This window comes from Balaenoptera musculus, chromosome 2 (assembly GCF_009873245.2).
Source record: "Balaenoptera musculus isolate JJ_BM4_2016_0621 chromosome 2, mBalMus1.pri.v3, whole genome shotgun sequence".
Lineage (NCBI taxonomy): Eukaryota > Metazoa > Chordata > Mammalia > Artiodactyla > Balaenopteridae > Balaenoptera > Balaenoptera musculus.
Window position 1 is genome coordinate 19,930,854 of NC_045786.1, and position 249,713 is coordinate 20,180,566.

At 40.8% G+C, this 249,713-nt stretch overlaps 4 protein-coding genes, 1 non-coding gene and 1 pseudogene across 17 annotated transcripts; 1 reads left to right on the top strand and 5 right to left on the bottom strand.

Annotated features, from left to right (window-relative positions):
* Window positions 1-50,256: 50,256 nt before the first annotated feature.
* On the bottom strand, window positions 50,257-50,329 carry TRNAG-UCC. Its single transcript has one exon. It is a non-coding gene; the product is annotated as a tRNA-Gly (tRNA).
* Window positions 50,330-59,622: 9,293 nt separating this feature from the next.
* CDC123 (cell division cycle 123) lies at window positions 59,623-115,506 on the bottom strand. The gene is made up of 13 exons (XM_036845068.1): window positions 115,136-115,506; window positions 110,413-110,484; window positions 104,066-104,123; window positions 103,779-103,811; window positions 98,333-98,428; window positions 95,281-95,387; window positions 82,200-82,248; window positions 79,124-79,199; window positions 77,578-77,700; window positions 76,663-76,691; window positions 64,059-64,184; window positions 60,704-60,841; window positions 59,623-59,906 (listed from the first exon to the last, which is right to left on the bottom strand). Exons 1-13 carry the CDS (start codon window positions 115,207-115,209, stop codon window positions 59,880-59,882), a joined length of 1,008 nt encoding a protein of 335 aa, XP_036700963.1. The 5' UTR covers window positions 115,210-115,506; the 3' UTR covers window positions 59,623-59,879.
* Window positions 115,456-138,750, top strand: NUDT5 (nudix hydrolase 5). Of its 6 annotated transcripts, none has more exons than XM_036845073.1 (11): window positions 115,456-115,543; window positions 125,590-125,673; window positions 127,117-127,184; window positions 129,789-129,887; window positions 131,091-131,140; window positions 132,415-132,522; window positions 133,953-134,048; window positions 134,648-134,749; window positions 136,202-136,210; window positions 136,341-136,394; window positions 138,514-138,750. In XM_036845073.1, exons 2-11 carry the CDS (start codon window positions 125,611-125,613, stop codon window positions 138,621-138,623), a joined length of 759 nt encoding a protein of 252 aa, XP_036700968.1. In that variant the 5' UTR covers window positions 115,456-115,543; window positions 125,590-125,610; the 3' UTR covers window positions 138,624-138,750. The 6 variants fall into 6 exon arrangements, with proteins under 6 accessions (XP_036700968.1, XP_036700966.1, XP_036700965.1 ...); XM_036845071.1 differs by lacking the exon at window positions 115,456-115,543 and adding an exon at window positions 115,595-115,750; XM_036845070.1 differs by lacking the exon at window positions 115,456-115,543 and adding an exon at window positions 115,595-115,746.
* Window positions 138,751-141,063: 2,313 nt separating this feature from the next.
* On the bottom strand, window positions 141,064-168,151 carry SEC61A2 (SEC61 translocon subunit alpha 2). 7 transcript variants are annotated; one of them, XM_036845076.1, is made up of 13 exons: window positions 168,042-168,073; window positions 166,542-166,700; window positions 165,833-165,900; window positions 164,676-164,741; window positions 157,799-157,877; window positions 153,769-153,900; window positions 153,534-153,643; window positions 149,214-149,367; window positions 148,070-148,230; window positions 147,557-147,754; window positions 144,936-145,127; window positions 144,381-144,457; window positions 141,064-142,170 (listed from the first exon to the last, which is right to left on the bottom strand). In XM_036845076.1, exons 2-13 carry the CDS (start codon window positions 166,546-166,548, stop codon window positions 141,984-141,986), a joined length of 1,431 nt encoding a protein of 476 aa, XP_036700971.1. In that variant the 5' UTR covers window positions 166,549-166,700; window positions 168,042-168,073; the 3' UTR covers window positions 141,064-141,983. The 7 variants fall into 7 exon arrangements, with proteins under 7 accessions (XP_036700971.1, XP_036700972.1, XP_036700970.1 ...); XM_036845077.1 differs by having other exon boundaries at window positions 166,398-166,700; window positions 168,042-168,071; XM_036845075.1 differs by lacking the exon at window positions 166,542-166,700 and having other exon boundaries at window positions 168,042-168,151.
* A 2,057-nt stretch (window positions 168,152-170,208) lies between these two features.
* On the bottom strand, window positions 170,209-170,762 carry LOC118891287 (annotated as a pseudogene).
* Window positions 170,763-172,657: 1,895 nt separating this feature from the next.
* On the bottom strand, window positions 172,658-224,397 carry DHTKD1 (dehydrogenase E1 and transketolase domain containing 1). 2 transcript variants are annotated; one of them, XM_036843635.1, is made up of 17 exons: window positions 224,100-224,397; window positions 209,611-209,766; window positions 208,025-208,236; window positions 207,066-207,260; window positions 202,849-203,118; window positions 198,283-198,454; window positions 196,883-197,081; window positions 193,849-194,161; window positions 192,825-192,909; window positions 192,205-192,344; window positions 186,743-186,893; window positions 186,259-186,365; window positions 180,486-180,650; window positions 177,305-177,387; window positions 176,792-176,961; window positions 175,027-175,112; window positions 172,658-174,189 (listed from the first exon to the last, which is right to left on the bottom strand). In XM_036843635.1, exons 1-17 carry the CDS (start codon window positions 224,254-224,256, stop codon window positions 174,085-174,087), a joined length of 2,766 nt encoding a protein of 921 aa, XP_036699530.1. In that variant the 5' UTR covers window positions 224,257-224,397; the 3' UTR covers window positions 172,658-174,084. The 2 variants fall into 2 exon arrangements, with proteins under 2 accessions (XP_036699530.1, XP_036699531.1); XM_036843636.1 differs by lacking the exon at window positions 202,849-203,118 and having other exon boundaries at window positions 224,100-224,357.
* Between the last annotated feature and the right edge of the window lie 25,316 nt (window positions 224,398-249,713).

Below are 249,713 nucleotides of genomic sequence, written 5' to 3' on the forward strand. Positions count from 1 at the left end.
CATCACTTTAAATATGTCCTGCCACTCCCTTCTGGCTTGCAGAGTTTTTGCTGAAAGATCAGCTGTTTACCTTATGGGGATTTCCTTATGTGTTATTTGTTGTTTTTCCCTTGCTGCTTTTAATATTTGTTCTTTGTAGTTAATTTTTGATTGATTAATATGTGTCTTGGCATGTTTCTCCTTGGATTTATCCTGTATGGGACTCTCTGTGCTTCCTGGACTTGATTAACTCTTTCCTTTCCCATATTAGGGAAGTTTTCAACTATAATCTCTTCAAATATTTTCTCTGTCCTTCTTTTTCTCTTCTTCTTCTGGGACCCCTATAATTCGAATGTTGGTGCATTTAATGTTGTCCCAGAGGTCTCTGAGACTGTCCTCAATTCTTTTCATTCATTTTTCTTTATTCTGCTCTGCAGTAGTTATTTCCAGTATTTTATCTTCCAGGTCACTTATCCATTCTTCTGCCTCAGTTATTCTGCTATTGATCCCTTCTAGAGAATTTTTAATTTCATTTATTGTGTTGTTCATCATTGTTTGTTTGCTCTTTAGTTCTTCCAGGTCCTTGTTAAATGTTTCTTGTATTTTCTCCATTCTATTTCCAGGATTTTGGATCATCTTACTCTGAATTCTTTTTCAGGCAGACTACCTATTTCCTCTTCATTTGTTTGGTCTGGTGGGTTTTTACCTTGCTCCTTCATCTGCTGTGTATTTCTCTGTCTTCTCATTTTGCTTAACTTAGTGTGTTTGGGGTCTCCTTTTCTCAGGCTGCAGGTTTGTAGTTCCCATTGTTTTTGGTGTCTGCCCCCAGTGGGTAAGTTTGGTTCAGTGGGTTGTGTAGGCTTCCTGGTGGAGGGGACTGGTGCCTGTGTTCTGGTGGATGAGGCTGGATCTTGTCTTTCTGTTGGGCACATCCACGTCTGGTGGTGTGTTTTTGGAGTATCTGTGAACTTATCATGATTTTAGGCAGCCTCTCTGCTAATGGGTGGGGTTGTGCTCCTCTATTGCTAGTTGTTTGGCATAAGGTGTCCAGCACTGTAGCTTGCTGGTCGTTGAGTGGAGCTGGGTCTTAGCATTGAGATGGAGATCTCTGGGAGAGCTTTCGCCGTTTGATATTACATGGATCCAGGAGGTCTCTGGTGGACCAATGTCCTGAACTTGGCTCTCCCACCTCATAGGCTCAGGCCTGACACCCGGCCAGAGCACCAAGACCCTTTTGGGAAATCTGAGGTCTTCTGCCAGCGTTCAGGTGTTCTGTAGGAGTTGTTCCACATGTCAATGTATTTTTGATGTATTTGTGGGGAGGAAGGTGATATCCATGTCTTACTCTGCCGCCATCTTGAAGGTACCTCTATTTATTTATTTGTTTGTTTGTTTGTTTATTTTTGGCTGCATTGGGTGTTTGTTGCTGCGTGCAGGCTTCCTCTAGTGGCGGCAAGTGGGGGCCACTCTTCGTTGCTGTGCACGGGCTTCTCATTGCAGTGGTTTCTCTTGTTGTGGAGCACGGGCTCTAGGCACACGGGCTTCAGTAGTTGTGGCTCGCGGGCTCTAGAGCGCAGGCTCCGTAGTTGCAGCACATGGGCTTAGCTGCTCTGCAGCATGTGGGATCTTCCTGGACCAGGGCTTGAACCCATGTCCTTGTAGACAGCATATATACGGGTCTTGATGGTTCCCTAATGTCCCCAGTAGAAGTAAATGTCCTATGATTTCCCCCCATCCCCTCCATATCCTGCCTCTCCCCCAACTTCTGTTTCTTAGAATCAGGAGAAGCTCCGTTTATACAACAGATCCCTCTGGCTCTGGCCCCATGTTTCTCAAGTTTAGTCACCACAATAGATTAATTGAACACTGAGCTGCAGCCCCCAAAGCCATTCTGTAGCAAAGCAGATCCCACAACAAGCTAATTAGCAATCAAGATGCAACCACTGGGGGACTTCCCTGGTGGTGTAGTGGTTAAGAATTCCCCTGCCAGTGCAGGAAACACAGGTTCAAGCCTTGGTCCGGGAAGGTCCCACATGCCACAGAGCAACTAAGCCCATGTGCCACAACTACTGAGCCTGCACTCTAGAGCCCGCATGCCACAACAACTGAAGCCTGTGTGCCTAGAGCCCGTGTTCCGCAACAAGAGAAGCCACTGCAATGAGAAGCCTACACACCGCACCAGAGAGTAGCCCCTGCTCGCCACAACTAGAGAAAGCCCGCGTGCAGCAACAAAGACCCAATGCAGCCAAAAATAAATAAATAAATAAATAATAAAAAACATGCAACCACTGGAAGCAGCTTTATCACCCATCTGAGCTGACAGCAGAGGGATGCCCACAGGGCTGTCAACGGCTGTCCTTGTTCCCTTCAGCCTGGTCCTTGTCCTAAAGTCCTGACTGCCATGTTCTGCCTCTAGTTCCAGGCCACAGCCCCATCTGATGATGTGATGTCCCCAACACACCGGGAGGTTGTAAGAGCGCCCATGCACTGCACAGGAAATGGTCCCCAGAAGTAATTCCCTTCATTGGGGTCGGGGGGTGGGGGCGGCTCTATAGATTCTAAAGAGTGTTCACACTGAAGAAAGTCTGCAGTTCTGGAATGCTGGGCTGCCCAGTCTCAGGAGGATTGGGGGATACAAAGAAGTGACTTGCTTTCCATTTAAGCAGTTACATAAATCTTTCCTGAAATCATTGGTTGCCACCCTGCAGAGGAGCACAGAACTATTTCTTACCCGCCTATGAGACTAATTAGTGCCCAGGGAAGAATTACAGCCACCCCTCATTGTTTTTGGATGTTCACAAGTTGCCTTTGCTGCCACATCACTGTCCGTGGACCACATGCTTCAGTTGGCTTTGACAGTTGTAAGGATGAATTTATACCCATTCACCCACCTACACTCTTGGCCATCTCCCTGCCCTGTGACCAGTGGCAGACAATTAGGGAATGTCTGGCTGTGAGCTGCAGCCATGGAAAAGAGCAAAGCTCGCTGGTTTAGACCTGGTCCGACCTGTTCTTAATGGTCAGGGCACCGGGAGGGCAGGTATAACTGCCATAGAGCCATTCCCGGCATCTGGCAATTCTGTAATTCCTACCGACTCCAATAACCAGAAATCATAGTCTGGCAGCCCATGGGCTCAATCAAGCCTCTATATATGATTTGTTTTGGCCAGAGAAAGTTTGATTTTTGTTTTTTAAGTTGCCAACATCTAAAATGTAAGAGATTTCATATAAAAATCTGGATTCCTTGCTGCCCTTGAAAAATCAGAAGCTTTAGCAACACTTTTTTTTTTTTTTTTTGCAGCTGTCCTTTTCTTCTTTTTTTTAAACATCTTTCTTGGAGTATAATTGCTTTACAATGGTGTGTTAGTTTCTGCTGTATAGAAAAGTGAATCAGCTGTACATATACATACATTCCCATTTAGCAACACTATTGATTAGCTGTCATCACTTGGAGCTGAATAGTCCTGCTTATTTAGATAGAGACCTCCAGCCACCGGAGTTCTACTACACATGGAACCAGGTATTGTGGGGCCTGAAGCTTGTGTAATTTGGGGTGACCTCCCTAAGAAAAATAAATCAAAATTTTAACTAGGGGGATAAATTGGGAGATCAGGATTGACATATATACAAGTGTATACTACAGTATATAAAAGACATAACTAAGAACCTACTGTATAGCACAGGGAACTCTACTCAGTACTCTGTAATGACCTATATTGGAATAGAATCTAAAAAAAGAGTGGGGGCTTCCCTGGTGGTGCAGTAGTTAAGAATCCACCTGCCAATGCAGGGGACACGGGTTCGAGCCCTGGTCCGGGAAGATCCCACATGCCGCAGAGCAACTAAGCCTGTGCACCACAACTACTGAGCCTGCACTCTAGAGCCCGTGAGCCACAACTACTGAAGCCTGTGCGCCTGGAGCCCGTGCTCCTCAACAAGAGAAGCCACCGCAATGAGAAGCCCACAGGCACCACAACACACCCTGCTCACCAGAACTAGAGAAAGCCCACGCGCAGCAACGAAGACCCAACGCAACCAAAAATAAATAAATAAATTAATTTTTTAAAAAAGAATAGAGGGCTTCCCTGGTGGTGCAGTGGTTGAGAATCTGTCTGCCAAGGCAGGGGACACAGGTTCGAGCCCTGGTCCAGGAAGATCCCACATGCCGCGGAGCAACTAAGCCCGTGAGCCACAACTACTGAGCCTGTGCTCTAGAGCCTGTGAGCCACAACTACTGAAGCCCGCATGCCTAGAGCCCGTGCTCCGCAACAAGAGAAGCCACCGCAATGAGAAGCCCGTGCATCGTAATGAAGAGTAGCCCCCGCTCGCCGCAACTAGAGAAAGCCCGTGTGCAGCAAGGAAGACCCAACGCAGCCAAAAAATAAATAAATAAATAAATAAACAAATTTATAAATTAAAAAAAAAAAAAGAAAAGAAAAGGAAAGAAGGCAGGGAACCTATCAGGAAGGGATTGAATTCTAGATAAAGGTCTCTGGATTGTGCGACTCATTGATAGAGTACAATAAATAAAAATGCCTGTGGGCAGTGCTTTTCAGTTTACTGAAAATAAACATTGCAATTTATCCCACTTGACTCTCAGGTATACTCTGCATTACACAACACAGGTTTATTAGAAAATCCAGGCGAGAGCAAAACCAAAAAAACTCATTCTATCAACCATCAATAACCGCTGTTAAGATTTTGGCATGTTTGCTTCCTGTTTTATTTCTAAACGTAATTATTTTTCAGAAATGGGATGAATATTTTTCACTAAACACCATTTTATGAGACTTTCCCCATGTCACTGAATATTCTTTGAGGACCAGATGTTTACCAGCTGCGTGATATTCCTTTTTTGGTGTACCAAATGTGATTAATGATTGTTTTCTGTTAAACTTTTAAGTTGTCTCCTATTTTTCATTAGTATAAATAATGCCTCAGTGAGCACTCCAGTATATAAATATCAGTCTGCACTTCTCTGATTACTTCATGATATGAAATTACTAGAGCAAAAGGTATAAGTATTTTGAGAACTCTGAATATATACTGACAAATTGTTTTAAAAAAAGATTTTACCAATTTACACATTCATCAGGAGTACGTGAAAGGGCTTGTTTTCCTACAGATACACCCTAGAGTTAAGTACTATTTTTTAATTTGATAAATGAAAAATGGATTTTTTTCAGAATCGCATCTAAATAATTATTTTTGTTAATCATGAATTTGAATTTTTAATGCGTTTTTCATTAATATGTACATCTATTTTCTAATAAACCTGTATTGTGTTCATTTATCTTTTGGATTTTTTATGGTTTGATTTTTACATTTCACTCTTAATCCATCTGAAATTCACTGTGACATGCCTTTACCTCCAATGGTGAGAAGTATGCAAGCTGAGACTTCTCCCAGATAGTCTGTTTTTCTACCATCATTCATTAAATAATTCATTAAATAAATTCAATAAATAAATCCCTTTAGCAATGATTTGTAAAGCTCCTTTGTCATATACTCTTATGTGTCCTGGGACCATATTCTATTCATCTGTGTTTTACTATCTATGCCAATAACACACTACTTTAATTACTGTAATCTTATGATACACATATAGAACATTTTGCTGTTTCAGAGATCTTTCATCTGTGCACTTTTATAAATAATAATTCTATATGGAAACAAAGATAACCCATTTCTCTCACTTCTTTTCTACTAGTTATTATTCATTTAAAAGACAAATAGTTACATAAAAGACAAATGTTGTGAGAAACGGGTATCTGGACTAAACCTAAAAAAGGATCTTGGAATTCTGTGCCTTTTCTTTGAGGAAAAATAAAATAGAATAAAAAGCACAGTCTGGTTATTAAAATGGAACACTTACTAAATTAGAAAAATCAAAACAAAACTGTAGTGAAATCTGAACTTAAGGTTTTGATTTATTTTTCTAAATTGAGAACGGGTCTGTTCACCTCAAGGAAACCTGGATCTGTAAAGAAGCCAAGCCTCGGAGGTGGAAAGTTATGATGCCCTGAGCTTTGCTTTCCTAAACAGAAACCTTTGGGGATGAGAATCCTTAGAGATGGAATTGAATTCACTTACTCTCCTCTTTAGAAGTGACTCGTGAATCGTTGGCTTTATACTGAACTTGGTCTACTGGGGCTCAAATTCTTCTCTAAAGCAGGTCTATAATAATAGGCACCTACCACCTACACAGCACCCTCCGAGCCTTCGTTGAACCACCCCGGCCCAACTCAGCTAGCCTGGGAAATGAGTGCCCTGGTTCACAAGCAAACTCTGGGTGAGCTGTGATCAGTGCGACCCATCGCCATCACTAGAAAGCAGTCAAGGTGTTCACCCTCTTAGATAGAGGTAAGTCAATCTACCTCACCTTCTGGGCTGTGAGCTCCTGCAGGACAAGGTCTGTGCTTCATTTATTGCTCTACTGTCAATGGATGGCATCTGACAGTCAATCAGTGCATGCTTCTTGAATGAATGAATGAATGAATGAATTGTGACATTCAGAACACGGTCTGTTACCAGTGACTTGGGCTCAGTAGTAGTCAATACTGGTTAAACTCATGATCTTAGCAATTTGGAAATTTTTACATGCCTGAATATCTATGTGACTCCTCTATCCAGCTAGCTAAAAAAGAACATCAAAAAAAAAGGTATATGTGACGAGCAGCATCATGTCCTTGTCTTCTTGGATCTAGAGAGGGAACCTTGCTTTTTTTTTTTTTTTTTTTCTGTAGGTGGGTAAATAAGAATGGGATGACGAGGAGAGGCCTGAGCATGGAGGCAGGTACGCAGATGCAGTATTAAAAACAAACACCTCACGGGTCCAGGAAGACAGACCCATGCCACATCTGATTTTCTTCACATTTTCCTGGGCTGTGTTTTCAAGAAAATGGATGTTCCTAAGGAATGTCTGAAAATGAGCGAATCGGCCACATCTAAGCTCCATTCTTACCCTAAAATTATATGAATCTAGGACAGCTCGTCTCTTCCAGAAATGGCCATAAGAAAGAAGAGAGTCCTGAGTGGGGAAACCAACCCCTTTCTATTATAATTAATTGGTTTTCCTTCATGCACAGCGGTTTACTTACTGCTCTGTACACAGAATAAGTATGTACAAGGCAGCACTACACACCAGATATTGAATGTAACTAAAGTATTGTGGGTGCAGAAATGGACATCTTCAGAGACAAGTCAAACTTCATTAAATCCAAAGGAAGACTATTCACAATCTGAGCTCAGAATTTTCTAGAAAAGAATGACAACCCCATCTAAAAAAGGCTGCCTAATAGAGGGAATAATATTCCCTAATAGAGGTCTCTATGAGGGACCACTTTAATAAACTGGGAATAAGACATGTACTTGATATTTATTGTCGTCTAGAAAAAAATGCATCTAAGGCACTGAAAACTCACCCAAAGCAATTTACCTTGAACAGCCCAGGTCCTTGTTTCTCTTAGTCATGTGTATGATCTTTAAAGAAATTGTTTGGCTAAGTAAACACAGGAAAGCTTCAACTCAGCTGCAGCCTGGTCATTGTGAATCCCAAATTAGAAGTGTCTGAACTTAATGAAAATGCATTACAGATTGAAATTCATCATTTTATAATGTACCATAAAACTCAGTCACAGTGCCCACCAACCTTGGTTACCTACTTCTACAGCCACTGTTTGTTGGTACCAGGACGCTAATTTTTAACCTCAATCTGTTTTTTCTCACCTTGATTCTCAGGCTCCCAAGCTGCAGTCTCATCCCTCCACACCCTGAACTGCTATACCCTGGCAAAATGCAAATTAATTTTCCATGTTAGCCTGAAGAAGACGAGTAAATCCCACGAATAATGGATTCCATAGCAAACAGGAATTTTTTTAAGTTGCTTGTTGTTTGGATTAGCCCTACAGGCACTCCGTTTATCCCTGTAAAGGACTGCAAGGCAGCTATAGGTAAGAGAGCCTAGTGGTTAGGAAAATAGGCTTTGGTGCTAGATAGAACTGGGTTTCAACCTCAGCTCTGCCTATGGCTGAACTTCCCTGAGCCGTAGTTATCTCACCTGTGAAACTGGGGAAAATGTATATAAAGAGCTGGGCCCACTTCCCAGGACACAGAAGAGACTCATGAAATAAGAGCTATTATAATCATCAACAATAAAGAATTCCTTCTAAATAGGCACTAAACAAAAATAGGTAACTAGTAAGGACCTACTATATAGCACAGAGAACTCTACTCTGTAATGACCTACATGGGAACAGAATCTAAAAAAGAGTGGATATACGTATATGTATAACTGATTCACTTTGCTGTACACCTGAAACTAACACAACATGGTAAACAAGTAGATGCCGATAAAAAGTAAAAAAAACAGGAACTAAACAGAAAAGAGACAGAAAAGAGGAGATCGCTAGTCCATCTTCCTGCTGCTAACATGTGAAAAGAGCCTAGAAAATGTATTCCTGCAAGTGACAAGTAAGAGTTAAAATATTTGATAACCCAACGATCCATTCTGTAAATGAGACCTCCCCCATGGGAGCCAGCACTTGAAACAGCATGGCTGACTCTGGAGAGTTATGTGTAGGAAGCTACTGGAAACTAGGCCAGTCCATGTGGATTGTCCAAAAGCATAAAGTCATTGCTGGAAGACTGCCAGACCCACTGACTTAGAAGAATGACACCCCGGATGTGTGGAAAATGAGCATCTGAGTTAAAGCTCTGGGTGAGGGCGGGGATGACTACCTTTCAACACAGCTCACCCCAAACAGACAGCCAGGGGCCCCACTCCCCACCCCATTACCAGCAGCCTGGACTTGACAAAGGAATGTCATTCCAAAATTCATGGATAAGTTGGCTTTTGGAACTCAAAACACACATTTCTCAAAAAAAGGTAGTACAAATAATTGTTAGATTTTTTTTTCTGATCAGCTCCATGAAAGACTCCACAGTTAGAGGTGGCACTGGAGGGGTACCCCAAAGCCTGACCCCCGAGGCCAATGGCTTACTTTCTTAGCTGCGACAGCTAGACAGACAAATAAAGCATCCCCTGCCTCAGTTTCTCATATGTAAATTGGAAATAATAATACTTCTGTCTTGTTGCATAGTTGCAAGGATGAAGTAAGTGAATGCTTATAAAGCATTTAGATCATACCTGGTACATAACAGGTGTTCAATTAACATTAGCTGTCATTATTTTTACCATGAAGGCTATGAGGTCTCAAAGTAGAATACCCAGGCACAGTGGGGAATTTCAGCCTCCAAAAAGAGTGAGGAATTGCACAAGAGCCCCATGGCAAAGAGAAAGGACTTGGGGGAACCAGCTCCGAAGGCAGCTGTTCACTGAGCACCTAGTATGTTCCAGGCAGGGTGTGACAAGATTTACATGCACCATCTATTACTCCCCCCAACATGGCTTTAAGCAAATTATTAATGTGATCACTATCACCTCTAGTCCGTTCATGAGGAAACTGGGACAAAGGAACTCTTTGAACACCACTGGGCTCATTCTATTTTCCTACCATTACATCTCTTCCATTGCCTCCCTTCCAGTGCCCTGCCCAGAAAATGTGAGTAGCCTTTGTAAGAAGAATGTTTCTCAGTAATTTTCATGTTAAGAGAAAGGCCAACAACCTTCATGCACCTTAAGAGAAAAAGGCTGAAAATATGAGCTTCAATGATCATCCTCCTCTCACTCTCCGAGAAATGTTCATTCCCTAGAGCATATATGCAGCGTCTCTTGGGAAGGGGTCTATTTTGCCCTCTTCTTTACTAGAACATTCTCTGCACACTGCCACTCTGTCTCATTAGTTCCTAGGTCCATTTGCAGTACCAAAAGCAGTGGGAACTATGTTGAGGCCACAGGTGGGGGTAAAATGTGAAGTGGGAAGTGGACACTGAAATCTCTTGTGCTTGTGAAAACTGGATCTACTTCTACTTACGAAGACAATTCAGGAAGGAAGAAGCTTTCATATCACAGACTTTTCAAGGGAATAATCATCAATTATTGCTATATTAAGAGACAAGATATAAACCTGGTCAATGCTGAACCACTGCTGGGACAGAGGTAGAAAAGGACCCCTATGGGTGTTCACCACGATTTTTTTAGCAATCAGGGCTGGAAAGTTCAGCGAAGAAAAGCTGAATGGAGTTGGGGTGGAGAGATGGGCAAGAGCATCTGAGCATGGAGGAAAAGTCCCATCAACTGCAGCGGAAGCCGAAGAACCAGGCTCAGCCGACCCCTTGGGGTTTAGTGTCAGCAAGAATCTCACCGATCAAAGAAGAGAGAGAGGGTAATGACAAAGGAGCAGCAAATCCATTGAGACTAAAAAGGGTGAAATCCAAAAAGTTAAGAAAGTAAAAATCCTAGCTTTTTTTGGTGTCACACAGGACATCTGGTTTACCTAAGTTAGCAATTATTTATTGAACACCAACCAAGTGCCGAGCACTTGGAGTGTTAGGAAGAGTTTATTGGCTGTGAACACTGTGATTCATTGAAACATCATCACCCTGGAACAGAGACAGAATCTTCTTCACTGGCTAGAACAACTTATTTCAAAGTCAAGTTCTGCTTAGAAACAGAGAGGTGCCCTTTCCAGTCAAAGTTTCTCCAGAGTCAAAGACTTTGCTGTGGGGATTGCAGTCTCAAAACTACAGATTCTGAGGGGATTCAAATGTTGACAAATGGATATATTTTGCTCCTAATGAATATATTATTACTCTTTTCGAGGTTTAATTTGCCTCTTAATAGTTTCCAGTTTTGTCCATTGCCATGGTTGCAAAGCAAACATCTTTAAATCCTTGAGAATCAAATTAAACTCAGGTCAGGAAACTTTTTCCTACTTAACATCATAAGAACTTTTGTCAGGGAAGCACCCTGGCACTCAGTCAGAACACCCTGTCATAAATCGGAGAATTTTCTCGAGGCACATTATCATATGTTGGACAATAAAATCTCTACCTTTTGGAGGCTGTTTATTTTTCTTAAGAAGAATTCTCTGTTCTTAGATGGACTTTACAAAATCTACAACTGATTTTGCAGGCATAAGTGCACCAAAAGTCCTATGTATAATACTAACAAAAGGTTTTTTTTTCCCAGTAGAAAGAGCATATCAAATATGCACCAAGTTCATTTAGGATCATTTCTATTGGCAAAATACTGTATATTAAATGTAATATAATTAATAAATAAAAATCTTTTGTTAAAGAAAATTTGTATTTAAATATTCAACATCTCAAGATTACTCTATCAAATCACTTCATAGCGTCATCAGCTAGCATTTGGGTGAGGAAGGGGAAATAATAAGGTGTAATTCTTGCCCTCAAGGATCTAAATTCTGTACTTGGAACCCAAGCTATTTTAATGAATACGGTAAAATAATACACAGCTTAATTTTTAAAACTTCCTAGGATTAGTCTTATTAATAAAACAAACAGGAGGCTTACTTGCTTAAAATTGTATTTGTTCTGATCTTTCAAGAAGTTGTCCAAATGGATCCACTGGGCATGCTGTTTAGTTGGATTTTTTTTTTTAATTAATTAATTAATTTATTTATTTTTGGGTATGTTGGGTCTTTGTTTCTGCGCGAGGGCTTTCTCTAGTTGCGGCAAGTGGGGGCCACTCTTCATCGCGGTGCGCGGGCCTCTCACTATCGCGGCCTCTCCTGTTGCGGAGCACAGGCTCCAGACACGCAGGCTCAGTAGCTGTGGCTCACGGGCCCAGTTGCTCTGCGGCATGTGGGATCTTCCCAGACCAGGGCTCGAACCCGTGTGCCCTGCATTGGCAGGCAGACTCTCAACCACTGCGCCACCAGGGAAGCCCCTAGTTGGATTTTTGAGTAGATAATTCATCCATTTATCTACTCAACATTTATTGAGTCTTTATTATGGACAAGGGACCACACTGAATGCTGAAGATTTCACAGCAAACGAGTCATCCTATGGCTTGTTCCGATGAGGGGTTGTGCCAGCCTTCTTGGTAATGAGGGTGGGGGTAATAACATGAGAGCTAAAAATTGAACGTTAGGAGAATTTCCCTTCTCTTCACCTTAGAGTCAACCATGGGTATGCAAGATGCTCAGGTGCCTGAGATGGGACAGAAATGAGACCATTTCCTTTCATATCAGCTTCCCCAGCCTTCTTTGACAGAACCTCTGAACGCTGAAAGGAGCTGGTCCTGCCACTGCCTTTAAAAGTTCCACGTTTCCTCCTGGTGTCTCCACGCAGTGCAATCCCTCTCTGAAGACCAAACGCCCCTTGATGAAGTCTGATGCAGACCAAGTTTAAGGTTTGGAGCCTTCCAAAGAGAGTAGTGTCCCTTTGGGAGGGGCAGAAATATCCTGAAGGGGCTGCTCCTGGAGACGGCAGGCTGCCTTGGTTCAGCCCAGTGCTTTGTGCTGCCGGATGTCCGTCCTCTTCACCACCAAGCCCGATAGCGCTGGAACATTCTAGAGCACGTTGTACTTACGAGGACCCTCCTCTAAAAGTAAATTGGCTACTTACTCTCCTTCAAAGGCAGTGAAAGAGAGGTCCTGAAGGGAAGCTGCGGACGTAAATGACTGCCTGTCCTAGGACGCGTGTCTGTTACTACTCTCCCACTGGAGCTTTCAGCAGAAGCCCTAAGCTGCATATTATCAATTCCATGCAGCTGATGGTACTGAGTACCTACTGTGTGCAGGAAGTGTACTAGGGGGCTGACAGATACAGAGCCCTCGATTAGGGGTGGGGAAAATAATCAGGGGAAATTTGTATGGGTTCTGTAATATGAGTATATGCCAAGTTCTGTGGGAGCACAGAGGAGTGAGACCTTTCAAACAGGTCTTAAAAAGTAAGTGAGGGACTTCCTTAGTAGCACAGTGGTTAAGAATCCTCCTGCCAATGCAGGGGACACGGGTTCGATCCCTGGTCTGGGAAGATCCTACACGTCGCGGAGCAACTAAGCCCGTGTGCCACAACTACTGAGCCTGCACTCTAGAGCCCACGAGCCACAGCTACTGAGCCCGCGTGCCACAGCTAGTGAAGCCTGCGCACCTAGAGCCCTGCTCCGCAACAAGAGAAGCCACTGCAGTGAGAAGCCCGCGCACTGCAATGAAGAGTAGCCCCTGCTCGCCTCAATTAGAGAAAGCCCGTGCGCAGCAACGAAGACCCAATGCAGCCAAAAAAAAAAAAAAAAAGAATAAATAAAAGGTAAGTGAGAATCCCATAGGCGGGGGTTAAGGTGGCAACATTCCAGGCAGAGGGAACATCAAGAGCAAAGAACAAAGATGAGAATGAGCATGACACTGGGGGGAACCTCAAATGTCTACAGCCTTAGTCCATTCAGGCTGTTACAACAGAATAACATGGACTGGGCAGCTTAACAACAGAAATTTACTTCTCACAGTTCTGGAGGCTAGAAGTTCAAGACCAGGGATCCAGCAGATTCTGTGTCTGGTGAGGACCCACTTCCTGGTTCATAGATGGCCATCTTCTCACTCTGTCCCCACGTGGTAGAGGGGCAAGGGAGCTCTCTGGGGTCTCTTATAAGGGCACTAATCCCATTATGAGGGCTCCACCCTCATGACCTAATCACCTCACAAGGACCCAATCTTCTAACACCATCACATTGGGGGTTAGGTTTCAACATATGAATTTTTGGGGGACACAAACATCCCATCTGTAGCTTACTGTGACCATGTATAATGTGCCAGGGGGACATTGTACGAGATGAGAGTAAGAAAGAAGATGATGACTGATTACAAGGCTCTGTGTATGTCATGCTAAGGAAGGATTACAAATGGGGAAACTGAGGTTTGTAGTCATTACATTTATCACCTAAGGTCACTCTCACAAGAACAGGGTTTGGGGAAGAAATCTACCTTTCTCTTTCCTACTAGAGCAGGAAAGAGGAAAGAGGAAATACCCAGAGGCAGAAGAGATTGAAGTCTTCGGTGATGAGCTATGTGGTCACCCCTTGCCCCTGCAGGCTGCTCCTTGCCCCCCTAGACTGAGAGCAGAACTGTCTTTGGGAGGTTCTTGTTCACACACAGCCCAGCTCCACCACCAGAATGGCTGGAAATCCAGCTGCTTCTCACCATGGACCCCATGTAGCTAAGCTGGTTCACAGGTTAAAGCCCATCTGTATCACCTACATCACTGACCTTCCACCTTGGGATCTGGGAGGCCCTCTCAGTAGGGAGGTGGCAGCATGCGTTGCATGCCTTTGCAGGCTGGGACCAAAGAGAAGTACTCCCTCTGTGCTAGCCCTCATTCTGGGAAAATGAACTCTTATCAGAATTACAGAAATTGTTCTCCAGTCCTTAGGATCTCAACCACATTTACAACTGAGTTGTAGTTAGTAGCCCACATGGCCTGGTGAGACCCTCGAGAACAGTCGAGCGTGATGGATTAGTGAGGTCAAACAAGAAGTCAGAACTCAAGTAGGGTCTATATGTGGGTCCCTTCCATAAGCAAAATTCTTCTTGGTTTTACCAATACAGCTCTACAGGATCTGTGACCACCAAGCCACCTCCTGCCCCAGATTGTTGAAAACACAGTATTCAAATCTTAACTCCATCTCTGCTTCTGTAACTTTAGACAGATTACTAACTATGTGTTCTTGGGCAAGCACATACCCTTTCTGAACCCAACAGGAGGATGCTAGGACTCATCTTCAGTGGTTTTGTCAGGACCACATGAAATGATTTAGACAGAATAACTTTTAAAATGTCAAACATGCTGTAAAATGTTACTTATTATAATTAATAATAATTAATTATTATTGCCTTTGGCTCAAATCTCATCAGACACCTAATGTTTTCAGTTTTGTGTGAAGGAAAGGACCCATTTTCATGCTCAGTGGTGGAGTCTAGAAACAGTACAAAAAAGCTTGTTTCTGATTAATTGTCCCAATCTCACATTGGATGGCATTGTCACAGGTTTTTTTGGCAGAACTTCTGAATCCAAAGCGCAATTCAGCATAAACAAAGACCTGGCTCTGACCCAGTGTGCGAATTAATGAATTAACTTTTCCCCATCCATTAACCTTGGGCCTGAAGCAGTAACTTAGTGTTGGAGGAATCAAGAATTCTCAAGCTACTTTAGATGTTTTGAGGACCAGCAGAAAAAAAGCTGGTAGCCCTTGGTCTCCTGAAAATGGAGCGGCCAAAATGACCATGACCGCATTGCTATCTGGCCACCTTACTTTGTCTAGTCTTCCAGCAGGTTCTACAGATCAAAATGATGAGAGAAAAAAGGACACAGAGAAAAAAACACACAAATGAGAGAGAGAGAGATGCTATTGGTATCATTATATTCTGGATACAGGTAACTCTATAATAATACTTCATTTTAAGTATTCACTTTCCAGATAGGTGTTCCCCTCCTCCATCTTTCCTCCCTTACCTTTCTCAGACTTTTTTTTCTTTTGTAATATGGTTAAAAAAAAAAAAACTAGAAAAACACATAACATGAAATTGACCATCTTAACCATTTTTAAGTGCACAGTTCAGTAGCGTGAGATATATTCACATTGTAGTGCAACAAATCTCCAGAACGTTTTCATCTTGCAAGACTGAAACTCTATACCCATTAAACAACAACTCCCCATTTCCCATCCCCCTTTCACAGACTTTTAAATCTCTAACACTTCCTTTCAACCATTTTGTTTTTTAAGATATCTTCCACCAGTAGACCACTCTGGCCTTTTTTAAGATACCACAGCTGGCCTCGTGATAATTGCCTTATAGTTCTAAAATCATCTCTGTTTGACTCAAAAACAAAACAAGCATTTCTTTCAGTGGTGAAGCTTTCTCTTTCGGGGAAGACAGAGGTTCAGCTGATGTCGGCGTCGGCGTGTAAAACTGAGCCCCTCCAAGACAAGAGGGCCATTACCGGCGCTCAGGTGAGGCAGGTCTTGAGCACAGCCCTTTGCCGATTTCTAACAGACATTATTCAAAATGAAAATATTAAAAGGGAGGGGACCTCTGGTCAGATTGACTGAGAAAACTTGGATGACTCAAAGTTGAAAGGGACTCTTTACTGGGAAATAGCTCAGAGCCTTGGCCATGCCAATGAGGTGGGCAGCATTTCACAGGGCACTTCAGACTCATGGTGTCTTGCTAGGGGTCTACAGAGGAGTTTGCCCACCCCCATGAGACCGAGGTGATAGGCACAGAGTTCATGAGCTGGGCGGAATTTGGTGGCTCTTCTTTGTGTGAGGAAGGATCGCACTTTCTCCTGGGACATTTGCACACCTAGGAAACTGCATTTGTCAGAAAAAGCCACAGAGACCAGTCGCATTGTGAGTAGGGAGTGTAAAAGTTAGACTTACACAGTTTTAGAAATTTACCCTATCTTTCCCCTTGTCAGACAAAGAGCAGCCAAAACAGAGCACTGGGTCTACAGTAGGTGCCCATAGATCCTGTTTGTTTTAGCTCAGGCTGCCATCACAAAACACCATTGACTGGGTGGCTTAAACAACAGACATGTACTTCCCACAGTTCTAGAAGCTGGGAAGTGCAAGACCAAGGTGGGGGCCACTTAGGTTCTGTATGAGAGCTCTCCTCCTGGCTTGCAGATGACCACCTTCTCACTGTGTCCTCACATGACCTTTCCTGGGTGTGTGCAGGTGGAGATCTCTCTCTCTCTGTCTCTCCCCCACCCCCCATCCAGCCCCCAGTCCTTCCTCTTCTTGTAAGGCCACTAACTGCATCATGAGGGCCCCACCCTCATGACCTCATCTAACCCTCCTTCTAACTCAGTCTAACCCACCTACATGATTTCACCTCATTACCTCCCACAGGTTCCACCTCCAACTACCATCCTATTGGGAGTCAGGGCTTCCACCTGTGAATGTAGGGGGGCATGAGCATTCAGTCCATGACAGTGTTGATGGCTTTATTGGTGGTATGGTCAGCCCTATGCTGATGAAGGTAGGATAGAAGGGAACTTGAAGTTAAAAGACAAAAGAAAGGGTGGGAAAACTGTGTTATGAAGTCCTTTACTAGGCTACAGCTTTGGATATACCAAGAGATAAATTATGTCCCTTGTTAGTATAATGATATCTAACAGATCTCTCTCTGTTTCATCTATTTTTTGCTTTGTTACACATTATGTACTTCCAAAAAGGACTTAAGGCACCTTACAATAAAAGCTGAGACACCAGAAACTATGGAGAAAAAGGCAGTCGTAGTTATACCAGGAACCCAGGGTGGGCAAGTATTGTTATTAAACACTAAATTTAGTCCATTCTGACATCTTAGGGGCTAAAAAAATGTGATGGCTCCCTCTTCAGATATTGAAGAAAGAAGACGTTTTCCCCCACTAAAATTAAACTCTAAAAGGAATTTATTGTTAAACCTAAGTATGAGCAGAAACATACATTTACTTCATGTGACTGGTTCTTGTAATTGGCCTTTGATAAAAGGCAAGGGCATGGAATATTGATTTGCAGCTGAGTGAGGAGGAGTCTACAGGTCTGAACATACTTGTGTCTGACGACCAACCTTAGCACAAGGGTGAGAGTTAAAGGAGGCGAGACCAGGGCCTCCAAGTATGTCCCCCTCACCCCCACCCCACCCCTCCAGAACCTGCTTCACATTCAGCTGAAGTGCTGATAAAATGTAGATTCTGGGATGGACGCAGACCTACTGAATCAGACTATTGAGAGGAAAGGGTAGAAATCAACATTGTTGAAACTCCCTTGGTGGTTCTCATGCCACTAAACTTTGAGACACCGTGATCTAGAAAAGGATGTGTGTGTGTGACCTCACAAGCATTTTCTTTCATATTGTCTGCATTGCTAGATAGAAAGAGTTCCCTATTCTTTAGTTACCTGATGCCAGAATTGACACACCAGTGTGAAAATTAAGGGGTCTGACATATATTCTCTTTCTCAAAGAAAAGCCACTGCTCCCAAAGCAGCAGGACCCCCATTTTTCCGAACAAAGAACTGTGAGCCTGCCTAAAACCTCTCATGAGCATCTAGTTACAGCCGAGTGTCATGCATCATCAAATACAGAAGAGATGATGTAAACTTACATCTCAGACAGGTGTTAGTGGTCCACTGCCATGATCACAAAATGATTTCATGGGGTGTCCAACATATACCTAATATTGAGAGGCAATTCCTCCAGTGTGCCCATCATAATAAACAGGTGAGATGGGGTGAGGAATAGCAGCTTTAAAAGAAAATTTGATTGTAAAAGCAACCACTGAGACTTGCGTGATGAAAGAGCTGATGGCTAAATAGTCAGGAGCGTGGTGAGCCAGTCATTAAACTGTTAGTAACTTGAAATCTGCCGCGGAAACCAGCAAATGCTACAAATCAGGCTCATTTTGCCCTTTGGAGAGCTGGTTTACCAGTGGACCGCAAGTGCGGACTGGATCTGAAACACGCAGAGCAGTCATGTCACTTTCCTGAAACCCGTGACAAGGAGACTCACTTGTCCTTCCCGCAAGGTCACTCTCTCTTGTCCCTTGCCCAGCATTAACTCGGGCAACCATCTGTGTTGGAGGTGGCAATTCCCCAGGCAGTCAGGGGCAACATAATTCTACTTAGATAGGCTCAATGGAGTTGCTTTTTAAGAGTTGCTAACCACAAAGAAAGAACAAAGCAACCCTTCTGTTGATAAATTTCTTTCATTAAGAACAATGCTCTTTTTGCACCATTAGGGATAAATTTTAAAAGCAAACAACTAGAAAAATGAGCTTGTTGATTCCAATTTATACCAAGGTAGGACTGACTGATACCACATCTTTTCCTGAGTGCAGGTTTGTAGAGGAAAAGGATGTGAAATGCAGTCGAGTTTGGGGTGTGAAGAAAGTGAGGAGCAGAATGGACAGTTGGAAGCAAAATACTGCAGAGCAGGTGTGCTGGGATGTGGCTTAAATGTGTCTGGCTGCTTCGTTATGTCCAGAGCATGTCCTGTGGAGAAGCTTTTCTTCAGGGCACAGAAGCACAAATCAGACACTGATTCCCACAGCTCTGCACCCTTCTACACTGTCTCAAGAGGGTGATGCCTGTCACAGTTTTCTCTCTTGGGACTGAAAACCAATACTGGGCTATTCTGTAAACTTGGATCTAGTTGTTACTGCTATAAAAACATTAGTTTGTATCAAAGTAAGAATATGTCAGATACAGTAAGAATGTATCAGATTAAAGATGAATAGTTTATTGTTGGCAAGAATCTTAGGAATGGACACTTACAGAGAGCATTTTGGCAATCTGTAGGACAACTCTTTTTTTAAATGCTTATTTATTAATTTTTATTATTATTATTTTTATTGGGGTATAGTTGCTTTACACTGTTGTGTAAGTTTCTGCTGTACAGCAAAGTGAATCAGTTATATGTATAAATATATCCCCTCTTTTTTGGATTTCCTTCCCATTTAGGTCACCACAGAGCATTAAGTAGAGTTCCCTGTGCTATACAGCAGGTTCTCATTAGTTATCTGTTTGATACATATTAGTGTATATATGTCAATCCCAAAATCCCAATTCATCCCACCCCTCCTTTCGCCCCTTGGTGTCCATATGTTTGTTCTCTATGTCTGTGTCTATTTCTGCCTTGCAAACAGGTTCATCTGTACCATTTTTCTAGCTTCCACGTGTATGCATTAACAAACTATATTTGTTTTTCTCTTTCTGACTTACTTCACTCTTAATAGAATGCGTACTCTGACCTAGTAAGTCCGCTCATAAGGATTTAATCCTAAGAAGATCATCACACTAGTATCCAAAGATGTCTGTATGTAAAGCATGTTCACTGAAGCTTTATTTATAGAAAAAATGTATGATCCTAAAAAATATCAATTGACAAAAATGGTTAAAACATTATGGTACCTCCAAAGGAATTATTATTAGCCATTAAAAATGAAGATATAGGGACTTCCCTGGTGGTGCAGTGGTTAAGAATCCGTCTGCCAATGCAGGGGACACGAGTTCGATCCCTGGTCTGGAAAGATCCCACATGCCACGGAGCAACTAAGCCCATGAGCCGCAACTACTGAGCCTACGCTCTAGAACCCATGAGCCACAACTACTGAAGCCCGCGTGCCTAGAGCCCGTGCTCCGCAACAAGAGAAGCCACAGCAATGAGAAGCCTGTGCGCCACAACGAAGAGTAGCCCCCGCTCACCACAACTAGAGAAAGCCTGCGCGCAGCAACAAAGACCCAACACAGCCAAAAATAAATAAATAATAAATAATAAATTAATTTTTAAAAATGAAGATATAGATGATTATGTGAAAATAGGATTAAAATATATTGAAGAGTGAAAAATTTTATAACATATTTATTGTGATACCACTCATAAGTTTACATGTCTGTGTATATACATTCATGGAACAAAAAAACTGGAATGCATCTGGCAAAAGAGTAAGTGTGGTTATGTCTGGATAATGTGATTCCAAGTGAATTCTTTCTTTTTGTTATCTACGTGTTGAATATTTGTGAATTTATCATGTTATCTGCATAACAAAAGTAATATAGCTTTTAATGCATCTTCATCAATGCAAAAGAAAATGCGGGGCAAGAGCAATCTTTGTTTATGACTGATTGTGGTTTTCAATTTTGTCCTTGTCAAACAAAGGTGTGTGCAGATGTACACACACCAAAGTTGGTCGAGAAAGAGTACCAGTTTCTGGGGTGCCCAGATTTTTAACTTTCTGTTTGTGTCCTCATCCATTAGCCCACGCACCTTCTATATTGGCGAGAGCATTCCGCCTTCGTTCACGGGTAAGAGAGGCGATGTTATCTGAAGGGTCAGCTAAATACATAAGACAGTAATGGACCACAGGTGTGGTCCCAACGAATGGACTGGAAATGGCCAAGTGAAAAAAAGCCAGGCTCCCTAAGAAAGTCAAACTCTCTTTAACTCCCTTCTCTTTGTGCATCTTCTTTCCTCCCCTTTCAGCATGTTTTAATTAACTTATTCCTCTTGTTTCTTTACATACGCCCCCCAACGGACAAAGCACTGAAATTTAAGGAGCAAGAATAATAAAAACGCCCCCTCCCCACACTCCGCTTTCATTCTCCTGCCCTTTTTTTTTTAAAAAAAGTCTTTATTGAATTTGCTACAACATTGCCTCTGTTCTATGTTTTGGTTCTTTGGCCTTGAGGCATGTGGGATCCCAGCTCCCCAACCAGGAATCGAACCCGCACCCCCTGCAATGGTAGGCAAAGTCTTAAACCACTGGACCGCCAGAGAAGTCCCCTCTTACCCTATTTGAACAGTTGTCTTTAACTTAGAACAGCACTCGTAGCAGGATGGAGCTGCTGCCCCTGGGGTGAGTGCGCCATCTAAGATGGTAAGAGGCATATATATGGTGGTCAGAACGATGAACACCATACCCAGCTGGTGTTCCCTGGAACACAGCTGGGAACCCCTCGATTCAGTTCATCAGTACCTAACATACCAAATCTCTACTCAAGCAAACAACGATTCAGTATGTTCATTTTCCCTGCGACCAACCCTAAGCTGGCGGCTCTCATGGAGAATCCAAAGGAGGTTGACCTCAAGCTTCTTTCTTCCATGGAACGAGCCAGCTAGAGAGCCCATCAGTAAAAACCGCAAGACAGTGTATATTTAGCCACTAAATTAGCAGCGGAGCCTACAAATATTGGAGCTGGGGAAATAGAGTCTAGTGTGACGTGGTATAATCCGGGAGGGGGTTCCAGATCAGGAAAGATGGATGGTTTGACTTGGGGAAGAGAGAGGCACGATAGGGAGGTAAACAGGCTGAGTGGGGCATGGCAGTGAGCAAGAGGGTGGTGTGAGCTGGGAGACTGCCTGGAAGAGGCAGCGTTGGTGTTGGTAGGAATTCAGAGATGAGGCTGGAAAGGTGGGATTGGATCAAATTAAAGAAGGAGGTTAAAAGTCTGGGAAAGAGCCCAGGCCTGAGGGTGTGGCAAAAGGCAGACTTCACAGGGCAGGCAGGAGTGAGGGCTTGAGCAAGAGAGTAACGCAATGAAAGCGCTGCTCCACCACGTAGCAAGAATGTCTCCACAAGGCGCCAAGCACAGGAATCCCTAGGAAACCAGTAAACATACGAGAGCGTGTTCTCTCTCTCCCGCACAAGCCCACGTTCCTTGTTTTACCAAACCTACTGTGGTTTCAAACCATCTAAAACAAAGACTCTTTTTACCTTAACCATTCACCAGCGTTCCTTTTTTTCAATCCACATGTGTTTGCAATTGCTTGACAGAAGTTGGTTCCATTTCCCTCTGGCCAGAGAAATACCTCCGTTGTTTTCTCTTGTTAGGAAACGAAACGGTTGGGCTTTGTGTACTCCCAAGCTCACACATGCTGTGTGCTCCAAGCCAGGTCAGCCAAACCTTCCTGATTGCTCCTAGAACTACTCACCCAGCCCCTCCTAGAGGCTGGGTGACCACACTCAGGGCACCACTGAGGCAGTGGGCTCCACGAGAGGCTAATGGGATAAACCTGAACTCCTAATGGGACTAACCAATGCCAAACCTCTATCCATACCGAAGCCAGAGTGACTGCAGCACAGCCCTCTTGAGGCACTTTGGCCTTCAGAGAACCAAAGAAGCTGCTTGGTTTGGAGAGAAATGACCTGGAGAAAATCCTAGTCTGACTCCTAGGCCATATGGTTCTTGCCTCAATCCTCTACTTCTCAAAACAGCCCAAATATCATCCAAAGAAATGCCACCCACTCTTTTGAGCAACCACTTTCCAAAGACCAAAATAGACCCTAGTTTCTGTTTCTAAGAGTAAAAGCAAAACATTCCTCTATATGGCTTTACTGTTGTCTCCGGTCCCCCACCCCAGGCCCCGTTCCCTGTTCCTGCTCTGTTGTATCACACTCCTCCACACCAGTTCTCAGTCTTGAGCGTGCATTGTAATCACCTGGACCTGCCGAGCTTGTTAAACCTACAGTCCTAGGCCCCAGCCCCAGGCTTTCTGATTCAGCAGGTCTCAGGTGGAGCCAAAACTTTGCATTGGTGATGTATTTCTAGTGCTACCAATTTTCTCTGCTGTTTGACGTTCTCCATCCATGCTTCTATACACAGACACTCTTTCCAGTTCAAAGGTACCTTCCTCCTGAGATAGGGGAACAAAAAGGACTGCAAAGATGAAGTCCTTTTTGGGTGCATAAGTGGCAGTTGGCTGGTTGCATTAGCAAGGGAAATCACCCAGGCAAAACTGCTCAGAGGTAAAGGGGGTACTCAGTCAGCAGAACTTTGAGGTGAAAGAGTTAAAAATTTGGTCCCCAGCACCAGTGCTTGAGTCTGAGGACTAACACATTATAATCATAAAATCTCCAAATCTGAGAGTTGGAAGACACCTATTCTAATCCCTCATGTTAAATATGAGGAAAATTTTGAGGTTCAGAAAAGTTAAGTAACTTGTCCAAGACCCTGGAGCTAATGAGTAGCAGGAATGGGATTAAAACCCAGATTTTATGGCTTTTGTCTTTGTTTTTTGGGGGGTTTTTTTTGGCTGCACCACACGGGTTCTTAGTTCGGCAGTGGAAGTGTGGAGTCCTAACCACTGGACCACCAAGGAATTCCCCAGATTTTATGACTTTTGAAAATCACTTCAACTTGTTTAATGTTAAAAAAATGAGAGGAAAGAAGTTCTGCTACCAGTAAGTTGCATGGAACTCAGCCTTCTGCCAATAAACTCAGAGAAAAGAAAAGTTACCAGACAGGAACAGGTATAGGAAAAGGTGTACCCATTGGCAAAGGAAGAAAGACAACTAATAAAAGTTGACCTGCAGATGACCTATTTATTGGAATTTGCAAACAAATATGGTAAAAGTTGTGAAGGAAAAGATAGCTACAAAGAGGAAAGAAATGGTGAATTTTAAGAGCAATATACGGGCCTCCCTGGTGGTGCAGTGGTTAAGAATCTGACTGCCAATGCAGGCGACACGGGTTCGAGCCCTGGTCCAGGAAGATCCCATGTGCTGCGTAGCAACTAAGCCTGTGTGCCACAACTACTGAAGCCCATGCACCTAGAGCCCATGCTCCGTAACAGGAGAAGCCACCACAATGAGAAGCCCATGCACCGCAACGAAGAGTAGCCCCCACTCACCGCAACTAGAGAAAGCCCGTGCACAGCAACGAAGACCCAATGCAGCCAAAAATAATAAAATAAATAAATTAATTAAAAAAAAGCAATACAGACACTCTAAAAACAGAACCAAATGGAAACCCCAGAACAGAAAAATATATCTGAAATAAAATTTTATCACATGGGATTAATAGGAGAGTGTTCACTGTGGAAGAATCAGTGAACCTAGACAGATAAGCAGAAATATTCTAAACGAAACAACAAAGAAAAAAGATTGGGGGAGAAAGATGGCCTGTGGGACTGAAACAAATAGTCTGACATAAACCCTGTTAATTACCCTATGGCATTGCAAATTAAAAGTACAGACCAATATCCTTCAAGAACAAAGATGCAAATATTGACAAGATATTAGCAAAGTAAATATATATACATATACATATATATTGGCTTAGAGCAAATATATATACAATAATATATCATAACCTAATGGGGTTTATTCCAAGAATGCAAAGTTGATTTAATATTTGAAAATCAATTAAAGTATTTCACCACATTAACAGAATAAAATATGAAAACTCATACGGCTGTCTATGTGGATGCAGAAGAAGCATTTGACAAATTTCAACATCCATTCATGACAAAAACATCATACTTAAGGTCGAAATATTGTCTGTCTTCTCTCTAAGATTGAGAACAAGGCAAGAATGTCTGATTTCACTACTTCAACATTGTACTTGAGTTCTAGCCTGTGCAATAAGGCATTACTTAATGCCTTATTAATTAGCCAATTAAATGGAGAGATATGTCATATCCATGTTCGGAAGACTCAGTTTATTTAGATGTTAATCTTTCCCAAAGTGATCCAGAGATTCAACATGATCCCAATCCAAATCCCTCTAGGCTTTTCTGGTAGAAATTAGCAAGCTGATTCTAAAATATGAAGACATAGATCAGCCAAAATGATCTTGAAAAAAAGAAGTACTGGTTTAGAAGGGTTACACTACCTAACATCAAGACGTACTACTATAAAGCTACAAGACAGTGTGGTATTGGGGCAAAGATAGACAAATACATCAGTGGAACAGAATAGGGAGTCCAGAAATTGTGTGTGTGTGTGTGTGTGTGTGTGTGTGTGTGTGTGTAAAATGAGATCAATTGATTTTCGACAAAGGTGTCCAAGTAATTCAGTGGGGAAATTCATTTCAACACATCTTGCTGGAACTACTGAATATCCATATGGAAAAGAATATACCTTGACCCTGCTCACACCACATGCAAAAATTTTATTTGAGCTGGATCTTAGAACTAAAAGTAAAAGCTAAAACTATAAGGCTCCTAGAAGAAAACATAGGGGAATATATATGTTCATGACCTTGGAAGTAGGCAACAATTTTCTTAGGACACGAAAAGTATTAACCATGAAAGAAAAGACTGATAAACTGGAAATACTGAAAAGGCAAGCCATAGGCTGGGAGAAATACACAATACACACATCTGACAGGGGTCTTATGTCCAGAATATATAACGTGCTTCTATAACCCAAAAAGACAACCCAATTTTTATTTATTATTGTTATTATTATTTTTTTTTGCCACACCACGTGGCATGTGGGATCTTAGTTCCCCGACCAGGGATCAAACCCGTGCCCCCTGCAGTGTAAGCGCGGAGCCCTAACCATTGGACCGCCAAGGAATTCCCAATAACCCAATTTTTAAATGGACAAAAGATTTTAACAGATGTGTCACAAAATACGCTCTACAAATTGCCACTAAGCACATAGAAAAGTGCTCAAAATCATTAGTCAGTAGGAAAATGCTAATTAAAACCAGCATACATGCTACTTTATATCCATTAACAATTAAAATGAAAAAGACTGACCATATTAAATGTTAGCAAGAAGGTGAGGCAATTGGAATTTTCTTGCAGTGTTAGTGAGAGAGTTTAAAATGGTACAACCACTTTGGATAACAGCTTAGCAGTTATCCAAATCCAGTTTTTAATAAGGTTAAACATACACCTACCATATAATCCACCAATTCTACTCCTAGGAATTTACCCAACAAAAATGAAAGTGTAGGTCATTGGCAAGATGAGAGAGAGAGAGAGAGGTTTAGTTGGTATATCTGGGATGGATTCCAAACTGGAGGGGGTGGAGGTCTGAGTGGGAGGTGAAGAGATGGTGAAATGGCAATAGCTGGAGTGGGGGGGAGGGGATAAGGGTTTTTGTTTGTTTGTTTGTTTGTTTGTTATGAAACAGCCTGGAGCATGTTAAGCATCTAATCACACCAAAAATCAATATAAATTCCAAATAGTGCTGTTTAACCACACAGAAAGATTACAGGAAAATAAATTAAAATATTTTTGAAATATCTGGAGAAGAGTTTGGAAGAGAGAGCTTTGTCTAGAAGCAGTATATTACATTAAAAAGTTAGAAATGGCTATATCTGACTAGATAAACTTTTGAAAATATGTCAAAATGAATAAAACAAAGTGCAAACAGACCAGGAAAAATATTTGCACCAAATCTGACAAAGGGTTAATATCTTTCTTACTAGTATGAGAAAAGTCCTTATTAATTGATTTTTTAAAAAATGTCTCCAATGAATAAATGGAAAAAGTATATAAACCTATGACTCAAAGAACTATAGCAGCTGGACAAATACATGAAGTAATGTTTAATTGTTCAAATAATAAAACAAGTTAAAATACTAAATTTTGGGGAGGGGGAGATGGGGAGGAAAGGATTGGGAGTTTGGGATTAGCAGAGGCAAACTATTATATATAGAATGGATAAACAGCAAGGTCCTACTGTAGAGCACAGGGAACTATATTCAATATCCTGTAATAAACCATATTGGAAAAGAAAAAAAACTGAACTAAATTTCCATTTTACTACTAAATTAGTGAAACAACATTTTTAATTAATATAACTAATGCTGACAAGGATATAAGTTTATAGATAGATAGATAAAAAATATATATCTATAATTTATATATCATAAAGTGGCATAATTTTTTCAAAGTCATTTTGGCACAAGGCATCAACTGTCATCAAAATGTCCACACTCTTTGACTCTGTTGTTCAGTGTCAACAACATTATACTGTAGATGGTCTGGGGGTAAAGCTGTTCGGTTGTAGGGTGAGTTATAATAACAAAAGAAAATAAAAGGAAGCAATTTAAATGTCCAACTAGCAAGAGGAGTGCCCTGGAATCAGATCTGGACCAAACCCCAGCTCTGCCACTCACGGCTGTGCTACCAAACTCTCTCTAAAACTCCTCATCTGAAAAAAAAGGGTAAATAATATCACCCATCATTCTATAGCTGTGGGGAATAAATGAGATAAACATTAAAAGCTCAGGGCATTCAGCTTAGCATGTAATAAACATAACACGTTAGATATTATTTTTCCTTCCACGTGACAAAATACCATTTAGCTGCAAGAAGCCAAAAGTGTGAAATAAAAGTTGGGAGAAAATATTTAGCAAAATGCATATGATACACTCAGTTGGAAAAATAATCCAATTACACACATTATATTGGCACTGCAACTGTCATAAACCATCCATCTCTAATAAACTATATGTGCCTGCAGGGAGCCTAGAAGGTATTAAACAGGCTTGAAAAAGTCACTGATAAGATTATGGATAAATTATTTTCTTTTGTATCTTCCTATAAACCTGTAATACTATTTTCGTACATAAAAATAAACTCACAAAGGAGGAAATATCCTCTATCAGACTAATTTCTGAATCGGAAACCAAGACAGGCGAAGGCAGTCTGCCTGGGCGGCCAGGTCCCTTCCTTGCCTGTTGCCCTTGACTGTCATCTGGTCATGCGGGCCAGTCTCCTCTTGGTGTTGACTTTGTGGTGCTCATATGGGCGGCCTCTCTGAACCCTATCTGAAAGGCTCCATCCTTTCTAGCTTTCTCACTGAATAGATGGGCACCAACACCTGTGTCTCTACTGTCCCCACTCTTACAGATTACTTTCCTCATTGCACCTCACAAGCCAGTACACAAAAAAGTGGCAGATCTTCTTCAACCCTCGTGGACAAGAAAAGCTATATTTTCCAGGTCAAGTGCTGCCTGGAAGCCTCTTCCCTACTATTCAAAAGCCCTAATCCAAACAATTAAGTAGGGCTTTGCTGTTTAACTGCTTGGTGCCCTGTGCATTGCTTCTGTCTACACGATACCAAGTTTGTGGTAGGGCCATAAATACTGCAAGCAGTAGAGTGCTTGGGGCCAAAATTGAGTCCCCAGTTCAAACTCGGCCACTGTTTGTGGAAGAGGCTCTTCTATTAATGTTTCAATGTAGGTAGCTCATGGTAGTTGCAAACTACATCCTGTTTAGTGTAGACTCGAATTATAGCAAATGAAAACAGGGATGCTATTCACCTCGGCAGCTGAGGCATAATGCAGTCCACAAACATTTTATTTAGCATTTATTGAGCATCTACTGTGTGCCAGGCATTGCACTAAGCACTGCAGACAAATTTTCATGGTTGAAAAGAACTTAAAGGTCATGCATTCCAACTGTCCAGTAGGTTCTTGGATCTGATTTACACTATCTCCACTCAGAATAACTCTTAGGAAGAGCTCAGGGGTTTGCAAGGCTGCCCATCCCACTTTTGGTCAGCTCACTTTTTGGCAGGTTCTCCCTGGGGTTATTTCATAATTCATCAGTTATGCAGAGGGAACTATCACCATCTATCACCTCTTGCTAAGAACGTGAATTACTCCTGTCCCTTGTACCAGCATCTAAGTGTCCCAGCCATCTCTTACCCTGTGACTCAGCAAAATAGCAGATGGTTTGTTAGACCTGGAAGTTGACAATTCACCCAACAGGTGTTCTGTATCCTGACACTAATCAGAAATAGGTCGTTTCCAGGTGAGTTAACATGGTGTCTTGGTGCTAGATTTTAGACATCTAGCTGATGTTCAGCCCCTACAATTAGGGCCCAACAGGAACAAATTAATCTTTCAGGATCTCGGATGAGTCACAAATTCCATAAAAGGCCTGCTTCCAGGCCCTGGCACTAAAGATTAATAGCTTTTCACCCTGACTATAAGCATTTGATCCTCTTGAGACAGACGCATTCTCAGAGGGAGTTCTGACCAAGAGTTCTGACCCCACCCTGGTTATGAGGAAATGCTTTGCCTAAGAAGCAGAAGTTAATAGGGGTGGAAAGGCTTGATGGCTGAAGGAAATGGCCTGAGAGAAAAATCTTATTTGAATTTTTAAAACTTAAAATAATTATGCTAGAAGATGATAAAGCAATGTGTTCAAAACATTTATGGGAAATGGCTCTGAATTTAGAGTTCTCTGCTCGCTCAAATTATCAATCAGATGTGAGGAACAAAATGACACTCTTGGGCATGCATGCAGGAGCTCAGAAGGCTTACTGCGCATGTCTCCACCATGAAGAGATCACTCAGAAACTACTCTGGCAAAAGAAAAGAGGAATTTAAGAAAGGGAAAGAAATGGGATAGAAGAAACAGGGGCTGCTAAATATGGCCAAGAATATGTACCCTTAGGCTGGACAATTCAGAGAGCCTTCTCTCAAGCAGCGAAATTCTAGAACCAAAAGACTGAAATTCTGTTTCCATAGGTCCATTCACACTTTGAGAGGACCCTTCTTGAATAACTCAAAGCTCTCTAAAAATAGGTTTCTCCATTGAGACTGGCCTTTGATCCGTCTCATCTTCCTCCTCAGTGACTAACTCACTTAAGCATCCACAATAGTGTTCCACTGGAGTCGACACAAGCAATGTCCCACCCCTGGCCTGGCAGTTTTCCAAGTGATCCACCTCTGATCATCTTGTAGGGGATTTCCTACTGCAAGAAAGGAAGGACGGCTGAGTTCGAAGTTCTTGAGTCTGTCTGTGGTGGCTAAATTTCTGAGGCCAAAATCAGGACATAAGACTTGAGGGTCAAGTTAAAATATACTTACCTGAACAGAATGGACAGAATATTTAAAACCAGAAAATTCGGGATATACAGCTCTCATTATTGTCCCAAGATGCTTGTCTGAGGGACAAGGCAGGTGTGAAAAGCTGAGGCCCTGACCCAGCGGGCACTCGGATAATAATCCTGTAACTTGAACCTCTCCTTATGCTTCTCTTTGAGGAGTGCTCCCAGGGACCCTCTCTCACCTGGGCAGGGGGAAGACATTTGGTGCTTTAACAGGCTTATACCTGGGCACTCCTTTAAATCCACAGTCTTTAGGGATTTGTTTGATGATTATGAGAGCCTGTTGGTTGGGGGATAGGGGAGAGATAGAAGGAGAAAGTATCTGATAACTCAGTCTTTTCTCTTTTGTCCCTAAAAACAGGCCCCATGCTGTGTATCCCACTTAGCAAACAAGTTTTTCACTTGGAAGGCAGTTAGGCAGATTGCCGTTGTTACTCTAGCATGACCTCTGGAGTGGCTGGGCCAGGGCTGGGGGTCATAACTTCGCCTTACACCACTTATCAAAGTGTTTCTTCCTACTCCTTAGAACATCCTACCTCAGAACAGTTCTGAAAAATATGACTTTCCATCTCATTACTTTTCCATATGTCAGTGTTTCTTAGCAATGGATGCCCCTAAGAACCACATGAGCTAACTGGTCTACCCCTCAACGCCCTCCGAACACAAGCCCTGAGGAAATACTACAACTCTAGGAATGTGTATCAGAAGATGAACCTCTGGGCCTACCTCCTGTCTCCAGGGCTCCTGCAAAGGACCCACAGGTCTTGGCCACCAGAATGCTCCAGTGCCAGCTGAGAGAGAAGATAAGAACTAGGAGTCCTCCCTTTCCTCTGGAGGTTGTGTCATATTTGGTGAACTCTGCCGCAAGAGGGGAATAAAGGCTGGGAAGGCTCGCTTCCCCACAGAGATTGTTTCATACCCAGTAGACGCATGCCCCAAATCCAGAGAGGCAGTAGGCACTTTGCAAATATTTACCTAGCTACATGGCAACAGGGGAGTAGTAGTTAAAGTTCTATTTAACTTCAAGGACACACGCCCTGCACTCATTCTCTCCTCACACGTAAAAAAGGCTACATCCTTTCCCGTGACTATCTTTCCAAGTGTTACAAACCATGTGAAGGTTGGACCCCTTTAATTTCCAAATCATCCAGTTATCCAGGATTTGAACATCCAATGGAGATGTTTGCTTTCACATGTGAAGGGAATGGCTGCCACTCGGCCTTGGAGTTCAGACTCATCCTTGCATTATCGGAAAGGAGAATCACAAGCACTGCAAACTTTTCTAGATCTGCTGCTGATCTTCTACAGATACATTAAGGACACCAAGTGTTTGGTGCTTACGGAAATCCACGACAACAAAACATGATAGAGGAAGGAACCAGAACATAACCTTCCTGCATTTTCCATCAGGAGCTGAGGGGAAAACTTAAATGCCTTCAGAGACCCACCTAAGTCACCTTCCCCTCAAAATATGTAACTGTGGGCTTGCTGTCATGGCAATAGCATGTTACCAGAAAAGCTTGTTGAAAGGTAGAGCTCATATGAAGAACAAGGGGAAGACCTTAGTCACTAAAAACTCACATAGCAAGACAAGCATTTGCCTCTGTGTAAACAGCATTCTCAGATGTGCCATATGCCACAGCTCTTAAGTATAATATAAGGGCCTCGAGTAAGATGAACGGTACCCACAGGGGAAAACATTTTATTAAGTAGCACTTGCATGGTGCCATCTTGTGGTGAATCCCTTCAGCAACTTGAAAGAAACAGGAAGCCCATTTTTCTCACTTTATTAATTTTGTGAAGTGCAGTATTTAGACTATTTTTGACAAGTTTAAGAATACCTTGAGCTTCTACTTTCTAATAATAAAAAAGAGTTCAGGATACATTTTCCATTGGATCTAAGAGTGAATAAATATTGATTGAGATTTCCCCACCCCAAAGTCAGTGATTGTAAAATCCAGGAAACAGATACACACTACTATATACAAAATAGATAAACAACAAGGACCTACTGTATAGCACAGGGAACTAGATTCAGTATCTTGTAATAACCTATAATGGAAAAGAATCTGAAAAAGAATATATGTACATACATATATACAAAGAACTGAATCACATTGCTGTATGCTTCAAACTAACATAACATTGTAAATCAACTATACTCCAATAAAAAATAAATATATAAAAAGTAAAAAATAAAATCCAGGAAATTTTTTGAGGAAGAAATTTGACTGTTTCACAGAAAATTATTTTTTAACGACAGTTATTTATTTATTTATTTATTTATTTATTTTTGGCTGCATTGGGTCTTCGTTGTTGCACACGGTCTTGCTCTAGTTGCAGCGAGCAGGGGCTATTCTTTGTTGCGGTGCACGGGCTTCTCATTGCAGTGGCTTCTCTCGTTGCAGAGCACGGGCTCTAGGCACGTGGCTTCAGTAATTGTGGCACACGGGCTCAGTAGTTGTAGCGCATGGGCTTAGATGTTCCACGGCATGTGGGATCTTCCCAGACCAGGGCTCAAACCCGTGTCCCCTGCATTGGCAGGTGGATTCTTAACCACGGTGCCACCAGGGAAGCCTGACAGTTACTGTTTTATTTGAGAAAAAAACTTCATCCCGAGGTTCAGGCTCTAGATTAAGTTGTACTATCTCATTTCCAAGCAATTTCAAAGATGAGGGGATTTTTTTGGATATGGTCATTGATGGATTGGTTTTAAACAACCTGAAAGGAAATTAATGGCCTGAGCACATGGACTCTGTACTTTTCTATTTTCCTTTTTCGACTCGAGAAAGGGTTAACCAGTGGTGTCTCCCTAAAATTTACCTGTAAATGATGCAGGGCCTCCTGTTCACTTATGAAAACTTCACACAATTGAATGTGCACCTGCAGAACCAGAACTGAAACCAAGGTTCCCTAACTTCTAGGCTCATGGTCTTCACTGTAGATCTCAGGGCTCTGCTTAGATAGTGAACCCACACTGGTTAGGAGTGGTGTGAAGTTCTGCATTTTGTGTGGTGATGAAATCAGAGTTGCGGATCTGTGGCTAGGTAGTTGTGGGGAGACATCTGAGCAAGACGGCCAGACTGGTCAAGCTGGGGACTGGAAAAGCTCCAGGCCACATTCAGGATTCTTTATGTTGCCAGCCCAGCCTTACAGCAAACACCGTCCCCCCAAACCCACCAGCCTGTAAGACTCCCCACGCCACCAAAATCTTCTTCAGTCCTGCACTTCATGGTGATACCACAGTGCCAAGTTCACAGCAGGCACTCAGTGAATGCTCTTGATAGGTTATCTCATCATGATGAATATCAGAAGATCCCCCAATGCCTAAATACTTGGTTGACTGAATTTTTAAAAAAAAATTTAAATCAGAATTCTTTCTGAAGCCACTATGGAGAACACTATACAGGTTCCTTAAAAAACTAAAAATAGACTTACCATATGATCCAGCAATTCCACTCCTGGCCATAGAGTGGGAGAAAACCATAATTCGAAAAGATACATGCACCCCAATGTTTATAGCAGCACTATTTACAATAGCCAAGACATGGAAGCAACCTAAATGTCCATCGACAGATGAATGGATAAAGAAGATGTGGTGTGTATATACAATGGAATATTATTCAGTCATAAAAAAAATACTGAAATAATGCCATTTGCAGCAACATGGATGGACCTAGAGATTATCATACTAAGTGAAGTAAGTCAGACAGACATATAATATCACTTATATGTGTAGTCTAAAAAAGTGATATAAATAAACTTTATCTCGAGCAGAAATAGACTCACAGACATAGAAAGCAAACTTGCGGTTACCAAAGGGGAAAGAGCGGGGGAGGGATAAATTAGGAATATGGGATTAACAGATACACACTACTATATATAAAATAAACAACAAGGAACTACTGTATAGCACAGGAAACAACTATACTCAATATCTTATAATAATCTATAATGGAAAAGAATATGAAAAAGAATATATGTGTATGTGTGTGTGTATAACTGAATCACTTTGCTGTACACCTGAAACTAACACAACATTGTAAATCAACTATACTTCAATTTACAAAAAAAAGAGAATTCTCACTTGCCCAAACTCTGAGTTCTTTTGTTCAGATTAAGATTAAACACACATTTATTGACTGCCCATTGGTATGGTCCAGGCATGGTGATATATATGCTCATTGTGGCTAAATTTGTACAGCCAGCCTGGCTGACTGAGGCCATCCTTTGGTAAACATGGATCGTTGTGGTGGGAAGTCCCTCTACTGGAAGAAATAAGCAGTGATGGGTGAGAATTACCCCAATTAGCTTCCAGGGAATTGGGGGGTGAGGGTGCCTGAAAATGATGTTGGGGGTCAGGAGGGCATCTAACTCAGCTCTCTGGAAGCCCGGTGCTGGGCACAGCTTGAAAGGCAGGACAGAGAAAGCCACAGACAACGCCGTCGGCCAGGTGAGAGTTGGAAGGAGGATGTGGTTGGAGAAAACTGAGATCAAAAGCAATGTGGTTGGAAGTTGGCCATCAGATTCCAGGAAGGGAGGACCATCAAAGAAAGCTGCAGGGAGCCCAGGAGCAGAAGTCATTTTGATGAGAGTCTTAAAGTGGAATAAAGGACAAAACAGGAGATGGGAGATCGACTGGATCGATGAGTTTGAGGATTGTGTAGCTCCCCTTCCTGTCCTCCCTCCCCAGTTTCACTGCTCGCTCACGGAGGGGACAGATTAAGGGTCTAAAATGAGAAATGTTCATTTTTATTGGTCTTAACAGCCAACATAAAATGTTAAAAGGAAAATAAAATTAACGCACGTGACTAAGGGGAGTAGGGGTACGATGGTGACCAAGTATGGATTTCAGTGATCCATTTCCTTCTTTTCTGTTACCAAAATACTCCGGGGACATGGCTGTGACGCACTAACCTGGAAGGAAGGGAAGAGATCCGAGAAGATACAGATACAGATGAAAGGAGAGATGCCTAGGGCATAATTAGGCGGTGAGAGGCAAGCTGGGGAAGGGAAAACAGATTTGGGAGAAGTCGTAGAAATAGTTGCAAGGCCCTAGAGAGGAGTTGAAAGCAGCACTTATGAAGTCATTTTGGGGAAGGAGTGAGACAGCCATGCGGGAGGACAAGGGGGAAGGCAGGAGGTGTGGGGGGAGGATGGGCAGGCAGGGAAATTAGGGTGGGGAGGGCACCATCGCACCCCCGAGGGAATCCTGACCCTCTGAGGAGACCTGTTCCAACTGCCCCACCTCCAAATGCTCCTCCTTTAACTGCAGGCAGGGTCCTTGCTGCCACCCTCTTCATCAGGTCAAGGATTAAGTCAAAAACTCAGCTTCAGATGGAAGCTACTCAGCTGCAGCTAAAACAGATGACACCCCATAAGAGGAAAAATATAAGGACTCTGCTTCTTACTCTCCCACCTTCATTCCCCCCAGAGAGAACATCCATTATCCTGGGGGCATCTCGAATAACAAACTTGGAGGAAAGACAAAAGGGAAAACAGAAGCAATGCAGATGTTTTTCTAAGAGGTGAATTTCCCATGAGGTGACAGTTACTCCTTTCTCTGCTGCCCACAACCCACCATGTATAACATAATTCCTGCTGGTGTGATGGCAGGGAAGCCTCTTGAGATGGAGGGCTGGCTCTCCCTGGTCTGTTGAGGTCAAGGCCACTGGGTCTGAGCATCCTTTGGGAAGTTCCTTCTCTGTGGCCTCCCCACTTCCTCCGCCCAACCCTCTAATTCCACTCTGATGGAAACACACACCAAGGTATACAGAGAGAGCATAAGTAATAGAAGTGGTCTGTCTATAGATGCTTCTCGTGCAAATGTCCACAGATATGAAAGAATAATATTCAGGAAAAATTATGGAGAGGATGACAAAGTAAGGAGTCAATAAACTTCAGGATAAATATATCCAATCTGAAGAATAGAGAGAAAATGTGTTTTCTTAAAAATGAACAAGACCACACAAGCCATAGAAAAATAACAGAAGGTTTTAAATCTGTGTCATTGGAGTCCAGAGGAAGAGATTGGTACAGGAAATATTGAAAAAAATGACCCCGAATTCCCCAAATTTGGTGGAAGATATAAATTGGCAGATTCAAGAAGCTCAGTGAACCCCCAACAATAAGTTCAAAGAAAAGCACACGCAGACACTGAAACTCAAACTGCTGAAAGCCAGAAAAGGAAAACGAAAACAATTTCAAAAGCAGCTAGTGAGGGACTTCCCTGGCGGTCCAGTGGTTAAGACTCTGCACTTCCACTTCAGGGGGCCCGGGTTCAATCCCTACTTGGGAAACTAAGATCCTATATGTCATGTGGTGTGGCAAAAAAAAAAAAGGCAGCTAGTGAAAACCACCTTACCTATCAGAGAACAATGACTGGAATTACTGCAGAGTTCACCTCACGGACTATAGAGACCCAGAAGACAGTGGAAGGGCATCCTTAAACTTCTAAAAGGAGAGAACTCTCAATCCAAAATTTCTTATCCCATAACAATATTCCTCAGGAGTGAAGGCAAAATGAAGATGAAGAAAGACTAAAAGAACTGCTAAAGGAAGTTCTTCAGACTGAAGGGAAATTATACCAGAGGGAAACTTGAACCTTCAAGCACAAAAGAAGAGCTACAGATATGGCTGGTATCTGGGTCAACATGATTCAGGTTGGCTACTTCCATATGCGATCCACAGAAGCCTTCCCCTATCTCCCAGGTATAGTTGTATGTGCACATCTATCTCTTCATCGGGATGTATTTCTCCAAGGTCTGCAAATGCTTTTTGATTATTCTCGTATTCACCTACAGCGGCTCCCATTGTTCTGTGTGTGTGATGTAGGAAATTGGTTCAAAGGCTCAAGAACCATAATATCTGGATTCAAAGCCTACAACTTCTACTTACTAGTAGGGTGTTCTTCAGCCACTTAACCTCTTTGTGCCTCAGTGCTCTTATCTTTAAAATGGGAGGATAATATATTTCCCTTACATGTTATCATGAAGATTAAATTAGTTAATGCAAACAGAGTCATTAAATGTCCAGACATTCTCTATTATACAAATTTCACAATATAAATCCCAAAAGATAATGTTCTCTCCTGATAAATTAGTATGATCGCTTTCGTTTGATAATAAAAATTGTGTTCCGTGGTATGCCACCCAGGCTGCATACCAGAATCACCTGAGGCAGGTTTTAACCCCTTTCTGTCCTAGGGCCTTACTTTGTACCAATTAAGTCAGAATCCTGGGGAATGGGACTCAGGCTTGATGGTTTTTTGAAAGTTCTCCAGGAGATTTTAATGTACACCTAGGCCTGAGAATCCCTGCTATAGTTTATCATTTTACCCTTTTAAAAATATCTTGACTTCTGAGAAATTCAAAGCTAAATTCCTTATGACACTTAGCCAAGATTTTTTGTATTGATTATTCCTCATCCTCCGTGGTTTAGTATTTTCCATGTGACTTTTTAATTGTATCAAACATACCTTATGGAAAAAAAAAAGTGTCTTATAAGTCACCTCAAACCATTTTTGGAAACAGGTAGAGAATAAGCTCTAATTTTTAAAAAAGGTCATCCATGATTTCATGGACATCCTTCTAAAACTTACTTGTTTTTTAACTGTCAATTCTTTGGGCAACAGTTTCCATAAATTTATTCTTGGGTGTGTGAAGTTGTGCTCACTTTTAACTTTTAGGTTCAAAAAAGAATTTCCTTTGGGCTTGAAATGATGGACCCTAGTTCTAATGTTCCCGGATTTAGAAAATAACTGCTGTATTCGCTTTCTATTGCTATGTAAAACATTGCCAACAAATTTATGGCTCAAACCAACACACAGTTGTTTTGTCTGTTTCTGAAGGTCACAGGTACCGGCTGGCTTCTCTGCGCGGGGCCTCTGGAGGCTGAGATCCAGGTGCTGGCTGCACTGCTTCTCACCTGGAGGCTTGGGCTGGAGAAGGCTCAGCTTCCGAGTGGTGCCACGTCTCCAGAGTTCATGGCGGCTCCAACTTCAAGGCCAGCAACAGAGACAGAGATCCTGCTGCTTCGAGTCTCTCCCTTCAGGAAAGGCCCACACCTTCTTGTGAAGGGCTCCCCTGAACTGTGCACACAGCACCCCCCCAAGTGTAGTTGTGCGGGTGTGCATTTGTGTGTTTCTAATACCCTTTGGGACAACGTCCCAGCATTTATTAGTGAGTGCATCATGATGTCACCTATGGTGGTCTCTGACTCTGTTAACAAGTGGTGGGACTTCCCTGGTGGCACAGTGGTTAAGAATCCGCCTGCCAATGCAGGAGACACAGGTTCCAGCCCTGGTCCGAGAAGATCCCACATGCCGCGGAGCAACTAAGCCCGTGTGCCACAGCTACTGAGCCTGCGCTCTAGAGCCCACGAGCCACAACTACTGAGCCCGTTCGCCTAGAACCCGTGCTCTGCAACAAGAGAAGCCATTGCATGAGAAGCCGCACACCGCGACGAAGAGTAGCCCCCGCTCACTGCAACTAGAGAAAAGCCCGCGTGCAGCAACGAAGACCCAACGCAGCATAAATAAATGAATACATAAATAAATAAATAAATTTATTAAAAATAAATAAAGATTGTGCTACATTCCTTTAACCACAAAAAGTGGTATCTGACAGCTCAGAGCTTGTTAAGTATAATTTAGGTTATACTATCTAAGCTTGGGATTTTAATTTGCCCACACCTTTACTTCACAACCCTCTCCAGGTGATGAGAATGTGTAACCAGGGCTGAGAATGGCTGGTTTCAATGGATGAATGAACTAAAGGAGGACTTCCCAGGTGAGGAGGAGGAAGAGAGGCGAGGGGCATGAAGGCAAGAATAACCGGGTATATTTGAAGGACTGTGAGAAGACTGACCGGCCTGGAGCTGTGGATGTGTTTTAGAAGTAAAGGAAAATAAGGTCACAGAGGTCAGAGTGAAATCACTATAAGGCTTGTGGACGCTGTATACAGACAGGAAAGACAGGAGGGATGTAGGCACCAAGTCAGCAAGCTCAGCTAGTTGGTTATTACTGAAAAATAGGTGTAAGATAATGAGGACTTTGCCAAGTGGTAGCACTGAAACAGAAATGCAGAAATGGGCGTCAGGATTGGGAAGGAAGGATTGGGAGGACTTGCTAAATGGATAAGTTGAAAAGAGATATCCGTAAGGGAGATTAAGGAAAAGGTTGAGCTATAAATGATTCCAAGGTTTCAAAGCTGATGGTCTAGGAATACACTATTAACAAAAAATAAATGAAGACAAGAAATTGCTGGTGTGGAGTAAAGAGCATGAATTTGTCTAGGTCATGGGCTTCTCTATGAAATTCTAACCTTCTAAAGTCAGGGACAACACCTCATTTATTCACACTTAGCACGATGTCTTGTGTGTAACAGCTGCTCCATACACTTTGGTTGGCTAGAGTTAAATGAGGTGGAATTGGAACACCTAAGTAGACATCCAGGTATGAAACTGAACGTGACAGAGAAGAGAAATTAACAAGGAAGAGATGAGTAGGAATTGAGGCTTTGCGCACGGCAGAGCCCTCTGGGAGACGTCCTGGATATCTAATAAGGATTTTAAGCATCTCTGCAGAACAACCCCATCCTGCATCCTCTTTCTCTTCCCCGCGGCTCGCCCATTGTAAGAGACACCTGCTGGTTTCATCATCCAGCATTCACTCCCTTTGCTGGTTCCTCAATTTCCCTTTGGAGAACTTCCCCCTCCCAGGGCACGCAGTCTGGTTGGGACTGTCAATCTCCGTGCCCTGCCCACTCCAGCTAGGGTGTCAAACCACTCACTACATAAATATTGGGCCAGTGCATTATATTCAACCTCCTCTTCCTGGAGGCCTTCCTGGACCACTGCACCATCCGTCCCCCTCCTCCTTTCAATGTCTACTGAGCTATAGCTCACATTGTTCAAACTAGCAGCAGTTGCCCTTTGACCTAAGCTAGGCCAATCAGACTCTCTATTCTGGGATTCTGAGTCTCCAGCGGAGTAACCAGCTCAGGAGCCAGAACCTCCTTGGTGGCTGACTCCTGGTGACACTATCCATTGGGTCTCTGAAGTTGCTGGGGTCTCTGTCCTCTCTGTGGCCTGCCTACTCAGCTTTGCTGTGAATTATCCTTCCATTACATCCCCTTTCCTGTAGTTAACCAGAGTTAGTTTCTGTTGTTTGCTACTAAACCTTCTTAACTGATTGACCGCATTCCTTCCCATTATTCAAATTTTGCACAGCTTTGCTTTGTGTTCAAAATCCAGAAGTGAGCGTATCCTATCCTGTGGACTTTCTCCCTCCTTTTCTAAGGCTCATCCCAGGGATTCTCATTTTCATTTCAAAGAAGACAACTTCGTGACAACAAATGCTGATGGGAAACAGCCAGCTGACATCCTTGCACCTTCCAATTCTCATACCTACTAACTCATCGAGAGAGGTGCCTGTGAGCCTTCTGCCCTGGACTGGATCTTAAGGTGTCTGTTTAAAATTCTGTCTCTCTTCCTACTCTATTTCTCCAACTCTAAATCCCCTCCCAATCCATGTCAGATGCCCTTCAAGAGTATTTGAGAATATGCTTCTCCGTCCCTTCTTTCCTGTGTCTCTACCCAATGTCCTCTTTCTTTGAGTGACCACTTTTTAAAAAATAACTAAAAACTGCAGTGCTCTCAGTATAACCAATATGCATACAGGAGGCTCTGCTTCTTTCATATGTGAGAGAAACAGATATAGATTCTGGCTGTGGAAGTTTGGGCTTCCATTGGACCCAGAGATCAACGCGTTTTACTACACTCAAAACAAACAGCCCTCACAGCGATAATGTTACTTGGTATTTATGCAACACTTTTCATCTCCAAGCAATTCATAGACATGAATTAGCTGTCAGTTCTTCCCACAAGAATAAGTGTGTGATGCTGGACCCGGTTCTGTCCTGTTCCTCAGACCTAAACAAAGGGCCCTGCCTATAAACTGTGGCTGAGCGAGATGACTTCTCACGAGGAAAAGAGGGGAAAGGCGGGGAATGAAAAGAGTAAGAAAGAAAAAAAGACCGACCATTCATCTAGTGAATATTTTGAGTCTGGGATGACAGTTTGAAGAAAAACACTCCAGGGTTCTGGCCGGGCTCCATTTCCATTTATCACACTTTATGAATCCACAGAGGAGTTTCCACAGAGGCTAGGTCATCCCCAGCCATCCCTCAAGCTGTGGTCTTACATGTTGGATGATTCTTCCTTTGTGTTACCGGCCCACTTCCTGATACCAAATTCAAGTGTTGCCTCACTTATCAAAGCAAATCAATTTTAAACTAACACGTGTAACGTGTGTTTGTGTGTGCGTACATACACATACACACATAACATCTGTACTCTTTTCCCTCTGTTCTCCACACCCCCACTGCCCATTCTTACTCGAGGCCAAGGATTGGGGAGGGAGGTAAAGAACGAACCCTGCCTATTAGCCCGATGTTTTGCAATGATGTGACTGGAAAGAACTCAATGAGATTAGGGACCGGCTTACTCCTTTTCAAGAAACCCTGACGTCAAAAGGAAGACGAGCCTTCACCTGCTCAGAGAAATGGCTGGCTGAACTTCTTCACAGTGAGGCACCCTGTGAACTGCAAATAAATGCAGGGTGTGAAGGCAGAAGCCAAAGCCTTTCCACAGCTTTGCACACAGGTCTTCCTTAAAGATCACTCTATCTCAGAGTTTTGTCATGCACAAAGGATCCTCTTGTGCCCCGATTCTCCCATCTCAACCAATAATCACTCATGTCTGAGTCAGGGAAATCTGACACAGCAAGTACAATCCCTTCAACAAGCCCCCTTCTCTCACCTCTCAAATGTCACCCTGGTAATAGATGGAGCTGTGTGGCATTAAAGAAAACAGATATGCAACAAACCATGTTTAGGACTGGTCATCTGGTGGGTAGGTATTTGCGTAATGGGACAAAATGGGAGGATTTTTCTTTTTACTGTAGAGTCTTGTTCTCATAAACTCAATAAATTATATTAAAACAACTTTTAATTTATAAAATTTCTATAGAATTTAAAAACGTTTTACATGTTATAAAACCAACTATAAATCAAGGCATATCTTGATTGTCTGTCAACACATATGTATATCCACATATCTTAGACATTCTACTTGTGTGTGCGTGTGTGTGTCTATTTCACCACTGGATTGTAAATCTCCTCAAGGTCAGGGACTATTGCCTCCTACCCATCCAGGGCTTTCAGAAACCTAAACTAAAGGAATCAAAGAATCAAGAGACGAGGAAATCAGAGGAAAAAAAGAGAGCAACCTAAGACTCAAAAACAGGTGAAATTTCTAAAATACTGTGCTGGTCCTGGGGCTCCTTCCCAGCAGCCTCGGAGATGCATTGCGGTTATTATATTCCAGGGTGGAGAAGGACAAGAAGAGTGTACCCTCCCATCTACACATAAGCTTTCAGGGATTTTTTTTTTTCAGATGTGTAGTTATCTTCCTCAAAATGTAATGAAAGCTGAGTGATCTGTTCAGAGTCCTTGTCGAGCAAGACCACCAGGGCACAATGCCCAGCCATGCGGCTCCGCTCCTGCTTTAGCAGAAGAGACCCCATTAACCAAAAGCTTAATGAGGGCACAGGATAAAAACGCGCACGTGGAACCGTGAGCGTCATCACGGAACCGCAGAACCTGCAGCACAAAGCAGAGGGCGTGCGGGGGAGCCCGGAGCAGGGGCACATGCTCTCTGGCAGGCTCTCCCGGGCCACGGGGAAGAATTGTTGGCCTCTCAGAATTCCACTGCGGAACTAAAGCAAACCAACGTGACCGGCTTAAGCGGGTGGTGACTAGAATGGTGAGAGAATCATTAACTCTTGAAATGGGACAATGAAAGGAACCTGTTCTCGAAGTAGGAAGGAGGTTCCAAGTCTTATTTTCTATGCTTCCAAATTTGTTCCTGTACTTGGTCTCCAGTTCCCAAAAATAGGAACCACTTGGATCCATGGCCTCCAGCAGAATTTCTCGAGAAGGCTATATATAGTTTACTTGTAAGGAAAACTGAAAGGGCCACAGATTAATTGAATACAGTCCACATAAACCCTCATAGATTTCAGGTTATTCTTCTGTGGTTTTTGAAGTCTTCTGAGGTTTTTGATATATAGGGTGAAAAGCATAAGCTTTGAGCTTGGACGTATCTGGGTTTGAACCCCACCTCTGTAATTTACTGTTTGTTATCTAGAGCAAATTAACTGAGCTGCAAATTCATCTTCTATAAAATGGGGGAAATTATTGCTTAATTCATATAGCTATAGAATTAAGAGTCAGGTAACTTACATCAAGCAGTTGGCATTCCCTATCCTACAATTTTTTTATTACCAGGTTGGTCATTTCTTGTGTCTCCTGAATGGATGAATTCTTTTCAGTCCCCAATCTAATTCCTGATATACTGGATTTATTTTCAACTAAGCATTTACCTGCAGGCTGCTCCCTCCTGGTCCCAGGTCAAGTAGAGTGGCTCTGGAAAGGCACGCATTGTATCTCAGGCAGGAAGAGTGAGCCTTGGGGGGACTGTTGGTTCCACTACAGGCAATGCTGTGGCAGAGCAAAGGCCAGGTATGCAGGTAGGATGGGGAAAATAAACACAGAGGGATCTCCCCTTAAAACCCTCCCCACTAACACAGAGGAAAAGCAGAAGGCAGAAAACACTGTTGTATCACAGAGGTGGACAGCTCACTGAAATCAGAGCACGGTAATGATACAGGGTCGTAGGTAAGAGTTTATATTCACCAAGCATTCACTATGATGCCAGGAACTGTCCTACACTGACTTTTGGCAGCAGCCCTGTGACACAGGGACTATCGCCATCTCTGCTTTACAGATGAGGAAACACAGGGACAGAGGGATGCAATACCTTACCCAGGACAAAGCCACTCCTAATGCAGGCTGCCTGGCTCTGGGGTCCACGTGAGAAGGCTATGCTGAGACGCAACAGCAACAGAAGAGCCACCTTTTCCACTTAAAAGCGAAACCAAGGGCTTCCCTGGTGGCGCAGTGGTTGAGAGTCTGCCTGCCGGTGCGGGGGACACGGGTTCGAGCCCTGGTCTGGGAAGATCCCACGTGCCGCGGAGCGGCTGGGCCCGTGAGCCACAACTACTGAGCCTGCGCGTCTGGAGCCTGTGCTCCGCAACAAGAGGGGCAGCGATAGTGAGAGGCCCGCGCACCGCGATGAAGAGTGGCCCCCACTTGCCACAACTAGAGAAAGCTCTCGCACAGAAACGAAGACCCAACACAGCCATAAATAAATAAATAAACAAATACTTATAAAAAAAATAAAGTAAAAGTTTATAAAAAAATTAAAAAAAAAAAAAAGCGAAACCAAACCAAACCAGAACTACCTCCAAAGAGATTATCATTCGGAGTGTTTGGACACATAAGGAAGGCAGGGAATCCTAGGCAGTGATCCTGTCTGTGCCTGCCTGGGACGGAGACCCTGCTTGCTGCGCTGGGAAGGGGAGGGGGAGGGAGGTGTGTCTGAAAAGATGAAAGGCAGACAGGCAGAACAGACTGAGGTTCCATAGAATTGTTTTAGAACAAGCAGGCAGAAGTAATTAGTTGGGGTTTATTCCCAGTTGAAAGGGGAGTACATGTTCCATCATGAAGGCTGTGGGATAAGATATTAGCAACAGGCTTTGGATGGTTTGGTTCAGTTAAAGAAAGACAAGAGCTCTTTTCTTTTTCTTTTTTGGCCGTGTCTCGCGGCTTGTGGGATCCTAGTTCCCCGACCAGGGATCGAACCCTCGCCCTCGGTAGTGAGAGCTCAGAGTCCTAACCACTGGACTGCCAGGGAATTCCCGACAAGAGCTCTTTAATAACCTTTTCGAGTAGTGATTCCATAATGTGAATAGGAAGGACAGATTAACGTATGTAACTGAGTGCTGTGTTAGTCGAATTGTGGACTTTGAGAGCGATGCGTTAGTTTTGGTGACGCTGCTGTGCTGGAAAGCGTCTGGGGGACTCGTTTTGAATTGCTTCTATGTCACAACCCGTCCCTGATGTGAAATCACATTCATTCGGCCCCGAGAGGCGCCACACCAACTGCTGTGAGAGCAAAGCTAGGACACCAGTCTCGCCCGAAGTTCACTACTAGCAGACTGATGACGGCACCAACATCCTGTACCACTAAGTTCTAAGTGTAAAAGCGACAGTAACACCGAAGTGCTGCGAACATCCCAGCACAGAAAGGACTCTGTGCCACTGGAGCCGGGCCTTGAAGGCTGGCTTTTAACAACCAGAAGATGGGTTGGGGGGGAGCGGGAGTGAGGGGGCAAAGCACAGTCAGAGGAACAGGTGAGAAAGATAAAGATATCCTCGGCTCCCACAAGTGACCGAGCTCGGCTGCAGAACAGTATGTGCTGGCGGGAACGGAACTGGGCCGTAGAGACAGACTTGGGGCTACGCTGCTCTGGGCTTTGAACGCCTATCTGAGAAGTCGGCACATCAGCTTCTAAGAAATGGGAAACCTCTGAGAGGCTTTAAGCGTTAGAATGACCGGAAATGTGCTTCAGGAAGATTAAAGTCCCAGTGGCACATAAAATGGATTAAGACTTCTTGAAGCTGACATCTGAATTTTGGAAGAATTCTGAACCAAGTCTGATGAATAAGAAAGAAAAATGATATGGAAGTGTGTATCAGTCTCAATCAAAAAACAAGGTACTGAATAAAATAGGATAGATAGATTAGAAAACAATCTATAGATAGATTGTAAGATAGATTTTCTTCTGTGGCTTACAAATGGATCTGAAGGCACTTCCAAGAAGATTCAAGAAAAGATTTCGGAGTGGTGGCAACATCACAAAAATAAGTGTATGGTCATCCCTAAAGCACCTGCTTTCAAGGATAACACCCATTCCAGTGCATAATCAGTTTGCCCCTTTTAAAACAATCGGAATTAGTTAGTTACTCCTGAAATAATCCATCACCAGAACTAGCTTCTGTAAGTACAAGAGGACCTTCTTCTCTAGTACGTGGTGTCTTCTGATGTGTCAACATGGCAAGCCAGGGCCCATCCCCAGTTATTCAAATGCTAACCTAGGTCCTGCTGTGAAGGGAATTTTGTAGATGCAATAAAAGTCCCCATCTGTTAAATCTAAGGGAGAGCTCCCTGTTGGTTGTTTGGCCTGAGGCAACGCAACACTGGAGCCTACCTGGGCTCTTTGGTGGGGCTAATGGCAGATTCTGAGAAGGCTCATGCCAAGGAGTTCTTCCCAGAACTTCTGCAGCCAGTGTCCTTGTCCTCACGGTGAGACACAGCCACCTTCTGCCTCTGCAGGAGACCCTCCAACACTAGCAGGAACTTTTCTTTTTCTGAAACCTTTGGGCAAACGGAACCTATAAAGTAAAGAAAGGAGGGCCCTGCTCACTGGCTTTTGCCATACAACCCAACAAAATGAAATAATAGAGTCTGAAGTTCAGGATAAATATGGTCACGTCAAGATGGTGTTGTCTCCAAACTCCAAGCTGATGAAAAAAATGATACCCTATTGGAGCCCACTGTAATTAACTCTTGGACAGCATTTACATTATAAACCTAAGTTTTAAGAGGTTTGTTACTCAGCTGTAAAATTTTGCTCTAGGCTATGGCTTGGACATAGGCAATTTCAGCTTCAAAGAGGTTTTAAAAATAAAAGGACATTTTTTTTTCATTGAGCAAGTGAAGTGTGGTTTTAAGAGGAATGAAATATCTACTACGCTCAGGCATTCTTTGCAACTCTATTTTTTCTTCAAGTGGTCTTGATTTCTAAGAAATGAAACCTAGTCTGTTTGCGTATTTTTAAACCAAATGTTTAAATTATCGAATGTTTGGTGGACTCTTGGAATTAAGGAAAGACGTTTTGAGAGTCACAGCTCAATAAGAAGGAATCAAAGTGTCCTTCGCTATTCTTTATGTGCAGAACGAGGGTGGGACAGGATTCTGTTCTTTGAAGGTCCTCAGTCTGTTGCACATTGTTTAAAAGGTGGGTTACAAAAGAAGAAAGCTGAATTGAACAACAGAAAACCTATTCACTATTTGTAGGCTTTCACTGAACATTTCTTAAGGAGTTTCTAAAATGTCTCTGTCATAAGTACGTGTTAAAATAAATGCTGGTCAATTGCATGACAAAAATCAATCAATCAATCAATCAATCAATCAATCAATCTAAGGGAGAGTATCCTGGTGGGCCTGACTTCATCAGCTGGAGGGCTCTGACAGCAGGGCTGAGCCCTTCCCGAGAGAAAGACACTGAATTCCACCTGTGGACAAAGAGCTTCGTCCCGTGCCTGGAGTCCCAGGCTGCCCTAGCACTTCAGACTTGTGCAGCCAGCTCACCTCGACTGAGTAAGTCAATCCCATGTAATAAATCCCTTATTTACACACACACACAGGTGTGTATAACAAGTGTACATATATACATATATATGTCGTAGGGCGATTTTATATATGCACATATATGTACGTACATGACTCATCCTAGTTCTGCTTTTCTGGTGGAATTCTAACACTCAGTTTACTTTGTTTATGAGACCTGACAATCTGAGGGGAATGTACTATAAATTAATTAATTACAGAAACAACACTGTTGGAAACTACTTGAGTTAAAAGGGAAGCTGTGTGCGTTACTTCTCTGAGGCACACTACACACTATGAAATGGCTCCATTCTTACACGTGCAGAAGCTTTGGCTCCTAATCTGATCCCACACAGCTTTAGTGCGGGGGTCTTAATCTGAGGTCTAAGACCCCTTGAAACTGTGTGTAAAGATTTTCCTCAGGTGAGCCTATATCTTTTACCAGATTCTCAAAGAAATCCATTTCTCCTCATCCTTATTTGGAAGATTATTATGTTATTTACACTCAGTTCCCCAATGACTGCTTGTTCACACACTATGAATGGGCAGTTGACTCCCCAGCTGCTTGCCTTGTTCTGAAATTAGTGCTGACATTTTACAGACTTTTTTCAAGGTGGGGAGAACCACTTGCAACTAGTAGGGGAAATTCAGTTTAAGTCTTTCCTTGATTAAAAAATCTATTAAGTAGGGCTTCCCTGGTGGCGCAGTGGTTGAGAATCTGCCTGCCAATGCAGGGGACACGGGTTCGAGCCCTGGTTTGGGAAGATCCCACATGCTGGGATCTTCCAACTAGGCCCGTGAGCCACAACTACTGAGCCTGCGCGTCTGGAGCCTGTGCTCTGCAACAAGAGAGGCCGCGATAGTAAGAGGCCCGCGCACCACGATGAAGAGTGGCCCCCGCTTCCCGCAACTAGAGAAAGCCCTCGCACAGAAACGAAGACCCAACACAGCCAAAAAAAAAAAGTCTGTAAGTACACGTTGAGATAGTCCACCTAAGAACTCTACCCATTTAATGTGAGTGTCCACAGATGTAGAGAACAGACATATGGACACCAAGGGGGGAAAACTGCGGTGGGGTGGGTATGGTGGTGTGCTGAATTGGGCGATTGGGATTGACATGTATACACTGATGTGTATAAATTGATGACTAATAAGAACCTGCAGTATAAAAAAACAAACAAACAAAACAACTAATACTAACCTTTCATTGGGTTATTTGTATGGAAATATGTTAATATAAATGTTTCAGACATTACATGAAATTTCTAAAAATCTTATATGTTCTGGTATAATGTTATAAGTCATAATCCTAGTTATTACTTTAAAATGTATATCTCAGAAATAACTAATTTTCTTGTCAACTGCATTATTATGAACTTTCATCAAATCTTTAACCATGGTCATTTTTAAGTCTTTTGTCATTTACAGACAGTTCTGGGTGTACTCTGATGCTTTTGCAAATATGTTCCTATAAAAGGGTTTCATCTTCAAGAAATTCATGGAAAAGACTCTGACAAGTACAGGTTTCTGGTAACTGACTGTACTGCTGAACTGAATGAATAAGCATTTTCAGAACTCTAATGAAAAACTGATGAACTCATAAAAGTGCTAACAAACAATCAAGATGAAAAAAAAATTAATTACATGGGACTGAGTGAACTGATGAGGATGAGTATAATTTTTGTGACTTTCTGTTTGAATTAAAAAAAAAAAAATCCCACAAGGACTCAGAGGCAAAGAATATACAAATCAATTTTCACTGCAAAGTAAAGGAGCTGTTACAGTGGAGGATTACTGGACTGAATGTCAATATTATGACATAGTATGAGTGTGTTTCGTGTTTGGTAATTGCAGTCATTGTTGCTTTTGTTGTGGTCATCCATGTACAAAAAAAAAAAAAAAGGTATGGTTGATACCTACTCACTGTGTTTCGGCAAAAATTAGGGAAAATCATGGAAAACAGACTTTTATTTGGGGTCCAGAGTATTGACATGACTTAACAAATGCTAGCACATGTTATTTTGGTTTTAACCATCTCTTCAAATGCTTATATATTATCTATCTAACCAGATAATAATTTCCATGAAGGTATGGACTAGATCGTACAAAAAATCAAATAAAAAATGCTATTAGTTATTTTAAGAAAAAAAAAAATGTGTGTTCAACAGTCAAAAAAATCAGTGATGCAGAAAACACAATTTAAGTCATCTTAGTTCATACTGAGACTTTAACAAAATTAAATGATAAATTAAAGAATCTCAAAATAATTATATTGCTAAATAGTAACTTCTGTGGTGCGAAGAGAGATTTGTACTTTATACATAAAAATCAGTAAGAATAACCGGTCTAAATTCACATTAAACGCCCACATTAGGTCTTTCAACAAATTAAAAGATTTCAACCCGTAATATGTGAATTTTTGTTGCCTTATCTAATTTTTTTTTTGGCTGTGTTGGGTCTTCGTTGCTGTGCGTGGGCTTTCTCTAGCTGTGGCGAGCAGGGTCTACTCTTTGTTGTGGTGCACAGGCTTCTCATTGCAGTGGCTTCTCTTGCTGCAGAGCACGGGCTCTAGGTGCACTGGCTTCAGTAGTTGTGGCACGCAGGCTTCAGTAGTTGTGGCTCGTGGGCTCTAGAGTGCGGGCTCAGTAGCTGTGGCGCACGGCCTTAGTTGCTTTGCGGCATGTGGGATCTTCCAGGATCAGGGCTCGAACCTGTGTCCGTTGCACTGGCAGGCGGGTTCTTAACCACTGCGCCACCAGGGAAGCCCGCCTTACCTAACTTCTTAGCAGTGTCCCACGTAGCTGGACATAATGCCATCCCCTGGCTTTCTTTCCCAATTTGCCAGCCCTTTTGATCTGCTCCTACTGTTCCATAGAAGTTCTAATTGTTTTTGGGGTTTTTTTTGGCCGCACTGTGTGGCTTGTGGGATCTTAGTTCCCCGACCAGGGATTGAACCTGGGCCCACGGCAGTGGAAGTGCCGAGTCCTAACCACTGGACCACCAGGGAATTCCCCAAGTTCTAATTGTTAAATCCAACTGTCTCTCGACATCTTCACTTGGTAAGTCACTGGAATCTCAAATTCTTCATGTCCAAGACGGAAGTCTTGATTTCCTTCCCTAACCTGGTTCCCTTTTATTCCTTCTCATGCTTAGAAAACTGCCTCACCTCCACCCGGCAGCTCACACCCTCCTTCTCCTTCACACCCTACATCCCATCTGGGGTTCCCCTTGGCTGTATCCCCAATCTTTGCACCTCATGTCCTCACAATGCTTTCCCCCACAGTGGGGGCCACCCTGACCACCACGAGTCACTGTCTCCTAACTGATCGCTCTGCTTCCCACACAGAAACCAGAGTAATACCTCAAAGCCCTAAGTTAGATTACGTCTCTCCTTTGCATAAACCTCCCAATGGCCTCCCGCCTCACCTGAGAATGAAATCCCAACATCTCACCTGGACGAGGCCCTGACCGCTCTTCCTGCACCCACAGAGGTCTTCAAGTTGCTGTAACTCATCAAACCCTCCTTCTTTACGTACAAGTCTGTCATGGTGTCCTGTATCCTGTTAGGTCTCTGAAGGCAGGACGCTTAAGATGTACACACAGCATCTAACACTGTCCTGGACCCGAAAAATGTCTGCTGGACGAACAAGTCACTGCCTCAGCACCTTTACCTTAATGTTCCACCTCTGTTAATTTTTCTGTCTATATGTACTTAGAAGTGTCATTTTATTTTGGTTTCCCTGGTTAAAAAAAAAAAAAAGACACATTTGAATGCATTCTCTCTTCAGGTAATTAATGCCAGACTCACTGCCTAAGCTCATGACATGGGGCATTTAGCTGCTGCTTCAACCACTTTTTTGTTACTAGGTCTTATATTGCCATTCCTCAAGCCTCCTCTTAATGTGTATACATAACAGACCTGCAGTGCATGTGGAGGGTGAGCTTATCACGATTTTTTTCTTCGTACACTTACTGAAACTGTTTTCTATGAGCCAAGACAACACATGAATAAAACGTTTAGTTAAATAGGAATTCTGTCTTTAAAATGTTTAAAGATGGCTAAGTCTCCTCTCAAGATCAGCCTAGGTAATATAAACATGAAGAAAAACCACAGTTACAGAAAGATAGAGAAGATGAAAAGGCAGAGGGCTATGTACCAGATGAAGGAACAAGAAAAAACCCCAGAAAAACAACTAAATGAAGTGGAGATAGGCAACCTTCCAGAAAAAGAATTCAGAATAATGATAGTGAAGATGATCCAGGACCTCGGAATAAGAATGGAGGCAAAGATTGAGAAGATGCAAGAAATGATTAACAAAGACTTAGAAGAATTAAAGAACAAACAAACAGAGATGACCAATACAATAACTGAAATGAAAACTACACTAGAAGGAATCAATAGCAGAATAACTGAGGCAGAAGAACGGATAAGTGACCTGGAAGACAGAATGGTGGAATTCACTGCTGCGGAACAGACTAAAGAAAAAAGAATGAAAAGAAATGAAGACAGCCTAAGAGACCTCTGGGACAACATTAAACGCAACAACATTCGCATTATAGGGGTCCCAGAAGGAGAAGAGAGAGAGAAAGGACCAGAGAAAATATTTGAAGAGATTATAGTCGAAAACTTCCCTAACATGGGAAAGGAAATAGCCACCCTAGTCCAGGAAGCGCAGAGAGTCCCATACAGAATAAACCCAAGGAGAAACACGCCGAGACACATAGTAATCAAAGTGGCAAAAATTAAAGACAAAGAAAAATTATTGAAAGCAGCAAGGGAAAAACGACAAATAACATACAAGGGAACTCCCATAAGGTTAACAGCTGATTTCTCAGCAGAAACTCTGCAAGCCAGAAGGGAGTGGCATGATATACTTAAAGTGATGGAAGGGAAAAACCTACAACCAAGATTACTCTACCCGGCAAGGATCTCATTTAGATTTGATGGAGAAATCAAAAGCTTTACAGACAAGCAAAAGCTAAGAGAATTCAGCACCACCAAACCAGCTCTACAACAAATGCTAAAGGAACTTCTCTAAGTGGGAAACACAAGAGAAGAAAAGGACCTACAAAAACAAACCCAAAACAATTAAGAAAATGGTCATAGGAACATACATATCGATAATTACCTTAAACGTGAATGGATTAAATGCCCCAACCAAAAGACATAGACTGGCTGAATGGATACAAAAACAAGACCCATATATATGCTGTCTACAAGAGACCCACTTTAGACCTAGGGACACATACAGACTGAAAGTGAGGGGATGGAAAAAGATATTCCATGCGAATGGAAATCAAAAGAAAGCTGGAGTAGCTATACTCATATCAGATAAAATAGACTTTAAAATAAAGAATGTTACAAGAGACAAGGAAGGACACTACATAATGATCCAGGGATCAATCCAAGAAGAAGATATAACAATTATAAATATATATGCACCCAACATAGGAGCACCTCAATACATAAGGCAACTGCTAACAGCTATAAAAGAGGAAATCGACAGTAACACAATCATAGTGGGGGACTTTAACACCTCACTTACATCAATGGACAGATCATCCAAAATGAAAATAAATAAGGAAACAGAAGCTTTAAATGACACAATAGACCAGATAGATTTAATTGATATATATAGGACATTCCATCCAAAAACAGCAGATTACACGTTCTTCTCAAGTGCGCACGGAACATTCTCCAGGATAGATCACATCTTGGGTCACAAATCAAGCCTCAGTAAATTTAAGAAAATTGAAATCATATCAAGCATCTTTTCTGACCACAACGCTATGAGATTAGAAATGAATTACAGGGAAAAAAACGTAAAAAAGACAAACACATGGAGGCTAAACAATACGTTACTAAATAACCAAGAGAACACTGAAGAAATCAAAGAGGAAATAAAAAAATACCTAGAGACAAATGACAATGAAAACACGACGACCCAAAACCTATGGGATGCAGCAAAAGCGGTTCTAAGAGGGAAGTTTATAGCTATACAAGCCTACCTCAAGAAACAAGAAAAATCTCAAGTAAACAATCTAACCTTACACCTAAAGAAACTAGAGAAAGAAGAACAAACAAAACCCAAAGTTAGCAGAAGGAAAGAAATCATAAAGATCGGAGCAGAAATAAATGAAATAGAAACAAAGAAAACAATAGCAAAGATCAATAAAACTAAAAGTTGGTTCTTTGAGAAGATAAACAAAATTGATAAGCCATTAGCCAGACTCATCAAGAAAAAGAGGGAGAGGACTCAAATCAATAAAATCAGAAATGAAAAAGGAGAAGTTACAACAGACACTGCAGAAATACAAATCATCCTAAGAGACTACTACAAGCAACACTATGCCAATAAAATGGACAACCTGGAAGAAATGGACAAATTCTTAGAAAGGTATAACCTTCCAAGACTGAACCAGGAAGAAACAGAAAATATGAACAGACCAATCACAAGTAATGAAATTGAAACTGTGATTAAAAATCTTCCAACAAACAAAAGTCCAGGACCAGATGGCTTCACAGGTGAATTCTATCAAACATTTAGAGAAGAGCTAACACCCATCCTTCTCAAACTCTTCCAAAAAATTGCAGAGGAAGGAACACTCCCAAACTCATTCTATGAGGCCACCATCACCCTGATACCAAAACCAGACAAAGACACTACAAAAAAAGAAAATTACAGACCAATATCACTGATGAATACAGATGCAAAAATCCTCAAGAAAATACTAGCAAACAGAATCCAACAACACATTAAAAGGATCATACACCACGATCAAGTGGGATTTATCCCAGGGATGCAAAGATTCTTCAATGTACGCAAATCAATCAATGTGATACACCATATTAACAAATTGAAGAATAAAAACCATATGATCATCTCAATAGATGCAGAAAAAGCTTTTGACAAAATTCAACACCCATTTCTGGTAAAAACTCTCCAGAAAGTGGGCATAGAGGGAACCTACCTCAACATAATAAAGGCCATATATGACAAACCCACAGCAAACATCATTCTCAATGGTGAAAAACTGAAAACATTTCCTCTAAGATCAGGAACGAGACAAGGATGTCCACTCTCACCACTATTATTCAACATAGTTCTGGAAGTCCTAGCCACGGCAATCAGAGAAGAAAAAGAAATAAAAGGAATACAAATTGGAAAAGAAGAAGTAAAACTGTCACTGTTTGCGGATGACATGATACTATACATAGAGAATCCTAAAACTGCCACCAGAAAACTGCTAGAGCTAATTAATGAATATGGTAAAGTTGCAGGATACAAAATTAATGCACAGAAATCTCTTGCATTCCTATACACTAATGATGAAAAATCTGAAAGAGAAATTATGGAAACACTCCCATTTACCATTGCAACAAAAAGAATAATATACCTAGGAATAAACCTACCTAGGGAGACAAAAGACCTGTATGCAGAAAACTATAAGACACGGATGAAAGAAATTAAAGATGATACCAACAGATGGAGAGATATACCATGTTCTTGGATTGGAAGAATCAACATTGTGAAAATGAGTATACTACCCAAAGCAATCTACAGATTCAATGCAATCCCTATCAAATTACCAATGGCATTTTTTACGGAGCTAGAACAAATCATCTTAAAATTTGTATGGAGACACAAAAGACCCCGAATAGCCAAAGCAGTCTTGAGGGAAAAAAATGGAGCTGGAGGAATCAGACTCCCTGACTTCAGACTATACTACAAAGCTACAGTCATCAAGACAATATGGTACTGGCACAAAAACAGAAACATAGATCAATGGAACAAGATAGAAAGCCCAGAGATTAACCCACGCACCTATGGTCAACTAATCTATGACAAAGGAGGCAAAGATATACAATGGAGAAAAGACAGTCTCTTCAATAAGTGGTGCTGGGAAAACTGGACAGCTACATGTAAAAGAATGAAATTAGAACACTCCCTAACACCATACACAAAAATAAACTCAAAATGGAATCAAGACCTAAATGTAAGACCGGACACTATAAAACTCTTAGCGGAAAACATAGGAAGAACATTCTTTGACATAAATCACAGCAAGATCTTTTTTGATCCACCTCCTAGAGTAATGGAAAGAAAAACAAAAAGAAACAAATGGGACCTAATGAAACTTTTTAAAAGCTTTTGCACAGCAAAGGAAACTATAAACAAGACAAAAAGACAACCCTCAGAATGGGAGATAATATTTGCAAACGAATCAACGGACAAAGGATTAATCTCCAAAATATACAAGCAACTCATACAGCTCAATATCAAAAAAGCAAACAACCCAATCCAAAAATGGGCAGAAGACCTAAATAGACATTTCTCCAAAGAAGACATACAGATGGCCAAGAAGCACATGAAAAGCTGCTCAACATCACTAATTATTAGAGAAGTGCAAATCAAAGCTACAATGAGGTATCACCTCACACCAGTTCGAACGGGCATCATCAGAAAATCTACAAACAACAAATGCTGGAGAGGGTGTGGAGAAAAGGGAACCCTCTTGCACTGTTGGTGGGAATGTAAATTGATACAGCCACTATGGAGAACAATATGGAGGTTCCTCAAAAAACTAAAAATAGAATTACCATATGACCCAGCAATCCCACTACTGGGCATATACCCAGAGAAAACCGTAATTCAAAAAGACACATGCACCCGAATGTTCATTGCAGCACTATTTACAATAGCCAGGTCATGGAAGCAACCTAAATGCCCGTCGACAGACGAATGGATAAAGAAGTTGTGGTACATATATACAATGGAATATTACTCAGCCATAAAAAGGAACGAAATTGAGTCATTTGTTGAGACGTGGATGGATCTAGAGACTGTCATACAGAGTGAAGTAAGTCAGAAAGAGAAAAACAAATATCGTATATTAATGCATGTGTGTGGAACCTAGAAAAATGGTACAGATGAGCCAGTTTGCAGGGCAGAAGTTGAGACACAGATGTAGAGAATGGACATATGGACACCAAGGGGGGAAAACTGCGGTGAGGTGGGGATGGTGGTGTGCTGAATTGGGCGATTGGGATTGACATGTATACACTGATGTGTATAAAATTGATACCTAATAAGAACCTGCAGTATAAAAAAACAAACAAAACAACTAATACTAAACTTTCATTGGGTTATTTGTATGGAAATATGTTAATATAAATGTTTCAGACATTACATGAAATTTCTAAAAATCCTATATTTGTATTTGTATGGAAATATGTATGGAAATATGTTAATATAAATGTTTCAGACATTACATGAAATTTCTAAAAATCTTATATTTGTATTTGTATGGAAATATGTTAATATAAATGTTTCAGACATTACATGAAATTTCTAAAAATCTTGTATGTTCTGGTATAATGTTATAAGTAATAATCCTAGTTATTACTTTAAAATGTATATCTCAGAAATAACTAATTTTCTTGTCAACTGCATTATTATGAACTTTCATCAAATCTTTAACCGTGGTCATTTTTAAGTCTTTTGTCATTTACAGACAGTTCTGGGTGTACTCTGATGATTTTGCAAATAGGTTCCTATAAAAGGGTTTCATCTTCAAGAAATTCATGGAAAAGACTCTGACAAGTACAGGTTTCTAGTAACTGACTGTACTGCTGAACTGAATGAATAAGCATTTTCAGAACTCTAATGAAAAACTGATGAACTCATAAAAGTGCTAACAAAAGATCAAGATGAAAAAAAAATTAATTACATGGGACTGAGTGAACTGATGAGGATGAGTATAATTTTTGTGACTTTCTGTCTGAATTAAAAAAAAAAAAAATCCCACAAGGACTCAGAGGCAAAGAATATACAAATCAATTTTCACTGCAAAGTAAAGGAGCTGTTACAGTGGAGGATTACTGGACTGAATGTCAATATTATTTCATAGTATGAGTGTGTTTCATGTTTGGTAATTGCAATCATTGTTGCTTTTGTTGTGGTCATCCATGTACAATGCTTGGTGTCAGTCTATTTATCTCTTGTGTGTGTGTGAAAAAAAAAAAAAACATGAAATTGAATGAAATCTTTCAGTTATTTCTTCATTTAATTTCTCTATATTTAGTATCTTTTTATTTAATTCCTCTGCACAGAGATGTGTGAAATGAATCTGTACTTACTTTTATTTAAAAAACAATTCTTTTTGAAAATTTTATTATTAAAATAATAATTTGTCCTGGTTGAAACTTATCTACAAAACTATTAGGCTAAAAGTCCTTAGAGAGCAGCATTAGACTAGAGGTTCTTTTGTGGTTCTGATTCTGCTACAATTTTGGACAAGTCTTAACTTCTGTGAGCAGTTTTCTGTAAAAAAAAAAAAGGAAGGGAAAAAGAGGAAAGGGAAGGAGGGAAAAAGGAAAAGAAACTGGGCTGAATGATCTCTGAAGTCCCTTTCCACTCAAAATTTTCTTGGTTCTGTTAAGAAAGAATCTGCCTTTAATCTACAGAGGTCTGCAAAGCAGAATGGTAATAATAGCTGCCATTTCTTGGGGGCTTGCGTACGATGCACTACATGAAAAGCTTTACATCTCATTTAATAGAGGCATGAGTTTATGATTATTATTCTCCCAATTTATAGGTAAGAAAACAAATTTAAGCCGAAGAACTCAGTCATACAAGCTTTGTTTGCTTTTTAACAGACATGATCCTCAATTTCCAAAAAAAAAAAAAAAAAAGCTGAGTAGATGGGAAAGATCTATGAACACAGAAAATGCAAATCAAAATGACACTTCTTTAAACAGAACTTTTGGCAAAGTCTGCTGTTTGCGAGGCCTGTGCTACATGCCACTGCCTGCAGGACAAAGTAAACATGTTTATCCCAACCTGTCAGAATCAAGGTCTGTAATGTCTTCTCTTCCGAAGGCAGGATTTCAGAACCAGACTAAGGAATCACACGTGCATCCACTCTCTAAATTCAAGCGCAAACCTGAGGTACCTCAAAGAAAGAATAGATAAAACCAACATAATAAAAGGATAATTCGAAAACTAATCTTTAGGCAGGCATAAATGACATCTGAATTAGGAGAATATTTCCTGCATGTTATCCTATATTTAATATTAACACCAGGATAATCAACTAGAATTAAATATACTACAGAAACAATGTACCAAAATCACATTTTTAAAAGGGAAGTGCGAGTTCAACTCAATCATACCCTCAGGAAAATTAAAGTAAAAATTTAATGAGTTTTACACCAAGAATTGTCCTTTTTATAAACTGTTTGCTAAATTTTGCTTGAGTCTTTTTATTATACATAGTCTGAACTTTTTCAATTGGTATCAAATACGTTTCCTTTTTTTGACTGGTCAAGTGTCATCTTGGCGAACCAGCTTCGGAGCTAAGATGAAATCAACTCACAACGATAAATCCCTCCATTATGAGTTAACAGAAGCACATGAGCAGTTTAAAAAACAAAAATATTTTTGAAGCACTTATACCTCAAACAGTTGGCCTCAGAAATGGCATTTGATACACTTGATCTTTGTATTTTGTATTCTAAACGCTAATATCAAGTGACTGTAATGGAGAAACCACACAGCAAGCTAGAATTCGAAATAACCTAACGAGAAATGATATCTTTCATCACTACACGTAATCTGCCTTAACCTCACAGAAAGGGGAGATTTTGCCCCACTTCTCTCTGTTATCTTTCTATGGGAGCACATGCTCTCTGATTGTTGAGAAACATACCTCCGACTAGTAAAATATTCTTTGATACCACATTAGATAGATACCCTAGGAAACTGTAACGTCTGTTTCCTTAAATTGCTCCGTGATGTAAAATACCACATAAAGAGCACTTAGCAGAGTGTCTTAGCATTTAGAAAGTGCTGAGTAAATCAGGTATCACTGATATATCATCAGTCAGGACACTGAAGAATAATTACTAAAACGGTGGCCTAAAAAAAGTGAATCTACCTCCCACCAAATTCCAATAATCGTTTAAAAGGCTGAATTATATCTGTGATAGTTTTAGGGATACATATTAAGGTACTATACTGAAATTCATGGTTGACAGTTTGAGAAGTCTGTATTATTTTAACTATACCCAAACCAAAGCTCAACTGATAGAAAAATTACATGAAAATCCTCAAAGTAGGAAAAATATTTTCTATAGTAATATAAGGTTCTATTTTTTCAATGGGAAAAGTAATGATAAAGAAAGAACCCATTTCTGTATAACAAATATAAACTTGCCCAGCTACCTGCCAGGTATAAAAAAAAATAGCACAAGGAACAGAGATAAATATAAATAGACTGAGCCTAAAGAACAAGGTATTTCATAGAAAGTATTTTATCATCAGAACAGGGTGGTTTCCTATGTTTAAGATCTATTTATTGTGTTATTTTTACAAGTAGCAAAGTCGCTCCATTTCTCCCAGTTTTATACATGAATATAAAAAGCCACTGACTTCCACGCTGCCCCCCTACCCCTCCCCCGCTGACTGGGTTAATAGGAGGTTGTGGACTATGTACGGCCTCCAGAAGCAGCGGTGGTTTCCTGTGTGACTTGGCCTTGAACTCTAGCATGCTAATCAGTCATCCTCTTGCTGATTCCTCTTCTGTCAAAGGAAACCAAGATGCATTAAAACAGCACATTCTAATTGGGATATTTGTTCAGCCAAGATCGCTTTTTCTGTCAGCAAGTATAATTTTCTAGAGGCCCCTAGCAAAAGATGTGGTTGAAAATTATCATGGAAAAAAAACATGCCTTATGTAGTTCATTAAAGTAGTTTATCACTTTGGCTCCTGGGCACCTTATCCTCAAGATATTTGAACATTTTCTTCTCTTTCTTCTTTACGTACAAATATTCCCACCCAGAAACACACACAAATACAAATACTCACCTTCCCCCTGGAGTACCCATCGGAGAGAGCTAATCTGCTCTCAGCTCTATAACAGTATACAGTTGACCATTGAACAACATGGGTTTGAACTTCACAGGCCACTTACATGTGGATTTTCTTCAGTAGTAAATACTACGGTACTGAGGACCCACCGCCGGTTGAATCCGTGGATGCAGAACCGTGGATACGAAGGGCTCATTATAAATTATATGTGGATTTTCCCCTGGTTGTTTAAGGGTCAACTATACATACTTTCTTCAAGATTACAAGTATTATGAAAATTACTCAAAGGATACACATATAAAAACATTTTCTGTCATTTTAATCAATAAATTAATCTTTCAGCTTACTTGACATTATGTCATTATAAAATGACCTCACTCAGTAATCCTGGCCCATTAATTCCCAATCATCAAATAAAAGTCTACATGGTATATGACTAAAATGAAATGTTAAAAGAGTCAACCTGAAAGCAGAGCTGGCCAGCCTACTAAGTACACAGAAACTTTACCAGTTTAAGAAAATCGATGAGTTTGTGAGCGTCCTCCCCGGTGGAGAGGTCCACAAAGTCCTTCGGCAGCCGGTAGCTCAGGTAGGGACTCGGCTGAACTGTGACCTCGCTGTTGGTGCAACGGAAGGCCGGAGCATCCTTTACAGAGGAAAAGAAAAAGGAAAGTCGGTGAGAAAGTCCTGTTTTAAGTCTATTCTTCAAACTGAAAAAGATGCTGGCGTAGCAATTCCAACTCCATGTCCTCTTCTGTACTACGTAGGGAAGAAAATCAGATTCTGAAGTAAAAGAAATCACCAAGGTTTTTAAAATACCTCCCCATGTTCACAAGAAAATACGCATCTAAGGCGTGTGAAGACAGAGTCCCCGCGGGGGGCGAGGTGGCCCCTGAGTGCTGGGTGTGCAGCCAGCATGGCCACGAAGGGCTGCGGGTCTCTCCCGGCCTGAGGCTGCCTCGCGTGGTCCCACACGGGCCAGCACGCTTTACAAACACAGGCGCTTTCCATAGGTGCACTGCTGGAAATACCGCCTTAGAGAACAGAGTTAACAGTAAGGGCAAGCGAGTGCTCCGAACCCCTAACACTGCTGTGCTTTTCCCACGTCATTTTACATACTTATTTGTAGATTCCTCTCAGCACCTATGTAAAACTGCAAATTCAAGGATCATATTTAACAGGTCTTCACATTCTTTACTGTACATGCTTAGAGTCTTGCATAGAATATTCACATGTTGCCTGGTGCTGAAAAGGATTTCAGAGTCAGAGGCCTTGTGTTTGGGCTTCATGGGTGGCAGAGACCTAGGTGAGGGATGGATGGTGTCCAGCAGGTGGAGACAGGCCGGGAACTTGGATGGAACAGGACCGTGGAGCCCTAGAAAGCAGGCCATACCTTATGACAGACAGACCAGCCATCTGACAAGTACTCATGAAACACCAACTGCCTGCTGGACCTTGTTCTAGGGGTGGGAGGAAAACTGGAAAACAAGATGGCAGACAGCCACCAAGCAAGCAAATAACAAATTAACAAGCTTGTTCCAGAGACTAAAAAGTGTTATAAAAACAAAAGAGCAGGGCACTATGGTAAGAGGAGAACCATGTAGACTCCTCTTCAGAGGGGGGCCAGGTGGGACCTTGCTAAGGAGGGGACGTCTGGACTGAGAACTGAGAAGCAGGATGAAAGCAGCCTCGTGAGGCCTGGGAGTGAACACGGCTTTGGAGGCAGTGGAAACGACCAGTGCTAAGACCTGAAGGCCGGGCAGGGCTTTGTGGCTTCGAGGAACTTAAGGAAGGCAGGTCTCTGTGCGGCGGAGGACAGACGGGAGGTGATGCTGGGGAAAGGGGGGGCCGGCTCCTGTTGCCCTTCTGGCATCCCCAACCTCCGACATGAGGCTGTTTACATTAAGAAGAAAGAAAGGGAGGGAGGGAGGGAAGGAAGAATGAATGAATTCGGATCATACAGTGAATCTTGTGCAAACTGTTTCTATCCAATAACTCTGTCCCTCATATTTAAAAATAACCTTGTGCCAAATCTTCTTCCTTGACGCTCAGATTTAATGGCCTACGACTCTTAAGATGCCAGCAGGAATAAGATCCCTTCATTCACTAATTCGATCAGCCTTAGCTGTGCCTGGCACTGTGCACAGCCCCACAGACACATGGAAACAGAGATCCCATGAATGGGCTCGGAAACCTACAGCCTGAGGCAGGAGGCAGGCAAGTCTGCAGGCAAGGCCCACACAGCAGGGCAAGCGCCTTGATGTGGAAAACAGGGACCACAGTCAGATCTAGAAAAACAGGGCCCAGGACGGCCCGGGACAGAGTAAGGATGAAAAGGACTATTTCAGAGACAGACAGAAGGAAAGATGTTCACACGGAGGGCAAGGCAGCAGCCGGAGAAGCAGGAAGAAAGCCGGGAGGCAAGCAGGCGTCACGGAAACCAGGGGAAAGGGTGTGACAGGAACAAGAGGTGACAGCTCAGATGCGGCCCAGCGTTAAGGAAGAGCGGGGCCGTGCACTGCTCGCTGGAATTCCTGACACGTTGGTGGAGCCCTCACCACAAGCAGTTTCTTTGGAACCGGGGGCAGGGGGTGGAGGGGGGGATGAGCCGAGGAGGCCCGGGCGGCAAGGGGCGTGGGGAGCGGTGGCCACAGGACAAGCGAGTGGCCCGACAGCAGGAGAGGCACTTGCAGGACCCCACTTCCAAAATAATGTGTGCACGCGCATGTGTATACACACAAAAATTGCCCAGAAAACCTTAACAGAGCTGGTAAGAATGGCCATTTCTAGGTAGTAGGATTTCAAGTCTCACCTCTTTCCAATTCTGTGTGATTTTAAACAACCGTGTGAAAATAAAACTATTCTGTAAAAGACAGAAAACACTCAGGAGAGAGAACGAAATGAAGAGCTCCGTGGACAGAACTGTAGACGCAGAGCGCTCTCAGTGACTTTAGAAAGCCTCGTGTGTATGTGTGCAGGCAGGTTACACACCAGAATATTAACAGTGGTTCTCGAGGAGGTGGGATTATGGGTGACTTCAGAATTTCCTTTAAAAATGAGCAGGCATTACAGGGCTGAGGGAGGTCTTGCTTTCTAAGACAGGAGGCGTCGGAACACGGCTACCTGCTTACAGAGAAAGGAAGAGACTGGAAAAAGGAAAGAAGACAGATGGTAGCCCCAGGAACCTGGAGAGACGCAGGGGCAGAGACGAGACTCGGGAGGAAGGATGCAGGTTAAGTCTGTAGGTTTGACGACAGTTAAACGGAATGAGTTCTCACCGATGGATTCTCTTTTCCTAAGAGGGAAGACACGAAAGCAGCTGCTGAGGAGGACAGGAGTGATGGACGGAAGCACTGAGGAGCGTGCAGTGGGTGGAACGGCCACTGGGGACAGCAGGAGGAGACGTTGGCGAGGGCGACAGAGCCTGCGGTCAGAGCCACGGGAAGCCAGGGGTGGTGACCAGGACGAGCCCCCTCCCCACCCCGTCTGCCCATCTGGGCGACATCCCTCTAACCGTGCGCGGCAGCCCGGGGCCGGGACCAGAATAAACAGGTGCGTGACCTGACCCACGGTCCGGATTCTCAGATGGGCAGGACAGAGGAGCCAAGAAAAAGAAAAATAACCAGAAGAGAAACTATCAGATGATCATCTTCACTTTAGACAAAGGGAAGTGAAGAAATCAAAGCGCACACCCTTTCTCTAATACAACTATTTTGTGAAAGACAGAAAACATTCACGAGAGAGTACGAAACGAAGAACTCAGCAAAGTATCTATGAGTAAATCTGTGTCAGCGCCTGGAGAACCAGCGAGCAGTTCCTCAGTGGACTGACGGGTTTCCTGGGGATCTTTCTGATCATCTTACCTGCTCCAGGGCTTCTTCACTAAAATCACCCTTTAAGTTTCTTCCAGATAACAGTTCGTCCCAAGTAAACAGCAGCGCATCTGTGACTTCACCAAATGGATTAAAATCAATCAGCCACACCTTCCCCTGCAGTACAGAAAGAAAGATCAATAAGCATAAAATAAAACAAAGTCTGTAATCTGCCTTATCAGAAAGAACATCTTATTCTACCCAAAAGGTTATCGTAAAAATCATATCACTTCTATCAAAAGACAGTTTCCTCCAGGCCCCATCTGAGAAGGGGCCGCCTGTCTAAGTGGTGCAGGCACAGTGCCAAAGGGGAGGCCGCCCGTAAAGGCGGAGGAGAGACCCTGAAAGGAAAGCCCGACGAAGACATATATGTCGACTTCCGCCTCCAATCACATGAGAATTTTATGTCAAAAACCCAAGCAGGGAAAGGAAAATCTCACAAAATGGTTCCACCGAAGTAGCATGACTGGAATGTTCTCAAGGGTGACTTCAATGATCTTTCATGAAGAGGCCAGCAGTTCTCAGCACCATCCCTGAGCCCTGAGAGGCTTTTGCAAAGGCTTGTTTTTTATAAACACACGAAAGACATAAGAAAATGCTCAGCTGTCTTTCATTTCAGTGTAATAACTGTTTTCTCTGCATGATAGAGCTTGGAAGGCACATGAAAGGGAGATGAAAAAAAGAAATCAACCTTTAAAAGAAACAGCCATCTTCTACTCTGAGAGTAGCGATGGCCAAAGTGATAGGTTCCAGCCTCAGGGAAAGGACACCTCTGACCCAGTCAGACAGAGTCTGCACCTTGGTATAAAGTGGCAGAGCACTGACGTAAAGGAGCTGGAGAATCTGTGAAATCCTGCCAGGAGATTAAAGCCAACACATTTGATCACGGAGACGTTATGTGACATTTTACTATATAAATGTTTCGTTGAAACTTTTATCTTTGCTCCTTTTGATTTTTCTCACTGAGACATTTATTTAATTGTACCGTTTTGTTGTTGGTAGTTTTTTCTGTAAATATGTAGCAATCGTGTCTTGATCAGCCATGCATGTGTAAAATTAAAAAGGAACTGGACTGCTAAGCCAGCATTACTAATATCTAGCACTGTTTCTCATCTGTGTTAAAGGAAAAGTTTAAGAAAGATGAAACATCTTCCTAGGACTGGCTGCAAACTAGAAACCTCTAATAAGAGGCAAAGAACTACTACAGGAAGTTTCTACCATATACCATTGGCTAAGTTTCCTGGTTTCTACAATCCCCAGGAGAAATCCTGCAAATCCTTCTTGCCACTTGACTTGTATCCTCACTTCAATTTGGTGCCCACTCGTACCTTCTCTGACTACGCGAAATAATGTCAGCCATCAATCAACTCCTTGGTATGATTTCAGCTTTGCTTTTTCAGCGATTACTCAGATGTCTCTGATATACTGTATGTTATTTTAACAAAATGAGTACTTTCTAAAATTCAAACCCTTTTGACTTGAGATTTTATAACCAGTAAAACTATCTCCTTATTAAAAGAAAGAAAAAAAAAACTTTCACACCTGTTAGCATCAGAATATTTAGCTCTATAAACTAAAAATATGCCACATTGTAAAAAACAAATAAAATCACCACTGTTAGGGCTGATAGCTGGCAGAATTTGTTCTGTAGTTCAGAAGCCATCCTCTAGTTTAAAGAAAAATAAGCCAGCTGTAATCAGGCATAAAACTATCAAGATGAGGATTTCAAACCTATAACATGTTTTTCATGTAACACCTCAGGAACAAGACATCCTGAGAAATTCTGCTTTTAGGCAACCCATCAGACAAGAGTGGTCACACTGACCTTCCTAATATCAACCAACTGTCCACCCCCCCCATCCACCCAACTAAATCTCTATGCACCAAACACTGTGCCAGGCATGAGGGCATAAATCAGTAACACAGAGTCTACTCCTTGAAAGAGTTCAGTCCAGATCAGGACATGCACACATGTGCACACACCAGTATACGGATTGTTCACCATAGCACAGTGTGTAAAAGACTAGAAACAAGCTAAGCATTCATCCATAGGGAAGTGACTCATCAAACTAGATAGTAGATCCACATAATGAAATACTATGCCTTGTAAGAAAATGGAAAGCTCTCCAAGATACACTGTTTTTAAAAAGTATAAAAAGCAAGGTGCAAGTGTATATCATATGCTGACTCTTGTGTAAGAAAGATGGGAAAAAATAAGTATCTTGCTTGTTTTTGCATCAAGAAATACTGGAAGGATACATAAGAAACTAACACCATAGGAGTGCAGAGGAGCAAGGTTAAGAATCAGACCTTCTATGCATATTTTCACACTAATGACATTAACAAGCTTAATCTAACAAATATCTAAAGAATACTTAGCACATTAGAAATTGTACTTTCTTTCTCAATCACTCGTAAGACAGAAATAAAAAAGTGACGAGACTGCAGATCCATTCGCAACAATATCAAAGATACAAGATGATATTCATCCCCAAAAGCAATGAAATTAATAACAAGACAATAACCATAGCAAAAAAAATACAAAGGGGGACCCAAATCATTTTTCAAGTACCTAAAGTAGTTATTCTAAATTCTAGTCGTGCATTATCATCACTTAAGAAGCTTCTTAAAATACACATTCCAAGGCCTCGTCCCAGACCTACTGGATGGGGGCGCTGTAGCTCTGACACACCGGGCAGGTAGAAGCTCTCAGCACTGAGTCCACCTGCCCAGTCGCTGTAAGAACGTGGACACATCAGAGTGTCACCAAGCCTAGACACACTCTGGTTATACTTCAGATCAGATACCAACATAAAAGAAGAGTTAGGGCTTCCCTGGTGGCGCTGTGGTTAAGAATCCGCCTGTCAATGCAGGGGACACGGGTTCGATCCCTGGTCCGGGAAGATCCCACGTGCAGTGCCGCAGAACAACTAAGCCCGTGCCGCCACAACTACTGAGCCTGCAATCTAAAGCCTGCAATCCATAGCCTGCAATCCACAACTACTGAGCCCACGTGCCACAACTACTGAAGCCCACGTGCCTAGAGCCTGTGCTCTGCAACAAGAGAAGCCACCGCCATGAGAAGCCCGCGCACTGCAACGAAGAGTAGCCCCTGCTCGCCGCAACTAGAGAAAGCTCCTGTGCAGCAAAGAAGACCCAGCACAGCCAAAAATAATAAATAAATAAAAATTTTAAAAAACAAGAAGAGTTAGCTTTCTCACAAGAGTAGCCATAAAATTATATATTCAAGACAATGTCTAAGAAACGGTGATACAAGTGCCACTGAATGAATGCAAATGAGTTTTACATCATGGCTGACATCTCTTCTCAGAAACCGTCAGGATGTTTACACTGGCGTGTTTTCCACTTTAAAAGCACGCAAACTGCTTTCAGTTCTGTCAGATCACAGTCATAATTACTGACGTCCATGTCCAACTTCACTTAAGACATTTATATAGCTGTTTCACCAAGTCACACATGTGCACGGACCTGCCAGCCCTACTGAACCACAGCAGACCTGGACATGTGCCAGGGAAATACTGAGACACCCTGGCAAACCCCAAATTTTCAAATGCCATTAAATATAACTGCATTAGAACAGAACTACTTCAGAATGAATATCTGAACAATGGGAACAAATAACACACAACTCACAGGGTGGTATGGACTAAGGGAGATGCTGAATTAAATGAGAATAAAGCTCTTCTGAGCCGCACATTCAGGGCAATGGGCTAGGTTCCCTCCCTCCCTCACTGATTCCATCCTGCTCACTACCAGGCCAATCCTGGAACGCTTAAGTCTCGAAGATATGCTCCTTGACGGTCGAAAGATCATCTGGTTGGAAGCTGCTTGTTAGAAGCCCAGCATCTAACACAGGACAGGCTCTCGATAAACAGTGGTGCGTGACTGACTGGATGTGGCCGGGGTCCAGCTTTAGAACAGGGCCACGGGCGCCCACCAGCTCAGGTTCCTACCCATTCTACTGCACCAGCTCCCCGTCCTTTCTCTAAGATTTGTTTCCACTAAGCTGAAACTCTGCCAGGTGACATCCCTCCTTTGTACCACATCTCAGTTCATGGCTCCTCTTTCTAACTCTTAACAGATGCCATCACCCGTGAAGACAGACACGTGGGAGAGACCTTCAAGATGGCGGAAGAGTAAGATGCGGAGATCACCTTCCTCCCCACAAATACATCAGAAATACATCTACATGTGGAACAACTCCTACAGAACACCTACTGAACGCTGGCAGAAGACCTCAGACTTCCCAAAAGGCAAGAAACTCCCCATGTACCTGGGTAGGGCAAAAGAAAAAGAAAAAACACAGGCAAAAGAATAGGGATGGGACCTGCACCAGTGGGAGGGAGCTGTGAAGGAGGAAAGGTTTCCACACACTAGGAAGCCCCTTCATGGGCGGAGACTGCGGGTGGCAGAGGGGGGAAGCTTCGGAGCCACGGATGAGAGCGCAGCCACAGGGGTGCGGAGGGCAAAGCGGAGAGATTCCCGCACAGAGGATCAGTGCCGAGCAGCACTCACCAGCCCGAGAGGCTTGTCTGCTCACCCGCCAGGGCGGGCGGGGCTGGGAGCTGAGGCTCGGGCTTCGGTTGGATCGCAGGGAGAGGACTGGGGTTGGCGGCGTGAACACAGCCTGAATGGGGCTAGTGCGACACAGCTAGCTGGGAGGGAGTCCGGGAGAAAGTCTGCAGCTGCCGAAGACGCAAGAGACTTTTTCTTGCCTCTTTGTTTCCTGGTGCGCGAGGAGAGGGGATTCAGAGCGCCCCCTAAACGAGCTCCAGAGATGGGCGCGAGCCGCGGCTATCAGCGCGGACCCCAGAGACGGGCATGAGACGCTAAGGCTGCTGCTGCCGCCACCAAGAAGCCTGTGTGCGAGCACAGGTCACTATCCACACCTCCCCACCCGGGAGCCTGTGCAGCCCGCCACTGCCAGGGTCCCGTGATCCAGGGACAACTTCCCCGCACGGTGCGCCTCAGGCTGGGGCAACGTCACGCCGGTCTCTGCCGCTGCAGGCTCGCCCCGCCTCCTCCGTACCCCTCCCTCCCCCCTGCCTGAGTGAGCCAGAGCCCCCGAAGCAGCTGCTCCTTTAACCCTGTCCTGTGTGAGCGAAGAACAGACGCCCTCAGGCGACCTACACGCAGAGGCGGGGTCAGATCCAAAGCTGAACCCCGGGAGCTGCGCGAACAAAGAGAAAGGGAAATTTCTCCCAGCAGCCTCAGAAGCAGCGGATTAAATCCCCACAATCAACTTGATGTACCCTGCATCTGCGGAATACCTGAATAGACAATGAACCATCCCAAATTGAGGAGGTGGACTTTGGGAGCAACGATATATATGTATTTTTTCCCTTTTTCTCTTTTTGTGAGTGTGTATGTGTGTGCTTCTGTGTGTGATTTTGTCTGTATAGCTTTGCTTTTACCATTTGTCCTAGGGTTCTTTCTGTCCGTTTTTCTTTTTTTTGCTTTTTAAAATTTTTCTCTTAATAATTATTTTAATTATTTTATTTTATTTTACTTTATTTTATCTTCTTCTTTCTTTCTTTCTTTTTTTCCTCCCTTTTATTCTGATCTGTGTGGAGGACAGGCTCTTGGTGCTCCAGCCAGGCGTCAGGGCTGTGCCACTGAGGTGGGAGAGTCAAGTTCAGGACACTGAGACCTCCCAGCTCCACCTAATAGCAAACGGTGAAAATCTCCCAGAGATCTCCATCTCAATGCCAAGACCCAGCTCCACTCAACGACCAGCAAGCTACAGTGCTGGACACCCTATGGCAAACAACTAGCAAGACAGGAACACAGCCCCACCCATTAGCAGAGAGGCTGCCTAAAATCATAGTAAGGTCACAGACATCCCAAAACACACCACCAGACGTGGATGTGCCCAACAGAAAGACAAGATCCAGCCTCATCCACCAGAACACAGGCACTAGTCCCCTGCACCAGGAAGCTTACACAACCCACTGAGCCAACCTTAGCCACTGGGGACAGACACCAAAAACAACGGAAACTACGGACCTGCAGCCTGTGAAAAGTAGACCCCAAACACAGTAAGTTAAGCAAAATGAGAAGACAGAGAAATACAAAGCAGATGAAGAAGCAAGGCAAAAACCCACCAGACCTAACAAATGAAGAGGAAATAGGCAGTCTACCTGAAAAAGAATTCAGAATAATGAGAGTAAAGATGATCCAAAATCCTGGAAATAGAATGCAGAAAATACAAGAAACATTTAACTGGGACCTACAGGAACTAAAGAGCAAACAGTGATGAACAACACAATAAATGAAATTAAAAATTCTCTAGAAGGGATCAATAGCAGAATAACTGAGGCAGAAGAATGGATAAGTGACCTGGAAGATAAAATACTGGAAATAACTACTGCAGAGCAGAATAAAGAAAAATGAATGAAAAGAATTGAGGACAGTCTCAGAGACCTCTGGGACAACATTAAACGCACCAACATTCGAATTATAGGGGTCCCAGAAGAAGAAGAGAAAAAGAAGGACTGAGAAAATATTTGAAGAGATTATAGTTGAAAAATTCCCTAATATGGGAAAGGAAAGAGTTAATCAAGTCCAGGAAGCACAGAGAGTCCCATACAGGATAAATCCAAGGAGAAACATGCCAAGACACATATTAATCAAACTATCAAAAATTAAATACAAGTAACAAATATTAAAAGCAGCAAGGGAAAAACAACAAATAACACATAAGGAAATCCCCATAAGGTAAACAGCTGATCTTTCAGCAAAAACTCTGCAAGCCAGAAGGGAGTGGCAGGACATATTTAAAGTGATGAAGGAGAAAAACCTACAACCAAGATTACTCTACCCAGCAAGGATCTCATTCAGATTTGACAGAGAAATTAAAACCTTTACAGACAAGCAAAAGCTAAGAGAATTCAGCACCACCATACCAGCTTTACAACAAATGCTAAGGGAACTCCTCTAGGCAGGAAACACAAGAGAAGGAAAAGACCTACGAAAATAAACCCAAAACAATTAAGAAAATGGTAATAGGAACATACATATCGATAATTACCTTAAATGTAAATGGATTAAATGCTCCAACCAAAAGACACAGATTGGCTGCATAGATACAAAAACAAGACCCGTATATATGCTGTCTACAAGAGACCCACTTTAGACCTAGGGACACATACCGACTGAAAGTGAGGGGATGGGAAAAGATATTCCATGCAAATAGAAATCAAAAGAAAGCTGGAGTAGCAACTCTCGTATCAGTCAAAATAGACTTTAAAACAAAGACTATTATAAGAGACAAAGGAGGACACTACATAATGATCAAGGGATCAATCCAAGAAGAAGATATAACAATTGTAAATATTTATGCACCCAACATAGGAGCACCTCAATACATAAGGCAAATACTAACAGCCATAAAAGGGGAAATCGACAGTAACACAATCATAGTAGGGGACTTTAACACCCCACTTTCACCAATGGACAGATCATCCAAAATGGAAATAAATAAGGAAACACAAGCTTTAAATGATACATTAAACAAGATGAACTTAATTGATATTTATAGGACATTCCATCCAAAAACAACAGAATACACTTTCTTCTCAAGTGCTCATGGAACATTCTCCAGGATAGATCATATCTTGGGTCACAAATCAAGCCTTGGTAAATTTAAGAAAATTGAAATCATATCAAGTATCTTTACCGACCACAATGCTATGAGACTAGATATCAATTACAGGAAAAAATCTGTAAGAAATACAAACACATGGAGGCTAAACAACACACTACTTAATAACCAAGAGCTCACTGAAGAAATCAAAGAGGAAATCAAAAAATACCTAGAAACAAATGACAATGAAAACACGACGACCCAAAACCTAAGCAGTTCTAACAGGGAACTTTATAGCAATAAATCCTACCTTAAGAAACAAGAAACATCTCAAATAAACAACCTAAACTTACACCTAAAGCAATTAGAGAAAGAAGAACAAAAAAACCCCAAAGTTAGCAGAAGGAAAGAAATCATAAAGATCAGATCAGAAATAAATGAAAAAGAAATGAAGGAAACGATAGCAAAGATCAATAAAACTAAAAGCTGGTTCTTTGAGAAGATAAACAAAATTGATAAACCATTAGCCAGACTCATCAAGAAAAAGAGGGAGAAGACTCAAATCAATAGAATTAGAAATGAAAAAGGAGAAGTAACAACTGACACAGAAGAAATACAAAGGATCATGAGAGATTGCTACAAGCAACTGTATGCCAATAAAATGGACAAATTCTTAGAAATGCACAACCTTCCGAGACTGAACCAGGAAGAAATAGAAAATATGAACAGACCAATCACAAGCACTGAAATTGAAACTGTGATTAAAAATCTTCCAACAAACAAAAGCCCAGGACTGGATGGCTTCATAGGCGAATTCTATCAAACATTTAGAAAACAGCTAACACCTATCCTTCTCAAACTCTTCCAAAATATAGCAGAGGGAGGAACACTCCCAAACTCATTCTATGAGGTCACCATCACTCTGATACCAAAACCAGACAAAGATGTCACACAGAAAGAAAACTATAGGCCAATATCATTGAGGAACATAAATGCAAAAATCCTCAACAAAATACTAGCAAACAGAATCCAACAGCGCATTAAAAGGATCATACACTATGATCAAGTGGGGTTTATCCCAGGAATGCAAGGATTCTTCAATATACGCAAATCAATCAATGTGATACACCATATTAACAAATTGAAGGAGAAAAACCATATGATCATCTCAATAGATGCAGAGAAAGCTTTCGACAAAATTCAACACCCATTTATGATAAAAACCCTCCAGAAAGTCGGCATAGAGGGAACGTTCCTCAACATAATAAAGGCCATATATGACAAACCCACAGCCAACATTGTCCTCAATGGTGAAAAACTGAAACCATTTCCACTAAGATCAGGAACAAGACAAGGTTGCCCACTCTCACCACTATTATTCAACAAAGTTTTGGAAGTTTTAGCCACAGCAATCAGAGAAGAAAAAGAAATAAAAGGAATACAAATTGGAAAAGTAGAAGTAAAGCTGTCACTGTTTGCAGATGACATGATACTATACATAGAGAATCCTAAAGATGCTACCACAAAACTACTAGAGCTAATCAATGAATTTGGTAAAGTAGCAGGATACAAAATGAATGCACAGAAATCTCTTGCATTCCTATACACTAATGATGAAAAATCTGAAAGTGAAATTAAGAAAACACTCCCATTTACCATTGCAACAAAAGGAATAAAATATCTAGGAATAAACTTACCTAAGGAGACAAAAGACCTGTATGCAGAAAATTATAAGACACTGATGAAAGAAATTAAAGATGATACAAATAGATGGAGAGATATACCATGTTCTTGGATTGGAAGAATCAACATTGTGAAAATGACTCTACTACCCAAAGGAATCTACAGATTCAATGCAATCCCTACCAAACTACCACTGCATTTTTCACAGAACTAGAGCAAAAAATTTCACAATTTGTATGGAAACACAAAAGACCCCGAAGAGCCAAAGCAATCTTGAGAAAGAAAAACGGACCTGGAGGAATCAGGCTCCCTGACTTCAGACTGTACTACAAAGCTACAGTAATCAAGACAGTATGGTAGTGGCACAAAAACAGAGATATAGATCAATGGAACAGGATAGAAAGCCCAGAGATAAACCCACGCACATATGGTCACCTTATCTTTGATAAAGGAGGCAAGAACATACAGTGGAGAAAAGACAGCCTCTTCAATAAGTGGTGCTGGGAAAATTGGACAGATACATGTAAAAGAATGAAATTAGAACACTCCCTAACACAATACACAAAAATAAACTCAAAATGGATTAAAGACCTAAAAGTAAGGCCAGATACCATCAAACTCTTAGAGGAAAACATAGGCAGAACACTCTATGACATAAATCACAGCAAGATCCTTTTTGACCCACCTCCTAGAGAAATGGAAATAAAAACAAAAATAAATAAATGGAACCTAATCAAACTTAAAAGCTTTTGCACAGCAAAGGAAACCATAAACAAGACCAAAAGACAACCCTCAGAATGGGAGAAAATATTTGCAAATGAAGCAACTGACAAAGGATTAATCTCCAAAATTTATAAGGAGCTCATGCAGCTCAACATTAAAAAAACAAACAACCCAATCCAAAAATGGGCAGAAGACCTAAATAGACATTTCTCCAAAGAAGATATACAGATTGCCAACAAAAACATGAAAGAATGCTCAACATCATTAATCATTAGAGAAATGCAAATCAAAACTCCAATGAGATATCATCTCACACCACTCAGAATGGCCATCATCAAAAAATTTACAAACAATAAATGCTAGGGAGGGTGTGGAGAAAAGGGAACCCTCTTGCACTGTTGGTGGGAATGTAAATTGAAACAGCCACTAAGGAAAACAGTATGGACGTTCCTTAAAAAACTAAAACTAGAACTACCATACGACCCAGCAATCCCACTACTGGGCATATATGCTGAGAAAACCATAATCCAAAAAGAGTCATGTAGATGAGGATGATTATAATTTTTGTGACTTTCTGTTTGAATAAAAAAAAAAAAAAATCCCACAAGGACTCAGAGGCAAAAAATATACAAATCAATTTTCACTGCAAAGTAAAGGAGGTGTTACAGTGGAGGAATACTGGACTGAATGTCAGTAATATGACATAGTATGAGTGTGTTTCGTGTTTGGTAATTGCAATCATTGTTGCTTTTGTTGTGGTCATCCATTTACAATGCTTGGCGTCAGTTTATTTATCTCTTGTAAAAATAAAATACAGTGTGCGTGTGTGTGAGTTGTGAGTAAAAAAAAAAAAAGAAAGCAGATCCACATGAAAATGAAGTTTAAATGATGACCAAATGGTTTGTTTAAGGTATTGGCCAATTGTGCATTGTTACTCTTTGTGTGCATTAAAGTATTTGTGTCAAATTTAAAAAAGAAAAATAAAAAAACCTAATAGTAATACTACTATACTATATACTATATAAATACATGTTTTATATATTAAATATAATATATATTTAATATACATTAATAAATACAAATATGATATAAATATATAATACATATTTTATAGGAAAAAAAAAGAGTCATGTAGCAAAATGTTCATTGCAGCTCTATTTACAAGAACCAGGACATGGAAGCAACCTAAGTGTCCATCGACAGATGAATGGATAAAGAAGATGTGGCACATATATACAATGGAATACTACTCAGCCATAAAAAGAAACAAAATTGAGTTATTTGTAGTGAGGTGGATGGACCTAGAGACTGTCATACAGAGTGAAGTAAGTCAGAAAGAGAAAAACAAATACCGTATGCTAACACATATATATGGAATCTTAAAAAAAAAAAAAATGGTCGTGAAGAACCTAGGCGCAAGATGGGAATAAAGATGCAGACCTACTAGACAATGGACTTTAGGAATGGGGAGGGGAAAGGGTAAGCTGTGACAAAGTTAGAGAGTGGCATGGACATATATACACTACCAAACGTAAAATAGATAGCTAGTGGGAAGCAGCCGCATAGCACAGGGAGATCAGCTCAGTCCTTTGTGACCACCTAGAGGGGTGGGATAGGGAGGGTGGGTGGGAGGGAGGGAGATGCAAGAGGGAAGAGATATGGGGACATATGTATATGTATAACTGATTCACTTTGTTATAAAGCAGAAACTAACACACCATTGTAAAGCAATTATATTCCAATAAAGATGTTAAAAAAAAAAAAGACATACATGAAAACAGAGTAAGTGATGCCTTTGGCTTGACAGAGATGAGTAAACAGTTAACAGTTATTTTGGGATATGACCATATGGGCCTCTCCTTTTGTCCAAAAAATTGTTCAAAGGTATCACAAGCATCACTACAATGAGGCATTAGGAGCGTGGAGAGGGAAGAAGATAAATGTGAGAGACATTTAAGAAACACAGGGGTCTCATGTTTAGAAAACACAACTGCTGTCCTCTGAACAGCTAAGTCAGTGAGCACTGTCACAGGACACCTAGTGACCCAAATTTCTCTGAAAAGATTGCATGTCTTGATAGTGAAATCTCTGCTGCAGGATTTACTAGGTCAGGTTTTTGTTTTCTTTTTCACTACAGAAGTTTCCATCACTTCAAGATTACAGAATAAATACAAACTACTCGAATCCTCATCTTCAGTCTAAAGATGCAAGCGACTCAAATCATGCTAAGGGCCTTTCAGGTGACTGAAAATAATAACTGTCTAAATATCCAATGACAAATTCCTGGCCACACCGAAGAGTACAAACTCAACTATTTTAAGTAGACCCAGCCCCCCGACAAAAGGGGAAAGGAGGACACAGGGTGGCCTTAGCCATCTGTTAAATTAATAATCTTTGAATTTGTGATACATAATAACGGAAGATATCATGTCTCCTAGTGTTAAGGATATTTTAAGGGGAGATTCTCGGCCATGGTGAATTTCAAGCACCTTAGCTGATTTGAGAAAATATTTGTTGAGCGGTGGGCCCTTCCATAGAGAATGACTATGTATTTAAAGCATATCAAATGTCATTTTTACTTACCCTACTGTCTCTATATATATCGAATACAACTGCAAAGGAGAAAAAACCTGAAGTTAGTAACGAACTTCTATTTTCATGATCTACGCCTCCTTTTGAAACTTAAAATGCGTTTTATTATTAGTTACTCAAAAGACTTCCTGCTTCTACATCTCAAAACTTCAAACATAAAATGGTATCCTGCAATGTTTTACTTATATAATTTTGTTTTCCTTTTCTCTATCCTCAGGCGTAATCCCTTCTGTTTAAAAATTCAAACCAAACACCAACACTGTCTCAACTAGTTCACAATTAGAGACAGGTTATCTATATCAGAGAAAGGAACATCAATCACTAACTGCTTGATGGGGAATAAAATGGGTAAAATCTTCAATAGGAAAGCACACTATCTAGCCATGCTTAGGGCATGATTCACCTTTTTTAAAAGTCAAAACCTGCCACAGACCCCAGGCTTGGCAAGCAGAAAAACAGAAACCATAGCAGATATAACTTGACAATGCATGAAAACTGTCTCATACACAGCACTTTCAATTCTTACTTTCAACTCTTGGAAACAACTCACAAATGTTTACTTTGTAACTGGTGCTATCTGATCATTCAAATAAAAATCTAGAAAGGTAGATCAGTCAACTAGCTAATTTAGTCCTAATAACAGAAGCATGTGGTTCTCTGTTGATAGACCCTTTGAAATGTATAATAAAATATCTCAAATGACAAGAGAGAGAACCATCTCGGTACTAAAAAGGGACTCTGGTTAAATAAGGTAAAATTAACATGCAAACCCAACAGCAATACCATCATATAATAAAATGCTTAAAATACAGTATTTTGAATCCAGTTTTAAAATATGTACCACCGTGAAATAAGGTTCGGTAACATTACGCATTTCATTTCACTGGGTCAATAAAAAATACTCACAGTCTTCATCTAAGAATTTATACTGTATGTGTTTCTTGAAAAAGTCTTGTATGCATCTGCAAATCTCTTCCTTTTGTTTAGAAATATGATCATAATATTGTGTGTAGTCCCTTTGAGAAATACCTGACAAGAAAATATTTTATATTTCATTATTACACAATATTCTTTTCAAAAACACCAAAATGTGATTTAAACCTCTTTTTGAGGAAACCATTAAAGTAGATTGAATGACTATGGCATCACACATTAGTCAGCATTTTATATAGTTATAAAGCTTATCAGTTGTAAAGGTTCAAATGGCTAGGTGAACCCTAAAATTCCATATTGCCATGCATTCTTACTTTAGAAACAGTAGTTATTTTTACTTAGTACAATGGGAAGAATTCAAAGTCATAAAAATGTTTCTTATGTAAAAAATGAAAGAAGCAATTTAAAACCTACCCACATAGTCAACTGCTTCTTCTTTGATTTTTCCAATGAACTGTCTAAAAATTGGCATTCTTTTCCACTTTCTTTGGGAAAATGTAAAATACCCCTCACCATACGTCTTCCATAATCATACTGCACTTCACGGTCTATTTTCCTTGTTCATACGTGCTATCCTGCCTTCACAAGCCTGATGTTTCAAGCCATGGAAAAGTAAACATTCCTTTCTTCAGAGTGACTTGCTGACATTATTCCAAAAACACTAAAGGGAGTATTGTAAGAACTCCTTTAATCTGCTCTAGACCTAAGAAAAAGTTCTCTGCTCTGAAAGAAGGGCTTCCAACCAATTTCTTAATCACATGCCAATATGACTCCCTTCTTTAACTGTACTTAATACTGCAGTGTTTCTTTCAGGGATATATAACAATATTATACAATAAATTCAAACAACCCCGGTGTATTTCAGGTAAGTTAAACGTCGACAACACATTCAATAAATAAATAGTGTTGATCTGATTCTGTTCAAATCACACTTTTCTTGGTTGAAGATCAATTCTACCTCATGGAAAATGTGCTTAGACAAAATAAGAGCAAATTATCTACAATATTTAGCTTGAATAAATCATAGCAGACAAAATAATAACCTCAGAGGAAAGAAAATGGGTGGCTTTTAAAGCAATGTACTTCTTTGCATATTTTCTCTTGCTAGAATAATAAACAGTGCTTCAATAATAGAAATAAATGTTCAAAAACTGGGCTTTTTACGCTGCTTAAAATAAGCAGTGTATTGCTAGTAATACCTAGGAAAGCCCCAGAGAGAAAGCAGGTAGTATTACACATATCCTGAGAACAGTAAAGGCCACCACTTTCATCTCTGGAATCCAGATTGATGTGATTCATCAACAAGACTATTTTCTGTGGAAACAGAATCTGGCCTCAAGACCCTTGTCAATACAGCATTCCAGAGAGTCAGTGCCAATTGGTTAGAGGTAGCATCTGAGATAAAAACTGATTGTTACCCTTGTCTTAATTACTAAGTAATTTATTTCCATCAAAAGCTTGTCTTCTTTTAACAATTACTTTCAAAGGTTTAAAAAAACAAAAAAACCAAAAACCTCACCAATAAGCTTATTTTCCTTGACAAAACATCGGAACTCAGCACCAGGAATTAATTCACACCATTTTCGAAGAACAAGCTGTAGACAAAGGAAAAAAGGAACACAACTATGTAACAAGAGAATATTTACTAGTCTAATAAACAATTTTATGTTGAGACTATGTCTTAACAATTGCCATTATCAAGTGTTTTTTTTTAAAAAAGGCATCATAAAACATTCCTGACATGATATGTAGGGAACAGAGCTGTGATCTATTAGTCTAACAGAATAGGGGAAATTGTATTAAAACTCTTTATGACAAAACGCGCCTTTGTCATTTATTTACCATTTTGGGAGTTCTGACATAACATACAACTCAAAGGATGATATAGTCACATCTTATCATCGTTGGGCCATAAGTTTCCCTAGAATTCATATGTTCCTCACTCCTTTAAGAACATCAAAAAGTAAAATAATTTCCAAGTTATCTACCTTAAGCATCATTCTGTAATACTCTGATAAAATTATTACAGCTTATCACAAAGACTCACTAAAACCCTTTCATGATTTTCCCATTATTTTAAAGTAATACAATTCTACCAATGGCCCAATTCATAAATGGATCTTATTACTATAACTTATTATTTAATATGTGCAAATTCTCATATTGTTGTAATTTATAAATAGTACAGTTGACAAATGTATGCTTCTGAGTCTGGTTTTAAAATGTTCTTTGGAAAAAACTAGTCCTGTCCTTTTGAAGTATTAATTGTAATCAATGGCTAGAGCCCCCAGCCTCCCGAATCCTGGCATACACCTCTTTGCCCCTCAAGACCTAGGAGATGGGACTTGAATTACTCTAGGCCCAATTCCAGGAATCCCCCCAGTGGGCTCTGTACCTTCCCATGCCACCCAGTTTCTTGTACATAACATTCAAGAGTAAGCCCACACCCCATGTTGTACTAGGATAATCTGACACAAGTCTCTCTTCTAAGGGTGAGGAGCTGGGTCTTATTCATCTTTGCGTTCCCAGCACAGGTATGTAATACCTAGCAGGTGCCTAGGAAATGTTTGTCAAGTGAAACATGGAACGGCAAATATTTAAGATAAGCAGCCACTAAAAATCATGATATAAAAAAAATTTAATGAACTGTGAAAATGCTTATACTATGTCATAAGTGAAAAAAAAAGTGGCACATAAAGCATCTTATGGAGAGTGTATATGCGCACAGGTGCACACGCGCGCGCGCACACACACACACACACAAATATCTCAAGAAAGGGAAGTTAAAGGTCAAAAGGCTAATGATACTGAGGATATCTGGGTGGTAGGATCCTCATATTTTCTTGTATTTTTAAATTTTTGATAGTAGGTTGCTTTCCTTAAAAACAAAACAAAACTGTACTGCTAAAATATGTCTTAGAAATTTGAAGTGCGCTGATTCCAATTTTCATCATTGTGAGCTCTTGGTCAAGCTCTGTATGTGCCACCTTTTTAAAAAGAACCTAATTATTAGAAGAATCCCACACTAAAAAATTACACTGTTGTTACCTATTAAAAGCTGATACTGGCAAATATATTTTCTGCCAGCTACAGTAATTTTTATGTAAGCAACAAATAAATCCTCAATTATTACAAACTGTCATTAAGTTTTTGGAAAATTTGCATTATCTATTGAAATAACATTTTGGACAGGTAATACAAACACTGTACTTGATTTTTTTAAAAAGGTAAAAGGTGAGTCTTCCCCCCGAACAGTCTCTCTGTCCTCCTCCTCACAGGCAACCAGTGCTGACAATTTCTCATACATCTTTCCAGAAGTATTCTATGAATACATGAGCATATAGTAGGTACCGTTTTAAATACACACAGACGCAAGCACACAATACATAGGATTTTGCTTGCCACTTTTTTCATTTTAATTACTCTCACTTTCCTGGGCTTTTAAAACTGGGTTTTAAACCCTATGCACTAACATGATGATGGCATATTCCCCAAAAAGCAATAAAAGAGCAAACTGCCGGTGAAATCAATCTCGGGGATAGATGATGACATTACAACAAACATTACGCCGCAGGGCAAGACTAGGAAAACACTCTTTTTCATTTTTGTGTTTCTAGCACAAATAAGATATAGCAAGTGCTTGATAGATGTTTGTTCAGTGAAACAATAGATATGAATGTATTACATACACATGAATAATGTTATAAAAAATGTTTAATGACCTGGGAAAATGCTAATATATTACATACCCCTCACAAATGGTATGTAAAGATCTCAATTACAAGTGCTAAAAGATGGAGGAATTGTTTGGTGGCTTGGTGAAGAGTAAATTACCTGTTCACAGAAGATATGCCAATATATACACTCAACACACTAAGAATTACTTGGTACAGTGAGTCAGTGGACAACTTTTGAAAGCATGTGTATATACAAGTGACTATAAGCAAACAGATGACGAAGAAATTAAACTAACGACAACATCCAAGAACACTGCCCACTTCAGGGTGTGTGTGTGTGTGTGTGTGTGTGTGTGTGTGTGTGTGTGTGTGTGTGTGTGTGTGTGTGTGTGTGTGTGTTGTGTATACCTTCAAACCAGGAAAATATGGGTTTGCTATTGGGGGGCGGGGGAGGGAGTTGCTATGTTTAAACTCTTATTACTATTTCTAATAAAGTTTTCCGCTGTCCTTTTGTTCTTACTTCTATATGTAATCTGTAAAATGAGAGAACCATAGAAAAAATAAATAAAAATGGTAAAATGGTGGTGACTACTTTTCCTTGTAAATCAGGTTAAAAAGCTTAAACAGGTTAAGCTGGATGGTGAGTATGAAGGTGTTTGCTTCATTTCAAAATATGTACAATATTCCATAGTATGTACATACTGTGTATATACTGTATGTGTATGTATATGTACATAATACATGTATTTTATGTGTATATTTCATAAATTTAAAACTTCAATGGCTCTAGGTTCCCAGAGAAATTAGTCCAAAAATTTGATTCATTTCACTTAAGAATAAATAGAAATTCTCAATACATCTTCATCTAGAACTATCAATTTTATTCAAGATTTAAAAAAAAAAAAAAAAGATTCTTACCTCATATTCCATACACGGATCTGGGGAATCATCAGTACAATGAATAAATCTTTGAGGGAAAGAAAGGCAATTGAATCTTTATTTTATGGTGTCAGTTTATGCATACACATTACTTATATTTACTTATATTTAAAGTGGGAGTAAGGTTTTACTAAAAGCATCCAGAAACAGGAGACTAATTCAAATTCAATGAACATTTATAAAGCACTGTTCAGTGTCAGGCGTTAGCCTAGGCACCCTGAAATGTTATTTGTTATTTCATTTGTCCTCAAAACAACCATATGAGCTACTATAATCTCCATTTTTCTGTTAAAAAAAAAGGGCTAAAACTAAGAAAAGAGCACATTTAGTGACCAAGCAGGAGTATAACGCAAACCAACTCTAGATTCCAAATGAGGGTGAGATGGCACTGTTGTTTTATAATTCTCACTGTGCTCTTCATGGCTGAACCAGAAGTCTAGTTCTCTGCTGACATTAACTCTGCCACCTAAAGCTACAAAAAGTTCATCTAATCCTTCTCCCACATCCCATTTAAAAATAGCTGATAGAAGAATTATTCATTCCTCCATTAAGTATATTGCTTCCTCCTCTAAAAATCCTCAGTTTCATGGACAATTTTTCACATCCTTTTTTAAACACCCACCTACGCCAAGGGCTGGTGAGGCACTGGAACGCCAAAATGACTGAGAGTCCCTTGTCCTTTAGTCTGGTGAGGAAAGCCTAACAAGTACCCAAAGAATTTCGAAACACTGAAAATAAAAATACTGTGATGGCACAAAGGAAACACTGATCAGCTCTTCATGTTTGGGGGGAGGGGAGCTGATAGTCAAGAAGGCTTCATTTGACATGAAGAGAAGGGTCTGCGTTTGAGGCAAAGGGAGAGAAGTGACAACTACGCACAGGACTACTGGAGGTCAGTGCTGATGGGTGTGGAGGGAAGAACTGCCAAAAGATGTGGCTGGAGAGAAATTTTGCACAAGGAGGACTATCCAGATCATGAAGGGTCTTGCCTGCCTACGCAGAGAGGTTGTGATTTATTATACAGACAATGGGGGGCTAAAAACGTTTCTAAACATGTGAGGGAGATCATTGCACTTAGGCTTTAGAAATATCACGGGTGGCAATGGTGCTGGAGAGCCTGGGGGAACGGGTGGCAGGTTGGGAGGCTGAGAGCCCAGTTAGAAGGCTCATTGCAACAGCCCCAGGGGGAGATGAGGGGCCAACTAATGCGAAGGCAGAGGAGAGGGAGAGGAGAAGCTCTATATAAAGGTATGTAGGAGACAAAGTCAGGGCTACTTGGTGCCTGATTGAAAGCACAGGATGAGGGAGAAAGAGGCCAGATGACTGGGGTGGCTGCTTGATGACTCACTGGATAGTGATGCAAATACCATTCACTTAGAAGGAAGAGCAGGAGATGTGGGTGAGGAAAACATGGGAGATAACTATGTTTGGGTGTGTAGCGTTGGAGAAATCCTGGGAGAACCACAGAGCATGTCTAGTAAGCAACTGGAACAAGGAAACTCAAGAGTGGGTGGAGGTGAAAATAATTATCTGGAAGTAATCGTCCTATTGGTATAAGAGCTAACGTCAAGGATGGAGACAGAAGCGATCAGTCAGCTCATTCAGATAGAATCCTGGGGAATACCAACAATTCAAGAAGAAGCAAAACAGGTGGTGGAGACATTTTGATGAAAAAAATACATAAGCAAAACAAAAAATAGTTTTAAAGAGGTCTTAAGCAATTTACAAGTAGAATTAAATTTGAAAAGCTTTTAAATTTCCCTGAATGTTTAACTAGGTTGGAATTCTCTGCAATCATTTACGATTTATACTACAAACAATAACAACACAAATAAGGTGGCTGGCTAAAATCCTCAGAAAATAAGAACTTTTATTGCCACTAACAGTTGGGCACCAATGGATATAATCTGAATGACAAAGAAAGATACACACAGGGAGCTTTGTTAAAAGGCAGTGGGCTTTCTCCATATTAGTGAACAGGCACCAAGTGAAGCATGTAAATCTGCTATCTCATTTCATCCTTGCAATAATCCTATGAGAAAGTGCTATTATTATTATCCACATTCATCACACAAGGAAACCTAGGCTCCGAAAGGTGAGAAATGAAGTCAGTGGTGGGAGGGCACTAAACCACGTGTGGAACTGCTCCTCTCAGAGGTGGAGGTTCTAGAGCTGTTATCGCTCTCAGATTTCAGAGAAACCACAAATACCAAATGGATCCAGAGAAATACATATGTCCTGGATCATCTCCTTTAATAGTTCTACATAATATATTCTTTATTTTATTTTTTTTCAATTTTTTTACAATTTATTTATTTATTTATTTATTTTTGACTGCATTGGGTCTTCGTTGCTGCGCACGGGCTTTTCTCTAGTTGCGGTGAGCAGGGGCTACTCTTTGTTGTGGTGCGCGGGCTTCTCTTGTTGCGGAGCATGGGCTCTAGGCACACGAGCTTCAGTAGTTGTGGCACGCGGGCTCAGTAGTTGTGGCTCGTGGGCTCTAGAGCGCAGGCTCAGTAGTTGTAGCGCATGGGCTTAGTTGCTCCGCGGCATGTGGGATCTTCCCGGACCAGGGCTCTAACCCCTGTCCCCTGCATTGGCAGGTGGATTCTTAACCACTGCGCCACCAGGGAAGTCCTGTTCTTCTTTAGTGTAAAAGAGTCCCTCACCTTTTTTTTTCTGGTTTAACAGCCTAAATATTTTAAGTAGCAAAAAACACTAATTCATTTATGAATTCTATTATAAAAATTCATTTTATCCTTAAAACATTTTTCCTCAACTCCTTTCTAAATTCTAAATGAAAAGATGAAAAGTGTGTCAAAAATCCAGACAGTGTTATGAGGAATAAAAAATTGTGTGGTAAAAGAATTTTTCACAAGCGAGAAAAGTGTTCACAATACAGTATACTTTTAAATAATAAAAAAGGTCACAAAACTACACAGTACAAGCTCATATTTTAAACATACATGAGAAAACATAATACAATGTTAATTATTGGAATGTTAACAATGACTCTTTCCCAGCAGTGACTGTTCATTTCTTCTGCTGCTTTTCTGCAGTATTTCTAACATTATGTTTATCACATTAAATATATATTACTTTAACTTTTAATTTTGAGGAATTAAAAAACACATAAAAGTACAAAGTGGGGACTTCCCTGGTGGCGCAGTGGTTAAGAATCCACTTGCCAATGCAGGGGACACGGGTTCGAGCCCTGGTCCGGGAAGATCCCACATGCCGCGGAGCAACTAAGCCCGTGCGCCACAACTACTGAGCCTGCACTCTAGAGCCTGCATGCCACAACTACTGAAGCCCGCGCGCCTAGAGCCCGTGCTCTGCAACAAGAGAAGCCACCCAATGAGAAGCCCACGCACCGCAATGAAAAGTAGCCCCCACTCGCCACAACGAGAGAAAGCCTGCAACGAAGACCCAATGCAGCCAAAAAATAAATTAAAAACAAAAAAGTTAATATTTTAGCTTTCAACTAACCAGTAATTCTTATCATGATAAAACTGAACTGCCTATCTTTTTTTTTAATTTAAATGTATCTAAAATATACAAGGGAGGGCTTCCCTGGTGGCGCAGTGGTTAAGAATCCGCCTGCCAGTGCAGGGGACTCGGGTTCGAGCTCCGGTCCGGGAAGATCCCGCATGCCGTGGAGCAAGTAAGTCCGTGTGCCACAGCTACTGAGCTACTGAGCCTGTGCTCTAGAGCCCACGAGCCACAACTACTGAGCCCCTGTGCCACAACTACTGAAGCCCACACACCTAGAGCCCGTGCTCCGCAAGAAGAGAAGCCACCGCGATGAGAAGCCTGCACACCGCAACAAAGAGTAGCCCCAGCTCACCACAACCAGAGAAAAGCCCGCGCCCAGCAACAAAGACCCAACACAGCCAAAAATAAAATAAATCAAACAAATAAATTAAATTAAAAAAATATATATATATATACAAGGGAGATGGGAAGAGAGAAATGACAAAGGAATTCGAATAAACAAACACTTCCAAAACACAGGTCTTCATTATCTAAATTTTTTAATGCTTCTATATTCCTACAAATATTGATTTCAATCCTTGGTTAATACTCATTTGCTACTTTAAAATAGGTATACATTTTAATACACATTTGCATTCTACCATCCCATAACATTATTTTTTAAGTGGTGATTGGTTTAACATTTAACGTTAGTTAAAAACCTTGACTAGTTTCAGAAGGTAGATGTGAGAACATATGTGCTACATGAGATTACTGTACAAGGCTTTTTCTTATTAAGATGATTAATCAGATGGCCAAGTACAGCCTCTGAAAGGAGAGGAAAGTGCAGAGCCATCTAATTAAGACTGAATGTGAAGGTCAACAACATTTTTAGGAGCTCAGCTGAAATACCGCAAAAAACACTGTGTATGAATATTTAAATTCCATTTATATTCTGGAGGAAGGAGGTTTAAAAAGCAAAAATGTGTTAAGATATTTAGAGTATTAACAACACTTGAATGCTTACAAATCCTTATATAAATTAACGGTTCAAAAATTCCAGGTTACATCAAAAAAGGAAAAAGAAAGAAATCCTTAAATCAAGACTTCTTACCACATTGAAAATACTAGTAGAAACAATACTAGCAGAAAATATGAGTATCCTAACAGAAATTATAAAATATCTTCAGTCATAGCAAATATAAAAATGTTTGTATTATTCCCTTAACTGACTGAACCAAGAACACAGATGATCCAAACACTTGCATCTGCAAATGGCGAAAAAAAAGCTGATTCTCTCATTTCCAAAAATAACACTTTCTTAATTGCTAAAAGAAAGCAGGACCTCAGAGAGGTAACAGCAAGTCACTGATCAAGGAAAGCAATTTACAGAGAAAGAATACTGAATTGTTAAGTCTACTTTAGCTTTTGTTTCTATGAACACATAATTTAAAAGTCATGGTAGGGCTTCCCTGGTGGCGCAGTGGTTGAGAGTCTGCCTGCCAATGCAGGGGACACGGGTTCGAGCCCTGGTCTGGGAAGATCCCACATGCCACGGAGCAACTAGGCCCGTGAGCCACAATTACTGAGCCTGCGCGTCTGGAGCCTGTGCTCCGCAACAAGAGAGGCCCGCGCACCGCGATGAAGAGTGGTCCCCACTTGCCACAACTAGAGAAAGCCCTAGCACAGAAACGAAGACCCAACACAGTCATAAAATAAAATAAATAAATAAATAAAAAAGAACGTGAATTAAAAAAAGAAAATTCATTAGGTACGCTATACTGCACCTCACTTGTTTGTTTAAAAAAAAAAAAAAAGTCATGGTAAGAACTAGTATAAATTCTCAAATCCCAACGCAGCATATAATATAAAATTATAATACATGTTATAATTTATGAGCCAAAGCAAGAAATATGTCACAATACCTAACACTTCTCCTGTGTTAACGAACACATTTAAATAACACTTGGAAAATTTGCCTGAATTATGAAATAATATGAAATCATTTGTGATCACCTTGGAATGTGGGCAACTGTTAGAGAATTCCTCAAGTTATAACCCGAAATTAGTCTAGGTCCAGATTGATAAGTGTCCCATACAGGTGAGAAACAATACAGGCATCTGCACTGTTCTATATCCACCTCCACCCTCCAGGACCCAGGCCCTTCCCAGCAGAGGTAGGACTAGATGAAATAATATTCCTGTTGAGAAACCTGCTGACAGTTTTACTGCTGTTTCTTTCCACAAAATTTGCCTTTGCTCTCTGGTTGTTTTTAAGAACTCCTTTTGTCTCTGGTGTTCTGCAGTTATACTATGATATGTTTTCTATTGGGACACTCGTGTTTATTGAATATGAATTTGTGTTTTTTAATTCATTCTTGAATATTCCCAACTACTTTTTCTTTAAATATGCCTCTCCCTCCTCATTTTCTCTATTCTTCCCTCCTAGAGCTTCTATTCTACATGTTAAACATTCTCATTTTATCCAATATGTCTCTTAATTCCATAATTGCAATTCATTAATTCTCTATGCTGCATTTTGGGTAATTTTATCTCATTCAAATAACTATCTTCTTCAACTATGCCTTATTTACACAGGTAAATACATTTTTAATTTTAATAAGCACGTTTTCCATTTCTAGAACTTTTGTTTGCTTCTTTTTTCCTAGTAACTTGTTCTACAAGTTTCAATTCTTTTTCAAGAGTTTAATCAATTAAAAGTCTTCCATTTCATTATCTTTTAGACTTCTGTTATTTCAAATGCATACAGTTCTACTCCTCTTGCCCACTGTCTGATCTTCAAGCAAGATGTGCTGCTTCCTTGCGTGTTCTGTCAGTTTTCTTGTGAGTGCTTATTTGGTGGGGCCTATTTTTTCTATGGGGCTCCCATGAGGCCTGGGTTGTGGAATTCTTTCCAGAGTACTTTGTATATGCATCTTTCAGGTGCCTCAGGGTAAAACCAGTCCAGGAGTGATATTTATGTTAATTTCTTAGTTTGGGAGTTCTCAAACCATGCAAATGATTTGAATTTTGTACTCCAAGTTCATTGCACGATACAGCCTGAGGTTTTAACTTTTTAAAATTAAAAACCCAAAGCCCAAGCAGTTTCAAGTCCTGTTTCCTTATCTCTGTGCCAATGGATGGACTTTTTTCTTTTTTACTGAAGGTGCAAAAGTCTCTTTCCTAAAGCCTCACTTTATTTTGGCTTAAGGCGTGGGCTCCTAACCGTATAAAGGCATTAAAACTTATGTTCTTTATCAGTTCTGACAATCACCCCTAAAGGCTTATCTACCTAACCCTCTGGTTCTCAATTCTCTTTACATTTCTTGCATTGGGTTTGCCTTTTGTTTCTTGTGAATTCAACTACATATTTAAATTTCTGTGTTATAGTTCATATTTTACCTAGCGTGTCTAGATATCTGTAACAAAAGATTTTTCAAATTTTCTTAGTCTGCCACTTAGCTAAAGCCAAATATTAATGATCAGTTTCTTCTAGTTCTTTTATAATTACAAATAGGAACATTTTGAATTTCATTTGAAGATCTCTGACACCTTGAACAGTCTAGTTATAATTAGTACTTAAGAGCCATTTTCATGTACACATATAAGAATATCGGTTTTCTTTTAAATCCCACTTCTGAAATTTTCTCCTGGGTTAGTAAGTATTTTATACTAATTTGGAAGATTTCTTTGACTGAAATTTTCAACAAGGTACCAAGAGAAAGCAGTATTAAATCAAAGTCATTGACTGACAGTCTACGTAGAATATATTGGATTATAAACTCCTAATTCTTGGCAGATAATTACAGTTCCTCCAGCTAGCCATTAAAACTTCAAAATAGGGCTTCCCTGGTGGTGCAGTGGTTGAGAATCCGCCTGCCAATGCAGGCGAACCCGTTCGAGCCCTGGTCCGGGAAGATCCCACATGCCGTGGAGCAACTAAGTCCATGCGCCACAAGTACTGACCCTGCACTCTAGAGCCTGCGAGCCAGAACTACTGAGCCCGTGTGCCACAACTACTGAAGCCCACGCTCCTAGAGCCCATGCTCTGCAACAAGACAAGCCACCGCAATGAGAAGCCCACGCACCGCAACAAAGAGTAGCCCCTACTTGCCGCAACTAGAGAAAGCCCGCGTACAGCAAAGATTCAACGCAGCCAAAAATAAGAAGAAAAAAAAAAAACTTCAAAATAAACACAGGTATCATTGGGACTTCACTGGTGGTCCACTGGGTAAGACTCTGCACTTGGGGAACTAAGATCCCACATGCCAAGTGGTGTGGAAAAAAACAAAAACAAAAAAAACAAAAAACCCAAAGGTGTTATTAAATAATTAATGTCATATAATCTACAATGTGAATTACAAAATAAAAGTATTCTCAGGTACAATCACAGTAAAGACTGAAAAAAGCAAAAAACAAATAACCAAAGGCCTACTCTGTTGAAAGCTACTATGAAATTATGCCAGTACATTTTTAATATATTTTGCAGTGAACCAGTTAACAGGAATTTTGGAGACCGATGTGTTAGATACAAAGTTTTAGAAAGAAGAAGAAAAGAAAGAAAGGGGAAAAAAAGATCCTAACCTAAAACTGTAAGAACTGTGCTTAACTGCCACTGACGACTGACAGGAATGTCATCTTTCTTGTCTTTCTTTTATTTCTACCCAAGCTACTTTCCAAGTCATTCCTTCAACTTAAACTTCAGGTTGCATGTCCTACCAGCCAAATGGTCTTACTATAAATAGGCACATTCATGATGCCCTAAACATGTCTTAAGATGGACATACTCTTTTCTGTGAACTTCTTAACTGTGATCAACACATAGCTTTTATCATGATGTTCCAACTATTTCACACGTTGAAAGAGAACAAATGCGATACGTTCAATGGTAAGGATGCCCGTGTGTGGAACTAGGGGAATGCAGACAATGAGAAAACTATGGATGTAGTATATGCTTTGTTACAAGGAAAGAAGGATACGTGTATCTGATTCGCTGTGCTACAATTAAGAAATACACTGAACTAGAAAGAGCTCCATGGAAGTAGAATCAAGAGACTGCTCTAGTGGAGAACATTGAAGTTAAAGATGAATCTTATTTGTTACGGGTGAGGTGTTAGATTCTGGCACTGGAGGAACAGACTTACAATGCTACCAACTCAAATGGTGTGAGTTCTCTAGTGCGGGCCAGTCAATGTGGCAGGAATGGGGGAAAGAGAAATCACAGTATTAGTAAACTCGGAGAGTAATAACTACGTGAACTGACTCTAGACAACTTAGGTACTGCCTAAATCCACTGACTAAGATCACAATTTGATCATTCCTATAAGAAAAAACATCATCATTAAACCTTTATAAGGTGGCAGTACACAAAATCACAATGCTTTAAAGTGGCAGACTCTTTACTGCCTAGCTATTTACTAGGGCACATCCTCATTCGTAAGCTTTCCTAAAACGTTGGAAGGTTACGGTATTATACCTCACAGAAAACAACTCTTAAGTATATAAGGAAAAAAAATTATGTCAAGGGCAGAAATAAAAAAGAAAAACATGGCACCCAGGGAACATTAAGCATCAAAATTCTGGTTCTGAAGATTTTATTGCTCATTAGGATCCAAAATGAGAGTTCAGGTACACAGATTCCATTTCTTTAGATCTCACTGGTGGTGGAAAAGGAAAGATAAAAAATGATACTGAATTAAGGGTGATTGGGTGAGTTCATTCGAACTTTCATAGAATTCTTCAAAAAGAGAAAATATGCTATCTAAAATTATAACAATCTAACAAAACATTGTAAATCAGCTACACTTCAATTTAAAAAAATACAATAAAATTATAACAATCTAAAGTGGAAAAACTGTCACCTAAATAAATGGGCCTTAAAAATCACAAGGAATAGGTTCTGTTAGGTCCAACTTAGGTAGAACATTTTACTTCTGAAACTGTTTGCTGCTGAATTTTAGGATTAATAACCAGTTGTGTGATAATCTTAAGAACAAAATGTATAAAAATTGTGCTGATCGTAACTGTGGTTGAATTACTAAGACAAGTAAACTCTCCTGACCTCTAGTAACTCTAACTTCCTTAGTCATGAGCCTCTCAGAGAAACAATTAATGGATTAATTCTCTCACTCAGCCCTTTCTTCTAAATGCCAATCGAATACCAGATTTTTTTTTTTCTGGCCTTGGCCTACTGAAGTGACACCTAATCAATAAAATAATCAATGAAAGCAGCCTTCTGACTCAACAAGTCTAATTACATAGAAAGTTTATCTGGGCAAATAATTCACTCAGCAAGTATAATGCAGACAGATTATGCTAACGGTGTCAATATTTCAACTTCCACTTTTTGAAGCTTCTTGTGTACAGTAACCATTTGACAAACAAAGAATAAGAGTACTTACTAGCCTGTGTCAAATTACAACTGTGGCAGACAGTACTGGTGGTCTACCCTCTAGCTATTCCCAACCTTCATCCTTGCCAACAAAACTGTGACTGTTCGGAGGAGGACCGGTGGACCTGTGGAATCCCAGGGATGCACACGCACATCTAAGCGCACAGCCCTCAAGGCGTGGGCCTGCACCCGCAGCATCAGGGTCACCTGGGAACAGGTTGGAAATTATATTCTTGGGCCCCACTCCCCGCCTAGTGAATGAGAAACCCTGGGGGTGGGGACCAGCAAGCCGTGTTTTACCAAGTTCTCCAGGTGACTCTAATCCGAGCTAAAGTTGGAGAGCCTCTGCTCTAAACCAATCATGGCGTCTCTGTTCATTCTGCCAACTACTGGATGAGGCTGAGTAACTGTGTGACCGTGAGCCTATCAGGAAGTCTCCTGGGAAGCTTCCAGAACGCTTTACTTGCTCACAGACAGAGAAGAATGAGAGGAATTAGATGCACCCCCTCCTATTTTTGACTAAGATATAGTCATCTTCATGCCATACCTGCAAAATACCAGCCACCTTGTAACCATTAGGTGATAAACCCAAATACCAAGCCAGTAAGCCAAGGATGACAGAGAGAAAGACTGAAAGAACCTGGTCCCTGGTGACCCTGAGGAGCTGCCACTTAACCATGATAGATGGAAATAGCCCATCACAAGGCTCCTTGTTAAATAACGGATTTTTAAAAACCCTGTGTGTGAACTCCTTTCGGTTGGCCCTCTGTTAACCTGTAATCCTAACTATAACATCTTTGTTTGCAAGCTCTTCCAAGAGTATAACATAATTTTCATAATATTACATAATTTTACGTACATAATTATATGCTATAATATTCTATCTTTTATTATATTCTATAATATTTTACTTTGAAGCATTTAGAAAAGAAGGAATTTATAACTTTAAGTGAAAATACAGAGAACATTTAGAATGACGTTATTGAAATTATATTCTGGTTTTGGTTCTATTAACTAGTTGATGGGAACAAACTACTGAGCAGATTCAGGCCTCAATTTTCTAACTGACAGAAGAGTCAAATTAAATCACTGATAAGATCCTGTCCAATTTAAAGTATTGTATTCTTAATCTTTAAGGGGTACAGAAAGGCCTCTGTGACAAAAGTTCATTGTTCATTAAAGACCCAATCAATAGGGATTTTTCTGTAGTGACAAGACTTATTGTTACGCAACTGACTACCGACAAAGATTTCCACAAAAGGTGACTGTGAGTACCACCCGTCTGAAAGGCTGCAAGCTCAGGGCTTGGCGTTTGTCCTGCCAACTCCCAATTATTTACATGAGGAGAAGGATGGTATTCTGTGGATAAACACTCCTAATCCAAGGCCTCAAATGTACTTGCTGATTTAACTTCTTCCCCGTGCAAAAGTCAAAAAATACAAAACGCAAAATGACTGACTGGTATTTCTAACCTTCACTGGAATCGTGGCTAAATTCATGTAAGACAAAGAGGGATAGGTGGGCTAAGAGGAGCCAGCAGGTCGCTAGGCGGCAAAGATGATTTAAAAACCATCAACCACAGAGAATTAGAAGTGATTTATAATTTTTGGAGAGGAAATGTCCTTATATACTCACTGCAACTAATACCAAAGTTGCATAAAAACCCATATCCAATGAATTAACAGGTACAGAGTATTTTAATGTAATATATTCCAAGGCCTCTTTACAAAAGCATTCAATATCAAAAAGCTCTACAATGGCAAAAAAAAGACAGAACCACGACTTCCTCTAATCAGAGGGTATCTCCCAGAACGAAAATGCTGCTGCATTATTACTAAAGCAAACACCTCACGACCCCTGTGCCAACACAACCATAAAAGGCTGACACCTAAATGTCAGAACAACATAAAGCTTTTTCTGTAAGTGAACCAGAAAAACCAATACAGGTAAAGTCCTTTTATGATAAACTGGCAATACAATCACACTCATTTATTATTACTTAACTTCGTTTTCTTAAATTAATTTAATACTAAAACCATATGCCCAAGCTGCAGAACCAGATGCAAAAGCAATGATGCACAACTGACTTGTGGGGAATGTGTTTTCTCTATGCCAGGCTCCTCTCCAGAAAAGGATCTGAGGCTGCAAGGGGATGAATGAGCAGGGCAGACTGAACTAGATGGATGGGGAAGAAGGGGCACGCACACACGATGTATGTATGTATTCACCCGTGTACCTGCTTAGTTTCTAGATGTTTTGATATGCTTTATTTTAGAGATCAGATTAAAGGTTAGTTTAATTGAGATTCCGGATTTAAAATGGGGTAGGATAAGAAATCTAGAAGAATAACTGCTGTTTGATGACAGAACAAAAGAAGCATAAAGAGATCGCCTACAGCACAGCAGGGCAGGTGGGCTGTCTGCCTATGATGAAGGATTAGTTACAGAGTAACTAGCAGAGGGAAGAAAACAGCAAGTCCACGTCTAGGAATTTATCCTAAGGAAAAAAATCAGGAAAGCACGCAAAGATTTAGCTCAAGGATATTCACTGCAGGACTAAGAAGAAGAGAAAAGAGACGAATAAGAAGAGAGAACTGGTGAAATAAATGATGCTATAGCTGTCCAGTGGAATACTCTGAATGAAGCAAGTTTAAAATAATGATGTGTTTAATATTTAATGACACACAAAGATGTTTGATATATACTGATTAAGTGCAAAAGCAGCCTCATAAGCAATATGAACTATATGATCCCATTTTTGCTTTAAAAAACTGGAATACAGTTAGAGACAGGTGTATCTATACTATACCTATGCACAGACAGAATCCTGGAAGTATATAAAACCAACTGTGGCGAGATCATGAATGCTTTTACATTTCCTGTTTTTGTTTAGCTATAGTCCCCACTTTTATTTTTCTATGATAAGCATATATTAGCTTTATAATAAGAAAAAAATTACCACCATATTTACTGGGCAGATACACAGAAAGCCCTTGATATTTAGGGATATTCATTGTATAGCATTAGCTGTCAATGGAAAAGAAAGGTTTGCTTTAATAGGTCGTTTGAGAAAATGAAACAGCCTTGGTATGTGGATCTGTTGTTTACAATAGTACTAGAACTAATGGAATTTCATCTGTAGAAAAACTCACAAGTACTGAAACTACTGACATAAGAGAACAGGAGACATACTTACGGTTGGGTGAAGTCACGAGTGATGAAATCAGAACTCTTGAACAGTAGGAAGATGTCGCTGAGCGTTTTACATTTCAGAGAACTATTCATTGCTATCCAGTACGCATCCTAAATAATAGAGCACATGCTACTTAGTATATATTCCAAGTTAGTTGCTATGAATGAAGTTCGAGCCTATAGCCAAAATCAACAATGCATATAACCTGAAGGGGTTGAAGAAAAAAGTCAGGTAAGAAATTTTAGCTATACTGTCAAACGTCAAGTTACACTTCTAAACAAGGCACAGCGTCACCACTGCATGTCGGACACTCAGTTTTGAACCAAGATGTTCAGGTTCTCACCTTTCAGCTCAGGCCCAAGCTCTGCCCTAAGTCTTCCTCACTGATGATGAGAGAAGGGGATAAAGAGATATCAGAAATGCTGACACTTCAGCTAGAAGATTCAGGCATAAAAAAACAGCCTGACCAGCTACTAAGAAAATAGAGAACCTTCCTTTCTTCCTGTTTCTGGGGAGAGATGGCTGGAACCCTTAAGTTGGATGACTGCAACAGTTAAGACCCATGTCTATCAAATCTGGGAGGGAGGAGGTGACATATTCTGAACCATCACAATTTTAAATGGTGACAGCCTCAAATATATACACCCAAAAAAAGTAAGAAGAGCAGACACAGGAGGCACAAACCTCAGTGAAATATGCCTAAAAATGATAGAATAATTAAGTAGTTTAAAAAACGTACTTCTCCCATAGACAGATCAGACACAGGACAGTAATTGAGAAAACTAATGATTGCAAACAAAATGTCCAGTTATCCACACTGTATGAAAGAAAGCACTGGAACACAGTCGGCACTCAATAAATAAAAAATAAATGAACAAAGGAATAACTTAAAATCACAAATAATCTATCCATTTTAACTGGAAAGCCTCAAGCCAGATCAGTAGTCAAGAACAACTCAAATTACTGCTCATAGATAAACTAAAAATGAGTTTCAATAACTTCTTTATAATAACTTCTTTAAAATTTCTCCCAATGGAAAAGGATGATGAACTTCTGGTTAAAGATGGTATACTGAACACACAAATTTAACTTCACTAAAACAACAGTATATACATAGAAAACCATGCAACTGAATAAACAAGACAGTTATTAACTCCAGGGAAAACAAAATGTTGAATAAGAAAACACAAGCAATGTATGGTATATATCAGATGTGTACGTAGTGTTTGCATAAACATAGTATGAGAAACACTAAATACTGGTCTAATCAAAGTATGCCATTCTGATGATGAGGACAGTGGAACAGAAAGCAGTGGGGACAGGGCTTCCCTGGTGGCTCAGTGGTTAAGAATCTGCCTGCCAATGCAGGAGACATGGGTTCGAGCCCTGGTCCGGGAAGATCCCACATGCCGTGGAGCAACTAAGCCCATGCACCACAACTACTGAGCCTGTGCTCTAGAGCCCGCGAGCCACAACTACTGAGCCTGCGCACCTAGAGCCTGTGCTCCACAACGAGAAGCCACTGAAATAAGAAGCTCATGCACCACAACAAAGAGTAGCCCCTGCTCAATGCAACTAGAGAAAGCCCGAGCAGCAACGAAGACCCAACGCAGCCAAAAATAAATAAATAAATAAATAAGATAGATAGATAAGGCAGATAGATAGGTAGGTAAATAAATAAATAAATAAAGTAGTGGGGACAGGAGATGAAACAGAGCTGAACCTTTCTGTTCTAAAGCAGGAAGTCAGTAATAAACACCTAAGACAGAAGAACAGAGAAGTAGAGGAAAATAACAGAAGAAGGTACTAAAATATTTGGAAACAGCTGCCTCTGAGCAGTGGGAAATAGTGAAGCAAAACGGGTGTCAGAACTGGCTGATTTCTGTAGCAAGCTTCCAGATCTTCTGAAAATTTAAACTATGCATATGTAATACAATGGAATATTACTCAGCCATAAAAAGGAATGAAATAGGGTCATTTGTAGAGACGTGGATGGACCTGGAGAGTGTCATACAGAGTGAAGTAAGTCAGAAAGAGAAAAACAAATATCATATATTAATGCACATATGTGGAATCTAAAAAAATGGCATAGATGACCTTATTTGCAAAGCAGAAATAGAGACACAGATGTAGAGAAAGGGGGAAACGGGTGGGGTGGGATGAATTGGGAGATTGGGATTGACACATATACACTACTGATACTATGTATAAAATAGACAACTGATGGGAACATACTGTATAGCACAGGGAACTCTACTTAATGCACTGTGGTGATCTGAATGGGAGGGGAATCCAAAAGGGAGGGGATATACGTATATGTACGGCTGATTCATTTTGCTGTGCAGTAGAAGCTAACACAACATTGTAAAGCAACTATACTCCAATAAAAATTAATAAAAAAAGCTATGTATATGTGTCACTAATTTTAATAAGTAAAAACAAAAATTAGATTAAGTACAATTTATCATTCATGTTAGAATAAGAAAAGATAAGCACATGAGATGATTTTTTGAAAATGCAGATAAGTCTTGATTCCTTAAATGAGCCTTGCTGACATAAAATTGTCTTCTACTGGAGTAGAAAAAATAACGAATTTTCCTCCAGACCTTAACTTAAAAAAAAATCTTGTCAATGAAATGTTGAAATGATAAAACACAATTTAAGAAAACGTCAGGTGATCTGTCAAACCGCTCTGTTTCTAGATCCTACGACATTTTAATTTTTATTACCTTTCAATAGAGAAAAATTTCTCTGTCAGACTGAACAGGTGAAGTTTTGAAAAGGGTAGAGAAAGGCTTTTCTCAGATTTCTAGCGCAATCAGCAACACAAGAGGTTGAAACTGTCAATTGGCAAAATATACAGTATTTCACAGTCCCAGGGAAGTGTATTGCAAAATCAGGAAGATAAAATAACAGGGGGAAAATAAAAATAAATTCCACGGTATTTTCCCTAGAATTAGGAATATAATCAGACCCTTTGTGAGGATATAAAGCGAAATGGAATAGCAAAAGAAAGAATATTCACACAGTGAGAGATTTACTGATGTGTTCCTACCCTTGGGGCACTCCAGTTAAGCTTCGGAAATACACTGCCCCCCAGGGAATTGATAGCTTCTTGGACTTTAGTGGTGAACTCAGGAAATTCTGGTGCCTACAGAGAGAAAGAAGAAATCATTTGGGCAAGTCAGTATCATCACAACAAATACAGAAAACAAGATCAAAATCTCAAAGTTCAACACTTCAGAGCGTAAAAAATAATTTAGAATACAAATTACTATCAGAATTTCTGAACTCAGGTAAATAAAATCAATGATCAAATAGCATTTATCTGAAAAGGAAAAAAAAATAACAAGTGCCAATGGCACTTTCCAAAACAATCAAGACCTAGAAAGCTGAAGAGACAGATGTTACAAGGCACCTGGGGATGTGAGGAAGGAATGAATGGTTCTCTTAGCACCTACATAAAACCAGTATCTATTATATGAAAAGAGACGGATGGAATATCACCTGTGCATATACTCCGATTCTCAGAAGTAATACCTCACATTTAAGGGCCAGAAGCCTTTCCATTTGCAGGAAAAGATTCTTGGACGTTTCCCCAAAAGGCTTCATGAGAATAAGAAATAAATTATGTGGTTAACTGTATTTAAACGCTGCTATTTCCGGATAAGTTTTAATATAAACAAAATTTAAAAATAGGACCTTGGTGAAGTTAAACGTTCTTTCCTTTCTGGTTGATTTTAAAATGTGTATTTTTTTTATTTTTATTTTTTACACATTTATTTATTTATTTATTTATTTTTGGCTGCATTGGGTCTTCGTTACTGCACGCGGGCTTTCTCCAGTTGCAGCGAGTGGGGGCTACTCTTCGTTGCGGTGCGTGGGCTTCTCGTTGCAGTGGCTTCTCTTGTTGCAGAGCACAGGTTCTAGGCACGTGGGCTTCAGTAGTTGTGGCACATGGGCTCAGTAGTTGTGGCTCATGGGCTCTAGAGCGCAGGCTCAGTAGTTGTGGCGCACGGGCTTAGTTGCTCCGTGGCATGTGGGATCTTCCCAGACCAGGGCTCAAACCCGTGTCCCCTCATTGGCAGGTGGATTCTTAACCACTGTGCCAACAGGGAAGTCCCTAAAATGTGTATTTTATATTGGTGAGTAACCAAAACATTCTAAGTGTTGTTTCAACCAGGAAGCAGAAATACAGTGGTGACAGAATGTAAACGAAATTACAATTATGCTCTCCCTCGAGCCTTCTGTCACCATCAGGAGCACATGTACATAAAGTAGAGAAAACGGGAGTAAGAGAGATGGAAGTGGGGCCTGCAGGAGAGACAAGGATACAAAAACACTAACACTGATGCTCTGCAGTCACTTTTTCCCTTTATATTTGCTGCCCCCTACTGGGCAACTGCAAATACTGAAAAAGTCCAGTCATGACAAGTTCTTCCACAAGGGGAAAAAAAGTTACAATAGGTCTAGAATAAGCTAAGGGAGTGGGAGGTACAAACTACTGGGTGTAAGAGAGGCTACAAGGATATATTATTGTACAACACGAGGAATGATGCATTATTTTGTAAAACTGTAAATGGAGTATAACCTTTAAAAATTGTATAAAAATTTTTTAAATTAAAAAAAGAAATGATTATTATTGTTTCAAGTCACAAAGTTTTAGGATGACTTGTTATTCAGCAATAAATAATCAAATACTAAAAAAGAAAAATGGCTTATGCTGATCCCCAAGATCTAATCCAGTTATGACAGAGAAAAAACTATGACTCAAGTCACAGAGACACAGACCAAAAAATGAAAGTTAAAAAAAAAAGGTAACATATTCCCCAGACAAGATACCAGCTTTAAGCAACAGGCTAGTGAGTGCAGGGAGAGATCAAGGGCAGGTTGGACTTCCTTTCTTTCTGCTGCAGGTGTACGTGACCTCTGCACTGGTCAGCAGCATCTTTCCGTTAGTTATCTGACAGCCTGCCACCGTCTCCATCCTGTTATTCTTCCTCTGCTTAGATACGTGAAACTAAACTGCAGCCATTTAGAGAGGTTTACAAAACGAATAACAGCCTTGAGTCCTTTATCTTCCATTGTCTGAGAAAAGGTTCCTGTTTTAAGTCGGATAAAATCCACATTTTAAATCATATCCATGGACTTTCTATGATCCAAACTCACCTATCTTTCTAACTTTACCCACCACAGCCCCCCTGTATCACACCCATCAGAAAGGTTATTTCTTTAAAAAAATGTTTTAATCGTGAAATAAATGTTTTAAATATACAAAAAATATATACCTGGATCCATACATTCAACAATTTGGCATGTCTGATCCAGACCTTTAAGTTTCTTAAGGGAAAAACATCACAGATACTAATGAAGTTCCTAATCTCCTTGCTCTCCTCCCTAATGCTTCCCTCTCCCCACAGGCAACCAGCATTACAAGAGTGGGCACATTCTTCTGCAGTCCTGATGCTATACTACTTGTGCCTGTCCATAAAACATAACATTTAAAAAATTTAAAGTAACTGTTGTCACTTGATATGTATACTTTTGGCAACCTGCTCTTTGAAATTCACCATTCTGCCTTTGGAATTAACCCATCTTGATTACTTGGTTCCGTTTTTAATTCGGCATTTCTGTCACTACACTAATTACTAATTACTTGCAGTGGTAATTTTCCCACCTTGGGTCCTGGCTCACATTCCTCTTCTGAGAATGCTCTTCTGCCCTGAAAGCTCCCCTGCCCAACATCTAGCTCTCCCCAGTGAAACCCAATCACTGTTTAATTTTTTATTTTGAAATAATTTCAGACTTTCAGAAGCATTAAAAAAAGAGTAACAAGAATTTCCACACACTCTTCACTCAGGCACTTTACCACATTGCTTTATCATTCTCCCCCTCAACTCCCTTTCTATATATAGGTAGGCAGGGGTAGGGTGGGTGTGTGTGTGTGGGGTGTGTGTGTGTGTGTGTGTGTGTGTGTGTGTGTGTGTAAAGCAGTAACTTTTTTTTACATAACCCAGCCAAATTATCAAAATCAGGGAGGTAACGTGGATACAATACCATTATCTCATCTACGGATCTTATTCAAAATGTGCCCATTGTCCTGATAACGTCTTTTATAGCAAAAGAAAAATGGAACATTTTCTTCTGGCTCAGGACCCAGTCTAGAATCGAGCATTGCCTTTCCTTGTCATGTCTCCTTAATCTCCTTTCATCTGTAACACTTCCTCTCTCTGTTGCTATCTTTCATGACCCTGACGCTTTGGAGAGCACAGGGCAGCGACCCTATGTAATTTCCAAAACGCTGAGTTTTCTGGCTGTTTCCTCAAGACTGGGTTCAGGTTGTGCATCGCTGGCAGGTGATGTGTCCTTCTGTGCCTTGTACGAGGAGACAGGCGATGTAGGTCTGTCCCATCACTGAGAAGGTGAACTTTGGTCACACTGGTGCCAGCTCTTTCCACTGTGAAGGTACTATTTTTCTCTTTACAACTAGTAAGTAATTTTGGTGGACATAACTTTGAGAATACTCAAGTATCCTCATCAAATAGTCACCCATGAGTTTTAACATCTATTCCATCAATTATTACTATAATGGTTGCAAATGGTGATGTCCAATTCTATCATTCCTTCTACAATTATTAGTTGGTGTCTTTTCTACTATAAAGAAGGGCTTTCTCTTCTGCTCCATTTATTTAATTTAATCATTTGTTTATGTCAGTATGGGACCATGGATTCTAATTTTAGTCAATGGTTATACTCCATTACTATTCTGGTTTTGTTACGATGTTCACGTATGTGGCCAGTGGGAGCCCATTCAGGCTAACTTCTGGGTCCTTTGTGTCATGACCCATCACTCTTACTTTCTGACACAAGTTGCTGCAGGCTCATCTTTACCATGCCACCCCTATTCTTTAATTTCTCCAAGGAGTTTCAACTCCTTTTAGTGGAGAATGCTATTTAGACACCAAGATCAGGGCACTAGGTGTGCTCACTGCCACCATGATGTCATTATGTCACTTTTAGAGCTAAGCAGTTTGGTAAATACACACACACACATTATTAATTTCTGTATCTATCTATCTATATTAAAAAAACATGAGTTGATACTGATCATCCTTACACTTAGCGTCCAGGCCAAATATCACTTCTCCCTTGAATTATTTCTAGATGCCCTTGGTGGTAACCGTCCTCTCTTTTTGACAGCACTTTGTCATCACCCCCAAATTGGGGCATCTTTCCCCACTGGTTTATATACTCCCTAACGTCAGGAATCAAATCATAATCATCTTTGTTTACTTCATAGAACCCACTACAGGGCACTGAATATGGGCAAAAGCTAAGATGTATGCTGAACTGAACAGAATTTTCATAAAAGGAGAGGAACTGACCTGAGCGATATCCAGAGTAAAATAAAACATGTAAACTTGCCTTTTCTGCATGTGTGGGCACACTTTTTATACCTAAGGAAATGTTTAGGCACCTGCACTTTTTTTCCCTTGTACCCTGGACATCATATCTCTTCCATTAAAATAAACAGAAATATCTCCTTATTTAGAATTGCATTAGAATATACCCTCCTCTAAAACTAGTTTCCTTTATTGTGCCTTTACATTTATTTGTAAGCAATTTTACAGAAATCTTTCGCTTTTATCTCAAAGTATGAGAAGCTTCATTTGCCTCCCATATTTTTAGAAATACTCTCATTCCTTTAAAAAAATTTTTGTTAAAACATATTTTAAGTTGAATTTGACAACACTCTTAGCCTGAAAGACTAAAACATTCTCAGTCAACTTCTACAGGGACTTCCCTGGTGGCACAGTGGTTAAGAATCCGCCTGCCTATGCAGGGGACAGGGGTTAGAGCCCTGGTCCGGAAAGATCCCACATGCTGCGGAGCAACTAAGCCCGTGCACCACAGCTACTGAGCCTGCGCTCTAGAGCCCACGAGCCACAACTACTGAGCCCACGTGCCACAGTTACTGAAGCCCACGTGCCTAGAGCCCGTGCTCCGCAACAAGAGAAGCCACCGCAATGAGAAGCCCGCGCACCGCAACGAAGAGTAGCCCCCACTCGCCACAACTAGAGAAAGCCCACGTGCAGCAACGAAGACCCAATGCAGCCAAATATAAATAAATTAAATTTTAAAAACTAAAAATAAAAAAATCAAAGGGAGGGGCTTCCCTCGCAGTCCGGTGGTTAAGACTCCGTCCTTCCAATGCAGGGGGCACGGGTTCGATCCCTGGTCGGGGAACCAAGATCCCACATGCCATATGGCATGGCCAAAAAATAAAATAAAGGTGTATTTTTTAAAAAAATGAAAGTAAAAATAAAAGGGAAAAAAGGATAGGCCATGTTTGCCTGTAAACAGTGATTTAAGTTATTTTTCAAAATAATAAATAAAAGCTTGAAAAGGTGAGTAAATGGGGATTTAGAGTGATCTGTGTTGAAACCCGGAAGCACCCCAGGGGGCAGCACGAGGTGGTCCCCACACCGCAAGGCTCTTACCGTAAGCGTGGCCGTGTTCTCGTCATCCGACCACTGCATGGAGAGGAGGACAGAAACAGATGTTAAATGTGGATAGTGTACTGGGCTTCCAAAAAGCAGTGCTCCATCTAAAAATCACCCATACACAGGAGACGGCTTTTCCTGAACACAAAGTATGTGTCCAAGTGCAATTTTCATGTAATTTCTCACTTGATTGAATCTATGCTAAGATCTCAAAGCCAGAACCATTTCAGAGATCATTTCGATTAGAACACGCTACGGAATAGTTTATATTATTTTGAACCAACCTGTATTTCTTCTGCTTCATTATCACTGTCTGGCTGAGAACATGTTGGCGGATCTTCCCTGGAAGAGCATAAAACGAAAATTGAGCAAGAGAAAGCTTTGGTGCTGTGCAGTCATAATTGCAGGTGTGCTGAGTATATATATTAAAAAAACAGATAGCCTTAGAATTGGAGGATAATGTTAGGAAAAGTTCACTTTTTGAGACAGAAACTAATAAAAACCAACATGAAATTAACGAGAGTACACACCCTGTAAGAGACGGCGGAATAAAAACTTCCTGCCCTCTTCTCAGAAATCACTAGAAACGAGGAAAAGAAAAACTCAAACTCCACCTGTGAGGACACTAAGAATCCAGTCTCAATCCCGATATAAGAGAAAGTGCTGCCCAAGACAAGGAAGATCAGACGGGGTGAAGGAGCCACAGAAGGAATTGCTGGAGGAGCCGTCCGGGCAACTGCTGGACACCCTGCGGGCACAGCCCCAAATCTCTTGTCTACACAGCGAAAACAGCGCGTGTGGGCTGGTGGCAGGAGTCACCCTGGATCTGGACTGGCACCACTGGAGGCCATGGGGGAGGAAGAGAAAGAAAGACTCAGACACGCTGTCTTAGAAGGAGCCAGTGGGTAAAGTGGGTGTTGAAAAGGGCCATTAACAGCCAATCCTTACCGCCTGGGGCGAAGCAAGGGCTGAAAGACCGCAGAGGGAGCGACACTGCGTGGGCCCCTCCTCAACACTCAACGACAAAGAACTGGCCTATGAAGAACTCACTCACGTCACTGAAACCGAATACTAATCAGAATAAGAACCGGCAGAGGATCTATACCAGGAAACTACAAGAAAAAAGGAAAAGGGAGGTTTCTGGTTGACCATGGGCATTTATCCATCCCTATGCTCCCTCTTGAAATGCTACTAAAATGATTTAAAAGATCCCAAGGGAAAAAGCACCAGAGAGGAGACAACTGCAGAGAAGAGACAACAAAAGTCTGGAAAACAGAAAGCCAGTGGGGGGGGGGGGGGACCCAGTGGGCAACAGGCAGACCCTGGAGCCATCACACATGATGGGACCACAGCTCCGACTTCAAAAGGGGTGACCTGAGTAAAGTCCATGAAGGGGGCAGGGAGACACGCCAAGTTGTCCTCAGCTGGCACACCCCAGCAACTCACCCTCCTCCATGGACCAAACAGGGTAAGGGCCCCGGTCCTTAACGCCCCAGAGGAATATGGGGGTGAAATGCTAGAATACGACGAAGTCATAAGTGGAAGCCGTGTTAACAGTGAGGCCTCTAGTCCCCTTCCTCCCCCAATACAGACAGATTAGAGGATTCGTCTCTGTAGACACCGGAAAACCCCAGGGGAAAGACTCACAAATAACTGTCATCTGGGAATCTTCCACCAATACCTGCCGATTGCTGGCACTCTTAGTCAACAAGCCCCACCCGGGTACACAAAGTTTCTGCGTGTGTGTGTGTGTGTGTGTGTCCATCCCTCACTCTTAAATATGAATAAAGGCCTAGAATCATGAGAAAACTAAAGAAAGGCTCCAAGATGACAAAAGAGTTTTTAAAAAGAGAGAGAAAAGGTACATGGATGAAATAAACACAATACAGGAACCAGATGAAAAATAATTTTTTAAATCATAAATATCCTCAAAGATAAAAGATACTGCATTCATGAGAGGAGGCCAGAGGACAAGGTTGAACTTGTTGAAACTGAAAACATGGTAGCCGAAATTTAAAAATTCAACAGAATGAATGGCAAAATCAAGGAAATTTTCCAGAAAGTAAAACTAAGAAGACAAAGAGACAATAGGGAAGAAATGATAAAATTCAGAGAATTAATCCAGTAGACCCAGCCTCTAAATAATAGGAGTTCCAGAAAGAGAAGCAAGAAAATAAGAGGAAATTATCAAAGATATAATATTTTTAACTGTTCCAAAACTAAAAATCATAAGTCTCTAGAACGAAAGAGCCCACCAAGTACACATCACAATGAATGGGAAAAACAAAAACAAGAAACTCTGATGATGTATTTACAAAGATGGCCACAACAATTCTTCCCATCTTGACATGCCCCTTTGCAGGGTGACTTTGCCACTCTTCCCATCAAGAAATGGCATCTGTTTTCCCGCCCCTTTAATTCAAACTGGCTTCAAGACTCATCGTGACCAACAAAATGTAGCACAAGGGACACCATGTGATGCTGAGCCTAGGTGTCAAGTCTTTACAGCTTCCGTGCCCCCGTTTTTGGAATGTTGCCACCACCACGTAAAGGAGCTGAGTCTGAGGCTGAGAAATCACACGGAAAGAGAAGCCCAGGTGACAGTCAGCATCCGCTGCCAGACATGAGTGAGGCATCTTAAAACCATCCAGTTAGCTCGAGCCACCAGACAACTACAGCTGCAAGAGCGACCTCAGCAAGACCAACAGACTTGCCCAGTGTTGAGCATTACAGAGGCTCTGAGATTTTACCCCACCTGCAAGCTAACAAGTTAGCCTTCCAGAGTTCATGGACTCTGGCAGAAGACAGGGGACTCCTGGGTCAGAAACAAAGGACTCTCACTCACAGTACAAAGCATGAGCTCCATCTTCGAATCAGTTCCCTCTGGCCCCTCAAGCCCTGTGGGAGGTCAAGGAGTGACCCAGGTTTGTGTTACAATTGAGGAACCCTGAACTTAGAGAAACTCATCTTTTACAATGAGCTGCAGGTAAAACTGGCCGGTCTTTGACCCAAGGGGAGACACTGTCTTTATCTGTACTAGACAGTAACAAGCCTGCTCTCTGCTAGGGAGAGACACTATCTCTATCTTCCAAGGCCATCTGCTGCATAAACGTCTTTGAAAAGACAATCAGGAACAAAAGCTGTCAGTGCCTCTGCTCAAAAGACATGCAGAGACCCAAGGAGAAGTGTCTCTCAACACCCAGCTGAGCAAACATTGACACATAAAATGGTCACGTTTTAAGTCACTAACTTTAGGCAATACAGATGACTATCATGAAATAACAACACAAAAGGTACTCAATGAACTTGAATATGCATTTATCACTCTAAAACACCACTTTTGATTTTTGTTAGTATAACAAAATACATTTTAAAAAAACATATTTGTAATCGGTGTATTCATACAGTTCTTTAGAAAAACTTATTGCAATTCCTACCATGAGATGTGTCACTGAAATGGAAAAGATGATGGAGTGTATACACTGGCAAGTTCACCAGACTTGCTTTCCAAGGTAAACCTCTAAATACTGAGGACTGAGTTGATGTTAATATTTAGAAGTATTCTCTGTTTTCTATATCACAGCTAGCACTGAGATGGTACCTAAAGGCCGTGGGAAACACGAGAGCACTGGCTTTGGAGGCAGACACACATTGTCAGAATATGTCAGTTCTGCCACTGTTAGTCTCGAGCGTGGCACCAGAATCCCATCTATAAAACCAGGATGACAGTAGCTACTCTGCAGAGTTGTGAAGATTCGAAACATCAATGAATCTAACATGTGTTTTATAATTGGCATCTATTGTCATTCTCCTTAAGGGAGACCATCAGGAAAGAAAGAACTCTCGGGCCAAAAGGGGACAGTGAGGACTGGCACTTACTTGGGAGCACTGAGTCAAACCACCTGAATCCGACCCAACCTGTGAGCCCAGGTCAGGCACTACCTCTTCCGTACAAACTCCCTGCATCACCCCAGCTTACAGTGATTATTTCAACTCCAAAAACATGGCTTAACAGAACACTGGGTGCTTTTATTCCAAAAACGGACACCTATTTATTTACATCTTTGACTTGGCGACTAACTAAGCCTGGACCCCCAAGGCAGGATGTCCCACCCATCTTTGTTTGTTTGTTTGTTTTAAATGGAAAGTTTATTTGCTCAGTACACCAGACACCCATCTTGTTATCCCAGTAGCATGCTCAGCACCCAACTCACAGTAGGCACCCAATAACGTGCCATGAAAACGAATCACTGTCTACACCAGAAATGCGTGTTACCAGCCTCCTTTCCCACACCAACGGCCGGCAGTGATAACCAAACCAAGCACGTCAAGATCTTCCATGCCTCAGAGCCCTCCTTAATGCTGCTCCCTCAGCCTTGAAGATTCTTCCCTCTGCCCTTCAACTGACTGCTTTCCACCCAAACTTCCTATCTGAGAGGCTCGTAAGTTACCTCTTCGGGGTATTCCCTGACCCTCCCTGAAATCCTCAGCCCCAGCCCACTCCCAGTAATTTAATACGTCAGTGATCACCCCATTTCCTTCACAGCCCTTACCACAATTTTCACTTATGTATTTACTGGTGTGTTTGTTTAATGTTCGGACTGAGATTAATGATGATGGTGAGAACAGTTAGTATTTCTTAAGAGCATACAATGTACTAGGCATTATTATATTTATAAACATTAAATATTTATGGCTAAACATTTTATGCATTATCTCCTTTTATCCCTGCAAAAACCCTATTTACAGAAGAGGAAACTGAGGCACAGAGAGCTAGAAATGAGCAAAGATAGGATTTGGCCCTAGGCAATGTGACTAACAGACCAGCACTGTGCTATTTGACTCCCATAAAATACAAAGCTGAACTGTCAACTCCAAAAAGGCAGGGTCTCTACCTGATTCGTGCGTTACTGGAGAGCAGAGTGAAGTGCTGTGTGCTGTATCGCGCTGTTTAAGTGTTTAACAGGCTTGCCTCTGCCAGAAGCTCACGCACACATCTGGCCAACGAAAAATATCACAGGAGCTCTTCCACAAGCTCAGAGTCCTGAAATCTACGCAGGACTTTCTAACATCGGGAGGCATTTTCTTTACACTCCCATTTATGTAAGCTTATTAAGTGTTCTATATTTAAAAATAATAAAGTTGCGTCTGTAAATATCCCAAGGTTGAGACTCACCTACCTATTCTGTTTCCTTATCCTGCAATTATTCCAAGTCAATGAGGCTCTAAATTAATAATTTTCAGGCTATTAAGGGGTTGAGAATACCAAAAACAGAACTATAATCTAGAAATCTACACAGAAGATCCATCAGACAAAAAAATATATATGTATGTATGTGTGTATGTGTATATATATATATACACACACACATATACACACACACACATATATATACATATACATACACACACACACATACATATTTATGGTAAAATTAGTGTTACTGAAAACACACACAATTCTATTTCTGAGTTCATTTACTGAAGAAACGTTCATCAAGCACCTCTTGTGTATCAGGCACTGTTCCAAGAGCTGGGAACACAACTGTCCAAGTCCCTGTTCTCATGAAGACTGTATTCTAATAGAACCACTAAGGGAATGATGTCAGATGGAAAGAAGTATTATGCTGAAAAATAAAGTGAGGCTAGGAGATAAAAAGTGGTGCACCAAAATGTGGTAATCCATACAATGGAGCAGTATTTAGCCTTGAAAAGGAAGGTAATTCTCACACATACTGTAACATGGATGAACCTTAGGACATTATGCTGAGGGAAATAAGTCAGCCGCAGGAGGACAGGTGCTGTGTGATTCCTCTTATATGAGGTATTCAGAGAAGTCAAATTCACAGGCACGGGAAATAGAATGGTGGTTGCCAGGAGCTGGTGGAAGGGGGCGATGGGGAGTCAGTGTGTAATTGGTACAGAGTTTCAGTTTTACAAGATGGCAAGAGTTCTGCAGATGAATGGTGGTGATGGTTGCACAACATTATAACTGTACTTAATATCACTAAACTGTACACTTAAAAATAGTTAATATAGTAAATTTTATGTTCTGTGTATTTTATCTCAATAAAAAAAATATTTTTTAATAATTCTAAGGGAAAATTATTTCCAACCTAGAATTCTATAAAAAAAAAAGAGTGACGTATCAGCAAGGGTTACCATTAAGCTACTTCAGAAAGGAAAGAGAAGGATGAACACTTAGAAAACATGACTTCTGAGCAGAGACCTGAATGAAAAAATAGGAATGACATTAAAGTATATGATTCTTAAACTTTTTCCAGTTTGCCCTAAAAACATTGAAGCATGGTACTTTCCTTTATAAACAGAGGAACTACTTGAACAAAAGGAATAGTTATCATACACATTTTCTAAAAGTAGAGATGAAAGGAATTACTCAATTTCACAACTTGTAATTATTAGTAGAGGAAGTACTCAATTTTGAAAATCTTATCAATTGAGCATTACAAGGAATAGAGGACACAGATCAGTACATAATTTTAACTAGGGAAAAACGGGAGAGAATGGGGCCAAAGTTAATGTACTTATTTTACATGGTAATCGCTGAGATTTAATCATTACAAATTTCTTTACGCTAAAAGTTAAAGAACTTTTTTCTGATATGCCTTACCTTCCTGACACCACCAGAGTTCCATCATCAAGTAAATAATCCTTCACATTCTGAGGAAGTGGAAGAATTACACTAAAAAAAAAAAAATAATAAAATAAAATGCACATACCAAAAAAAAAGGGCATCAATTTAAAAGACCAACCATAAGTAAAGAAAAAAAGTTCAAAACTCAATTTCTGATTTACTTGTTCCCTTTATTTTAATATGAAGTGGGAAATGTTAATGATGGACATTTGGTAGCAGTAGACTGGAAGTTAGGATAATATGAATAAATACTGTGGTAAACTAAATTAGGTGCATATAATTACCCCCACTGTCTCGGTGATAAAGAGACAAAAATCAGCCAAATCCAAAGAACTGGACTGAAATCACAGCATGAAAGCAACAAGCTCAGAAGAATTCTGAGTACAAGGGTTATGTGCCTTTAAGAAATTAGAGCCCTGCAGGTATTTGCAGCAACACAGGAAATGAGCAAACAAATCAGAAGATGAACAGCATCTGACCACCTTCTAAGATACGGGGAGGAAGCAGGCTTAAGATGTGGAAACCGTTCTTTGGTTGGCAATGAGTGTGTAAGGCTAAGAATTCACGGTACGTTTGGATGTGCATTCTATTCACCTGATCACCAGAGTACACAGCTGCTTACCTGGGCATGCTTCAGTTGAATTGGTTTCAGACAATCATAATTAAGGAATGGCAAAGCCTATGTGAGAAAACTAGAAAGCTGCATGGGAAGGCATCAAATGCCTGAATAAACTTTACTCTTTATATTTGATATACAAGCCTCATTTACCATCATCTTGATGTCTATTTAATAATCACTGATCATGTTATAAACATTCACTTGTGTTACTGTTTATTAAATACTTTTTTTCCTTTGGGGAAAAAAAAAAGGGATGGCAAAGCCATACTTGATATCACTTGAAAAAACGTATGGGATAATTTGGTTTTTTATTCTGTAATAATCATCAAAAATCCTGCCACAGACACCTAAAATGCCATTACTTTGATCTGGAGGCATATATTTTTTAACAACTGAAAACGATTATGGCCTGCTTTCAGAGAGACCATCATTGACTTATAATAGTATGCTTCATTTATTTATTGAATAAGTTTTTTGGCACATTACAGATGGATTTTGTGCACAGGAAAGATTATTCATGAGCTACTTCAGTTTTAGAAATTAATATCTGATTTATCAAAATTACAATTTCACATTCAAAAGTCTACTTCTTCTTCAGGCTTTTAAGTTCAACTACCAAATCTTATTCTTCTATTTGGAAATCTGCTAAATTTTAATGAAATTTCAAGTGAGTCTTTGAAACTTAAAAGTTGCTTTAAATTTTTTAACTCTTGTAAAAATAATCTATTCAACTTTCTTTTTAAATATGTCAATTGTCTAATTACAGGTAAGCCTTTCCAAGTATTTAACTCTTACAAAACCAGTGAATTAAACTGTAAGTACAGTGAATCTAAGGTTCTTGCAAACATTCCAATTGAAATTGAAAAACTTAAAAATTTTTCATATATATTTTAACGTATCACAATTCTAAACCAATTGAAAAACTTAAAAATTTTTCTTATACCTTTTAACGTTATCAGAATTCTAAACCAATTACACAATTTAAATTGGAAACACAAGGCTAACCTGTTATACATACGCCAATTGTTCACAAAAAGGCAAATTCTTAAGGATATTAAATAAACTTAACAGGAGAAAAAAACCCTCAAGTTTGAATTATTTCATCACCTCTATATATATAATTCTAGCTCTTCCTGGGGTTAAAGATACTTACCCAACAATGTCATCCCAAGAGAATTAGACATGACCTTCCTAAGAGAATTTTAAGTTTACCTTCTCATGGGCCTGAGACTGAGAAATATCGGCAGGGATGCTGGTTCCTAGACGTCTAGGGTGATTTTCCTGACCACAATAAGAGCAGAGAGAGCCCTCTTCTAGGTCAGTAACATCTCTGAGTCCCCAAATCGATGATTTCCGAGTCCACATCCCTTGTTTCTGAGTTACACTAATTCTCAACTCTGATGTGAATCCTGACTTTCCCTCCAGGTTGCATCATCCCTTGACTGGATTTGAAACATCTATTTACTGTTTGATTCCATTGTGAATTCTCTGCATATTTTTCCTATTTGGAGGGTCTACAACTCTCACATGTATGAGCCTCACCGAATTAGATTCTGCATAATTCTCATGAGTCCCTGAGTCCTGCTGTCACAGTTCTAAAGTCGCCCTAATGATGTGACCTTGCATTGTTACCTAAGTCACGGAGGAATCCTAGATGACTCCATTAAGAACTGAACGCCTAAGAGTGGGAAAAAATACAAAAGAAAAAAAAAATCACAGTACAATATGATAAGTGCTGTACCAAGTGCAGATGTACCAAAGGCCACCAAAATTCTGAAGCAACGGGAACCATGCCTGAGAGACTGAGGCCATAAACAAGTCATGGCCACGCGTACTTGACCCAAAGCTACTGAGGCTGTCGGAAAAGAGCTTAAATCAGTCACTGAAATCCACGATGCAGGCAAGACTCCATGAGGCCCAAACGAAAGATGTAAAAGATTTAATGACAAAGTACCTATCCCATCAAGTCGATATAATTCTATACACAAAGACAAGCTAATCTAATGGAATGGAGGTTGAAGGGGCCTTTAAAAGATTATTTATAACTTTCATATTTGAAGAAAGAAACATTTAGAAAGGAGAGTGGATGGCCCAAAGTCATCTAGCTACTTATTCTTAAGCCTGAGTCAAAGTTCTAGAACATGTCAAAAAATGATTCTATATTCTTTCCTCCATAATCATCTCTGAACCTTGATTAATAAACACCAAATAATAAGGCTGAGTCAATAACCAGAATATGGTTTCTCAGCATTAAAGCTGACAATGACAATGACAAACCTAACACAACTCCACCAGAATGACCTGGGTCGTGGAGGGACATCCTGCCATATGTTGGGTTCCAGTGATGACACCACAGAACTAACTAGAGTTATAGTTCAAAGACAGAGGAAAGAATACTTTCAGGCAACACAGCTTAGTTGTAGACTGGTAAAAACAAAAATCCCACCCTTTGGTTTATTTTCCACTCCCAGCTTCACATGAATGGTACACATTTTAAGTGAACTAAAATTATTTTGCTTCAATGGAGCTTTGATTAAATCAAAAACATTAACAATGAGCAGCTTTTTGTGCTATATGCCAGAAACAGTGGTAAGCCTTTTTAATGCTTTATCTTATTTAATTCTCATGACAATCCTACTATTTTCTCAATTTTCCAGATGGGGCTTAGAGAGATTAAGCGATTTGCACAAGATGCTGGTGGAACCAAAATTCCAAGCTAGACAGATGGCCCTGACTCTGGAGTCCAGTTCTTAACCATTATACTTTACTGCTGAAGGCAAAGAAAAACTCCGCCAGAGGTGACGAAAGGTGCCTGCACACAAAGCACATGGCAGTTTCGAGTGAACTCCGTGTGAAAATGTCTGACAGGTTCACAAATACACCTTCTATCACACCAATACAAAATAAATAATTCTAGCATCATCTCAGACCCTAAGCCTCTTTCAATTATGCAAGATAATGAAGGACTGGCACATCATATAAGAAGATAAAGTCCACTGCTGCTGTTGAAGCTCTTCCTTCTGTTTTGGTGTGACTTCAACCATCTTCAAATGCAAAGCTCATCCTCCTTCGAGTTGCTCTAACCTCCATTACACCCTGGATAACTGGGAGCTGATTCTATGTATGAATAACAGGATGGAAAAGAACTGTCTTTTGAATAATCTCCTTGGGCTCGTCCAAACACTCAGGATCTCAAAAGTTTCCCTCTCTGTATTCACATTCTCTGCACCGAGAATGAAAAGGGAAGATGCATATCTAAAAAAGTGGCAATCTAGGCCTAAAGGGGGAGCGCCAAAAGACAGAAAATCCTACCCGTGGATACACAGCTCTTTGATCTATCCGCCTTAGTGTGGGAAAGCCTACCCTTGCATCATGCTCCAGATGTCACGACTGCTTTTGAACATTTGGGGATATTCTCCTAGCTGCCTTGCCTACATTACCTCGAATGACCCGGTGAAGGATGAAACAGTTAATCCTCGGCTTGCCCTGCAAACCGGTCATAGATTCCTTGTTGTGGGCCAGAAAACTAGAGAACAAATCCTGTTCCACTTCTCTTCCAGATGGCTTCCATCCCTAGCAACACATAAGTATACTTTACTAATGCTTTCCATCTACACTATCATGTTGGAACTTCACAATGGAATTTGAGGTTGGGTCTGTATCATTGTTCTCATTTGATAGTGACCAAAACCTATCAAGTCCCCCAGCGGGTTAGTCAGTGGCAAAGCCCAGACTACCCAGTTCTGCTGATCACCTCCCCCCACTGGCAATTCTAAAGGCAGTGAAGGTGAACTCCCAAGCCTAAACTAGCTTCATCTGCTCCTCAGCCCGCCTCTGACCTTCACTGAGCCACGACACTGCCCTTCTACATCCCCAGCGCCCTCCTTGACGCACAACAGGGGGCACAGCAAACATGGATCGACTTCATTCATCTCCCCACCCGAAATACCACTAGGAAGTCGAAATCTCGGCCCTGGCGCTCCCATCCAGGCCTGCAGTTTTTTTTATGGAGCTGGGAGTCGCCCCAAATGTCGCAATCCCCTTTTGCCCATTGCCCCGGCGTAACCCCTCTCGTCTCACCTCTTGATGGTGAGGCTTCTGAACAGTGGATACCACGCGGAGAACTGACAGTGCAGCACATGCTCCTTCTTCATCCTCCAGCCACCCCCGCCGCCGCCGCCGCCGCCGCCGCCGCCGCCTCTCCCTCTCCTCCCAGCACCCTCCCGGAACCCTGGTCTCCCGTCCCGGAAGTGCCCGCCGAGCTGGTTTGGTTAAAGGACACTTCCGGTCTATTAAGCAAGGAGGAAGGAGCGAAGAAGGAGCGGAGAGAAAAAATCTTGGGGCGTGCTTTTTTAGTGTACACTCACACACACACACACACACACACACACACAGTTCTGTCCACGGGAGAGGAATTCCAGAACTGTTGAGACGAGGATTGTAAATGCAGGGCTCCTTTTCTCGCCTAGCCGCGCACTGCCCCGGAAGGTAATCCTCTGCGGCTAGGTCACCAGCGGGGCTGCTACGGGTGCCGCGAGGGGGCGAGCGCGCACCCTCTCTCATCACCGCGAGGCGTGCCTGCGGCTCCCGCAGTAGCCCCGCATCTCCTGAGACTGCTACCTTGGACCCGTGCTTTCTCCTTTCCTCCCCCTTCCTAAAGGAGTACCCATCCCTTCGCCCCACGCCTGGGAGTAGGTAACTCGGCGCGGGCCAATCACGTGCAGGGTCTCTTTGGCGGGGGAGGGAGGGAGCACACCTGGAGCATGCCGGCAGCGGAGCGCGTCTCCCCGGCTGCGAACCCAGCTCGCGTCCCGCGAGGCGCGGAAAGGAGGGCAGGTTCAGGGGCAAACCAGGAACTGGGGTGGAAGAGCTGGGCTACTCGGAGTACTACAGAAAGTAGGGAACATCAGAGTGAAATGTTAGCGTGAGTGCAGTGGTGGAGGCATCTGCAAAGGGAGGCATGGCCCCGCTTCTCTGGTGGGGGAGGGTTGTGAGAGAGAGGGAACGAGCACGTCTGTACGGTCCTGGGGAGTTGGACTTTGGAGGTGGTAGAGGAGGTAGATTTGGGAGAACAGAGGAAAAGAGAGGTGTCGCCTTTGAGCGTCAAGTTCATTTATTCTAGCCTCTCAAAAGTAGCAGCTTGCAAAAACACAGCCAGATCGTGTCCGTACCCATGCCATGCTGGATTCACAAGACTGTTAAGGAATGCTAGTCTAATTTGTTATACCATTCTTTTTCCCTCTTCTTCGTCCGTCCCCTATCACCCTATAGTCTGTTTTCCCTACTCCTTTCGCGAGGGCGTTATCAGATGGCGGTCAGAAAGTAGAGTAACGAAGAAGTTCACTTTTATTTATTTCTTTAAATGAATGAAAAGAGAAATGACTAGGTGCTGAGAAACGCCTTTTAAACCTAGCCTTGCTTCTTACAGTTACGTGCCTTGGGCTTGTCCCAGGCACCTTTGCCTAAGGGCGCACATTTCGGATAGCTCCTTAAAATTGCACATTCTTACTGGCTCATCTTAAGTCGTTTTAAATTAGAAAGAGGTGAGAACCCCACCGATTACAAGCCTCTTTAGAAAGGTATTCATTCGTATAATTACAGGATTCTCTGCCCATTAGGCGTTTGAACCTCGCCCCCCCCCCCCACCGGGAATATGCGTTGTTTCCTGTTTTGTTTTGCTCAAAAGTGTTCCTAAGTGGTTTAATTGGGAGCAGTGCTTTTAAACATACATTTTCAAAGCGGAGGTAAATGGAGTGTGCCGTTGCAGAGTATGTTGGGGCAGGGGCGGCGGTAGTGGGTCGGTAGCACTTCTGAGATCCACGATTACGCAATCCTTTCTGTTTTGAGGGGGAAAAGAAGCAATATTCCATAGATGCTGGGAGAATGGTGCCAGGCTGCCAGATCTAAGAGAGACTTGATACCGGATGGAGTGGTCACTCAAATGTTTGTTTTTGATGTGACCTAGAAATAAACAAGTTGCAGCTGAAGGCAATGTTAGCACTGATGGGGTTAATTTGGGTAAGGTATTTTCTGTTGAAGATAGGAATTAATAGATGTATAGGAGAAAGTAGAAACTGGGAACGTAGTCAGTCTGGGAGGAAGCCCAGGAAACTTGCGTGTAGAGGTTGAGGTGAGAATTGCAGTTATTTGTAAAGAAGCAGGTAAGTTTGTAAACTTAAATATAGACACTACAGGGAAGGGATTTGATGCAGATGTCTTTTATTCAGGCTATATACTTTAGAAGTGCTGACATTTTAGTATTACTCACAGCTGATTTTAAGTAACTTGTTACACATTTAACCAGCATAGAATAAATTGACATTACAAACAGACACTCCAGTATTTTGAATGGGTACAGCTAAATTCGCTTTCATTATTAGCCACCATGTTTACCTTTTCTTCATTTAGCCATCAACTGTTTATATTCATCAAGTTTCTTCAATGAAACCTTTACAACAGTGGAAATAGTTGCTTTTTCTCGTGAGGGCCGAAAAAAATATCTGTAGCCAAAGTGATAGGGGGGTAATTGAGCAATTCCAAATTAAATAATGAAAAAACATTTCCTTCTCTGAATCCGTAATTAATATTGTAGATTAGTGTTTCCAACTGCCTGTTGGTTTTCTCCACTTGGGATATCTTACCAACATCTCAAACTCAGTGTTTCCAAGTTTGAACACTGCACTACCCCTTTCTCCCAGTTTCCTTTAAGATCATCTCCTTGGAATTAGCTTTGGAAACCCCTTCCCCAGAAACTGTTTTAGGAAAAGTAAAAAAGTCTCATCTGCAAGGAATTAAATCTGCTTGCTCCTGGTCCACCCTCGTCCAAACCTATGTTATCTCTTTCCTGGGCAATTACAAGAGGTTCTTTACTGGTCTTATTACTCTGTGGCTGTAACCAATTAACTTTTCCAAGGGGTAATTACAATCAGTTCACTCTTGCTCAACCAGAACTAAAGGTAATGATTTAATTAATGTAAATCACTTGGTTAATGATCATAAATCACCAAGTATAATTTCAGTAAAATGTCAGTCCCTCCCTGCCCATACAACCCCTACACCTACAAGAAAAGAAAAGAAAAAAGAAAGCTTTCAGTGGCTTTGCATCATTAACAAAGTAACTTCAGGAAGTTATGTGAGGATAATTGTCAGCAAAGAAAAGCTCACTTAAAGTGAATCCATTTGATGTGGATACCAAAATTTTACCATAGATGGTACAAAAGAAGACTGATCAAAATATTATCTTTAAAAAAACTAAAATTTTTGAAGCTTTATGATTTTAACCAAGATTATTAAATATAACAAAACTAATTGATACTTTGTTCATTATAAATCAAGTGGCTTTTCTGTGTAATTTTTCTGAAAGAATTTAGAATAGCATTTTAGACATGCCTATTAACACAATCGTTATTTTTTGCAAATATTGATCTCCCACTTAATTTCTTTCAAGTTGCCTTGTTGATTTCTCTATTCAGTTATTAAACTGTTCCAACTGCCTGACCTTCATTTGTCAATCAGAAGTTTTTGCTTACGATTTGAGCTCCTACATCTTTGGTTGAGTATAGATGGTGTTTACAATACTCAGCTATTAGCTGGGAGAGATTAACCAGTGTGTGATTTCTTGCTCTGATTTTTGCTTCACTTTGCAAGCTCAGCAAGCTGCAGGGACTCGGGTATGGTAATAAGTGAATGATGGGAGCCTGGGCGCAAACTCTGCAGCCTGACTTTTGCAATTCTCAGTTTAACTTCTTGAATCTTACTCCCACTTAACTTGAATCCAGCTGTTGTTCCTAATACTGAAATACACAAGTTTGTGAAAAGGTGATCGTTTATCTTCCTCCCTTCAGTGGAGAATTGTACGTGCTAAACCCAGAGGAACGTGCCTAGCAGCAGGAGTTTGTGGCCTGCCGGTTAAGGTTGTTGAGTGCTTTGTTTGCCAGCAAATTTGGGGGAAAGGGGCAGGCATCCAGCCGAATCCGTGTAAGCCTTTGGAAATGTGTTTGTTAATTGTTAACATCATCCGTTATTTGTGGGGTTTGTTTGGGGTTGGTTTTTTTTTTTTTTTTTTGGAGGGCGTAGGGAGGGAAAGGTTGAGAGCCCCAGGGCTTGCCAAACTCTCCTGTAATTTCTCAACCCTTCCCCCAGTTAGTATCTCTGCTTTTGTTCATGGGGTTCCTTCTACTCAGAATGCTTGCCCTGCCTTCTTGGTCTCTAAATCATATCTTAGTATCAAACTGCCTTTTAATAGCAGCTTTTTAAAAGTCTTTTCTATTTTCCCTGCCTCCCAAGTGGATGTGATTTGTGCCTCATTTAAAACACCTTGGTATTGCATTATCTTTCTAGCAGGCATTTGCCCTTCTGGTTATTTGCGTATAAGGTCCCCAGGGCAGGAATAGTGGTCACTTTGCACTTGCTGTATACTTGAACTTTTGAACTGCCCACGCTCACAAAGCTAGTTAGACACTGCTGCCTGCCACTGTACAGGACTTCAAAGAATCCTGTGACATTTTCCTTCACTGGAGTTTTTTGTGCCCTGGAAAAATCACACATCTGACACATCATAGACCTTCTCTGCTCAAACCAAAGTAGGTTAAAACAGATTATGTGAATTAGAACACTCAGCGTTATGTACATGGGGGTTTTTGTGGGTTTTTTTACGCATAACATACACCTATTAGCAAAATGTAGATGACCTTAAGTTCTAGCTAATGAAGTGGATAAAATTCAAATTAAACTTTACTTTTAAATCTCGAAATAGCATGGGGTCGGCTTAGGAAAGCTCTATCACGGTGGTGTTGGAGGCAAGCACGCAGCTGGGCGTGGAGAGCTCTGGCCTCTGAAGAGCTGTGCTGGTGACCAGCCCCGCACCTCACTATTTAGCTTCTGCTTCTGAAATGGCGCTAAGAATAATATTCTCTTTCTGTTTCAGTAATATCTTTGACCTGCTTTCACAATCCTGAACATTTTGGGAATCGCGTGGTAAAGAATAGACTTCTGAAATCACTCTTTAATCCCATTTTTGTTTTTAACACAGTCAATAGATTGCCAGAGAATACTGTTCCCCTTGGGGCTGATTGCATTCCAAGTAATTACCCTCGAGAGGCCCAGCCCTGTTAGCCACTTTTTTCTTTCTTTTTTTGTAACTTATGTCTGGAGCTTGTTTTTTGTTTTTCTAGACCTCTAACATTTTAGCTTAAACATTTTAAAATACAGTCTGTTTGAAACAACTGCTTATAAATAGTTTAGCATTTGCCAACTGAGGGTCAATTTTTGATTACTGGGACTGTTTTGTACTTGAGTTTAGCTAACTTAGTTAGATGAAGAGGGGTGGATGAGGAACCATCCTTCAGAATAGGGCTTTTTCACCTTTTTTAGCCCATCAACAATCCCTTTGAAAATCTGAGGGCAGCTGTAAAGAGAAACATTAGGGGACCCAGCAGATAACATAAATGCCTTGAAGTGTCATGTAAATCTGAAGGAACTAGATGCCCCTTTGCCCCTAAAGATACTCACGTGGGGGTCGGGGAAGGACCTCTTCTTCTAAATTAGGTGTTACTGACATTTTGTCTGCTGGGAATCCAGATTATGAATTTTTTCATAGAGGAAAATAAAGGTTATGTAGCTCCGCCTATCTGCTGTTCTGGTGGCACGTGTACTTTTAAGGACTGCAGTTCTCTGCTTTTAAGAAGTTTGGGTCAGACAGGGAGATCAGCTCGGTGCTTAGTGTCTACCTAGAGGGGTGGGATAGGGAGGGTGGGAGGGAGACGCAAGAGGGAGGGGATATGGGGATATATGTATATGTATAGCTGATTCACTTCGTTGTAGAGCAGAGGCTAACACACCATTGTAGAGCAATTATACTCCAGTAAAGATGTTTAAAAAAAAAAAAAGAAGTTTGGGTCAGAACGTCACATTAAAGGAGGTAGAAATTTTTACTTAATCCAAGTGTTTTGTACCATTCTAGAAAGATTCTATGTTGTGCACTAAATGGGGTTGCTTGGTTGCCTGAGAGTTACTTTCTCTGAAATGTCAGAACTAAAAGTGGAGGAAACTTTCCTCCTCTGACGTATATGTTGTTAATAGAAGGGAATGGAAATCTAGAAGATAAAAATCTAGGTGGATAAAGTTCTTTTCTCTGGGTGTGGAACACTCAGGTGGAGACGGGCAGCCAGCCGTTGATGTAACTAACCTATGGTTCGTTTTCATCTGGGGCAGCACGCTACTGTGATTGCTTGTAATAATGTAAACTGTTTGTCTGATGTAAACCAATGCCAGTTAAAAGTTTACCTAATAAATTACCATCTGGGGTACTTTCAGAGGAATAGCTGCCTGTTTTCTTATGCTGTATGCATATAATTCATATGCTGACTGTCTCTAAATATCTAAACATACATGTAGCTTACTACTTTATTACTTTCATGCCTCTGTTCAACTGTCACCAAATTAAAGAGGCCTTTCCTGATCACTCTGTATAGATTAGCACCCTTCCCCCCCCTTCACTCTTCTTCAATGAGTGTGAAGATGTATAGGCATTTCTTTCTCTCGTCCTCATTAAGTGGTTATTTTTATTTCTTTAGCATATAGTCATCCTTCCTTACCTAAGGCGTCAAATTTCGCTTCTTTGCCAGAGTAATTCCTAGGTTGGCCCACAAAATACTGTGCAAGCAACAATGTTCATAATGTTTTAATAATATAGCATAAATACGTACTGAGCATCAGACAAAATGTGCACCCAGCAGACAGTAAAATGGTTGCGTGGTATAGCAGTGCAGTGTTGTTGAGTCCAGAGCAGAACTCTGCAAACTAGTCTTCTGGGCTTTGTCAGCCTTTGGACCCAGGGTGCCAGTCAACATCCCAACTATCCTACACACTTACCCGTTGGGGATTTTAAGACTGCAAAGGTGGTGGTTGTTAATTGAGATGTAATTCACAGACCATAAAATTCACCTTCATGATTATAAAATTCAGAAGGTTTTGTATATTCACAAGATGTGCCACCATCACTATTTAGTTCCAGAACATTTTCATCAAAAGGAATCCCATACCCTAGTCCCTCCTTCCCCCAGTCACCTGGCAACCACTAATCTGCTTGCTGTGTTATGGATTTCTCTCTTCTGGATATTTCATATAAATGGAATCATACAATATTTGGCCTTTTGTGGCTGGCTTCTTTCATTTAGCATGTTTCCAAGGTTCATCCATGTTGTAGCATGTATCAGTACTTCATTCCTTTTTATGGCTGAATAATATTCTGTTGTATGGAAAGACTACATTTTATTTATTCATCAATTGATAGATATTTAGGTTGTTTCCACTTTGGAGCTATTATGAATAATACTGCTGTGAACATTTGTGTACAAGTTTTTGTGTGAGCCTATGTGTCACTTCTCTTGGTTATATACCTATGAGTGAAATTATTGGGTCATATGGGAACTCTGTGGTTAACCTTCTAAGGAGCTGTTTTCCAAAGCAGCTACACTGTTTTACATTCCTACCAGCAATTTATGAGGGTCCTAGTTTCTTCACATCCTCACCAACACTTGTTATTATCTCTTTTATTATAATCATCATAGCGGGAGTGAAGTGGTATCTCATTGTGGTGTTGATTTACATTTCCCTGATGGCTAATGATGTTGAGCATATTTTCACGTGCTTATTGGCCATTTGTATACACTTCTTTGGAGAAATGTGTGTTCAGATCCTTTGCCTATTTTTAATTAGGCTATTTGTCTTTTAATTATTGTAAGAGTTTTTTACATATTTCACATACAAGTCTTCTATCAGATTTGCAAACTTTTTTCCCATTCTGTGGGTTGTCTTTCTACTATCTTGATGGTATCCTTTGAAGCACAAAAGTTTTACACTTTGATGAAATACAGTTTATCTGTTTTTTCTTTGGTTACTTGAGCTTCAGGTGTCCTATCTAAGAGACAATTGACTAATCCAAGATCATGAAGATTTAAAGTTATGTTTTCTTCTCAGAATTTTATAGTTTTCTCTCTTACAATTAGGGCTTTGATCCATTTTGAGTTAATTTTTGTAGATGGTATTAGGTAGAGGTTCATTTTTATTCTTATCTATGTGTATATCTAGTCCCAGAACAATTTGTTAAAAAGACTGTTCTTTTCCTCCATTGAATTCTCTTGGCCCTCTTGTTGAAAATCAATTCACCGTATATCTATGGGTTTAATTCTGGACTCTCAATTCTATCCATCTATATATAGCCTATGCTTGTGCCAGTACCCACACCATCTTGATTATTGTGGCTTTTATAGTAAGTTTTGAAATCAGAAAGTGTGAATCTTTTAACTTTTTGCCAAGATAATTTTGAAATTGAGTTTAACTTAATTAGATAAAGACCAGTAGACGAGGAACTCTTCTTCAGAACAAGCCTAAGCAGGCCCCACACCGACCTGATTCTTAGGAACAGGTTGGCTCTCTAGACTTAGCCAGCCAGTTGCACTCTTTTCCTTCATTCATTTATTCATCAGTGATTTTAGGGAGTTTTTATAGTAACATAACTGTGAGCAATGTTGAAAGTTGGACAATGTAAAGAAAAATCTAGTGTCTGGGAGATAGTTTTGGAAATCATTTCATCCCAAGTGGGAGACATTAAGGTTTTTAACCAGAGCAGGGATAGTAGGGGTAGGACACTTTCAGGAAGTGTTAGAGGTAGAATTTCGAGGACTTGTGATCGATGAGTTATGGTTGGTAAAGGAGTTTAGGAATCGGAGATACTTGTATTTCCAGCTTGCAGATGATGTGTGGGAGTAGATAGTGATGGCCTGAATAAAGATACACAGTAGTGTCATCTGGTCTTTCAAGAAGTCCCGCAAGCTTGGAGCAGAGAACAGGATTATGAGAAGGTTTGTTTAAGTTTTGTTTTGTTGGTTGTGTTGTAGGGAAACCTGCTGTTTAATTATTACTTTAGGTCCCAGAAGAAACAGAGCAGACACTTTTCCTTCTAAGATGGTTGGTAAGAGAGTTGATGTTCGATGGTTTCTATTTTCCCTGGAGCTAAAGTTAGGAGGTGGGGTAGGTTAGGAACTGTGGAACTTCAGGGTAGTGAAGGGTTGGAATAGCCACTGAGAAATGTAGATAAAATAACAATGAAACAGAAAATAGGAATGAAAAAGACAAGACAGAGGATCGATTCAGGAAGTCCAACAGCTAAGTATTATTTCCTGAAAGAGAGAAGAGAGAAAACAGAGGGGAGGAAATTATCGGTGAAATAGTTGAGGAAGCACAGAATGAAGTTTCCAGATTGAAAGGACCCACTTGAATCCCCTAAAATAACACCAACATCACCGTGAAGACGTAAATAACTGCAGGTTTCCAGAGAAAGCACACCGGTCACTTGGAAAGGATCTAGACTCAGAGTGACTCCAAATCTCTTAGCAGCAGCCAGTTTGCTTCTTTTTTTATATATATTTATATAAATTCATTTATTTTATTTATTATTTATTTTTGGCTGCGTTGGGTCTTCGTTGCTGCGTGCGGGCTTTCTCTAGTTGCGGTGAACAGGGGCTACTCTTTGCTGCGGTGTGTGGGCCTCTCATTGAGGTGGCTTCTCTTGTTGCAGAGCATGGGCTCTAGGTGTGCGGGCTTCAGTAGTTGTGGCTCGCGGGCTCTAGAGCGCAGGCTCAGTAGTTGTGGCGCACGGGCTTAGTTGCTCCGCGGCATGTGGGGTCCTCCTGGACCAGGGCTCGAACCCGTGTCCCATGCACTGGCAGGCGGATTCTTAACCACTGCACCACCAGGGAAGCCCCAGTTTGCTTCTTAGAAGCAAGACACTGAACAGTGTCTCCAAACTGCTGCCAGAAAATGATTTTCAACTCATAATTGTATATACAGCCAGATTATCAATCAACTTCGAGGGTAGAAGAAAGATTTTCAGCCATTCAGGGTACAGAATTGAGGGAACATGCCAGGAGAAAGTAGTAGCCCATGGCCCCCGGGATGGGGCCTGCCCTTTCCTAACAGATCTTGCTTCTAGTTCACTCATTATGTGCAGCTGTGACGTTGACACACGTTAAAACTTTGGATGGGCCACTGAACTGTTCAGTTTTAAATTATTAGAATGGTATATCCATTTAACCCCCCCACACACACACACAAAGATAAATGGGAGGGAGAAACAGCCAGCCAACAACTCAAAGTTTCGCTGGAAAGGGTTGATAAGGGACAGCAGTTGAGAGGCGGGCGTTGGGAATGGTGTACAATCTTTGTACTGTTTCCCCTTGGAAAGCGTTTTAAAGATGGAGTCAGAGCATCTCAGGCTGTGTCTAAGGGCCAGGTCTGTGCGCGTCAGGACGTGGGTCGGTCTCACCGGGACGCTTCCCGTTCTTTCCTGGCTGTTCCCGAGGCCTTGCATTTCCTGTTCCACCTGAGGCAGCTCTCCCCAGTCTTCACGTGAGAAACTCAAGCTTTGATGATACAAGTTTTTCCGCCATTTAAGTACTTTGACCAGTGACCTATGGACAAATGTGTAATTCAGAAAAATTAATGTAGCCTAAACACATCTCATTCTCTTACAGCCTGGGGACTATAAAGTGAAAATGGCGCAACAAGAACCAGCAGAGTCTTCTCAAAATACCAAGCAGTCCATTATTTCAGAGGAGGTATACATTGTTTTTACTTCCCTTCTCCTTTGCCATATTAAGCTGAGTTTGAAAGAAATGTATAGACTATTTGCTGTTTCAAATGATTGTTTTTCATTCTTTAAGACAGGTTTTAAACACTGTTCCCGCTCCCTTTTTAGGACTCGGGCATTTTGCTCTTCTGTGAGAGCAGTGGTGTATCATTCTTAATTATATGTATTAGTGAAATTGAGGCTGTTTTTGAAGTGAGTTTTGACTGTTGATTTTAAAAATTCTCAATTTTTATTTATTTTTTTAATTTATTTTTTATTGAAGTAGAGTTGATTTACAGTGTCGTGTTAATTTCTGCTGTACAGCAAAGTGACTCAGTTATACACATATATACATTCTCTTTTATGTTCTCTTCCAGTATGGTTTATCCCAGGACATTGAATATAGTTCCCTGTGCTATACAGTAGGACCTTATTGTTTCAATTTTTATTAAAAGTTTCTCTGGTTAGAAGAAAATAAATCATATGTGAGTTTTAGGGCTTAGACATTTCATCCCTAGGTATCACATCTTGGTTAGCTATTTGTGGTCTCAATATGTGTGTTTAAGAAGAATGAAAACCTAAGTTGTTAGTTGGGGTCTAAATTCCAGAACTAATGTATGTCTTGTGTGTTATCCAGTTTACCTTTTAAAAAGTCTCTTCCTACAGAAACCATTGCAGTGGATAAACTTTAAATCCTTCATCTTTGGAACTCTGAGCTTGACACCTTTCTGGAATTCTTTTTGATTTAAAAATCTTTCTGTGTTATCTGTGAACAGATCTGCTGATAATTATTAGGTTGCTGCTGGCGACAAGTGACAGATAGAATAGTAAGAAAAAGGCTACTTACTGCTTTATGTACACAGTGCACCTTTGCGCTCAGTCAGTATAGTCTGTAGGTAAGTTAGTCCTGGTAACCTAACCTCGGCATCCAGGCAAAACGATGCTGGGTGCCCCTCAGACTGGGTGGTAAACCCATGTGTCATTATGGGAAATGTAGTCATTGGCCGTGGTATCCCTGTATTCAGCTTTGCTGTGTAGTCATTGACAGTCAGATGCCACTGAGTTTTCACATCCTAAACGCACGCACGTGACTGGCACCCAGATCAGAGGAGAGAAGGTTAGGAGCATCCCAATAAACCCCTCCCTCCCTCCCTCATGCTCCCTTCTAGGTGCCCCCGTCCTCCCCTCTCCCAAGAATTTGCCAACTCTCATTTCTTTTCACCTCTTCAGTCCTACCTCCAAAACTCCACAGAGCAGCAGGCCCACCATCAGAAAAACAACTTTCAATTCTTTAGACACAAAGAAAACTTGGACACAAATTTTGGGGAGGGAAGCATGATCATTGAGAGCCACAAAAAGTTTGAAAGGAAAAAGAACTAAATAAAAAACAGCTCAGCTTGAAAGTTTCCCGACTTACTATCTGATCTTTTAGTTAATTTCAGAAGGAAAATGGGTCAAGCTTGAAAAAACAACTTACAGAGATCCTACTGGTAAAACAAGGTAAAGTATTTTTTTCTTCTTTTTGTAAAATGCTGAGGATTTGGGTTCTCAGGGTCTCTATTTAGTGTTTGGCATAAACTTTGATATTTTCCTCACTGTAAACTCTGTCTTAAGTAAAGAATCTAGTTAAGCTGTTTTAACACCATTCTCCCAAGAAGATTAGGGTGAACCTAAAACTTTTGGGCCAAGCCTAATTTAAGCTGATAAAGCAGCAGAATAATTAACAGTACAGGTGACTTCCTTCTATTAAACCAGTTTTTATCTCTGAATTAGAATTTAAGAGAAAATGCTACTGGGTTTGAGGTAAAACTTACAGGCTTACACCTTGCTCATGGAAATGAAAATTGGGGGGAAAGAAGTTTTGTAAAGCATTTCACACTGTGTACCAGTCGCCGTAAAGACATATGTGGGTGAGGGCCGGGAGGGAGTTCCTGGGGCCTGGCGCCTGCGGTGTCTAAGACTATGCTAAGAAAACTATTTGGAATCAGATTTATGCATGAAAAATGTTCATCATAAATTTAAAAGACAAATAAATTGAAATTAACCTAAGCATCTCAAAAACAGAGAAATAATTGTTACAGTGTATTCATTTGGCAAAATCTACGCAGCCATCTCCACAGCAGATCATGAAGACAACCTAGCGGTATCAGAAAAGTTAATAAGCTGATAACAAAATAGGATATTGGATATATGGGGTTTTTTTGTTTTGCTTTTTTTTTTTAAACAGTACCAGAGATTTTTTTTTTTTAAGTTGCTTTCTTAATTATTTATTTATTTATTTATTTATTTATTTATGGCTGTGTTGGGTCTTCGTTTCTGTGCGAGGGCTTTCTCTAGTTGCGGCAGGCGGGGGCCACTCTTCATCGCGGTGCGCGGGCCTCTCACTATCGTGGCCTCTCTTGTTGCGGAGCACAGGCTCCAGACGCGCAGGCTCAGTAGTTGTGGCTCATGGGCCTAGTTGCTCCGCGGCATGTGGGATCTTCCCAGACCAGGGCTCGAACCCGTGTCCCCTGCATCGGCAGGCAGATTCTCAACCACTGCGCCACCAGGGAAGCCCCCGGATATATGGTTTTTAAACTCTGCCAAATAATGTGTAAGAAAAGGCTAGAAGGAAAACTGTAGCAAAATATTAATGGCAGCTATGTGACTAGCCTTTTTCTTCTATTTTCCAACTTTTCTGTTTAGTAATTTTGTATATTATAAATAACAGAAAAAAATGCGCTAAACGTTTACTTATGAAATACAAAAAGGAGCAAAACAGAATGAGAAAATAGGAAAATATAACTAAATTTAGTATCCAGGTTATGTGATATAAATTCATTAACATAAAAACTCTATTTGCTAAGTGATCAAATAAGAATAAAGTTTCTTCGTAAGGAAATAAATACATCTATCGTCAGTGTGAAAGTACATGAACTTGCCAATGATTTAAACAACTTTTGACTATATCTACTAAAGTAGCAAAAAACAGTAATAAGGTTCAATGTTGGAGAGCCATCGGGAACACTAAGATATTCATAGCACTGGTAAACCCGAAGTAAGAAAGCTAAGCACACTACGCCCCATCCACAGAGCGGGAGGGGTACCTGTTACGTGCAGTGAGCTGGGTGTGGTGAGGCCCGAGACTTGGGGAACACGACAGGTGCACACGTACTTAACACTTGTGAAAACGTAGCCAGAGCCTAGAGCCCAACCTACCATGATACAGCTTGGTTCTCCTTCCTGTCGAGTTAAGTTTATAACACAAAATAGAGCCCTTAACACTGGTTAGTGTGAAGAGTACGTGTTGGTTGGGGCCCATGTGGCTGTGCACCTGCCCCTGTCCTCTCTTCCTTCCAGCACTTCTTCGTCAGGGATGTGCCTCGGAATCACTTGGGGATTTGTTTCCAAATACTCAGGATTCGGTCTCACCTCCGGAGAGTCTGCTTCAGTAGTCGGGAGTGGCCTCAGGTCTCCCAGACTCCACACTGTGCGGCCTGTTTACAGCACGGTCTTCTGCATCCGTCCATACGTAGGGCTGCCCTGCAGCCTCCGGGGAGCGCCTGTGTGAAACATTAACATTGCATACCCGAATGTCAAGCTTCGAAGAATGAATCTCAGTACTTTACAGTAGGCTATGACTTATAAATGTATAAACTATTGCATGTACAGAAGAGTTAAATTGCAGCTAGAAAATCCTTTGTTCCATTGTCTCATTCATGGAAGAGGGTATGGAATTGATTTGGGGAGAGTAAAGATGTGCCGGCTATGTGCCCCTGTATCGACATTCAGGAGAGAGCTGAACTCACCCTCTGTCGCCCTGCCTGCCTCTTGGAGTTGGTTGACCAGAGGGAAGAAAGTAAAACAGGCTTTCCTTATAACAAAGACTAAAAATGGAGTAACTCAACCAGAATCAGAATTCTAAAGCTACAAGAGGCTTTTAAGACAACAATCAGATGGACGTCTCTCCTTTCTGAGTCCCTCTGAGATGACTGGAGCTCTTGGGGGGCGCTCTTGTTCTACTGTTTCTTATAAATACGTACCTATTTTATGGCTCCATACTGCTTATTTACTTCATCGTAAGCACTATAATGATGCTCCTCTTTTTGCTTCCTTTATTCCTAGTGTGTTGGGGATGGGACCTTCAGTGCTTTTCCCAGCACTGTCTTCTTCAGTCTTTAGGACTCTAACCGTAGGAGGCAGCAGAGAGAACTGGGCCAGAAGGTGTTTTGTCACTTGCGAGTTATTGACTTATCAGAATGGCTTGTTGGTTGGCTTCTTGCTACTAACAGGAATGTGGGCAGCTGTGAGTCGTCCTGGTAGTCTGGTTGATTTTCATAGGTTCATTTTTGACATATTTGCCCTTTAGAATTTGGGTGCAATACTAAAAGACCTACAGTTTACAGAAAGTTTTTTTTTTTTTAACTTGATTAAATTCTGACACTTTTTAATAGAAATATGGCAAGGTCCAAGCCTCAAGGACAACCAGATAAAAAGTACGAGGTTTCCTCCAAGGAGTACCTCTTACACTCAGTCTTACCGTAGGGAGAGAGATGTCGGATGTGGATGCCTTTCTTTCTTTCTCCGGAGCCACCCAGATGTCTTCCTTCTTTTAAATCAAAATTGTTTGCTTCTTTACCCCCATCTCTAACCGCTGCTTTTTTCTGTTGAAGGGCTAAGAGAGTGAGGAGGAAATTCCCTCATACGCCCTTCCCCCTTTAAACAACATGGTGTTCCAGTAACCGGATCGTCAGTACTGGGTTCCCTGAAACAAATAGCTAGTCAGGAATAAAGCTGTAAGGGGGGATCAGGAGCCGCTCACCCCACTTGTTCTTCTAGGGACCATTTTCCCTTTAGACAGGATCTCACACATGCAAAGCAGAGTACTTATCTAAATTTATTAATTCCTCAGTTAATAAATAGGAAGGTCCTACTTTCATAAATTGTGTAGTTGAGGTGACAGCTTTTAAAATCTAAACTATAAATAACCGTCTCAATGGTTTACATTATGCAGGATATCCTTTGGAATTTGCAAAGGGGCTGGATTTGCACTGACTGATTAATTGCCTTTAAAGCTGTGATCGCCAGCTGTGCTGCTCTCGCAAATTTATGATCCAAACTGAAGTGTTTTGAGTAAATGATTTGAAAGCTGATTTGAAAGGCAGCTCCAGTGATGAGCAGGCCCTCTATTTAGATGTAGAGAGTTAGATGTAGGAGGCAGTGGTTTTCTCTGATAATTTTTAGAAGCTGTGGGAAAGCACGGTTGGCTCTTTTTTTGATACAGATCTTTATTGCGTGGTGTTCCTGGCCGCTATCTTTAGCTCATTTGCATGCTTTGCACCTGTAAGGTGCTGGTTATACACACAAAACCTAAGAAGTCTCCTCTTCAGCACTAATGCTTTTGTTTTTTCTTGTCTGCCTGAACAGAACTTGGGAAACTGTGAAGCGGACAACGAGGAAAGGCCAGTCGGCTGATGGTATGAGTGCAAACCTGTTAGAACTCTCCCGAAAGGAAGTCCCACACAGGACTAGGAGACTGGGGGTAGGAGGGTTTTTTACTGTAACCAAGACCTCAGAGCAGGGTTATCTTCAAGTATGATCTTTTATCTTTAACTCTGGCGTTCTATTTTGCAACACTATGTAACTAAATCAAGCTTTCTTTATAAATAACTTCCGGTTCCTGTTACCTAAGCTCAGAACAGTGTTTTTGAGGGGAAGATGTCATCATACTTAAGGCCAAACATAAGTCAGTGTAATTTGAAGCCACATACTGTATCTAGATGTGTTATGACTTCTAGAAATCTTTTGCGTTCTGGTCAGAGGATCTGGGTGAGAGCCTTTCGTTTGGAAAACTTATTTGGCATGACTTGGCGCTTTCCGACCGCTTGCTTTTATAAGTTGATGAGGAAACGACTTAGGAAAAGACTGTTCATTCAGTTCACTTTCCCTTCCAGGCATGAATGCTTTGACTGCAAAGATCCCAGAAACAGTCCTGAAAACCACCTCTGGTCTAGGGGAAGTTGGGCAATAGGTCTTTCTTGTTTTTCCCTTGTATTTTTCCATTTTGTTCTGTGTTCTGTTTTTCCTGGAAGTAGAGCAGCTGCCGCAGCTGCTGTGTTTTCCTACCGGGAAAGCGAGAGGAGCCGAGTGGTCCTCCTGAGCAGTTGTGTTTTCCAGAATCCAGTGGTTTTTGGTTTAGGTTTGGTTTGAAGGCCAGGTAAACTTGGGAGAAAGGGTCTTTTATCCTAAAACAATGAAGTTCAGTCTAGTTAGCATATACGACAAACATTGGAACTTACTTGATTTATTGCTTAAAGGAAATCCAAGAGCACAGAGATCAGTGTAGCTTCAGCAGCGGCCTGGCTGCAGCAGGGCAAGAAATGATGCCTGTAGAGGTTCGTGTAGACCAAAATTTGTCCTGGACCCTGGGCTAAATGTTTACTTCTAGTTTCAGTTTTATTTTAAAGAAATTGTGGCAATAAAAACAAGCTTTTTATAAAAAGACAAATTAAGTAACATGGAAGTGTGATTATTTTTTCCTTGCTTTTTTTTAATGAGAATAACTTCCAAAGTTAACTGCCAGTATTGTAGCTTAAATTAACTTCCTATTGCTAATGGCAAATACAAGACAGATTTCAGCTGCAGCATTTCTTAAAATGTGGGCTTTTATCAATAGTTAGATTGCTGTAAACAAATTCCTGGCGTTCCTGACCTTTCATTGGCGTTTCCTGGTTTTATTTCCTGCTGGCAGGTGTGGCGGTCATCCCCTTGCTGCAAAGAACCCTTCACTATGAATGCATCATTCTGGTGAAGCAGTTCCGACCCCCGATGGGGGGCTACTGCCTAGAATTCCCCGCCGGTGAGTAACTGAACACTGGGGAGTAGAATGGCCCCTCAGGGACTATTGGACTGAGCCAGGGCAGAGCCTGAGAACGGCAGAGCTTAGACATTGAACACCTGTTCATCTGTCCATGCAGTTTTAAGTAAAACAAAACCACTTCTGCAGTGAGGCACTCCAGGCCACACTCCAGTGATCCGCTAACCCGTAGCGGTATCACAGCTCACCTTTCCAGGCCACCTGCCCTCCTCTTTGCAGCGTTCTTTCTAGCCTCTTGTGAGTCATTGCTTTTTCCTAATTTGTCAAGGTAATTCGTTTTCCATCACTAATGACCTGCCTCTGGTGAATTTACGGTAATAACTAGGCCTGGCTCTTAACTCCAGAAACTGTGAATGGGAAAGAACCATGATCCTCCTGTATGTATACAGGCCAAGGAAATCATCTTAATTTCAACTAGAATATTTTTTCAGTTGTACAGGAAGTATCTAGAATTGAATGCAGTGCATCCTTATAGGACTTAATTGGCTTGTTCCCATCTGAAGAGGTTAGATCTCAGTTATCATTAGTGGTTTAAGTTCTGTATTTTCAGAGTCCATCCCATAGTAACACATAAGTAACAGCTTTATTTTCTTTCTCATTTCCTTGCCATTTCACTGAAGAAATTAATAACTTTAAAAGTAATTGAGGGCTTCCCTGGTGGTCCAGTGGTTAAGACTCTGAGCTTCCACTGCAGGGGACGCCGGTTCAACCCCTGGTCGGGAAACTAAGATCCCACAGGCGGCGTGGTGTGGCCCAAAAAAACAAAAGTGATTGAATAGCCCACTTTTCACTTTTTCTTTGCATCCTGTAAATTCCTTTCAGGAGAAAGGATCTGCGATGCTGCTGGCCTCCTCCCACTCGGCCCGTTTACTCCTTCCTCACAGTGAACTAGTGTTACCCACAGTCCCCTCCCCCCTACTTCCCTCCTTCCCTCCTTCCCGATCTTCTCCCTCCCAGGTGACATTTATCCTAGCATTGCATTACAGGGCCCTCCATATGGCCCTGAGGGAGGAAGGCAAGATGGGAAACACTGTCCCCAACTCGCATGTGAGGAAACAAAAAAAAGCACAGGCTTCCTGTGCTGTAGTCACATGACTAGTCTAAAACTGGGGCCAGTTGGCCACCACCAAGCCACTTACCCGCCCAGGAGGTCCGTGCTGTACAACAACCTTGATGCTGAGATGCTCACAAAAACATCTAGGTCTAAACACGAGGAACACAACCTACTAAATCTGCCCAGGGGTGTTCTTTTGCCTTTAATTTTTCTATAAAAGATCAAAACCTGAATCAGTTTTATCTGCACGCCCACTTTTCCCAAACCTCTTGCTTGATTATTCACACGTGGCTTGGCAGCTTGTGTGTTAGAAGAAGGGGGCTCCCTGTCCCACCTCTCACGTGACTGGGACTTGCAGGTCTCATCGATGAGAACGAAAGCCCAGAAGCAGCCGCTCTTCGGGAGCTCGAGGAAGAAACTGGCTACAAGGGCGACGTTGCTGAATGTTCCCCAGGTTCGTGCTGCTTCCCATGTGTGTGCTTGGGGACAAACTCTTGAAAATTAGCCAAGCAGTTGATTGTTCTGGATGTGAAAGGGCTGATTCTTTGGGTGTTCTTGATGGTCAGGGATTTATTTATTAGCTAATTCACTGAAGAGAAATCCTCGATGAGGGCTGGTCACCTGAGAATGAACCTCCCTGCCCCATGAGAGCACGGCTGAGCATAAAGGACTGAAGTTGGAGAAGAATTAAGAAATCAGGGTGCCTTTCAGGGTTCCCACATTCTAAGCTTTATTACTTACTCATCTCGTCCGTATGCTGTGCTCCTCACTAGAAGACTTTCTTGATGTGGTGAAAGGATTTTACCGCATCTAACCCCTCAGATTTACCAAACTTTCCTCAGGAACTCTGGGGAAAATATGAGTACTAACTACACATGTGCTCTGCAGGCCTACAGCGTATATACTAAGGGAATAGGAGAAACCAGTTCCCCTGCATAACTTCTACATAAACTATGAGTTACAAGCCCACTCTTCCTCTAAAGACATTTAAGTGATGAAACGAATGACACCTGACTAGTGTCTGGAAAGGTGATCTGCTGCTTCTCTCCCCAGCTGTCTGTATGGATCCAGGCTTGTCAAACTGTACCACACATATCGTAACCGTAACTATCAATGGAGACGATGCTGAAAACGTAAGGCCTAAGCCAAAGCCAGGTAAGCATGTGTTGGCTACATTTACAGTGGTTGCGTTGCATTAAATTTCTTTTAACTTGATACTAGTTTGATTTTTGTTAATAGAATAATGGTTTTTCAGAGATGCTTCATTGGTACTCTTGGCTATTTTCCTAATCTTATGTATTTCAGTGTTTTTCTCTTAGCACTTCATTGATTTTTATGCTTTCTTTATAAAAAATGTGCAATTACAAATTTCCATACTTTCTATATGGAGTTTATTCCCGCTTAGTAATAAGCTACAGGCCTTAAATCGTAAACAGTGAAAATCTTCAAAATCACTCTGATTTCTGTCTCCGTCAATATTGTAAGAATGGCAGAAGTGCTACAGCACAGTGCCATATTAACTGTTTTTGTTGAGTTCCATATTTAGTGAAGCTTTGGGGAAATTCTTTGCTCCACATTTCTTAGCAAGTTTGGATTCAGAGGCTTTAATGCCTCTGTCGGTTCCGTGTGCTCTCGCAGCCCCACTAGAAGGTGGTGGTGACACAGACACCACCGTAAATCATGTGTTAGAGTGGAGGTCTTCCATTTCCCATCCCTTTTAGTTGTTCCTGAGTGTTCCAGTTTCCCACTGCAGCTAATTTTAAATGCCCAGTTTTCAAACTAGCGAATATAACATGCTGAGGAAGAGTTTGGCAGTTCCTCAGAGAGCTAAACATGGAATTAGCAGGTGACCCAGCAATTCCACTCCTAGGTAAATACCCGGAATTGAAAGCAGGGCCTCAAACAAATACTTGGACACCAGTGTTCATTCAGCATCATTCACAATACCCAAAAGGTGGAACAACCCAAGTGTCCATTAACAGATGGATAAACAAAACGTGGCCTATTCTTACAATGGAATATTACTCAGCCGTGAAGCAACGAGGCATGCTGATACATGAAGCTTGAAAACATCTTGCTCAGTGAAATTAAGCCAGACACAGGAGGGCAAATATTGTGTGATTCCACAAATGTGAGCTACCTAAAATCGCTACATTCATAGAGACAGAAGGTAGAATAGAGGTCACCGAGGATAGGGAATTCTTGTTCAGCGGGTACCACCTTTCTGTTTTGGATGATGAAAAAGTTCCGGAGATGCGTAGTGCTGATGATTGCACAACAATGTGACTGTGTTTAATGCCACTGAATTTGTACCTTCAAAAATGGTTGAATTGGTAAATTTTATGTTATGTATATTTTAACAAAGTTTAAAAATACATATATGCATATCACAGAATATGCTTTAAACTTGGCCATTAAAACATTTGATTTGGAGAACAATAACTTTGTACTGTTGGAATTATTTTACCACATGTATAAATTAAATTAGTAGAGACCCAGGTTTCTGTTAAACTCTTATAGCCTTTTTGATAACGTCTTGCACAAAAGCCTTGCAGTGTTTGACCATTCCGGGCCTTGCTGAGATGTCCCCCTTCTGTTTGTTTTCAGGAGATGGAGGTATGTGTCCCGCTCGGGGGCTGGCCTTGAGTGCCGTGTGGTGCAGCGGGAGCGGCCGTGGCACTGTGAATTGCTCAGGTGGGCTCGCTTGGTGTCCGGCTTTATTTTCATTTGCACTTTGTTTGTTTAGAATTTGTGGAAGTGATTTCCTTACCAAAGAATGACCTGCTGAAGAGACTTGATGGTAAGCATTCTTGATTACCCCACTTTCTCTGTTTTCCCCATCCCCACCAACGGGGTACTAAATATAATTCTATTTCTTTCTCTTCTTCCTCATTAAACTCAAATACCTAGAAACTGTTATAAGACTGCAGTTGACCTACATAATAAGTTTCCTTTCCAGGTGGCATAGAGTTTGAAAATAAGAGCAAAACATTCCATGTCAAGTGAAAGCTTTCATTAGGGGCTTTTTTAATCCTACAGAACAGTCAAGATATAGGCCTGCTGACTAGCCAAAACTATTCTATACCTTAAATCTTTAACCCCTGCCATGCAAAGGTATAGTAAATAATCTCTTAACTGATCCTCAAATATGCCAGTATGTTGGATGGTTCTTTGTGTGGGGTCTAAGTTAAAGGAGATTTTAACAAACATTTAGGCATCTAATATATACGCAGTGTGATAAGCTGATATAATGAACTAACTAGCAGCGTGCCCCTTAGTAAACTACTTGTCGTGTAGCTACATGTGGTTCCTGGTCAGCCCGTCTCATAGGACTTTGTAAAAATTAGTAAGGTTCCATGGACCGATGTCCTCCGGTAACCCTACAGGAGGAGATACTGCAAAAGATGTGGCAGGGCCTTCGGGGGCTCCTCTGCCAGCTGGGTTCGTCTCCAGTCACTCACAACAAAGAAGTGGGTGATCTCCTAATTTGAATACTGTTAAGTTTTTATTTCAAAAATTAACTTGAAGCATTGTTTGACCTGAAGCTTTGGGAGCAGTCTCTTCCTTCCTCCCGTGAGTACCAGTGGCGTACAGTTTTATTTCTGATGTCTGTGTTTGAAAAGTCAAGGGGATCTTTCAAAAACTGCTGGGATTTCAGGTTCCCAGACAGCCTCCATCCCTACGTTACCTTTTTATAGACCAGACCTAAGGTAGAAACCACCTTAGGATCCCAGAGTCAGAGTCAGAAGTGCTCGTCGTGAGGAGATGCAGTGATTTATGAGGTGTTTACTCGGGGAGAGCCGTGGCCACCCGTCACAGCACAACTCTGAGGCCGACAGGCCTGGCTGGATTGAGGCTCAGCCAACTGTGTGTTAGTTACAGCTCAGAACAGGTTCCTAGCTCTTCTCATTAAACGGGAACAGTAGGACAGCCCCTACCTCTGAGGAGGCAGGAGTAAAATTAAATGGGATAATGGTGACACACAAATGCTTGAAGGTTATGTGCTATTGTTTTTATTTTTTGTATTAGAAAAATGTCCTTTTAAAAATAATTCCTTCCTTCTCCTTTCCAGTAACTTCCCTTCCAGCCTTAAAAGAGGGGGAAAATAGTGAGGGAGGTAGAAGGATCTGTATATATAGGAAGAGGGAGGGGCAAAGAACCAGTGTTCCTGGCTTTACTAGCATCACAATATAGTGATCAAATTATTTATTCCACATGTACCATTTGAGAAGTGAGTAGGAAGGCACGTGGAGTTCAGTTTGCTAAGAAGAATAGCTTTCAGCACTCGCCCAGCACCTGCTGGCACAGATGAGCAGGACAGAACCCTGCCTTTGAGGGTCAAACCGACTCTGAGCTTGTTCCTTAACAAGTGGCTGGGAAACAAGGGGCGGATTGGAAATCTGGGGGCTTCCACCTGAGTAAAACAGAAGTTCTCATGAAAGACCCTTGTGGTCAGATTCAGAGACCTCATTCCAGTCCCTCCGAGCACACAGCTTAACTTGCACATGGAACGTGTGTGTCCCTGACAGTGGAGAGGATGCATGAATCATCATTACTGTGTAGTTTCAGCGCAACAAAGCCCTGTAGTGAGCGATCTATGAAGTAACAGTTGGATCTATAAACTTAAAGCTTTGCTGTTTAAAACATAGAATCATCACCTGGTATATGTGCTCTTCTGTCTTTAACTTTTTCTTGTTCTTATATCATGCTGGAAACGTAGTCCTGCTTTTACATCCTTTATTCTTCTGCTAGAGTAAGATCCTTGAAGGCAGGAAACGTCTTGTTCATCACTATACCACCAGCATCTAGCACAGGAACTGGCACATAGTAGCCACTCAGTAAACACTGATTGGCTGATAAGGGGTATTATTATCCGTTATCAACTTCATTATCTGACTTGTATTCTTCGCCTCCTCTAGCTCTGGTAGCTGATGAACATCTGACAGTGGACGCCAGAGTCTATTCCTACGCTCTGGCGCTGAAACATGCAAACACGAAGCCATTTGAAGTGCCCTTCTTGAAGTTTTAAGGCCAAAGGACAGTCGCCGTGTTTCTGTAACCAGGACACAGGCCTCCATCATTAAGACTTTGTATTCAGCTTAGTTGCAATGGAAATTTGAAATTAGTTTTTTCATAAAATAAAAGCACAGAATGCATGTGGTGGTATGGAATTGTAATTACAGGTAGATTATAGCCTTCATTTAAATGCTAGACTCCAGCTAATATTAAAGAAGAACAACATAAATGCAGGTAATGTTTAATACAGCTTTCAAAAAAGAAAGCTCAGCTGTTAACTTTTCTACTCTAATCCAGGAGATACGGTATTTTCTTAGGAAAACAGCCCTGAATTCCAATTAGGTCAACTTTTCCCAACCCCCACTAAAAAATATGTGGCGAGGTATGCAAACAACTGTTTACGGCATTAGAGTTTTTTTTAAAAGACAGACCTATATAGGGACTTTCTTGGCCTCTCCTAATTATCTGCTATATGGAATTAATCTGCATAGCAGAGGATATAAAAGAGAATAACATTAGTAATAAGCAAATGTTTCCAGTTAGGTAGTGTCCTTATAGCCATCTAACTACTGGAGGGTGACCAGCTCTTATGTAATGAAAAACGGTCGATTCATTCACGTACCAAGGTTCAGAGGCTAATGAAAATACAGGGCCCTTCCCTCAAGCACGTGTATATACTTCAGAATCTCATTTCCTATCCTTACCTCAAAAAGTACTTGAAGTTTCTAAAAACCAAACCCATAGTAATAAGATTTACATGGTTTGGGGCATTGTCTTGGTGTTAAACTGTGAGTGTAGCCAGCACAGTTAGCAAGTACCAGAAACCCAATACAAGCTTCTTTAAAGGAAAATATGGATTGTTTCTGGCTCATGCCATGCCCAAACCTCCCCTGCCCCCAATCCTCAAGGTCCACTGGTGTCATTGGCCATTTTCTTACCTCTTGAGCTTGGCTGTTGTGTGGACTTCTGTAGCCTCAGAGGCTCCAGGATTACTGCTTCTTTCTGTGGTGTAGAAGTCTCTGGATGGTTCTCATTGGCTACCCCTAAGTCATGTTTCCAGCCCTGGACCAGGGGTTAGCCAGGCCCCTCAGATCCAGATAAGATCAGGGGACTAATGCCAAAAGGGCTGCAGTACAGTTTGCTTGTCTGCAGGTTCACTGTCTTACCTAGAGATATTTTTATGAGCAAAAATAGATCTTTATATTGTACTTCCTAAAAAGAATGGAAAGAATCATGCAACTAGAGAACTGTATAGATGAAGTCTACTCTCCCTGTGAATACTATGAAAATTCAGCCCCAACTAGTTGCTCTAATAGTAGCCTTCCCCTGTGCCTCTTAAATCCTTATTTTTAGTTATGGGCATCATGATTCTCCAGGGACTGTAATCCTCTTCCCTGAGCACTCAAGGCCCTCGTTACTGCTCTTCATCAAAATCAAGAGACGCCAAGGCATACAGAGAATGCACAGGCTCAAGCACACAGACTGGTCTCCAAACAGCCTCCAACTCTTGCAAAACCACTCCCCATGCCAACTGATAAAGCTACTCAAATGCTGATGGAGGACAGAGGTTTGTAACCCCTGCCTGTCCTTTCTGCCTTCTTCTTTTCCTGAGTGCAGTTCAGAAGTGACACCTAAATCCTAGAACATCCCCTAATGCAGTTTATGTTCTCTGTAAATATCAAAGGCTATGCTTTGGAAATTCTGTCAGTTTGAGAACTGGCAGTCTGGGTGTTTTCACTGGCTGGCCCTATTAGTGTATCATCAGTATTTAAACGTTGAAGGTTTATTAGTATTTTTTTGAAGGTTTATTATTAAAAGCTGTATTTCCACCTTCTCTGGGGAAAAATAGCTGTAACACTGGGTTGTATTTCCATGGTAACAGTGGTCTGAGGCCCTCAGGAGATGCTCTCCAGTGGACATGGCTACCCTCCTGCCTGCCTGTGTTCTCTCTGCCTTCCTCCTGAAATTAGTTGGCTTTGTGATCCTAAGCTAAATAAGATACACTTCCTGCAGTAAGAAAGTAAACAATGATAGAAAGCCATATGAATGAGAAGGACTTCTTTGAAAAATTAAGTTTGATCTTTTTGGGCAATAAAGCACATACTTTGAAAAATGAATTAGGGAATTCCCTGGCGGTCCAGTGGTTAGGACTCTGTGCTTTCACTACAAAGGATTCCTGGCCGGGGAGCTAAGATCCCATAAGCCACGCAGCACAGCCCCCCCCCCCCCCAAAAAAGAATTATTTATAAAGAACTGTGCTATTTCAAAAGGAGGCTGGGATATTGTTTGTGACCATTTTTTTTTTCTGGTCTTTCCAAATGTTAGTCACAAAATTGAGTACCCTTTTGTTGGCCACTGTCCCTCAGTATTTTTAGGATTAAACTAATACATTTGCAATAGGTATCTCAGGATGAATTTTGTATGAATATAATGAACCTATATAATCTTAGAAATCATTTAATACCAGATTTTATTTTTCCAACACAACCAAAAGTTTTATTAAATAAAATTTTATTGTCTACTGTTTACACTCATGTTGCTGCTATAAAGTACAACAACATACACAGATTCCTAGCATGAATTACTCATTGTTCACCCCCACTGAACTACAGACATTGCTTGAGAATTAGATCTTTGCTTTAGGGATTAAAAAAAAAAAAAAATTGGGGCATAGTATCTTGAAGAGTATTCTCAAGTGACGTGTTGGAATTCGAAGGCATAGCCAATACGGTAAAACAGCACCGACTGTGCTGTCCCTGGGAGGAAAGGGGAATGGAAAACAAACAGGCAGAGTAATTATAAGCAGTTGTTTCTGGTGCCAGATTTGACTCTGAAAGCTTGATTCTGCTTATCTGGGCTAAGTGGCTGCTTTGAGGAGGAACAAATAAAACGGGGGAGGGTGGGAATGTGGATACTATGAGATAAAAAAGTATAAAAAGTAATTATATCTAAAATATAGATTAGATATAAATGATCCAGAACTCATTAAATAAGCTCAAAAATACTGGAAAGTGGCAATTTGAACTACATTTATTTTTAAACAAGTGGGGGGAATACTGAGTGTCTTGAATGTTGTGTGCAAGACTGATCCACGTCACCGTCACAACCGAACATGGCAAGGCGGGTACATTGGTTTCCAGCATCACAGGCAACACTGCATGTAGGTTTTTTAATGAATAATGTAAACTTTAGTGTTAAGGCAGCTGGTACTAATGCTGCACACAGGCTTAGCTCCGTGCCCATTTCAGGAATGAGATGGTCAACACTTGAAAACAAACTGTGAGAGAAGAAAAGGGGAGCCAGCATTATCTGACAAAAACAATGAGTCAAAATATTTTCCCTTTCACACACACAAAAAGAAATACTGGAACATTTAGAAAAACAAAGCACCCATCCCGCCAACTTCAGCCTGTTCCTTAACAAATATTTCAAAATACTGATAAATAATGGTGACTGCAAGCAGAATTCCAGTGCCCGAGCCAATGGCCCCGAGGAAGTCGGCCAACACCGACAGGGCGCCGATGCACAAGCCCCCAAACGCAGCCGCCGTGGGGATGTACCTGGAAGACAAAACCCCGAGTCAGGCAGGGGAGGCCCATGGGAAGGGGCAGTAGGGGGCAGCAGTAACAGGCGGAAGAAAATTAAACTAACGTGCCAGGGAACTGTCCGCAGTACTGACGGTTCGTCCAGGGCTGTGCACAGGTATGTGTTGATGAAAATGATGAAAGGAGTGATCTGACTCCCTGATTTCAAGAAACCAGTTAATAGCCAAGAAAGGCAATACATGATTTTTACAGCAGAAGAGGAGATACCTCAACTGTGATTTAAGTATTGGAATGTTTAATATTGTTTGTAAGTGGGTAACCTTTAGCTCCCTCTTGTAGATGAAGAGTAAATATCAAAATGCTTTCTAAGTATCAAATTTATGTGACAAGATTTGGATGACCCTATTCAACAGTAATTCAACCTTGGCCACATGTTAGTATCACCTGGAGAACTGTTAAAAATAATGGGATTGTATTTAAAATACTCCAGAGGGGAAAAAAAGATGGGGGCGAGGGACCATGGATGGGGAAGACAGTAGATGAAACAAGAATGGGAGAAGGGTAACGACTAAAGCTGGATACAGTTGGACGCAGAGGTTCATTATACCACTCTGCAATCTATTCCACGTTGTAAATAAAAACTTTAAAATACCAATGCCTTTTCAACAAATCGTTCTGGAACACTTGGCTATCCACATGGAAAAGAAGGAATCTGGACCCCTATCTCACATGAAACAAAAATGAGCTCAGAGTGGTCACAGACCTAAACATAAGAGGATTAATCTTTGTGACCCTGGCTTCTTAGATACAACACCAAAAGCAGCACAAAGAAACCAAAGGAGAAATAGAAAAACTGAACATCAAAATTAAAAACTTGTGCATCAAAGGACACCATCAAGAAAGTGAAAAGACAACCCACAGAAAGGGACAAAATATTTGCAAATCATTTACCTGACGAGATACATCGAAAATATTTTTTTTAACCTTATAAACAGTAACAAAAAGACAACCCAATTAGAAATTTTAAATGAGCAAAAGAGACATTTCTCCAAAGAACATATTCGAATGGCTAATTAACACATGAAAAGATGCTTAACATCATTACTCATCAGGGAGAAGCAAATCAAAACCACAATGAAGAGGGAAAAACCACAATGAGATACCACTTCATAGCAACTAGGTGGCTAAAATCAAAACAAGAACTAGTGCTGGTGAGGACGTGCAGCAGCTCCAGACACCGCGCCTGGATGCAGAACGGGGCGGCTGCTCCCGAGAAGGGCCGGCAGTTCCTCAACACGTTCAACACAGTTACTACCCAACCCAATAGTTCCACTCTGAGAGAAGTGAAAACATACGTCCACACAAGACCTGAACAGGTACGTTCACAACAGCATTATTCATGACAGCCAAAAAGTGGAAACAACCAAAATTTCCATCAACTGATGGAATGACATGGACAGACAAAACGTGGTACATCCATACAAGGGAATATTATTCACGAATAATGAATGAACCCCAAAAACATTATGCTACGTGAAAAAGATATTCACAAAGGATCTCATATAACTCCATTTATATGAAATGTCCAGAACAGGCAAATCTACAGACACTAGATAAAAAGCCTGGGGCTGGGAGGTGGGAGGGTGGGTAGGAATGGAGAATAACTAATAGGTACAAGGCTTCTTTCCAGGTGATGAAAATGTTTTAAAAATTATATTGTAATGATTACACACTCAGAATATACTAAAAAAAACCGAAAAACAAAACCCCACTAAACTGTATATTTCAAATGAGTAAATTACATGATATGTGAATTATATCTCAATAAACTGTTATCAAAAAAACAAAAAACTGATGCCTGGGACCCACCACAGACCACATAAATCACAATTCCTAGAGGCAGGATATCAGTATTTTTTAAAAGCTCCCAGGTGATTTTAAGTGCAGCCAGACGAGGACCTCTGACCTACAGCATTTTAACACTGGGCTGAGCAGTGAAGGGAACATAATTTCAATTAAAATAATAATTTAGGTGTCAATTCTGATGTGGAGAACAATTCACTTCTGTGTTAAATTTTGGTTCTTTTGTGTTAAGTAGAAGAAAAATGCTTCAAATATGAATTTAAATAACATCTGAGAACAAATGATTGAAAAACCAAGAACACGTGTGTGTATGTAACACACATTCTCTCCTATCAAAGACTGAGTCTAATGGCCTTCCTTACCTATTAAGCTCGTGAACCATAGAGGTATCCCTGTGGCCCCTCATTACCATTTGCTGTTCTTTAAGCTGTTTAGCTACCTGCGAAGAGAAAAACAACTTTTAAAATCAAACTCTAACTATTTCACTGTTTACTACTAGGTTCTGTGTGAAGTGCTCTCCACACACTAACAAGTAAAATACGGGAAGACTGAAGTAGACACTGTCATATCATAATATTCCCTGAGGCTACAATGCTGCACAACCACATTAGCCATACCTTAAGCCCGGGTTTCTCAATCTTTCCTTAATTATCACCTCCCTAAAGAGAAATTAAATACTAAGGAATAAGACTTTGTCGGGTAGGGTTGAGCTTTGGATGGTCACAAACCATTGTAAAATCTAAGAATTTTTCACTTTCCAGGAACTACCTGTAGTTTTTAACTCCCTGGGGATGACATTACCTCATTAAGAATGTATGAATTTGAGTTTAAATTACAAAAGTAAGTGTATCAATTACCATTTGACACCTAAAAATTATGAATTTTTTTTTTCATTTTCAAATAAACCAAATACTTACATCTTTGGCTGAGGAACCAGACACCTCTATCCACGTCTTAGAAAAGAATGCACATGATCCCAACATGAAGATGATATAAACAACCACATGGACAGGATCCTCAAATATGGCGCCCATGGACTCAGGAGGAGAAAGGTAGTAACAAAGGCCCCCCACTGGGTAAGAACGAGCAGGTCCTCCCCCACTGACGTCCTATAGAACAAGAATAAAAAGCACAAATGGTCACATTTCTGTGACTTTTCAAACTCCTCAAAAATTATGACGATGTTTTAAGTTCAAAGCACCTACAACTAATGATTCTATGTAACTTAAAGGATTTACTTTTGTGTCTGATATCTTCACTCTTACAAAATTATACAGTGAGTAAAAAAAAATTTATATAGTGAGTGTCTATTACATAAAAGACATTGTGAATATATTAACAAGAGCAATTTTTTAAAAAAATTATAATACTTCTATAAGAAGAATCTTCCTTCTCTTCCTGAAGACAGGAATAGATCACATCGATCTCTGATAACATTTATAGTCAGAAATTTTCTGAACTATGTAAGAGTACATACATATTCTTTCACTTCAAGGTATGCTATTAAGAATGCAATCAACTGAAATATTAACAGAAGACTAACGACTCACTGCCTAAACTTTATATGATTTGTATATTGTAAAAAGTAGTCTTTTAATAAGTATAAAGGGATTTTTTTATCCACACAAACATTTAAGAATTTTTATAGTAAAAGAAATGGGAATAGCATGTATTCGCTCATATTAAATAAAAGTTCTGGGCATAGAGGGTGGGAAAGCAATTTTTGGATGCAATGATTAAAATGTCTGGTTCCTGAATTTACAATTTCCAAATGATTCATTTACTGTGCCCCTAGAATCACTGATTCCAAATCAAAAGCCCTGACAAATTAAACTTCCCAATAGCTCTCTCAAGTTAAAAAAAAAAATCTCATTAAGATCACAACACAATCTATACAACCACTCAGTGCATTTATTACTGTGAAATTATCATAGTAATAATGACTGCCAGACTATTAGCTCATGAGGGGAGGGACAGTACCTCCCCTCACCACAGGCAATCCAATTTCTGTTAAATGAATGGAAAAGGAGTCCAGCTGACCCTTGAACAACGAGGGGGTTAGGGCACCGACCCTCCATGAAGTCGAAATCCACATATAAGTTATTGTTACCCTTCTGCGTATACGGCTCCTCCGTATCCGCGGTTCTGCATCGCAGGATTCAACCCGCTGCAGACCGTGCAGTACTGAAGTGTTTACTACTGAAAAAGCCTGCGTCTAAATGAACCCGTACAGCTCAAACCCATGTTCAAGGGTCAACTATTCCAGATAAAGGGAATCATACTTCCTTCAACTGCCTTTCAAGAATTACTGTCTCATCCTATTAAACTTTACATTTTAAAAAATGGCCTTCCATAAAAGCAGAAAGATACGTCACTACAACTTACAATACAAAAGGTAGCACGTTAAGACAAATGCATAGAATAAGCACCGTATTTCAGGAATGACTGTAAAAAAAATAATTCTTTGGGGGAATACAAATTCTAGAACTACATATTCTGAAAACAATAAAGGCTCTTACTCTTCTCTAATTCTGTAGTTTTAAGGGGGAAAAAATACTCCTTGGTCAGGTGAAAATTTAAACCAGTCAAAATTCAATTCTGGACTTCCCTGGTGGCCCAGTGGTTAAGAATCTGCCTGCCAATGCATGGGACACGAGTTTGATCCCTGGTCCGGGAAGATCCCACATGCCGCGGAGCAACTAAGCCCGTGCGCCACAACTACTGAGCCTACACTCTAGAGCTCATGCGCCGCAACTACTGAAGCCCGCACGCTCTAGGGCCCACGTGCCACAACTACTGAGCTGCGTGCTGCAACTACTGAAGCCGGTGGACCTAGAGCCCGGGCTCCGCAACAAAAGAAGCCACTGCAATGAGAAGCCCGCGCACCGCAACTAGAGAAAGGCCATCCCACGCGCAGCAACGAAGACCCAACGCAGCCAAAAAAAAAAAAATTTCAATCCTACAATAACTCACACCTCAATCACAATCTGGCTGGATTGCTTTAGAAGGAGCTATGATGAAAATCTAAAAGAGGAAGGCAGAATTTACTGGATTCCATTTCTAGCAACTGTTCTCTCTTCAATATAGTTATTACGTGCCTTTCTTATTTACTGCCATTTGGGCCATGAAAAATGGCAGGGGAGGCAGGAGAGGATGATTTCAGTATCCTATATAATCAGTAAATAGCTTCTTTGAAAAAAACATTATTCCAGACAATAGTGGAATAAGATTACAAAACAGGGAATCACTTTCATAAGAGCAACTGTGATTTTAACCTAAAAGATCACTCAAACGAGATGTGAAAATGCTTCCTAGACGTAAAATAGTACAAAGTACTCGGCCAATCTTAGTTTTACAATGCTTACAGTTTTACAACTCTTCCAAATAAATGATAAACTGTGCTACAGGTAAATGAATCTGGAAATGTTATATATAGCAACTGCTTCAATTATGGCTCATCTCTTTCAGTTAAAAATACAAGCATGAAATGCAAATTACAATTAATTTGAATACTTAGAATAAATAATGAAATACTCACAGCCCACTGTCCTAGTAAATTTACTAAAAAGTTGCCACTAAATCGAACTGACAGCATCTGGGAAATAACATACAGGTTGGACACCAGGGCCGACTGCAGGATGATGGGGATGTTGGAGGTGTAGAAGAGCTTGATGGGGTAGCTGCTGTACTGCCCTCGGTACCGGGCCGACTTAATGGGCAGGTCCACACGAAATCCCTGAAAAAGGAAGCTTAGGAGTAAGGCGGAGGGGCTGCACGTACGACTCCAGACGAGGCAAACAGTCACAGGAGGGACTATGCAAAGACAATGCTAACAAACTTTCCCTTCCACAGAGACACACAGAAATAGAAATCCTTTTCTATTTCATAATCGCTAATATTTTGCACCTCAGAGTCTAAACGATGGAATTATTTGCCTAACTAGATTTTGAAACACTGACTTAGCTGCTAACATTTCAAATGGTATTCTCCTCTTTAAGAGCAAAATAAAAATCCACACTCCACTTAACTTCAGCGAAGAAAGTATACTTACCTGAAAATATATAACAACAGCAAACACGAAAACTGTAGCAATGAGGTTCATGAGATTGGGTAAATTCTGACGATAGAAAGCTTCCCTTAGAGCTCGAACTTTGTCTGTCCTGGTGGCCAGTAAATGAAAGAGAGCTATGACTGCACCCTCAAACTCGGTACCTGATAAATCAAGATAGAAATCGGCTGTAGCTTCATTACCCAAAGTTGTCCCAAAAGTCAAAACAAATAACCTTGAAGCTCCAGTACAAGGCAGAAAATATGAGTCAAAATAATTCATCTATGTTTACTTTATGATACAGCCATGTGTGGAGCTTCTAAAAAATATTTACATCATTGAGGCAAATATGTCTTTTTTTTTTTTTCATAAATCTGAAGTTTTCTCAAGAGAGTATTCTTGATGAAAACAGACAAAGTAGAATAACCAAAGCAAATATTTAGTTCATAATGATTTGCCTCACTTTTACTTTAGGGAAGGGAAAAGAACATTCGGAGGTGGGGTGGGGGGAGATGGGGAAAAGAAGCAGCAAAGCAGAATAAAGATGTCAGAGTTGAAAGACAGACATTACCAAGCTTGCCTTTAATTCATTTTACTAAGTATATTAATAAACCATCACTGCTATTTTCTTAAGGCTGGGACCAGGTTAGATGTTAACCATTACAAATCTTGGATGGCACTTGAGAGAAGTGGAGATGGGTAAGGGGAAACACAATGAAATATTTCATAATTTAGGTGCTATTACAAAGCCAAGGAGAACAGCAGCAAAAGTACTAGTACTCCCTGATGATGCAATAAATAATGTTTTTTTTATCTGAAATCCACTACCTTTTTATCCCTCTAGGAATGCTGAAATCAGTCAAAATCAATGACTTCTGCAACAATGGCTTAGGCAAATAAATTTTTTTAAATGTTTGCAACCACTGAAATTTTAAATGAGCAGAGGCTAAATTTTAGATACTATTCGTTCTGAAGCAACAGTTCATACTCCACCAATCTCTGCTTATTAGCTTTGGAACACCTGACACCCGCTGTCGCCTGGGACAGCAAACCAGGGCGTCTGTCGGCACGTCCTGCTCCACCACCTCGTGCTCCTCTCCACACACACCCAGCCAAACCCGTGCAGTTGCGTCCCTGTGCGTTGTACCTCTGCCAGTGTTAATGGTAGTGGGACTAAAGGCCTTCCAGACAATGGTTTCACAGATGTTGGTGGCAATAAAGAGGGAAATCCCAGACCCCAAGCCGTAACCCTTCTGTAGCAGCTCATCTAACAGCAGCACAATCAAACCAGCAACAAACAACTGTGGGGAAAGAAATGCAAGTAAGCTGAAGCAAGAATAAACTCAGAAAGGGGCAGTGAACACCATTGACTACTTTCAAAGTACAGGCATTTTCAACACTAAAACCTAGTCGATGCAGTATCACTATTATGACACCCTGCATCTAACCCGATTTAGTTTCATCAGAAGCCAATTCTGCAAATGAGAGGATTGGAAATGTTGTTACATTATAAAGCAGACATTTTGACTTTTAAAGTATATTTATATTTCTCTTATAATGTTTAAATAAGGCCTATTGAAAAGCACCCTAAAACAAAAATGTTCACAGTTGTAGCATTTATGACAGCAAGAAACTGAAAAGCATTCCAAATAGCTTCAAGTAAGTAAAAGACCAAATGAATTACGATACAGTAACAAGATGCAATTTTATAGGCCATTAAAGGACAAGCATGTGAACTATGCTGATACATTTTTAAGTATTATAGATTTTATATATGTGTATTATATATAATATAAAATATACAACAGAATAAGTCAAAAAGTAGAGCACAAATATGTACACAGATTATAACAATGTAAAAATGCATTCAATACATACAGTGACAAAAACTTAATGTAAATCTGAAAACAATTAAGGGTTCACCGGGTTCTTAAGTTTATGATTTTTTTTTTAAAAAAAGAAAGCATACTAACTTTATGTGAAATTGAAAATTCTTAATTTTCCTGTTGGAGAACACATCAGTAAAAGTATGTATCAATTAGAAATAATCCATAGCTTTGCAAGTGACCTCTCTGGTCATGTGACTCCTTCCCCACACTTCAGTAACCTAACCAAGGGGGGAAGAAAATGTGCTTCTAGGCCCCCAATCTCACACCTGTCCCCACTTCAAAGACACCCTCCTACAGACGTGAGGAGATGACCCTCCACTCCTCCCAGCTCTGAAGCCTCCCACCCTCGTTCCTTACTCAGTTCACCCAATATCCCTGTTAAGAAAGAGAAAACTACAGTACACCGTTTGAAGCATGCTTACCTTACAGTGTTTTTTCTTTTCCTTAACTGTCATTTCAATGGCTGTACAGAGCCTAACTTGTCTGTTTACAATCTTTAAGTTTGAATTTCAATGGACTGTAAAAAAGGTAAAATTCTCAAAACTTCTAAGAGAGCTCACAAATTCTTTACTGTTTGAAAACCAAGTTTACCAATTTGACAAGATAAAAGACAAGTTAGGACTTAGCTACTGAGATTTTATTTTGACCAGTTATGTAATAAGTACATACTCCCCATCAGAAATACAGAAGCCCACCCTCTACAGGGCATGACAGCTGTCCACAAACCATCAGCCAACCAGACAGTGTTATCATGGACTTCTAATTAAATGACCTGTCCAAGGTCACACAGGCAGCTCTGAAACAACGATAATTCTCCAAACCCCTGTTCACACCAATGTCCATCAGACTAGAGGGTGATTCATTTATATCTGGTGAAAATCAAACTCGTGCTTCTCTAACTGGACAAAGGAATTACAGAGAAACCTAAATGAGAAATGGTTTCTATAACTAAAGGAATAAAAGATGGTAAAAAGCATGCATGCCTATGCGGAGAATGAGAAATCAGAAACTGACAGCATCTCATTGACTAGAACAGTTGATAAAAAAACAATACTAATTGCATGCTCTTCTAGAATGTTCAATACATATGAATCTCTAAAGTATGTATAAAAATAACACTTTAACATTTCAACCTTGCTCATGCGTGCACGCACACACACAACTCAGTTTGCCAAAATAATACTTACCTCTACTATGTGCCATGCACACTGATACTCTCTACTCTTTTTTAAAATTTTAATCAAGACCCACTATTTAGATTCCGAAACTCACTAGTGAAAAAACACTGACCATGTGAATGAAACAAGAATAATTAAGGTGAGAAATACCTTACATAACAGCATGCAAACAGTTTTCAAAATCTCTAGGTGGAAACACAGATCTAATCACATCTCTTTAGCAAATCTACACATTTTCAATGTTAGCAAAGCCTTAAAAAGACGCAATGGGTCACTACCCACCTATGATCAAACGTGAAAAATTTCTCTACACATTAACACTAGAAGGATTAACCACAAGACAAATATTTGTGCACCAGAATTTATGTAAACAACTTAGTATATACCCACTTCACTTGTTTTGTTCCAGGAATTTAACTATTCCTTGATTTCTGGTACTGAAAAAAAATTAAAATAGCTTAACTCCAGTTTTTATCAATTCAAATCCATAACTGACTTCATAAGAAGTCAATACTTTCACTAACTAACCCAGAACTGGTCAGCTGAGGTTCCTTAAGAATATAAATACACCCTTACTAAAATACTAGAAAAATTTTACTGATGCATAATGTTCTAAGAGCTAGATGCCAATTTTGAGTGTCTTTTAGAAAGCAGGGTTATGCTAACTATGGGTCATAAAGCAAATGCTGTAAAGAAACAAAATAAGGCAAAAGTTGGTGTATCAGTATCCTCACACCAAATAACTGAAAGATACTAAAACCAGTTTTCAGAGGATCTTCTTTCCCATCCACTGCAACTCTTCTTCCTCTAATTCCTCGGGGTTATAAATTTGCCAGTCAAGGTGTTTTTTATTTTTTTATAATTTTCTTACTTTTTCTTTTTGGCCACACTACGCGGCCTGTGAAACTTCCCTGACCAGGGATCAAACCCGTGTGCCCTGCAGTGGAAGCACGGAGTCTTAACCACTGGACCACCAGGGAAGTCCCAAGGTGTTTTTTAAATGGAGAAATAATGACAAAGTTATCCTTTAAAGAAGTGTACCTTATACCAAATGGGAACTCACTGGGGCTCAGAAAACTACCTAATAGTCCATTAAAGATTCCTCCCCTGGTTAAAAGATGAAATATTTCCATTTCATTAGAAAAGCCCTGTGATATGTGATATGTGTTAGTGATGCCCAATAAATACCTCAACAATCCCATTCTCCTTGTTCTGAATCATACTCACTAAACAATCTTCTTACTATGATTTGTTTCCTATATAAGATTTCCTATTAAAAAAAAAAGATGGTCAAGCATGCCAATCCGAAATGGTCGTATTTCTCAACGTATATATATACTAATAAACTGGTGTTTTAGTTTTATTTTAAACTATTTTTCTGACTTTGATCCTTTTGACCATTAAAAAAATTTTTTTCCTAAATTAATCCTAATTTCGTAGAGTGAACAAGAGGCATCTCAAGATAACCAGGACTCTAGACGTTCAGTGTTTAACTTAAGCAAGCTTCTTTTCAAAATCCAGTAAATAATTATTATATAACTTAAGTACAGTCCATTCCTGGGTAACTTCTCTAAAGGATTTTTAAGGACTACATTAGAGAAATATCTTCCAAACTTTACACATTTTAAGATACTTAGTAGAGGGAAAATCATGTTGGCCTTTAAAAATTCCATTCCAAAATATCCATTTAAAAAATCCATAGGATATATATATGTGTGTTTATATGGTATTTCACTTACTGTAAGATACTATTATTTGTAACGCTATTATGTGTGCCATTAAGAAAGAAAAAAATAATTCAATTAAACTATGACACAATAACCTATTACAAAGAATTTTTTATTTTCTGCTTATAAAAAGTTTAGACTTAGACATAGATGTTTATCATCTAACTTGCTCTTTCTGTGCCTCTGTTTATACACAATAACTCTTCATTTCAATAACAAATCACAGCAGACTGTTGGAAGACATTTTAAACAGCAGTTAAACTCAACAACATGTTATATCAACAATGCATATAACCAAGTGATATAAGGACGATATAAACAGCTTTGACCAAGTTGACGTACACATGCAGGCAATGCCTACCATCACGACCGCCACCTGGCTGACCGCACGTGTGACCGCATCAACTCTAAGAAAACATCCTGATTTCAGAGACATCAAAATGTGAAAAATGTGCATCTTAGAATCAGTGAAATACAGTTGATTGATCCATAATTCTTTATTAGACATCTACAGGGCTATTACAATAAATTTTAATTTTTAACATCAACACAACTTATACATGTCACTTCGATAAAGTAAGAAAATGAGTGTGTCAACCACCTAAAGAATTGTTTCAAAAGAAAAAAAGGAACAAACTTTTTTGTTATCCATATGAAAAATTGGATTTCTTACCTGAATGATGATAAGGAGACAGATTCCAGCACCCATTTCAGCGGGATCCCCATACATGCCCGTCATGACATACACAATGGCTTGCCCAATGGTAATGATCATACCAAATACTGACAAAAATTGGGGGAAAAGGAGTACATGCTTATAACCAAAGACAAAAAAGACTAGAAAAACATCTTTGCCACAAAATTCTCAAATTTGGAAAAGGCTCTTTATTAATTGTATTGATGCTCACGTTTCTGGGCTCCATTGAATAGGGCTCTATCTTTGGGTGTATCTCCAACTTCAATGATTTTGGCTCCAGCTAACAACTGCATAATCAAACCAGATGTTACAATTGGGGAGATACCCAATTCCATTAACGTTCCTGTAAAGGAAGGGGAAAAAAGTAAATAATCTTTACGATATCCAATGCAGATTAATTTAGAAGAGTCCCAGTCCTTAATTATGTCTATAAAATACATGTTAACAAGCAAATTTTCATTTCCTAAACATTAACTGCTAAAAAAACCCTCTCATTTATTAACACAACCTCACAACAATGCATTGAATCAAAATTACTATAAATACTACCAAAATGTAAATTTCTGTGAATTCTAAACTTAAATTGTTAAAGAAATCCTTTGAAAGAAATTGTCCAAGATTTCTGTCCAAATCACTATTTTTAAAATTTACACTAAACATTTTAACGCAGGATTTTAAGAGCCCAAAAATTAAGTAACAAGTTAATAAAAAGATGATATCTAAGAATATCTGTGACTCTCCTAATTCAAAATATAAAATTATATATAAAGTCATCAAAATCAATGTTGTAGAATATTGAGTGGCATGAAAAATGTTAATGACATAGTGGATAGGAAAAATATTCAAAAATAGCGTGTACAGTTTGATTTCATTTAATATTTAAGTGGAAAATCATTTCCTGTTATTTTAGTCTGGTTATCAAGATGTTTCTATTGTTAATGAACTTATCTACGAAGCAGACTCACAGACATAGAGAACAGACTTGTGGTTGCCAAGGGGGAGGGGGTTGGGAAAGGGACGGATTGGGAGTTTGGGATTAGCAGATGCAAACTATTATATAGAGAATGGATAAACAACAAGGTCCTACTGTATAGCACAGGGAACTATATTCAATATCCTGTGATAAACCATAATGGAAACGAATATGAAAAAGAATGTATATATGTATAACTGAATCACTTTGCTGTACAGCGGAAATTAACACAACATTGTAAATCAACTACACTTGAATAAAATAAATTTAAAAAAAAGATGGCATCTTAAATGAATTCTTCATGTTTTCTCAGATACTTCCTCAATGGTAAAAGATAAAAATATGTCTTATCGTTAAAGCTAGTAGGCAGGTAGGTAGATTTCTTTTTATATCAAATCACCAAAATTTAAAACTGTCAAATGGATCTAGTCCAAAAATTAATCCAGTCAAGCTTTAATGAACATTTCATTTAGGAAATATGGCACTTCCACTCAGTAGGGAAAAGAAGGATAAATGGACCTTGGCAAATAACTGGCCATTTATAGAAAATTAAGCCTAGATTCCTTATCTCATGACTTACATTAAAATAAAGGCCACAGATTTAGAAAATATAACCATAAAAGACAAAATACAAAAGTACCAGAAGTGAGTATGTTAATAATCTTGGAAAAAAAAGCCTTTCTAAGCCTTTCTATAACAAAATACATAAAGGCCACAAGCAAAAAGATGGACGATATGATTAGATACAACTATGAAACCTCCACGTGGCAAAAGACAGGGTAATAGTTAAAAGAAAAATGTTCGAACACAAGTAACAAAGAGCTCGTATGTCTAAAGGGCAAAGAATTCTTACAAATGAATTTTAAAATGAACAAACAGCAGGGAAATAAGTCAGAGAAAGACAAATACTATATGATATCACTTATAAGTGCAATCTAAAAAATACAACAAACTAGTGAATATAATAAGAAAAGAAGCGGGCTCACGGATACAGAGAACAAACTAGAGGTTACCAGTGGGGGTGGGCGGGGGCAATACAGGGTGGGGAGTGGGAGGTTAAAACTAATGGGTATAAGACAGCCTCAAGGATGTGTTGTACAACACAGGGAATATAGCCCCCCCCCAAAAAAATAGAAAAATAAAAAAGATAAATGGCATGGCCACTCCCAATAATGCTCTTTTCTCAGGAAAATACCAACAACATAGGAGGAAACCCCAGCACCCAAATCTGTACTATGTAATCCTGAAACTGTAACCAAAGCTAGCTGGGTCTGGTGGAAATCCTGGTAATTTGTAATTCTGAACTGAGAACTGAAGAACCCAGGAGTTGCTGAAGCTAGATCACAAAGACAAGGTTCCCTGTCCCTGCTGCTGAGGTCTGAAAGCTGGTTCTCTCTCCACAAGGCTTAGTTGTTCTACCTCCTCTTTGGGTTCCAAAAAATGACTAGTATCCTTCCAGTAAATTCCATTTTTGTGTTTAAACCAGTCAGTAATTTCCTATGACTTATAACAAGTCCACTCATAGAAGAAATACAAATATTCAATAAAAATATAAGATGATGTTCAAGCTCACCAACACATAAAGAAAAACAAACAACAGATACCAATTTTTACCTGTCTAACACACAGACTAAAGGACAAATATTATCCACTGTTGGAAGAGAAATGGTCATTCTCATACACCGTAGCAGAGTGTGTAAAATAATTCAAAGCTTTTGGAAGACAATTTAACAGTATCTATCAAAAATTTAAGTGTACATTCCTTGTAAACAAACAGTTAAACTTCTAGAAATTCATTCTATTAAAAAACTTACAGAAGAATGTGATAGTAGTCATGGTAGCATTGATTATAATGATATAAAATTGGGAAAAAAACTACATGTATGACAGCAGATCCTACAGGCCTTAGGGTCATACCTAAAACACACTCCTTACTGTCTACAAGCCTCATAATCTGGCTCTTGGATTCATCTGCAGCATCATGTCCTACCACGTTTCCCCTTCCCTTTTTTCCTCCAATCACACCATCCTCCTCATTGTTCTTGGAACACATTAAGCATACTCGCACCTCAGGGCCTTTGCACTTGCTATTCCCTAGAAGGTTCCTCCCCCAGATCTTCACACGGCCTTCTCTCATGTCCTGCAGGTCTCTGCTCAAATGTCCCTTCCCCCTCCCAAGATACAGTTCATGTAGAGTCTACCTCTCCAAATAGAGTAACATAAACTCCACAACAACAGCATCACTGTCTTGATCACTGCTCTAATCTCAGCACCTAGCACAAAGCTCCACTCATAGGAAGAACTCAATAAATACCTGAATGAATGATTAAAGAAATCATGGCACATCCTTATAATGGAACAGTATATGGCCATTCAATGAAATAGGTCATCCAAGATATTAAGTAAACACACCAAGTAGCAGAATAGTTATATAGTAGATCTTATTTTTCAGTTTTTAAAAAAAGTATATAAATTCATATATATGAATATATATTCAGATAAAAGGTCTAGATGGTTATTCACCAATCTGTTTTCTTCCCAGGAGTTACCCCTGAGAAGCGAGACCTTCATTTTCAGCTTTATACAAATCTGAAATGTTGGTGCATTTTTTTATAACAAACAAATGTTACTTTTTTGATGTAGGAAAAAACCCACCCCAAAAGCCCCTCCTGATCCAGGCCCTCCCTATCTCTCAGCCTCACTGACCAGCATCCCCCACCCGAATCCCCGGCCTGCACCCCGTGTCTTCATGCATGTGTGCTGTGACTCAGGCTTCCCTCTCCCGACAGTCCACAGGCTGAATTCCAACCCAAATGCTCTCCCAGCATCATCTCCTCCCTGGCACTGCAGATCAGTCTTTCAGTCCCATGAGAAACTCAAGAATACACTTCAGAGAGTCCAGGAAATCTCCTGAGATTTTATGAAAAATCTGCACGTGTGAATGTACGTGCATTTTTCTAGGGAGAGTATAGATAAATTTAATTAGATTCTCAAAGGAAACACGACCCACAAAAGGATGGAGAACCAAAGCTCTAGACAATGCTAATCACTCCATTCTGTCGTAACTCTATACTCTGTACATACTTCTATTATTACAATAAATACACAGTTTTGTAATTATCTTCATGTTTGTCTCTTCTCCTAGGCAATGAGTTTCTTTTACCATATACTGCCCCTCCCCATAGACATCAAAAAATAGTTGTTTCCACATTTTCACATCTACTTGATGTCAGTACTAACATGGAGGCAAAAGAAAAGCAGCATATACCTCTGTTGGATGCAAGAATAACTCTCATCCAGTAGAAAGGATCTGCAGAATCTGATGACATGATTCCAAATAGTGGTATCTATAAGATTACATAAAATATTTTATAAAAATGTATTATATAAATTAAGTTTGAACTTAATTTATAATGCATTCACTTAATATTTGCAATAGTTAAAAAAAAACCACTACTTCTCATGTTCAATGACAAAACAAGCATACCTTAAAAGTAAAGTTCTTTAATGAAAATAAAAACAATGGGAATCATTACCTACAACATTTCACTAGTAAATATTCCTATCAGTATGGAGATTTGTTGCACAACAATGTGAATATATGTAACACTACTGAACTGCACACTTAAAAATGGTTAAGTTGATAAATTTTATGTTTTTGCAATGAAAGAAAATGCTCCTATCAGTACAGGATATATCTACCACATCACAGAATAATCTTGGAAAGCTATGGGTACTAGTGACAGCCACGGCCATACTCCAAATGTAAGACTGAAGATGAGATATACAGTAGAATACTATGCAGCCATTAAAAATTACACTATGAAGCTTGTAACAGTATGAGGATGTGCTTATGTTGTAATATTAAGTATAAAACAATGGTTCTCAAACTGGGGCAACTTTGCCCCCCCAGGGGACATCTGGCAATATAGGAAGACACTTTTGGTTGTCCCAACTTGAGGGGGGTGCTACTGGCATTAGTGGGTAGAGGTCAGAGATGCTGAACATCCTACAATGTATGGGACAGTCCCCCACCGCAAAGAATTATCCAGCCTAAACTTCAGTGCCATTGTTGAGAAAACCTAGTATAAAAAGAATGGTATGAAATTGTATAAATAAAGTAAAAGATCAACATTGTAAAAATATGCATAGAAGAAAAAACTAGGTGTAAATATTTTTTAAAATCTTGAACAGTGATTATTCACAGGTGATGGGATTATTGTTGATTTTTTTCTTCTTTATTCTTTTCAGCATTTATCATATTTTCTATAATGAACACATAATACTTTTTAATCAGAAAAAAAAAAAAAACCGGGCTTCCCTGGTGGCGCAGTGGTTGAGAATCTGCCTGCCAATGCAGGCGACACGGGTTCGAGCCCTGGTCTGGGAAGATCCCACATGCCGCGGAGCAACTAGGCCCGTGAGCCACAATTACTGAGCCTGCGCGTCTGGAGCCTGTGCTCCGCAACAAGAGAGGCCGCGATAGTGAGAGGCCCGTGCACCGCGATGAAGAGTGGCCCCCGCTTGCCGCAACTAGAGAAAGCCCTCGCACGGAAACGAAGACCCAACACAGCCATAAATAAATAAATAAAAATTTAAAATCTTTAAAAAAAAAAAAAAATGAAAAAAAAAAAAACCTTAACTTCAGAATGCTTCCTATTATACGACCCATGTTTAGAACACAGCACTTGGCCATAACCCCTCCCTCACCATGTGGGAGAAAAATACACTTCCAATTTCAAAAACCTTCCCTATATGAAGTTGATTTAAAAAAAAAAAAAAAGTTCCAAAAGATGCTGCCAGCAATCTTAAACAGGTCATCTGGTCAACCTAAACCTCTTTGGACATCTGAATATATTAGCTGGGTTAGCAAAAGAAAGAAGCACAATATTTTGTGTGCACCCTATAGATGCAAACACTCTTCAGCTAATGTGAGAGATGGGGAGAAAGGAAGTTATTGAATAAAAACCAATTAACACTACAGGATAGTCCATATCACAATATTCCCTAAGTGGGGGAGAGACCAATCAATCAAATTACTTTCCTTAATTGAGTCTTGTAGAGATAGCCATTACCTCCATGATTAGATGCTTTGCAGGGTAACAAACAAGAAAGTCAACCAACCATCCCTAAGTAATGGTATTCCCTCCGTTCCCATAGTCAACAGGATTAAACTCAGTGTCTAACTTTACTCCTCTTAGTAAATTCCATAGTTACAGGACCACGTCCAACAAGCGCAGCAACAGGAGCTATTTTCTAGGACTCTCAAAGTTGCAGAGGTTCAGGCTTTGCCCTATATTACATAAAATAATCAGTTTCAACTTCACAAAATACAGTATACACTTCAGAGAAACAAGCATTTCATGCTTGAATGGAAACCCTGAACCAATCAGATGGACAAATAGAAAATTAGTAGTAGGGATCTCCAAAGGCAGTGGGCACTGAAACCAAGCAAGATATTTCTGGGCTAAAATGGCAAGCCATGATCAAGTTACAGAATTTCCCTCCCCAATACATAAGAAAACACATTTTTCAAAACATGTAAAATAGTAAAAGAATTTAAAAATCTAAAGGAAAATAATCTATAAAGCAGCCAAACAAGAAAAAGAATCATAAACTTGATGGTCATGGGCAGGGAGAAAACAACAGACAATTGAGGAATAGGGACTCAGCATGAAACTGCTCCAACCATCACAAAGGGAAGGCCACAGAATCCCCAGAATCCCCACAACACTCCAAATCTGGAGAAGAGCGGGCTGCACAGATATCCTAATCTTTCCTGCCTCCTTTGGCAGCTGAGAGGAAATGGATGAGAGAAGCCAGGAACGGGGCCTTCCCTGGTGCAATTGACAATTACAGGGCTACACTGAATCAGGAACTGGGGAGCGATCTGAGGTCAGCAATGGAATAAAGCCCTCCTCAGTCAGGTGGTGAGGACCCTCACAAGACACATAACAAAAGTCTAGCAAGAGAGCAAAGCCCAGGTGGCATTTATGGCACTTCTCTCAGCTGGTCTCACCTCCCACCATTCCCTCAAGCTAAAAAAACACTATGGAGAACACGAGACCCCAAACCCTTCAACTGTGGCTGGGAGGGGAAAACTGTGGCTCTCTCTGTTTGAGATTCAGTGGAAAGAGAATCAAGAAATCACCAGCCCTGGGCCAAACTGCCTAAGCGTGAGAAAGACAAAAAGGTACAGCTTGACAACCATGTAAACACATTACAGAAAAAAAAATAATGAAGTAACATAAAATGCATAAATTAATTTATGGCATGAAACAGTCATGAGAAATGTCACACTTTAAGAAATGTAACTCAAGTTATGTTTTCTTCTTCTTGGGTTTTCTTGGGTTCCAGCTGCAAAGCTGCAAATATTTACTATCTGGCCCTTTACAGAAAAAATGTTTGCAGACCCTTGGATTAGAAGATTCAATATTGTTAAGATGGTAATGCTCTCTAAATTGACCTATATATTCAAAGCAATAAAAATCATAATGCCAGGAGGCTTTCTTAAAGAAAATGACAAGCTGATTCTAAAATTCAGATGGAAATATGAGTGACCTAGAATAGACAAAATCATTTTGAAAAGAACAAAGTTGGATGACTTTTACAATCTAATTACAGGACTCAGTTTAAAGCTACATTAATCAAAAGAGTTATGGTTTACCATAACGATGGAATATCATCAATGGAACAGAACTGAGAGTACAAAAATAGATCCACACTTATATGGCTAACTGATTTTCAACAAAGATGCCAAAGTAATTCAATGGAGAAACGAGAGCCTTTTCAACAACTGGTTATGCATACAGAAAAAAATGAACCCTAACCTTACCTCACGCCATACACAAAAATTAACTTGGAATAGATCATAGACCAAAACATACAAGCTAAAACTGTAAAATATTTAGAAGAATACAGGAGAAAATCTTCACAACCTTAAAATAGGCAAACATTTCTTAGATAGGAAACAAAAACCATGAGCAATCAAAGAGAAAGATAAAATGAACTTCATCGAAATTAAAAACTTCTGCTCTTCAAAAGATATTGTTAAGAAAATGAAAAGGCAAGCCATAGACTATGAGAAAATATTCACAATACATATATCTCATGAAGGACTTGTATCCAGAAAATATTTTAAAATGCATATAATTCACCAATCAGACAAAAATGCAATTTTTTTTAATGGGCAAAATATTTGGGGAAAAAACACTTTACAAAAGATAAATACCCAATAAGCATATGAGAAAGCTGCTCAATATCATTTACCAGGGAAATACAAGTTAAAACCTCACCATGGAGAAAAGAGAACCTTCCTACACTTTGATGGAAATGGAAAACAGGAGGGTCCTTAAAAAACTAAAAATAGAGCTACCATAAAATCCAGCAATCTCACTCCTAGGTATATGACCAGAGAAAACTCTAATTCAAAAAGATACATGCACCCCAATGTTGACAGCAGCATGATTTACAACAGCCAAGACATGGAAGCAACCTAAGTGTCCATCAGCAGGCGATTGGTTTAAGATGTGGGTGTGGGGGGGGGGGTGTGTGGGTGTGTACAATGGAATATTACTCAGCCATAAAAAAGAATGGAATATTGGCATTTGCAGCAACATGAATGGACCTAGACAATATTATACTTAGTGAATTAAGTCAGAGAAAGACAAATATCATTTATATGTGGAATCTAAAAAATAACATAAATGAATCTATAAACAAAACAGAAACAGACTAACAGACATAGAAAATAAACTTTATGGTTACCAAAGAGAGAGGGGGGAGGGATAAATTAGAAGTACGGGGTTAACAGATACAAACTGCTATACATAAAATAGATAAGCAACAAGGATTTACTGTATACCACAGGAAGCTATATTCAATATCTTATAATAACCTATAATAGAAAATAATCTGAAAATATATATATATATATAACTGAATCACTTTGCTGTACACCTGAAACTAACACAATATTATAAATCAACTATACTTCAATTAAAATAAAAACAAAAAAACCTCATCCATTAGAATGGCTAATATTAAAATGCTGAACAATGCCAAGAATAAACAACAATGCAGGGCAACCAGAACTCCTATACGGCACGGCTGATGGGACAACTTGGAAAAGAGTTAGTTTCTCACAAAGTTGAACATACATTTACCATAAACCTTAGCAATTCTACTCATAGGTATTCACCCAAGAGAAATGAAAACAAATATCCACAGAAAGTCTTGTATGGGAATGTTCATAGCAACTTTGTTATAGCCAAAATCTGGAAACAACCCGAATGTCCAACAACAGGTGACAAGATGAACAAACTGTGATACAATCAACATGGATACAATCAACACCATGGATGAATCTCAAAAAGCTGATGAAGAAGTTAGACACTGTATCACTCCATTTACATGAAATTCTAGAAAAGACAAATCAAATTATAGAAATAGCAGATCAGTGGTTGCCTGAGAATGGGGTGAGGTGGGAATTGACTAAGAAAGAGTACAAGAAACATTCTGGAGTAACAGAAATGTTCTATACCCACTGAGGTAGTAGGTATGTAGATGTATACATTTGTCAAAATTCTTTAAAATGTACACTTAAAAATGAGTATATTTTGCTGTACATAAATTATACCTTTAAAAAGTTGATTTTTTTTTTTTGATGGAGGGGAGGGGAATTTCCAAGATGTTAAAACAAGATGGTAGGAATATGGATGATTCTTCTTTTTTTCTACTTGTCTGTATTTTTCAAAAGTTCACTCTCCCTGACCAAGCAAAAGAATTTTCAACAAAGTATAATAGTAAAATATTTTAATGATCAAATAGTTTCACTTTTCAAAAAAATATATTTGGCTTTTCCCCAGATTATGGACTTTATTTGTTCTACTCCTTCTCCATGTAATTTTTTTAAACTTTCTTATATGTATATAGGTACTTTTCAAACCCTCAAAGAACTTTACTTAAATTATCTAATTTAATCCGCACAATACAATAACCCTGTGACATGGGCAGGTCACATTTTATCCTCATTTTATAAACTTAATCTCTGTAAAATTTTACTAAAAAGCATCATTGAACTTTATTAATTTATAAACACAGAATATCCCTAGGATTCTAGAATTTGGCTTTTGGGGATTTTTTAATTAATACATACTATTTACAACATGATTAAAAGCAAACAAAGTGGAAAAAATTTGCCCTATACGTGTCAAAGATTTAACACTTTTATATATAAAAACCTGTCATAAATCAATTTCAAAAAAAATCTCAAGAAAAAAATAGGTAAAGATCATTAACTGAAAAGTAAGGGGAAAGAAGAAAATATGTTCAAACCCACTAGTAAACCAAAAGAAATACACAGTAGAAGAAGATAACCATTTTCACTATCAACTCAGATTAATGATGAGTTGATTAATGATGATGCTCCTATTTACAAAAGCAATCTAAATGTCCATTGACAGATGAATGGATAAAGAAGATGTGGTGTGTGTGTGTGTGTATATATTATATACACACACACACATATATGAACATATACATACACATATATACTATGGAATATTACCCAGCCATAAAAAAGAATGAAATGATGCCATCTGCAGCGACATGGACGGACACAGAGATTATCATACTAAGTGAAGTAAGTCAGAAAGAGAAAGACAAATACCATATGATATCGCTTATATGTGGAATCTAAAATATAACACAAATGAACTTATTTATGGAACAGAAACAGACTCACAGATATAGAGAACAGACCTGTGGTTGCCAAGGGCGGGGGGAGAGGATGGATTGGGAGGTTGGAGTTAGCAGATACAAACTATTATATACATAATGGATAAACAACAAGGTCCTACTGTATAGCACAGGGAACTATATTCAGTATCCTGTAATAAACCATACTGGAAAAGAATATGAAAAAAAAATATGTATATGTATAATGAATCACTTTGCCGTACACCAGAAACTAAGATAACATTGTAAATCAACTACACTTCAATAAAAAATAATTTTTAAAAAATGATGATGCTCAAAATAATTCAGTATATTTACTATTTGAACTAAAATAAGTTTCTCAAATTCTAACCAACCAAGACCTTAGAATAACAGTACAGACATTTGTTTAATGTTTGGTTACATACCTGACAACATACTAAGAAGATGAAGAGAGTTATAGCAGTCCATAGTACCTTCTCTCTAAACTGGATCTGTGCAAGAAAACAAAGAATGATCAGTCAAAACTAAGAAATAGCAAACATAAAGAAAACTCCGTATTAAAGCTTAACCAGCATTCCCCATCATGACATGCTCCTATTATTTACTCTTAAAATACTCTCGCCCTAGTTAGTAGCAGCTAAAGCAAACAGCTAAACTTCTCAAACATCTTTCTTTACTTTTTCGAGAATTAAGTACAACTTAAATACAGGCTGGCCTCAAGGCATTGTACCACATTAATTGAGACTGAAAAGGACGAAAAGACACAGATCTAATATGCACACATTTCAGTTAACACTGTATTGTGCAAAGCTAGGACTGCCTGTAATATTATTCTGTGAATGTTTCATAGAATATGAAAAGCTAAAGTTTCTTGGGATGCCTTACATGTAACTGGAACAACTATTTTTATAACCTCAAAGCAATAAAAAAAGAAATATACTTCTAAATAAAACAGTGAGTTTAACAGAAGTCTTACTTAGCTCTTTTTAGTCCCTATTCTGGTTAGTTCCATGCGAAATTGAACATACAGTAAAAGAGGAATGTCTGGGAACTGACCAGTTTGGGATTAACAATATTTCTGGAATTGAAATGCCTCAGTTCCAAAAGCGTACAATGATGGAAGAACAATTAGATGTGGTCAATATCTTCCGAATGCGTTTCTGTGATTTTTTTTCTTTGCATTGAACGAATCAAGAAATGGGAGGTATATACCTGCACAGTTGCAATCCATTTATGTGAAACAGTTGTACTCATCAAAACTGACCCAACAGACTGGGTCATTCCTAGTGCGGTAGACCACAATGGACAGGAGAATACTATATCTTATAACACACAGACCAAAGAAACACTTGGTTTGGAAACGTTACAACTTAAAGAACAGTCATTTTTGAAACCATGAGATAAACTAGATTTAAAAGGTCTACACTAGTTTTATTCACTTTGTGCCTCTTGCAAGGAGAAGGAACAGGTAATATTTTTCCAATTACAACCAGAAAAAGGTTGGGGAAAATAAATCAATCTAGATAGTTTAACAGAATAAGTCATTTAGCTACCCTCTATATTACTAAAATATTATACTTACTTTCCTTTCAGGTTTCTGAATTTCTGGTAGAACTGCACAGAAAGGTTTGATAACTTCTAAAAATTTGACTGTTAAAAAATAAAAAAAGAATAAATGTCCCTATTACAAAGTTTTTAAAAAGAGGTGTATCTTTTCACAGAATCAAATACAAATGTTTTCTTTTAATGGCAATCCATCCCACCCACACCCCCCAAAATGAATTAATCATAATGCTCTCCATTTCAAATACATAAGGGAAGAGAAATAATTCACGGGACAAAGGAGCCCAAAAGGTTTAAGGGCTGGTCAGCAGAAGCAAAGTAATACAAGTATCCTTGTACCACAATTTTGCTCCCTCATGCTTGAATCCCACCCCTTCTACATATACAGAAAAGGAATAATTCAGTGAGCATCACTACATCAAAAAGAGCAAATGCAGTCTACTCACAAGACCATGCATTACAGAAGGAAATAGGACATATCAGAAAAGGAAAGTACAACAGGAAATGGGCTGTAACTGCAGGACTGACTTAATTTGGGACTGAAAAATGCTGAAATGCATAAATGAGAAAGATCATGGAACAACCTTCTATAGGTAGGTTTTCAAAGTACTGTATACAATCTCTACTTCATTTCACTAAGTCGCTATTCATTGCTTGGTCGCTCTCCCACAAAAGGATCTCAAAGTACTTGTGTATGTACAATCATCAGCCCAGAGAATGACAACTACATTTCATTAGGAAGTACTGTTTTCCCAGACAACTCGTAATATTGAAAAGATAAACCAAGGTTCTTTAAGGATAGGCACTCTCTTCTGGCACGGCTTAAGTCAAAGTCCTGCCAAAGAACTGAAGGATGAAGATGATAATCTCTCAGTCTCTGCCAGCGTCTATAATGTACAGAAACACAAAAAGCCACAACTAGGTGTTAGTTATGATCATCTTCCCTTACGAACACTGGATTCTGTATATATGAACATCAGGATATTATTTTTAAACTGACATGGGTAATTACACTTCAGCAGTTAGCCGGAAGTTGACCACACTGTATTTTTTTTTCTTTTTTTTTTAAATTTATTTTATTGAAGTATAGTTGATCTGACTATACTATCTTTTTATAAAACCTCTCAAAATGATGGCAGCCACTGATGTTTGACAGAATTCAGAAATTCTCATGGGCAGATGTTTGTTACCCAAGTACCATTTCAGACGATCTGGAAAGCAAATCTGAATTATGAAAGTGTTCATCTCTAATGTAAAACCAATGTCAATCACATCGGGAAACTTCCTAGAATCCCTTTACCCCTTCTCCTTCCCACTTCCACCCAAGCTACCCTCCCTGATCTCTTAGCTTACGATCATCTGTGTTGCAATATTCATGTAAAAAGCAATACTTTTTTGTCTGCCACTTGTCTATTCTTGTGCTGCAGAATTTAACCCATTATACTGCTAATTCAAGACCAAGGGTCTCCTCTACTTCCTTTCCAGCTTCCCCCAAATGTCCACTAGTTAGCTAGCTGGCCAGTGGGTGCACAGCTTGGGTTTGAGGGAATCCATTCATACAACAGTCACCCCAACAGCTATGTAAGTATATCTGTGAAAGTTCCTGGTGTTGAGGGTTTGGGAGAGGGCCCTGAAAAGATCCCCATTATGCAAGGCCTTGTCCCTAAGGCTTATACAACCTGAGACACGCTGAGTTTTCAGTACACGCTACAGAATGACTGAAATGAAAATTTTAAGGAAAACTTTATGCCACCAATTGCCTCCTTTCCTTCCCGAAACTACACGCCATGCATCACTTTTTAAAAAATGAAACAAGTCAGGGACCTTCATTCATCACAACTAACATGCTAAGGAACGGTGATTTGGGACTAAAAATATGAGTTTCCTAAGCTCCTGAAAAATTAAAAGCGGTCCAAGTTTCCCCTGGTTCCCTAACTCCCCGCCCCCAAAACCAATGGCCTCTCCGCGCCGTGCGCCGCTCCTCGCCACCCACCGAGATGCGCAGACCCCGGACCGCCGGGTCCCGGCCCCGCAGCCGGCCCGGGCGAGGCCTCGCACGGCTGGAGGAGCCTCCGCGGAGGCCCCCGGCTCGCGCCCTCCTCAGCGGCCCGGCGCACCTCGCGCCTCCCCGGCCCGCGGGCTAAGCGACCCCGGGCGGTCGCCTGCCCCACCGCCCGCGGCCCGTCGGCGCCCGCGCCCCCGGCGAGGGCCTCGCCGCCGCTACTCACTGCCCATGGCGGCGGCTAGAGCGGCCCAGCGGGGCCCTGCGACCTCGGCGCGGCCTTCGCTCGGGTCCCGCTGATCGGGCCTCAGCGCCCGTTCCCGACGCGCTCCGGCCCGCCCCGCGCAGGCTCCGCCCCGGTCCACGTGACCCGCGCGCCCACCCCGCCAGTCCCTGCCAGGCCCCGCCCCCCGACAACAGCCTGGCCGTTGGCCGCCGGCGCAGCTGACGTCCGCCGCGTTGCCATGGCCACCGCCGGCTCTCCCGTGGGCGTCCTCCCGTGGGTGCCGGGAGCTGGGAGCCTCTGTGAGGCCAGGGCCGCCAGGGCCTTTCCGCTCTGAGTACCTCCCCGAGCTCAGTGTCCAGCAAGGGCCGTCTCCTCGACCGCGGCTCCCGGGCGCCCCGCGGGGCAGGTCAGGACCCAGCCAGAGCGGCCACCCCAGGAGCGCGGTCCGGGGTTCGATCTCCAGGACTGGGGCTGAGAACGCCCCCAGAGCCGGCGTGACCCAAGCAACCTTTTTATTTTGCTTCCATCTTATTGGAACCACTAGGAAGTTTTCAGAAATTTGTGACTCTTTGTCTATAGTTAATAGCTTCTGAACTCTCCACTATCTAGTACTTTTTTTTTTTTTTTGGCCTCGCGGAGCAGCTTGCGGCATCTTAGTTCCCCCACCAGGGATTGAACCCGCGCCCTCGGCAGTGAAAGCGGGGAGTCCTAACCACTGGACCGCGGGGGAATTCCCTCCACTGTCTACCACTCACGCTCCTTTAGCTTCTCCGAAATACATCAGGATTTCGTCCCTCTGGACTAGTCTCTTTTGTCTCCTCTTGGACTGCGTAGTGTAAGGGAACGCATGCAGTCTTAGGAATCTAATGGCCGTACATTAGATTCCTAATTCCTAATGTATTAGGCCGTACATTTTAGTCCCTCCTACTTCTTAATGGCTTTGGGCAATTAATTTTTCTGAGCTACATCAGTAAAATAAGGATAATGATAGCCACCGCCTACAGGTGTGAAAACTAAATGAACGAAGAGATTGACACATAGAAGGCCCTCAAATTTATTTTCCTTACTCAAATTTTAAACCCCTGCAATATAACTTCTTCTCTAACAACTGCTGAAACAAGCTATTTCAAAGGACACTTAATGACTTATAATCACCAAATCCAATGATCTGTTCTAATGCTTAGATGTATGTCTAAAAAAGAAGCAAAGTACACACACACACACACACACACACACACACACAGCCTCCCCTTGACCACACTCTAGCCAGGCTCCTCTGAGCCCTTTCTCCACTAGGCCTTACCTTACCTTTATAGGCCTTTCTCCACTAGGCCTATAAAGAGGTGGAACAAGCACCACACAGTTCCACCCTAGGCTCTCCATAGCCCGCTTAAAATATCTGCCTGGGAAAGCTCAAGGCCGCCAAAAGAATTTACCGTTTCTTCCAGCCAACCCTTGAAGGCAGGATCTCTGGCTCCCAGCCTCTGTGGAAGGATAGGAGCTTAACTTCCATTAGCACCAGTTAACAAACTTGGATGGGTTTCACATGGACCAAACCTTCCAGCTTTTTTCACTTAATTTTTCACTTTCCTGACTCTACTGAGCCTCCACTCACCGCCCTCTTCCTATCCTCTCACTCTCCTCTTAAAAGGCCAGTCACTTTTGTCCAAATCAATCACTTTCATTGCATTGCATTTATAGAGGCAGCCACAAAGTCTTGCTCAACTTCAAGAGGGAAGGGAAATAGACTCCACCTCCAGGTGGGGATGTGGTAAGATTCTGGAAGAGCTTGTGGGACACAAAATACGGCTCTGGCCTTTTGGAAAATGCAATCTGCCATAATCATCACTGCACATCCTGTGACTTCATTCTCCTCCCATTCTACTTTGTTTTAGTCATTTTCATACTTGCCTAATCTCCCCTAGTACACCATAAACTTCTGGATAGCAGGGAGGGTCTTATTTAATTTTTGTATCATTTTCAGTTACCTGCAAGTGTTTGACTTAAATACAGTTTTGACACTAGATTGTGAACTAATTTCGTGAATCCTGTCAATGAAGATGAACTAAATTGAAAATCTAATTGACAGAAGGAGAAGAGTGGCCTGTACCTCTCTCTCTTTTTTTTTTTTTTTTTTACTTTTATTTGCATTTATTATTTGTGGCATTTATTCCCAGGCCATAAGTTTTTGTTTCTTCAGTTTCTTCTGGGATATATTTTTCTTCTGGGCAACCTCCTCTTCTGGTTTAGGAACAATCTGTTCTTTTTCAGTAAGGATCATCTCAATGTGTCAGGGAGAGCTCATGTATGGTTGATCCGACCATGAGCTCTGTAAGTCCTGCACCACATCGTTGGGGCTTTGTTCACCTGGATTTGCTCAGTGACCAGAGAATCTACATCTAAGCCCTTAAGTTCAGCCTTACTCTCTGCATTTTTGAGCATGTGCAGTAAAAATTCAACACTTTTTTTGGGCCACCGACCCTGGGTCCAACCCCACTCTTTGGCCTGGGCACACCTACCAACTCCACCATTGTAACAACAGAATGGCACACATTGCTTCTTTAAAGTGGCATCCTTCAGATACTTGGTGGCTTTTCGGATATGCATACCCTTAATGGCCTGGGCAGTTTCACGAGTGTTCTTAAAGTGAACATGAAGATTTGAACCTCTTGACTTGCATGATTTTGTGGGGTTTTCTGGGTCAAGTGAATAGTGAACCATTTTTAGAGGTCACCTCAGGCCCCTTACCAGAAAAGTTCTCTCTTTACTACCTGTCTCTGGGACAGCTCTCTGGTTCAAGGAAAAGCCTGGGAACAAGCTGGGAATATACCCTAGATAACTTTTGTGAATTCCCTTTCCAAGATTCTTCAGTCTTTCTGCTACTACTTGCCACTCAGGACTTTTCCTTGCATGACCACAAGACGCCACCTAATCTACATCTATCAGGAATATCACTCTATCATGACCTTCCACCTTGTTGTAAGCACATTCAGCAAGACTCTCTCTCTGCATGTAAAATACTTTGTCTTCTCAGATTATTAGTCCATTGAGGACAGTGGGCAACCCATTTTCTCTAAATTTCATGTGTTTCTAATGTCCAGAACAATGCCATATATGCAACACGTGTTCAATAAACTATTTATTGAGGAAATACCATTCTACTCCTACAGGATCATTTCTTATCTTTGTTCCATTATAGCTGGTTCTTCATGAGTCAGAGAAGACACAGGGAAACAACACTAAAGTAGTATACCTTTATTAAAAGTTTGCTAAAATTAACTGATTTTGCAACTGGCCGTGTGGAACTAACAGTCTGCTTTAGATTGTGCTTTATCAGATTTAAATACAAACATGACAGTGAATTACTACTTCCATAGAATAATTTAGGAATTGTCTACTTGTGTAATAGTGTGTTACAAATATTGAGGATTTAAACATTTTGTCCAAATTTCCCAAAAATTTAATAGTTTTAGCCTGAATCCTCTGAGAAGCTGAAAAATGTAAACCAAATATCCAAGTACATCTAAGAGAAATTAGGTAAAGGTTTGGAACCTCAAGACCCAAGTCTTGATTCTTTCTTTCTTTCCTTCTTTCTTTAAATCTAAGTATAGTTGATTTACAATGTTTCAGGTGTACAGCAAAGTGATTCAATATCATATATACATACATATATATATTCTTTTTCAGATTCGTTTCCATTATGGTTTATTATAGGATATTGAATACAGTTCCCTGTGCTATAGAGCAGGACCTTGTTGTTTATCTATTTTATATATAGTAGTGTATATCCATTAATCCCAAGCTCCTAATTTATCTCTCCCCCACCCCCTTTCCCCTTTGGTAACCATAAATTTGTTTTCCAGGTCTGTGAGTCTGTTTCTGTTTTGTAAATAAGTTCATTTGTATCATATTTTAATTCCACATATAAGTGATATCGTATGGTATTTGTCTTTCTCTGACCAAAAGTCTTGATTCTTAATCTATGACTTCCTTCCTTTGTAACCCTTAATTGCTAAAACCATATTTCTTCAATTTTGCAAAAGTGATACTGTTTCTATTGTCAGCCGAGGAATTTTTTTAAATAATAAAACTTCGAAGGTAATACAGTCAACCCGAAAACGGCTATACTTTAGAGTATTTTTGCTTACAGTATGTGTATGGAAAATATAGGAAAACTGAGCAAAATTGTTCTTATAAAAAAGAAAACTTGGGGGACTTCCCCGGCGGTCCAGTGGTTCAGACTCTGTGCTTCTAGCATAGATTTATATTAATGGGATATTAATACCACATTATCAATTTTTAAAATATTTTACTTTATTACTGATATAATATATTTATCCCGTTCTTTATTATGTGAGTATTTGATTTGGAATTCTTCAAATGGCCTCTTCCTGCAAGGTAATTCAAAATGCTGATCCACGTTGCAGTGGTGATTGAGAGTAAGGTTAAGATACAGAAGACATTTCACGGCTCAAGTTGGAGATGTAACAGGAAACAGACTCGTGAGGTGTAAAGTTAGAAATCTGGAGAGATCTCAACTAAAAAAAAAATCTGGTTTTCCATCTCATTTTGTGCTCAGACTTTTGAAATGTTTTAACTCAAGAAACAGAGAGATCTGAAAAACAAATGACACTGTGCTTTTATTTTCTTTCTAGTTCAATATACAACATTGATAACCGTTCTCATTAAACAGACCTTTGTAATTTTACTGGTTGACATGCATGGCACTAAGTTACATGATTTATAAGGCTTGCACTAAGTTACATGATTTATAAGGCTTGGCGAAGGAAGAAAGCATTCACATGTATAGGAATAAAAGGGATGTGAATATTACAGAAACGGTACATCAGTACACTAATGTACACGTTTAAGATGTGAATCACGAATCTACTGCTGTGGCCAGAACAACCTATACACTGATTCTGAAAGACATTAAAAGTTGCCAGTAAAAGTGGAGAGGGTGTTACAGGGCCCCAGTACTTCCCCCATTTCTGAGAAAAACAGTGTCCCAGCATGAGAATGGTACATGGTAGTGCTCTGCAGCACCAAGCCATGTAAATGTACACAGTTTGCTGATATTTAGTTATACTTCCAGTTATAAGCTTAATTTCAGAATAAGGGAGTGAGTTGGTGACCTCTAGAAATCCAGAAAGTGCCTGATGTTGGGAAGTTCCCGCTATCAAAGTTAAAGTGATCCTTAACTATCACAAATTAACATCGTATGACAGCAGGGATTTTTAGAGGCAAGGCTGATGATCAACCAGGGTCTGAAATCCCCATATCAGACATCCAGAGTTAATTAAAAATATTAAGGTATCGCGGCAAGAACAATTTAAGGAAAAAAAAAAAGATACTATGGCAAAGTAGACCACAAATCAATTTCATTGTAACTATAACTCAGCTTAATAATACTGCGCTAAAGGCTCATACACCCGGAGGTTTATATTTAATAAGACCTATATTTAAGGATAATGGGTAAAATAGTGATCATGAAGAACACAAATCAGGAATAATACAGTTTTGCTATAGTGTTTGGTGAAACACTTTTCACAGTGGCTGGAAAGCAGTACCAGAGATGACATAAATTGAAAATATAGGTAGTCAAGGACTTTGAATAAAAAAGGGAAAATTCATGAAAGTCACGTGTCAAGAAAATAGGGAGGTAATGTTGAGGTAATCCCTATGCAGCTATAAGTTCAGACTCAAGAACTTTTCCTGGGTATAACCAGTTAACTAGAAAGAGTCGAGTCTGGAAACATCCGGATAAGGACCTAGCTCTACAACCCACACAGGTCTAACAAAATATAACACTATGGTACTTTTAAGGACAAAAGTGACTTGTGGGATTCACGTCTTGATGAACAATTCCTTTGGCTGTTCCATGTATTCTAGATTAACCTCTCCTCTGTCCTCATCAATCCCAACATCTTCGAGGAATACATTCTTTTTGTGGCACCTAATGGAAGGAGGAGAGAGTGGAGGAGGCGAGCCTTTCTTTTTATGGCAGTTTTCTTACAAGGAAGTAGTGTTTCTTCGAAGGGCATCATTGGGTGAAGGTCTTGGCGAGGACTTCTTCATGCTGCTGTAGATGAACGCTGCCGATTCCTACAGCAGGTACCGGCAATGTGGGTCGGCTCACCAGGCGGAGCTAGCGTTGGAGCAGAAAAGAAATACAATGACATTTGGACTAGATCAGAGCTCTGCTTAGCTCGCCCAGGGACGTGCATGTATTTCTCTGTTAAAGTTGTTTAACTAGAAATCACCTTTTTGGAAAATAATGTGTTACATAAAATAGATTGCAGGGAGATCTATGTCACAACTGAAAACTAAATTCCAGGCATGATAAGGTGAGACATATTCTGGAATCTGTCCTATTCTTAGGACAGATTGGTTGGTTTTAGCTGTAGAGTTGGTTTTAGCTGTAGAGTTTCCTAAATTAGAACTATTTACAGGTGAAAATGATTTGAGTGCTGTAAACTGGTATTAAGTGACCTGAGTTTTAATCAAAGCAGAATAGAAAGATAAACAGAAACACAACTGTTCTTCTCCTTGTTTTCCTCTTCCTAAAACATAACAAAGAATTTGGCCTCCAACGTCTACCAGCTTTGCAGGTGGGCCTGGAATAAGTGTTATTGTAAAACCAGCCGGCTCATCGCTCTCCTCCCCCGGGGCGTGGATACTGGCCTTTGGGACAAGAATGCTGAGTAGGCTAATGGGAAAGGTAGACAACAGGTAGGTCTTCTATCTTTTCGAGTATAATCATTGTTTTTGTTTTTTTTTTTTAACATGATACTAGTAGGTACACATATACAGCTTGCTAAACACTCAGCAGTTTAGTCTGAAACAGGAGCCTAAAACTAGGTTTTATATTTTAGTTTATCTTTAGAAGCTTTGGACTGATAATAGGGGATAAACCTATTTGTTGGCACTCCAATAGGAGAAAAGGGACACACACAAAACACTGCAAAAGAGAAAGAGCTGTCACCTTGCAGGCCAGTTGCTTTTCAAACCTTGGAGAAACAAAAAACCAAGGACCCATGTTCTGAGGCTCCTCCTGACTCCAAATAAAATCTATGAAAGAAGAAAGTTCATCTCAGTACCTCAAGTAAATATATACAGCATACTACACACACAGACACACTATATATGTATGTGTGTGCACATACATACACATATGTATACTATACATGTTATATATGTATATATACACATATACATACATAGTTACATATATACATACATATATATACATACACACACACACACACACACACACACACACACATATATCCTCAAGTAAATATATTATTACCTTTCCAATATGGCACAGTGTTGTCTTTTTCTTTTTTTGAGAAATGCACAGTCATGTATCCATCACCACAATCATGATACAGAACAATTCTCTAAACCCCAAATATTCCCTCATCCTGCCCCTTTGTGCTCAGCTCTTCCTCCCACCCCCAACCTCTGGCAACCTTTTCTCTGTCCCCGAAGTTTTGCCTTTTCCAGAGCATCAGGTAAGTGGAATCACACAGTATACAGCCTTTTGGTTTTGGCTTCTGTGAATTAGCAAAATCCATCAGTGATTCTGCCGATAGCAATAGTTCACTCTCTTTTATTGTTAAGGAGCATGGTATTGTAGGGATGCACAGTGAGATTGTTTCTTCATTCACCAGTTGAAGGATGTTTTGGTTGTTTCCAGCTTGGGGCAATTATGAATAAAGCCACTATAAATATTCACATATGGATTTTTCCTTTCTCTTGAGTAAATACCTAGGAGTGGGACTGCTGGGTGGTAAGGAAACTCTGTGTGTAACTGCAAGAGAAACTGACAAAACTGTTTTCCAGAGTGGCTGTACGAGTTTGCATTCCCACCAGCAGTGAATGAGGGTCCCGGTTGCTCTGCATCCTGATCAGTCCTTGATATTGTTTTGTTTTCATTTTAGCCATCCTAATAGGTATGTGGCCATATCTCATTTTGGCTTAATTTGCATTTCCCTATCACTAATCATGTTGATGATCTTCTCATATGGGTATTTGCCATCTGGTTCTTTGGTAAAATGACTGTTCAATTCTTTTGCACCTTTTGAAAAACTGGATTATATGTTTTCTCACTGTTGAGTTTTCAGAGCTCTTTAAACATTCTGGAGAGTCCTTTGTCAGATATGGTTTTACAGATATTTTCTCCCAGTTTGTGGCTTCTCTTTTTTATATTCTTTGCAGTGCCTTTTGCAGTGCAAAAGTTTTTCATTTTGGTAAAATCTACTTTTTCTTTTCTGGAACGTGCTTTTGGTGTTATGTCTAAGAACTTCTTGCCTAACCCAAGGTCAGGAAGATTTTCATCCACTTCCTTCTAGAAGTTTTATAGTTTTACATTGAGGTCTATGATCAACTTTGAGTTAATTTCTGTATAAGGTGCACATAGATATCTAATCACGCCAGCCCCATCTGTTGAAAAGGCTTATCTTTTACAATTATACCAGATGTATCATAAACGACTGTATAGCACTGATTCCCTCCAAACTCAAGAAATTCGCTGTCTTATACGAAAGCGGGGGCAAGTGAAACGGACACCCAAAGGGACACCAAAAAAGACATGGAGACATTGGCTTCAGTTGTATTACTTTCATATCTCCAGATTCCATGAGATTCAACTTTCTAATAACTCTCACTGCTCCCATACCATCTTTTTATTTGAGATAGTTCAAATAGGTTTCAGGTAACTTCAGGTAATAAGAAGGACCCTTTACCTCTAACATGTTTGTATTTGCTCATCTCTTCCTGCAATGAATCCAGTGGGAAAGGGCAGAGTTCTTCCATTCGGATGATAGCAAAGTCATGCTTCCTGGCCTCCAAAGATTCTCTTTGCTTCAGCAGGGCATAGAAATGTTTGCCGCAGCAGAACACTAAACTCTTAACCCTGTTGGGTAGAAAAGGGACAGTGAGGCGGGGGAGGAATATCTTCAAGTAAGAACTGTGGCAGAAGAAAGCGGGAGACCACAGAGATTTAAATGCTTCACCACTGAAGCAGCGTGGGCGTTGTAGTGGGGTTCAGTCATGCTGTGCCCTGGCCAACCTTCTTGAGCAACATATGCCTCCAAAATTCACTCTTCTGTGCATATTCTAACTCCTACCCCATGAACTTAAAGGACTTATATAAGGATAGAGAAGATTTGGGTCGCTTGGTTCACTTAACATGAACTAGTTTTCCCACTCACTACAACTACTGCAGAGTATGAAAACAGAGCTCCACATCAGATTACTTTTTTGGATCCACAGATGAATCACCAATGACTGGTTTGAATGCTGTTCCTGGTGCCATTTCTTGAAGAGTTGACACAGCTGCCTAAGGAGGGGGAGGGGGAGAAAAAAGCCACAAATCTATCAACCATGGCAAGGACCTGAAGATGCTTTTACTTATCAGGGATCTTTCCCAAGAACTAGTATCAAAATTCTCTCCTGGGACTATAAGTAAACATATATACTAATAAAATATCTTTCTCAAAAGTATCTGTTCTGTATACTTCAGAATAAAATTATTTTTCTGAGGTTACATAAGATTGCCTTTTGTCTGGTGCCACAATAAATTTTAACAGTCAAAATTCCAGTGTGTGGGACTTCCCTGGTGGCACAGTGGTTGAGAATATGCCTGCCAGTGCAAGGGACACGGGTTCGAGCCCTGGTCCAGGAAGATCCCACATGCTGCAGAACAACTAAGCCCGTGAACCACAACTACTGAGCCTGTGCTCTAGAGCCCAAGAGCCACAACTACTGAGCCCACGTGCCTAGAGCCTGTGCTCCACAACAAGAGAAGCCACCGCAATTAGAAGCCCGTGCACCGCAACGAAGACCCAACGCAGCCAAAAAAAAAAAAAAAAATTGCAGTGTGATGACTCAACTTTATTATCAATAAAAACTACACCTTAACTTTTTGGAATCAGAAACAACATTTTATAGAATTTATATTGTGAAACGGAATAGCTGAGTTAGGGCAATTATTTCTGTCTTTAGGATTTTGACTATAATTTATAAACGAAACAGAACAAGTAGGAACAACATATGAATATTTCCACGATGAAAAGAAATTTTATTACTGAGCCCAATTTAAAAAAATACTTGGGAATTCCCTGGCAGTTCAGTGGTGAGGACTCAGTGCTTTCACTGCCGAGGACCCAGGTTCAATCCCTGGTCGGGGAACAAAGATCCTACAAGCTGCGTGGTGCGGCAAATAAATACTTGTTGCAAAGAACTTAAAGTAGAAAACTGATGAAGCCAAGGTGAGGGATTTGATCCCTTTTGCTATCACCTAGTTAGTTTCCCTATAGTCTAGTCCCAAATGGGTATATGACATTTAGACTAGGCCATTGAGGGCAGCCATACTGATGCTGGAATACTGTATATAACCTAAAAAATTAATATTAGCTATTCAGCTATGCTTATTAGTAAATAATGTGTGATAGAGGCAATCTTTCTCCCTTCTGAACCAGAGCCTTTTGTCAGTCCCCACTTCCTACAGCAGGAATCAAAAGGTTCAGAGTTCAGAGTTCAGAGTTAGGTGGGAAACTGGGGTGGGATTTTGGTACCACTTGACAGACAAACTCCCTGTACCCCTGAGTCATGTTTGCTACATGGCAAGTCATCTCTGAGTGGGCCATGGATAGAGAAGGCTGGCTATTTATATTCTGCTAGATCATTTGTACCAATAATCCAACTTTCAGGAAGAAATCAGAATTCAATACTGGTTGTACTGACTTTCCATTAACAAAAGGACTTACATGTTTAATGAAAATATTTGACTACTTAATAAGAGTAGTTTTTCACTTGAAAGTCTATAAGATAGCTGTTGATATTTTTTAAGCTCCCCAAGGAAGGCTTCACTTATTTAATAAGTTGTATATTAGACTTGGGGAGAGGGGTGGAGCATTAGGGCCAGAAAATGAACTCATTTTCAGTTTCAAACAGCAAAAGAAATTCTCAACAAAACTTCTAATAGTTCACTCAATACCTAATAATATACATGCATTATATTTAATATCATTGTACTCCTTTTAGTTATGATTGAGAGAGCAGGTGACAACGTTAGGGTTACAATGAAAGTTGGGTTCAAGAATCCCAGATCAGGACTTCCCTGGTGTTCCAGTGGTTAAGACTCTGCCTTCCAATGCAGGGGGCATGGGTTTGATCCCTGGTGAAGGAACTAGATCCCACATGCCGCAACTAAGACCCAGAGCAAAATTATAGTAACTTTACATTTTGACTTGGCTCCTTTCACATTGCTGTTTCAAAATATCGGTGTCAAGACAGCCCTATCAGAAAGATGGTGTAAAGGGACTGAATTAGTTTGTCTTGAATGTCCCATGATGCTCATGAAACCATCTCAAAATTCACAAGGTTGTTCACAGAGAGAATAAGCAGACCAAACAAATGAACTTTCAGCCATTGGTGAAAGAACTTGAAGTGCATTTCCTCATTATTGACCCCTGAGGCTGGGGTTAGACAGGTGAGGGGCCTGGAGAGCAAAATTTAAGGGGGCGCTCACTCTGGGATCACTCAAGTACCCTTGACCGACTGTGAGAACAGGGTCACCTTACTCCCCTCCAAATGCTAGAAACTCCAAAAAAGGCAACCGGTGAAGGCAAATCACTGGCAGCTTCCCTCAACACCCCTCACTTCCAAATACACGTTCTCTAACCTTTGTGAGAAGCACAAGATCATCTCAAACAGCCAAGTCCTAAATGACTTAGTTCACCTCAGCAGTGGCATCCAAATAAATGCAAGGGTTTTTCGAATGTTAATCCTAATTCAGACTCTCATACAAAACTGAAAAAAATTATAGCAGGTGGGATAAATATATGCTTAGCAGTGTTTCTTATCTTGAACTCTGCCACTTGAAAACTAGCATAGTTGTGTGATTTAAAAAAACATGTGCGCTTAACACTTAGTTCCAGTAAACCAAGAGAAAATATACTCTTGTAAAGCCAGGTAGTTATAAGCTATATTGTTACAATGTTTGAAATGGAGTCTACCGGTGATAAATCATTTAACAGAAAACGTCTAAATAAAAGTCAATGAATAAAACCACTCATTTTCATCAAAGTACTTTCAATTCCCAACTTGCAACTATCAACACAGCAGTGCTGAGACCATTTGGACTTTGAAACTTTTCCTAAAAGATTATTTCTGCTCAGACTGGGATGGCAGGGTTATAATATTTGCTATGCCTGTCCTTCATGACAATGAAACTGAGAGCAATTTAGATTTCTAGTTATTCTTGAAAGGTTAAAAAAAAGAGAGAAAGAGAGAGACAAAGCAGCATGGCCAACTAAAACCAAAGAGATGCTTCTGTCATTTGCATCTACAATCAGACACAGAAAAGAGATGAAAATGCAGGGGGAAAAAAAATGACAGGAGGAAAAAGACTAATAACCAGCTTTTTCTACTTACAGGGAGTCTGAGCAACATCTTCGGAGAAGCAAGGATGAGGGGCTTCCTGAAGTTCCGGACCATCTGTCTCCGTAGCAGGTGAAAGTACTGGGCGGGCGTGGAGGGGTGAGCCATGCACATGTTCACTGTATCCCCGTCCACGCCCTCCTCCACGCTGTCACACATCTGGGAGGGAAGTGAGAGGAAGGAGCAGACAGTCGAGTCATCTCACTCCATCCTAAGGGCACAGGCTATCCTAAGGGGGACACGGGGCTCTCGATGAGCAGGAGAAGGGATGTGTCTCTTCATTATAGAAAAAGCCCAGAAGGTAAATTTATGACCTGTGAAGAATTCACCAGAGGAGAAGCCTGATGGCTGCCCATCGGCCAAGTCTGTGTGTTTTAATGTGGTTCTTTCCAAACACAGCTGACTGCAGGAAGCATGTGGAGGTGGGGTCCTCCCTGGTGGTCCAGTGGTTGGGACTTGGAGCTTTCACTGCCAAGGGCCCGAGTTCTATCCCTGGTCAGGGAACTAAGATCGCACAAGCTGTGTGGCATGACCAAAAAAAATTAAAATTAAAAATTAAAAAAAAAGAAGCATCTGGAGGAGACTTTTTGAAAAATACAGATGCTGATTACCGTGGAGTGAAGATGTTGGAAGGATGCATGATCCGAATCTCACTCTCCTGATGGAATAAATGTAAGTATAGTTTGTTTTAGAGACAAGAACAAGAGCAGCTAACGAGGTTGAAAAATTGAGGGCAAGGAATGAAATCTCAGAAGATCCTGCTGGGACAGAAACTTGAGGCATGGCTCCTAACCTGATCAAGAAGCAGTACAGAGGAAAGTAAGTGAGTTGACAAAATCCTCAGATTTTTACTGGGCTCCTCCAATTTGGTGACAGGGTGTGAGTGGCACCGTGGGGAAATAAAGGCAAAATCTAGGGCTAAAGCCCCTGCAGAATTCAGTGGAGGCAGATGGGGCTGCCAGGCTTGCCGCTTCCAGGGCCAGGACATGCCAAGGAAAGAGAGGCCCGTGGAAGGGATACACAGCCCTGACCAGGGAGTGGACTCTTGTATGGGCTTAGCTATTGAATCTCAGAAGGGGCACCGGAATTTAGCAAGAAAAACCCTCTGTCCAGCAGAACTATGTCCTCCCGCGCCATGTCCTCAGGCTTCATGTACTGGAGACTATTCTCAACTGTTGTTCTAAGAAGGTAAATTGGTACCAAATGGGAAGGAAAATTAAGGGGAATTCACCCACACCCCCTCAGGGAAACTATAAGGTTTTTGAAGGATTGCCCTAAATAATCAAAGACAAGATGAAATAAAATGATACAGCAACAATGTAAATATTATACAGCCCCTTATAACTTTTTATAAGGGGTGGGGGCCACAAAAAGAAAGGAACATAGCAGGCAAAAGGCAGCCAATTTTTTTTTTTTTTTTTTTTTAAAGAGCTCCTGACTTACTTACTTACTTACTTATTTATTTATTTATTTATTTATTTATTTATTTATTTTATTTTTTGGGTTGTGTTGGGTCTTCGTTTCTGTGCGAGGGCTTTCTCTAGTTGCGGCAAGCGGGGGCCACTCTTCATCGCGGTGTGCGGGCCTCTCACTATCGCGGCCTCTCTTGTTGCGGAGCACAGGCTCCAGACGCGCAGGCTCAGTAGTTGTGGCTCACGGGCCTAGTTGCTCCGCGGCATGTGGGATCTTCCCAGATCAGGGCTTGAACCCGTGTCCCCTGCATTGGCAGGCAGATTCTCAACCACTGCGCCACCAGGGAAGCCCAAGGCAGCCAATTTTAACAAAAGACATAAGTATTGGCAAGGATGTGGAGAAAAGGGAGCCCTTGTACACTGTTGGTAGGAAAGTAAATTGGTATAGTCACTACGGAAAACAGCATGGAGGCTCCTTAAAAAATCAATAATGGAATTACTGTATGAGCCAGAAATCCCACTTCTGAGTATTTAACCAAAATAACTGAAATCAGGATCTCAAAGAGGTATTAGCACTCCCATGTTCATTGCAACACTACTCATGATAGCCAAGATGTGGAAACAACCTAAATGTTCATCTACGGATGAATGGATAAAGGAAACGTGGTATGTGGTATATAGGTATATTTATCTATGTATGTAATATTACTCAGCCTATTCAAGGAAGGAAATTCTGCAATTTGCAGTTACACAGATGAGCTTTGAGGACATTATGCTAAGTGAAATACAGATACTGCACAATTCCAGTTATATGAACAATCTAAAATAGTCAAACTCATAGAAGCAGAAAGCAGAGCAGTGGCTGCCAGGGGCGGGGAAGGGGAAATGGAGAGTTGCTAGTCAAGGGGTATAAGGTTTCAGTTATGTAAGATGAATAAGTTCTAGAGATCTGCTGTACAACATAGTAGCTACAGTCAACAGTATTGCAATGCACACTTAAAAATCTGTTAAGAGGGTAGGTCTCATGTTAAGTTTTCTTACCACAATTTTAAAAAACAACGTTTGAAAGGGCAGATAGTCTTAACGATAACACAATAGAATTAGATAAGAAAGGTGAGTGCAATGCCAAGAAAACCAAGTGAGAACCAAACTCTACCATTACAAATCTAATAAATAAATAAGAAACATCAAGAAGCAGAACAGACAGGACAAAAAAGAAACGGCATGAACAAAGAGCTTGAGATAATCACAATGAAAGAAGATGAAGTAAGCAAGTGCTTATATAAACAGCAAACACTCTTCACTTTACATATCAATATTAATTCTTTTTGGGGCTTCCCTGGTGGCGCAGTGGTTGAGAATCTGCCTGCCAATGCAGGGGACAGGGGTTCGAGCCCTGGTCTGGGAAGATCCCACATGCCACGGAGCAACTGGGCCCGTGAGCCACAATTACTGAGCCTGCGCGTCTGGAGCCTGTGCTCCGCAACAAGAGAGGCCGCGATGGTGAGAGGCCCGCGCACCGCGATGAAGAGTGGTCCCCACTTGCCGCAACTAGAGAAAGCCCTCACACAGAAACGAAGACTCAACACAGTTATAAATAAATAAATAAAAGAATAAAATTAAAAAAAAAAAAAAATTAATTCTTTTGCAGGGCTAAAAATAAAATTAGTAGTGTAAACAAAGAGCTTGAGGTAATCCCAGTGCAAGCACAGGAAACGATAATAATAAAAATAATAAACAGCAAACATATAAATGTCGATTACTGTTCTAAGCATTTACATATATTGACTCTTTACGCCTCACAGTAATCCTATGAAGTAGGTCTGAGAAAATTATTAACATGGACTTCGTAATTTTAATGCATATGTAGATGATCCTTTCAAAACCCTGGCAACTTGGTTCCTTGAACTCCTGTCCTCCAATCACTCTGTCCTCCATCCTACCTCAACAACCCATTTCCATGGCTACATCCTGGTCTCAATGACAGGGATCTCTCCATAAGCTCTACTTTATCCATTCCACTCTGACCACCACTTCCTACCTTTCTAGCTCAATTTCCTTTAACACTTTGACTCCATCAATCCTTCAGCCTCATCAATACCACCAACATATTGATCCTATCACCTTTTCACTGGCCTTCACCCTTCACATCTCCTCCCTCCTCCTTACTTAAGCTAAATTCCATAGTCAATCATTACAATCATTCTTTGGCATACACCCTTAACTCCCTTGACATTTTTTCACTCCAAACCACAAGCCGAGTTAATCTCAACTTTCCATCTGTCCCATTTCTGAACCTATGCAGGGAATGAAGCTGGAGAAAACACACAATCACACTGATGGATCTCACTTTAAAATCTTGACCAAGAATCTTAAGTCGGCCCTCAATGCTCTTAGACTATTATCTTCTATTTCCCTAATTCACTCATTCTCCTCCTCTTCCAGATGACTATTTCACAGCTTCAACCCATGATCTCCTCCTCCATCATCATTCTCAGCTAATGACCCAAGAGTAGCTCCTCAGACCTTCACCACAACATCTACCATGTTCTATCATCTGCACCATATTCTCTGCCTCTGGTTATTACCATAGATGAACCTGCCATGCTGCTGTCTAGAGTTGATCCAATCCCTTGTGCAGTGGACACCAGCCCATCCTGGTCTCTCAAGGCAATCACTCCAGTCATTCTACTCTCTCTCCTACGTCAATATTTTCTTCTCTACTGGATCATTCCTATCAGCAAACATGCTGTTATTTCTCCTATCTTTAAAACAAAAGCAAAAAGAACGTCTCTTGGTGCAAATTTCCCACTTCCCTGTTCTATTTGCAGCAAAACTTTTCAAAAGAGTTAAGATTGCCTCCCTCCATATACTCCTAATACCACTCCACCTAAACAAACCGCAGTTACCAACCACCAAATGAACCCTTTATTGCTAAATCCAACGGCTAATTCTCAGTCCTATCCTGATTGGCCTTGATACGTCCTCCTTCTTAACATGTATCCTTCACTTGCTTTCTAGGACCTTCCTCCAGCCTCACTGGTTGCTCCTTCTCAGCCTCCTGTGTTCTCCTTCCCTGTAGCCTCTAACTGCTGGTCTATCCCAGGGCTCAGTTTGGGGGCGACTTCTCTTCTCTAACTGTACTCATTCTTTTGATAATTTCATCCAGTCTCATGACTTTAAGTATCATCTAGAAACTGATGACTCCCAAACTGTATCTCTTGCATGCTCGTTTCCTATATTTCTTTGAAAAACTGTAGTTTTGTATTTCACAGCTAGTTCTTTAATTTACCTCCAATTTATTTCTGTAATCTAATTTTTATGAAATGATTTCTCTGTCATTATCTACCAACCAACCAGTTATATCCATTTATCTAGCTACTGTTCTGTCTACTTATCCAGTAATCTATCACCTTTCTATATATTTTATCTGCCTGTATGCTAAGATAATTAATGATATTCATGTACTTAGGGTGATGTGTACTGATGTCTCCATTTACTTTCAAGTGCATCCAAAAATTATATGGATTTATGGATAGACAGAGGGATGGCAGATGAATAGAAACATGATAAAACAAATATAATAAAATATTAATGGTAGAATGTAGCAAGTGGGCATATGAATATTCTCTGTAAAGTTTTTTCAACTTTTCTGTATGTTTGAAATTTTTCATAATAAGATATTAGAAATATGCATAAAGAGGCATTGGTAATGATTCTTACCAAAAGATAACAATGGTAATTTCTGGGTTGTTGTTTAACATTTTTTAATGGTCACGAATCATTTTATAAAAATACTATCACTACTTAGATCTGGGGTTGGTCCCTGTATCTCTGTTTATAAAAAGCCCCTAGATGACTCCGATGATCAGCTTGACTCAGAAACTACCGATATTTGCTGCATAAGAAGCACTTTCAGGGACTTCCCTGAGTGGTCCAGTGGGTAAGACTCCACACTCCCAGTTCAGGGGGCCCAGGTTCCATCCCTGGTCGGGGAACTAGATCCCGCACGCATGCCGCAACTGAGCCCGCATGCCGCAACTAAAGATCCTGCATGCTGCAACTAAAAACCCCGCATGCTGCAACTAACTCCTGGCACAGCCTAAATAAATAAATATTAAAAAAAAAAAAAAAAAAGAAGCACTTTCATTGCTGTAAAACCGTGACACTAACATGCTTGAGGCATCACGTTTCCAAGGAATATTGACTGACATTGCATTAAATCTGTTTCATTCAAATACTACAATGTCTTATAGTCCAAGGTTCACATTAGGTATTTGCAGGAGGCAGTTCTATTTCAAAGCACCTAGAAAGCAGGGAAACATTTCGTGGAATCCAGAAGGCAGTGGACATACTTGCAAGAAACGCTCTATTCGACAAGATGAGTGCTCTGGTCCAGCCCCGTCGTACCCGTGAGGAAGGAGGACCACGATGCCGCTTTGGAGGAGCCACTTGGCCTCACCTGCAAAGCAGCAGTGGGAGTAAGAACGCTACAACGCAGGTGCAGGACAGCCCGGGGCGACTGGGCAGTGAGACACGTTAGTTTGTTGCTGGACCCCCAAAACCATTTTCATTGCACCATTCACTACAGCTAAGCACATTCCCCAGGAGACACAGCCCTCCTGCTGACAGAGGACTTACATGCTCTTCCTGGCAGCTTATTTAACTGCCTGATAGCTGCCATGCCCCAGTGGATGACAGAACAGGCTCCCAGCTCTCGGAGTGGGGGGATGCCGTGGTACACAGGAGTCTCATAAGCAGTTATGGCCCCTTTTCCGTCATTTGTCCCCGAGAGGCTGATGCCACACGTCCACTACACACCCATAGGCCAACACCAACCTCCAGAGATGAACGTGTCAAAGATGATCTGAGCACCGTTGAAGAAATCGCCAAACTGAGCCTCCCAGAGGGGCAGTAGGTTAGGGCTTTCGATGCTCATCCCATACTCAAATCCCAAGACGGCCTCTTCCGACAGTGGGCTGTTGCTTACCTAAGGCAAAGGAGGAGAACAGAACCGTCATGCAGGGAAGATGGGATGTGAATCTGTAAAGGTAAAGCATCATATTGGTACCAACTGCTCAAAAGGGAGGAGGGCCGTGAGGGCAGCTGTGCTTTCATTCATCCCCACATCCCTTTGGGAGAGGACATCTCCTGCTCTCCATGAGTGATGTGTGTGGGAAAAGTTGGGGCAAACAGAGGAAGACATACAAAAGGTTGGAATATGGGCATTAAAGATTTTCTTGAAGGAGAAGCAAAATTAACTTCTCAGATGCCCCACCTTTGAAGCTGAGAGTAAAACGGTGTCATAAGAGCTTTTTAAAAAATGTCACAAAACAAAGTGGTGGGGAGGGACTTCCCTGGTGGTCCAGTGGTTAAAAATCTGCCTTCCAATGCAGGGGACGTGGGTTCGATCCCTAGTCGGAGAACTAAGATCCCACACGCCATGGGGCAACTAAGCCCTCGTGCCGCAACTACTGAGCCTGCGCTCTAGAGCCCATGCTCCACAACTAGAGAGAAGCCCACGCGCTGTAACGAAGAGCCCATGTGCTGCAACTAAGACCTGACGCAGTCAAAAATAAATAAATAAATATTTTTAAAAATCTAGAAAAATGGTGTAGATGATCTTATTTGCAAAGCAGAAATAGAGACATAGACGTAGAGAACAAATATATGGATACCACGGGGGAAAGAGGTGGAGAGGGAGGAATTGGGAGACTGGGATTGACATATATACATTATTGGTACTATGTATAAAATAGACAACTAATGAGAACATACTGCATAGCACAGGGAACTCTACCTAATGCACTGTGGTAACCTAAATGGGAGGGAAGTCCAAAAGGGAGGGGATATCTGTATGTGTGTGGCTGATTCATCTTCTTGTGCAGTGGAGGCTAACACAACATTGTAAGGCAACCATACTCCAATAAAAATTAATAAAAAACAAACAAACAAACAAACAAAGGGGGGGAAAGTTACTTGAAAAAGGCCTACCTTTCGGAATCCATTTTTCTAATATCCTGTTTGCATGATAAAGCAAAAGAATCATCACCATATGTTAAGATTAAAAAAGCAGAACATAAAATTACATCTCTGAAGAGGCTAAAGAGATGTGACAGTTCAAGGCAGCACAACTCTGAACTGGGTTTGTGGACCAGATGTCTTCATGTCTCAGTGTTAACTTCCTGACTTGGATGGTTGCATTGGGGTAATGTAGGAGAACGACCTAGTTTGTAGGAAATACACACGTAGGGCATCAGGCTGGCAACCTGATGTTTCCATCTGGATGGCTCGAATGTCTCAGAATGAGAAAAAGTTCCTTTTGCATTATACATCCAACTTTTTTGTAATTTTGTGTTTGTTTCAACATTTTTCTAAAAAAATTTTTTTAAGTTACTTTTTTTTTTTTTTTTTGGCCATGCTGCGAGGCATATGGGATCTTCCCCAACCAGGGATCAAACCCACGTCCCCTGCAGTGGCAGCACGGAGTCCTAACCACTGAACCACCAGGGAAGTCCTTAAGTTACATATTTATAGAATAGTACTTGGCAACAAAAAGGGATAAAATACTGACACATGCTACAACATGGATGGACCTTGAAAACACAATGCTAAGTGAAAGAAGCCAGTCATAAGAAGCCACATATTTATGAGTCTGTTTATATAAAAAGGCCAAAATAGATAAATCAATATAAACAGAAAGTAGATTAGTGGTTTTCAGGGGCCGAGGGAAGGAAGGAATGGGGTGTGACTGCTAATAAGTATGGTTTTCTTTTAGGGGTGATGAAAATGTTCTAAAATTAGATAATGGTGATGGTTGCACCACTGCATACACTGAAAACCACTTAACTGTACACATTGAAGTGTTGAATTCTATGAGTTTTATCTCAATAAAGCTTTTAATAAAAAAAAAACTCTGGAAAAAAATTTCATCTCTACTATGATTACAACCATAAAAATGCATAATTTATACGGATAAGCACTCAATGACAACAACAAAAAATGAAAACAGATAATGTATTAGTATGGCAGGATTATGCGTAGTTTACCTTTCCTGATTTCTATTTGATTTCAATTATGATCTTTATAAGACATTAACTTGAAAAGAGACACTATATTTCTCAGATCCATGAGTCTGTTGTCAACGGGATTTGAACTGAGTGCTTTACTTGCACCTCTGTGTCTTCACCTCATTCCCCATCTCTCTTCCTACCCAAGGCTGACACACCCACTCATATTCTAATCCAAACCTTTTCTCTGCTTCTTCACTCGGCTCATCACCAAACTCCTTTTTTCTGAACCTCTCCTCACTGGCTTTCTCCTCTCGGCAAATGAACAATCAAAAGCTTAAAAAAAAAACAAGAAAGGACCTCCCTGGGGGTCCAGTGGTTAAGACTCTGTGCTCCCAATGCAGGGGGCACGGGTTCGATCCCTGGTCAGGGAACTAAGATACCGCATGCCACACGGTGCGGCCAAAAAAATAAATTAAAAAAAAAAAACAAAAAAACAAGGAATATTCCCCTGGCCAGTGCTCTCTGGCTCCTGCTTCCTTTAACAGTCAGGCTTCTAGAAAGAATTATCTAATCTAGTTGTCTCTACCTCCTGAACCCCTGTCTACCCTTGTTGTTTTTCCCAGGACCCTATCTGTTCTCATTCTGCTGTCTCTCAGAGAGATTCTCCCACCCCTGTGGTTTCAAACACTCTTGCACCCTGATGACTTCCAAATAGACATCCAAGACCAGATTCCTTCTTAACTCCAGACATACATATCTAATTACCTGAAATATCTATGTCAAAGTTTAATGTCCAAAACTTAGTCCATCATCTTTCCTTACCACACCTGTTCCTCTCTCTTACTCTTTATTTGGGTAAATGCCATCATCATATGCCAGCTGCTCTAGTCAGGGAGCTAGGAGATAACCAGGACTGGTCTTCTTCACTCCCTACACCTACCACTGAGTCCGATAGCTGTGGTTTTCTGACTAGTTCTCAAATCTTGGCCCCATCTCCCCTCTGCACTGCTATTGCCCTAATTCACAGCTCCAGGATTTCCTGCCTAGATGACTGAGAAGCCTCCTTAGAAATTGTCCTAAGTCTCACCCTTCTTCAGCTCAGGCTTCCAAAGTATCATCAGGAGTGCTCTTTCTAACGTGGAAAACTGATCACCTGTTCAAAATTCCTCCATGGTTTCTCTTTACATAACACTCAAAGTCTTTCACAACGTGGGTAGTCCTGACTGGCCCGTCTCTTCTTTTACTTCTGTATCCACTTTGCAGCTTAAACTCCAGTCACATGAAGCTATATGTAGTTCCCTGAGCATGAGGTCAGGGCCTCTTACTTCACAGCTTATGTATGCACTACTGTGTTCACCTACATTTACTAGACTAGGCAATTCCAAATGTCCCTCAAGTCCCAGCTCAAATCTGGCCTCCTCTCTAAAGCTCTTCCTTTTAATCCCCAAGTAACCTAGCTGCCCCTTCTCCTATGCATCTTTTGTACTTCATATACTTGTATACCCTTATCTACATTAATTTGTTGAATCTATTAATGCTTTCATTTATTCCAAAAATTATTTAAGATGGCCTGTAAATATAGATAATACACAAAATGATAGTTTAAATGTAAGTGGACAGGGAAGTCCCTGGTGGTCCTGTGGTTAGGACACCATGCTTCTTTTGCAGGGGGCATGGCTTCAATCCCTGGTCGGGGAACTAAGATCCCACATGCCGCGCTGTGCAGCCAAAAAAAAAAGTAGGTGGACAGAAAGAAAATAAATAGATTGACACACCCAACAGGGTTGGGGAAAACATACAACCTGGTAACCTGCTTTCTTGAGGCTGCCATGGCCTCTACCCTTTCCCAGAAGCCATTATTGATAAGGGAAGGTTGATCGGTTGCAGAATTTTCGACGTACACACAATAAAGACGAGCCACTGCTCAGGGAACTACGACTATTCTCAATACCAAGATCAAGCAGGAGTCCCCCCCAGGGTCTTCATATAAAGGACAAGGTGTTAGACAATAAATGAAATCTTTGACAGCATCCCCATAACAGATGTGAGACGTTTACTTGGGGCTTTCTAAATAGAAATATTCAAAATTAATTGATACTATATATCAAATCACAAATCAATAAAAGACATTGGGTGGGGAAAATACGAAATGTTTCAGTATCTAGGTCACCAGTCTAGATACTGATCAAGGAGGGGATTTTAGACTAACTTAAAGAAAAGATGAGCTGCATGTCCTTTAAGTAATTATCCTGGAAGCTTGCTTTTGACAAAGTGAATTTTTTAAAAAAATATTGAGTATTGGGCTTCCCTGGTGGAACAGCAGTTAAGAATCTGCCTGCCAATGCAGGGGACATGGGTTCGAGCCCTGGTCCAGGAAGGTCCCACATGCAGCGGAGCAACTAAGCCTGTGGGCCACAACTACTGAGCCTGCGCTCTAGAGCCCGTGAGCCACAACTACTGAGCCCACGTGCCACAACTACTGAAGCCTGCACGCCTAGAGCCCATGCTCCGCAACAAGAGAAGCCACCGCAATGAGAAGCCCGCGTACCACAACAAAGAGTAGCCCCTGCTCGCCACAACTAGAGAAAGCCTGCACGCAGCAACAAAGACCCAACACAGCCAAAAATAAATAAATAAAATAAATACATTTATTGAAGAAAAAAAAAGAGTATCAGTGAACCCAACACTCTCAAACAAATGGCTAGAGTAGGAAAAAAGATGACACACCACTAATTGTACCTTAAAGGATAATTTCATAAACTCCATGTGCCAGGCACTATGCTAGTTGTTGGAGAAACAAAAATGAAAAGACCCAGGCTCTGCTCTTGACTCTAATGAATCTAACTCAGCAACTGGCACAGAGAAATACATGGCAATGGATACATTCATCAAGCCCGCTAAACCCTAGGGAATAAAGTAACCTTAAGTCAGTGAGTTTTTTTTTTAAGTTGGCAAGAAATGTTGGCTTATTATCCACATCTTAGACTCACTTTAATGAATTCAGCAACGAGCAGGTTATATAATCAATTTTGGATTGATGAAATGAACACCCATTTGACATTTACATGATTACAGATAAGTAGCCAGAGTAAAACAGCTCTAGTCTACTCGCTAGTCTGTTACTTCCACTCCAAGTGCATAGACTGGCATTGTCTACCCAGTCAGCATACCTTTATTTCAAAACGGACTGAACCCAAAGTTTCCGACATCTGTTTCTAGTTGGTCTAAGAAGCCTGTAGCTATAATCACCAGCACCTGAGGTTTATACTAGATAATAAAACAGCCTACCTCTAGAAACCCCTTTTGATTAGGGTCCATATGGTTCAGGGGGATATAGGTGTCATCGGTCTTCTGGCAAACAACCATTGCGTGCCTCTGGCTAAAAGTTCCACGGCCAACATCTTGGCCACTCAGACGGACATTAAAACCTTAAAGCAAGCAAGAAGGAAAAGAAAAAAACCAGATTCCCATGAATAACCTAAGTAATAATAAGACCTGTAAGGCCTGGTGACCCTGAATTCTTATACATCGGCTCATCCTGAGAACTGTCCTTAGGACAATAGATTATCCTTCTTAAAATATACCTGTCCTATATTCAAAACTCCATAGTCTAATTAAGAATGAAGAGTCATCATTTGTCCTACAATTTTTAAAGGAAAATATCTTTCCAATACATCCAGCACTGAGTCCTTTGTTTCCATAGTCTGTTCGCTGATGAAGATTGTCAACATGACTTATACCAAGATTAAATAATGTTTTCAGGTAAGAAAAGTTAACACGTTTGAGAACCTCTCTAGTCAATAAAAACAATACAAGGTAGTTGTAACTCAAAACTGCAAGCGTCACATATAGGAAATGTCATATAAAGCACCCCCTACCCGTTGTGCAGCTACACAGAAATGTCTTACCTTCAGCAAGTAATGAGCCTAGGGCAAGAGCTTCTGCCGTGGCCCAGTCTAACTTTGTTCCATCCATCACTTTCTCCACTCTGGACTGTAAAATTGAACGGGAGGGGAAAAGAAACTTTTAAGAGTTCCCATCCTTTTTCACACTGAGTTCAAAAAATGTAAGGCAACAATGGTTAAGAATCAAAAACATAACATTAAGTACAACAGATACTGCAGAAGGAAACATCGGAGTATGACAGCAAGTACATGACATTTGAAAGCAGGCAAAACAAACAGGCACTCTGGTGAGTAGTTAACGCGGCAGATGGATGGGAGGAGGAGACATCAGGGAGGGGGAGAGAGGAACGGCACTGGTAATATTCTATGTCTTCAGCCTGATGGTGAGTACACAGATTGTTTTAATACTCTCTACACCTATAACAGAAACTTACAAACAAAGTTAGTGTTTTAAAAATAATCCAGAGTTCATCGTGTCTTCATCCAAGTTCAAGAAACATGAAGACCTATATCTCCTTGCTCTCCTCCTGCTTTTAGCGCTGAAAGTCCCACGTTCCAGGAAACCACAGGCAAACCATGACAGTTTGTCAATCCATCCTTAACATGAGACAACATGTAAAACCTCAACATGCTTAAGGGTGTAAATGGTTGCCTTTCGGGAGGATGTGTGCTGATTTTTATTTATTTTATTTAAGCCAAACCCCGACCACCTTCCTCAAAATGAAAGTGTCGTCTGCTCACTGCTCAGAAAAACCATAAAGGGCATTCCTGTATGGCTGTGTTTTTAATAATGTGCATGCAGTACCTGTATATATAATGTATTAATGAATGACTGAAAGAATAAGTGGAGGAAAAATAGAAGTAGACAAAATTTGAGTTAATTGACAATCAGTACCAAAACACTGCTAGGATTGGTTCACAATAAATATTTGCCAAGTGCATTAGCCAACCAACAAGACCAGACCAACACCAATTCCTTGCTGTGAGAGATGGACAAACAATACCCAGAGATTCCCGGGCTCCCTACCTGCACGTGCATCTTCAGAAGGTGACTGTGCATTTGGAGCTCCTCCGGCACCTCCACAGACTTCCTGCCAATAAACCGCAGGAGGTCAAGGGGCACACCTGTGTTCCAGGTGGTGATGCAAGCTTCTGGCTGAACCAGGCCCTGCCAGTGGGCCTGCAGGTTCGTGGCAGGGGGGCTGTAGTGCGCCATGTTAGTTAAATGGCCATTTAACTTCGCGTAGTAGGAGGCTTTGATTTCCGACACCTCCTCCTGGGTCATGAGTCCATTGGCCATAAGGTACTCTGCATACGTGTCGGGGATGCTCTTCCGGGCTCTATCCAAGGAAAAGGGAAACAAAAATCAATATGATTTGTAAAAATCAAAGAGACAGATACAGGAATTCCCTGGCGGTCCAGTGGTTAAGACTCGGGCTCTCACTGCCGTGGACCCGGATTCGATCCCTGGTCGGGGAATTAAGATCCCACAAGCCATGCAATGCGGCCAAAAAAAAAAAAGGAGACAGAAACAGTTATTGTCAAAGGTATTCTGGAGTGTCATCGCTATAAAAATGCACACGGGAAATGTTTTGGGACTAGATAGAGGGGGTGCTTGTACAACACTGGGAATGCACTAATTCACACTGAATCGTTCATTTTAAAATGGTCCATTTTAGGGAATTCCCTGGCAGTCCAGTGGTTAAGACTCCACACTTCCACTGCAGGGGGCACGGGTTCGATCCCTGGTCGGGGAGCTAAGATCTCACACACCCCGTGGTGTAGCCAAAAAATAAAAGGTCCATTTTATGTCATGTGACTTTCACTCCAATAAATTTGTTTTTTAAAGGCAGTGGTAACCACCTCTTCCAGGCAAGCAAGTGAAAACAAGCAAGTGAAATTTATCTTTTTTTTTCTTTTTAAAATTTATTTATTTTTGTTTATTTATGGCTGTGTTGGGTCTTCGTTTCTGTGCGAGGACTTTCTCTCGTTGTGGCAAGCGGGGGCCACTCTTCATCGCGGTGCGCGGGCCTCTCACTATCGCAGCCTCTCTTGTTGCGGAGCACAGGCTCCAGACGCGCAGGCTCAGCAACTGTGGCTCATGGGCCCAGTTGCTCCGCGGCATGTGGCATCTTCCCAGACCAGGGCTCGAACCCGTGTCCCCTAGCATTGGCAGGCAGACTCTCAACCACTGCGCCACCAGGGAAGCCCCTTTTTTCTTTTTTAAAATTTATTTATTTATTTGTTTTTGGCTGCGTTGGGTTGCGTTGCTGTGTGCGGGCTTTCTCTAGTTGCAGTGAGCGGGGGCTACTCTTTGTTGCGGTGCACGGGCTTCTCATCCCAGTGGCTTCTCTTGTTGCGGAGCACGGGCTCTAAGAGCATGGGCTTGAGTAGTTGTGGCACATGGGCTTCAGTAGTTGTGGCTCTAGAGCGCAGGCTCAGTAGTTGTGGTGCATGGGCTTAGTTGCTCCACTGCATGTGGGATCTTCCTGGACCAGGGCTCGAATCCATGTCCCCTGCATTGGCAGGTGGATTCTTAACCACTGCGCCACCAGGGAAGCCCACAAATTTATCTTTATAAGCTTTTGTCTACAGTCAGGCAGAAGTAATGAGTAGTAGAGTTTTCTTACAAACTGTTAATTCTGGACAGTTATTTACAAGGCTGACTTATATTGTCTACCTATTCTGCACCCCTTTATTTCAAAAAGGATTGAACCTAAAGTTGCCGGCATCTGTTTCAGGTTGCTTGAAGAAGCCTGTAACTATTCAGCATCTGGGTTTTACAACAATAGAAATAACGATGATGCTACTCTGCATTTGCTTAATACTTTAAACTTCCAAGTCTGGTCACATTGATCATCATATTTAATCCTGAAAAAAGCGAGAGGTAGACAGGATATATTTTTAAAAGCAGGGTCCTGAGTCACATCAAGTCATTCAGGTGCTAAGTTCAAAGCTAAATGGAGAAAACAGATTTGTTCTTCCAAGGGCAGTCTGCTACCTACGACCAGAAAGGCCCATAAAATGTCACCAAGTTTATTCCTCTGTTTTAATTTATGTCTATGAGGAAATAAAGCAGGAAAGAGGGATCTACTTTACTTTCTAGCATCTGAAAAGGAAATCCTGGGACTTCCCTGGTGGTCCAGTGGCTAAGACTCTGTCTTCCCAATGCAGGGGGCCCGGGTTCGATCCCTGGTCCGGGAACTAGATCCTGCGTGCCACAACCAAGACCCGGTGCAGCCAAATAAATAAATACATAAATAAATAGGAAATCCCAAAGTAACACACTTCTCTCCATCACGTGAACCTTCTGACTTGGCACTGTCCCACGGAAATATAACGCAAGCCAATGTGTAATTTCAAATTTCCCTGTGGTCACATTAGAAAAGGTGCAAGAGGTGGAATTAATTTTAATCATATATTGATTTAACTCAATATACCCAAAATATTGTCCCTTCAATACCTAATCAATATAAAAGTTATTATCGAGATCATTTACACTCTTTTTTTCACACTAAGTCTTTGAAATCTGGTGTATATGTTACACTCCCAGCACATCTCCTTCAGGAGTTGGCACATTTCAAGTGTCCAACAGCCATTTATGGCTCGAGGCTTCCACACTGGACAGTGCAGTTCTGAACTTCGTTAAAATCCATCATGTAACCTCTTGCCAAGGCACGAAGTAGGTCCACGTCTATAGTTTGCAGAAGTGAATCATGGAGGTTCTGTTTCTGCTCCTGTCAATGTCGCACTGAGCAGCTTCGGGCAAGGCTCTGCCTACGTCTTCTGTTCAGTCCTCCCTCTGCTAGGTGAGGGGGTGAAGTCGCCCTTTGTCTATTCATTGAGGAAATATGTAGAGTTGGAAGAACATGGGGCGCTTTCCTGCGACGCAAAGGATGACCATCCCAGTGTGCCCAGGTCTGTCCCAGTTTGAGCATTGAAAGTTTCATGTCCCAGGCACACTGGGAAACCTGGTTGCTCTACCGGAGAGTGTCTAACACAAATAATAATGTGAGCACTGTGGGGAAAGGGGCACATCGCATGACGGTTCATCCTTGTACCTGATGATCTGGTACATGACCGGGTTGGTGAAGAAGGGCTCGTCCAGCTCGTTGTGGCCCCACTGCCTGTAGCACAACAAGTCAACAATCACATCCTTCCGGAATTGGCGCTGGTATTCAAATGCCAGTCGCGTGGCCCGGACCACTTCCTCTGGGCTGTCTCCATTGACGTGGATGATGGCGCAGCCCACAAGCTTCCCTGAGGCAGAGAAGCTGGAGATGAGGCCGGCTAGTCAACCCATGAACCTACCCCCAAGTCCTGTTGCCTGCATGGGGAGACAGCCCTTGTCCTTAGGGGTAGTTTGGCTTGGGTGTTAAGAACCTGCACTTTGGGAGTTCCCTGGTGGCCTAGTGGTTAGGACTCTGGGCTTTCACTTCCATGACCTGGGTTCAATCCCAGGCCGGGGAACTGAGTTCCTGTAAGCCACATGGTGTGGCCAAAAAAAAAAAACCCCGCACTTTATGAAAAAAAAAAAAAAAGAACCTGCACTTTAGAGGCAAGGTGACAAGCATGAGTTCAAGTCCCAGCTCTTTGTGATCCTGGTAAAGTTATGAATCTCAGTCTCCTTGTCTGTAACATTGGGATAATAGCTCTTACCTCTTAGTGATGTCCTAAGGAGGCAATGAGTTAATGCATATAAAGTGCTTAACAGAGCCTGGTACATCATAACTGATACTTATTTGTTATTATCATCATGATTATTATCTTTCTTCCTGAGATAAAAGGGTCATTAAAGGATGTATCCGAGAAAAAAATGGATTTTCTGCAAAGAGAAGATTGAGAATGAATTTTCAAATCTCTACCTAACTAATTACAAAAAATTCACATAGGTAGCCCCAAAAGGCATCCAGGCCAGGCTCTGCATGTAAAAACAGAGCAGTTCTTACCATCTAACAGTTCTGGAAATTCTGTGAAATAGGGAATGAATAATAAAAAGCCCTGTGTTTCTTTTAATACTACTAGTTTCCACAGGTTAAAACAAGCTGACTTTGCTTCTTCACATCTGATTTCCAACCAGACAACTTGGCCAAGTTTACTGGTTGAACATACCCTTTTTGACTGTGATCTTGGGTACTCCAAATCTGAATATCCTAAAGACAATTGCCCTAGCTGTACTAATTGTGTTATCTCTGGATTCCAGCAGATCATTCAACTAGATACTTAAGCATTTTGAGATTGCACCCTCTAAATTCTACTCTTGTTTTATTTCCTTGGATTTTAAGATCACACTCAGACTCTTAAAGGAATATTAACAACACTGCTGGTGACCACTGACCATATCTGATCCAAAATTTAAAATGGGACCAGCAGTGAGGCTCACTGTTCTGAGTGAACTAGAAGTTTCTCCAGGAATTCCTTGTCTGACTCCACAGCGTCAACTCCTCCCTGTGTTACATACCGATGTCACTACAGTATAAGGAAGACCTTCCTCTTTCTGCAGGAGTGGTGTAACCCAGCTGGTTATTGACAATCAAATGGACACTCCCACCAATTCTGAAATGCGGGATATTAGAGAGCGTAAATGTTTCAGGAACAATCCCTTGACCACAGAAAGAAGCATCACCGTGAACCTAGATCACGGGGGAGAAAAAAAGAAAATGAACGTAAGCGATGGAGAAATTTAGGTTTCCAAATAGTAACAGGAATAAAAACAACCATGCTCTCACTGCTCCCCTGCCCTCCTAAAAATCTGCCGGTTATAGGATTTCCTAGAATGGTTAGGCTGATCTCAAGCAGCTTTCAAAGATGCTAAATCAGCCCTTTTCCTCCTGCAGCCACCACCAGTTGACCTATTCCTTCCGCCCCACATCATCACCTATACCCATCACTTCTCACATCCCCATCAACACGCTAGTGTTCACAGCAGCATCACAGAAGGAAGGGCGATTGGAGGGGTAGAAGGAATATCAACTCTAGTAAAGCAATCATGAAAACAGCCTGCAAGACACTAAGACCAAGGCACAGCTTCGAACCCTCACTCTTCCCCAATCATTTTCCCCAAAAAACGAGACCGCGTGTAGCTCACGTCACCTCCTTCCCACTGGGTGCATTAGCCACCACTGCGGCTAACATAAAAGAGAATGATGTGACAGCAAAGACAGGAGCATGGGGTGGGGGGCGGGGAAGTATATCATACACAAGTGAAAGGAGGCTTTGGGGAAAGAGCAAAATACTATTATAAGAGAATCTCTGAAATGTGCTATTCTTCCAGAACTTGTGAAGTCTGCTAGATCATAATAGCACAAAACCTGAAAACAAGGTCCTACCATAAAGCACAGGGAACTATATTCAATATCCTGTGATAAACCATAATGGAAAAGAATTTTAAAAAGAATGTATACATCTGTGTATAAGTGAATCACTTTGCTTATAGCAGAAATTAACACAACACTGTAAATCAACTATACTTCAATAAAAAATAAATTAATTTTAAAAAAACTGGTAAATGGAAGGTGGTAGAAAAGGGGGTGAATTTTTTTTAGAAAAGTTGAAAGCAAATAATGAGGGAATTGCAGACCTTAGGAGAAAGTATGAGCTCCACTGACTTCATGCTGTATAAAAGGCTGTTATATCGATAAGGTATATGTTGTACACCTTAAATTTACATGATGTTATATGACAAATGTATTTTAATTAAAAAGTTATTAAATAAAAGGCTACTATCATAAACAGCCAAAATGCTCAGCTAAAGAATAGAATTATCTGATATGGGGAATTCCCTGGTGGTCCAGTGGTTAGGACTCGGCGCTTTCACTGTTACGGCCCGGGGTTCAATCCCTGATGGGGGAACTAAGATCCTGAAAGCTGCACAGCATGGCCAAATAAATAAATAAATTAATTAATTTAATTAAATGACCTGATATGGTAACCATTGTGGCTCTAATAATAGCAGAAATAAAAGACCTAAATACTAATGAAGAAAGACTCCTTGGGCTTCCATGGTGGCGCAGTGGTTAAGAATCCTCCTGCCAATGCAGGGGGGGACACGGGTTCGAGCCCTGGTCCGGGAAGATCCCACATGCCGCGGAGCAACTAAGCCCGTGCGCCATAGCTACTGAGCCTGTGCTCTAGAGTCCTCGAGCCACAACTACTGAAGCCCATGCGCCTAGAGCCCGTGTTCTGCAACAAGAGAAGCCACCGCAATGAGAAGCCCGCGCACCGCAAAGAAGAGTAGCCCCCACTCACTGCAACTAGAGAAAGCCCGCACGCAGCTACAAAGACGCAACACAGCCAAAAATAAATAAATAAAATAAATAAATAAAAAGAAAGAATCCTTGGAAGCAGATTTTTTTAATAACAGCGAAGATGTCCTAAAAGAGTAATTTGTATATAGGTAGAACATTTTGGCTAAGAAAGGAAGCACTGCTTTGCTTAGCAAAATCTCCAGCCCACACCTTCCCATTGCTAGGGCCTACAGGGATGACTGACGTTTTGGAGTATCCAGACGTAGTGATAACATACCCTTACATCACCTCCACAACGCTATGTCCATTATCTCCATTGATCCATTCAACAATCAGGTGTAGGGGCCAGGTAAGGGAATCGCCACTGTTCTCTTCACGGATGAGAAAACCAAGGTTCAGAAAGAGTACGTATTTCACGTGCCTAGGACTAGACCTTCTGTGATGCCTGCATTTTTTTTTGGCCACACTGCATGGCACATGGGATCTTACTTCCCAAACCAGGGATGGAACCCGTGCCCCCTGCATTGGAAGCACAGAGTCTTAACCACTGGACTGCCAGGAAAGTCCTGATGCCTCCATTTTTTGACTTATTTCCCCACCCCTCCAAGCCCTTCGCCTGGGCTAAGGAACTTACTATGTTCTCATTTCATCCTCAGAACACTATAAGGAATGTAACATACTCCCATTGACCTCTGAGATTCAGAGAACCTGAGGAACAGAACCAAGCACGCCAAGCTAGAAGGCAGCAAAGCCAGGATCTGAACTCAGTGCTTCTTGGTTCCAGAATCCTTGTCTTTTCTACACCAGGCTACACTGGCAAGTCCAACCCTCAGCCGCACGGTGGTCCACACAGGGTCAAGGGGTTCCTAGCATCTGAACACTCCACACCCTTTGGCCTCCTTGCTGATGGGACTTCTTGTGGGGTAATGGTGTAAAAGGAGACCAGTAAAGCAAGGAAGAGAGCTGGGTGTCTCTTCCACTCCTTTACAAAAGCGTTTACAGGAGAGGCATTGCTGAGAACATAACATCTGTTCATAACTTGCGTCGTTTTATCATAGTCTTAGGGTTCTTGGCACTAAAGCCATGTGTCATCTGCTAATTTTATTTCCTGTCTTAAAAGAGAAAACACTCCATGATGCCCATAAAGCTTTGCAGGAGTCGGGTCCATAAGCCCCAAGGAATGCTGGGGGCAGTGGAAACTGCTCAGCCAAACACAGCAGGGGGCTTGGACACACACAGAGGATCACATATGACAATCCATTTCCACCACATTCAGGACCAAGATGAACAGAAGACAGACAGCAGAAGTAGTATCCAGAATCTCACCACCATGATTTTATAGACTCCAAATTTCAAGTTCCCACAATAAATTAGAATTTTGAACTTGAGTGAGGCAAGACCCAGGCAGACACAGCAGGGCAAAATGTTTTGGGAACACAAAGTAGAGAAAAGAGGGCAGTTTCTTATCACTTTAAAGAAAATGCCACTTTCACCTCTTACTTCAGAAATCAGTCTTAAGATCAGCTTAATGTACTGGGAAAATGTGAATGACTGAAATATTTTAGAGTCTCATGAATTCAAGTGAAAGGTGAAGAGAATGTCTGGCTAATGATTTGAAGATTTCTATTTAGAAATACTATAACATAATCAAATCCAATTCTGCTTACTCCCAATTTATTTACTACAAGTTTCTGGCCCATGGAAAATTAACAATAAGATAATGTGGTTATTTGTATATGTAGCCAAATATTCTACTGCCTTGTAGATTTACTTATTTCCGTTGGGTTTGAAGACTCAGTTACTGATATCCAGGATTAATTCGTCGTTATCCAGTAGTTAAAGGTTCATATTTATTTTTTTACTTTTTTGGCGTGGTATGTGGGATCTTAGTGCCCCAACCAGGGACCGAACCCTCGCGGCCTGCAGTGGAAGCACAGAGTCTTAACCACTGGACCACCAGGGACGTCCCTAAACATTCATATTTAAATGAATACTTGCAGAAGAAAAATGTGACCCACAATCTAAACCTCTAAAATATACCTGTAGGCCTACCAAAAAGTGGGGGGCAGAGGAAGCAATACATTATATAATTTGTATTGTTTGCCTTAATGCCAAAGACCTTCATTGGAAAACAAACAAGCAAGCAAATAAAATAAATCCAGACTCTTGCAGCCTCGTTAGACAGACGGATACCACGTCGTTTCCAAGAGGGTTATAATTTCAGAGAAGTAATGACATCTGTCTTCTTAACAGTAGCAGGTATGCCGGTCTATATCCCCTTAATTAATTCATAACTCAAGAAAGGAAAAACACAGTGAAGACCTCCATCAGTTGCCTTGAGGGGGAAGGGATAAATTGGGAGATTGGGATTGACATATACACACTACTATACATAAAATAGTTAACTAATAAGAACCTACTGTATTGTAATGACCTATATGGGAATAGAATCTAAAAAGAGTGAATATATGTATATGTATAACTGACTCACTTTGCTGTACACCTGAAACTAACACAACACTGTAAATCAACTATACTCCAATAAAAAAATTAATTAAAACTTTTTTTAAAAATCAGTCAAAACTAAAAGTCAGTTGCCTTGAGACTACACCTCACATCTGCTATTAATTTTTTAAAGAACCCCCAAAATCTTCTTTTCCCAAAAGTTCATCTCAGTTTCATCGGGAACATCTGCCATCTCCTGTCATAACTACCAACCTGGACATTCTTACTTCCTGGTCTTTCCAACCTCAGGCCTCACTTCCTGAGGCTACCAGTACCTGCAAGCAAATGACCTTGTCCCCAGGCTGAGCCGACCCGTCTGGAGAGTAGTCCCCATCCCGCCTGGACTGCTGTCTCCCGCGAGTCTTCCCAACAGCCACGGGGTTAACGGCTTCCAGGTGTGAGGGGTTGGGCAGCATCGTCACGTGGAGGGGATGGTGCGCGCCGAAGTCCAGGTCAACCGAGGACGTCAGGTGAGACAGGACATCGCCAGCGGCTGAGACATTTTCCGGAAATTCACTTAAGCCTCGCATTTTACGGAACATCAGCTATGCCGAATAAACGTACAAGAAAAAATGGGAAGAGGTGGTTCGTTTAAAATCACACAATAGGGACTTCCCTGGTGGCACAGTGGTTAAGAATCCTCCTGCCAATGCAGGGGACACGGGTTCGAGCCCTGGTCTGGGAAGATCCCACATGCCGCAGAGCAACTAAGCCTGTGCGTCACAACTACTGAGCCTGCGCTCTAGAGCCCGTGAGCCACAATTACTGAGCCCGTGTGCCACAACTACTGAAGCCCATGCACCTAAAGCCCATGCTCCGCAACAAGAGAAGCCACTGCAATGAGAAGCCCACGCACCGCAATGAAGAGTAGCCCCCCATCGCAGCAACTAGAGAAAGCCCACAGGCAGCAACGAAGACCCAACGCAGCCAAAAATTAAATAAATAAATAAATAAATAAAGATAAGCACACACTTGTAACTGCTCGAATGCACAGAACTATCTGGAGATGTTCAGTCATATGAAGTTCCAACACTTTCAGAAGAGTCTAGCCTGATGCAGATGGTAAGATACCTCTGCCTTGCAATAAGCAAAATATTTTTTCTTAAATACACCTGTTACTATGTATTTTCCAAAAGAATTTGTATTATTCTTGTTAAAGATAGAGAGAAAATAAGAATTTAATCCCATTTAGTCAGGGGATGACATACACTGCTTAGCGCAAGTGGCATCTTAAAAACTATATTGTCCAATTCTCAAAGGACTTCTCTGCATACATTCTGTCACCTCATCTTCACAGTCTTCTATGACATAGATGTTACTATCCATTTTAAAAACGAACAAGCTAAAAAACTAAAAACAGAGTTGCTAGAGTTGCCATATGATCCATATATCCAGAGAAAACTCTAATTCGAAAAGGTACACGCACCCCAACATTCATTGCAGTCCTATTTACAATAGCTAATATACAGAAGCAACCTAAACGTCCATTGACAGATGAATGGATAAAGAACATATGGTGTGTGTGCACACACACACACACTGGAATATTACTCAGCCATAAAAAAGAACAAAATAATGCCATTTGCGGCAACATGGATGGACCTAGAGATTATCATACTAAGTGAAATAAGTCAGACAGAAAAAGACAAATATCATATGATATCACTTATGTGTGGAATCTAAAAAAATGATACAGGAATTCCCTGGCAGTCCAGTCATTAGGACTCTGCTCTTTCACTGCCAAGGGCCCAGGTTCAGTCCCTGTGAACTAAGATCCTGCAAGCCACGCAGCGCAGCCAAAAAAAAAAAAAAGAAAAGGAAAAAAAATGATACAAATGAACTTATTTACAAAACAGAAACAGACTCACAGACATAGAAAACAATCTTATGGTTACCAAAGGGGAAGGGGAGGGATAAATTAGGAGTTTGAGATTTAAAAAAAAAAAAAAATGAATGAGCAAGAGAAATTAACTAGATGGTTTAAAGGTCCTCGGCTACAAATCTGGGTCTCAAACCAAGGTATTTACCAAAAACAGCATGTTATTCTCTACTGGTCAAATGGTTTGAATGACCCCAAAGCTTCTCCAGTTCACAAAAGCTTCTTATTGCCCTATCTGCAAATAGGAGCATACAAACTCACACAGTATAGGGATGGATGTGTTTCTCACAGATATGATCATTGATAATCATTTCTGTGTCTTTCAGTAATTGTTTTGTCTGGGATATTTTAGGAATGCAATTTTTTGGTTTAAGAACTTCTGCAGGGGAATTCCCTGGCGGTCCAGTGGTTAGGACTCTGCGCTTTCACTGCCGAGGGCGCAGATTCCATCCCTGGTCAGGGAACTAAGATCCTGCAAGCTGCATGGAGCGGGCCAAAAAAAAAAGAGAGAGAATTTCTGCAGGTATCTAAGCACATGTCTCCATCTGTCCATTACTTTATTCTGTCGTATTCTACCTTTTCTAAGGTGTCTTTTCAAAGCTGGTTATCAGTCTCTTAGCATCAGAAACACTGAGGTATGAATAATAAAGGTAAAGCTTGGCCCCTAGACATGATATCACATATATTTTTTTCATTAAAAAATTTTTTTTAGAATTCAGGTATAGTTGATTTACAATATTATATAAATTTCAGGTGTACAACGTAGTGATTCAAAATTTTTAGAGATTATACTCTGTTTATAGTTATTATAAAATATTGGCTATATTCTCTGTGTTGTACAATATATCCATGTAGCTTATTTATTTTTTACAAAGTAGTTTGTATCTCTCAATCCCCTACCCCTATACTGCCCTTCCCCCCTTCCCTCTCCCCACGGTAACCACTAGTTTGTTCTCTTAGTGAGTCTGTTTCTTTTTTGTTATAGTCATTAGTTTGTTTTATTTTTTAGATTCCACATATAAGTGACAACATACAGTGTTTATCTTTGTGTGGCTTATTTCACTAAGCACAATACCCTGCAAGTCCATCCATGTTGTTTCAAATGGCAAATTTTCATTCTTTTTTATGGCTGAGTAGTATTCCATTGTGTGTGTGTGTGTGTGTGTGTGTGTGTGTGTGTGTACCACATCTTCTTTATCCATTCATCTGCTGATGGACACTTAGGCTGCTTCTGTATCTTGGCTATTGTAAATAATACTGCTATGAACATTGGGGTGCATATATCTTTTCAAATTAGTGTTTTCATTTTCTTCAGATATATACCCAGGAATGGAATTTCTGGGTTATATGGTGGTTCTAGTTCTAGTTTTTTGAGGAACCTCCATACTGTTTTCCACAGTGGCTGCACCAATTTACATTCCCACCAACAGCGTACTAGGGTCCCCATGTGTTTTTTCTAATATTCTCAAGGATAACACATCCTCCCATAGGCTCTGTTAACTCCACCTAACTTTGAAAGGTCCTTTAATGTTTATAATTATTTTTAATCTCCTGGCTAAGAATAGTAATGAGGTTTATGCACGCGTAATGGCTACAACCTTATCAGACATGAGTCTCTCTGATGCTCCCTGACATCGAATCTTCCATCCTGACCCTCAAGTCTTTCGAGACTTACAGAGCAGCTGAGTTGGACAGAACAGGAACACCAAGATCCAATAACCTATAAAACCACTCACTTAGAGGGGTCTCTTGAGATAACAATGTGTTATTAGTTTCATACAATCTATTAACTATAAACTGCAAATATGTGGAAGGTAAAAATAACTTTTTGTAAGGTAAAATTGTATCAAATTGCACAGATCTTTGTGTTTGTTTGAATGATTTTTATGAAATAGGGAAAGCATGCTTCGAAAAACAGAATTTATCTGTTTGCATCATCCATAGGAAACTAACTTTTAACTTCCCTGAGTGAAGAACCTCTGTAAGTTGATACAGAAAATCAACCTAAATGCCAGGTCCAGGGACTTCACTGGTGGTCCAGTGGTTGAGACTCCGTGCTTCCACAGCAGGGGGCGTGGGTTTGATCCCCGGTTGGGGAACTAAGATCCCACATTCCATGTGGCACGGCCAAAAGAATAAACAAACAAAAGGAAAAAGAACAGGGCCATCCAACAGCAACAGGTTTCATCAATTAACTAAGCTGAAGTAAGTCAGAAAGAGATAAACAAATATAGTATATTAACACATATATGTGGAATCTAGAGAAACAGTACAGATGAACCAGTTTGCAAGGCAGAAATAGAGACACATATGTAGAGAACAAACGTATGGACACCAAGGGGGGAAAGTGGCAGGGGGCGGGGGGGAATGAATTGAGAGACTGGGACTGACATATATACACTAATATGTATAAAATAGATAACTGATAAGAACCTGCTGTATAAAAATAAACAAATAAAATAAAATTCAAATCAAAAAAAAAATTAACTAAGCTGTCTCCTGGACAAATGGCTCATATGCTTAGTCGGTTTTCTAAAAGCAGTTATTACCATTGGTTTTATTCTTTTACAGTCAATTGTACATGAATAGTGGAAAACATAGAAAGTCTTTTACCTCTGGAGGGAACTGCAGAAGGCCTGTCAGTAAGTTCAGCCTCCCTCTATGTGGCATCCCAATAATGACATCCGTTACCCCGCTGTAGGCCGCCATTTTCAGCAGCTCGTAGAAAAAGCCCATCATGCTTTCAGCTCCTTCGCCTCCGTATCGCTTCACCGTGGCAAACTTGGTGGCCAAAAAGTGGTCAAGCTCCTATGGAACACCACGTCAGACGCATTAGTTACAGGACAGCCAACTACCTGGGTCAAAGTCAAACACGTTTAAGAAGACCCCACACTACTTCAAGCAGCTGCAACAGGGTTCCTTCACTACAGACCGCAGAGATGCACAGAAGTCACCCAGACCCAGGCAGGAAAGCCCTGCCGAGGACACCAGACAGCAGTAGGGACGCAGAGAAAACAACCTGAGTGGTAGAAGAACTCACCCCAACGGGAATCCCCTCAGAATGCCGGGCCTTTCCCATGACGTGAGTTTTAGTACAGGGCTCTACAATAGCATTTCATCTGGGCTGCAAACTAGCCAACCACCCACATTATTGGGAACAGGTTTCTTGTCATCTTGATATGCCCGAGTCCTGATCACAGCCCTGACAGACAGTCAATCCCGTTCATCTGTACTGAGAGCCTCTTCCACATACAGTTCCTTTTTTTCTATCACTTCAGGTAATAAAAAGAGAAATAAGATCTTAAGGGTTTTGCAGGCTTCTATAGAGGGAATAGATAAATACATAAAACATATTGACTCTGAGAAGAACCAATAGTTCTGTTGTTTGGCGATCTACTTTTTTCTACTTAGAATAAAGTGGTATGTGTTACACTGCCCCTTGTGTTGAGGCCATGGGGTAAATGGGGCTACATTCAGAGAGTTCATGTCTTAACTCCCTCTCTTCAATATTTATATGTCTTTGTAGAAAATGAGTCAACCTATTTCTTTGATATTAGCTGCTACTTTTATACCTGAGATTCTAGCATTAGTTTTGACAGATGTTTTCGCTCTTCTGTGGTAAATGCCTCCTTTTTCAGTTCCTCAAACCGCTTGGCAAACCATTCTTTCTCCTCCTGGCTCTGAAGTTGGGAGGTTTCAATAGAAATCTGCCCACAGTAGATCTGGTTGAGATAGGCTACGACTTCCTCGAGAGAGGCCTCCTCCTTCCCCATGTTCAGTAATCCTATGAAATGGAATCAAAGGGATCGTTTTAAAGAATAATCAACCATGTAACTAATTATAGAACATACCAAGATCCTTATTTGAATTCAGAGCATTTCATTCCAAGTAACTTGGGTTATCTAGATTTTTCTAAAGGCAAAACTAAAAATATGATCAATGGCCATAAGGTACTAAAAGGAGAGGGAATAAAAATCTTTCTTCTCTCGAACAGAACCATGATGCATTATGCCAAATTTTGATTCTATAGTCATTTCGAACTAAATTGTGAACCTACCTTTCATCTGCTTTATAGCTACAAATCACATGTACTACCTTTATCTGAAATATCTACCAAAACGTTCAAGTCTTATTAATATCTATAAAGCAATGCCTATTATTGAACAGTTGGTCTTAATGTGAATTAATATTGATAGCAATGCAACATTCTGAGGTAAAAGGAAATCTCCCTGAATCTTAGCCAGAGAAAAGAAAGGTTTGTAGTATGTGATTGGCCCAGCACCAAATCAATTATCAGTCATTTGCCTAAGCCTACAATATAAATTTAACAAACCAACATTTTCTTTATATCGTGTATGGTTTCTTACAATAAACGTTAGATCTTTGACATTGATTGAGCAATGCTGTGATGAACATGGGAGTGCAGATATCTCTTTAAGATAATGATTTCAATTCCTTTAGATTTATACCCAGACATGGAATTGCTGGATCATATGGTAGTTCTATTTTTAATTTTTTGAGGATCCTCCATACTATTTTCCATAGTGGCTGCACCAACTTGCATTCCTACCAACAGTGCACAAGAGTTCCCTTTTCTCTACATCCTCACCGACACTTGTATCTTTGGGTTTTTTTTTTTAGTTGAAGTATAGTTGATTTACAATGTTGTGTTAATTTCTGCTGCACAGCAAAGTGATTCAGTTATACATATATATATACATTCTTTTTCATTTTCTTTTCCATTATGGTTTATCACAGGATACTGAATATAGTTCCCTGTGCTTGACAGTAGGACCGTGTTGTTTATCCATCTTTGGGGTTTTTTTTGACAATAGCCATTGTAACAGGTGTGAGGTGATAGCTCATTGTGGTTTTGATTTGCATTTCCCTGATACTTAGTGATGCAGAGCACCTTTTCCTGTACCCTTTGGCCGTTGTATATATGATTTGAATACAGAGGAAATGGGCCCTATCAGAAGACCATTCTAGAACCCCAACACTGCTCCTCCCAGTGTTCGAATGTGCCCCTCACTGTCTCCTCACACCTGTGGACGCCTCAGCTCCAGCGGGCATGTGGGTCCTTCAGGAACAGAGAAAGGAGCCCCACCTCACTGGCAGTTAACTGTCACGTGGATAGTCCATTGTTGATGGGCTTTACCTGCGGTATTAAAGGGTCCCTGCAGGGTCTGCACGAGGGCTTGGATTTCAGGCACGTTCTCCTGCAGGGCTTGGCCAGTGAAGAGGGGGTTGATTTTGGCAGCTTTATGGCCATGCTCACAATACACCGTCACCAACCTGGCAAGGCCATGGTCCACTAATTCAGGGGGAAAAAACAATAGAACAACATAGTTTAGGAAATGCCCACAGGCTGCAAAATCAGTTTTTCAAAGAAGCCTCTGTGGCCTTGGACAGTTTTCAACACATGGCTCCTACCCACCACAGCTGCCAGTGGTTTTCAGGATTAAAGACTAACAGACTCCAGGAAAACACACTTATTTCCTTAAATTTATCTCCTGAGAGCGAAAGTCACTGAAAAATACAGAAAGGAAACAGAACTATAAGTGCACATTTGTGAAACTAATTATGCATGAGGATAGATATTAAAAGGAAACACCCCAAATTGAAAATAACTGTTAAAATGCTGAGATCATGGATAATTATAGTCCTCTTAATTATTATTTGAGATTTTTTATATCGTACATTAGAAATACAATTTGAACTACAAAATCAATGTTATATTTCCTTCCTTATTTTATTTCTTTTTTTAATAAATTTATTTATTTTATTTTTGGCTGTGTTGGGTCTTTGTTGCTGCACACGGGCTTTCTCTAGCTGCGGTGCGCAGGCTTCTCATTGCGTTGGCTTCTCTTGTTGCGGAGCACGGGCTCTAGGCGTGTGGGCTTCAGTAGTTGTGTTAGGCGGGCTCAGTAGTTGTGTTAGGCAGGTTCTAAAGCACAGGCTCAGTAGTTGTGGCGCACGGGCTTAGTTGCTCTGTGGCATGTGGGAACTTCCCGGAACAGGGATGGAACCCGTGTCCCCTACATTGGCAGGCGGATTCTTAACCACTGCGCTACCAGGGAAGTCCCATCCTTCCTTATTTCTTAAAGACCCCAGGTACATACACTCATGAAATTGTAAGCTAGGAAAAGACCTTAGAAATTATCTTGTTACTTACATAATGAAAAAATTTTTTAAATCCCGTTTGTACAGCCTTAAATGAGTAATTCCCCAGTCACTACTCAAGGGGGAATCATTATCTTTCAATGAATCCAATTCTATCTTAATGATTTTATATTGAGCCAGAAGCTGCTTTTCTTCCCTTTCCCACATGAAAGCCCTTCTAAAATTTGGAAGAAAATCCTTCAAGCCCACAATCGATTAACCTTCAGTTCATCAAGGTGGTCTTATACAAATCAAGCACAAATCTCTGAAGATGAGCAAATCCACTATGAAGGGCACACATTTTCTGAACATTACAGAAATTTGCATTTTTATTTTCAGAACCCAAAGAAAATTGTTAGCATATTTTGAAATACTTAATGACCATTTTATGAACATGTGTTGCCATACAATGATTTCAGAGCTACATGTTTATGTGCTGGGGTTTGTATTCAGGGTACTGCACAGTGTACCTCTTGTCACAGGCTTAGAGGAAAGAACTGAGGTGTGTTGAACATGCATTCAACATTCACACGAATATGTAGGATGTGTTGGCACAAATCCAGCAGTTAAGAGGATCCACACTATGTCTAATAAACTCATCAAACAATCCCAGTAAATGAACTGATTTCAAGCTGGAGGAGTCATATATAATTTTGCTATAGTCTCTATTCTGGTTATGAAGTAGGACACCTTCATATTTCTGGCTAAAATACAGACAGATATATCTGTCTAAAGCATTGTCCCTGTTGGCCACTCCTCTTTAAAAACAGTTGCTTCCCTGGGCTCTCTGGCATTAAAAGATCCTGGGTTTCCTCCTAACTCACTGGCTACTCAACCTCCACCACTTTTCCTGGGCGAGAAGGGGGTTAGGGGATCCTCCTCTTTGTCCACCTCTAAACTATTGGTTCTCCCCAGGTCTGCGCAGGGTCTTCTTCTCAATCTACTTTCTCTCTAGGTGATCTCATCCACGACTCCCAATATCATCTGCAAAACTACATCCTTAGTGGGGTAAGTCCAATGGTAAATATATAGGGTTATCATCACCATTCTCACCACAATCTACTAGCCCTCTTTTTTTTACTGCTTTATCTTTATTTTTTTTAAGTTTTGGCCATGCCACGCAGCACGTGGGATCTTAGTTCCCTGACCGGGGATTGAACCTATGCCCCCTGCATTAGAAGCACAGAGTCTTTTTTTTAATTTTTTTTTTTAAAAGAATCAACCCAGCTGTGGACCCTAGAATCTTTTTTTTTTTTTTTAAGTAAATCATCACCTTTTTTTGACCAGGATTATTTATTTATTTATTTATTTTTTATTTATGGCTGTGTTGGGTCTCCGTCTCTGTGCGAGGGCTTTCTCCAGTTGCGGCAAGTGGGGGCCACTCTTCATCGCAGGAAGCACAGAGTCTTAACCACTGGACCACCAGGGAAGTCCTCTACTAGCCCTCTTTTGAAAACATTCTCTTTAGTGAACCACATCAGCTCAGGGATCACTGCTTCAACTTCTAACTGAAAAGCCAAGTTTTTAATGATACTCTAGAACACTGACGGGGGAGTTGGCACAAAAGGATGCTGCTCACCCCATAGAACATGTGGCACCTACTATTCTGGAAGAGCCAGAGCGAGAGGACTATTCCCCTCCCACCTTGGGGCACATCCTCCATCCATCCTGACCATCTGTTTTCTCCCAGACCCTCATTTCACTGCTCTGGTTTCTTCTACCAGACCCAGTCCCATATCTCTTCCCTCTCTGTCTCCCAGATCCTTCCATTATGACCTCTGGAATTCTGTTCCATGCTTAACAGATCTCCCTACCTTCTTCACCTCTTCCCTAAACATTGCTTATACTCCTGTCGGCACGGGAATCTGCTTTCCCCTGAGGACACCAGTGGAAGGTGAAGTTACTCATCACCCACACACACATCCCTCCGGTACTGAAGGTGGAGTCAATGCCTCCTCATTCCTCACTGACGTTTCCTGTAGCTAGTCCTCTAACTCTCTACAAACCCCCAGTCCTCTGAGGGACATGCCACGGTGTTGATAACTAATCCCCACTGGCCAGAAGTCATCACAAGATAATGCTGCAGGAGAATGCTTACTGGAAAAGCGTCAGTTTGTTTAGATGAAAAAAGACTAAAAGACACTGTATATAGCATAAGCCTGATTTTTGTTAAAATGTGTGTATAATATATATTTCATTATATAGTATATCTAGCATATTAGTATCTATATACTTCATATATGTCTCTGCATTTGCATGTATATATTCCACATATATAAAGGAAATAGACCAAAAACTTAGTGATGATCCTATGTCAAAATTCCTAATTTTGGGACTTCCCTGGTGGCACAGTGGTTAAGAATCTGCCTGCCAATGCAGGCGGGGACACGGGTTCGAGCCCTGGTCCGGGAAGATCCCACATGCCGCAGAGCAACTAAGCCCGTGTGCCACAACTACTGAGCCTGTGCTCTAGCGCCCTCAAGCCACAACTACTGAAGCCCTTGAGCCTAGAGCCCATACTCTAGGGTTTCTCATACTCCGCAATGAGAAGCCTATGCCCCACAACAAAGAGTAGCCCCGGCTCGCCGCAGCTAGAGAGAAAGCCCACGCACAGCAATGCAGACCCAATGCAGACAAAAAAAAAAAAAATTCCCAATTTTTTTCTTGCTTACCATAGTTTCTAAGTTTTCTGTAATGAACATGTCCAGTAGAGCTCTTTATTTATTTATTTATTTTGGCCACGCCATGAGGCTTATGGGATCTTAGTTCCCCGACCAGGAATCAAACCCAGGCCCAAGGCAGTGAAAGCACCGAGTCCTAATCTCTGGACCTCCAGGAAATTCCCAGAGCTCTTTAAATTGTATCCATTTAACTGACTTAAATACACCCTGAAAGCTTCTGATGATCAGATTCTCTCCACTGCCCTCACCAGTTGACTATATGCTTGTAAGAGTCAATTATATTTGTTCCTAAGGCTGTTGCTATGGGGAAAAGTAAACATTAGGGGAGACATTATAAAAATCTAGGAGATTCTGCATTCAGATTGCTTTCATAAGTGCTCTTCACTTTAAAGATTTGCATATACAAAACCAAAAATAAACATACTTGAGTTAAAATACGTAAAGCATCTCTCATTTCGTTATGATAATCCTTGATTTAATGACTTTTTGTTAAATTAACTGACGAAGTTTCAGTGTCAAATGCATTGAATAAAATTGCTTCAGCTGGATTACTTTGGTAGCAAATAATGAAATTAAAAGATTTAAATGGATGCGATCACAGCAATAGAATACATATCTTCTTCACAAAAAACTCCCTGTTATTGTATAAATCAAAGGATTACTGTAAGAGAAAAATGAATCCCTTCACCTGAGGCATAATACTGACCAAATGACTCAGTGCTCACGATATCTATGAAAGTTCAGAGGAATTTAATTGGATGTTTAAATTCCTAAGAAGCCAGAGAGAATAGGGCAAACGACAGTAGCAGATATATACGCTCTTCTTCCAAATAAAATGGAAAATACTGGAGGCGTGCTTCTGGCTCAGGAGAATGGCACATAGTAGATGCTCAAGAGATATTTGTTATTACTTGAATGAATGAAGTCCTGATATTCACTGTATTGTAATGGCATCACAGAACCCTCCCGATCAAAGGTTTCCAGAGCCCTCAAACATGCCATACGAGGGCTGCAGTGGATCCCTCCTGATCACTTTGGGTCCTTCTCTTCTGAGAACTGCACCCTCCCATCCCAGAGGGTGGGTTCCAGGGCCATGTCTCTATTGCTCTACTTTGCCTGCCAAAGAGTCAATGGATTCCAAAGACACCTGAGTCAAGGTGGGTCAGATTCAATCTTCCCAGAATTTGAGGCTTGAAATTAAGAGATATGAGAAGAGTGAGCGTGAGACTGCTATCCTTAGAAAAGCCTGCTTGCAAGGTTTATGATCTTGGTTGCTGCCTGGGAACTTGCATTTCAGGAATGGCCTCACCTGTCCCTAACTGATAAGGGTGATCCACTGTGCCCCGACTGTTTGGGAGAACAAGGTAGTTTAGGCTGAACACCTGTTTCCCTTCTGGGAGTCTGGGATTTTGGCACATGCAGAGGGTGCTTACATGAACCTCTCCCAATAAAAACCCTGGGTGCCGAGTCTCTAATAGGATTCCCTGCGCAGGAACATTGCACATATGTTACTGTGTTTCTTGAAGAGGAGTGCATTCCGTGTGACCCCTCATGGGAGAAAGCAGAAGGAAGCCTGCACAAAGGGCCCTCCAGACTCTTCCTGTGCCTTTTCCATTATGGTCCAGCTGTGCGTCCTTACCACATCACTGCAATAAACCTTAGCCATGAGTACAACTATAGACTGAGTGCCATGAGTCCCTTCTGGAGAATCTCTAAATGTGGGGTGGTCTTGAGAACCCCCAACACACATTATGTGTGACACAGGAGCTAAGTACCTTAACAGCTGTTCCTTATGGGGCCTCACACAGCCTCTGCCAATATTCCCAGAGTTAGCTTTGGTTCACTCCCTTCTTGATTACTTGAAACATTTTTCAGCTCTAGAAGATACCCCTGTACCCTTCAAATAAAGTCCCCTCTTTGCTTAAGATAGCCAGAGTTGGTTTCTGCTGCCTGTGACCAAAAGAACCTTAGCTAAAACAAGAGTAAAAAAACATTATGAGGGACTTCCCTGGCGGTCCAGTGGTTAAGACTCTGTGCTTACAATGCAGGGGGTGTGGGTTCAATCCCTGGTCAGGGAACTAAGATCCCACGTGCCATGCAGCCAAAACAAACAAATAAAAAACATTTTGATAGGGATATCTACATCACTTTATTCTCTGCTGTAAGCAAACACGGTGGGGGCACTGGATAGTGTTGAATAGTATTTTATTTTCAGAAAGAAATGTGTTCATATTAACCAGCATAAAGTACACTGACAGATAACCTAAACTAAACTTAGTACTTCAACTGGAAGTCAATACAGTTCTCTTTCATCATCTGGTCATAAACAGCCTCCCCCGAAAATATCTAGATCCAATCCACAGTCTCTTTGCATTCAAGTCAGCATATGCTTAGAGCAAGTGGGAACATTGGCTATCTATAAAAACACTGAAGACTCCAAGAAAGAGAACTCCATAATTGGAGTCCCATAAGCCCTATTTTTTTTTTTTTTTTGGCCGCGCCGTGCGGCATGTGGGATCTTAGTTCCCTGACCAGGGATCGAAACCATGTCCCTTGCAATGGAAGCGTGGAGTCTTAACCACTGGACCGCCAGGGAAGTCCCCTCTTAAGCCCTATTAAAATGAGACGGGGACTTCCCTGGTGGCACAGTGGTTAAGAATCCAACTGCCAATGCAGGGGACACAGGTTTGATCCATGGTCCTGGAAGATCCCACATGCCGAGGAACAACTAAGCCCGTGCTCCCCAATTACTGAGCCTGCGCTCTAGAGCCCGTGAGCCACAACTACTGAGCCTGCACACCACAGCTACTGAAGCCCGCGCGCCCTAGAGCTCGTGCTCCGCAACAAGAGAAACCACTGCAATGAGAAGCCCGCACGCTGCAACTAGAGAAAGCCCGCGCACAGCAACGAAGACCCAACGCAGCCAAATACATAAATAAATAAATAAACAACAGAAATTTATAGAAAAAAAAAATGAGAGAGCTGCCACCGGCTTCAACTTAGGAACTTCATAGATAACCATATCAAAAGGCAAGACTTGGTACCAGAATACTATTATTATGAATTCTGTACAACAAACTCATACCTAGGCCATGCAGCTGAGTTCATTTTACATCCTATCTCCTCTTCCCATCTCAAACATGATATCTTTATAAGCTAAATTTATTTTGCCAGATAGTTCTTTCTTGCAAAAAACCAAACTTTAAATAGAAACCTTATTCTGGTCCTTTCCTTTTTCTCTGAGATTCCTTTCTTAAATCATTGCCGAGATAGGTAAGCAACGGTCACAGATTGATAATAAATGATAGTGACCATTTATTGAGTACTAACTTGTGCTACACATTGTGTTGGATTTTTCACATACGTCATCTTATCTAATCCTTGTAACAGCTCTGAAATAGGTGCCCTTATCTGCAGAAGAGTTAACTGAGGCCCAAACACGTTAAGTGACTTGCAGAAGGTGACACTGGTAATGAAGAAGCTGGAATTGGAACTATTTGTACTCAAGTGTGCTTGATTTTAATCCAGTGTTTTACCCACTATACCATAACAAAAATTGAAAAGGAAAGTCCAGGGCCTACAGCAAACAGGATGAGATAACTAGAAGTCATTGAAACATTTAAAAACTCATCTAAATTTTTTTGAAAATCTCTAATGCAATAAGATTTTCCCCAACTGTTTTTCCTATACCTCCAGTAAAGGCTCCTATTATTTCTTGTCTCTTCTTCTTTTTTTTGGCCGCACCACGCTGCTTGTGAGATCTTAGTTCCCGGACCCGGGACCGAACCCAGGCCCCAGCAGTGAAAGTGCCGAGTCCTAACAACTGGACTGCCAGGGAATTCCCAAGGCTCCTATTATTTCTAATATGCAACATACCTGCAACCTCACTTCAACTACTAAAGCTGATCGCCAAGATCAGTAACCACTAAACACTGTTTGGAATCTTACAGCTCCCATCTCCTAATGGTCTCTAAATTCTGCCATTTTTTAATAACCCAAATCCTTCATAATGAAATTTATGCCTATGAATCACTGGTCCTAAGCTGTTGCATTTCTATATAATAACAACGAACTATCAGAAAGAGCAATTAAGGAAACAACCCCATTTAGTGTCATACCAAAAAGAATAAAATACCTAGGAATAAATCTACCTAAGGAGGTAAAAAACATATACTCGGAAAAGTATAAGACACTGATGAGAGAAATGGAAGATGACACAAACAGATGGAAAGATATACCATGGCCTTGGACTGGAAGAATTAATATTGTTAAAATGACCATACTTCCCAAGACAATCTACAGATTCAGTGCAATTCCTACCAAAATACCAATGGCTTTTTTCACAGAACTAGAACAAATAATTCTACAATGTATATGGAAACCCACCTCCATTTTAAATTAGGATTGTTGATAAATAAATTCAAGTTTACTTGGAAGTTGAGGTATACAGAGGTTAAAGTACAAGCTGTTTTACTAATAGCCAGCTACAAAGGACACTCATCACAGGTCAAATTTTAACTAGTGAAACCGCTGCCATCCAAAAAGGTTGCTACAAGCAAATCCAATATCTCTTCAAAGCCTTACTACAGTGAAAATCTTAGTAAATGAAGTAGTCATCCTATGCAGGCATTGATATTTGGCCAAGATAAACATATTAAGAAAGAAGGCTGATGAAGGTCAAAGAGGAGGAGGGAGGCACCATAACTTTGACCATACCTCCTCCCATTTCTCTATGTCACCTTGGATGTGGGAGGATGCTTTGTGTCCATTTTCAGTAGGGTTTGTCCTTTGATTCATTTTGCCAGTACCAAAAGTTAATGTGCATGATCCATCCCACTAACTCAGTCATTCCTCTCAACAAAGATGGCACCTTTTAGGACAACTGGTAGGCATTATGAAAAAGACTAAAGCCAGGACTTAGTTGGCAGTCCAGTGCTTCAGACTCTGTGCTCCCAATGCAGTGGGCACCTCCCAATGCAGGGGGCATGGGTTTGATCCTTGGTCGGGGAACTAAGATCCTGCATGCTGCACAGCGAGGCCAAAAAAAAAAAGACTAAAGCCAATTAAACTGTGTCCTTGGCCTCATCAGCCTCCTATAATTAATAGAACAGACCATAAGCACACAGTTAAACAGAATTTAAGGAAAAACCCAATGAATCTTAATTGTCTTCATCAGCAAAAAAAAAGTTATTCCTTCTTCTAGAACATGGTAATACAGTATATTACCCTATATATAAAATGCTTCTTTTCTTAGCTCTTGGTGTTAACGGTTGTACGTGCAAAATTCAAATGTACTAAATGTCACAAAGAAATTGCATATACAGAGCCCTATTTCTACTTCTTAGTAGGAATCAATCATTTAATAAGTATTTAGTTCAGTGTAGAGTTGAAAGGAATATAAGACAAGGTCTTTACTAGGCAGGATCTTACAATGTAAATGAGAAGATGATCCCCGCACAAAACTGCACACAATTAGAAAAAGTTTAATACAGTCCAAGGGGTGGGCCCCATACTGAGAGTTAAGGGAATTCAGATTAGGATAGCCTGGAGTTGTCTGGAAAGATGTCACGGAGGACTTGGGAATGGAGCTGGACTGTGGAGAATGAGTAAGAAGTGGAAAGGCACAGAGTGAAGAAGAGATTTGGAAAGTGGGGGAATTTATGTTGGAAAGATGTAAGAAAGAAGGCAGAACAGGTCAAGAAACATGAAGGGCATTGAGTAGCAACCTAAAGAACCTGGATTTTATTTTGAGAGGCAAAGTGGAGCCTTTGGAGACCTGAGTAAGAAAGTGACTCAGTTAAACCAATGTTTTAGAAAGACTGGACTAAGCTGGAAGGGAACTAGGCTATAAGTTATAATACCAGCTAGGCTAGCAGTTTTACCTCTTTGAAGTCATGGATCTCTTTGAGAATGTGACGAAAGCTATGGGCCCTCGGCCTAGAAACAGACACAGACACGGAGTTGTGCAAAGTACACAGACCCCCTGAAACCTTCTCATAGGGATCCATGGACCCAGGTTAAGAACCCTTGAATTCAACATTTTTTTTTTTGGTAGCAGGCCAGAATTAAACACCTAGACTAGGATCCTAGTTAGTGAAAATATGAAGAAAGCAAGGCTTTGAGAAATAGAGTGCTCAAAATGTGACAGGAAGTACAAGGTGAAAAAGTTGCTTGCCCCAGATTTTTAAAGTACATCTGCAGCAGAGACTATTATAACCCCCAACATCCATTTTCCCTTCTCTTTTATGGTAACAGATAGTTGAGTATATGACCACCCAGAATAAGGATATCCTTTCCAGCCTTCCCTGCAGCCAGGGTGGCCATATGACTATGTTCTGGCCAATGAGAGGACAGTAGAAGTGATGTTGCAACTTCTGGGTCTTACCCTTAAAGGGATGGTGTTCTCTTCCCCTCCCCCTTTTCCTCCCTCTTGCTGGCCAGTATGTGGTTATAGTGGTGAGCTACCCTGGACCAGAGTTGAAAGCAACACCCGCAGGGTGGCGAGGAAACAACGTAGAAGAAACTTGAACCCCTACAGTTTTGCAGAGCAGAGCTGTCATACCAGCTCAGACTTCTACTTACTTTATTCAACCCACTGTTGTTCCAGGTCTCTGGCACAGCCCCTGAACACATCCTATCCAATACTGAATTTGCTACCGGAGGTGGGTTGCTGCCATAACAGAACCTAAAATGTATACGACACTGGCTTAGCAGTCAGGTGGTGGGTACCAAGGACCCAGGTATTTCAGACTAGAAAGCTGAAACAGTGTTATGTTATCTGACAAAACATTTGCTAAAACTGTCACTTGCGATATCTTGAAAGGTAGGCTGCATGCCCATGGAGCCTGTAGCTCAGTAGTCTGTGTTCATTGTTTCTTGTCACTTTCAGGAAAGCCCCAGAAGAAAGGTGAGGTCAAGGAGCTAGTTCATCAGCAAGAAGAGATGGAGGGAAATTCACTCCACTACTGGGAGGTTTTCTCCATCTGTGGCCTCAGTACCTAGAGGTCAGACCCAGCCAAGGTTTGAAAGGTAGAAGCAATTAGTAAAGGTAGTTCTGAAGAGGCTGTCTTAGCCGGAGATAGGAGAAAAGATGAAACCCCTTTTTAAGTACCTTCTAGTAAGCATTATCTGTTAGATGATGAAAGCCAGCTGAGCCTTTAATATCACACAAAGGGTTTTGCCTTCCCACTACAGCATATTAGTTGAGATGGTCTCAAAATAAACACCATTAAATTTAGGGAGTCGAATGGGTAGAAGCAGTAAATAAAAGACCAGGGTTTTCAGGCTTAAAAACTAGGCCCGGATGAGCTCTTTGACTGTGGGCAACTTCCTCATGGAATGACTAGAAGCAAAAAGCAAAAAAGCAAAAAGCCAAAAGACTGCAGTCCTAGGAATTTTATTTAAGAAACTGAACTGCTGGGCTTCCCTGGTGGCGCAGTGGTTAAGAATCCGCCTGCCAATGCAGAGGACACAGGTTCGAGCCCTGGTCCGGGAAGATCCCACGTGCCGTGGAGCAACTAAGCCCGTGCGCCACAACTACTGAGCCTGCGCTCTAGAGCCTGTGAGCCACAACTACCGAAGCCCGTGCGCCTAGAGCCCGTGCTCCGCAACAAGAGAAGGTACCACAATGAGAAGACCACGTACCACAACGAAGAGCAGCTCCCGCTCACCGGAACTAGAGAAAGTCCACGCGCAGCAATGAAGACCCAATGCAGCCAAAAATAAATAAATAGAATAAATAAATTAAAAAAAACCTGAACTGCCAAAGAAATCCCAACTCCAAATCTTAAAAAATGGTACAACTGAACTTATTTACAAAACAGAGATAGAGTCACAGATGTAGAAAACAAACCTAGGATTACCAAGGGGGAAATGGGGGGGGGGGAGAGGATAAATTGGGAGATTGGGACTGACATCTATACACTACTATATATAAAATAGATAACTAATAAGAACCCGCTGTACAGCACAGGGAACTCTACTCAATACTCTGTAGTGACCTATACGGGAAAAGAATCTAAAAAAGAGTGGATATATGTATATGTATAACTGGTTCACTTTGCTGTACAGCAGAAAGTAACACAACATTGTAAATCAACTATACTCCACTAAAAATTAATTTAAAAAATAAAAAATAAAAACAAATAAAATAAAAAACTGAACTGCCAAAGAAATCCCAACTCTGGCCAGAAAAAAAAAAAATCTGTAATTGATGACTACCTAAAGTAACTATCAGGTTCCTAACCTTATCAAAATAAAGTGGACCATGAAAGGTGTGCAGCCCCCAAGGAGGGCACACTCCCCAATGCCCTCAGAAGATACAGGTTAAAGAAGAATCCATAAGGCAAGACCAGGGGAAGGGATGGGGGCAGAGTTGAGGGGCCAGATAATCTAGTGAACTTACCACTCAGCCACATCAAGGGGCTTTATCATTCCTACCCAATAGGACTTGATAACTGGTCTGAACCAGTGGCTGCTATAGATTCCTCATTCTTTCCTTTTGTGGATGGGAGTTTCCTTTGTACATCAAATGTGTATATATTCAGGATGGATGGCAGTTCATAAAATTCCAGACTCCGAGGAGCCACAGCCAGACCTGCTGGAGAGGACTGCACATTCTCCAGAGATAATGGACTTTGAGCTGGATTCAGGAATTGAATGGAGGAGGGAGGAAGTGAGTACATTCTATGTGTGGGAAGAAAAGCTTAGGATATTTGAATGGCCAAAGGGGCCGAGTGTGGTGATTACTAATTATTTTCCAACATCTATTTTCCTCTTCTCTCTCAAAATAATTTTTAGCTGGAAGGTAGCCATCCTGAATAAAGACTATGCTTTCCAGTCTCCCTTGCAGGTATGTATAGACGTGTGACCAAGCTCTTTGGACGTGAGCTATATGCAATCTCCTTCCCCATTCTCCCACACAGCCTAGTAGGAGTAGTATCTATAAAAAGAGTTTTTACAAAATGATGTGATAAGTTCTGAAACAGGAAACAGAAAGAACTGTCACAGATCTACATGGAATGATAATTTTGAAGAAAGTTACAAAACGGCCCACTTGCCTTTAAGTTTTATTCGGAGTATTAAAAAAAGATATAAGGAAAAAATTCCTTAAGTCAGATCCCACAACTGCAACAAACAACTATTTCTCAGTATTGATTTTACTCTATCCTCTCAGTACAACACAATATTGTACCCTTAGCCTGCAGTTCTAACTCAATACTGAACTTTCAAAGTTCACCAAGGATCCCACAATACAGCAAGTTCATTGCTAGGAGGGGTGGGGAGGCACAAGTTGGTGATGAGGGAAGAGAGAAGATTATATACAGATAAAATCAACCCCAGAGATATTTTTTCAAACCACACCAGCCCAAAGCTCCCTGGATGATTTGGATACAGTCTTGCCATTGAGAACCACCAGCCCAGACTTTTCCCAGGCAAAGATTAATTCTCCACTGCCAGGCTGTTAATAGGAATCAAACAGAGACCCAACAGTGAGGGAAAACCTCAAATAAGATCACAATAATTGCACACTGAGCACACACTAGTAAGTTCTTAATTGAAGAAGAGATTGTCAAATACATCTTACACATACATCCCTTATGACTATAACAACAGTGTTTGGCCACGGTGGCCATGGACGTCCTGCTAGAGAATCACCTAGAGTGACATAAAAATACAAATTCCTGAACCTCATTGCAGGCCACTGAATGAGAACTAGGGTGGGGTTTAGGGGAGGGGAGAAGGAGGCTGGCCTGGGAGCTAGCATTTTAACATCACGCAGAGTGATCTGAATGCACGCTTCAGTTTGAGGACAATTGGCATGTAAAATTCTAGGCACTCAATTTGCCAAGTGAAATAAGATACCTATAGTCTTACTCTCAAGGGATTAGCAACCTAGCTGGCCAAAATCCTGTCCCTAAAGAAACCCGCTGGACTCAAGAAGGAGAATCAGTTTTATTCTAAATGTCCCCTGAGATCAAAAGCAAAATATTGAGGTTCCAATGTGTAATGTACTGCTCAGAGGTCAGGTGCTTAGATGATGAAGGGGCTCCTAATTGTTAATCCAATAACTGGATCAAAGATGCCAAATGACCTTCCTCTAATAATCGATGTGTGTTCATCTTCTATTCTGTGAGGATGAATAAAGATACAATAACTTAAAAAAAAAAAAGATACAATAACTTTGGAGCATAAACCAAATACTCAAAATTCGTCTCTTGCACATGAGGATGCAACAGAGCTTCCAAAAACTGATATTCATGTCTCCTAATACATTAAAACCCGAGTAACACGTTTCTAAATTCAGCAAAGAGTTCTAAACTCTGAAATTAAAGAGGCTACACAGAGGAGACAAATGGATAATAAATACCATGCTGTGGTCCAAGACCATCTGCTAACTGCCCTCTTCACCCTAGTCACAGTCGCGATCCCCACACATCCCGGCTCACACCAGCTTCGGAGACGGCCCTGGAAATGTATCCTTGGGTGAACTCCAGGAGCTGAGATATCTTAGAACTTTTCTTTTCCTGCAGCCCCGACTCTGCAAAGAACTAAGTTCTCACACGTTTTACGACCAAGGAATGGAAAAGACAAGAGCTCACAAAACCATTCTGTGACCCCCGACCCTGACAATATGCACGCCTGTCCGCCTCTGCTCCCTCGCCTCACCTTCCTCCCCACCCTCCTACTCGCACACTGAGGCCCCTAGAAGCCCCAACTATCAAAAGCACCCTATCCCAGGCCAGGCAGGAAGGCCCCCTGCCTCCCCAGGCCCCACGCCCACCGCCCGGGCCCAATCCCTGACCTGGGGGGCGCGCCAGGCCGCCCTGGGGCTCCCGGCTCTCGGGCTTCCTCGGCGGGTAGCCGTAGACACCCCTCTCTGTCTGGTAGCCGCGCCGGAGGAGGAGCGGAGGGGCCCGACCGAGGCCCAGTCTTGCTGCTGCCACAGTGGCCAAGGCCATGTCCCGCCAGGCCCCCCGGGCCCAGAGACTTCTGCGGGAGATCTAGGGGTCGCGTCCACTGTGAGGTAGCTCCTGAAACCCCCCGCGTGGGAGGCGAGAGGAGGGAGTGGGTAGGCGAGGGGAAGCCCCGCCTTCGAGACAACGCCCCCAGTCCTGATTGGCCAGGGCCGGCCCTCGGAGCCAATCTAGATCAGCGGCCTTCAAAGGGAAGCCACGCCCCGGGATCCGCTGGGACTCGCGCGGTCCTAGAGGCTGAGGGTAGCCCTGGATTTGGGAAAACGGGGAGTGTTGAGCACAGCGTTACCGGCTTTCTGGTATAAACCTTGATATACCTGTATATGCTGCGGTCTCCCACCAGGAGTGATCACCCACCACCCCTCTCCTGGAAGCCCCAGAGCACAACCTCACACACACGATGCAGTCTCCTACAGAAAGGAAAAATTAGCGACAGGGTGCATGAAAAGTGGCTGGGACTCAAACCAAGGGACTTGGTTTGAAGGAAAGGTCATAGGAAGTAACCAGAAAATCAACATCCCCCCTCCATTTGCATTTTTGTAAGAAACATTGAGGGAGAAAGAATAAAATAGGGGAGAAGGAGCCTGTACGAAAGCGATAGAATAGGAGTGAAGAGAAAGTGGACGTGGAAGATTTCATGTGGAGTGAGGTAAAGGTGCAAGGTGAGGGGCACGCCAAGGAGAGGGGCAAGCATGAGCACAGAAGCCTGGGAGAGGCTGCAAGGCATTGCAAGTGATTCCAAGAGGCCGGCGAATTGGGTGTGTATTGAGAGATGGGAGTGGAAAAGTAGATACAGGATAACTGGGTGATTAAAAGAGCTTTCAGTAAAAAAGAAGGAAGTAATTACGAGATCAATGTCCCTTTATATCCCAGAGAAGGGGATCTCCAATCTCCCACAGTGACAAGGTTAGCCTTGGACTGGAGCAAGGGCACTTCATAGAATATAAAAGTAGGAAAGGCAGAGCATAAGCGTATCTATTTCGGTAGGCTGATAGATTTGATCATGGAACGACGATGAAGTTTTTTTCTGCTTCTATTTTTTTTTTTTGGTGAAATATTAAGCAAGATGAACAGCAGAAAGTGGGAGTAAAAAGACATGGGAGGACGTCTGAAAGGGATAAAAAGGTATGAAGCAGTGGGATGGGAAAGTGAACAGACCCAGAAATGTCATGATTTGGGGGATGCCAAGAGCCCACTGAGGCTTGTGGTTATGGACCTGACTCAGACAAGACAGAGTGAGTGTGAGTTTTTCTCCAGATATGTTCAGCTCCTTTTGCAGGTGCAGGGTAGGCAGGAGTTGTATTTAACTAAAGATGGATTTTTGCCTGGCAGGTATGATGGAGTGATGGGGCAAGGGAGAATTCATAGCACTTGCAATACATAGCAATTGAAATGTTGATTGGATCAGGGGACTGAATGTACCAGGGGTAAAAGTGCATAGTTGGAGTGGGGATTCTCATGTAGGTGAACTGGTGGTCTCACTGACTGACATTTGAAGTTGGGACTTTGGATGGAAGGCAAAAATTGGAATCAATTTCTTTTCTTTTCTTTTCTTTTTTTTTTTTTTTGGCCGCGTGGCATGCAGGATCTTAGTTCCCCTACCAGGGATCCAACCTGTGCCCCCTGCAGTGGAAACACAGAGTCCTAATCACTGGACTGCCAGGGAAGTCCCTGGAATAAATTTCTTGAGGCCTGTGGACCTTGGATAAGAATTCTTGATGTGAATTGGCAAAGTTCATAATGTTTCAAAAAGTTTGCTGGCCCACTGTTTTGGTAAATATATGGAAATGTAAAATGATACAAACTCTACAGAGGGAAAACTGTCAATATCTTATAAAATTAGAAATGCACGTTTCATTTAACCCAGTGATTCCGCTTCTAGGAATTTGAAAGTCTAGGATAGACTTTCATACACACACTTGAACACAACTGAGTACAAGAATATTCACTATTGTATTGTCTATAACTTAAATTTTAAAAGATTGTGAGTATCCTAAATATCAAAAAATAAGAGATTAAATAAGTTATACTACTTCCTTACAACAGACTACTATAGAGTCATAAAAAAGAATGAAGCAGCTCATTATGCCTTGAATTGGAACAACTCCTAAGATATATTTTTAAGTGAAAAAAGCAAGAGCAGAGAGCAGTATGCATAGAATGCTTACATTAGAGCATTAAAATATATAGACTTTAAAAATTTGTGGGACTTCCCTGGTGGCGCAGTGGTTAAGAATCCGCCTGCCAGTGCAGGGGACACGGGTTCGGGCCCTGGTCCAGGAAGATCCCACATGCCATGGAGCAACTAAGCCCGTGTGCCACAACTAGTGAGCCTGCACTCTAGAGCCCGTGAGCCACAACTACTGACCCCGCCCGCCACAACTACTGAAGCCCACATGCCGAGAGCCCGTGCTCCGCAATAAGAGAAGCCACCACAATGAGAAGCCTGTGCACCGCAACAAAGAGTAGCCCCGCTCACCGCAGCTAGAGAAAGCCCGTGTGCAGCAATGAAGACCCAGTGCAGCCAAAAATTAATTAATTAATTAATTAATTTTAAAAAAATTTGTAAAGGTAACTATACACACGTATATGTGTGTGTATAAATATGTATTTCTTTATGCATAGAGCATCTCTTGAAGAAGATGCTGGAAATTATTGCCTCTGAGGAGGGGAATTGTTAGGCTGGGGACAGGGGAGGGAAGAAGTTTTACTTCTCACTTTTGTAATTTTTTTTTTTTTTTTAAAGGACAAATCGGTTCACCTGAAGCTTGTTATTTTTTTTTTTAATTTATTTATTTATTTATTTTTGGCTGCGTTGGGTCTTCGTTTCTGTGAGGGCTTTCTCTAGTTGCGGCAAGCGGGGGCCACTCTTCATCGCGGTGCGCGGGCCTCTCACTATCGTGGCCTCTCTTGCTACGGAGCACAGGCTCCAGACGCGCAGGCTCAGTAGTTGTGGCTCACAGGCCCAGTTGCTCCGCGGCATGTGGGATCTTCCCAGACCAGGCCTCGAACCCGTGTCCCCTGCATTAGCAGGCAGATTCTCAACCACTGCACCACCAGGGAAGCCCTCACTTTTGTAATTTTTGAACTTTGTGACATTTGTGTTTTTCAAAACATAAGTTAAAAATCACTATTTAATTTTTTTTCAAAACTTTGTATCTCCTACCCAGGATTTAATATTTTCAATACTTCCCTTTGGAAGGGAAGCTATTGCAATCTCTTTTTGAAGAGGTCTTGAGGTTTTGAGCTGCAGTACCCATGAGAAATGGGCATCAAAAGACATGCACAAGAAAAAAAAAAAAAAAGACATGCACAAGAATGTTCTTAACAACTTTATTATAAATAAATAAATATTTATTATATTGTTTATTTACAATATAATAAAAAAATTTTTAAGTGTCAACATTGAAATAGATAAATAAAATTGTGGATATCAACACTTTCAATGCAGTCCTTCCATCCAGAAGGCACTCAATAAATATTGCTGAAAGAAGGAAAAAAGAGGAAAGGAAGAAAAGAAAAATGAAAGAAAAAAATATTTTCTAGCTCTGCCCCCCTAAAGTCTACAAGCAGTGGCCAGTCCAGTGGTAATAAGCTCTCCTAATAACCAGATTGTGGTTTCTAAATATCATTTTTTACACTAAGATTAGAAATGGCTGATACCATATCAAACCTGATCACAGGACAAGTGTGAGGAGGAATGAAAGTGCCCACTGAATTTTGCAATATGAGAGCATAAGTGACTTTACCAAAAGCAGTTTTCACTGTGTAGTAGGTGCAGAAACCAGACCAGAGTGAGAGGAGAAGGGAATAGAAGGTGAGGAAGTGGAGATGGTGTGGGCAGACAATTGTTTTGAGAAACTTCACTCTGAAAGGGAGTAGAGTGAATTATATAGCTGATGTGATGAGTGAGGTATTTTTGTTTCTTTACATTATTTATTTATTTAGCCGCACCATGTAGCTTGCTGGATCTTAGTTCCCCAACCAGGGGACCAGGGATTGAACCCAGGCCCCTGGCAGTGGAAGCAGAGGGTCCTAACCACTGGACCGCCAGGGAATTCCCTGTTTACATTCTTAACAAGAGAGAGTCCAGAATATGTTTGAAAGATGTTACAAAATATTAAGTTGAGAGAGGGATAAGGGAGAGAGGGATAAGTCTACGGAATGAAGTCCATGCAGAGGGGGGAGGGGACAGAATCCAGAGCGCAGGTGGTGCTAGAAAGGAGAAAAGTCATTCTCCATCAATTCAGATGGAAGGAAGAGAAGATGGGGCAAAAGTAGTCAGATTTGTGGACCGGTGATGGAGTTTCTTCTATGTGAACTACGAGTCTGGATAATTTTCCAAAAAGAATTACCTGAGAAGGTGCTGGGCAGTGGGAAGACGAGTCAGAGTTGAGAAAGGTGGAGACAGTATGAAATTGTTACCAAGGAAAGTAGCAGAAAATAGAAGATTGTCTTTAAAGTTTTGAAGTTCACCCGGTTGAGGTTGGTGGCCATGAATATAGAGAGATACCAATTTCTGCTGTTTTGTGATTTTTCTCCTGCCTTGGTCCTGAGAAATTCAGGATGATAACTGGATTCATTCAGGGCTGAAGTTTTTCCAGGCAGATGTGATAGAAAGGTCAAGAGGCAAAGACATTTAAGATATTGGTTAGTGGATGATTGAAATAATAAAACATGGGCTCCAGGCTACCATTTTTTAAATGCTATCAAATATAAGAATGGGCTGTTGACAAAAGAAAGGGGCCAGTGGGTTGGCAGTTCCAATGAGGTTGAAGACTAGGTAAACTGGGGGTGCTTGAGAATCACATCTGGAACAGAAGGTTGTAGACAGAAAACAGAATGTTTGAAGTGATCATTGTAGCAGTGATGCAAATTTTGATAATGACCAGCTCGTTGGCTAAAGTGGAGTGGGGAAGAGTGTCATCAGAGGTGAGAAGGTCAAGGAACTGAGACAACAGGTGTTTAGACGAGTTGCCATAAGGACATTAATATCTCCTTGGAAATGGCAGGACTCGGAGTAGAGGAAGACTCCTAGTCGTAGGTTAGAGTTTTCAGTGAATTAAAAGAAGTGACTAGGAAGTTGACAGATGATGCTGAGAAGGGGCAGAGGTGTGGCACAGCCCTAATGCATGGATTCAAATCAGCAGGGAAATTTGCAAAACAGGAGGAAGCAACTGGGAATAAAGATGATACAGATCCCATCTTTGGATCTTAAATACATCCAAAATCATTCTCAAATATGTTCACTCTCCATCTATTGCCTGTCTCGGCCATCAGCACCCCTCTCCAGGAGTTCCACAGTAGCTTCCTAAATTGTCTTCTTGTCTTGGGTCTTTCCTTGCTTTGCTGTGCTCCTCTCACACTGAGTCAGAGTTATTTTTATAAATTAATAACAGATTCACATCACTATTGCCTGAAACCTTTTCATGACTCTCTGTTCTTCTCTCTTTCTATTTTTTTTTAAAATAAATTTATTTATTTATTTTTGGCTGTATTGGGTCTTCGTTGCTGTGCGTGGGCTTTTCTCTAGTTGCCGTGAGCAGGGGCTACTCTTTGTTGTTGTGCGTGGGCTTCTCCTTGCAGTGGCTTCTCTTACTGTGGGGCACGGGCTCAGTAGTTGTGGCTCACAGTCTCTAGAGCACAGGCTCAGTAGTTGTGGCCCAGGGGCTTAGTTGCTCCACGGCATGTGGGATCTTCCCGGACCAGGGATTGAACCCTTGTTCCCTGCATTGGCAGGTGGATTCTTAACCACTGTGCCACCAGGGAAGTCCTCTGTTCTTCTTTGGATAAAGTCTGAATGTCTCATTACGGCTAAAAAGTTCTTTATAGATCACCAACCTTGACTCATTTTTTATTCATTTATTTATTTTAAAAATATTTATTTACGTATTTTGGCTACGCTGGGTCTTAGTTGTGGCCTGCAGGATCTTTTAGTTATAACGGCATGTGGGATCTAGTTCCCCAGACCAGGGATCAAACCTGGGCCCCCTGCATTGGGAGCACAGAGTCTTACCCACTGGACCACCAGAGAAGTCCCTAGACTCATTTTTTAAAACTCTCATCTTCCCATTTTCCAGCTAGAAACTTCAATGTGCCAGACTTTCACACACAAACCCTTTTTCCTTTGTAATCTCATTCACACTCAGGACTTTAATTAGCAATAAAAAAGGAATGACACCAAATACAAATCACCAGCATAATCTCTCTCCTGGACCCAGGATCCACGTATGTGGAATACTGCTTACCCGACATTTTCACTTTTGTGTGTCATTATGAACTCATGATATACTAAACTCCATGATATATTAAAATATGATCATTTTGCAAACTGGTGACCCACAAGTCCCATCTAAACTGCTGATATGGGGAATTCCCTGTTGGTGCAGTGGTCAGGACTCGGTGCTTTCACTGCCAAGGGCGCGGGTTCAGTCCCTGGTTGGGGAAATAAGATCACACAAGCTGTGTGGCACCGCCAAAAATAAAAAAAATAAACGGCCTATATATGCTTTGTTTGCCATCAGAGTGTCTTAATTTTTTTTAATTGGATGCTTTTATTAAAAATGTGGAAGATTGCATATTCAAGTCCAGATTTGTGGTTTTTCTTAGAAAGCTGAAGGATCTGGCCACACTGGACCCACTGTCCTCCATGGCAGGAATCAGCATGAGCTGAGTGGTGGCTGGCCTCTCTAGATGGGGCGTATGGGTGCCAGTTTTCAGACACCATCACTCTTACCTTTATGTGGTCTGCTTGCCGGCACCTATAGCCACTTGTGTTTGCAACCCCTAGTCTGCTGTGGTTTGTCTACCTGCCTCTTCTTCCACCCTTAATTAGAACCACACTTCCTGTGGTTCTCGATGTGCACCAGCGATACTATTTTCAGTTCCTCAAACATCCATACTTTTCCTACTTCAGGATTTTCACACAAGCTATGCTCTCTTCCAGGAAGGCTCTTCTTCCTCCCCACCCACAACAACACATATACCTGGATGATTCCTACCCTCCTTCTCCACTGGACTTGGAATTACTTCCTGGAAAAAAAAAGAAAGTGTTCCTGGCCTCCTTGGCTAATTTAGTTCTACTCTATGCCCTCATAGTACTCCACAAATTTCCTTATTATATTAGTACAATTTTGTTAAGTGTTTCCTGAGTACCAGATATGTCATAATTATAGTTATCTAAATTTTTGCCCACTTAGAGGATTTCAATGACTCTTTCTCTACCCTCCCAAGCATAACTAAATAATTGATTAAATTTGTGTAACTTAAATGTGAGTATGATATGACTCCTTTGTGGGTGGCTCTCCCACTAAATTGTAAACGACAAGAGTGTGGGATTATGTCTGTCTACGGCATTGTTCTATCCCCAGCACCTAATTTACTGTTGAACACCCAGTAACTTAACAGTAGGTACTGAGTAAAAAATGTTGAGTACGTGAATTAATGAAAGAAGAAGAATATAGGATAAAGGGATTGGATATGAAAACTAAGGGGAGGTGGGGAGATGAAGACCTCCTGGCTTCTGAGTTGAGCCACTGTATGGTTGGTGGTGCCATTAACGGATAAAGGTGCACTGGACAAGCAGAAGGCTGTGAGGCAGGATTAATTCCATTTTGGACAAACCAATATTGAATGTTTATGAGACTCCTGAGTACAGGTATCTGGCACATAATTAAACATATGTGTCTAGAACTCAGAAAACTTTTTTTTTTTTTTTTTTTTTTATTTTTGGCTGTGTTGGGTCTTCGTTTCTGTGCGAGGGGTTTCTCTAGTTGCAGAGAGTGGGAGCCACTCTTCATCGCGGTGCGCGGACCTCTCACTCTTCATCTCACTCTTCATCGCAGTGCGCGGGCCTCTCACTATTGCGGCCTCTCTTGTTGCGGAGCACAGGATCCAGACGCGCAGGCTCAGTAGTTGTGGCTCACGGGCCTAGTTGCTCCGCGGCATGTGGGATCTTCCCAGACCAGGGCTTGAACCCGTGTCCTCTGCATTGGCAGGCAGATTCCCAACCACTGCACCACCAGGGAAGCCCCTAGAACTCAGAAAACTCTTTAAAGTGGATAGTATCTTTATTTTGCAGAGTTGAGGTCAGACAGACCCCAGGCACACACAACTAATAAGCAGCAGAGATAGGACCTAAATCCTGTTTGTTAGGCCTGAGATTAATACTAACCAATTTTTCAGGCCTAAGGTTTAATACTATCCATTCTCTTCCTTATTGCTATGACACTTGTTGTATTATAAAGAACACTATTCATTTTAGAGATCTGTCCTTCTAAAATATTCATTCTTAACAGAGCTTATAATAAAATAGCATATTTTAAATTACAATCTTCAATTTCTACTCACCGGTTCTTAAACTGAGGAAAATAACTCACCCTTAGACTTGGGTGCCAGTATAAAATTGTATAATGCTTTTCTGCCAGAATGTGTTTTCAAAGGATAAAGAACAGTGTGGCCTAGCAGAAAAAAATATGAGCTCTGGGCCAGAGAGATCTGGATTTGAATCCAGGCCCTGCCACTTACTACTGCAGGAGAGGAGAAAACTTATTCTCTATCTGCTCATCATCTGCTTCTGGGGGACTGTGAATTAAACTGAGAAAAGATATAATAACATGAGAAAAGGCATATATTTCTTTATTGGTGTTAATACTTTTTGTACATGGGGGCTTCACAGAAAAGAATGAAAACCCAGAGGAGTGACTAGACTTGGGACCTCATATACCGTTTTAACAAAGAGTGATATATTATGGAGAAGTGACTAGGCAAAGGAAAAGGGATCTGAGCTCCTAGGAATGGTACATTGTGAAAGGTGACTACGAAAAGTGTGGTAGATAAGGGTTATTTGGTACGGTTTGTTATGCAGATTCAATTCCTCTCTGGTAGTAAGAATCATTCTCCTCTTACTGGTGTGGCAGTCGGGAAGTTTATGTCATCTTTACAAATGGGACTCTATGTCATCTTTACAAAGGGAAATTTGTTTCTCAATTGCCTTCAGCTTAAAATAATTAATATGCCAAAGTGGCATATTTGGGGTGGCATGCCCTGATCCCCTTTACTACATAAGCCTTAGGCAGATTCCTTTAACTCTTAATCCATATACTTACCTGTAAAGTATTTAAGTATTTGTGTAAAATACGTAAAGTCCATGACTAGAACATAGTAGATGCTTAATAAGTGGTAGCTATCACTATTATTGTTATTATTATTATTAGAGTAAGAAAGTGATTGAGAAGATAGAGTTATATATGATGCTGAAGTGAGGTGGAAGTTAAAATTGTCAGAGCTAAAGTTAAGGTCCAATGAGGTTAGGATACAGGATAGAGTCTTCTACATGGACAATGAAATGGCCTAGAATAATAGTAGGGCTTTCATGCAATTTTGTCATTATCAGTTTCTGCCTGTCTTTCTTGAGGCCAGAAATAGTGCTTTATTCATTTTTCTACTTTATTTCCAAAACAGTGATTGATACATAGTAACACTTTCAAAATTGGATGTATGACACTGTCCAGAGAATGAGAAGACAAGACACAGATGGAAGGAAATATTTGCAAAAGACATATCTGACCATAATGATGGATAAATGTCATTATACATCTGTTCAAACCCACAGAATGTACAGCACCACAGGTTAACTTTAATGTAAACTATGGACTTTGGGTGATTATGATGTGTCAGTGTAGGTTCATCAGCCACAGCAAATGTCTAACTCAGGTGAGGGATGTTGATAACGGGGGAGGCTGCTGTGCATGTGTCGGGCCACGGAGTACATTAGGAGATCCTGTACCTTCCCCTCAATTTTGCTGTGAACCTTAAACTGCTCTAAAAATATAAAGTCTTATAAAAGAGACATATCTTTTTTTTTTTAAACATCTTTATTGAAGTATAATTGCCTTACAATGGTGTGTTAGCTTCTGCTTTATAACAAAATGAATCAGTTATACATATACAATATGTTCCCATTTCTCTTCCCTCTTGCATCTCCCTCCCTCCCACCCTCCCAGACATATCTTTTTTAAAATTTATTTTATTGAAGTATAGTTAATTTACAATGTGCTAATTTCTACTGTACAGCAAAGTGATTCAGTTATGTGTATGTGTGTGCGTGTATATATATATATTCTTTTTCATATTCTTTTCCATTATAGTTTATCACAAGATATTGAATATAGTTCCCTGTGCTGGACAGTAGGACCTTGTTGTTTACCCATTCTATATATAATAGTTTGCATCTGCTAATCTCAAACTCTCAATCCATCCCTCCCCCACCCCTCCCCCTTTGCAACCACAAGTCTGTTCTCTTTGTCTGCGAGTCTCTTTCTGTTTTGTAGATAAATTCATTTGTGTCATATTTTAGATTCCACATATAAGTGATATCATATGGTATTTGTCTTTCAAAAAAAGAGACATATCTGATAAAGGATTGGTATCCAAAATATACAAAGAACTCTTAAACATAACAATAAGAAAACAAACAACCTGATTTGTAAAATGGGCCAAAGACCCTAACAGATACCTCACCAAAGAAGATATACAGATGACAAATAAGCATATGAAAAAATACTCCATATCGTATGTCATTTGGGAAATACAAATTAAAACAACAATGAGAGGTTGGTGACCATATGGAGATGTGGGGAGGATGGAGGTCACGGAAGCTCCTGGTCCTTTACCAGTACCCTGCCCTAGGCATCTCTTCCATCTAGCTGTTCCTGAGTTATATCCTTTTATAACAAACCAGTGATATAGTAAGAAAAAAAAAATGAGACACCACTACACACATAAAGAATGGCCAAAACGTAAAATACTGACAATACCAAATGCTGGAAAGGATTTGGAGCAACAGGAACTCTCATACATTGTTGGTGGGGATGCAAGATGGTACAACTACTTTGAAAGTCAGTCTGGCAGTTTCTTACAAAACTGAAGATACTCTTACATATGATCCAGAAATCACACACCTTGGTATTTTCCCAAATGAGTTGAAACTTTAGGCCTACTCAAACACCAACACATGGATGTTTATAGCAGCTTTGTTCATAACTGCTAAACTTGTACACAATCCAGATGTCCTTCAGTAGATGAATGGATAAATAATCCGTGGTACATCCAGACAATGGAATATTATTCAGCACAAAAAGAGTGAGTTATCAAGCCATGAAAAGCCATGGAGGAAACATAAATGCATATTACAAAGTGGAAGAAGCCAGTCTGAAAGGGTCACATAATGTATGATTCCAACTATATGGCATTCTGGAAAAGGCAAACTGGAGACAATAAAAAGATCAGTGGTTGCCAGGGGTTGAGGGGAGGGAGGGATGAATAGGCAGAGCACAGAGAAGTTTTAAGGCAGGGAAAGTACTCTGTATGATATACTACGAAGATGGTTACGTGTAAGAATACAGAAACAAGAGTGAACCCTAATGTAAACCACGGACTTTGGGTGATGATGGCGTATCAACATAGGTTCATCATCTATAACAAATGCTCCACCCTGGTGGGGATGTTGATAATGGGGGAGGTCGTGCATATGTGGGAAGAAGGCAGTATATGAGAAAAGTTTTTATCTTCTTCTCAGTTTGCTGTGAAGTTAAAACTGCTCTAAAAAATAAAGTCTCAAAAAAATTAGATGTGGGACTTCCCTAGTGGTCCAGTGGTAAGCCTCCGCGCTCCCAATGCAGGGGGCCCAGGTTCGATCCTTGGTCAGGGAACTAGATCCTACATGCCACAGCTAAAAGATCCTGCGTGCCACAACTAAGACCAGGTGCAGCCAAATAAATATATAAATATATAAATATTTTTTAAAAAATAGATGTATGCATGGATGAATGAATGAATGAATGAAAACAAACTGTGTGGTTAATTCAGGAATCTGTTGAAGTCAAGTGGGGTTAAAAAAAAAAGTGTTTATGAAGAAGAAGACTATAGGCCAGATTTAAAGTCTGAAATATGTCATACTTATAAAATATATTTGTTTAACTGTATGTATAAAACATGTAATGTAGGGAATTCCCTGGCCGTGCAGTGTTTAGGACTCTGCGCTTCCGCTGCAGGGGGCATGGGTTTGGTCCCTGGTCAGGGAACAAAGATCCCGCATGCCGTGCAGCCAAAGAAAAAAAAAACAAAAAAAAACGTAATGTTATAATAATGATTATCATCTACTAGTTATCTATTGTTGTATAACACATTACCTCACAACTTAATGGCTTGAAATGACAAACATATATTACCTCACAGTTTTTGTAGGTCAGTAATCCAGACACAGCTTAGCTCAGGGCCTCAGGCTCAAGGCATCTCACAAGGTTGCAGTCAGGCTGCAGGCTGAGATTATGATCTCATCTGAAAGCTCAAGCAGGGGTGAATCAGCTTTCATTCCATTCATTTGTTTGTTGGCAGGACTGAGTTCCTCACTGGCCGTTGGCCAGAAGCCTCCCTCAATTCTCTGCCCTGTGGGCCTCTCCCAGGGTAGCTTACAACATGGCAGTCAATTGTCCTCAGGGAGAGGTATGGGGAGATGAACCACAGTATTTCTGTAAACTAATATTGGTATTAACACCCCATCACCTCCGCTGTATTATATTCACTAGAAGTTAGTCACTAAATCCAGCCTACACTCAAGGGGAGAGCTTTACACAAGGGCGTAAACACCAGGAGGAAGGGATCCTTGAGGACCTTTTTATTTAATTAATTAATTAATTAATTAATTAATTTAAGGAAGGAAATTCTGTTTTTTTCAAATTTTTATTTATTTTATTTTTGGCTGCGTTGGGTCTTCATTGCTGTGCGTGGGCTTTTCTCTAGTTGTGGAGAGCGGGGCCTACTCTTTGTTGCAGTGCACAGGCTTCTCATTGCAGTGGCTTCTCTTGTGGAGCATGGGCTCTAGGCAAGCGGGCTTCAGTAGTTGCGGCACGCAGGCTCAGTAGTTGTGGCTCACGGGATCTAGAGCACAGGCTCAGTACTTGTGGCACACAGGCTTAGTTGCTCCGCGGCATGTGGGATCTTCCCGGACCAGGGCTCGAACCCGTGTCCCCTGAGTTAGCAGGCGGATTTTTAACCACTGCGCCACCAGGGAAGCCCTTGAGGACCATTTTGGAGGCCACCTACAATACCCACATGACCATTTCTAGAAATGTTTGACTGAAGTATATGCAGTGTTCATCCTCTTGGCCTATCAGTCATGAACTCTCTCATGTAACTGTTCCATGGGATGCTATGACACTCTGCCCAAAGGATTACAACTATGGTTATTAGCTTATTATTCTTCTTAAATTGATATTAAATGTTGGGTATGAGACCATTAATACAAAGTGACATCCTGTTTATTTTATTTTATTTTTTTTTAAGTTTTTTCTTTTTTTTTGGCCGTTCCACGCACTGCTTGCGGGATCTTAGTTCTCTGACCAGGGATCGAACCTGTGCCCCCTGCAGTGGAAGCACAGAGTCCTAACCACTGGACTGCCAGGGAATTCCCGTGACATCTCTGTTTATTTTATTTTTTAATTAATTTTTTATTGGAGTATAACTGATTTACAATGATGTGTTAGTTTCTGCTGTACAGCAAAGTGAGTCAGTTTATACATACACATAAATCCACTCTTTTTTATATTCTATTCCCATATAGGTCATTACAGAATATTGAGTAGAGTTCCCTGAGCTCTACAGTAGGTTCTTATTAGGTATCTATTTCTATATACAGTAGTGTGGATATGTCAATCCCAATCTCCCAATTTATCCCCCCCCACCCCCGACATCCCTGTTTAAATGAGTCTTTCCTTAAGTTGGATGAAAGAGGGTAAAACACAACGGAATGGCTGTTTCTACAGCTTCCATGGGGAAAAGGTAGGGAAGTATAATGTATATAGTATCACGTCTGCAGTGTAGAACATTCCAGAAGACAAATAAGCTAGAAATGACACTCACTGCTTTACCTTTCCCTTAGCAACTGACACAAGAAGTGAGGTGATGCCAGAGGACTCTGAGTAATACCTTTATTCTCTCCAGCTATATTTCTCAATGTGACAATATTGTCCTGGGTTATGAAGGCAACCGCTTTTCTTTTGAATACTTAAACACTTGGAAGCCATGACGGAGTGTGATGCCAAAATTAAATTAAAATAATGAAGTTAGGGATCATAACGTCTAATGTACTCATTTTTTAAATGAAGCATCTGAGTCACAGACAGGTTACAAACCACTTTCCCTAGTTCACTGCATTCCATGGACATTAGTGGGGTTGTAAGACCAGACTCAGTTCTCTTCCCTTTGCACTTTCATTGGTATGTCTGACACAGGCAGAGATTTTTTTTTTTTTATTATCATTATATGTATTGGTTGGTCTTGTTAGGACTAGATTATAAAATTATGTCTTTTCTTATTCTATATTCTGATTGTGTAAAAAGGGACATTTGTATTAACATGTGTATGGTATTCAGTTCTATAAGGTGGAGAAACCACCCTAGAATAAGAGGAAATATTACATAAGACTGTGAACTTTGGGATCAGATAGTCCAGAATTGAGGTTCTATTTAGTAGCTGTGTCATCCTGGGCACATTATTAAACTATGTTAAGCCCTAGTTTCCCCATTTATAAAAATAAGAAAAACAGTGTCTCTCAAAAAGAATCATTGGATGGATTAATGCCTGATATACATTAAGAAAGAAGTGTCTGTTTATTTCTCTCCATTCATCCATTTAATCACCCAGTGTTAAAAACTTGAATTACCTTTAATGGAAATCACAAAAAGGGACATGTAATCCTATATTTGGACTGTTAAGAGTTGGTATATTGCTTGGTAAATAAAAATGAAATTCCAGTCTTTAAAATAGTCTGTTCTTTTCACTCTAGTTTAATCCTACACATTCCTGAATAAGTACACAGGTTTTTCTCTCTCTTCCAAGAAAGTGTTTGTAAGAAAGGAAAATTTTTTCCCTCTGCCCTTTTAGATTTAACACCTGGGGTGTGTGAATTAAACTGACAACAGACAGATTAACAGGGGGAAAAGGTATATAAATTTAATTGATGTTTTTAATTTTGCATGCATGGGGCTACACAGAAAAGAAGTGAAAACCTAATGAAACAGACTCAGAAGCTTATATACCATTTTAACAAAGGGTGACTAGACATAAAAAAAGGGGGGGGTGTGGACTTCTAGGGGCAGAAAGTTGTAGGAAGGCAAATATATGGGATAACAAATGGAACCCCTTTAAGACATATTACCTATATAAATAACCTATATAAGGGTTATTTGAATAAATCTTGTTTGTGCAGACTCATCTTGGTGTTGGCTTTCCATCTTCTTCAGATCCATAAATCTCTCCCAGGGAGGGTATTTATGGCAGTCCTTATTTCTCAGAAGTTTCTGCTTTTAGTCGGATAAAGAGAGCTCCAAGAAGTTTTCTTTCTGCATCTGTTGATTCCCAATTGCCTTCAGCTCAAAATAATCCATATGCCAAAGTGGCATATTTTGAGGTGGTATATTCTAATCCCTTTCATATTCATCACTTTTAATTCTTCTATCAAAATGTGATTGTGAAAAAATAAAAAATGTGGTTGTGGTCCCAGGACACAAAGACTAATAAGCTACCAATCATAGCCTCAAGGAGCTCACAGTCTTAATGGGAAAACAAATATAAACATATTACTTCAATATAATATCGTGAGTGTTGCAATTGAGTTGTTCAGAGGCTGCTATGGGAACCCAGGTAGGGAGAGAGACATAATCTGATATATGTGGGGTGGTGGTGATAAGAAATGGCTTCCCCAAGGAAATAATGCTTGAGCAACCAGTGTGAAAACAGTCATGGGAGAAAGAGCATCCTAGGCAAAGTCATAATATGCGCACCAAGGGAAGAGGGGGGTCCAGTACACGCAGGTTATTAACTTTGGCTAGAACTCAGACCTGTGGGGAATCAGCAGGAAATGAGACTAGATATACAGGCAAGAGCTATTGTATTAAAGGCTCCTGCTTAAGACTGAATTTTACCTTGTAAGTGAGTGGCTTCTAAAGTGGCTTGGCACTAGGGGGTGTGCAAGATGATCCATTTAGGCCAAAATATTAGAACTTGTTTTTTTAAATTTCTTCTACTTTGGGGTATGTAGTGTAATGTATAAATTTGTGTAGTATTACGTATATACACAGTTTATATCTAAGTAAATAGACATGGGTTGGGAGTATCTGCCCTCCTCGCCTCCCCATAGGGTTGTATGACCAAAGAAGTTTGGAGACTATTGCCATTAAAGGGTGTTTTGCACGGGAGTTAAACAATTAGATTTGTGTTTGAAACAATGCTCTCTAAGGTCAGGAGGGGGCAAGATTGGAAGCAATTAAGGAGAAGAAGAGATGGTTGCCAGTGGTGTGGGTTTGAGTGGCTGTGGGCCTGAACTAAGGCTATGGCAGTGGGAGAGGACCGAGGCAAGATCTTTTTAAGACATTACTGATTGCATTTGGATAAGAGACGGTAAGTTGGGACTAAGAAACTATTGCGGGGACTTCCCTGGCGGTCCAGTTGTTAAGACTTTGCCTTCCAGCGCAGGGGGTGCAGGTTTGATCCCTGGTCGAGGAGCTAAGATCCCACATGCCTTGCGGCCAAAAAAATAAAACATAAAACAGAAGCAATATTGTAACAAATTCAATAAAGACTAAAAAAATGATCCACATTAAAAAAATTAAAAAAAGAAAAGAAACAATTGGGGAGGAATAACTTTTCCTCTATCCTCTTATGTTCTTTAATTGGGAGTGTGCAGATTAAACTAAGGAAAGACAGATTAACAGGAGAAAAGGCATACAATTTTCACTTATATTTATGTGCATAAGAGTTCGCAGAAAAGAAGTGAAACACAAAGAAGCAGTTAGACTCGGGGCTTAGGTACCAACCTAACAAAGGAAAGGGGGCTTGGGTTTCAAGGAATGACAAATTGTGGGATGCCACCAGGAAATATATGGGGGAACTAACGGAAGATAAGGATTATTTCAGTAAGATCTGTTTATGCAAACCCATCTGGGTGTTGTCTCTACATTTCTGGTGATGAGTCATTTTCTTCTTCTTGATGCTGGGGTTGAGGTTGGGGGTAGACACTTTCACAAAGGGAAATCCATGTCTTGCATTTAGGCAGATAAGGAGAGTCCTAGAGAACTCTTCCTGCATCTGTTGATTCTCAACTGCCTTCTGCTGAAAATAATCCTTATGATGAAGACATATTTTGGGGGTGGCCTGTCTGATCCTCTTTAGCACCATTAACTGAAAGAATAAAAATAGAAAAAGAAGTAGATGGGATTGGAGGCCAATATTAAGTTCAGTTTTGGACATTTTAGTTTTGAAGTATATGTGGTATATTTCATCACAGTTATCCCACTGCAAAGACTTAGAAATATAAGGAATTAAAGAACTGAGATCACGTAGATGACATAGGGTTAGCTTTCTCACCACTTACCCATTAGTTCTCCTAAAGAATACTGAAAATGGTTATTCTGCTGGACAAATAGAAGTGAAACCAGAATTAGAGGTGATACTTACAAACCTCTGTCATTATTGGTTATGATAGCTGAGCACACAATTCCTTTTTTCTCCTTTTTGTTTTTTCTCAGTTTTACTGAGGTATAATTGACAAAATTGCAAGAAAAGTAAAATGTGCAGCGTGGTGATTTGACTTTCCCCCTTTCTTTTAAATTTTCATTTTAGAGTTCACTGTCTTAGCAGGATAAGTAATGCGGTAGTAAAAACTCCCAGGTGCACTGGTTTCACACCAGTGGGAGGGCAAAGAAAGGGCCATTGAAGCACTATTTACTCAAATTGCAAAGCCATTTAGTTGATAGTGTTTATTGTTTCCAAAATGATTTAGTAATAGCTAACACAGAGCATAAACTATGAACACTGTGTTAAGTGCTTTTATTTAAATCACCTCAATTACTGTTCACAAAACTCTAGAAAAAAGTACTGTTACCACAATTTTCGAGAATAAAAAGATGTGAATTTCGAGTAGCTAGTAAATGTTGGGCCTAGAATTTGGACTCATGTAGTCTGGCTTCAGAGATGCATGTTTCTTGCTTCCCTTTGTGGCTTCCACACCAGTTCTCTTCCGTGCTTTCAAGAGCCTTGGCCCCTTTGGGCTTGCTTCTTCTGCCTACGCCTCCTGATACCGCAATTCTTCAGAACCACTTTCTTACGTCCTTGTCTGTCCCCATTAATTCACCGAAGTCAAGCTCTTTTGTTACTGTTTTCTTTACAACCTGTACTCCTGTCAATCCGTTAACCCCATCCACCGTCAGGCACATACCTCCTCTCCCTTAACCTCCCTCTGCACCCAGCTTAGATCCCAAGATCCCTCTTTATAATCATTCTTTTGCAAACACCCAAATTCCAGTAGTTGTCTCTTTCTCTTTCATTACTCTCACGAAAAAAAAAAAAAAAAGCCACAACCCTGATTAAATCTAATTGTCCATCTCTTCTGGAGAAATTGGCATATGCAGGCTGGATGGTTTTACTTTAAATTCACGACCACAAACCTCAACTGGCTCTGCAGGCAATCTCCATTGCTTTCACACTTTGTAGGGCCCTCCCAGGTACAAAAGCCTTTTAGACCTTCCCCCGAGTCCCAAAGGGCAGATTTAAACAGTTACTAATTACGGGAGTAAGGGAATGCAGAAACAAAGGAAGGATAGCGCACTTTCTGACTTACTTCACTCAGTCAGAAAGAGAAAAACAAATACAATATGCTAACACATATATATGGAATCTAAGGGGGGGAAAAAAAAAGAAAAGGTCATGAAGAACCTAGTGGTAAGACGGGAATAAAGACACAGATCTACTAGAGAATGGACTTGAGGATATGGGGAGGGGGAAGGGTAAGCTGTGACAAAGTGAGAGCTTGGCATGGACATATATACACTACCAAACGTAAAATAGATAGCTAGTGGGAAGCAGCCGCATAGCACGGGGAGATCAGCTCAGTGCTTTGTGATCAGCTCAGTGCTTTGTGACCGCCTAGAGGGGTGGGATAGGGAGGGTGGGAGGGAGGGAGATGCAAGAGGGAAGAGATATGGGAACATATGTATATGTATAACTGATTCACTTTGTTATAAAGCAGAAACTAACAAAAAAATAAAATAAAATAAACAGAGAGGCGGTAAACGTTAAAAAAAAGAAACGATAGCGCAGCCCCAGGGGCAGGGGCCTGGTTTCTCCTCAAGGAATATACTCAACACCCTGATATAAATATCTGAGTTCTTCTACAGGAACTAAGGCCCCCACCCAGCTGGAGGATGGTAACTTCACGCTGAGTGTAAACACTTGGATACCAGGATGGTTGGAACCAGAAGGCAGATTCCTGGAATACCACCCTGTTACCTCACCACCAGCCAGTCAGAGGATCGTCACACACCCTGCAGCCCTCCCCCCAAATTTTGCCTATAAAAACTCTTCCCTGAGGGAATTCCCTCGTGGTCCAGTGGTTAGGACTCCGTGTTTCCACTGCTGGGGGCCCGGCTTCCATCGCTGGTCAGGGAACTAAAATCCTGCAAGCTGCTCAGTGCAGCCAAAAAAAGAAAACAAACAAACAAAAAAACTCTCTATGCCAAAGACCATTGGGGAGTTTGAACTTTTTTAGCAGGAGCATCCTGTTCTCCTTGCTCAGCCCTTGCGATAAAACTTTCTCTGCTCCAAACTTGACGTTTCTGTTTGGTCTCACTGTGTGTCAGGCACATGAACTTGGCTCTGAAACACTATTTTCTCCTCTTTTTAAACCTCCCACAATGTCTCCCTCAACCTACTCTTAGCTGATGAGCTTGCCTCAAATTTCATTGAGAAAATGGGATGATCAAGGAAGAAGTCCTTCATGGACCACCCCCTAAATCTACAAGCCTATCTGTACACGTATCCATCGTCTTTGTCTTCTCTTAGTATCATGCAGAAATGCCCCTACTTCTATCAAAGGCACTCTTTCCACTTTATTTTAAAAAAATTTTCTGGCCTCACCACGTGACACCTTAGTTCCCCTGACCAGGGATCAAACCTGTGTCTCCTGCAGTGGAAGTGTGGAATCTTAACCACTGGACCACCAGGGAAGTCCCTCCACTTGTACTTTGGATACCATCCCTTTCCATCACAAAGATTTTGCTCCTTTGTTATCTTTTTTTTCTCTCTCTTGCATCCCCAATATTTCCCTCCCTATTGGATCATTCCCATTAGTATACATTCTCTATATCTTTCGTTAAGAAATACAAAAACAATATAAAAGATACAAAAACAAAATCCTCCCTGACTTCATATTCTCCCACAGTTATAGTTTTCTATCGCTCTTCACAATAAAATGTCTCAAATACCTGTCTTCACTTTTTCCATCTCCACCTTAGTCTTGAACTATTCCAATCTGTCCCCCCTACTTCACTGAACTGCCTCCGACAAAGTCAATATTGAGCCCCATGGTGTCAATCCAGTGAGCTCTTTTCTGTCTTGATGTTACCTGTTCTCTCAGTAACACTTGAGACAGTTAACCACTTTTCCTTTCCTGGAGCATCTCTTTTTTTGGCTTTTACAACACTATACCCTCCAGCTTTCCCCTCTCCTCACCCAGTCACCTTTTTAGGGACCTAACCTCTACATTTGGAAGTTTTTCAGGGCTTTGTCCTGGACCTTCTTCTCTTATTACATTTTCTTTGATCTCGTTCTTTCTTATGACTTTATTTATTTACTGGCCACACCGCATGGCATGCGGGATCTTAGTTCCCTGACCAGGGATGAAACCTGTGCCCCCTGCAGTGGAGGCACAGAGTCCTAACCACTGGACCACCAGGGGATTCTCCCTTTCTTATGACTGTAAATATTAGCTATGTTGATGGTGCTCAAATTATCATCTTTGTGCCAGTACACTTCTCTGAGCTCCAACTGCCCATTTGATATCTGTATTTGGATAACTCAGATCATCTAATTCTTCAGGTTTTAGCCTGAACTTTGCATCATTAAAGAAGCCTTTCCTGACCACTGTAAGAGAAGCCACCTTATTCTCTCTCTCCAGTTCCTCACCATTATATTTCTATTATTTCTTTTTTTTTAATATCTATTGATTTATTATTTATTTATTTTGGCCATGCCAGGTCTTAGTTGAAGCACACGGGATCTTTAGTTGTGGCATACGGGCTTCTTAGTTGCGGCATGCGAATTCTTAGTTGTGGCCTGCATGCGTGATGTAGTTCCCTGACCAGGGATTGAACCCAGGCCCCCTGCACTGGGAGCACGGAGTCTTACCCACTGGACCACCAGGGAAGTCCTTTCCCTGTTATTTCCTTTGTAGCATTTATTCTATTTAATTTTTTTGTTTACTATCTATCTTGTGCATTGGATTATAACTTCATTTATTTGACTTTCACTATTTGCTATGCAGTATTTTAAGCACTTTATAAGTCTTATGATCTAATTTGCTTTTTTGACTAACCATGTTTATCAAAAACTAAAAAAAAAAAAGAGTAACCTCACATTGCTTCACTTTTATTTTGGTGAAATTAATAGAAGCCAGTGTTAGTAAACTGATTTTCAGCCTTACAGTTTCATGAGAAATTTCAATATGGTTTGCTGACTAGTATCATGTTCTATATACTTTATACTTACATTTGCTTAAATACACTTAGGTTTCTTTTCTTTTTTATAAATTTATTTATTTTATTTACTTTTGGCTGCGTTGGGTCCTCATTGCTGCGTGCGGGCTTTCTCCAGTGGTGGGGTGCGGGGGCTACTCTTCGTTGTGGTGCACGGGCTTCTCATCGCAGTGGCTTCTCTTGTTACGGAGCACGGGCTCTAGGTGTGCGGCCTTCAGTAGTTGTGGCACGTGGGCTCAGTAGTTGTGGCTTGCAGGCTCTAGAGTGCAGGCTCAGTAGTTGTGGTGCATGGGCTTAGTTGCTCTGTGGCATGTGGGATTTTCCCGGACCAGGGCTCAAACCGGTGTCCCCTGCATTGGCAGGCAGATTCTTAACCACTGTGCCACCAGGGAAGCCCCTAGGCTTTTTACTGAATGGATATATTTCGACACATTCATTTTAGAGACTAAGTAGAGAGACAAATAAAGTTTGAAAAATTTCTGCCAGAAATATACCATGAAGAGGTGGGTGCCTAAAGGAACAGGTAGCTTACATGGATGGACCTAGAGATTATCATACTAAGTGAAGTAGGTCAGAAGAGAAATACAAATACCATATGATATCACTTATATGTGGAATCTAAAATATGACACAAGAGAACTTATCTATGAAACAGAAACAGGCTCACAGAGAACAGACTTGTGGTTGCCAAGGGGGAAAGGGAGTTGGGGAGGGATGGATTGGGAGTTTGGGATTAGCAGATGCAAACTATTATATATAGGATGAATAAACAAGGTCCTACTGTATAGCACAGGGAACTATATCCAATCTCCTGTAATAAACCGTAATGGAAAAGAAAAAAAACCAGGTGTAAAATGTGGGGGAAAAAAAAACAAACAGGTACCTTAAACTAGCTTAAATTAGTCAAACTAGACACTGGCATATAAAAGACAGAGCTGCATTTGTTCAAGGTACAGCACACCCCCAGCAGAGCACCATGCTGTCTCTCTCACATGCATGATGTCTGTTTTTTTTAAACTCAGGGTTTGTCCTGCCCTATAAATTATAATCTCTTTCCTTTGCCTTAACTTTCTTCTGTGAAGCAGCGTTATAACTAGGTTTTAAGTAGAAAAAAAGTATGTAAATAAATAAGTGTATATATATATATATATGTACTTATACATAAGTATATATATATGTACTTATGTATAAGTACATATATATGCATATGTATATATCAGTTTTTTCTTTCTTTCTTCTTTCTGCACCCGCGGCTTGTGGGAATCTTAGTTCTCAGCTAGGGATTGAACCTGGGCCCTCAGCAGTGAAAAGTGCGGAGTCCTAACCACCGGACCGTCAGGGAATTCCCCTCTTTTTTCATGTAGTATAATCTGTCAAGTGAAGCAGGCAAAATGGAGAAGAATGGACATTTCTGAGAGTCTTCTCAAATAATGAAATATCTAGATAAACACTTAAATGCTTAATATAATGTAGTTTCAGGAAATAGTGAAGTTTGAATTATTATCAGAATGCAAAAATGATAGCTTCTTCAGGGCAATGTATTCTTTCCAGTCAGAGATTCAATGACATCCCCACATCAGAAGGTTTTCGGTGGCTTGCTTGACATCTTCCTTTGGAAAGAAAATGATTGGCAGCATTTTCAGTCTATGTAAAAATGTGCATTAAGGCCGTGGGATATAGCAAAAAGAGCTTGAGTTTTGGAGTTAGTGTTCAGTATGATAGTAGGTAATATATTTACTAGTTTAGTGATCTTGAATAAATTACTTAATATTTCTGTGACTCAGTTTCTATATTTACCTACAGGATTATTGTGATTATTAAAATAACAAATGTAAAATAGCAAATGCTTGATAAAATGCTCTCCTTTTTTGATCCCTGTATTCACATGATTTCTTTTTAACACCTGATTTCTTTTTAACACCTAATGAAAGGCAAAGGATTGAGGAGAAGGATTTATTTATCAGCAGCATAGGTGAATCTTCTTAAGGTAATCAGACAAAATGAGAAAAAAAATTTTGATGAGAACTTGGTGGCTATTGCTAGTATGGTGTTTTAGGACACTTCTCTCATAGTTGTTCATCAATGGTACAAAATAGCAGTATTTGTCTTTCTTTCTCTTTCACTACCCTTTAAATGATGGGCCTATTGGTAGTTTTTTTTTTCTAAGTACAGGAGGCATCAACACTCAGTTTGGAAGCACAACTTGCGTGCTAAGAATAAATGGTAAGTGGAAGCAACCTAATTGGTTGCCACCAACAGATGAATGGAGAAAGATGTGGTATATACATACAATGGAATACTACTCAGCCATAAAAAAAGAACGAAATTTTGCCATTTGCAAAAACACAATGGACTTGGAGGGTTTTTTTTTTTTTAAAGGAATTCCTTTATTTTTTATTATCACTTTTTATTTATTTATTTTATTTATTTTATTTTTGGCTGTGTTGGGTCTTCGTTTCTTTGCGAGGGCTTTCTCTAGTTGCGGGAAGCGGGGGCCACTCTTCATCGCGGTGCGCGGGCCTCTCACTATCGCGGCCTCTCTTGTTGAGGAGCACAGGCTCCAGATGCGCAGGCTCAGTAGTTGTGGCTCACGGGCCTAGTTGCTCCGCGGCATGTGGGATTTTCCCAGACCAGGGCTCAAACCCGTGTCCCCTGCATCGGCAGGCAGATTCTCAACCACTGCGCCACCAGGGAAGCCCGACTTGGAGGGTTTTATGCTTAGTGAAATAAGTCAGACAGAGAAGGACAAATACTGTAGGTTATCACTTGTATGTGGAATCTAAAAAAGAAAACAAACTAGTGAATTTAACAAAAGAGAAACAGACTCACAGAGAACAAACTAGTGGTTACCAGTAGGGCAAGGGGGGCCAGGGGGAGGGGCAAGGTAGGGGTAAGTGATTAAGAGGTATAAATTCGATGTACAATAAATAAGTTACAAGGATATATTGTACAGCACAGGGAATATGGCCAACATTTTGTAATAATTATTAATGGAATACAATCTTTAAAAATTGTGAATCACTATGTTGTACACCCGAATCTTATATAACACTGTAAATCAACTATACCTCAACAATTAAAAAAAAAAGAATAAACGGTAAGTAAAAAACAGTAAATAGAGGCAAAGGGCAAAAGCAACACAAGTGAACCTAGACCTGCGTCAAGGATTTGAGGTTGCTAGTAGCTTATCTTGTGGGCGGGGCGCCGCACATCAAGCAAGAATCAAGACCAGTTCTGCACTTTTGTTCCTTTGGCTCCTGACCAGTCAAAGCCGGCCTGTACTTAACACCCAGTCAGATTCTGTTGGCAAACCCTAGCACCGTTTTGATAAAAATCGGAGGCCAGATGCACGAGTTCATCAATTTAAAAAAAAATAAGTTGTTTAGATAAGCTGAGCCATTTTTTAAAGTTGACTTGGTCTCACATTTCAGAAGAAATAGCAAGACTGGCCAATTTTTTAACCTGGTGATTCCATTCAATAATTCCAGGAGGTCATTCCACTGTAATTTTAAAAAGTTGCTTGCTAGAACAGGGTACTTTCTAAGATCTGTATGAAAAAAGCCCTGATTCTTCTTCACCCTGGGGTACTTTTAGGTCGAACACCTAAAACTGCTTCTGGAAATTCCCCCACGGGACTTTCTTAAATCTAGACCCGTTCCTTACCACTTTGTACCTTCCTTACCAGCCATATTCTTTAGCCTCTTCACTTTTCAACTTCCTAAATCTTTAACCTCACCCCAGGAATTAGTCCAATCAAACTTTCCCTTCTTAGACCTCTTCCTTACGTTAGCTCCAGGAAACTCCCATGAGAATCACGTGGCTAAATTTGTCCCTAATGGCGATCCGTAACTCGCC

Coding starts and splice junctions, on each gene's coding strand:
- CDC123 (XM_036845068.1), bottom strand. CDS start 115,209: ATGAAGAAGGAGCATGTGCTGCACTGTCAGTTCTCCGCGTGGTATCCA. Junction 103,812..104,065: donor ATGAAGCAGAAGAAATACAG/GTTGGTTCAAAA, acceptor CTCTCCATGCAG/TGGTCGGATGACGAGAACAC. Junction 60,842..64,058: donor GTGAAGAAGCCCTGGAGCAG/GTAAGATGATCA, acceptor TCCTCTGTAAAG/GATGCTCCGGCCTTCCGTTG.
- NUDT5 (XM_036845069.1), top strand. CDS start 116,229: ATGCCATGCTGGATTCACAAGACT. Junction 129,888..131,090: donor AGAGAGAACTGGGCCAGAAG/GTGTTTTGTCAC, acceptor CTGCCTGAACAG/AACTTGGGAAACTGTGAAGC. Junction 136,395..138,513: donor CCTGCTGAAGAGACTTGATG/GTAAGCATTCTT, acceptor CGCCTCCTCTAG/CTCTGGTAGCTGATGAACAT.
- SEC61A2 (XM_036845075.1), bottom strand. Junction 164,742..165,832: donor TTCAGAAACCTGAAAGGAAA/GTAAGTATAATA, acceptor TTTCTTGCACAG/ATCCAGTTTAGAGAGAAGGT. Junction 147,755..148,069: donor CTGTTGTTATATATTTTCAG/GTAAGTATACTT, acceptor TTCCTTTTTCAG/GGATTTCGTGTGGACCTGCC.
- DHTKD1 (XM_036843635.1), bottom strand. CDS start 224,256: ATGGCCTTGGCCACTGTGGCAGCAGCAAGACTGGGCCTCGGTCGGGCC. Junction 209,767..224,099: donor CGGCCTGGCGCGCCCCCCAG/GTCAGGGATTGG, acceptor CCCCTGAATTAG/TGGACCATGGCCTTGCCAGG. Junction 207,261..208,024: donor AACTAATGCTAGAATCTCAG/GTATAAAAGTAG, acceptor GGTGTTCCATAG/GAGCTTGACCACTTTTTGGC.